The sequence below is a fragment of the Balaenoptera borealis genome (genome assembly GCF_965194805.1).
Source record: "Balaenoptera borealis genome assembly, chromosome: 4".
In the NCBI taxonomy this organism is placed as follows: domain Eukaryota; kingdom Metazoa; phylum Chordata; class Mammalia; order Artiodactyla; family Balaenopteridae; genus Balaenoptera; species Balaenoptera borealis.
The window spans coordinates 128,426,065-128,686,015 of NC_138861.1; the positions used below are offsets into that span (position 1 = coordinate 128,426,065).

Consider the following 259,951-nt stretch of genomic DNA (forward strand, 5'->3'; position numbering starts at 1 on the left):
GACCTGGAACTTGACCTCTCTCTCTAGCCTTAAAAATCAGGACCATCCGGCTGCTTTCTCACAACCCCCCACTGCTAAATAGAAAGGCCTTCAGACAACCCGAGGTTTGGTATAACTACCACTTTGTTCAAACTTAGAAAAGTAAAACCAGACCAGTGTTTTGTTTTCAGAACACACTTTCTTCTGGGGTACAAGAAAGTGAAAGCTACTTGACAGATTCCTTTAGTGATGAAATGCCTAGGTATTAGTAAAAACTTACATGAGGATGACGCTTCTGCTGAAATGCTCCATGAGTTTTGCAGGCATTTTATGTTGTTCCAGGGTAGTGAAGACTAATGTTCCCTTTCCCCATGTTACTTTTGTAAGATGTTAAGGTGTGATGCCCTGCCCACGTCCAGTTCAACACTGGTCAGGTATGAAAATCTGCAATGAAAATTTGGTTTTAAATTTGTTTCTTATATTCTCAATATGATGGAAATATTTGATGGAGTTTAGGAAGCTTTGCCTTGTTGAAGCAGTACAACTTGTAAGAGCAATTTAAAAAAAAAGTTTTCATATCACAGCCATGACACAATGTAGGAGAGAGTAGAGTCACTTGGAAATAGGAAGTGATGACTTCGTTAGCTTGTAGCTCCTGTAAAACCATGAAATTTGAATTAGTACATTTGTTCTCTCTCCTTACTCAGGGCACCAGGACAAACAACTTGTGCTTTCAGTTCTAAGACTGTTTTTAATTCCTAAATGTTTAAAGCTGGGAGGGATTTTAGAGAGATGGATATTCAACTCAATATTCAGTGAGGTCTGAGTTCAACCCAATCATTTTATAGTTTAATAAACTGAGGTTCAGGAAATTAAAATGACTTACTAGTCTTAGAGTCACTTGGAAGTCATGCCTTCTGATTCTAATTCCAAAGTTCTTTTCATCTCATATTTTTTTTCTTTTTGATATTACTCTAATTTGCTATTCTCTATTAACTGGTTCTGCCTTCTTCTCCTGTTACTGCTTTATATTCAAGCTTTCAAATAACTAAAATATTAATTAACCACACAATTCCACCAGTGATTGGAGTTACTAATCAGAAATCTCTTTTTCTGATGACATGGAACTCTGGTTTCAGTCCTGCTTCCCTTTTTGTGGCCCCCAATACCCATCCCTTAAGTGACTAACTTCTTACCTTATTCCTGTGGTTGGGTCCCTGAACTTCATAAGACCTGAGGGTCAGCCTGGATTCCCAGCCCTCCTGCATCTGACCTGAGCTCTTTCCACCTGAGGTCAGCTGCTGATATTCCATATGTAATTAACTTGGTCACCCTGGTAACCATATCCTAATTGAAAGTTGAGGTCACAGGGAACGCCCGTGTGCTGGGGTTCTGTGTTCTTAGGGTCTTTCTGTTCTAACTTTAAAAGGAAAAGAAAGAAGAGAGTCAACTCCACAAAGGCTATACAGAAAGAAGGAATTTCCTGACAATACTCAGGGTTCTGTCTGATAGGTGGCCTTTGGAAAGTCAGAATTATGATGCTCTAAGCATTTACGTAACTTAAGAGGTTTCTGATTACAAAGCTACAGTTTGAAGAAGCTTTATATTTAAAAAAAAAACTGAAATGGCCAAGATTTGGACTATGTTAAATACATGGAAGCACAGTAAATTAGGCCAAGTTAAGTGGGGCTCGGGGAGAGGGTACATGGTAGGCTCAGTAGCAGCCAATAACAGTAACAATAGAGTTCAGGTGTTCATCAAGGCCCAACACCAAGGTGTTTCTGGGATTACTTTTTTACAAATAACAGCTTTATTGAGATATAATCAACAATCACCCATTTAAAGTATACAATCCAATGGTTTTTAGCATGTTCACAGAGTTGTATAGCCATCACCACAATCAATTTTAGAACTTTTTCATCCCTCCTCAATAAACTCTATCCATTGGTATAGTCACTCCCCTTTCCCCCCTACCTTCCTCACTCCACAGCCCTAGGCAACCACTGATTTACTTCCTGTCTATAGATTTGCTTATTCTGTACATTTCATATAAATGGAATCATACCATACGTGGTCCTTTGTAATGATCCTTTTACAAGTTCATGTTGTAATATGTATCGGTATTTCTCTCCTTTTTATTGCCAAATAATATTCCATTGTGTGGATATAGCACATTTCATTTATCTACTCATCAGTTGATGGGCATTTAGGTTGCTTCCCCCTTCTGGCTATTATGAATAATGCTGCCATGAACACTTATGTACAAGTTTTTGTTTGAATTTATGTTTTCATTTCTCTCAGGAATTTAATTCCCAAATCAAATAAAAAATGTACTTAAAAAAAAAAAACCCAGACAGTCTGGCTCCAAAGGCTGTGCTCTTAGCAACTATGCAATATTGTCACTCTGTATGAAATTTTATTTTTAAAATAAAATATGCAATGTCAAACCACAAAAAAAAAACAAATTAAAATTGAAATCAGTTGAGAATATAACTCACCAAAGCTGATTCAAGAAGAAACAGAAAAGAAGTTAAACACAGAGCTACCATATGACCCAGTACTTTCACTCCTAGGTAGAATTACTTTTTGAGTATCTCAGTATATTGCTCTGAGTGTGCTACATCACTTAGGGCTTTGGCCACAGAGTGGGCAGTATGACGTCGCACTGCCAAACCAGTTGACTCAGGTTTGAATCCTGACACTATCACTCACTACTAGCTATGTGAGTTTTATTTATGTAACAAGTATTTATTAAGCACCTACTATAAGCTGGATACTATTCTAAGTGCTGTGGATACAAAGTCAGATGTGATACCACTCTGGCTGTTAAAAGTTCATGGAATAGTATAGGGATGGGCAAACTACGAAACCTGGCCCACCTGCCTGTTTTTGTAAAGCCTGTGAGCTGAGAATGATTTTTACATTTTTAAGTGGTTGAAAAAATCAAAAGAAGAATAATACTTTGTGACACATGCAAATTATATGAAATTCAAATTTCAGTGTCCATAAATAAAGTTTTATTGGAACACAGCCATACTTTTCATTAACATACTCTGTGGTTGCTTTTGCACTGCAATGGCAGAGTTGAGTAGTTGTGACAGAGACTACAAAGCCCACAAAATCTGAAATATATACTACCTGGCCCTTTACAGAAAAAGCTTGCCAACCCCTGGTCTGGGGGGACCTACAATTCTAGTTCAGTGGATTAGCATTCTGTGAGAAGATCCAGGTTGCCACAGGAAAATGTAAGGGACACTTAGCCCAGACTTGAAACGTGAGAGCTATCTCCCGGTAGAGGGAGTGTGTTCCCTGTCTAAACCTCAGCATCCTCATCTATAAAAGTGGGAGTAATAGTAATAGTAACCTCAAAGATTGTTCTGGGTATTAAATGAGATAATGCAGATAAAGCACTTAGTACAGTGTTTGGCACATAATAAGTGCTCAATGATGTTTTGGTGCCATGATCATAACCATCATTATTAATAGCATATTTGTGACAATTGAATGTAAGTAGATAAAGTCTAAGGATGAAACCCCAGGGAACCCCACAATGGGTGCAGTTTCTAAGCTTACTAACCTTGGCTCACTTGTACATGTCGGATACATTCTTCTCATTGTGATCATGAACGTTAAAGGATATAAAATAAATGAAGTGCTATGGAATAAGGTGAAATAGAGCAGGGTAAGGAGGATTGGGAATGCTGAGTTGGCAGTGGATAGTATTAAATGGTGTAATTAAGTGATTATAGTATTACATAGGGTAGATAGGGTAGGGTTCTAAGGGGGCCCTGGATGCGGTTCACTCAGATCTCCTTTCAAGATAACTTGCTTCAAGGAATGTAAGGGGCTGACAGCCTTCAGTTGTTATGCCTTTGGGCTTGCTAGGGCATTCATCCCAAAGCAAATGCCCTCTCAGCAGTTCCAAGCCAATGGCTGAGTATGGTGGAATACTAAAGTCACAGTATTTCTGTCCAACATGGGACCCCTCTGTAAGAAACCTTTCCTCTGGGGTTCCCATTGCCCTGGCCAAGACTTGCTCAGAGAGCTGCAGTGCAATTTGAGGCTCGTCCTACCCAATCCTCCCACCCCCTCCACTTCTCTCCGCAGGTGTCAGATCTGCATGCCACCTGCAGCCTTTCTCTCCTGCTCCTTATCCCTCTTTTATATTCTTCACATGTGTGTTCCCCAATAACTCTCTTGTACAGCTAATTCCACACTGGTGACTGCTTTTCGGGGGGCCTGAATTGATACAGCATCGCAAGGTGTGATCTGAACAAAACCTTGAAGGAGGTCATGGAGGCAGCCACGCAGGTTACCTGGGGGCCTGGCATTCCATGCAGAAGGGAGAGCGCTCCGGAGTCCCCGTGTTAAGAAGGGAGGTGCCTGGCATGCTCCAGGAGGAGGAGACCGGCAAGGGAGGAGCCAAGGGAGTGAGGGAAAACTGTAGGATAGAAGGGCAAGGAGGGGAAGGAGACGGTATACGATCCTTTAGGCCATTTTAAAAGAGTTTGATTTTTATTCTGATTTTTTAAAGGAGTTATTTCAAGTTTTGAACTGAGGAATGGTGGGATCTGATTTGCTTTTCAATTTTTCTTTTACTTATATGCGAGGCGGCATCTCTTCACAGAGAATCTGGTGTTCAGAAAACATTTATTTTACAAAGTCTCAGTGAGATTTTAGGCCTCAGAAATTTATCCTTCAATCATTTGGTTTCCCATAAGTTTTCTCGGTGCTGGCTAAGGTTTGAGGAGGAACAGCAAATGTAGCTTTAGGACCTACTATAAAAGTAGGAGGAAAACTGAGTCATGATGGCTACATGGCCATAATTCTGTATTCATAGCTCACCCCTTACTCATACCAACTTCCTGGTGACTTGAAAGGTTTTCCAGCTGATGAAGTAAATGAGATAAGACTCGGTGTTTTTCTTGCACTGACTTTCTTGATCTAAGCAAAAAAGTCAGGAGAACAGGCACTTAAGAGGTGAATGAAACCCAATTTTTATGTAACAAAGTGCTTATAAGGAAGGTACTCTCACCTTCATAATATTGAAAGCTTATTATGTGATATTCTATCACAATCTTGCTATTAAGATTGAATTGAGAAATAAAAAGCAACTGATAATTCACTAAAATAGGAAGAAGTAGAAATGGTACTCACAACTCAATTGAAGTCAGTGCTTGAATATATGATCATTAACAAGAAGAAATGATTTTCCTTTGATTCCTTCCTCGAATCCACTTACTTGATTACCTAGAAAAATAATGCAATTCTATATTGTTAATTATAAATTAAAATATCAGAAATTTAGATTTTGGAATATTATATTTGTGACAGAGATTGCTAATTTTTCTGGGATACTATCCATTCTTCTGAGTTTCAGCTGGTGTGTGATTGATTACTCAGCCAAAGACAGCAGCCCTAGCCTTCTTTACAACTGGTTTTCATTCTGTGATGCACTGACCAGAGTGGAAATTACGTGTGCAACTTCTTTGTCTCATCTTTAGAGTTTCCATCCCAATTCTCTCACCTTCCTGCAAGCTGAGATGTAGACATGGTAGCGATCAAGGCAAATTAGCCATCTAGATGAGGACAATTCTCTAGGGGTGATGACAAGAAATAAGATGAAAGGAACTCTGGTCCCTGGATAGCTCCATGAAACTCATGTCTACCTCTGAGCTGTTATATGACAGAAAAATAAACTCTAGTTTGAGCCAGTGATTTTGGGTGGAGGAGGGACCTCTTACAACAAATAATTATATATTTTAAGTTAGTATATTCAAAAAAAAATACGTAATACCTGTCAATTGTACATTGAATATATTAATTTAAAATATATAGGGGCTTCCCTGGTGGTGCAGTGGTTGAGAGTCTGCCTGCCAATGCAGGGGACACGGGTTCGAGCCCTGGTCTGGGAAGATCCCACATGCCGCGGAGCAACTGGGCCCGTGAGCCACAATTACTGAGCCTGCGCGTCTGGAGCCTGTGCTCCGCAACAAGAGAGGCCGCGATAGTAAGAGGCCCGCGCACCGCGATGAGGAGTGGCCCCCGCTTGCCACAACTAGAGAAAGCCCTCGCACAGAAATGAAGACCCAACACAGCCATAAATAAAATAAATAAATAAAAATTTAAAAAATATTAAAAAAAATATATATATATATAATTATACTAGTCAGAGTAAATCTATCATAAACAACAGATCAGCATATATACTAGAATAACAAGGGTACTATGGATAAGACTGAATTAACCAAATATGAGAAAATGTATAGACAGTTTGGTGATTCTATTGCTTTGATGGAGTCTAGCATTAAAACCACACCCTGATGGGTAAGGGTGGAGTTTTCTTTTGAAGGGAGCAGATGTTTCTATCATTAATCAAAATGGATAGTGTTTTATTGGCCAAGAACTAAGGTGATTTTCTGGACTGAGGAAGAAGAGGGTTCCCTCTCTCCTTCTCCTAGATCTAAAAGTTCAGTCTAGACTTAGAGACACAGAGAAGTCTGCCACTATGCCAGTTGGGGAGTAGGTCTGGAGAGCTCATCCTGGCCACAAATGTCCTGTGTTGGTGGCAACAGTAAGAGCAGAAGCCCATTTCCTTTGGAGCACCCTGCAGCCTCTACGAGCACTTCTGAGTCCCATTCATCTCCACAAACAGGCATTGAGAGCAATTGTTTAGAGGTGAGTAGGGCAGGGTTCCTTCTCACTTTGGCTCTGATGAATCGGAAACCTTAATATTGTTAAGAAGTCAGTTCTTCCCAAATTCATCTGTAGATTCTATGCAACCTGAATCAAAATCCCAGCAAGGGTTTTTTCTTTTTTTCTTGAGAAAATGACTAGCTATTCAAAAATTCATATGGAAATATGAAATACCTATATTAATCAAAACAACTTTGAGGGACTTCCCTGGTGGCACAGTGGTTAGGAATCCACCTGCCAGTACAGGGGACACAGGTTCAAACCCTGGTCCAGGAAGATCCCATATGCCACAGAGCAACTAAGCCCGTGGGCCCCAGCTACTGAGCCTGCGCTCTACAGCCCGCGAGCCACAACTACTGAACCCACGTGCCACAACTACTGAAGCCTGCATGCCTAGAGCCCATGCTCCGCAACAAGAGAAACCACTGCAATGAGAAGCCTGCACAAGAAGAGTAGCCCCTGCTCCCTGCAACTAGAGAAAGCCCTCCCACAGCAGTGAAGACCCAACACAGCCATAAATAAATAAATAAATAAATAAATAAATAAATAAAATTTATTAAAAACGAAAATCAAAACAACTTTGAAAAAGAACAGAGTTGGGGAACTTATATCATCTGACTTTAAGACTTATTATAAAGCTACAATAATCAAATCAGTATGGTATTGGCAACAAAATAGACAAAAACATTAAGGAAACAGATTAGAGATTCTGGATATATTTATATATAAATACATATATATATTTATATTCAATTGATTTTCAACAAAGATGAAAAAGGAGAACAGGCTTTTCTTGTCTTTCGAATAAATGGTACTGGAACAATTTGATATTCACATGTGAAAAAATGAATTTCAATCTGTACCTCCTATCTCACATCATATTTAAAAATTAATTCAAAATAGAACATAGATCTTAATGAAAAACCTAAAACTTTAAAATCAAGATCACAAATACTTTTCTCCTGTTTTCTTCTAGAGACTTTAAAGTTCCAAGAACAAAAACACATGTCTGTACACAAATGTTCATAACAGCATTATTTGTAAAGGCTCAAAGCTGAAATTAACCCAAATTTCTATGAACAGGTGAATAGGTATACAAATTGTGGTATATCCATACAGTAAAACACTCAACAATAAAGAGGAATGAACTACATGCAACAAACGAATGAATCTCAAAATAATTATGTTGAGTGAAAAAAGCCAAACAAAAAGGAGAACAGAAGATTCCATTTTCATAAATTTCCAAAAAATGCAAACTAATGTATAGTGACAGAAAGTAGATCAGTAGTTGCCTAGAAATGGGAAGGGGGCAGAGAGGTGGGGATTATAGAGGGGCAATGGATACTTTTGAGGTTGATGGATATGTTCATTATCTTGATTGTGATGATGGTTTTACAGGTGTGTGTGTATGGTGTGCATGTGTGTGTATCTCAAATTGTGTATTTAAATATGTACAGTTTACTGTATTTTAATTACATACTTTTAATTGAATTTATTGTTTTTTCTACAGGCTTGATATTTTTGTGATATTAAGATTTTCCAACCCAGACCATATTCAGTTGATTGCTTTGCCTTTGGGACCTTCAATAAGTTAGTATAGATTTTTTTGGTTTCTGTTTTTTGTTGTTTTTTTTTTAAATATTGGTCCTGTATTTTTCTTTTTAGCTTAATTCTTTATTGCTATCTGTTTTATGTGTGTTTGCTTTTTCTCATTTCTGTGTCTGTTTATTGACAGTAAGGGAAAAGCTACTGATTTTTAAATATATAGGTGATCAAATTATCAAATTCTCTTTTTTATTACTTTAAAACTGATTTTTTTTTTTTAGGTGTACAACTACATCATCAGCCCTATATATTTTTTATACCAGTGGTTTTACAAATTATTTCATTTAACATTTTTTATTGCACTCATTGAAACTTCCAAAATAATGTTGATTAATAAATGATGGTGGGCTTCCCTGGTGGTGCAGTGCTTAAGAATCTGCCTGCCAATGCAGGGGACATGGGTTCGAGCCCTGGTCTGGGAAGATCCCACATGTCGTGGAGCAACTAAGCCCATGCGCCAGAGCTACTGAGCCTGCGTTCTAAAGCCCGTGAGCCACAACTACTGAAGCTCGCGCACGTAGAGCCCGTGCTCCTCAACAAGAGAAGCCACCGCAATGAGAAGCCCGCGCACTGCAAAGAAGAGTAGCCCCTGCTCGCCGCAACTAGAGAAAGCCCACGTGCAGCAACTAAGATAGATAATTTGCATTATCTACCTCACTTGGAAGATTGAATAAGAACAGCCCAGCATACATGTTGGCACTTGCCTTTTGGTGATCTCATGTATGTATTTTTTGCCTTTGCTGCTTTTAGCCCTGTTCACCTGTAACAAATTCTACTTGTTGCTATAATGTGATCCTTTTTGTTCTTACTTTGTTACAAAGCAAGCTACTCATTTGTTGAGGAGGGGCAATTTCAATATTTCAGAAGCTGATTTTGTCCCTCTCTGCTCTTACACTTTAGGTGTGCCTCTACCAGATGTTAATGTGCTATATGAAGGTGCCTCTCTACTTAACCCAGATTTCATAGGATAATCAAATGTCAGAGTTGGAAGAAGCCTTAAAAATCATTCTAGTCTATCCAATATTTTCATTCTCCAGACGGGAAGGCTGAGGTTCAGATAGTCAAGCTCAGAGTCACATGGATTCTGAAAAGCTGGGAATAGAATCCAGAACTGTCAATCTGCACTCCAGTGCCTTTTCCATGATTCCAAACTCCCTTCACATTTCCTATATTTTCGTTAAAAAGCCTATTTTGGGCTTCCCTGGTGGCGCAGTGGTTGAGAATCTGCCTGCCAATGCAGGGGACACGGGTTCGAGCCCTGGTCTGGGAAGATCCCACATGCCGCGGAGCAACTAGGCCCGTGAGCCACAACTACTGAGCCTGCGCGTCTGGAGCCTGTGCTCCGCAACAAGAGAGGCCGCGATAGTGAGAGGCCTGCGCACCGCGATGAAGAGTGGCCCCCGCTCGCCGCAACTAGAGAAAGCCCTCGCACAGAAACGAAGACCCAACACAGCCAAAATAAATAAATAAATAAATAGCGTTCCCTTTAAAAAAAAAAAAAAAAAAAGCCTATTTTAAGAGTTAAGCAAATTTGAATTATAACTGCATTTCAAGAGAATACTTTGAAGCAAAATTTTATAAAAGAATTCTCTCTCTCTCTCTCTCTCCCTCTCTCTCTCTCTCTCTCTCTCTCTCTCTATACACATTAAAATGCATAACAAATAGAGAAGGGGAGGGGAGAAGGGAGGGGAGGGGAAGGGAAGTCATCCATTTATGGCTCACTTTAACCCAACACTGTACACAGTCCTTGAGTTCCTGGGAATTTGGCTCTTACCTTCTGTCTTTCTAGGTTCCACACCTTCTTACCCTGGATTGCATTGACAGTTTCCAAGCCGTCCAAGGGAAGATACAAATCTGTTTTAGTAGCACGATGCTTTAACTATAAAAGCCAATTCTTCTGCCTCCAAATTTCAGCTTTAAGATCTCATCTTTACAGAAAGCAGGTGCAAAGTGTCACTGAGTGGGAAGCAGAAAGTGGGAAACCAAAACCTTCTCCTTAGGTAGGATGACCTTCCACGTGCTCTCTTGGAGAGGAGGAACCGCCTCCTCTTTCCCATTTCTGAGGTTGAACTTCCTGTCCTGTTTAAATGTATCACTAATGTATCTACTGTTTCTACTACAGTTTTAAACCATTTATTGCTCCACTAACTTGACCATACAGTTTACAATGAAACAAAATCTTTTAAATGGAAATATAAATGAGGGAAAATCTGATTTGTTAGATCTCACCACTCTGTCATAAAACTTTGGCTTCACTAAATCTTGATAGTCTCATTATCTACATAAAGAACCCTAACTTCTATATTCTATATTCTCTCCACAAATGTTGGCTAATTTCTCAGATGGTTTTCACATAACCTTTTTTTTTTCTAATTCGTCACTGCCTTGCTTCCTTTACTTATTTCTTGCCTCTCTCTATTAGCCCTTTTAAAAGAACCAGCTCCCTGCTCCCATGTATCAGGTGCTTACATGGCACTGAAAAACATCACTGCGATTACAGGCTGATGAAAAAAATCTCTTATCACTGAATCACCTGAGTTAGCAAACAAGTGGCACTTCCCTGTCTTTATAATCGTTGTTTCTGCTCTTTGCATAAGTGTGATAGACTCTGAAGTCTAGGCTCCTATGTAAATGTGTGACCCGTCATTTCTATAACTGGGATAACGTCTTCCTCATGTAATTAGGCATAAAAGCTTTGAACATTTTGCATTTCCTCGGTATATCTCCATCCAAATTTGTTTTTTTAAAGATAAGACAACAGGCCCCAAAAGGAGTCACCCATGCTAAGCCCCACGTCACCATACCAAGACTTAATTACAGTTTGGGCTCTCCCAGAAATGGAATCTCACACCAGTCAGTCAGGAGTTGCCTGATCAGCAGTAGTGAGGTAATCTGCCTGATAGACCCGTGCCATCCCCTAAAGGAAAATAACCTTGCAATAACCAATTTGCTTTTTGCCTGATAAGACTTCCTTGTTCCCACTCCCTTCTACCTATAAAAGCCTTTCATTTTGTGCAGCTGCTCAGAGCTTCTTTCTATCTGCTGGATTGGATGCTCACTGATTTTGGGGACTTGAGCTCAGTAATGAAGCAAGTCTCTGGCAGGCTATCTGTACCTCTGATATCACTTGAATTCAGGGGATGGCAAATACAGCTATGATGTTGCTGCTTAAGAATTTTAATCCTTTTTAAAATAAGCTGTGAATAACCAGCTATGTTAATATTAAAGACCAGAAATGTGACTCAGTTTGAGGAAAAAACTTCTCAAAACAAAATACCTCTGTGATATAAAAGAATGTCAAGTCTATCAAAAATTAAATTTGCAAAATATTCAAGGAATTCCAGAAATATAAAATTATTTGTGAAAAAAAAGTTTTGAAAGGACATAATACACACATGGCTATTGGACATGTGTTTTGTAAACCTTGGCTCTTTTTTTTGCCAGTTTATATGTAGAAATATTAGAAGAAATATGGATTTGGGTACTTTCTGCTAGATATTTAAATTTTCTTTGCTTTTTATTTAAAACAAGATGAGCCCTTGCAAAATGCTTTATTCAGTATTTTGTGCTGTGAAGAGGGGAAATCAATTAAGAACAGCTTCAGAAACAGATTTCACAAGCTAATAATCACTTTAAATGTTATTATTAAAAGAGGAAAATAAATATGTTACTTAAGCCAATATGAAGAGAAAAATTCTTAGAGGAAATGTATCTCTAGAATAATGATGAAAGGTGAATTGGTATCCTTTGTTGATGGGGCAGAAAAGGACATTCCTGCATGAGAAAACACCTGAACAAGGTCATGGAAAAGTAAAACAACCTGGAGTCATTTTGAGAACTACAAGTTCTTTAATATGGCAGAATCAAGAAATAGGTTTGCTATGGGCTGAGGAGGGTACCTGCCAAGCATTAAGGATGGAGAAGTAATCAAGGGCCAGGTAATGGATGGCATTTTATGTTCCACTAAGGTGTTAGGGAATCCTTGGAGAGGGGTGGGCATCAAAGGGTTTCAAGACAGGTAAACATGATTAGATTTGTTGCTTTTGTACTATTGGCTTTAGCAGCAATAAGGAGGGTGGAATGGAAGGTTGTGAGACTAGTGGCAGAAAAGAACTAAGAAAATACCATAATAGTATAGAAAAGAAGAACAAGGAAGAGTGGTGATGGAAGGGGATGACATTGAAAGAAGATAGGGGAGGAAGGTGAGAGTGAAGATTAAAGTGACTCAGCTGTTTTTGACCTGAGTTATTTCTGAATATGGGGGGATGCCAAGAAAGGGGATATAGGAGGGGGAGTGGCTTCTGGGAAAACGTTTATTCCATTTTTGGTTTGTTGCTTTCCATATGTCCAGAGCATATAATTCTAGAGCTCAGGAAGGAATGTGAGATAAACATCTGGGATTCTGCAGCCAAGAAGTGAAGTTCCAATCTTGAAGATGGACATGATTGTTGAGGGAGACATATAGAGTGAGAAGACAGATCCAAGGACAAAACTGTTGGAAGCATCAAGATTTATGGAGTGGGAGAGAAAGAAAAGCCAGAAAGGGAGAGGGAGAGTTAACAAGAGAAGCAGGAGAGAATGGTGCCTTCCTTATATTTCAGCCAACTGAACTCATTACTCATTATTTCCTGAGAATAACAGATGCTTTCCTGTTTCTAAGCCTTTACGTATGACTTTTCATCCTTTCAAAAAGAGTTCCTCTTAAAGTCCTACTTTTCAGAATCTAAAGTGGAATACCAGGTCTTTTGTGAAAACTTTCCCTATCTTTTCTGCCATAATCTCTCTTTCCCCTGTTTTCCAAGTAGCACCAGTGTCATGAAATTAGACACAGTTGTATTATTTAAGGCAATCTTTATATATTAATTCCTTTCAAAATAGCAATAAGGCCATTACATGTCGGTGTAAATAATATTTTAATGAAAAAATATATTTTCTAAAACAGAACAATTTAGTGAGAAAAGTAGCATTGTTTTACATTTTTGCAAACCTCTTTAATGCCTGGCTTAGTAGAAGACAGCTGGATTATCATAACCACTTTTGTATTAAATCTGTTGTGATTAGCTGTTTGACTGAAGGACAGAAAGAAAATTCAGCCTTATAGCGATAGGTAGTTGGAAAAAGAAGGACATATTTAATAGCCTTTTCAGAAAACTGTGGATATTCTTTCTTTTGTGGATATACACCAAAACTTAACAAGGGGTTGTTTCTTAAAGGTTAGTTTGTAACGTGAACTCTGAAACCATATCAATAAAATTTTCAGACTGTTATATTAAAATCCATTTGTCTATCTTGCAATTTGGATGGCCATTTTCTACCCATGTGTGATTTTTGTAACATTGCTTACACATTTGTCATTTGGAAAGTATTGATCCAGTGAGTTATGCAAGTCCTTGAAATGTTGACGCTTTTCACTATCACATTTGTTCATATTACTATCATATTACGAATCGCATCAGAAAAGCCTTTAGATATTGGGAAACTGTCAAGCTCACAGTGGTGGATACAATTTTTCCAAATTTTCATTTTTACTCAAAAGCTCAAGTTTTATCATTGGAAACAAATACTGTGTTATTTTCTTCAATGCAAGAGTCTTACATCATTAATTTTCAAGAAAATGTCATACCATTCTACTCTGAATATGAATCCTTTGTATATATGCCTTATCCTTCCTAAGGGTAAAAGGAAAGAATTGGCTCAATTCCTATTTGTATTTTCCTTTCAGCTTATAGCTAAAGTTCTTGGGCTTAGTAGGTCCTCAACAAATATTTGTGGATTTGAATTGAATTTATTTCCACTGTGAATTTAAACTACTTTAGGGTTTTCATATGCCCCAGTATGCCTGAGACAATCCCCATTTATGCCTATTCCCTTGTACCATCCACTTTAGGATTTTTTTTCCTGATTTAAACAAGTAGTGTTAAGTGTTGTATTAAAATAAGCGAAGATCAATTTGATGGGCCTTTATTTTGTACTTGCAATTTCTGCTGTAGTCTCATCTAGAAGTATGAGGCTAATATGCAGGGAAAAGAATTCTCAGTTTAGGACATATAAAGAGAGTTGCCTGGTTAGAGAGAACATCTTTCTATTCCAGAACCTTTCTAAATATATATTATATATATATATATATATATATATATATATATATAATATAAAAATATACATATATAAAATAACAACTGCTTTTCAGGATAGTATGTGGAGTCTTAATTGATAAAATGATGTGCCCTTGGATTCAGGCGACTAGGAACAGTTAAATCCTTCTGGTCTTGGGGTTGGAGGAAGAAGTATTCAACACAGTTGCCCCTGCAATCTATTTGGTGTTCTAGCCAATTATGCCATGGCCCATGCTACAGATTTCAATATGTAACAAGCTGCCAGGCTGCTAATCAGCAGGGTCATTAGGAAATGTGGGTAATTACAGATTAGGTGTCCATGAAATATGTTCAGGAAATAGAGGCTGGTTACCATATTGTGTACCGAGAGTGGTCTGAGTGCTCTTGCTACAGCAGTTTTGTCAGTATCCTATGGTAAGAATCTTTAAAATTTTCTTATTTTGTTATTCATGCCTTTATAAAAATTGCAATAAACTCTTGACAGTAATAGGCTAAAAGCCAAGAGTGTTTCATGAAAAATTAAGTACTGGGTTTCTGTTTCTCAAAAAAGCTAATGTTGAAGGTGTAACTTGCAAAAATTTTAAATTCCCCATCCAACAATGGGGACATAATTGCTGAGCACGTGAAAACTGAAAGTATCCACTTCAAAAGTTAGTTATTTTAAGATGATTGTTCCTGGAGATCATGATTTAACATGTGCAGCTGCAGGTGTATTTACATGTCACTCTGTGCAGCAGGACTTTCCATTTGGATCAAATGATGTTACTTCTACATTTTGCTCATTTTAGATTCCCAGTTTTCTTATGATTGTACAAAAAGTGAAGTGATAGATGTTATTTTATTAGTTCTAACAGGATGATAACTTCACAGATAGTTAAATGATGAGAATCTTACAACAACATATCAGGTGCTACAAATAAAAGCCAGCCAATTAAAAATGGTTCAAGTTTTTTTCCCATACAAATCATGGAATCAAAGTAAAACTATTTAAAGTTCATTCTGTTTAGATAAAGCATCTCACACTATTGTTAAAAACATTATAAATGTAGTTTAAAAGTTCAACATTGATATAAAATTATTGGCTTTATTCAGTAATAAAATGAACACAAATTTTGATGGACAACTTTGTAAAAACATGGTAAAAACAATGTTCCACTAAATTAAGATATATACACTGAAGAAATGTGCTTATTGCATTGGTTGTGGTACATACAAAATTCATAATTGCATCCTAAAAGAGCTGTGATGATCTAACAATTGAAATAGAAGCTATAGTTGTTAAATTTTCTAAATATTTTGTATGTACATGCAGTTAGAGTTACTAAACTGTATACTTTTTTTTTTAACAAATTTGATGTTGAAATAAAAAAATAATTCAGATTCAGTGTGGAAGTAGATGCTTTCTCTCTTTGCTACATGTTATCAAATTTTAGAAATGCTTGAGCCCTTAAGGAAGTTCTTTGTAAATCAATCTAAGTGCAATACAATATATTCAACTTACTTGTAAGTACTGAAATAATGAAAGTTCAAATAGTGCAAGATTTGATTTTGAAATTAGATAATAGATCTTTGGGATATCTTGAATGTCCTTTGTGTTCCCACTTTTGTTGGAGAAAATTATTCTCTGTGCCAAAATAGAATAAAACTTAAAAGAATTTAAATTTGGCAAAACATTCAAAAGAATCATAGAGATAATTTGACAAATTTCATCTAATAAAAAATTTATTGAAAAAATATACTCTGAATGGAGGCAAAAAGAGAGTACCTGTGAAAATATTTTGGCTGAAATATTACTATATTTCAATATGATACAATTAAAATGGAAAATATTCTCAATTTAGCATTATTATTGATCTGACCAGGGACCTCAGTAACTGTAGAGAGTATTTTCATAATTAAAAACAGTATGGTTGAAATAGAAGAAATCAACTGAAGATATTAACAGTTTCATATATATTAACAATAAAATACCATTTTAAAGATTGCAGGTAATTTTATAACAAACATACAAAATAATAAGACCATAGGAAAATACCAGTGACATGATATTAGAGAAATATGACTAAGAAACTGATACATGAAGACCTAATGAGGATAATAATTCTGTACGTACCAGTTTTACTGTCTATATTGTTTATCTTCTTTAAGTGAAGATATAACACATACCATAAAATTCACCTATCTTGGGCTTCCCTGGTGGCGCAGTGGTTGAGAGTCTGCCTGCCAATGCGGGGGACACGGGTTCGATGTCCTGTGAAATGAATGATTTCTTTATTTATTGGATCACATAATGGGGTTGAACACATTGATGGCTCTCGATAAATATTTTTTGAAGTGAGTAGCCTTGTATCTTCTAGTTCCTTGGAGTTAGCAAATATCTGGTTCTGAGATGCCTATAGGTTTATCAGGGAGGATTGTAAAACCTACCAAAGGACAATCAAGTCCTCCTCATTAGCAAAGCTTCATACTAAGCCACTCTTTATATTGAGATGAATAGAAATCACTCCAGATCACTGAGAATTTCAAATGCATATATACTAAAAAACAGTTTCCTCTTGTTCTGTTCTTAGTGTGAAGAAGAGGATGAATAGAGTCTTCAATTACATAGAAATAATGGACATCCTTCTTTTATTTTTATTCTATGGGGGGTTTTAAATAAAGGATATGAATTTGCTTTGTTTTTAAAAACAATCTACAAAAATTCTTTATTCAACAAATTTATTCTTTATAGCTATAAACGAGAATATAGGTTTTTATTTTTATAATTAAAAAAACCTTGGCTTCAAAATAAATTAATAAATATATAATTAAGCAATTTATATTATTATATTAAACTTGGGGCAATCTTTGTAGAACGTGTTATTCCCCATCCTTTTCCAAACATTAAAGGGACAAAATACAGACAAGCATTTCTTCTTTGAGTTTCTACATTAAAGGCACTGGGTAATTTACCAAAGCAGTGCAAAAGAAACACCAAACGTGAGAAAATTTTTCATTTCAAGGAATTATTAGTAGTGCAAAAGTAACAGCCATACAGAGCAACCCAATTCCCCAGGAAACTTCATAAATAGTAACCTTATTAAGCTGAGGGCATGATAAATTGTGATAGGTGTGCATATTATATAATAAATAAATAAATGATAACTCCAAGGCCAGCCAAGACATGGTAAGTTAATAGCAGATTGTATGGCATTTGGCAGTAGAAAGCTTTTGATGGAGAAAGTTCTGGATTTTTCAGTAAAGAACTACACAGAGCATATGGTTCACTGAAACAGGATAGATTTTTTTTTTAATCAAATGTTTTAACTAATCTGTAAAATCGCTAAAATTTAAAATTTTAAAATTCTAAATTTCTTCACAGATCAACATAACATGAAAATTAGCTAAAAGAAAATCACTGAATTCCAGTGTAAAGTTTAAGCTTGTCTTTAATTTCCATTTGAGTAAAATGCTTTCATACTAACAGAGTCATACAGATTTTTCTAGAACCCCTTATTTGAATAACACTGATCATTATATCATAACCAAGATAACTTTAGAGTATTTTTATTTATTATAAGTAAAGTGAGTGGTTTTTGCGTGGGTTTTGGGCTACCTTGACATATAAAAGTAATTTGGGGAGAAACAGTGATTCAATAAAATTTCAAGGATCAAGAAGTGGTGGTGATTTCTTATTTAGCTTACATTTCTCTTGCTTTCCTTAGAATTTGTACCTCCACATAATTGAAAACCACAGGGCTTCCTGACCATTAAATCCTCAGGGTCAGGCTGGCTTTCCTTGCTTTCATTTCTTCCCTGCTGCACAGGCCCATGGGCTGTAGCCTTCTTCACCATCCTTTTTAACTGTGTTAGTCTCTTCTCTGGTGCTTGCTGGCCTTTTGATAATTCTAGCTACATAATGAGAAGGATATATATAGTCTCTCCAGCTCCCACTTCCTCGCTGTCCTGAAATCAAGCATAGTAGATTGCTTCCCATTTCAGAATTTTACTGTTATTCATTGTGGGATAGAATCTTGATAAAAATGATCAAAGAAAATTACAAAATTTAAAAAAACTTATAACATTTTTGGGAAAGACTTTATTTTTTAAGCAGTTTTAAGTTCGCTTCAAAATTGAGAGGAAGGTACAGAGATTTCCCATATAACGCCTTCCCTCACCCTTATAACATTTTAATGCCTTTTGTTCCCTCACAGTTTCCCCCTATGGCTAGAAGCCCTAGAAACTCTGAGGATTCCTATCTGCTCTTTATGTTGAGAGCAGATTTCATGTGTTCCTAACTTTCCTGTTTCTAGGCCCAAAGATCCCTTTCTTTGTAAAGGCCTGCCTTCCCTCCATAGGCCTGAAGATGCAAAATGAAAAGTGTAAGTCAGTGTTCGGGTACCTGTCTCAGCACCTTCCAGTCTTGACTCCTTTTCAATGGCCTCCTAACTCAAGATAGAGCACATTCCGCTATGATGTTAGCACACCTAGAAGCTTTCTTTGAATAATCATAATTCCTGGGGGTCATGGGATAATATAAAAATAAATAAGCCCAGGGGCTTCCCTGGTGGCACAGTGGTTGAGAATCTGCCTGCCAATGCAGGGGACACGGGTTCGAGCCCTGGTCTGGGAGGATCCCACATGCCGCAGAGCAGCTGGGCCCGTGAGCCACAACTACTGAGCCTGCGCGTCTGGAGCCTGAGCTCCGCAACAAGAGAGGCCGCGATAGGGAGAGGCCCGAGCACCGCGATGAAGAGTGGCCCCCGCTTGCCACAACTAGAGAGAGCCCTCGCACAGAAACGAAGACCCAACACAGCCATAAATAAATAAATAAATACTAAATAAATAAATAAATAAGCCTGAATGAGTGAAGCTTCCATTTTATTAACGCATAATGCCTACCGTATCATGAGGCAAAGGTTATGGATGTCCATAGTTTAGCCCAAAAGTACTCATTTCATCAAGGTTTATGTATAAGTCACTGAAACCCCCTCCCTCATTCAACCTTTCAAACTTCTTCCAGTTTTAGTTCCCCCCTCCAACCCACCATAACCACTGGCATCCCATAACAATGGGATGGAATGGAAGCCTTATTTGGAGGCATGATGGAAGGGTGAACTTGGCTGTGAGTTAAGCTTTGGAGGCCAGATCTTTCCTCGTAATTAATATCAGTACACTAAATGAAAACCAAAATCCCATATACCATTCATGTCAGTTAGGGGAAAAGTAAACTCAAAATGTTCTAAGATAAGAGAAAGTTACGTTACTCTCCTGTTGAATAAATAAGATGATAGCCATAATTATGGCTATTCTGCGTATTACTGGCTCTATTATTAAACAACTGAAAAGGCAAGTAAGAACACCAAAGCGTCATGGAGGTGGCAACTGCAAGAAGCAGCTCTCCCCCGATACCCTTCATTGGTTTGGGGGGAATAAAAGGAAGAAGTTGGAATTTATTAAAACATGGAAGTTTGAAAGGGGACCCGTGGGCCTGGGCCAGCCCTCTGAGGAGGGGCTGCTGCTCGGCTGGTGGCGGTATCATGAGCCTGGTTCTGCAAAGTGTCAGAATAGCCACAGAGTGGGATCAAGGTCAGCTATGGGAAGAAACTGCTATAGGAACTGGAAACAATCGGGTGGGAGCAAGTCCCTTCTCTCTGCTCTGGCCTTGAAGTCTCTGTCCAGCTCCCTCTATTGGCAGACGTTATGAGGAGCCGCTGGCAAAGCAGAAAAAGTCTGAGTCCCAGCTTGAGCATCATAGAGCCGATGTAGAAGGGTGGATTTGGAGTTGAGAGGCACAGTATGATAACTGCCATACTGCACACAGATCCTTGTGGGATATATGTAGTGGGTGGGATAGTGGAGGGACCAAAAAATTGATGATAGAAGGAGAATCAGGTTAGTAAGTATCAGAGGAGGACACAGGAGATTTTTAACAGTTAAGTATTATGGCTAAAGGAAGACCATTGGTTTTACAGTTGAGATTTGGCTAAGAAGGCATTTGCAGAGAGTCATTGAAACAGATGTTAGATTATAATAAAGTGGACACAGTCATGTTGACTACTCTTTCAATAATTTTGGCTGCAAAAGGAAGGAGAGGAAGAGGGAATAAACTAAAAAGATAGCAGGGTTAAGAAAACGTGATTTTGAGGGGGAGGGGGGAAGGAGAACTGATAAGGCATTTCCTTGATAAAGAGGAAATACTTTCTTAAAGATGGAAAAGAATGAGTGAAGTTATAGAAAAAAATATGTGGAAAGGAAGGAAGTAGACACAGCATTTGTGGGATGATTTTAACTAAATCATTAAGGTAATTGATGAGGTGCTTTTCTGAGGATGAATATGGCTGTGCTGGGATGGGGACCTGAGGGAATGAAGATGATTCAGAACACTTCATGTGTGGAATTTAATGGGGGCAGGAAAAGTCCATACCTGAGATTGAAAGAATCTAACAAAATGATTCCTAGAAAATGTCTGAACCAAATCAGGAATAAGAATTATATACACTCTGGGGTGTGCGTGTGTGTGTGTGTGCGTGTGTAAGATTCTAAGCCTCCAATTTCTATAGTCCAGGGTTTTACAGCTGAGGTACTATTGACATTTTGGGCCGGATAATTTTTCGCTGGGGACGGAGGGTTGTCCTGTGCATTGTGGGGTATTTAGCTGCATCCTGGCCTCTACTCACTAGATGCCAGTAGCACACCATCTCCTCACCCACATCATGACAATCAAAAGTGTTCCCCAACATTGTCAACTGCCCCTTAGAAGCAAAATTACCCTTGGCTGAGAATCACTGCAGGTTTAAATTTTCTTAGATTTATCTAAAACCATAAACTGAATTCAGTCATTTTCTTTCAAATGACTAAACGCAATGAAAGATGGTGCTGTATTTGCATTGTTCTGTATCATTTAAGTCAAACGGCATTGTTGGTTAAAGACTAATGCCAAAGAGTATAATTTTAAGAGTATAGACCCAATTCCTGGCTGTACCTATTAGTTCCATTTTTGTTCAGTCACAGACTTCCCCTTTCACTACCTATGTTGCAAAAAAATGTATAATTTTTCACAAGGAGACTAGGACAAAGTGAATAAATGCATCGGTACAAATCAGTCATTCCTACAGATTAAAAAAAGTATATTTATTAAAGATGGTCATTTACTTCATCTTTCTATTAATACAGTTCCTCATGTATCTTTTTACACTACACATGTTTACATTACATGTGTCCTCTTTGAAATTCATCTGAAGAATGTAATAATTTATATTTGATATATATGTTTGATAATGTATTATTTGATAATAAGAATGCCTTCTATTTAATTTTTCAAAAGCAGATAACCCTTGAAATAGTTACATTTTCCTCCTCCTTCTTTCACAAGCAAAAACGAGGTAGAGGTAATTAGTATAATCATATGTCACAAATGTTCTCATACACCAAAGGAAGGAAATTATTTACTAGTTCAAAGTTGTTGAGATTAGTTGTCCTTGGACTAAAATAATATTTGTGTATGCTGTCTACCAAATACAGTTGCCTGTATGCTTCCACTTCAAAATCTTATAATTCTTATTAATGATTTGTTCTGCTAATCTTTAATGATGAACATCATTAGTCAGACATTATCCTGAACTCATTTTGCATCTTGGATATTAATGTGTATGTATTTGTCTTTCCATTAATTCTGTGGCAAAAGCATGTTTACCATACTATAAATCTTATCAGTCTTTGAACAAAAGTTACTTAAAACCCTGAAACTGTGTTATTTTGTGATTTTGAGTTGCCACTGTACCTGAGTAGTATCTGTTATTTATTTGCTTGTCTCCTGAGGGTACTGGTAATCCTTAATGATTTACATCCCAGGGTTTCCTTAACCAAAACAATTTTGTAAGGAAACTAAAGCGTTTGTTTTTCAAATGAATGGTTATACTAACTAGAAATCATGGCTCTGCTTTACTGGGCTTAAAACAAAGTATCTCGCATCACTCTAACATCTGGATTTCATTTATTGCTAAGGCAGAATAAAATTGATTTGAAAAGAGTGAAGTGAAATCAGTTTTAATGATAATGATCATTATCTGATTTTTTTTTTTGACTGAAAATTTCCCTCCAAGTCAGGTTCTGTCATGTTTAACTTTGAGTGTGTACCTCATAGGAATAAAAGTTAGAGCAACCCAGTCTATTCCTCTTCTGCCTCTGACTTAAAAAACTACTTACCTAATGAAAAATGGAGTAAGAGACAATCTTCCTTGATATTTCTGTGCAATGGCTCTGTTGGATTTCATATATATATATATATATATATATATATATATACACACACACACACATACACTTGTATACACATGGAATGTGTATATACACAAGTATATATATATATATACACTTGCTTTAATTGCCTGCACTTGTTAAAACGTTTTATTCCTCCAAAAATATAATACACTTGGTCTAGATTTTACAGCTTTTCAAACTGATTATCTAAATTCGGGTGATTCTTTAATTTTTAAAATGCATTTACAAATGGGTTACATCAGAAACAATGTGTCTGAAGTATCTCACGTGTGCATTAAATTTTCCTATAGTGACAACATAACATTACATTTTAAAATTGTCAATCTGTGCAAATTTTCATGCCTGTTTATGTATGCCTTTCAAAAAACTTTTCTTACATTTTGTTGAAATTCTATAGCTATCTGGCAGAACAGATGTCTTGCTCAAACATTACCTCAATGTTTTGATTTTTAAAAAACCTACCTTTTAATTAAAGATGTAAAGAAAGATTTTTTTCAAAGACATTTAAAATTCTTTCAGAGAAGAAGTTTTTCACATATGATAGCTCTATTCCCAATAATCCTAAACGTTACTACTATCAGCACTAAAAAGGAAGAAAAAGATAGTAATGGGAAGAATAGAAATATGAAAAGAGATCTGGAAGTTATAGTTTAAATGATAGACAAACTTCTGGCAGTTGAAGCTCTTGGAGGCTGGCATAATTACCCAAGTTGGAAAGATGGAAAGTGGAAGGAAATGCTACCCCCAGAGATACTTAAGGCCAGATTTGCCAAAGTCCTGGAAAACAAAATGCAGGAAAATCCCCTGAATATGTTGTCAGGGCAATGGCCTAAGTACCTCCAGATAACTTTCCCTTTTCACCATTGATGGGGTAAGAAGGCTCTGAGTCTGGTTTGCTCTCTCACTGATTCCAGTGTGACCTCAGGCAATTTGCTTCACCTGGCTGCCTCTTTCCCCTCTCCTCAGAGAATTTAGAAAATGACACTTGGTGGGACTTAATGTTTATAACCACTTCAAGATTTCAAAGAGAAAGTTATCAAAGATGGACAAAGTATAGTTCCTTGTCACTCTGCATGACGGTAAATGAAAGTTGAAATCTGGAAATAAAGTCCAAACCAGGTTTAATATGTTAGTTTAAGTTTGCATTTACTGTGTTTCCATTTAATTCAATTTGATTCTATGCAATTTCATTCCATGTGTATTTATTAAGGAGCGACGATTACCTTCGGAAAACTTAAAATCCTGGGCCTGCAGAAATTGGTTCACTGGCCATCTTGGAAGGCAAAGGGGTTCCCCTACTTGAAGGACAGAAAAAGAATCTCCCAAATCCCTATGTGGTTCAGCAATTCTATTATATCCAGAGGTGAAGCTCAGTGGGAAAACTGGGAGACAGTACAGTCGATCCATCGGCAAATATTTTTGAGCTCTTAGTTGGTTGCAGATGCTGTTCTAGATGCTGGGGAATTCAGACTGAAATTCAGTCCCAGTCCTGGATGAAACTATGGATGAAACCATGCTCTCTCAGGGCCTTATTTCACAGTTCTGGTAAGGGATATGATGCTATTTCTACTACTGTACTTCATGGTAAGAGAGTGAATGGGAAAGCATCCTGAGTCAAAAATTGATAGACCACTGCTAATAACAATAATAACAAATACAAAGCGAGAGCCTCCTGTATTCCCGCACAGAGTTGAGCATCAATGTACATCACAGTTCTTCAAAACAGCCTTTTCTTTTCCAAATACGAGGAAGCTGAGGCTTAGAAAGCCATGGTAACCAGGGTGGCAGAAGTGGGACACAAACCCAGGCCTGTCTTGATTCCAAAGAGTTATAAGGAGTAATGAAATCTGGTCAGCTGAACATCTGCTCTCATACTCAGTGGTGGCCCTTTTATTCTCTCTTTGCTCAGTTGTTGCTGCCTGTTCTGCAAATAATTAGCAATTTTGTAGGAAATTCCTCACTTTTGTGGGAAGTCCATTGCACTGACCTACAATGAAAAGCTTTTTCCTTCCAAAAGCTCTCAGCTAAGGCATCTGCGTTGCCATCCAGAAAGGACCATCTTAGAGAGCAAAGGGAGGGGTTAAAGGAAAGATTTATTAAGCAGTTACTATGTGCCAGGCACTTGTTTAAAATTTGTTTGAAAAACAAGTGTTTAAAAAATCTCATTTTGGGACTTCCCTGGCGGTCCAGTGGTTAAGGCTCCACGCTTCCACTGCAGGGAGCATAGGTTCGATCCCTGGGAACTAAGGTCTTGCATGCCATGTGGTATGGAAAAAAAAAAAATCTCATTTATTTCTCAGAGAAACTTCAAAAGAGGAGAATATCAAGGTTCAGAAAAGATAAACCATGCATCCAAGGCTGTGTAGAAAATAGTGGCAGAGCTGCGGTTTGAATCCACGTCAAGCTCCTGCCTCTCCCCCGACCTGTGCTGCCTCTGAAACAAGTATACTTACAGTATCTTGCTTGGTCAAATATTTTTATGATTTAAATAAATCAGTGAGGGACTTCCCTGGTGGCGCAGTGGTTAAGAATCCACCTGCCAAAACAGGGGACACGGGTTCGAGCCCTGGTCCGGGAAGATCCCACATGCCGCGGAGCAACTAAGCCCATGCACCACAACTACTGAGCCTGTGCTCTAGAGCCCGCGAGCCGCAACTACTGAGCCCGTGCACCACAACTACTGAAGCCTGCGTGCCTAGAGCCCGTGCTCCGCAACAGGAGAAGACACCTCAATGAGAAGCCCATGCACCGCAACGAAGAGTAGCCCCCGCTCGCCACAACTAGAGAAAGCCCACGTGCAGCAACAAAGACCCAACACAACCAAAATAAACAAATAAATAAATAAACAAACAGTGAAAACCACCACTACTGCAACAGCACAGAATAGATCTTTGCTCAGATATCACCTCCTCAAGACAAAAAGCTTCCCCTGAAGTAGCCAACCTCCCTACCCTACCCCTACAGCTTTATTTTTCTTCGTTGCACTTACCACCTTCTGACGAAGCACAGGGTTATTTGTCTTTATTGTCTGTCCTTCTTACCGGAACATGAGTGTCTAGAGGGTATGCATCTCATCTGACTTGTTACTTTCCATATCCATCGTGCCTAGAACAGTGCCTGAAATAAATAATAAACATTTATTAAATAAATGCATTAAAGCAGGTTTTTAAAGGCAGGGTAGATAGCAAACCTGCAACAGGTTAACAGCACAATGTGGTTTAGTCTCGAAAAGATCACCTTGGTGCAACAAATGCAGTGATTTGAATTAAATTTTTTTTCATAGGTTAAAAGTGATTCCCAACTTAAGAAATCACTACTCGTTATCTAAAATTTGGCTTCAATATAAGGCTTCACTCAAGAACCCCATCAGCATTATTTATTTTATTTATTAGGCATTTTTAATAGTACTTTGTAGATATTTTGTCATTGTAAAAGGAAATGTATCTACTTTAAATATTATTACCTTCTAGAAGCCTAAGGGCAAAGCAGACATTTTAATTTATCTTGCGAAGCTATGAAGTTAGAGAGAGGGTGGAAAGATTGATGAAAAATGAAAAGATCAGAAGAGAGACAACTAAGTTACAAAAATAAAAAAGTGTTAGTTTTATCTATGAAAAAACCCCCCACAAATTACCTGATAACTACTACAAACATCTCAAAATTCAGATAAATAACAATATTTTTATTAACTGTTTGATACACCTGTTTTTCCCTACATTATTTAGTTGAATTCTCTTTGATTTCCTCAAAGACAAAGTTATATGACAATAACTTTGTAATATTTTTTTCCATTAACCTCTAGCATAGTTAATTAATACTAGTTTTTATTATTGATAATTGGCTTGCACACTACATGGTTTATTATCGATAATTGACTTGCACTGTAACATGGTTGCAGGTTTGTGCCCAGAAACATAGGAATTCTGATAAATTCTATTTTTCATGGTAGCCAAAAAAAGCATGGTGCATTTATAATTATATGTGCTGCATCATCTAGCATGTTCCTGAAAGGGGAAAGCTTCACATTTGACTAGGCATCAATAAGAAACTAATTCTTCGCTGGCAATTTTTATATTTAGCTACTGAAAAAGTTTCCACAGACTAATTTGTGGTGCTGTACATGTCAACCTATGTTTCTCCTTTACTACCAAATACAGTGTCAGCACCCTAAAATGGGTTGGTGTTATGGTAAGACCTCTGACCATGCCCTTCAGTGTTTCCACACCAGGCATATGGGCACAACACACGGGGGCAGCGTGCCTGGGAGCTGTTCATTCCTGTGCTGGCGCAGCTGGCAATAACCTGACATGAATGCGACTGAGAACCACATAAATATATTCCACCAAAACCAAGCTGAACAAATCCCCAACTCATCTTCCCTTTAGCTGGATTTCAATAATGCTCCACCACCACTTGGAGGGGAAGTCGGAGTGAAAAAAGACAACAATCTTAACCAAATTCAGTTCAAGTATTTTACTTTGGCAAATTTTACAAAGGCATGTGAACATGTGAACACATTGCTGGTGTTCCTTCCGGGGCCTTGGATGGGAGGGTCCTGAGCTTCTGCTTCATTAACTTCATGACAGATTCTCCTGTAATGGGTTCACATCTACTACACTTCCTAACCTCCATCTTTTTTTTTTGCACTGACAAGGCGTATTTTTGCTCTTCCTCCCACTCTTCCTGCCTTTCAAATAACTGTCTCCTTATCATTTGTGTCTCAGCTCAGAGAAGCTTTTTCTGATCTCCTATGTGTATCACTCCACTCACTCTGCCATGTTACCCTGTTCCTCTCTCTTTTTAGCTCTCATTTCTCTCTGAAGCTATTTTGTTTACTTATTTATTTTCTGGCTTCTCCAGTAAAATATGGGCTCCAAGAGAGCAGGAATTTTGCCTGGAATGCTTACAGCTACACCACCTGAACCTAGAATGAGCATCTGGCACTCATTCATTCAAATGACTTTTGAATGAATGAATGAACTATATGCTTAAAAGTGCATAAATTAGCTTAAGAATATAATTAGCTCAAGAATATAATTTTACCATTTTAATCAAGTTACTCCAACTCTAGTCCCCCATTTCACTGTGCTGGCTGAAAGCCAATGTCAGGTATGGTTAGGGCCCCTTCCTCCCTGGGGTTTGCAAAGGTGTTAGAATTCAACAGAGGAGCAGGTCATCAGTCATTGCCCTCACTGGTCACTGAACTGTCCATGGTCTTGGCCAGCAGTCAGGTCCTAACTGCAGCTTCTGTGACATGCATGTGGCTGAGGAAGGTTGACAGGGATTGGGAGCCCTGCTTTTGGTGTTTGGCCTCCCTCTAAAGACCCTGCAGTCATTTCCCCCAAGGCCTTGCCATTCTTTCCCTGACAGCAGCATGGTGGTCTACCGACCTCTAGTGCCTCCTAGTCAGAACTAACCCCCTCCCTTGCTTTTCTCAAAGGCACTGCTCTGGGACACCTTGCAAAATCATTTCATGGCGTTTCCACCTTACAAAACTGAGAATCACGGCTACCACCTTCTGTTTCTGCTCGGAAAAATCCTTGAGTTAAGGAAATTGTAAGGGTCTGACTACGTTCTTGGAATAGGAAGAAAGTGGGAAATCTGAAGAACAAACAAAATTATCAAAATCTCAAAAGTGATCCTGTCACCTCCATTTTATATATTCTTGTATATTGGAAAGGAAACTAACAGGCAGTTTGGCTGACTGTATGCTGTGGCTCTCTGTTATGGGCTAAATTTTATCCCCCCAAATTCATGCATTGGATTCCTACACACCAGTATCTCAGAATGTGACTGTATTTGGAGATAGGGGCTTTAAAGGTAATTCGGCCTAATGAGGTCATTGGGGTGGTCTTCATCCAATGCTTGGCATCCTTATAAGAAGGGGAGATTAGGATACAGACAGGTACAGAGAGAAGGCCATGTAAAGGCACTTGGAGAAGACAGCCATCTACAAGTCAAGGGGGCAGGCCTCAGAAGGCTCTGCTGACAACTTGATCTCAGACTTCTAGCCTCCAAAGTTGTGGGAAAATAAATTTCTGCTCTTGAAGCCATCCAGTGTGTGGTACTTTGTAATGGAGGCCTCGCAAACTGATATACTCCCTGATGCTGTAAGGTTGGGCAAGGCAGCCACTCTGGGGTTTGTGTAAAAGTAGGAGTTGTTAGTGCGCATTCTTGAGCTCTGCAAGCCTCCGTGATGGAACTTTAAATCACCAGCAGTAGCAACAGTGCTGGTTTCTCCCCAAACCCCATTCAGCCTCAAAGCAAGAGCGGGCACGTAGATGCGCAGGGAAAATGCTTTCAGCAGGGCCTGGGGGTGTCTTCTTTCACACGGCTCCTTATCGCCTTCACTGGAATGCCGCAGAGCCCAACACCACCTGCTCGCATGGCATTTCACTCATGTGCATTCCAGGAAACAACACAAATACTCGAGTGGCAGCAGGCCCTAGCGGGGTCAGCAGATGATGAATTAGTGATTCTCCAATAGTCAGAGTTGCATAACTGTTAAATATGAGTTCACAAATATTTATCCATCGTATCGATTATCTGTATATTTATTTTTTAACACAGAATAAAGTTCTGATATCTGTAACTAATTCCAACCAGCATGTTGCCTCTTGTTGTCTTTGTCTGGGATATTCATTTCTTCTCGTATACACAATCTTATGTTTAATTGTTGTCAGTCATTTTTTGCAGGGAGAAAAATAAGACAATAACAAAATGCATTGTTTCGAAGCTCCAAATTTTAACACTGATTTTGGAGGGTATAATTTAGTGACAGTTCCAAATTATGATTGTACTTATGGAAAAATGGTTTTGTTTGTTTAAAAATATAGAAGCTATCAGGTAAATCTCATCTTTGATAATTCATTGACATTACCTTATATTTTTCCTCAAAAATTATTTTTACTTTTTCTGATGTTTCAGATAATCCAGTACTATCTGAAATGCAAAAAAATGAAATATTTATTAGCAAAAACATAAAGTAGCAAAATGATATAGTCAGCAGACATCATGAGTCATAGCATTGTATTTCATTCCTTGACATTAGAGACAAATGCCCTCCAGTGTTTTGGAAAAATCAGATGCCTAAAACTATTTTTTCTAATATGTTGATTTAACTCCCTCTTCATTGTCCTAAAGTACACACACACATGTACACACAGGCACATACACACACACACACACACCACTTTTATAAAGTATGCTTTTTGAAAATGAAACTTTTAATATGTATTTATCCTACAAGGACTTTAATCCATGTGGTTTCATTTGGTGATTCATTCAAATTTAACTCACATAAATATATTAGCTAATGTTGCAAGAGGCCTGCTACATTTTTTTAAAGTCCTTTTAATAAGCACCAAGTTTTGGTGGCCCAAAAGGGAAGAAAACTTAAGCTTCGTTTAAATACTGAAATCACGGTGCATTTTTTCAGTTTTGGTCATTCCAAATTTCACATAATTTTACAATAATGTTGTGAGATAATAAAAAATATATATTAGTCTTTGCTTCCAGTTCCTGACACAGAGCTCCTAAAACCCTTGTGATTTCCTAAGTGATAAGAACACTAGGAGCAACTCTTGTTCTAATATTGGTCTTTGACCTCTGTTCCTCCACAGAGCTCCTAAAACCCTTGTAATTTCCTGGGTGATAGGAGTGCCTTTGTTCTAATGAGGTGACTCTGGGTGAGCTCCTGGATGGCTCCTGAATGAGGGCTGGTCACCAGAAAGACCAAGCCATGATTAGAAGCTTGGAATTTTCAGCCACGCCCCGCATTCTCCTGAGAAGGGAGAAGAGCTGAAAGTGGAGTTAATGATTGATCACGTGTATGTGATGAACCCTCCATAAAATTCCAAAAGGATGGGGCTCGGAGAGCTTCTGGGTTGGTGAACACATAGAGGTGCTGGGAGAGTGGTGCCCTTGGACAGGCCGTGAGGGCCCCATACCCCTTCCCACACACCTTCTCTTCCCTACTCATCCCTTCCCTCTGAATGTTCATCTGTATTCTTTATCACATCCTTTAATAAATTGGTAAATGTTAAGTAAGCACTTCCCTGAGTTCTGTGAGCTGCTCTGGCAAATTAATCCACCCAAGGAGGGTAGTCTTTGGAACCTCTGATCTATAGTCAGTTGGTCAAAAGCACAAGTGATACCCTAGGATTGCAGCGGGTGTCTGCAGGGTGTGTGAGTGGGGGTGGGAGGCAGTCTTGTGGGACTGAGCCCTTATCTCCTGGTAGATAGTGTCAGGATTTAGCTGAATTCTTGGACACCCTGCTGGCATCCTGAGATTTTCTTGGTGGTGCTGTGGGGTGGTCCCCCTCCCCACAGACCCACATTGGAATTGTGATCAGGAACCAAAAGAAATGTTTCTTCTTTTTGCTGTGATGCTTTATTTTTCTCCAAAATTTAATACATTACTATGTTATTCATACAGAAGAATAACATCTAGGTTTTTGAATAATTAGAAAGAGCTCATAGACATTAGCTCAAAATGGAAAGTAATGATATTTTTGAGTGAAAAACTGAATTAGAAAAATAAAAAAGAGGCATGAGCTAGGCATGGGTGGCCAATGTGAAATTATTGCAGAATAAGTAATTCCCAATGGAATGTTTTTGCATCATAATATGCCTTGACAGTTCATGTTAGGCTCAGAAATCTTAATGTGGTGTCAAAATTGGGAAAGATAGTATAAATATTATTAGCTGAATGAAAAATCAAATGAATGAATGAATGAATGAATGGTAGTGTAAAACAGAGCATCTGATACAGTGTTAACTCATTTAAATGGCACAGAAGTAGAGTTAGTCTAAGAAGATCATTTTCAAAACCACTTAAGTCACAGTTTTTTCCCTTAAGAAAATATTTATTTTCCTCTTGACGTGATTCTTAAATCCCAAATAAAATAAAGAGCAGGCTTATGTGCTTTTTGACCAGGGCTCTGGTTCCATTTCTCTACTAATGTCTAAGTTTCACCCCACTGGGTCTGGGATTTAATTGCATCCTCCTTGCAAGCTACTAAGTTACCCTGTTACTGTTTCATGGATTCTGAAAGCAGATGTGAGACTCTTGGGTAGAGACAAAGAGCTTTATTACTCAGGGTGCAGCAAGCAGCATGAACATCAGCATGTTTACACTGGTTAACCTTGCCTCAAACTCCACAGGGTTGACATGATATGACCCAGATGGATGCTACACACACAGTGGGTTTGCATAACAGCTAAGGAATGCTAAAGTTAATGAGTCCATTGCTTTTATTTTGTTTTTGGCTAACAAACTTGCTCCTTGTCCCAGGTTGAGAAATTACCATATTTCTCAAGATTACTTGCTGCAAACACAACCCTGAGAAATAGCTCAGGAAAAGAAGCATTAGGATCTTGAATTCTGACACCCCTAGAAAGACATATAGGAGCCTAGACACCCATGGAGGACTCTCCCACTACCACCTTGTGGTGGTTTCATCCTTACACTGGCTTCCCCCACTGCTATCAGTATCCATTGGGGGAGGATATTGCCCCTGACAGCTACCTGGAAAAGTCTTGAGCTTCCCTGTGGCTGGACCTTATACGAATTAATCACTGGGACCAGAGGAATGTCCTTGACTTAGGCCTAGGTTTGTACCCATTCCTGAACTAATCTCTGTGTTAAGGAGGAAAAATTACTCTGATTACTCAGATCATCCATGCTGCTGGGGTGGGAAGATCAATTTTACCTACTTAATAGCTACCAACAGGGCTTCCCTGGTGGCGCAGTGGTTAAGAATCTGCCTGCCAATGCAGGGGACACGGGTTCGAGCCCTGGTCCAGGAAGATCCCACATGCCGCGGAGCAACTAAGCCCGTGCGCCTAGAGCCCGTGCTCCGCAACAAGAGAAGCCACCGCGATGAGAAGCCCGTGCACCACAACCAAGAGTAGCCCCTGCTCGCCGCAACTAGAGAAAGCCGGTGCACAGCAATGAAGATCCAACGCAGCCAAAAATTAAAAAATAAAAAAAAGCTACCAATGGGGAAGAGGCAAAATGTGAGGAGGCAACAATTACCTGTCTCACATGGTCTCTAAGTGGTATAATTCAAAAATTTTGCTCTACTTCAGGTTTTTCCAAGTCAAATGAAGTGGAGAGAAAGAAAAGAAAACTCTTTGGCTCTCTTTTCTATGCCTTTATTCTGGGAAATCTTATCTATTTTTTCATTGTACTCATATTAATGGACCATCAGTTAAGGGTCAAAGACTGTATTAGACTTGGGGATACAATTCTCAAAAAGTCAGAAATGACCCCTAAACTCACAGGCAAATAATCTAGTGAGGGATTCATTTTAAGAGACCATTAGGATGAGAGGGAAAAATACAGAGTGATGGTAGCACATAGGGGGAGCGCTTACCTGGACATTGAGTGGGAAGGTTAGGAAAACCTTCCTGGAGAATATGATATCTAAATCCGAAGCCAGAAGCATGAGCAGGAATTATCAGGTGATCTGTGTGTGGGTGAGGACTAGATAGCTTGGAAGAATGCCTTTGCAGATGGAAAAACAAAGCAAGTTAGAGAAACTAAATGTAGTTCTGTTTGACTGAATCAGAAAATTCAAGGTGAGAGATGAGGTGGGAGAAGTGAGGAGTGGGAGGGAGAAAATGTTATCTATGTAAAGGAGTTTTGACTTTTCTGAGAAACCTTGAAGCCTTTCAACAGAGAGAAAACAAGGTAGATACTGCATTTCAGAAATTTCACACTGGCTATTAGAGTGAAAAGTGAATTGAGAAAAAAAAAAAAGTGAATTGAGGGTAGAAACGAGGCTGAGACAGAGAGATTAGTTAGGAGACTGTTGTAATCCAGCACAGAGATAGAAGTAATCATACCAGTGAAAACGGGATGAAGGGGCAAATTTGCAATCTATTTAGAAGTTGGATCCATAGGTCTTAATAAGTAATTGGAAGCATGAGAAGAGCATAAGGAAAAACATAAGGCCTGGAGATAGGATAGCAATAAGAACAGATTTTTTTTTTTTTTTTTTTTTTTGGTTTAAAATGGCACATTAACATTTCTGCCCCAAAGGGGGAGGCACTTTCCCTTTTTTAAAAAAATAAATTCATTTATTTTATTTTTATTTATTTTTGGCTGCGTTGGGTCCTTATTTTTGGCACGGGCTTTCTCTAGTTGCGGTGAGCGGGGGCTACTCTTCATTGCAGTGCACGGGCTTCTCAGTGCAGTGGCTTCTCTTGTTTTGGATCACGGGCTCCAGGCGCGTGGGCTCCAGTAGTTGTGGTGCACGGGCCCAGCCGCTCCGCGGCACGTGGGATCCCCCTGGACCAGGGTTCGAACCCGTGTCCCCTGCGTTGGCAGGCGGATTCCTAACCACTGCGCCACCAGGGAAGCCCTGAACAGATATTTTTAATTCAGACAAGCAAAGGTTCAGATCCTGACTCTGCACTTAGCATCCAAGCCTGAGTTAATTACCAGCAAAAGGGAGACATTGATAACTACCTAGCATGGCTGCTTTGAGGATAAATATACAAAGAAATATTATAAAATACTATATGGCAAGTTCCTAACACAGAATAAATCTTTAATGAAGTATAGCAATATATCAGTTCCTGTTTCTCTGTCTGAAAGAACTGGTTGGATGGAGAAGCTATTCATTGAGTGCAGCAGTCAGGAGCATGCTGGCTTCAAGTAACAATAAACTAGACCTACAGCAGTTTAAAAAAGTATGGGTTATTTTTCTTGCACAATAAGAGAACTGGAGGTGGATAGCTATTGGCATTAATTCAGTCGGAACTGGAGTCTTTGCTGTTATTCTTGGCTTTACCTCATGGTCACAATATGGCTGCCCCAGTTTTAGTCTCCTGTGTCACATTTACATTTAAGTCAGGGTTGAAGGGAACCATGCATAAGAGAAAGGTAATGGGTTAGTCAATTTTCCTGAGATGGGGAACATAGGAGGAGAGAAGACAGAAGTTTGGGAAGAAATAATGAACTTGATTTTGAATATATTGAGTTTTAGGTGTCTTGATATATTCACATAGAAAGAGGTATAATAGGCAGTTAGATATACTGGCCTGGAGTTAAGGAAAGATATCTGGGATTGAGGGGGAAAGTTAAATTCTGTGGGGTGAATGAGAGAACCCATAGAAAGGGTCTACAGTGAGAAAAGATGAGGACCAGGACGTAGCCCTGGCACAGAACACCAACATTTAATGGATGAGTAGAGGCCAAGAACTGCCAAAGGCAAGAGTGGTTAGAGAGGCAAGAGCAGAGCCAAGAGCATGCTATGTCCTGGAAACCTAAGAGAGAAAACAGTTAAGGAGGACGAGTTCAGTAATATTAAATGCTACACAAAAGCAAGAAGGTAATAAGTGACCTTGCTGAGAGCTTTTCCTTTTGTGGGGACAGAAGCTAGACTGGAGTGGGTGACGAGTGGAAGTGACAGGAGAAAGCAGAACGAACAAATGTAAAAAGTTCTTTTCTTTTTCTTTTGTTCTCAGAGTTCATACTTTAGGATGTCACTTGTAAAATTCTTTTTTTTCAAAGAAAGATTTTTGGTAAAGTCAATTCACCTTTCTGAAGAGAAGAAACCTTGGGATGAGAATCTGGTCATCATGACCTTCAAAGGGTCTCTTCTGGAGCCACCAGTCTCTGATTACATGGTCTTTCTTACTCCAGTGGTGAGGCACAAGTAAAATTATGTGACACATTTGGCTTCTGGGAGCAGGGCTGTGTAAATGTTCCTTGTATGATGCTTCCTAGTACTGAAACAGGCAGAGTCTGGAAGTCACTGGTCTGGTGCCACATGTAACACAAACTAACTTTCCCAGGCTCTTCTTTATTTAGTGTGTTTTTATGTGGATGAATGTCATGGAAAATAAAAGTATTATGGGAAAATAAAAATGTTCCATTTGTGCAATTTTTGGTAGGTCATATTCAGATTTAAAACATTAAACTATTTTGGGCCACATATAAAATCAACTTTTATATTGGACCACCCAGACTCAGCACACTAGATGAAAGACTAAAAATAAGAAACTTGTTGGTGACATCGTATTCAGTTGGCTGACTATTCAGGTTTAAGAAGTTTCCTTCCTGTTGAAGAAGGAAGAAAATGAAACACTTATTTAAATTTAAAATACTCCAAACCAGGCAATAGATGTAGTTATAAGAATGTAGCTTCCAGGGGGAAATAGTCTCTCCCTCTCTCTTTCTATCTGTCTCTCTTCTCCTCTTTCTTCTAAACTATATAAGCACCAGTTCAGAAAAGCACTTTTCAGAGTACAAGGTTTTTGTGTTTTAAAAATAAATGTTTTGCTTTCTTTTATTTCCTGCAGATTAGTTCTGCAGGCTACAGACAGCAAAAGCTAAGAAAAATAATAATTTAACCCAATTAAACTTCTTTTTGTCTGTGTCAGTCATCAATGTGGTGATTCTCAAAACATTTATTTGAGAGAATCTAATCCTCTAGTAGTTCACTTCTCAGAGCTCGTATTTTAGGATGTCACTTGCGGCCTGGAGATTAAAACCTTCATCTGTCCTCTACTATTTATAGAATTATTAAATGAAAGTTTTCCTATTATCCTTTCTTTTAAGGGTTGGGTTCTCTAGTTAGAGCTAGAGAACTTTCGTTCCCCTCCCCGCCCCGCATCTTGCCCCCAATGGGGGACATCTTCCTCTGTGTGAGGCTCTTGCCGTTCCTGAAGGTGGGCTGAGCAAAGGGAGCGTGACGCAAGAGTGGGCCGTGTGCTTGATGCGTCTAGCGCCTCTGCCGCCTTGTGAATGATCCCATTAGCAGCGCAAATTCGAAGCGGCGGCCGGGGCAGCAGCGGCTGCTGCGGCGGAGGCTCTGCGCGCCCCAGTCCTGCCTCCCTAGCGGGAGCCCGAAGCTCACTGCATAGCCTCAACCGCACCCAGGCTTCGTCCGTCTTTTCAAGCTCTTCATGTTACCCAGCTAAAAGAAGAAAATGGGCACCGGGGATTTCATCTGCATTTCCATGACCGGAGGGGCGCCCTGGGGGTTCAGATTGCAAGGTGGCAAGGAGCAGCAGCAGCCCTTACAAGTCGCTAAGGTAGGACCATCGAAGATGGGTTATCACGGTTCTGGGCTGGGAAGGAAGGAATGAAAGCAACCTGTGGATGGTTTTTCAAGTTCTGATTCAGAAGTCTATATATTAGTTTGATTTTGATGCTGACATTGAATCTTTCTAGGGTGTGGGTTTTTTGTTTTGTTTTTACCAAAGAAACTTTGGAGAGTAACATATAGCACATATGTAATTAATCAGCCGTTAATGGGGAAAAAAGCGTGCTATATTTTATCAGCTGAACAAAAGCCTAGGTAATTAGCTTCTTCTCCGGCATCCAGCAAGACACTTGGGAACGTTTCTTCTAGGCAATATTAGAATCTACAGTTGTTATTGTTTCATGTCACTTTACTTGGCTCTGGCACAGGAGAAGGGCTCAGCTCAGCATAACCAATTGGCTTGGCTATATTGGGGCCTCATAAAGTATTGGTAATGACATTTATTATACAGCATTTATGAGAAGCCCAATTTGGGGCAATAATTTAAAAAAAAATATGATGAAGATGCCATAAAATCTATTTGAAAGAATACTCTCTTAAGGATTTGGCTAATAAATGCAAAAATCCAAGTACTCTGTTCTATCATGTGCATTCGTCTGGTTAAGTGCTCAAAATAAAATTCAAAGACACTGGAAATATATTTTAAGTAACTTAGAGGTAACTTTGAAATGCATCTAATAATGATTTAAAATATTTAAGATGTTTTTGTTTCCATTAGATTGCTTTTTTTCTTAGCTCAATATGCTTACCAGTTTGCTTGAGGGGATCTGACATTGTCTAATTGTGATTCAGCTGAAACAAATTTTAAAATACATGAAAATAAGCAGACTTTCACCTGATTGTAATACTAAATTGAAGTACTATAGGAAAGAACATGTTTAATTTCCTGTTTTATACTTACATTAAAAATGTATCTAGATCCTTATGGACCACTGGCCTTTGTAGTTATTCTTCTTTCCCTTTGGCTTTTTTTTTTTCTTAATGTTCACTGTGAAAAAAGGAGTTTCTTTGAAATTTTCTGCACCCAGGCTTCCATAGGAAAATCCTTTCATAATGCGATGGTGGAATCCTGCCACCTAGTGAAAATTTCAAACATCAGGAATGAAGCATAAAACGGGAGAAAGGAGAAATTTGTAGAACTGAAAAGTTTCTCAGAGATTTCCATTTCAACCTGCTAATTTTAGATGAGGAAAGAACCCTGAGAGGTTAAGTAACTTGCCTCCGGTCTTTGGTCTTTGGCTTGGAACTGGCAGAGTGATTAAAGGGTACGGAAAGGTGGTTGGTTTCACTGTGTTTCTTTAGGAGTCAATGGCAGGCAACATCAGACAAAATATTAATGTCTAATTCAGCGTATGTAGAATTCATGAGACTGAAGTGGATTTGTCCCGGGTCTAGAATAGCCGTCGGCTGGCTCCCGTTACTGAGATTTGGGTCCTAATTCCAGCTCTGATCTAACTTGCAGCCGGGCCTGAGACAGATCACCCTTCCGGATTCATCTGATGTGTGTGTGTTTGCGTATGTGTGTTTGCGTGTGTGTGTAGAGAGAGAGAGAGAGACAAATATTTTGAGTGGGGTGGGAAAGGAGAGAAGTACGGTGGAAACTGGACTCTACCATTAGTGAGGTTCTATGTTGCTCGAGTTTTCTACAGCCCTATTAGTGTACAATTTTAGAATCATTTGCCTACCAGTTAAAATGTGGGGACAGGAGTGGCTAGAAGCTGTGATTTCTGGTGGCTCTTTCATAGCCAGACCTACAGAATAGAATGGGTTCTCCTGACTTCTTGATGTGCTTATTTCAAAGTGGAACCGCTGTGTGATTTTTTGAAGAACTGAAGCAAATTGCTAGTGAAGGGTGTTTTGGAGGCGTTCCTCTGCTGATAGCATCTCTATTACCAGGATTCAAAGAGGCTATTAGTCTGTATGAGGGTCAAGAAATTTAGTCCTGCTCTCCCTCTCTCTTTCCTAAAATACCCAGGAAATACATTTTTGGTTTTAAAAAGATCATTATATTAAAGCATCGGGATGTTCGCTTTAATTTTTTAGTTTGTTTTGCTATAAAGTTACTGATTTTAAAATATCATTATGAAAGCACCTGGATGTTTGCCTTAATTATTGTGTGTGTGTGTGTGTGTGTGTGTGTGTAAAAGAGAGAGAGAGAGAGACGATAATCTATAGTTTTTTCCCACATGTAAAAGTGACCAGAGAGTCTTCTAAAGAAGGTGTAATTTCTAAATTTCTATGGCAATGCCCACTTTTCTTGGTCTGGTTTTATATTTAATTAAAACTTATTATATTTAAGTTCTTATTACTAGCATTATTTGTTCCCAAAAACCCTTGGAACAAAGTGCTTGTCAATTTCTACATTATCAAGGCCATGGCCTCACTGGAATCACTGTTTTTCACTCAAAACATTGTCAACTGAATTCTATTAAAGGTCTCTCATTGAGATCAAGGTGAAGTGTATGTTGCTTGGCATAGATTTTCTTCTTTTCCAAGGACTGGTGAAAACTTATTAGAGCCAAGTTACCTCCAAGTAGGAGGATAAAGAGAAAAGAGACAGAAAGGTTGAGTAGGGGATGGTTGCTGGCAAACAAAATGCTCACAGTTTTGAAGAACATGCAAAAGAATAGTTTGGAAACTGAAGAGAATATTTTCAAAAAAAAAGAAATTTTCACACAGTGCTTAAATCATGCCCCTTAAAATGGGTATGCTACAAAGCAGCTCTTTAGATAACAACAAATTTTTGGCTTGTTGTAAATATCTAGTGTTTAGATTTTCAATAATTCTATATAGAATGAAAATCTAGCAAGCTGAAATAGCAAAAGAAAAACTAGTCTAATATTTTTAGAAAAAAGTAATTCTAATATTAAGAATGATCAGAAATTTAATAGCTTTATAATTCCCAGTAAATATCCTTCTAGTGACATGTTTAGTCATTTTTGAAAGATGTTCAAATGTTTTTACTATTTGGCTCGCTGGCTGAACTGTAGGTGAACCCCAACTTTTAAAGATCACTAACAAATATTAATAATAAAAATTTTCATTGACATTGAAGCCCAAGGCCATAAAATTCTGCTTTGTTTTCAAGATAAATTGAATTTCTAAAAGGCCCTAAATAATCAATAACATTGCCCTGGTTTTTAAATGTTTATATATCTTTTAGTTTATGTTCTAAATATATGTGGTGAGAAGCAAACATTTCTAACACAGAGTCATAAAACAGTACTCTTGCAAGGTATATTTCCAAGACATCATCCACAGAAACAAATTTATTCAGACATAATTACAACATAAAACCCCACTGTGTCTGTGCAGATGTTCTTATGAAAAGTATGTTAGCACTTTTATTTTACAAAACTCTCTTATTTGGAACATCTACTTACATGGCTATGTCCCTGGACATACTCTTGGAAAATCGCTTTGGAAAATCTCCACATAAAGAAATGGGGAGGGCTTCCCTGGTGGCGCAGTGGTTGAGAATCTGCCTGCCAATGCAGGGGACACGGGTTCGAGCCCTGGTCTGGGAAAATCCCACATGCCGCGGAGCGGCTAGGCTCGTGAGCCACAACTACTGAGCCTGCGCGTCTGGAGCCTGTGCTCCGCAACAAGAGAGGCCACGATAGTGAGAGGCCCACGCACCGCGATGAAGAGTGGCCCCCGCTTGCCGCAACTGGAGAAAGCCCTTGCACAGAAACGAAAACCCAACACAGCCAAAAATAAATAAAATAAATTTAAAAAAATTAAAAAAATAAAAAGAAATGGGGAGAAATTTTTGTTTTGCAATCAAATCTTATGAATGATTCAGAAATCACTCACATTTTGAGAATAATGAACAAAAAATGTTTAGACTGTTTATTCTTTACATGTTTTAATGGTTAGAAATGGGGGACTTCCCTGGTGGTGCAGTGATTAAGAATCGGTCTGCCAATGCAGGGCACACGGGGTCGAGCCCTGGTCCCGGAAGATCCCACATGCCGCGGAGTAACTAAGCCCGTCGCACCACAACTACTGAGCCTGCGCTCTAGAGCCCGTGAACCACAACTACTGAAGCCCGCGTGCCTAGAGCCCGTGCTCTGCAACAAGAGAAGCCAGCGCAATGAGAAGTCCATGCACTGCAACAAAGAGTAGCCCCCCTAGCCACAACTAGAGAAAGACCGCACACAGCAACGAAGACCCAATGCAGCCAAAAATAAATAAATAAATTTATTTAAAAAAAAGAAATGGAAGCTTTCTTCAAAAGTATAGACTATGGTACTTACTAAAATGAATTTTAATTCAGTTTCAAATAACTTTATTAAAATTTAGATGACAAATTACAATCATCCATTTTGTGAGGCAAGGTGGATTTAATGATTCTCATCTATTATTGTATATCCTCTCTTTAAACGTTTGAATAAATGTATTTAGGCAAAGCACATTCAAATACATAATTCATATCCCTTAGTGACATCAGTGAGGTATCTAAAATGTTTCAGATAGAATAATTCAAGAAACATAGCTATTTCTAAAGGGAAAAATAGGAAAGATTTTGATATTTAAATATGTATATTTCAGGATAAATGCTCCTTACTACAAATGGAAACCTAGGAACATCTTTATTAGTAAATATGACTGATCACTTAATGTTTATTGATTTTTCTGAGCACTTTTTAGAAATTCTAAAAATAGCTATGCTTATAGAAATCTGTGCACACTAGCTAAATCTATTAGGCAGATGTTACATAAAATTTTTATTTTAGAATTGCATGTTTTAAGACAGATCACTTGTTGAAGGACAATGAGATAAAATAATGACTATGACTATGCATGAAGCTTGCCATTATCTAGACATAGTCCATATGTAGCTCGCATTTATCAGGCCCTTGTCATATGCCAGGAGATGTTCCAGGTGCATCCCTGGTAGGATGTCTTCTTTGTCAATGCAGTTGCTGGCCTGCCTAGTGCCTATGTGAACAGTGGGATGGGGGTAGGGAGAGGAAGGTGGGGGCAATAAAACTGGAGAAAGATGCAGGAGGGAAAAGGAGAGAGAAAAAGAGAAACAGAGAGAGAATGAATAGGAACTTGTCCATTTAGTAAGGCAAGGATCCTTGCCTTTCCCATGGATGAATGAATATCACAGAAAGTCATTGGCGGGACTTGAGCCATCTTGCTTGGCCTACCCAGAAAGGCCAAGCTCTTAGCCAGGGGCTGGCAGGAACAAGCTGGCATTGGGGGCTTGGAAGGGATAGAGAAGTGCTGGACAGGAGCCCTATTTCCTGTGTTAGGGAACTATGCAGGGCAAAGCCCTCCAGGGCTCCTAGAAGAAACCACACAAGTGTCCCAGCATTTGGACACCAGCTGCAGAGAGGACAGTGATGGCCACTCAACATTAACCAGAGAAGCACAAAAACCAAGAGAGAAATGCCACCTCATTCAGTTATGAATAAATAGATCTACCTTCCCCCTCCTTCTCCAGTCTTCCTTCCTGCCTTCAACCTGGGAGGAGTGGGTGGGAGGCGGGTAAAGAGCAGACAACACTTTCCTCCTCTTGCCAAGCCCTGGAGCCACAAGCCAGCCACCGTGCTTAGGGAGAGAGCTTAGAGTTAGATGTTAGAGCAAAACTGTAATCGGACTAGACCATTTTAATAACCAAAAGCCACCAGAAATGCATGGGATCTGACCAAAGTATTATTAAGGGAGGGATTTGGTTTTATAATAGTAGTCAAAAGCAGTAACTGGAAGAAATAAAATAGTTTCACATTTATAACAGAATGATAGGCACTCCTCAGAAACATCAGTTCCATCATACAGGTTCATATTATCAATCACACGTACTTGATGTGTGTTAGATTGAAAACTTATCACCAACTCATATGACTTCCATTGATCATGTTGAAGCTATTGTTTCCAGGTAGAATGCATGAAAATCTGACTTTGAGCTTAATAGAAATGTAAACTACTTCTTTTTCCTTTTCTTCTTCTTTTGTTGAATGTGAATCAGTACTTTATAACCTGGGATGCATTTCGTTATTAGGCAGATGCATACCTTTGGTTAAGTCTAAAGAGGTGTTTCTTGAACACCTATTTCTTGAACACCTATTAGAGGCTAGAACTCTCAAGTTAGAAGTACTCCGAACTTTTATTGGGTATTAAACTTTTATTGGGTATTAAGGTGATTGTTGTTTTTTTTTAATAAATTCATACTGCAAATTCCAAAAGTCAGTGTGTAATATCATTGGGACATACACATTATACCTAAATGGATAATATTTGCATATTTTTCATGGTAATGGTTTTAAAAGACAGGTTAGCTTCCAAAATAATTTAGCTCCCTCTGTTAGTTAATGTATTCAGGAATATAAGCTAATTTATATATTTAGCTACAAATACTTCATTTGTTTATCCTACAATCGTCTAAGTGTGTTAACATATATTATCTCCTTTGATACTGGTGGGGTAGACAAAGTTTTATTATTCTCAGCTTATAGATGAAAAAAACTGATTCTGAAAAAAATTATTTGAAAAAAATATAAAACAGCCTTAAGTCAAATATAATTCTTTCCCTCTAGCAGGGGCATCATATCACTCTCTGCATCAGCCTGGATAAGAGAACAGGATATCATTTAGTAATGCTGAACATTGCAGTGACTTCGATACAGAATTTTATCAGATAGAATGTCACCAATCTAAGATTTGATCTTTAAAAGCATTTGTTATGATTTCTTCTTTTAATGGGCCTGAGGACCCATTAGGGGTTTTTATAATCTTCCTGTAAGGATTACAGGAAACGCATCTCTGAGCTAATGTGCAATGAGAGACAAGACTGGAAAGGGAACTGGTTTACTTGTAAATAAACCTGAAAAATATATGGACTCCAAAATGTTTATTGTGTCTGTTCTAACAGATTCATGATGAAACCAAATGCCATGAGGTTTCTGTAAAAGGAAATGGAGAATTCCTGCATCAGCTTCATTAAATAATCTGAAAGAGTAAACAACTTCATGAAGTTAAAAGCTCATCTGAGAAACAGATATAACATTTGCTCTTTGGGGAATATTTCATTGTTTGACAACCTCAGTGAGAACATATTTACAGTATTGAATTATCTTAGGCACTTAATTTTTCTGAATTATTTCATTCTTTTCTTATTATTAAAAAGTAGAAATGGCCACATTCTCAACAAACTGTATCTTCAAAGTCTTTGTGAAATCCATTGGCATGTGGCAGATCATCAGCGATAGTAGATATAGTTTTGTGTTATGATGGTCTGGATGTAGTTTTCCTTAACTTGTGTATAAATCTGGTGTGTTTCAGATAAAGTACTAAAAAATGTGGTGGATTTACCCTTTGAAACATTATAAATGAAAGATTGTGTCACTTGATTATGTAACAAATAATTTTCCTATCCATTGGTTTTTGGTTTTTTAAAATCTTACTCACCCAAGACTAGCTTTTCCACTTTTCTTTGGAAGCAGTGTGGGTACTGCACTGATAAAACAATGTAGTGGATGACTTTTCCTGAACAGAACTATTTGTTTGTGTTCTATCTGATCCTACTTAGGCAATACTCCTTCCTTTATCAAAACTTACCTGGCTTGAATTTCACCATTTTAGGACACAGATTATTTTTTCCAGAAGAAATCTATAATAATGTTCAGAGTATCATTTTCCTCCCAACATCTTATTGCCTTCTGGAGATAATTTTAAGAAACTCATATTAATGTTTACTGGGTACTGGACAATTCTTTGATCACCTTTTAAATATAATGAGAGAACCCTGTGAGGTTACCCCCATTTAAGATCCCCATTACAGAGGCAGAAAGTGGTTAAGTGACTTCCTTGGGTCACACAGGTAGGTAGGGGCAGACCTGGGGTTCACCCAGTTTGACTCTGGGGTTTGTCTTCTAAGCTCCTACACACATTTTGGGGTTTAGTGTAGTTTGAACAGCCAGTTAAGAAGGGAAGAAAGACCTCAACAGACCATGGTGGAAAGATTTTTGTGGTCCCATAAACTACACCTACTTCTTCTGTTCTGACTTTAAGTATATTTTCACTAATTTAAATTAGTGTCAGATCACTATTTGAAACTTTTGTTTCTGGAACAAATAATTTAGGAAATGAAATAGAAACAGACTAGAAGCTTTCATAATTCTGTCTTCTGAAGGATAGATTTAAAAAATTTTTTCTAATCAGATTTCCCATGTCTTCTTAACAAATATGACATGCTACTTTATTATTATTATTATTATTTGTTTTTGTCCTTGGCCACGCTCTGCAGCTTACAGGATCTTAGTTCCCTGACCAGGGATTGAACCCAGGCCACGGCAGTGAAAGTGCCGAGTCCTAACCACTGGACCACCAGGGAATTCCATGCTACTTTATTTTTTATTTATTTATTTTGAATTTTATTTATTTTTTTATACAGCAGGTTCTTATTAGTTGTCCATTTTATACATATTAGTGTATATATGCATGCTACTTTATTTTTGAAGCAAAAATTTTCTAGCAGTAGGACCATGTTTGAGAATTTTACCATTAGTTCAAGACATATTAAAGGGGTATGAAACCAACGCATTGAGGTGGAAACTGGGGGTACTGAATTTACCTTCTCAGTAGCTCACTCACTTCCTGCTCGGTGTGCCTACTCCCACTCCTTCAGCTCAGGCCTTCACTAGCTGTCTCTTAGATAAACTACCTTGGCCTTTTAACTGTCTCCCTGCTTTGGGTTTCACATTCCTCAGGTTCATGATACACAGAGCTGCCAGAGAGATTGTTCTAAATCACCTGTTATAGCACTGCTAAAAATACTTCAAAGTCTCCCCATCATATCATCAAAATAACCATAACATTAAAAAAAATCTCTGTACAATTAAGTGCTTTATGTATTATATCATTCACAGTAGGCCTAACTATCCTTTTTTTCACAGATGAGAAAACTGAGCCTTAGAGAAGTTAGGTGAATAACTAAGGTTGTAGAGCAGGTCCAGGCAGGCCTAGGACAGAGGCCAGTTGGGCACCAAAGTGCATGCTCTGAACGGCCCCCTGCACTCCCGATATCATTGCAACATGTTTTATAGATTCCAGTATATATTAAATGTGAGTTTTTCTAAAATTAACCATATTGATGACATCCTGCAGCACTTTTGCACTTTTGTATTCCATTTATTTTGCTTCTCTCTTCAACTTAACTTGCCTACAAATAATGTACTGAATAAATTTTATGTGAGGCACGTCATAACCTACCCTAGAATCTTTTCTTTGTTAATCCCTGTTAAGGTGGCTACTTCATCAGTGGTTTTATTTACATTTTTCCCATAAAACATTGATTTTATTTTTAATTAAAGAATTCGTTTACTTGGAGAACTTATTTCCAGTATTTTTCTGTATCGGCTCTCCAAAGGAGTAGCTCTTCATCTATTTCAGTGTTGAAATAGAATCTAGAAAATACTGTAGGCTGGGATATACCAGAAACATATGTTCTTTTATTTAACTTTACAGCAAAACTCCTCCAACGTGTAGTTTGGTCTAATATTATTTCTACCAATTTCCTGGGTTTTTTTTCTTTACATCTTCAACAATATTTGCTGATAAAAAAATATATCTTGGTTTGTTGCCATATTGTATTATTTTAACCATTTTAAAATGCATCCATGAGAAGCTTTCTAAACATTATCATTTGGCTTAATTCTGTAATGTTTTAAATCGAGTATTGCCTGACTTCAACCACTGTTAAAAAAAAACAAATCTGGAAGTTTTTCATGCTCTGGATGCTTGGTTATGAAATATCTTCTTAGTCCTGACTACTTCATACTAACACTAGCTGATATCATAGAGCACAATAAGGCAAAGTTCCTCTCTAACAACAGTGGATATAAATCCGTATTCCAAATAGTGTTCTTGGTAATTTTGAATATTTTACCTACCTGTCACATATGATTAAACAGTAATGGTGTTTAATCTCGCTACATGGCTGATGAAGAGTTTCTGAAGGAATATAGAGGAGGGTCAGCTCTTTTTCTCTTGTGCCTGAAATGTAGGTGTTATCTTTAATCAATAGCTGCCTTTCAGGAATATTTTAAAACTTGTGTCATTTTGTGAGGGTTAAAACTAGATAATAACATGGAAATTCATTTAATCAAGCACCGTAAAACATAATGTATTGCAAGAGAATGAACATATGAGGTAGCCTCTTTCCCCTCTGCCATGTTAGGAGCTCCTGTCCCCTGTTTGGTGGCGTCACCTCAAGTACCATATGAAACTCATAACTATCTGGACCAGACTGGACCAGGGTACTGGTGTCAATCCATATATGAAAGTAGATTAAACATTAGTTAGAGCTCCTTCTCATTTTTTAGTTGAAAATAAAAGTCCGTGGGAGTTCCAGTTGGCTTGGCAGATAGTGGGGGAAGCCTTCCAGGCATAGGGCACTACAAGTACAAGAGCCCTGGGACAGAAGCATGCTTGGCACTTTCAAGGAACTGTGAAGACGCCAGTGTAGCTGGCACACATTTCCATGAGAAATTGCTCTAAGAAGTCCAGTCTTTCACAGTGATAAATATGAAAAACTCTCTTCTCCTGGGAACCCTGACCATGCAGTTATTTTCCCATCATTAGATGATTAACATACTGGTCCTAGAGAATGGCTTTGAGCTGTTTTCTTCATATTTCCTCTTCATCCATTTCAGTTTTTCATAATGTAACAGCCTACTGGCTGGTCTTTAGAACACTTTATTTAAATGAATAATTACTAGCGCTTCTTATGTAGATGTTTGGTTAAAAATTCTATTAACCTTTCCTCTTCCTCTGACATTGATTCTCCCAGTGAGAGAAGAAGAATTTAAGGAGTGTCAAATAGAATTTGATACGTAGATCCTGTTTATTTTGACTTCAGTGTCAGACCTAGAGCAAAGAATTTTATTATATTTTCTAGTTTGTCTTAATTTCATTTCTCCTTCAAAAAAGAGATGATCTTATTTGGAAACGGATCCATTGAAAGGATACGAGCATTTTAATGCTGGCTACCACTTACCATGTAGGTTTAAACACATTTTTCTGAGCCTCAGTTTCCTTATCTGTAAAATAGCATACTATGTAATGGAATTGCTGTTTTTATAGATAAAAAATGTCACCAGTTTTACAGGTGAGGAATCTGAGATCCAAGGAATCAGTTAGTAATATGTCTTGTGATACTTTTAAAAGATTGTATATTAAGATAATACTTGACACAGAGTAATCATGCAGTAAAGGAGTCTGTCATTGTTATTATTATTTTAATTAGAGGAGGAAGTAACTGTCTTCTACACAAATTTATTTTCTTCAGAAATTAAGAAACGCGGTAATCCAATCTCTTGTACTCCAGATATCAAATGAAAGTTAAGAGCACAAAAGCTAAATAAACTATTTGTGATGATTCTTTTACCCAGGGCAATTTTTCATTGTTGATAAAATGCAACATTTCACAAAATGTTTGTAAGTATCAATTACAAATCAAGATTTCTTTGTTATGCAGTTTAATCAGCTTGAGGCAGGAAACCCTTAAGTTATACATTTTACAAGGCCAAATAAAATGATTGTCCCACTTAAAAATAGTACAGATTTTTTTTTTTGATTGGAGTATAGTTGATTTACAGTGTTGTGTTGATTTCTGCTGAGTACAGATTTTTAAAAGGAAAATACCTCAAGCCATGAAGAATTATTTGCCTATATTTATGTTGAGCTCTGTTTGGAGCAAGTCAACTCTGACTCTTTCAATCATATTAGTCTCTGTGCCTCAGTTCTCTCACTTATAAAATGGGGATAGTGTTAGCACCTAGCTCCAAGGATTGTTCTCAGGGTTAGAAATTGAGCATGCAAATTACCTAACACACAGGAAACATTCAAGGGTTTTTAAAAATTACTGCTATCACATTTGTGGTTATTCTAATTTTATTTAACCAACCTTTATAAAATTGAAGGGTTATCTGCTGTCTTCCTTGCAATGCCTTTTGAGATCCGGATCTCAGTATCATAGGAAGGGCTTCTGCAGTCCTCAGGATCTCTCCCTGTGAGATGGCATGTAATGGTTTCAGAATGTGGCCTTAAGCTCACTCAGTAAGCCATCGCCCTTTCATTGGAAACAGCATATGGAAATCATCACAAAGAGAAGGAATCATTTCAAGTGCTTTGAAAATATAAAAGAAAAATAAATTGTCCCTGGTAAGTAAATATAGGATGCTGATCTCTGAATAGTCAGGAAGACTCTGTGCCAGGGCCTTTGGGGAAGGCTAATGAGCATTTCAGTCCCTCTCCCCAACCCCCCACTCTTGTCTTCTAAATTAGAAGGAGTTGTTACTATATAAGGCTGCTTTTTCTAAGTAAATGATAGTAGTTAAACTCTGGGTATTTTTAGCTTTTCAAACAGTGGAAAGTTATTTTCATCAGTCAAGATCAAGCTAAAATGAAAAAGTCTGTGAAAGGCTTAGGCCTTGGGAGTCAGGTACTACCAAAGCAGTCACCTTTATTTTTATTTCTTTCATGAAAAACATAACATTTTCCATTGGATGGTGCTCAGCATGACGGATATTAGATTGAATTGTGTAAATATTACATTACATGTATGGGCTGCTGCAGGGAGTCAAAATGCAGTGACCCATTTTCAGGTCTCCAATCTTTTGGCCGCCTGCCTGCCAGATGGGGAAATGTTGATCAGAACAATTTCATCCTGAGGCAGAGCTGCGATCTGGGAGAGAAAGCTCATCGCTGTCTGCTTCTTCTGTGCCAAAATGACCATGTAGCTTCATGCTGAGTGAGTTACCAAGGGTTTCCTTCAGCTGCAGGCGCAGGACTGAGAGTAGACACAAATTCAATTAAGGATCCCATTATGATATTTATTCCATTCTGTTTTTTATTACCCTCAACTTCTCTTACCCTCTGTTTCTTTTCCTTATTTGAGAAGGAAAATTCCTTCTTCTGTGTCGTCACTGCCCCCATTCTCTTAATTCTCATTCTTTATCTATAAAGAATCTCTATTCTTTTTACGCCTCTCTTTTCCCCTATAGCTTCCTAAGCAAGACACCTAATCTGATGCTGCCTTATCTGCAGAAGAAAAAGGAATGATATCATCCACATGCGCGCGCGTGCGCGCGCACGCGCGCGTGTGTGTGTGTGTGTGTGAGAGAGAGAGAGAGAGAGAGAAAGTTCTGCATATGTCTCTCTTTCTTAATTGATTTTCATGGAAAGATAAAAACACGCTGGATTTTTCGATTCAGAGCTGAGATGAACAAGTATGGAGAATTACTTTCCAGGAGTGTGTTTCCACAGTCCAGGCCTTCTCTCATAGAAACTCCTTCTCAAGGTTTTTAAGGCCCTTTGCCTCCTATTACTGTCTCTGGTCTGAGCGGCTTGCTTCTTCCGGGGAAGCTGTTCTCATTTTCTCCTGAACTTGACATGTTAATTCTTCTCCCAGGTCTCTATGACTTTGCCCATGATCTTTTCTGCAATGGAATGTTTATATTTATTTCTCCCAGGCACATAGTAGGTATGCAATAAAGACTATTATTTTTTAATTGATTGATTAATAATGATTCTTTTTAATTTAGTAAGGGATAAAATTGCATTCAGTTGAAAGCAAGTACACATTGTTTGAGGAAGTTCATAAATTTTATCAGAAGCTTTAAGGATAAATGTTTTGAATGATAAGGATAAATGTGTGGTTCAGAATCTGTATCAAAGGCAAGTAGGAGCCAGAACATGATTCTGCCACAGGATTCAAGAAGAGGGTAAAGGGCAGGGAGAAGGGAACTGGGATGGCAGGGTAGCACAGCGTGAAACAAGGGCATTCTTCCTTTAGAAGTACTCACACTGTGGTCAAACCACGGCTCTTACTCAGGCCCCAGGCTCCTGGAGCTAGGGTAGCAAAGAATGACTTCAGACCACAGTATGCCTTCCTATTTTGTACTTAACAAACAAATATTATTGTTTTGATAGAGCTAAAGGCTATGATAAAGAAGCTTGTTTCTCATTGGTATTTCTAGTTTAAAAATTTGCATTTTCCACACTTATATTGTCACCTTACTCTTTGAAAGCAGGAGCCTAGCTCTTGGCATCTTCTAAAACAGTGCTCTTCAAGGTGAATGACATACACATATGTGTAACTAGGTACTTAAGTCAGCCATATACTTATTGAAAGGTTGTTGAATAAATGAGTGAATGAGTAAATGTATATCTTTTATTCTTTAGCGTGAGAATGGCAACTACTGAAAAGCCTGATGATGCTGAAGCTTTATCTGATGCTTTTTTAATGAGCAATTTGTTTAAAGGGTAATTAGAAGAGTGATATATATGCTTTATATGTGTGTGTTCCTATTTTTATTTGATATTATGTAGTAACCAGATGCCAATTCAAGAGGTTCAGTGAAAAGACCATTGATTGGACTGGAAATCAGGAGGCCTGAATTTTAGGCATTGGTCTAACTTGACTTTACTCTGTGACCTTAACTAAAATTGTCTGACTCAATTTCTCTATTTATAAAAGGAAAGATTTAGAATATGTAATTTTAAGGTTCCTTTTAGCTAGGGTCTATTTTAAATCAAGAAGATAAAAGATGAGGGACTTCCCTGGTGGCGCAGTGGTTAAGAATCCGCCTGCCAATGCAGGCGACACAGGTTCGATCCCTGGTCCAGGAAGATCCCACATGCTGCGGAGCAGCTAAGTCCATACGCCACAACTACTGAGACTGCGCTCTAGAGCCCGCGCTCTAGAGCCCGCGAGCCACAACTACTGAAGCCCGCACGCCTAGAGCCTGTGCTCCGCAACAAGAGAAGCCACCGCAATGAGAAGCCTGCGCACTGCAACGAAGAGTAGCCCCCGCTCTCTGCAACTAGAGAAAGCCTGTGCACAGCAACGAAGACCCAATGCAGCCAAAAATAAATAAATAAATTAATTTTTTAAAAAAAGGTAAAAGATGAAAGAAAACACCCATGAATGGTCGTATTTTCTCTGTTAACTTGAAAAATAAAGCAGTATTTTCTGGAAGGGCATTTCTTTATACAGCATTTTTATGGGACTTTAATTCTCATTTCTCCAAACCATAATTTGCAGAACATATATGTTATAAATAAATAAATAAATCAGTAAAACAAAAACTCTCAAAATAGTATCAATTTAATGTGCTTTTTTTGCTAGATTTTACTTTTTTAATGCTTAAAATTGTACTGCAGTGAATTACTACTGAATTCAGCATTTTCTGATTTTTTTTTTTTGGTAAATGCTTTATTCTTTCCTTATTATTTTTCTAAATAAAGAGGTAGTTCCCTAGCATACACAAATGTAATCAACATGTTTTTAAAATATCATTAAGAATTCATGGATTTAAATACAATTGATGTTTTTATAAATCTAACTTATTTACTCAAACTCTGGATCCGACATGATTTACAGCCTTTAAGTTTTGTTTTCCTTACCCTACTATAAACCACAGAGAGACAGTGGATAGAGATTATCTCATAGATTAAAACCACTCATTCTGACCTACCTGTTCACTTATACGACAAATTTTAATTTGACGGAGAAGAGGGAATGTGTTTGATATTCTTCATCTATTCTTTAAACGCCTCTCATTTGTGTAAAATGTGTCAAAGAGAAAAAGGAGATAGTCCTTGGTAAACTTGCACTGGATTAGTTTAGTTCCACATCTTGAAGTGTAGTATTTTGAATCAAATCATGGTCCTCCCTCACAAATGGATTAAAGTCTATGTTTAAAAAAATAGCTAGAACTGAAAATGGCTTTTATTTTTGGATTATAAAAAATGATACATTGTCATTGTAAAAAAATTCAAATATTACAGAAAAGGATAAAAGTAAAATAAAAATCATACCATCCAGAAATAACACGTTATTAACATTTTGGTGAATGACTCCTCAGTCCCCTCTCTGCACACACAGCAACTTACAGTCATACTTACATTCAACTCCATGTAAAAAGAATGGAACTAAATGTGCTTTCTTATTAAACACACAACATGAGCATCTTTCTGTGTCAATGACTCCTGACTTACATCATCTCTTTAGTGACTGCATAGAATTACATCGTATGGATTGACCATAATTTATATAATCCATTCCCTATTAAACATATACGTTATTTATAATTTTTCACCATTGCAAATAGTGTTCATATGAATACTTTTGCATATATAAAATATATTTGTACACTTATCTGATCATTCCTATAGAATTAATCCCTAAAAGTAGTCTGAGAGTATGCTATATATTTTTGGTGAAAATGAAGAGTATCTGAATTAATTTCAGGCCAACTGTTATATGCAAAGAGATATTTTCTTATCATGTACCTGTCACTCATTATTATGCTAGTCAGTATAATTCTCTTTGGCTGATAAAATAAGTAAATGTCAAGATCACATAATCTAGGTAACATACTTTCATTCTGAAACATTTAAAAATATTGATAGTGATTTGTAACTTTTAAAAATGTCTTGAAAGAAAAATTTTTGAGAGAAAAAAATTCTCCCATGTTCCAGTTCTATTAAATTTCCAGACTGTTTCAGGATAAAAATTTTGTATAAAGATGATCAGTGTCTTAAAAGTAAGGGACAAGAAGGTATTAATGCCTAGGGAATCAGGGTTTGCAGCTTTCCATGGAATTATCAAGATGGTATAGTCAGATAAATCAGATTTTTAAAAACTTATCTTAAAGAAATAATTAAACTCTGATATCTCTCTTTTGAAAGACATGTGAAAATAGGTTGTATACATGATAAAGCCACATACAAAAGTATTGTTATAAATATCATTGTAGTATTGTTTTCTTAGAGTCACAGGGTCAGTTTCAAGAGGAGCCTTCCTTTTAGGAAACACATCATTGAAATTTAGGTCTTAGAATTCTTTTCTTTTTTTTTTTGGTTTATAATTTATTAAAAGTATTGCAAAACCTGTATTTAGTTTTTATTATAGTTTATATAATTTTGTTTTAATATAATTAAAAGTCCCTAACTTGTCTGATACATAATATAAAAGATCATACCTACAGAATATGAAGCATGGAGGAATGACCACCTCTGGTTTACTGTTCAGTTCGCTGGTGCTGCAGAGGGGCTCTTAGACAGACCCAGCAGCCCGGCCTGGAGCAGGGCGCCAGGAGGAATGACTCCGTGCTGAGAAGTGAACGCATGGCTCATACGTACTCTCAGACATCCTATACGCATCAACAAAAAGTACTGGTGATTGTAAATTTGCCCTTAGAGAAGCAGAATATGAAAGATAAAGCTCCTTGTGTTGAAATATCCAAAGGATGGAAACTTACACACCTGGAGACCATCTATTCCGTGTACGTGACCCTTAGTTTAATTCTGTGGAGGCAATGGGGCTGGTCCTGAGTGAGCCCAAGCGAAAAACATGTCCATGGGGGGTCATGACATAGAGTAGGGGACATGTTTGGGTGTGTGGGAGAGGGAAGAGCCTGTGGGAAATGGAGATGCCTTTTCCCCAACCTTGCTGGGAGGTGGCGGAGGGGCCGGGGGACAACCTTTCACTCCAGTAGAGGGAGAGTATGTTGCAGCAGTAGGAACTGTTTTCTGCGAAGCTAAGGGTATTAGCTGTGACAGCGTCCTAGTGACAATGTGTGACACAGTGCTGTGGAAATGTGTGCTCTGGCCCTTCCTTCTCACACATAGGAGGGGATGGCAAGGACTGGAGACATTGCAGTTTAACCCCTTGAAGATTTTACAGGTCTCCAGCTTTGTACACAGGAACCTCAACACTCCTAGCAGAGAGGCAGCTTTGTCTTGGAGACTTCTGGAAAGAGTGGTTGATGGGGCAGACATGGGTGGATTATGGACCACACCCATCCTCGGGAAGGCTGCCGCATAAGTATGTGAGTGAACTTGTCCCTGAGTATGCAGCAGGGGCTAGCAAACTTCTAATTATTAGTGTCCCTGGGGGCATTGTGATTATACTTATATCTATGTGATTGCCAGAGAGCACAGCCTGGGTGCTTATCTCTGACTCTTTCTAGAAGTTGATATCCATATACCAAAAGCTATCTGTAAACTACAAATGAGATGACTCAGCAGTTGCACAATGGCATTTCCTGGTCACTTACAGTGTGCTCCTGGTCTCTCCCGTTTGTGGAAGACAGATGACCTGAACATGATTCCCCACCCCCCATTTTTTGGTTTTCCATTTCCAGAGCCTGTGTTCTGCAGTGACCCCCAAATCATTCATCTAGCTGAAATGCTGAACGTTCTCAGGTTCCTTCTGTGTTGCTGCTTTTCATCTTAGAGTCTGTCTTTGCAGCAACCCATGTTGCTGTTTTTCACTGTTGTTTTAGCTCTAAAGGTTGCTGCAGGTGCAGAGAGAAACCCTGACTCTGTAGCCCCTCCCAAACGCTTCCTTTGAACCAGTTCCTCCTTATGACAGGATGGCCTTATGGCAAAGGATGCAGTGGAGAATGCAGACGCCATCACTCAACTTGGCTTTTCCTTTTCTGTGCTGAGACTTTTTTCTTCCTTCTGTCCCTTAATTTGCTTTTGACCTTGCAGAACATGCCTCTGCTCATGTCTAAAAGAGGAGTGTTGCACTGGGGATTTCCGTTTTCACAACACTCAAAATCACTTCATCTTCATGAGCACAAATGCTTAGATATTCCTTGTTTAATTTTGTGAATGTGTTTATGGGAAGTAATGGTGTTTCTAAGGACTGCCAGTTTCTGCTAATTGATAGGATAGACAGGGCAAACTGCTGCACTGACCTCCAAAAAGAGAGAGAAGAATGCTTTTAGGGACTAGGGCTTTAGAAGATTTTGACTACCTCTAAGCATTTCATAGAAAAGCAGTATTGTTTAAAAGCTTAGCTTGTGGGTGGATGTGTGTGGGAGGAGGTAGGGGAACCCAGTCCAATAGGTCATTTTAAGCTAGGTTAGAGGAACACAGCACCAGAATACATCTTTTGTTCTTATCTTACCCGGCCATTTTTTTCCTAACAATCCTTCAAAGTTTAGTTCAGTCCAGTTGTTTTCATGAACCTCTCCCCAAACAAAATATGAGTACTTTAGTCTCTAAAACTGTCAATGCCACGTATTGTCAATGCCCAAGCATTTGGTGCTTAATCATATACTGCTAATTTATTTGATTTTTCATAAGTGTGTGTTTTTGACAAAGAAAATGCTAAGTTCCTTAAAGGCAGGGAGTATATTTTGCATTTCTTTTATCTGATGGTTTCTTGCACATAAGAGACCCTCAATAAATATCCAGGAGATCTATTCTGGATTTTCCTATGCATTGTCTGTCCTTTAGTCCCTTTACTACTGAGTAGCACCTTTACTGTAATATGGATGAAGGAAAGATAAAGTATTTTGATTTTAGAAAAATCTAAAGGATACAAGGATGGAATTTTGAGGCAAACTTATTTTCGAATTATATGGATTTCAGTTCATTATTTGCTATCCTTGGTTCTATTATCATGGATAATTGGGAACTGCCTGTGTTATACTTGCATGAAATTTCTTGGTTATTTATTATTATGAATCAGTTACATAGTCCTTCTCTGCTTCTCTCTTATAAACTTCAGATGTATGTCTGAGATTAATTCAGTCTTTGTTTTCCCACCTTCACCACTTGTTTTTCTGTTGAATCTAGTCACCTTTCAAGTAGCTGGAGTGGAAATATCAATATGTTCTCTGGTGTCTGATCCTTTGTTCTTTCTTTTATTGTTTTATTTTCTTTGTGCATTCATGAAAGTGTCTTGGCGTGTTCCTATGATAACATTAAAAACTCTACACTCTTTATCTATAGTTTCCATGAAATTTCTGTCAGAATCAAAGGAAAAATCTTTGCCTGAGAAGTCATAATGAGGTCTTGCCTTGTCACCATCATGGAAAGGGTTAAGAATTAACTAACATTTAGAAGCTCTTTAGGTCATTAATTCTAGGGGTTGAGATGAGACATGTACTAAAAATCATTGTGTTTACAGGTCCCATTTCCATCCAGAGACCTTTTTTCTCTCTTCATAATAGATCTATATACAACAAGAACACAGGCTTAATTTATAAAGAGAAATTTCCCTTGGGGCAGACATGAATTAACAGGTTAAATCAATTGACAGGCTTAAGTCTAGGTGCAATATAGGATTGATTGCAGAATGGCAACAACTGAAAAGTATGGAAACTATTAATGGGATCATAAAACCTTAGAGTTGAAAGAGACATCTCATTTGATACAACTGGCCCCTAGATGGAGGACTTCTTTTAACACCACCACAACATTACAATAGATAAGCAACCAGCCTTTTGAAAAAATAGTTTTTGTCTTGAGACTCAATAAAATCTAAAGAATTCATTGTTGGTCACCATTACTCAAAGAGAAAATTTCTTTATATTTAGGTGAAATCTTCCGACTTGTAACTTCTACTCATTGACCTAAACTCTGCCTTCAGTGAAATATAGAACAAGTTTACTTCGTCTTCCTATGACAGCTGTTCAAATAAAGACTTCTAGAAATGGCAATCATTCTTTCCCTGTAACTTATCCTTCTAATGGAACACATCTACCTTGCAGCCCTAGCTGTACCAGTAAATGCAAAGTTCTGCATTTAATTTAAAAAATCAGTTTTATAAGGTGATGGGTGATACCAGCTAGATAGTAGTTCAGAAAAATAAGACTTTAGGGTTTTAGTTGGCCAAGTTCACTATTAATAAACACTGAGATTCGGCAGTTATAAAATAATCTCAGACAGCATTAATAAGGAAAATGTCCAGCTAAACACACGGTTATTATTTATGTTTATAGCTTCGACTTCACTGTAAGAATTTTTTTCATGTAATTTTCCAAATTGAGTCCATAACCATTAGGGGAGTTATTTCAGGGTAAAATAAACTACACTTCCCAGATTTATGGATTCCATCTAATTTTTAGCATTGGCTTCTGATGCTCATTTTAATTCAGTAGGTGTATTCACCACTTGCTTTGTAAAAAGTACCATTCCAATGTGTTTTTTCCCAATACCACCAAGCATTTCTCTAATCTCAGCAGACACTGAGTGTCCTACAGATTTAACTCAATTCTGATGCTATCTACTTGAGATAGCATCAGATCCCACAGGTTAAGGGCTCAGTCCCATAAGACTGCCCTTTCTTCAGACACCAATTGCAAATTCAAATTGTTACCTGTGCTTCTGACTTACTGGTTATAAACTGGGGACTCCCAAGACCCTCTCCTTGGTTCTATTAACTTGCTAGAGTAGCTCACAGAACTCACAGCAACATTTAATTACACTCACCAGTTTATTATTAAAGATATTTTAAAGGATACAGATGAACAGCCAGATGAAGAGGTACATAGGGCAAGGTCAAGAAGAGTCCTGAGTGCAGAAAATTCTGTCCCTGTGGAACTAGGGTACACCACCTTTCCGGCAAGTGATGTGTCCACCAACCTGGAAGTTCATCAAATCTTGTTGTTCAAGAGTTTTTATAGAGCTTAATCTGCAGCACCCCCTTCCCTTCCCAGAGGTCAATGGGTGGGGCTGAGACTTCCAGCCCCTAATCACTTGGTCTTTCTGGTGACCAGCCCCATCCTGAGGCTATCTAGGGGTCCCACTCTCAATCACCTCATTAGATAAACTCAGGTGTGCTCAAAAAGCCTCTTTGTGAATAACAAAAGACACTCCTATCACTCAGGAAATTCCAAGGGTTTAGGAGTTTTGTGTCAGGTACTAGGGACAAAGACCAAATATATTTCTTATTATACCACAAATATGCTAGATTCTGGGGTAAATGAGACATTGTCTTTGCTCTTAAGAAAGTTAAACTTTCATGGACGAGGCAGATTTATAACTATTAAGAAGGTGACAAGGTTTTAAAGAGATGAATACATAATGGATTATGAAACAAAAATCATGAATAAATTAATTCTGCATAGTAGCATCAAGAAGCAATACAGAACAATCACCATTCAAACTGGACCCTGAACTGGACAAATTCATTCCAGGCCTAGGGAACACATTCAACACGGACACAAGAGCATGCAAGAGCATGGCATGATCAATGAACGGCAAGCAGCTGTAAAGCTAGTATCTTCTCAGAAATTGTTCAGTTCTGGTGCTATAATGATCTCTTTTATGAGTACTGGATAAATCTCAGTGAATTATGTATAAAACAGAATTCAGTCAGATACTATTCAAAATGACCCTCTGACGTTTGGGTGTTTTTTTAAAATTGTTTTGTTCTTTATGCATGCATAAAACTCACTGGCATGTTCCTATGATGACATTCGAAACTGTACACTTGTTTTCTACAGTTTGCATGAAGTCTTTGTGTCAGACTCAAAGGAAAACTCTTTGTGAGAAAGGCTATAATGAAGATCTTGCCACCTCACCATCATGGAAAGAGTTAAAAGATACCAAATTTTAGACTCTCTTGAGTTTATTAAGTGAGAAATTGAGAAAAACCAGGGATTAAAAGCCACTGTCTTCTTCCTTTCAAATGCATCATCTTATTTGTTAGAAACTCTTTCTCTCAAATTCTCATTAAACATTTTCCAACAGGGGACTGGCACTATCTGGTGCATGCTTAGAAAGATGACTGATAGTAATATGGAGATGGATTGAAGTGTGGAGCTTGGAGGATGGAGAACAATTAGGAGGTGGTTATAATACTCCCAATGACAAATAATGAGACTCTAGATTAGGCTAAGGGCACTGGGGCTGAAAAAGAAAGAAATACAAACAAATTAGAAAGATATAGATGTGGACGGCAAGAACAGGGGAAGAATGGACTGTAGTTTGGAGGTTTTATCTTGGAAGACAAAGGGATGGATATAGCATTTATTGAAAGATTTCACAGGAGGATGAGGAGCAATTATGGGGAAAAGAAAATTAATTTAATTCTAAATAAATTGAATTTGGACATCCAGAAGGAGCTATGTAATGAAGAGTTAAGAGCATGGGTCTGGGCTCAGGAGAGTTACCAGTACTAGAGATTATCTGGGGAAATAGCTGAAATACATGAAGCAAGAAGCAAAGAGACCAGAGGACAGAATCTTGGGGAAGACCAATTTATAAAGTATGGACAGAGAAAGAGGAGCCAATGAAAGAAGTTAAAAGAGGTCACAAGAGAGATAGAAAGAGCATAAGCATTTCTGATAAGTTAAGAAAGGAGAGTATTTTAAGGAACGGGTTATCAGTGACAAATATTTCATGGTTCAAGGGAAAGGATGATAAGACCATACATTGACACGCAGGAGGATTTGGGTGATCGTTTCTTAATAGGATGGTAGGGCTGAAAGCCACATAGTAGTGGCTGGGAAGTGAATGGGAATTAGAGGAGGGCAAGTGGAGATACAAGTATAGACAATTATATTTAAAGTTTGGCAGTGAAAGAAAGATAGCAAATAGGATGTGACTGGTGAGAAAACAGAAAGACTGAAGATGGCATCTAGTTGAGGGAAAAGATGGGAAAGTGTTTTTTAGGATATTGGAAGGAGAAAGAGAGAAAGACAAAGTATCAATAGTTACTTTTATAGCAAAATTAGAGTTGTTAGGGAAGGATTAAATCCATTGGACTTAGTGCTAAATATGTTGATATTTTATAAGTTTTACTTTGATATTTGGAAGTATTCTTTACATAATGAAAAATACTAGATGTAAAAATGTCCTTCAAGAGAACAGAAAAACAAACAAATAAGGGCATTATTTGTTCTAAAAAATAATGCCTTCCAAATTGTTTAAGCCAGAGACTGTGAATTTTTATTTACTTAAAATTTTTTTTTTTACTTTGGACAACAGGAGCACAGAATTGGAATAATTATAATCCTTAGTTCATAGCACATTTCTTAAGCTATTTTTAATAATATCATAAGCACATGTGACCTCAACTTCCTAACCAAAAAACTAAAAAAATAACCTACATCTAACATTATGGACCCCCTTCTCCCACCATATCCTCCTGCCTCTCCTGACTCGATGTAAGCATCATTGTGAATTCTGTATTCATTACTTGCCTTTCTTTTTATATAGTTTTATTGAATATGTATGTATTCTTAAGAAGTAGATATTTTCATTTTAGTTGTTTTTAACTTTATGAAAAGGGCATCCTGCTGTATTTAGTCTTTGGAGACTTTGTTTTTCTCACTTAAGATATTATCACTAGGATATATCCATATGGCTGCAACTTGTTCATTTGTTTTGTTGGATGTATAGTATTCCACCGTGTGAACATCTCACAGTTTACTTATCATTTTCTTGTCAAGGGGCATGTGGGCTGCTCCAGGTTTTTGCTGTTTTGAGCAATGCTACTGGAACATGTCTCCTGCTGCAAGAGGGCAAGTGTTTCTTTTAGCTATAAACCCAGGAGTGGAATTGCTGGGTCATAGATTTGTAAATGATCAGGTTTAGGAGAAAAAACTCTTTTTCAAATTGATGCATGATCTTACAATTCCACCAGCAACGCCTAAGGTACCCTGTGCCTCTACATCTTCTCCAACGCTTGATCTGACTTTTAAATTTTTGCCATTCTTCTGAGTATAAAATGTTATCTCTTTGTGGTCTTGATTTGTATTTCTCTGACCACCAGGTAATTTGAATATCTCTTCATTTGTTTATTGGCTGTATGTGTTTTTTCTTCTGTGAATTGCCTATTCATATCTTTAGAATAGTTTTCTTTTAGGTTATTTGTGTTCTTCATATTGATTAGTACAAGTACTTTACCTATTCTTCATATTAAACCTTGTCAGTTGATTAAAAGTAACTTGGTTAAAAACAAGTCCCTTCCCCCTCAGATTCATAGAATTCAACCATTGCAATTCTCTGACTGAATAATGGCATTAGGGTGTTGTGACAATATCCGGGAATCAAATTTTTAATTTTTGAATTCTTCAGCTATAGCTTTATTGTTTGGATAAGAGAAGTAGGAAAGAATTTAGTCAAAAACAAAACCTGGTTTTATACTATGCAGATATATGTACATACATGTATATGTGTATTTCTTATTATATATGACTTCCATTGAAATAAAAATATTTCAATCTGTAAAAATGGATTTGTGTTACTGGATAAACATCAATCCCTTGTGCTTTACTTTAAAAGAAGAATTTGATTATGCCAGGAGTCATTTTTCTAGTTCGGTCCAAGACACTGACAAAAAGACACTAGGCAGGCATATTTTGGTATAATGTAAGGAGAATAAAACAGTTGCAAAATATTTGGAAAAATAGCTAAATATCAAGCCTCCAAATACTAAAATTTTATATTCTTTCACTTTTCAAATTCAGAGAATGAGCAGAGTTAGAGAGAAGTAAAAACTGAAGTGATAGTTTTCCCATCAAATTGTAGAGTTAGGCAGAGAGGGGTTAATTGAACAGTGCCTGCTGCGTGGCCCTACTTTTTACAATTTTTCCCATTCAGCTTTCTATACAAATTCTTTGCAATACAAATTTCATGTTTTATAAGTTTCCTAGAAACTCCAAGTTCTCTTCTTTTTTTACTTTTAAAAACAAATTTCTTTAACAGAGTAGCCAAAATATAATTCCAAACTGCGACCAGATGTTGTAATGTTTGCAGAGAAAGAAATGTCCTTTTATTTTTACCATTTCACATGTGCCCAGGTGCACATGTTTATGTAATGTGTTTATGTATAATAGATTTTGACATAGGAGAAACATTAAATAAACCTACAGATGTATTTTCCGCATGGCTCATCCAATAGACCTGTATTTTATAGTATTCTCTTTTTTGGTTGTTGAGAATATGTTCCAATAGAAACGGACAGAGGTTTATCTCTAGAAACAGGTTTGATTTCCTTAAAAGGCAGTTGTTTCTTTTTTCCTTCACTTCTCTGGAGAATTGGCTACAAACTGGGAATAGTTATCCTATGACTCATTTACAGGGCTGCACTACAGCATATAGAGTTCAGATAAAATTATAATGAAACAGGCTCTAATTAGACTTTGTGAAACAAGAGAGTAATTTTTAAAAGGAAATTTTATGGATTGCATTTTCCTAAATCTACTTTGTAGATAAAATAAGCTCTTCGTGTTTTTTTTTTGGCCGCACCGCACGCTTGCGGGATCTTAGTTCCCGACCACAGATTGAACCTGGGCCCTCAGCAGTGAAAGCGTGGAGTCCTAACCACTGGGCCGCCAGGGAATTCCTCCTTATTTTTAAAAAAGACTTAATCCAAACATCGGGATAAGATTTTCATTTGCCTTTTTTAACTCAATATATCTAGTTTTTGTATTTGCCAAAAGACATGACGTGTATCGTTATGTTAGGTGATTATTGGGTAAATTAGAAATTATTGAATTCTTGTTCAAGTGTGTCAAAGGTAATGCAATGACTATTTTAGATTCCCAAGTCCGTCGAATTGCATATAAAAAATATAATTGAATTCACATTCAACTGTATAATTGAATGTGAATGTGTGGGGCAGGCTGAGGGTGGAAAGCCACAGACGAAACATATAGCTGGGGAGTTAGGCAGGAGCCACATCATGGGGGGACTTGTGGCCTCTAAGAAGTTAGAATTTTCAAAAGGCCATGGGAATCCACTAAAAACATTTTACACGTTTAAGGAATAATATGATCAAACCCTGGAGTTAGGATTGGTTGGGTGAGGGACCTAAAGGCTGGGAGAGGACAGAGGATGAGGAGTAGAAAAGAGGAGAGGAAGACCATTGATCAAAATAATTAGATTCTGTAGGGTTAGGTGGTTGAAGGGATGCAAGAGGTGGTGTAGGAGAAAGAAGAATCTGAGCTGACCTGGGTAACTGAGCAAAGTTTAGTGTCATTCTTGGAGAGAGCGACTATAGGAGAAGGAACGGGTGTACAAGAAAGAAAACAAGTTTACTTTTGTGCGTTTGAAGTGGGAGGTCCCTGGAGGCCATCCACAGTGTCTTGTTGGCAATTGTTCATAAGGCTCCAGAGCTCAGGAGAAAGGCAAGGATTTGGAAGGCATCTGTGTGCAGCTGGTGGTTGAAGTCATTGGAGTGGGTGAGATCACCCATATCATGAAGAACAACTTTTATTTAAGTGATCCAGCTTCACACATATTAGAGTAGATATAACAGTTCTTGGAACCTACAGTGGGCACACTACCAGGTACTTGTTCTGTCATGGACCATGCATGGGCTCTTAGAATAAAATAACCCACCATGGAACAGAGGAAAGGCAATCATTTCCTATGCTTTCTCTCTCTACACTGTAAGGTAATTTAACCATCAAGAAAACTCTTTGTAGTTTTGGTGTGATCTAATAAGAAATATATATTTCATACTCCAACTTTATTAAAACTGCATATTGGAACAATTTTGCTGAGGATGAAATAAATCTTAAATCAAGTTAATATTTTCAAAATACACATATGAAACCATTTCTTTTTTTTTTTTTTTTTGGCTGTGTTGGGTCTTTGCTTCTGCGCGAGGGCTGTCTCCAGCTGCGGCGAGTGGGGGCCACTCCTCATCGCGGTGCGCGGGCCTTTCACCGTCACGGCGTCTCTTGTTGCGGAGCACAGGCTCCAGACGCGCAGGTTCAGTAGCTGTGGCTCACGGGCCCAGTTGCTCCACGGCATGTGGGATCCCCCCAGACCAGGGCTCGAACCCGTGTCCCCTGCATTGGCAGGCAGACCCCCAACCACTGCACCACCAGGGAAGCCCCCCATTTCTTTTTTTGGACACCAATCCAATCATGGAATAACCAGGCAGTAGGTGGGCACACCGGCCAAATCAAGAATAATCTCCTCTGGCCAAGGAAGATTGTTAATAAAATCCACCTAAGTTCTTTACCTAGCCTTTAAATGTGGGTATGCTGTAGGGTTTCATGGTCAGCCCACTGCCTCTTGCTCTGCACACTATCCCTTGGAGATTATTTCGTTCTCAGAGGTTCTACTGCCCCTATTATGATAATGCTGTTCATGTCTCTGTTTCTAGCCCAGATCTTACCTTCAGATCTATCCTCTACATAATTGCCAGCTGTTGTGATGTTGGCGAAACATATATTGGCCCATGCTACTTTCCTAATTAAAATCCTTCAGTGTTTCCTCATTGCTTTCAGACTAAAGCAAATGTTCTTTAATTTTGGAAAAATGGATCCTTTATTGATGATGCTCTCTTTAGCCTTATCTTTTTTAAAACTATTTGAGCTTTAAACTTCAGTAACACCAATTGCTTATAGTTACTCTTCACATATATGCATATATGCATGTATACATACATTTATATTTATATATATATATATATATATTTTTTTTTTGTCATCTGTCTTAACTCTTGCTTCTCCCTCAATATGTAATTCTCTTCCTCCTTCACCTGGCAAACTTCTGTCACCTCCTCAGAAGGTGAGGTGTCTTGGCCCTGAATGAATTACCTCTATATTTTTATAATACTCTGCATATCATTGTCACTTAACACATTGTTTCATAATTACCTGTTTATATGGCTGTTTCCTTCACTACCCTGGGAGCACCCTGAGGGTAGGGACTGTATCCTATTCTTCTTTGCATCCTTAGTGTCTAGCATATGCTCATAGAATGGTTAAATAAATGAGGAAGGAGTGAAGGTCAAAGGAAAACTCACATGGAAAACATGTTTTTGTACTTCAGTTTAATTTTTTAGCCACTTAGTAATTCCAGTTAACCACATGCAAAATTTGTTACTGTTAAATTCTTTTTGTTACCAGTCCTAGTCAGATACTATCTGAAGTGGACATACCTCCGCATGATGTACAGGGCTGTTTCCTTCCCTCAAGAACTCCTTCAGTTTTAGAGAAAAAAATAGATTGGTTTTCTGCTCCAAGATCCGCAGGTGGATGATCCGTTCTGCAAGGAAAAATATGCTATATTGGTGGTGCTCCTCACTTTATCCTTCTAAAGAATTCCCTGAGGAAACTCCAACTGTCTACTTTCTAGCCTGACAGGATGGTCAAATAGGTTTTGCTCTTAACTCTTTTCTACCTGCATATTCATAGGACCTATATATTTTCTACCTACATATTCATTTGGGACCTACATGTTCATACAAAGAGATACATACCATATTTGTTTATAAAACCAAAGAGGGTTAACAGCCTTTTCCAGTACATTAACTTCTCGCATTTTCTGATTTCTGTTAGTTGTGAATATAAGGCCACTTTTGTAATAGGATAGAGAGACATAGTGTTGTCTTACATTTTAAACTCCAAGGAAAAGTGTCCTGTGAGAATCACTTTATACTTAGGGATTTCAGACAGCTAACAGGCTCAGGCTGTCAAGAAGAAATAAGATCTTTTTACTGGAAGTATCATCTATATAGTATAATTTCGCCATATTTGGACTAGCTGGCCCTATCTATGCATATAGTTTTAATTATACATATGTGCTAAAATACAAAGTAAACCTTGTAAATAAAACAATACATGTCATGGATATATAATAAAGGAACTGCAGTATCCAGGTTCCTTGCATATATCTGGGGGGAAAAGTCTCAGCCATACACACAGCATGGTGGCAACTTGGGAAAACTGGCATTTTAGCTAAATTTCACACGTAGTATATAATCTAAGAGCCCAAATATTGAACTTTAAGGTTGCTTCCTAGCTCTAAATACAAACAAGAAGGTTAATTGACCTGTGTCATCCCTCCTAGAATACAGATGCTGGCTGTTGAGTGTAGCTGAGGACATGCCTGCAGACTGCAGACCCACTGGAGAGGATACTGGCTCTTAACATCAGTGCAACCTGTGTGTTCTGTAATGCAGCTCCTTTCCTTAGCTTCCTGAGCCTCTCCTGATGAAAAGTTCCTTGCATGAGGAAAGGACAGATAGCTCAATAGGCTACACTACACACACACACACACACACACACACAAAACAAACCACAAAACAAAAACCACTGGAGTTCACGTGGCAACAAGTTTTTCAAGAAAGTTTTAAGGGGATTGTTATTCTAAGTTTCAATTAATGCTGATCTCAGCTGGAATAATTTGCACTTCTACGTAATTTGTGTTTCAGTACACATGTAGTTGACAGGAGCTGACTAAATACATCAGATTTTATACATCTGTCAGTAAATCACAGCTTTTAAATGTGAAAGGCAGTACCTGGCGGCTTTGTGTGGGTGTGTAGCATTCCCCAGTGGATATATATCAAAAACAATCTCTTCTGTCACGGGTATACCCTTACTCCAGGACTGTACAGGTCTGCAGGAAATCTTTGCCCGTTTTTAATTTTCAGAGCATGGGGATCTAGAATTAGCAGAAGAGAGCCTTGTGGCATGATTGCAAATGATAGAAATTCTTAAGTTGGCATTGCATTTTAGGTGTTATCTTTTGGGATGGAACAAAGCCATGAGCATTCTGAGTTAATTCATTAGTAGTAATACCATGCATCTTAAGAGGGTAGAAATATTTCCCCAAACATGCACCTAATGCACTGGCAACATAGAAGCCAAAGGGGATTCAGAGCAAAAAAGGCCAGGATTTTGCTCAATGTTGGATGGGTTGTGCCTGCTGGCATTTCCTCTCCTGCCCCTGTGCATTCACGCCCACCTTCTTAGCCACTTGACAGGGTCATCTGCGCTGGTCCCAAGATGTATGACACACCATTTCTGTGTGAAGGGCTGAAGAATCTCCAAAAAGATATAGAGAAATTTTCTTTCAGATTATGTCTTCTCTGGCCAGGTGAATAAAGCTCAGTTCTTAGAAAGTGACAGTCTGTCCTGCTGGCATCTCCACTGTTTTAAAGGGCGGTTTTCCTTTAGGCCACTCTCCAGGCAATCAAGCAGCTTCTCTCCAGTCTTGTTTCTGTCAGTCTCTCAGTTGCAAAAGCCCCAATATTGTGCATTGAAGTTGAGTAGCCAACATATTACTGGGATTTTGAAAACTATTCTGCAAATTGCTGTCCTAGGCACATAAAACCTAATAACACAGTCTTTGTAGCTGTAGTAATCCAATAACCGAATTTTTCTTAGAGTAAGAGTGATTCTCCTTTTCCTTCCATGGCATATGCTCCCAGCTGCACTGGTAATTTCATCACATGGTGAGATGTACCACTTTGCTAGAATTTCTGTTTACAGTCTAATTAATTTTGTGGAGGGCACCAAAGTTTCAAGAATGTGGTCATTTCAGTGCCATGGTAACTAAACAAATGTGTGGTTAGGGAAGCATCAGGATGGAAAATATTGTTGACATAGCAAGAGAACCCAAGGAAATACAGTTTCATTACCTGGACTTACTAGCATGCGACGCATCAGATATGATTTGCCACCTAGACTCACCAGCCAGTAATATGTCAACCTCAAATCACATGGTTATTGGCCTTAAAAGCCCAGCCTACTTGGAAATAATGCATTGATTTTTTTCCATCCCCAAAGCTCACTCCATTTATTGCATTTTTTTGCTAGTCATAGTTCATTGTCATCACCTAAATTTCAGGAGCTCCACCTTTAATACAGACCCCTGGTGTCAGGGCTTATGATCTATGTCATTCTTTCTTATCCTTTAAGGCTGTTCTGTGAGGACAAAAGCCTAAATATCTTGAGCTCCATAACTTTCCCAGAGCAACATTTATTACCTTCAGGCTCATTAAAGTCTAACCCTAATAGAGTTCCTGAATGTAGCTGTATTTAATTACTATTAACATCACTGGGTCAGTTTAATTCTGTCTCCAGTATATTCAGAGGAAAAGGAGGTGGGAACTGTCTTAAGGGTAAGTAAGAGTTCTCCATGAACTTAGGGGTACGATATGTGGTTATAACTCTCTGCCTGCTGAGTTTGGGTTACAATTATAGATATGGAGTTGGTACCCTGAAATCTCAGTGTGACAGTTTCCCAACTTTGATGCCTCAGAACCCCAAGGCATTTTATTTATTTATTTAATTTATTTTTTAAGACATTCTAAAAAGGTCTAAAAACTTCTGAGATTTTGTTTATTGAGGTATAGTTGATATATAATATCATATAAGTTTCAGGGGTTCAAAATAGTTTCACAATTTTTAAAGGTTATATTCCATTTGTAGTTATTATAAAATATTGGCTATATTTCCTGTGTTGTGCTATATATCCTTGTAGCTTATTTATTTTATACATAGTAGCTTGTATCTCTTAATCCCTTACCCCTGTCTTGCTAGGTACCAGGAAAACAAAGATCAGTCGGACACAGACCCTGCCTCCAGAATGTGCAGTGTCATAGGGGAGAGGGTAGGAGCTTTTCTCGAGGAGAAATGCAGTTGGAGCGGATGGAACAATATTTGAACGGGCAAGGAGGCGTGGCATGGAGTATGTCTGAGGAACTACAAGCACCTCCGTGAACGGAGAACAGAGCTGGGGATTATAGGAGGTAACTGGAAGGTGGGCAGGGCCAGATTAGGAAGACCTTGTAAGCCCCGATACAGATCTTAGGTTTTGTCCTGTCAGTGTGTGATAGGGAGCAAGAGTGAAAATTCTTCACATAATTCTTGAGCCCTCCAGGAGAGGAAAAAACCTTCTGCTTTTTTATACATATCTGGAGCTGCTAGGAAGCTGTTGCAACTGTGGAATATGGTGAGGACGTGAATTGTGGCAGCTGCAGTGGGTTGAGGAGAATAGGATGTGGTTAAGAAATGTTTGTGTCATGCAGTGGAAAGGTCTGGATGACCCACTGGAGATAGGGGGAAAGAATAATAAGGGTGACTAAAGGACTCCTTCTTCTGCCTTGATTAAATGGCGCTGACACCTACTCAAAAGGGAACACAGCACCCCCTGGAGATGTGCAGTGCAAACCTGTACAAAATCACACAGTGCACAGTAACCCTGAGAGCCAGGTCGCAGTTTGGTCTCCGAACTTTCTAGCAGTCAAAGCATAGAGAAAAATACAGTCAGTTACAAGAGTCACATTATTCAAAGGTGTAATGCAACAAAGACTGTAAGATGCTGTAAGTTATAAAATGTAATAAAGGAGATTATTACTATTATAGTCAAATGTGCCTTTCACTAGAGGAGCCAGGGTGCTGTCTTCCAGCTCTCCTAAGTCTGCCAAAGCCCAGCAGTGCGGGGGCGGTCCGCTTCCCCAGGGCTTCTGTCCATAATGAGTGAGCATGCGCTCCCCTCCCCACCGCAGCAAGTGGCCGCAGAAGCAGCAGGGACTCACCGTCTGTTAGCCCCTGCCTAGACCATCCCTGTCCGTAGATTGACACCTCTTTCTTAGACGCATACTTAGGGAGACACCATCTATTTCATTCTCTTCCTGGAGTCTTCTTCTTCTTTCCCCTTCGGCAAAACCCAACACCTCCTCTTACTCCTGTCTCACTAGTTTGTCCAACATGCACAGCCTAGCCTGGAGCCTAGTAGGTGCGGAGCAGAGGAGATGAGATTCCTGCCACAGATATTTTCTGTGTTCAAAAAAAATCAAAATTTGACATTCACGTATTTACTCTTATTTTTCTAACTCATAGTGGCTCTTGGATTCTCTTTAATTTTAGAGACAAGACATAAAATGTTGCAATCAGAAGAGACCCTAAAATTACCCTGGCCAATCCTGTCCTCTTACAGATGCGGAAATTGAGGCACAGAAAAGTAAAATGAATTGTTCAAAGCTATGCAACTGGGTAGTGTCTGAGCAGAAGCTAGATTCAAGTGCCCTGACTCTCAGATAAGTATTTCTCCATTACCATGCTGCTTCCCAGAGCTTTCTTGAAATTGCACGAGAGAGACAGAGGTAGAGGGAGCGAGAGAGATAGAAGGAGAGAGAGGGAAAGAGAAAGAGTGTCGTTTATGTTTGAAAACATTAGCCCTCTGTGCTGGAAAAGTAGAATTGTCAAAAAAAATAACTTTTACATTTTATACATTCTAGTAGTATAGCTGCAAGATAGTACTATATTATGTCTCTATGAATGTACAGGCTTGTATCTGCTTTATGATACATACTGGTGGCCATGCTGGCCCAGGGTTGCTTTCAATGATGTTATTCTAGAACTTGTGTTTTCCTAAAAACGACCGAGGAGTTACAATCATGACAGAACTTTGGAAAATGATGGATGTTTAATGTTCCATAGATGACAGAGAGTTTGCAAAGGCTGTTGCTGCTATTGGCTATCTAGTAGTTGCCTTAGTTTTACATATATACTCTATGGATATCATTTAAATGTTTGGAAAATTTAGCTGTGCCATCCATCTTGAAAAAAAGCATCCTACTTATTTGTGTTGTGCTGGTATTCTATAGAAATTGGTCAGGAAATTATACTGATCTAGAATTATTCAACTACTTCTCCCCCATTTTTAACTTTATAATGCTCTGTGTTAAGTACGTACATGGGTTGATTACAGAAGAGAAGAAAGTATTCTCTTATTAAAATAGCGTTTGTGTTTGGACCTCATCCTGGGAGGAGGAGGGTGTGTGCTGGGTGCTCAGGCTCTGTGGAGGCCAGGCTGCCAGGCTCCTATGACAGGAGGTTTGCTAGGCAACCGGAACGAGCTTTCAAACCAGCCTGGATATTCCTGCCTGGCCTGCCGCCATCCTCCAAGAAGGCACGTAGGCGCAGTAAATTAGAATTGAACCATAATTGTGGATGTGTTACCCTTTAAGAAGTGTTGATATTTTATGGCAAGAGGTTTGTTCAGAACTAATCAGTCCATGTAGGGGTTTATTTGCTAATTGGTCAGGATCAAAACTTATAAAAATCATTTGGAAAACAGTTATCTGTGATTATACTGCAGGAAAAAACCCTTATGATGAAGTCAGAAGGGTTGATCTTTGAGAAAGCTTGTCAACCTGCATATAAATTTGTGTGGGAAGAAATACAATTAAAATATGTCCTTCTACAGTAAACTAAAAAAAGCTTCTCCCAACAAGAAAAAACCAGATGGCATAGGCCTTATTAGGTCATAACTGATACTCTGAGACTTGAAAATCCAGACTAGGTCCAACGGCAACCAAATGTGTGCAGTGACATTTCTTTAGAAAGATTAGACATTACTCAGAAAGTTTCAGGTCATCCCCACATAGATAAAAAAGGATGTTTTTTTCTTTAATCTTTCTTTTATTTGTTCTTTTATTTTATAAATGTCTGGTGAAGAGGATTAGCCTAATCACCCTGGGGTACTGTGAGGCAGTTTGCTTATGTTGTATTTTTGTATTTATATACTTATACATAAATACCTACATAGTAAAATGTAAAGCAACTTTGAAAACCCTGGGTAATGAACTATTTCTTGTTCATGAACTAAACATTCCACAACAATGTGCTCTTGTCCTACACTGTACTTGCCTGATTATATAGCACTTCTAATGTTGTAATAAAAAAACTTGTTTAATTAACAGTTTTCCATAGACGATTGTAAGCTCTGAGGAAGGAATCATGTCTATCTTATTCACTGCTTCTTTGCCAGCACTTAAGAAAGATCCGGATCCCTGGCCATATAGAGAAAAAAAGTGAAAGGCAGAGATAAAGAGAAAGGAAAGAAGGAAGGGAGGAAGAATAGAAAGAATGAAAGAGGGGGAAAGAGGGAAGGATGGATGGGAAGAGAAAGGAGAGAGGAAGGGAAAGAAGAGAGCAGAAAAATAAAGCTGGACATATATACAATGGAATATTACTCAGCCATAAAAAGAAACGAAATTGAGTTATTTGTAGTGAGATGGATGGACCTAGAGTCTGTCATACAGAGTGAAGTAAGTCAGAAAGAGAAAAACAAATACCGTATGCTAACACATATATATGGAATCTAAAAAAAAGGAAAATCGTTCTGAAGAACCTAGGGGCAGGACAGGAATAAAGACTCAGACGTAGAGAAAGGACTTGAGGACATGGGGAGGGGGAAGGGGAAGATGGGACGAAGTGAGAGAGTGGCATGGACATATATACACCACCAAATGTAAAATAGATAGCTAGTGGGAAACAGCCACATAGCACAGGGAGATCAGCTCGGTGCTTTGTGACCCCCTAGAGGGGTGGGATAGGGAGGGTGGGAGGGAGACACAAGAGGGAGGGCATATAGGGGTATATGTATATGTATAGCTGACTCACTTTGCTATACAGCAGAAACTAATGCATCATTGTACAGCAATTATACTCCAAAAAAGACGTTTAAAAAATAAATTAATAAAGCCAGTTGATTAAGTTCTGGGGATATAATGTACAGCATGGTGACTATAGCTAACAGTACTGTATCACATATTTGAAAGTTGCCACAAAAGTGGATCTTAAAAGTTCTCATCACAAGAGAAATAAATTTGTAACTTTGTGAGGTGATGAATATTAACTCAACTTATTGTGGTGATCATTTCACAATATATACATATGTCAAGTCATAGTGTTGTACACCTAAAACCAGTACAATGTTATATGTCAATTATATCTCCAAAAAACTGGAAGAAAAAAAAAGAGTAGATGCATACAGAAAAACAAAGCCAGTTGAATGCTATTTTTTATTTGCCATAAAAATATAAACTGGCCAATTCTTTGGACCTTTTTGAAATTTAGATTAATGCTTTTACATTTTCATGAGTAACTGAGTCATTTACATCTTTAAATTTATATCAACATAAAGAGTTCAGAATGTCCTTTTAGAAAATCAAATGCCTCTCAAAGCTCTAAAATCAAGGGATTTCTTATCTGGTTTTGGCTAATAATGCAGAAAAAAAAAGAAATATATTTAGTTATATTTTCCCAGTAGTGAAGAGCTGGATTTTAATTTTTAATAGAAAAATTTATACCTCATTTCTTCCTCTTGAATCCTGCCCCTCACTTTAGCCGAATGACTTCTTCAAATCCTTATTTTTGTGTGTGTATGTGTACAGAGCCCTTCAATTATTTCCAAAGAGACTACAAAATTGAAATAATTTTTCATTAAGTTAACTATGATGGAAAGTTCCAAAAAGTACTTGTGCACTTTTATTTATTTATTTTTAAAATTTATTTATTTATTTATTTATTTTATTTTTGGCTGCGTTGGGTCTTCGTTGCTGCACGTGGGCTTTCTCTAGTTGCGCCCAGTGCGGGCTACTCTCCATTGCGGTGTGCGGGCTTCTCATTGCAGTGGCTTCTCTTTGTTGTGGAGCATGGGCTCTAGGCGCATGGGCTTCAGTAGTTGTGGCTCGCGGGCTCTAGAGCGCAGGCTCAGTAGCTGTGGCGCATGGGCTTAGTTGCTCCGCAACATGTGGGATCTTCCTGGACCAGAGCTCAAACTGTGTCCCCTACATTGGCAGGCGGATTCTTAATCGCTGCACCACCAGGGAAGTCCCTGTGCACTTTTAAAATATAAATGTATAGTGATTATCATAACTAATAAATTGATCTGGCTTAAGTCAGATTCCATTGATTAGAACCCTCAATCAATGATTTATCATGGATGTGTATATTTTGTTTCTGATTTATTTATTTTCTTCATTCTGCTTATAGACAAAAAAGTCAACGGACTAAGAGGGTAAGTGGATGGTATTAATTTAGTAAACAAAAATTACCTCTTCAATGTTATATTGTTGGAATAGGTATTTATGATGATAATCCTTTAGATTAACGTTCATAATAATGACTCTGTAGGATTGCAACTAAGAATTTAGAGAGAGGGACTTCCCTGGCAATCCAGTGGTTAAGACTCTGTTCCCACTGCAGGGGGTGTGGGTTTCCTTGGTCGGGGAACTAAGATCCTGCGTAACGTGCGGTGTGGCCAGAAAAAAAAAAAAGAATTTAGAGAGAACCTGTTATGTATATAACATTGTATTAGGCACTCAGAAACAATAAAGATGGGAGATGTATGTGATAACAATAATTAAACATTTATTAAGCATTTATCATGAACTAAGTGCCATACTAAAGCATTATCTGCATTACCTCATTTAATTCACACAGAAGTCCTATGAGGAAGATAATATGATTTTTCCCCCCATTTTACACTTCTAGAAACTAACAGAGAAAGCAAGTAAAACATCACATAAGTAATTTAACATAAATTTGATCCTGAGCTTTTCATCAGTTGTACTAGTCATCATATTTTAGTACTTTCTTATCTTCCCCGTTGTTTCCTTCCTACCCCTACTCTTAAACTGTGTTGTGCATACTTCCATTAAAGCATTTATGTATTGTGTGGGAATAATTTGCAGAGTTTTAAAAAAATTTTCCCTTTCTTATTGGAACACAAGCTCCTTGAAGTCACGGTACAGAACTTTTTCATATTTGTAGCACGGTGCCTGTCATCTAGTAGGAATTCAAAAAATATTTGCCGAATAAATGAGTGGTCGTATCTGGGTCTATCATCTTTGTTAGATTATGACTGCCTTGAAGATAGGGAAATATCTGACTTGTGAATTCCTTACCCATGGTGATGACTCAAATTAATATTTTCTGAGTTGGATTAAGAGTTAAAATGAGTGTTATATTCAATAAACATTTTATTATTATAAAGAATATTAAATTATAGCTATTAAGTCACGTTACCTAAGATATGAGAATACCATCACATCTTATGCAGATGTTCAAAAGGATGGATATCATACCTGATAGGGCCTTCCAATTTTAAAAGAACATTGTTGGATTATTACAGTAAATCTGAGAAATTAGGGATTCTTAAGTAAGGAAATTGACTATCGGAAAGTTTGTGACTTGTCCGTTTTCACAGAGCTTTCAGTAGCACAGCTGGGAGGAGAACATAGGTCTTCTGACTACTAGTTTGGGTCCTTGCTATGATATTAAACTATTACACAGCTGACGTTTCAATGTATGAAAACTTTTAACTCCTCAAGTATTAGGTCATTAGGTTATTTTTGTTTTTAATATTTATTGAACACTTACAAAATGGTAGGCTCCTTTGTGAAAAATTTTATACATCTGTGCCATACTCCCAAGAAGCTTGACTCTCCCTAGAAAGAAGAAAAAAAGCAATCCTATATTGAAATGAATTGATATCACTTATTTTCTCTATAATCTAAACCATATGAAGAATCCAGCTCTGCTGCATAGATCAGAAATAGCTGGGAGTAAGTGAGGCATACGAAATTATGTGAGCAAATCAGTGGGATCCCAGATGCTTAGAAACTACTAGCTCCACACCCAGTCCATTATTACCCACCTGTATACAATGGATCTCTTTCCATTCCTTTGGCTCACTGAATCAAGAGCTCTTTGGTTGGGATTGCCAACAAATGCCTCAGGCTTTTATGGAATGCCTACTGTAGGGCCAACCCTATAAATAATTTAAAAATCAGCAAATATTTGTTTATTTCCTGGGTGAAAACTCCTTACTACATCAGCCATTAATTTGAATTCTGCAAATAACAGGTTGTTTTTTTTTTTTCTGAATTAAACACTTCTGACTGCTCAGAATTTCAACATGTTTTTAAACTACTCTGTTCCTATTACCCATTTTGGAAGGTGTGAATCTAGCACAGTGAAGCATAAGCAGTGTGCCAGCTGCTATAAACCTTTTGATTTCGTGGCTATCCACAGCCTTGTAATCTCTTTCCTCAGCAGGTATCTTCTTCTGAGCAAAACGGTATAGTTTCCAAACAGACTTCTAAGAATATGCTTTCAACTATTTATAAGAGTTTTCACTTCAAAGATCCCATGATGCTCGAAATAGATGAGAGTGTTTTCGCTGACCTACCTGTATTCTGAGAACGAGGCAGCACTGACCCCACAAGGAATACGGCAGCACTTAGTGTGGGATTCAAAGGAAGATTCTAGTTCAGGAAGAGAAGTGCTCTGAAAAGCTTCCTGTCCCTGCCTTCAGAAATATAACAGAGTTTAATTTAGAAGCAGCCCATGCAGCTCAATATCAAAAAAACAAACAACCCAATCCAAAAATGGGCAGAAGACCTAAATAGACATTTCTCCAAAGAAGACACATGATTGCCAACAGACACATGAAAGAATGCTCAACATCATTAATCATTAGAGAAATGCAAATCAAAACTACAATGAGATATCATCTCACACTGGTCAGAATGGCCATCATCAAAAAATCTAGAAACAACAAATGCTGGAGAGGGTGTGGAGAAAAGGGAACCCTCTTGCACTGTTGGTGGGAATGTAAATTGATACAGCCACTATGTAGAACAGTATGGAGGTTCCTTAAAAAAGTAAACATAGAACTACCATACGACCCAGCAATCCCACTACTGGGCATATACCCTGAGAAAACCATAATTCAAAAAGAGTCATGTACCACAATGTTCATTGCAGCTCTATTTACAATACCCAGGACATGGAAGCAACCTAAGTGTCCATCAACAGATGAATGGATAAAGAAGATGTGGCACATATATACAATGGAATATTACTCAGCCATAAAAGGAAACGAAATTGAGTTATTTGTAGTGAGGTGGATGGACCTAGAGTCTGTCATACAGAGTGAAGTAAGTCAGAAAGAGAAAAACAAATACCGTATGCTAACACATATATATGGAATCTAAGAAAAAAAAAAAAAAGGTCATGAAGAACCTAGGGGCAAGACGGGAATAAAGACACAGAACTACTAGAGAATGGACTTGAGGATATGGGGAGGGGGAAGGGTAAGCTGGGATAAAGTGAGAGTGGCATGGACATATATACACTACCAAACGTAAAACAGATAGCTAGTGGGAAGCAGCCGCATAGCACAGGGAGATCAGCTCGGTGCTTTGTGACCACCTAGAGGGGTGGGATAGGGAGGGTGGGAGGGAGGGAGATGCAAGAGGGAAGAGATATGGGAACATATGTATATGTATAACTGATTCACTTTGTTATAAAGCAGAAACTAACACACCATTGTAAAGCAATTATACTCCAATAAAGATGTTTTAAAAAAAAAGAAATATAATAGAGTTTTGAGCTTGTATCTGACTGGTTATTGTTAATAAAATAAGAAATTTTATCCTATGAAAGCAAGCATCTTGAAGCAATTGATCTTCTGCCAGTTATAAAATGTAAACTTTAGCCAACAAATAGCTAGATTTCATGCACCATCGATATTCAATTACTTTATCCTGGCTCAATAGAATCCTTCCTGGGAACTGAGCACAGACCCTATTTAGGATTAGTGCTTGCCATAAAATGGTGTTTTTTGTGTCAACATTAAGTTGCAATGTGAGAACACCTGTGTAAGAATTTGCTTTCTGCAATTTAAAACCTGAAATGTTAAATAACCATTGTTAATGAGAGTAATACACAGGCAGGCCCTTGGTAGTTCATTGGCATTATCATTGGAACAAGTACCCATCTTTCTGGAGTGTTCCTTACAAATTTTCCAAAGATCGTGTTGTGTGATCTCTGCATCATTTCTCACATCTCTGTTTGGCTGTAGGAGTCTTGTCCATGAGTGATGTATAATATGCTCCACCCTGAAAATCTGCAATTTTATTTTTAAACCAGCACTTGCTAAAATTCATTTTTCTAAGAGGAACACTGAGTAAAAGAACATAAAAATAATTTTCAAGGGAAAGAGACGAGTGAAAAACACTTGTTTATCTCAACACTGAAAAGGAAAATAAATTTTGGATTTTTTTGGAATTCTTTGAATTCAAACTAAAAGGAAAGCTTGCCTTCCTTTACCAATATGCTGGCAAAACAATATTTTTTATAGGTTTCCAGAGTTGGAATCTATCAAATTCAATAAAAGAGGAACAAGGTAGAACCTTTAAGCAGTGTTATTTAGGGTAGTGCATCATGGACTTTTTATTGTGATGCCTCACATAGGAAATGAAAATATTTCTATTGCATTATGGGTGAACAGACAAGTTTGCTCCTGGCCAGAGGCTTCTGATATGGGGTCTTGGTCTACCTGGGCCCTGTACGGCTGCCCTGAGGATTGAAGGAAAAAATCAGTAACTCAACACATTAATGGGCCACAAACCAGCAGCTGGGAAGCAAGGTTGATTGATGCTAATATTTGGCTTTGGTGCATGTCTGTGGTTTCAATTTTCATTTCTCAATTTACATATAGGCACAGAAGTAAATGATGATAAAATCTGAAGCCCACTGAGGATGACTTGTTGATGTGGATCAAAAACCAAATTCTATAGAATCAAAATATGAAAGGTTGGAAAACAGCATGCAAAACAGTTTAAGGTTCTTACAGTTCTAAGTGTTGAGAAGTTATCAAAACTTTAAGCAAATCAAGAAATTAGTTAAGCATTTAATATCATCAATTCACAAGGCCATTAACCCCACAGGATGTCTAAATTGATTGTAACTGCTTTTTTTCATTGACAGTAGCCCTGCAAGGAGGAAGAAGGATTAAGTTTAGGCAAATAGGTTAAAAAGTTTTCTGGGGCTTCCCTGGTGGCGCAGTGCTTAAGAATCCGCCTGCCAACGCAGGGGACATGGGTTCGAGCCTTGGTCTGGGAAGATCCCACATGCCGCGGAGCAACTAAGCCCATGTGCCACAACTACTGAGCCCGTGCGCCTAGAGCCCGTGGTCCACAACAAGAGAAGCCACCGCAATGAGAAACCCGTGCACTGCAACAAAGAGTAGCCCCCGCTCGCCGCAACTAGAGAAAGCCGGTGCACAGCAACAAAGACCCAACACAACCAAAAATAAAAAATAAATTAAAAAAAAAAAGTTTTCTGTAAAACTGCTTTAGATCTGTTTTAAATCCTTAGTACATTTTTAGTTGCAGTGTTAACATGGTCTGTTCTGAAAGAGATACTGATTTTGAAGCCAGATTTTGACAAAAATTGAGTTTATGTGATTCAGACATTAGTATTAAGAGATCTCGGGACTTCCCTAGTGGCACAGTGGATAAAACTCCGTGCTCCCAATGCAGGGGGCACAGGTTTGATCCCTGGTCAGGGAACTAGATCCCACATGCATGCCGCACCTAAGAGTTCGCATGCCATAACTAAGGAGCCTGCCTGCCACAACTAAGACCTGGTACAACCAAAAAAAAAAACCAAAACAAAACACAGAGATCTCTTGGTTGTTCAGTGGATCCCTGGATGCAAAATACAGCTGGTTTCTTTTTCACTTTCTGAGAATGGATAACTTTACACATATTTGGATAAGAATCAGAGTTAGGAATCATTTGTTTGCATGTGTAGAAAACACACTCAAACTGCTTAAACCAAAAAGAAACTTCATTGGCTCATATAATTGAAAAGTCCACTGGGAGAAGCAGCTTTAGGCATGGCTTGAACTGCTGGTGTCCACAACTACCAGGTTCAGGTCCTTCTCTCTTCAGTTCTTTGCTTGGTTTCTTTGTTAACTTCATTCTAGGCAAGACTTCCCCTTGTGGTCCTAGGATGACTACCAGTTATTGCAGAGGCTACATGCTTCCTATCCATAGCTGATAGGAATAAAGCATATTTGTCCCAGAATTCCCAAGAAATCAGACTGGATTAAGTCACATGCTCACCCCTGACCCAATCACTGTGGCCAGAGAAGTGGAATGCACTAATTACTTAGTGTAGCTTCAAATTCCTCCCTCGAAATCCCCAATGTGATGCCAATGAACTACCCAAATCACCAAATAGGAATTTGTGACTGTTAGAATGGTGAAAATGGAGGCTGAAGACATAATCAGTTACATGAAGAATCTTAGAAATAGAAGGAGACTTTAGAATCTTTAACCAAACTTTCTGATCTAGCCAAACAACCAATTTAGCCAAACAAACTGACCAAACTTCACAAAACATTAATGCAAAAAATAGTCATTTAGTCTCTGCAGGTACCACTTGTGACAGTGAGCCACCATAGCCTGTGTGACTTTTGAACAGTTCTACTGGGAAAGGCCTTCTTTACATTGAGCATAAATTTGCTTCCCTTTCCTTTGTGCTTTATCCATTGAACCTTGTTTTACCGCTGTGGCCACAAAGAGTAAATTAAATTCTTTCATATTACAGGCTCTCTAATATATATTAAAATAGTTGAAATAGTCATCCTTAGTCTCTCTTTTCCAGGCTCAACATCCCGCATTCTCTCATCTGTTATTGACGTTGAAGGAGTTAAAACACCCTCACTCTTTTGGCTTCTCTTCTTTGTATGAATTCTGGCTAGTCAATTCCATACTCAGACACACAGTTCCATACACTGACATAGAGACTCCCCCTGTGGCCATTGGGAAGTGGTTTATTGCATATGTATAAAGATACTGAGGAAAAGAAGAATAAATCTTGTAGAGAGTCACTTTAATAGCAGTCTGTAGAATCAGTCTCAGAACTGATTACCTAAACTGAAATATCCACAGCCAGAATGTGAGCAAAAAATATGTTTTGGAACATGATTTCTCTAATCTCTAACCATTAATATTGGGCTTAATTACTTATTTATTTTGTTGTTGTAGGCTTGACCTTTAATTATTTTAATGTTATGAATTATTAGTATTTTAACAAATAAGTGCCTAATAATAGATAGTATTTATTAATATATATTGATTTTGTGATTTACTTTATATATATATATATATTTTATATTTATATATAATAGTATATGTATAATATATACTGTTTTGTTTTTAAAGATAATTCTTTTTATTTTTCCATAAAAATGAATGAGAAAATATTACATCAACATACTTGGTCAGATTCTATTTGTCATTTGAACTGTGAGTTCTGTCCTAACCGTAAATGTTCTCCAGCAGGGTAACAACTTCCCAGTATCTACAACTTGACGCATTTGTAAGGGAAATTGGACAGACGATCCCCCAGCTGTTCCTTAGGGGTAGGCAGCTTTCTCCCACCTCTTTGTCCATCTCTCACACCCAGAAACACTGAGGAAATTTAGTTACACTTACAACCTAATCCCACTAACCAATACTGTTAAGTCCGTGGTCTCCCTCTCTTCTCCCTTTCAGGAAATATTTGCCCTGGTGTTAACTCTGAAAAGGGCTGGTCCCCATCAGACACAGGAGAAGTAGAAAGGAGTTGAGCATTGAGTTAAGAAAAGCCTCTGATGAGGTTTCTGGAACTCCTCCCTCTTCAACCAATCCACCGCCAGGTCTTGTAAATCTACTTCTACCTGTACCCCAAGCACATTCTCTTTCTTCCAACTTCACTGCCACCACTAGTTCAGGCATCATCAGCTACTTGGGACTCCTGCAATGTTCTCCAGACTTCTCTCTTCCCACCCTCCGGTCCATTTTCCAAGCAGCAGACAGAGGACTCTCAACTGCAAATAGGATCATTCTTCTTTCTACTCAAAACTCTTCAATCTTCACTGCACTCAGGATGAATACAAAATTCCTCACATGGTCTGCAAGGCCTGCCTACATGTCCAAGCCCATCTCCCTCCGTTCTCTCAGTTACTACATTTCAGACATACCCTTTTTCCTTTAGTTTTGTTAGTGGAATCAGCTCCTTTTCACCTTGGGGCCTTTCCCTATGTTCCCTGTGCTGCTTGGCGCTCTCCCCATCTCTTTGCCTGGCCAACTCCTACTAACCGTTACCTCTCAGCCCAAGGATCATTTACTCTCCATTCTTCCCAGATAGCCCACTTTTGGACCCCATTTTATATTCTGTAAAAGCATTCTCTACTTTTCTTTCAGAGCACCTATATGTGTCTAGTGGTCCACCCTTACCCTTGGTTTCGCTTTCCTCAGTTTCAATTACCAGTGGCCAACCTCGGTCTGAAAATATTAAATGGAAAATTCCATAAATAAGCAATTCATAAGTTTTAAACTGCACGCCATTCTGAGTAGCATGATGAAATCTCACGCCATCCCAATCCATCCTCCTGCCCCCCTATCCCCATCCCCAGCCACTGACATCCTCTGCTCCTGACATCTGACCATCGACATCGTCATGGCTCCATGACCCAGGATCACCTGAAGCAGATGATCCTCCTTCTGAGGTACTGTTGGAAGGTAAATAGTAGCCTAACACTATGACACAATGCCTACGTCATTCACCTCATCACGTAGGCATTTTATCATCTCATGTCATCACAAGAAGACAGGTGAATACAGCACAGTAAGATATTTAGAGAGAGACCACATTCATATAACTTTTATTAGAGTATAATTGTTCTGCTTTATTGTTAGCTATTATTATTAATCTCTTACTGTGCCTAATTTATATATTAAGCCTTATCATAGGTATGTATGTATAGGAAAAAACATAGTATATATAGGGCTCAGTACTATCTGTGGTTTCAGGTGTCTACTGGGAGTCTTGGTATGTACCCGCCTTGGATAACGGGGTGGGGGGGCTCTCTGTACCATTTGAGTGTTCGAAGTCCACCTTGACCAGTAGACCACAGACTGCAGGAGGAGTGGGTTGGCTCACTACTGGATCTCCAGAGTGTGGTCAGACTGACAGGGTTTGAATCCTTGTACCCTCACTTGGCAGCTGTGGGGCTTTGAATACTCAGCCTCAGTTTCTCCAATAGAAAAAATAATATTTTATTACAGGATAACCTTTTTTGTAGGGTTATTGCAAGGATCAAATCAGAAAACGTAAAGTGTTAAATGGAGTGCCTGGCACATAACAGGTGTTCAATTTATATTGGTTATTAGTATATTATCATTGCTTTTAGGATATGTTTACTTATCGAAGGTAAAACCATATCTGTTTCTTGAATAATTCTAAATAGTCTCTAGAAAAGTTATTGTTATCCAAGTTAGAACAGCACTTTAAAAACGTGTTTTTCACTGATAGCCTCACTGCGTTTCTCCCTAAAAGTTTTTTTTAATTGTCAAATATTTCAATGTACCCATGCTAATATATAGTTTAATCTCTGCTTCAGAGGCTGTCTTAGAATATGTTGCATTTATTGATTTGTTATATATGTATGTATATATATATATATATATATATATATATATATATATATATATACACACACACAGTTATTTTCAGATGCTTTGAAAAATAATCCACCATTACTTTTTATCATTTCCCCTGATATGTCTGAGTTAAACGTATTTTAAACATAGGACAAACTGGTTGGGCCTCTTGACAAAGACATTTTGTTTTTATAAACTTCAACTTTGAAGAATAAGGATATCTTTTCCTTTTTCCTCTCTGTCTGGAAGGAAAGGAAAAAGGGATTTTTTTCCTTTTTGATGGGATTTCCACGGGGGAGCTTTTTATACCTTTAGCAGGGTCTATACACTCTGTGTATACTGCTCTGTGTAAAAGGATTATGACAGTGTACAGATTTTTCACTGTCAAACACCTTTGGTTAAATGTTTATTTGAAATGAGGCACAGCATTTAAAATAGCCCTGAAGAAGCTGCATACTCTCCTTGACAACAACAACAAAGTTTGTGTATTAACAGTTGGCTTAACAGTGTCTGGCATAGAGAAATAAAGACGAAAATATATTTCGGCCCTGTAATATTTATAGCATTGCCAGTTTAACCATTGTGCCCTATTTAGGAATATTTTTTGAGTGAGCTTTATGTTAATGCCTAAGAACACAGTCATAAGTTGGTGGCAGGGAAGCTCGTGCAGCAGAATACATGTCTGTGCTGTGCCACGGAGGACGGAGAGGGAACTCACACTGTAAAAATCCCCCTTAGTTCTTATACCCACTGACATAGAGGACATTGATAACAATGGGGTTGCCGCTTGGAAATGCGGTGTCATGCTTTACATGCTTTTGTAAGAAACATGGTCTTTATGAGTTTATAAATGAGAAAGGCAAAGATTCCATTTTGTCATTCTGAGTAATGCATTTCCACATATGGCAGCAACTTGTTTATATGGCTTTCCCGCTGTTAGAGAGTGAGCTACTCCAGATAACGCACATATTCCAGATATCTGGAAGCTCAGCTAAGATGCATCATCACTTTACACTTTGAATCCTTCTAACTTTCATATAATCTTTGCTCTAAAAACTAAGAACTAAAAATAATTGCCATTGTACAATAAATCTAGTAAAAGTTTACATATCCTCTCTTGATTTACTTAATAGCGTCATGCCTGTCGTAACAGCCTCGTGGGAGACTCCATGTTCTCACATGAGCATCAGTTTCCAATTGTATCGTGTTAAAATTTGTGAACACGTTGGCATTTATACCAAAGAATGCTAGACTGCCACGTACAAAGCCTTTTTAGTTTCTTCTCTTTCACTTTTTAGCTTTCAGTGCCCTGTCAGTGTGTGTGAGTGTGTGTATCTCTAGTTCCATCGCCACTCCCTTAATTTTTTGTTTCTAATGGCCTGTGGATTAGAAAACATTATTAGAATTATTTCCAAAATAATAGTAAATTGGCTTTAAGTGATTATCCAAAAAACTGTCCTATGACTCAAGCATGAGAACTTACATTTTTTCATTTATTCAACAAATATAAGTTGAATGCCTCCTCTGTGCTTGTTATTGGACTGAGGGCAGCTTCTGCAGCTTCATTCAGGACACTATCAGTCTTTTCCTATATTGCTTCAAAACCTACTATCTGGTCTCTGCCCCCACAAAGCAGCTAGAAGGATCAAACAGAGTAAATCCTGTTACTTACCTGATTTAAATACTTAAGGTTTCTGGTTGCCTTCCAGATGAACACCCTGAGTGAATCTGCATGTCTACTCTCTTACTGCAACTTGGTCACACCTGGCCATTTATATATTCTTTTCTCCCTGCATGAAATGTATTCCCCATGTATTCATCTTACTAATTCTGTCCTTCCTCAGGGAAGCTTTTCTGGTCCCCTTGACTAGAATAAGGTAACCTTTGTATGTGCCAATCTCAATGACTATAGCTGTGGGATTTAAATCTTTAGAGGTGACTGAGTGACAACATAGAGAGGTTAATGCCTTTGAAGGAAGATCTGTATTACTTACACTTTCAGAGAGGAGGGGACGTATTGTGCCATGCAGGGCCACATGGGGAAGCACCAGTGTCAATCGGGATATAGAAAGGAATGAGGGGAAAGCATAGGGCACAGTCTTTATTGTGTTTTCCATTGGAAGGCAAAGCAGGGCAGGAAAACAGTTTAGGGTTGGCTGGTTTGAATAATTCCAGCAGGCTTTGGGGCATAAGGGCGGTCCTAGTTGTCTGGCACCTGGACCTGCATTGATTTAGGGCAGGGGAAATATTGGCTTGGGTGGGTGAGAGTTAGATAACGAAGATGGTTGGGGGTATAGATTCAGGATTGGTTTATTTGCATATGAAAGGAGTGCCCTCAGGCATGTTGTTTATCATTTTAGGAATTAACTAGCTCTGGGAGGGGCAATGTCTCTCCAGCCAGAAATCCTCCCCCCTCCACTAAGATGTCAAAATATCATAAAGGGGCTTCCCTGGTGGCGCAGTGGTTGAGAATCTGCCTGCCAATGTAGGGGACACGGGTTCGAGCCCTGGTCTGGGAAGATCCCACATGCCGCGGAGCAACTAGGCCCATGAGCCACAACTACTGAGCCTGTGCTCTGCAACAAGAGAGGCCGCGATAGTGAGAGGCCCGTGCACCGCGATGAAGAGTGGCCCCCGCTTGCCACAACTAGAGAAAGCTCTCGCACAGAAATGAAGACCCAACACAGCCAAAAATAAATTAATAAATTAATTTTAAAAAATCATAAAATATAGACAATAAAAAACATGATTAATACACTACCCTGTCACCTACTGTGGTATGGTACATATCTCACTGTGTTGCTTACATCTCCCAAACTTGCTAAATTGTAGGCTTCTTGAGAGCAGAGATCTTGTCTGTCTTGTTCACTACTGTAGCCCCATTGCCCAGGGTAGTGTCTCTTGCTTGGCAGATGCTCAATAAATGTTAGTGGAATGAAAAAAAAAATGAATGGACACCTTTCAATCTGGCATATGTGGTTAGTGTTTCACCTGGAAAGCATAGCATTTTTTTCCAGGTACAGATTTTGTTATACCAATCAACTAAGTAAAAAATATTTTTATTTGGTTTAAATGTGAGGGTTTTACTTCTGTCATAACGCTTATTTCACTTGTCACTGTTCATTCATTGTCCATACTCCTGGAGCTCCAAAAGGTTGGGTTCCTTGTTCCCCACATGTAGGAAACCCCAGCATTTAGCAGTGTCTCCATTAAAATCACTCAACTGTGCTTCAGCAATTAAAAGTGAGTATTTTACTTCCTACATTGTTGTTTTCACATAGAAAATCCATTAAATGCTCTGAAACAGAAAATAAATAAATAAATGTGAGGTTTGTTTTTTTTTCCTTTCCAACTAAGTAAAGTTTAATTTGGCTCCACATAATGTGTATGATTTACAACTCTATAAAGAGACCAACACACCTCTATGTTCCTTGCGTTAGCCAGTGGTTCTTTACCAGGGGCAATTTTGCCCTGTGGGGAGACACTCAGCAATGTCGGAAGACATTTTTGGTTCTCACAGCTGGCATGTAGCTGATAGAGTCCAGGGATGTTGCTATATATCCTATAAAACACAGAACAGTCCCCTGCAACAGACAGTTATCCAATCTAAAATGTCAATAGTGCTGACATTGAAAAACCTTCTGTTAGAGGGTGATGTGTTTGACCGGTTTACCTAAAAACACCTCACACATCCAACCATGTTCCCCGACTTCTCCACGAAGCAATACAAGCTAAGTAGCTGATATCTTAGGGGTAAAGACAGCAGGCCTGAGGGGAAAAGTAATTTTTAGAGGAGGACACATGGCAAGCTGCAAGAGAGGGGTTCAGTATTTGAGCAGACACCATGAAAGGAAGTCTAAGTGGATTGATACACATAGCATGGTGACACTGAGGTCTGGGCTTAAAATGAACACTGAAATTATAGGCTTTTTAACTGACAGTTAAAAGGTATGACTTTAAGTTAACATAAGTCATGTGGGGGGAAAGGAACAATCATATAGAGCTTATAATTCCAAAATTGCTCTCTTTAAAACTGGAGTTGTCTTCTTAAGCTTAACATGCTGCCATTGATCAAAGCAATGCTGTCACACCTTTTCGGAATGGTCTTCAGGGCTTGTGTCATGCTCTTTTGAATAACATCAGAAGTTGCAAACGTTGCCCTTTTAGGCAGGAATTTGCTTTTGGGGGAAAAAAATCAAGTTATTTGGACCTATATATGGTGAATAAGGAAAATCATCCTTGCTCCTAATACCATGTTCATAAAAGTTGAGGACAGGCTATAAACTATATGAATCTGACTTTAAAGGCAATTCTAAAAAGGAGTTTTAGAAATGTCTTGAGCTACGTCATTGTCATTAGAGTATAACTTCTCAAGATGACCATTTTCAGGAGAAATGCTCATATTGAGGTATGAGTGTTAGCAAAACATTACTTGATATTCATATTGATTTCAGTGCCACAAATATATGTGGAAATAATGCCAGGTTTGCACACAACCAAATTTCTGTCAGCATGAGAATGTTTAGGACAGGTCTTACAGTGCTTTTTATATGTAAAAGTTTAATTTTTTTCTTTTCCCCAGTTTTATTGAGATATAATTGACATATATAATTGTATTCATTTAAGGTATACAAGATAATGATTTGATATATGTGTATATTGCAAATGATCACCACAGTAAGTTTAGTTAACGTCCATCACCTCACATAGTTACAATTCTTTTTCCTTGTGATGAGAACTTTTAAGATCTACTCTTTTAGCACTTTTAAATATACAACATGGGGACTTCCCTGGTGGCACAGTGGTTAAGAATCCGTCTGCCAATGCAGGGGACATGGGTTCGAGCCCTGGTCCGGGAAGATCCCACATGCCGTGGAGCAACTAAGCCCGTGAGCCACAGCTACTGAGCCTGCGTGCCACAACTACTGAGGCCTGCGTGCCTAGAGCCCATGCTCCGCAACAAGAGAAGCCACCGCAATGAGAAGCCCGCGCACCGCAACGAAGAGTAGCCCCTGCTCGCTGCAACTAGAGAAAGTCCACGTGCAGCAACGAAGACCCAACGCAGCCAAAAATAAAATAAAGTACTAATAAATAATAAATAAATAAATAATTTTTAAAAATAAATAACTATACAATATGGTGTTGTTAACTATAGTCACCATACTGTACATTACATCCCCAGAACTTATTAATCTTATAACTGAAAGTTTGTACTTCAGTACACATCATCCATTTTCCACACCCAACCCCCCACCTCTAACAACCACCAATCTGTTCTCTGTTAAAGTTTAATTTTTAAGTTGTGATACCACACATACTTCAAAATCTGGGAATTTCTACTTTAGGCAAGGAGGTATTTAAGCTTTTTCCTCAGATGTTAACTTTACTTTGGCCACATAGACCTAATTTGGGATGGCTTTTCAACATCAAATCAAGTGCATGTCTAGTGTACTTGAGATAGGTTAGTGTTATAGAAGAAGAATTGATAAAACTACAAGTCTACTCCTAATAGAGTAGCAATGCATCACAGTTTGCCAGGGAGAGACCTGATTTTAAGATGGAAAGTCCTGCTTCCTGGGAAACCCCTTAGTCCTAGGCAAATCGAGATGGTTACCAAACTCCCAGTCGCTTAGCTAACTCCTCTGTTCTTTTTGGACTATCTACAGTGAAAACAAAACAGTGCCTTCCCATAATAAATAAAGGAAAAGGACATACCCCTATTGGGAGTAGCATAGCAACTCAAGTCAAACAGCAACATATGTTAGCTGAAAGTAGGCTGAGCTAATGGCTAACTTTTATGCTGATTCAAACTGAAGTCAGAAGTTCTATTTCATGGCAACGCTGCAGGCCATGTTTTACCAACCAATAACAACAACAACAACAACTGCAATAACAAAAAATAAAATAAAATTTTATGTTTCAACCATCATGCTTATCATATTTGTTTTGGTTTTTAGGAGAGCTATTTTGACAACTAATGTCCTTGGGCAAGGAAATAATAGGTTACTTAGTTCTTCAATGGCTTTGTACAGTGGATCTAGCAGTTATATACAGTGCTTGAAAAATGAATTATGGTGGAGTTTAGCTGAAAGTTCACATTAAAAATATACATCACTGAGGGGGCACTTAGGGTTATGCAGATAGGAAAGCAGATGGTGTGGCAGTGAAGCACTGGGGTCAGGAAGAACTGTGTTGGCATCCTGCCTTAACTGGTGTACGACTTTGAACTAGTTGTTGGCCTCTCTAAACCTCAGTTCCTTCATGAAACAAACAGGCACAATTATGGTACTTATCTCCTGGAACTGCTGTGTATTAAATGATAATGAATGTACAATACTTAATACTGTGCCCAGCATGTAGTAAGCATGAAATAAATGTAAACCATTATCATTTGCACCTGCCAAAAGTTTCTGTAATAGTATATTCTGACTGTATTTAAGAGTCATGTTATTTCTTTAATTTCTTATTTCCTATCCATTACTCTTTGTAGAAGGATCTTGTTTAAGAAATATACAAAGAACACAAAGAATTCTGATAAAAGATGTTTTGCTATGTATCATTCTAGGTTCCAAAGATCAATATAGTGTTACTCTAAGAGAATATTGATAGGAAAAAAATCACCCATGACACAAAACCCTTGGCTGTCCCAAATCAGGATGAGTTAAAGAAAGAAAAAAAGAAATTCTAAAAACTCAAACCAAACAATTAGAAGAAAAAAACAGAGTCAATAAGTATTAGAACCAGATTTGAACTACTAGTGTATCGTGCAAGCAACTTTATGTATATCTTAGGCAAGAGCCATTGAAACATCTTACTTGGGACAAGAAAGCAAGGTGTGTATTAAGATAAAGATGTTAGAAACCAAGTAATAACAACCCAAGATAGTTGCTATACAGGTTTTAAAAAGCAAGATAATGTGCCCCAAATTGTCCTGTATAATTATCTCCAAAGTTCCATAATATGATGACTTCAAAACTAGTGTGTTACATATATGTAATTGAAATAGTCAACAATTTGTCCCTCAAAAGTTTCTCTTATGGCTGTTCTGAAAGCAGTTATTGACTGAATAGTTTAACACTGTTTAAAACCATTATCTGGAAAATACCTGGAAAAAGCAAGATGTGACTTTGAAGGTTTAGAAAGAAAGGTAAGACATAAGGCAAAACCAGCACTTTCTTGCCAAATGAGGGCTCAAGATGTGCTGTTTGGTGAGCTCCAGTGCTATTTGGAATACAGCTGACAGATGATTAGGAGAGGTCACTGACTATCTCATTTTTTCTGTGACCCAGTTTTAGAAATCTGCCACCCAGAAAGAAGAGAACAGCTCTCAAAGGATTCCATACTCTGGCAATCAGACCCCGGGTTAGCCTCTGCTTTCCTACGTGAGCCTCCACGTCATTTGCTCACTCTCTGTTGCATTCTAACCGTAAATTTAAGGCAGTAACTGGTTATTCCTTTTATGTTCTTTAAGTTTTATTTGAATTGGTACAGTGCATGTTCTGTCTTCATTAATATTGTTGGAGATTGTAAAATCCTAAAAGGTTACACTAAGGTATGTTAGTCTCCTTATAATTTCCTCTAACATTTCAAATTCATCATAAAATAATTGAGCATGTTCTCTTTTCTAAATGTCTTATGTAAAGTGCTGAGAGAGTGCCATGGGTATTTTAAGAATGAAATCAATAAAAGGTTTTCTATTTTTCTGTAAAAATCAGTATGGTTAAAAGAACTACATTTAGGCTAGGACTTCTGGGTCAAGCACTTAGAGTTGACCAATTTTTTTACTGAATTGATTAGTTGTCTTACTCTTGTGAAGTTACAGCTAAAATTTTTAACCAAACACTCTTCTTAATCTCTCTGTTCTATCAAGATGAGTTTTTTTTTTGCTGGTGTTTCAGGTTTTATAACAGATCACATTTTTACTTGGCTTCACATCAGTTTAATTCATCTTTAGGCAGACTGACTGAATTCTATGAACTTCAGAGTCTCTGGTGATAAACTTCTCTGTCATCTCTGTATTATCTCTTTTACAGCCAGATGGGGAAAATGGTTTACATCAGGCACAATGTATATTTGAACAATAAGGTCACAAGCAGAGATATATTATCTTTTATGGGCAGTGAGACATGTAACGTGTTACAGCCTTCCCCTTTAAGCTACATAGCAAATGGGACACAGCACTTTGTTTTTATGCCTGGATTCCCATACGATATTATTTTCTAAGCATGTTCATGTTAACAACCTGAGCCTTATTTAAAGCAGCATTTCCTCTTAAAGTGTAGAGGAGGAGGATGACCTTCATTCCAGTCCTCTTAAGTTTGATTAAAGCCACCCGAAATAAGTTTATTGCCTCAAACTCTGCTCTTATCCTCTGTGCCTTCAGCTCTCTTCCTCTCTCTGTATGGGAGGAATCAGCATTCTATTAAAAGGCCTGGCCCAGAAGAAGTAATCATCACACTTCTGCTTTTGGATCTATTCCCTTGTTAAAAGGCAATTTTGAACTATGTGGAAAAGTAAAACAATTTAAGGGAATGGAACAGTTTAATTCTAGCATGTGGAATATGTTTTAAGTTCTGGTAGGAAGTGCTTCCACAGCATATATTTTATTTTAAAGAAGGACAGGGTAGCTTAGGAATTGGCATGATTTAAATAATAATGAGAGACTAGATATAATTATCACCATAACCTAACTTGCTTTTTATTTAATGTCACCCTAGTTTTGGGGATCTGATTATGTTTGGCATTTCCAGCAAAGCATAAAGAATTTTAAATGTCTATAATAGTCCAAAAGAATACTTCTTTGGCTAATTAACTCTGGAAGCAAAAGAAAAAAAAATAAACAACAAAAATAAACAACAAAAAAACCCTTCTTCTTTTCCCTCGGTAGAATTGTTTAAAGAGAGGTTCAAAGTGTTTGGTTTAGAGCTCTGTTTCACTTAATATTTCCAACAGTGGTTTATGAAAGATGGAATTTTTAAAGTTCATTGATGGCACTAATATGGTCCAGATTGTTAAGATCTTGATTCATAGGAATAAAATTAAGAACAAATTAATCAAATACAGGATAAAAATCAGCAGTAGGAATAAAAAGTAAATTTTCTTAAGGAAGAACAGAAGCAGCTGGGACATACGATGCTCGGGAACCATGTTTTACCATGGCTGAGTGGTTCTCAAACTCGAGAGTGGATCACGGTAATAACCTGGGGGCCTGTTAAACCAAACATCACTGTCTCCCACCCCACACATTTCTGATTCAGTAGGTCTGGGGTAAGGTCCAATAATTTGAATTTCTAGTAAGTTCTAAGGTCCAGGAACCACAGTTTGAGAACTACGATTCTACCAAAACAGGCCCTCCTGGGGTCACAGTGCAAACTGAGCGCTCTCCTGCCCTGGGTAACGTCCCTCTGCTGCCCCAAAATGAAAAGGGGGGATTTTCTCCTTTAAATACCACATTCCTGGAATCATGATCATTGCTCACTTTCTCCACCACATTTGTCCCCTAATTGTACATGGGACATTCATATAAATGTACAAGTTTTTATTACAGTGTGAAAGAATTGATGTATTATATGTCAATTTACAATGAAGGTAAATTACAAACACACCATGTCATGTTACTTGGTTAACTTGTCACAGGCTTAAAGCATTGAATAAGCACTTAGACTTGCTCCTCTCTGGTTAGCAGTAAAGGATCTTTCTAGATCTAACCCACTGGAGAGTTTTAAAATAACAAAGCCTGGGTCCCATCCCAGATGAATTACATAAAAATCTCAGAATGGGGACCTGGTAATTAAATCCCTTTCAGGTAGTTCTAGTGAGTAGCCAGGGTTAAGAACCATTGGTAACTCTAACTGTGTATTCTCACTGGTTACCAGTGAGGTGAGATCACCCCCATGGGGGTAAAAATTAGTTCTCTAGGGGCAAAAAAAATACCTTAGCTGTTATACTGGTTTGTGGGCCTCCAGAGGGCCACAGCACGTACACATGCGTGTAGTATATCTGTAGTGTTAGCATTTCATGGGTTGGGGACAATTAGGAAAAAAGACTCCCTTAGAAAATGATCATGAAAAAAGGTTGAGAAATACTACCCTAACCCTGGTAGACTGCTGTTAGTTTTCAATACTTAAACTTCCCTCTAAAATGGAACACAAATCTTTTTGGGTGCTCTTACAGATATTGGTAGGGAAAAATAGCATTTAAAAATTCTACTACATGTTGATCACCTAGCTAGGTGCTTTTACATATAGTATCGAGTAATGCTATCCTGTATTTTTCCTCTAGAATGTACATAAAAATTATAATTAGTTCTGTTTCATTCTGGCTTCATAATATTTATATTGAAAATAACTCCTGTCTTCATGAAGCTTACAGAAAAATTCCATTTGAATCTGTAAGGCAACCAGGTGGCTTCAAATTGCTTTCACTCTCAACCACTATCAAATGCAGGTAATGAAGTTCAGAAAACAACATTCCATTAAAAGAAATCACAATAGAAAACAACCTCCATATCCTTGTCTCAACAGTATACTAAAGAATCATAGAAAATTATTATTTCATTAATTTATAGTAATACAGCTTTACAGTATAACTTAAGACTTGAATATATAGTATATTTGTAGTATAACTTTGCTACAAAAAGGCAAGTATATTAAAATATATATATGGTTGCATGTATTCTTTTGCTATTTGCAAGGGTACGGATTTGTTTTAAATGTACTCAGGATTTTGTTTATATTCAGGTATGGTGAGGCCAACAGATCAGGAGATAATTGCCATTGAAAAGATATAGTTGACCCTTGAACAAAGTGGGAGTTAGGGGCTCCAACCCTCATTGCATTTGGAAATCACGCATAACTTATAGTCAGCCCTCTGTATCCACGGTTCCTCATCCTTGGATTCAATCAACCATGGATCCTGGAGTATTGTTGTATTTACTGTTGGAAAGAATTCTCATATATGTGAACCCACACAGTGTTGTTGAAGGGTCAACTGTAGTTTGTCACTCACAGTTCCCAAGGGGAGGGGACATGCCATACCATGAAGGGCCACATGGGGAACAACCGGGGTTGGTCAGGAGGCGGGGCGAGAGGGAGACCTTGGGCAAAGTCTTTAAGGTGGTTTACAGGGAGGGAATGAGCAAGGCCAGGTGAGCAGGTTTAGGACTGGATAGTCTGAATGATTTTGGAGGGCTCTGGATTATCAAGGTGGCCCCTCGCTGTCTGGTACCTGGCCCTGAGCTGATTAAGGCAGAGGTGAGCAGGTTTAGGATTGGATAGTCTGGATGATCTTGGAGGGCTCTGGATTATCACGGTGGCCCCTCGCTGTCTGGTACCTGGTCCTGAGCTGATTAGGGCAGAGGAGTGCTGCCTCCTGGAGCGCTGAACAGAGGAGGCAGGTGGGGGTGTGCGCTCAGAATCGGTCGCTCTGCATCAACGTTGTGCTCAAAGGCAAAGCACGCTGTTCACTATCTCTAGGAATTAGCTAACCTGGGAGGGGCAGTCCCTCTCTAGTCAGTGAGGTCCCCGATGTCAGAGCATCAAGAATATAGAAGATAAGAAGATATAGTTAATGTAGTTAAATATAGTTAATACAGGGTTGTGTCCCAGAAAGTCAGAACCATAAACTGAATCAGCTGTGGAAAAGGAGAAAGATATTCAAATTGCAAATAATGTAACCAGGCACTCTGAAGGTCCATTTCTACACAAGTGCGTAGAAAGTTTTACCCAAGTATAAAGTTATTCAAGGCTTCATGCTATTGTATAGATAAATCTAGAAAAATCACTAGTCCTAAACAGTGAGATATGTTGGGAGGGAGCTGGGGGAGGGAGGATTTGACTGACATTATGGCCTAATTAATTCTGTCCCCTGTCTTCTTTCTCTATGTACTTGGTTTGTGCAGAGACAGAATGTAACGACAGAAGTTCAGAGCAGACACTTTCTGTTACCAGACAGGACCAGTACATAAAGAGATAGCAAGTTTGTTGGGACGCAAGTGTGAAAATATATAGCTTCCAAATAGGACCAGGAGTTTTATTACTGCTGTTATGTTATTTTTACTGTTCAACAAAAAGGAGGCAACATTGTATCCTGAAAAGAAACTAAAGTGTACAGTAAAGTAGGCCAGGGCTGGAATTCTAACTCAGCTGTTTACTGTGTAATCTTGGGCTATATGTTACTTCTCCAAACATAAGTTTTTTCATCATAAAATGCAAATTATATCTAGTCTTGAGATTGGAAACAATTAAGAAGCAAAACATAGGAAACAGATGAAGATTTAAATATAAAAACTTTTAAAAACTAAATTAAGCTGAATTTGAGGATGTGGCCAAGGTGGATAGACATAATGAGCTTCTTACTATTTCATCCCCCCATTAAATTTCCCCACCCAGGCTCAGGCAAAGAGCCCGCTCATTTTTTTTTTTTGGCTGTGCCTTGCGGCTTCTGGGATCTTGGTTGCCTGACCAGGGATTGAACCTGGGCCCTGGCAGTGAAAGTGCAGAGTAGTCCTAACCACTGGACTGCCAGGGAATTCCCAGCCACTCTTCTAAACTTATCACATGATCTAGCTGAGAACAGATCCTGGGTAAGGTGTCTCCTAAGCTGGGAAGAGCAAGAGGAGGTCTGACTTGAGCTAGGCTTGCTCAGTCCCTGCTCCCAGTCTCAACCATCAGGCAAGGCCCTCTTCCTCCTCCTCCAAGAGTGAGTGAGGAGTGGTAAAGACGAGACAATAGGTCCCCACCTCCCCACCCTGGAAAAATTAGAAGTGGGGGCGGAAATCTCCCTATACCACTTTGAAGATGATTATGAAGATAGACTACAGATAAGATATGCAAGATGCCTAACCAGAGCAATAGGCATTTTCAATAGAAAGAGATAAATTCACCAAGACTTCATTTACCACATATAGATTATTCCTTCTTCTGGTATTGAATTTAGTGAAATAGCTCTCTTTTTTTCTCTTATGTAATATTCAACACTAAACTTTTTATTTATGAGAAAAGGGGATATTCTGTCTGAATCCGAGTTACTTGTAATTAAGTATTCTGAATTAACTCATTGATTTTATATATAATTCTCAAATTCCATTCCAGTAAGAGTGTAGATTGGTAAACAAAAAAAAGCCAGAAATAATGTAATAGCAATCTGTAAACACAAGTATTAAATCTTACTATTCAATTGTTTTTGTTGGTATTTTAGTTGATCACACTGAATGGCAGGTATTTAATTCATCTTTCCAGATAGAACAATTAGGCACCTTCTCATTATTACACATACAAGTCAACAAAGGAGAATTTGGTAGCTTTCAACAATGATACTAACATATACTATTTATAAAGTGTTTTATAAAGCTTCAGGCACTGTGCCAGGTGCTTTATAAAGCTTTATTTCTAGTCCTACAACAACCCCGGAAGGAATTATTATTATGCCAATTTTATAGAAGAGAAAACTGAAGTTCAGAGAGGTTGAGTAATTTTCAAAGTTGTAGATACAGATTGAAACTAGTAAAGTCAGGATTCTAATGCAGAACCCTGCAAAGCCTACATTTTTCCTTTATATAAGTCCTTCTGCCTCCCCCCCTGGGAAGAACCTAATGTGAAAAGAAAGAAAACAAGGTTGTAGTTCCATTAGCATAATTAATAAGTGACCTTGGCACTTCATTTAATGGAAGTTTTGTAATAAGGGGTAGGAAGACAACCCTTTTTTAACCCTCACATATGAGTTTAAACACATGATTCATTTTGAGCTAAAATGTTTAGCTGATTCATCCAAACTATGTTGAGAGTTCAGAGAAAATGAAAAAAGTTCTCCTGCATTGATTATAATTTGAAGCTTTTAATGGGCACACCATTGTTTCTAAAGTTCAGCAATACCCTGTACTTCTCCTTTCATAGGATTCATCACATTGGGACAGGATAGGTGCTCATTATTCATTGATTATTTGAATGCACTAATTAATGACTAAAGGCATAGGGGTCTCAGAAATGGTGTTAGAGGGTATTAACTTCAGGCAAGAACAGGAGAGATTCTGTAGCACCCAACCTTTCCCCAACTATAGCCATTCCTTTTGAAAATCAAAAATTGCTCATAATTGTGCACACCATGAAGCTTTGAACACTTTGTGCCATGTGCAATATCTATTGTTGTATTTTCATAATTTTCGTGTGTAACTGCAAAACCACCCTGCTTATTATAGATTCCTAGGAATTAATATAGACTGCCAAAGATCACCAAAGTGAAGACCATAAGCCAGCATGAAATTGAGTACTGATGAGCTCCATGGAGAATCAGAGGTACTGATCTCTCTTGGTCCTCTCCAGTGAATTTTTCTCCAACAAAACTGGACTCCTCTGGGCTTGGTGAGGAATGCATTAGAATGCAAAAAGGTGGAGCAGATCCTGTGTCCCCTTCACCCCTCCCAGAAGGCCAGGACTCCTGCTCAGGTCCTTGTCCATCTCCGCCCCCCTGACACATGGCCCACATCTGTCTACATGGTGTCTATAGCTCTCTCCTCAGATTCCGCCCGTAACTTCTCCTTAGCATCGCCAATTACGTATGCTCTTCTTCTCATATAGGTTTTATGTGTTATGTTATAAAATCACATTTTTATTTCAGTTTTTCAAAAGATTTCAGTACATAAATTTTCATGTAATGATATTTTACCATCTGTACACATCTTTAAAACAAAAGAAGGTGTTTTAAAAAAAGGCAATTTGCCTACAGATGTGCCTTAAATGTCTTCATCATTTACCAGTGCTTTTTTTTTTTCCCATTTCTCTCTCTCTCTCTCTTTTTTTTTTAACTTCAGGAAGATTATTCATGGGGAAAGTCCTAGATCCTATTTCCAAACCGAACACAAATTGTAGTACAAAGCATCCTTTTATATAGACTCATCATTGCCATCTAGGGAATATTTATGTCTCAAATGTGAAAGGATGTTCAACTAAAAATGGGCATTTCTATTCTGGTCAAAGTCTTAACTGAAATTAAGCCTGCTGCCCATCTCTCTGTCTTAGAAGAACACTCATGTTAAGTCAGGAAAAGAATGAGAAGCTGAAGGAACTCTAGGCATAATTCAGGCACAAAACTGAGCTAGAGAGAAACATATATATATTCTTGAAATAGATGGTATTTCCACACTCCCCAAATTAACTGGTTAGTTGATTAACTATCTTTTCAGATATATAGATATAGATATTGATATAGATATAATGTGTGTATGTAGATATATAAATAGATAGATAGATACACATATCTAGCTAGCTAGCTAGCTAGCTATACGTGGGGGAATATATAAGGAAGAATAATAGCTAACACTTACAAAGTACTTATTATGTGCCGGGCACTGTCTAAGCATCTTACACATATTAACTCATTGAATCCCCATGATAAGTCTATAAGGGAAGTATAATATTATCCACAGTTTTACAGATGAGAAAACTGAGGTGTAATAAAATACATTGCCCAAGATCACATAGATAGTAAGTGATGACTTGAACCCAGACAGTCTTGCTCTAGACTTCATACTCTTTACCACCATGCCAAACTGCTTCTGTTCTCAGAGAAGGTACAACATAATGGGAAATTTAAATGTTCACATGTGAGAAGCTAAATGATAACTCAGTTCCACAATATGAAATGTCCCACAGTAGTGTATCTTAGGCGGCACATGGGCTCTGAGACCATGAGAGCTGCAGATTTAGAGAATATGTTTCCCCTGCCTATTTTACTCTGGACTGAAGTAACCAGGAGAAGCTTTTTAGGTAGAGACGAATTGAAGAATTGGGCCTTTTTAACTGGAAGAATTGGATGAGAAAAGGAGAGAACAGAAGGCATTCTAGGTGAGAGGAAGGGCTCTCTGAAGAGCCAATATTCAGAGATCAAAATGAACAAAGCATTATTATAGGGGAGGAGTAGGAAGACCAGTCTACCCAAAGCAACAGGTTCAAGTAGAGAAAAATAGATGTGTTTCCAAAGGTTGCTTAAATCCAGATGTTACAAGGATGTGACTCTCAGGCAAAGAATTTGGACTTCATGTCATAGATAAAGCAGAGCTGTCTTAAGAGGTCAAGAGCAAGAGTGGGAAAGTAAAAAAAGTATTTGGGGAATACTAATTTGGTAACCATGTGCAAGAATAGAAGGGATAAGAAAAAGGAAACAGGGCCTTACTCAGAAGTTTGTGCATTTTTCAAGATGAGGGCCTGGAATTCAATAGATATATTTTAAATAAATAAAAAAGAAGGCATACATTCTAGAACTCTTACTAAGGAAATAGGAGGAATTGTATGAACTGTTCTGGAAACCTAAGGGAAATCATCACAGATTATTTCAAAGGTTTTTAACCTGGGAAACACAGAGTAAGACGGAATCCAAATGAAAAGTAGATACAAACTGGAAATGAGGAGGGAGATTAGGGGTTTGAAGACAGATTCAGAAGCCATCTCCATAAAGGGGGACTGATTTTGAAGAAAGACTAGGGGACTGATCAGACCGGAGGTAATGTCCATGTATGAGGACTAGGAAGTGGAAGAAAAGTTATTGAAGGAAACTGAGAAGATGCAGTTATTAAAGTAGAGGCTGTGTTGAATCAGGATGGTATAAGCTTTATGGAAACCGAGGAAGGAAGTGGTTTCAAGAAGGAAATTGTGGTCAACAATTCTAAGAGTTGCAGAGAGAAGGAGACACGAGAACACAGAAAAAGTTACTGAACCAGCACACTCACATTACACAATGTAGATATAAGTAGTCACAACTTCATTCTTTTAACTTGTAATTACTGTAATTTTGTCAACATCAACGTTACTCCTGGCGGCGCGTTTCCCGCCGCCGGGGTCAGGGGTCGGGGTTCGGGTCGCGGGGCGGAGGGAAGAGCGGGAGGGCGGGAGGCGCCGGCGCCAGACGCGGAGGCAGGAGCTGCGACCGGCCGCCAAAGAGGCCGCGGAGCCCGCGACCACCGAGCCAGCCGAGCCGCCGCCGCCGCCGCCGCGCCCTTGGCGGCCGCCGAGGACACCCACGAGGAGCACGACACCTCCACCGAGAATGCCGACGAGTCCAACCATGACCCCCAGTTTGAGCCCATACTTTCTCTTCCTGAGCAAGAAATTAAAACGCTGGAAGAAGATGAAGAGGAGCTTTTTCAAATGCGGACCAAGCTGTTCCGGTTCGCTTCGGAGAACGACCTCCCGGAGTGGAAGGAGCTGGGCACCGGGGACGTCAAGCTGCTGAAGCACGAGGAGAAGGGGACCGTCCGCCTCCTCATGCGCAGGGACGAGACCCTCCAGACCTGCGCCGACCACTGCATCACGCCGGTGATGGAGCTGAAGCCGAACGCGGGCAGTGACCGCGCCTGGGTCTGGACTACCCACGCCGACTTCGCCGGCCAGCGCCCCAAGCAGGAGCTGCCGGCCATCCGCTTCCTTAACGCCGAGAACGCACAGAGATTCGAAGTTTGAAGAATGCGGGAAAGAGGTTGAAGAGAGAGAAAAGATAGGATCTGGCAAAAATGATAATGCCGAGAGAGTAGCTGAGAAGCTAGAAGAAGCTCGGTGGAGGAGGGCAAGGAGCCCGAGGACGAGACCAAAGAGGCGGCTGCGGAGGAGCAATGAGTCGGCTCCCGTTGTGTCCTTTCTCCCTGTCTTTTCCCTTTTTCTTTTTTAAAATTTTGCCCTGCCCTCTTCTTTTTGGTTTGTTTTTATTCTGTTTTGTTTCTACAAGGGACTTTATATAAAGTACTGGCTTCCAATATTCAGGTTGTTTTTTTCTAAGTTTTTGCCCTAATGAAAACGACTTCAGAAAATCCGTCACCCAGTCGTGAGAATGTACTGTGCTAACTTTCTTTTCCGTAGTGGAAACACTTATCTGTAGTCATCAAAATAGCAAATAACACATTTGTTGAACTTGGAAAAAAAAAATTATTCCTTATTGGGTAAATCAGTCCTTACTTAGACACCCAGTCAATCAGTAATGCTTAGTGAGCACTCATAATAAAACAACAGGGAGGAAGCTTGGTGGGAGAGGTGGAAGCAAGTGTAACTCACAGTAAAATAAAATGGTTTCTGAACCACAGAGCTTGGGTGATCTTACTCCTTTTCTTTAGGTTCATGGAGAATAGATGCAGGAAGATAACATGGTGATAAAAAGCTTATGAACTCACTCACAATAGGTCCAAAGAGTGTCCTGGCAAAGGTCTTTGAAACTGGGATCTTTATTTGGAAAAACCATTCCCCACAAACACAGGAGGCTCCTACCAAGGGAAGTTCCCTGTGATCTTCCACGTCAGGGACCTAGTGGATGCTGCTGATTTGAAAGGCTCTTGAGAATTAGTGAAGAGAATAAGTAGGCTGGGGTCCATCAATACACCCACCCATGCAACTGGGGGCCATGTTTCACATCTCTCTGGTCTTCATTCTGTGTGACCTAGTGTGTAAGAGAATGTGCCTGGGAATCAGATCTGGATTCAAACCCCAGCTCCTCCGTTTATCAGAATTGTAGTTTGGAAAGCCATTTAATCCCTCTGTACTTTATTTTTGTCATCTGTGAAGATGGAAGTAATAACCCTATATCAAAGATTATTGTTAAATGCTCTGTTCATGTGACACTAAATACATGGTAGCTACTCTAATTACTATCTGAGGACGTCTGATGGAAAGAATGGTGATTATCCTAGTTGATTACGAGGACTGAGTAGTGTCAGAAAAATCTCAATCCTGATTCCTTTTACTACATAATAAAATGACTTGCAACTTTAAACTTTTTCAAAGCACTTTCGTATCTGCTAATACATGTTATCCTTACAACAAACCTGCGAATGTGTGTGTGTTCGTTATTGCTCCTATTTTGCAGATGGAGAAAGAGGGTCTCAGATGGGGACAAGGACTTATTTCAGTCTCAAAAGGGGAAGGTCACAGAGTCTGCACTGGAACCCAGGGCTGCTCACTCCTGTCAGAGCCTGATGGGAAAAGCCAAGAATCTGCTGCCACTTTTCTTGCCAAAATACCCCTCCACTTATGTAGTGAACACAATGCAGAGATGAGTTAATTCTCTAGTCACATCAAAGAGCTGCTTGTTGAACTTTCGACTTTTGGCAAGTCGTGCATCATTTCTTAGCTTCAGCAATTCCTTGACACTTTTCCTGCTTTAACTTTTATTTTTCAAGGCACTTTTCAATTTACTCTTAGTGTTCTCGAATAGTAGGCATTGTTTTCATCCTTTTTGCATCTCAAAAAAAAATGTGGTTTGTTTATGTTTCCATTAGTTGACATTACCATCCAAATGCTTATTCAGATCAGAATATTGGTTTGGATATATGTGGTGTGTGTATGGTAGTGGGGGTGGTGGGAGGTGATCTCAAAGATGTTCAGACATGTCATATTACTTTAAATCCTCCGATTTTAAGGATAAAGTGCACTTGTCTTCAACTTCGTACACCAAGTTAATTGGTCCATTACTTAGTAGATTTTGTACTTGATTGGGAGGTGTAAGGCCCTAGACAAGCAGAACTCAGCCTTATATAGTTTTGTTTACCCCTTAGGACCCTGTGGCAGGTAGGAGTGAGGGTGGGAGATGGAGGAGAGGGTCAAAAGTACAAGACTGCAAGTACTGAATCCATCTCCAGTGGAGGGGATGAGGATCCTGAATAGCTCTGCCCTACAACTTGTCCACAGTTGTGTGAGCCCAGGGAAACTATAGAGAATTCTTCAAGCCTCCTCTTGCAGTCTTCAACCATCTCAGGAAGCAGACTGCTTCAGTCATCGTTTTCCTTCTAGAAGGAAGATGACTAGAAGAAAAGTTGAAACTTTCCCTCAAATTGCTCCCCCTAGAGTTTTTGAGAGGTAAGACCTAGAGTACCCTGCCAGCCAGTAAGAGAGCCACACCTGGGGGTGCGGGGGAAGTTCTAGTGTTCCTGCATTCTGATGCCATACATGCATTTTACTCTGATTTAAAATGTATTTCTCCAGGTTACCAATTTTTACATTGTAAGACAGATGACATTTTGATCCTACATGATATATTTCTATTCAAAGAGTTTTAGGATATATTTGTTCATTAGTATGTAAAGCTGAGAAGTATTGACTGTAAAGTTACTGGTAACACTGAATCTATTATTTTTATGAAAAGACAATGAATATATTTTCCCCCGGAGTGAAGATATATTTTCCGTTACCATATCAGGGCATCAGAGGAAAGCAGTTTCCTTGAATCATTACTCTCCGTCCCTTTCACTTCACTGACCAATGATAGAGGTTTGAATCCTAAATTTAACTTTGGAAGTTTGTTACAAGTTTCAAAGAATTTGCTAAATAGGTTTCAAATGTTAGTCCTTTGTGCCTTGGGAATACAGAATTAAAAGAAGAGTGATGGTTACTTTTATAGTAAAAACTTGGCACAAAATAAAACTTTTTTTTCTCTCTTTCTCTTTTTTCCATGTGCTCACCTAAAGCAATAAACGTGTGGATGATTACCCCTGAGTTTTTCCAACAAGCTCAAGGAAGTTTAATGGCCCAAACAATGTGCTTTTTAAGAAGATCACTGTAAACATTCATTTCAATTCAAGGAGTATCTTTCAAAGTTATTCTGGGACAAATATGGTGCAAAGAAACATGACAGACAGAAAGGAAACAGGAACACCAGGCTCTCGCTCTAGTCGTCTGTGGCCCCTGCACTCTCTGGCTGTTCTTTCCTAGCTCTTCATCCTCTACTAACTTCTATGTGTTGGAGTCTCCAAGGCTCTGTCATTGGAGTGCCAGCCTTGGAGCAAGCCTTTTGTCTTCTCTATCTGTACTCTCTCCCTAGGTGTAGTGGGTTGAGTGGTGGCCCCAAAGAGATATGTCACCATCCTAATTCCCAGAACTTGTGAGTGTTACCTGATTTTGGAAAAGGGATCTTTGCAGATGTAATTAAATTAAGGAATTTGAGATGAAGAGATCATCCTGGATTATTCAGGTGGGCCCTAAATCCAATGACAAATGTCCTCATAAGAGAAACACAGGGGAGATTTGGCAGACAGAAGAGGAGGCATTGTGACCAAAGAGGTAGAGCTTGGAGAGGTGTGGCCACAAGGCCGCAGTCAAGGATTGCTGACCGCCAACGGCAGTTAGAAAAAGTGAGGAATGGATTCTCCCCTAGAGTCTCCAGAGGGAGTACAGCCCCTACAGACACCTTGATTTTGGACTTCTGGCCTCCAGACTGTGAAAGAATATATTTTTGTTGTATTAAGCCACCAGTGTGTACTCAGTTTGTTATAGCATCCACAGGAAGTTAATACACTAGGGAATCCCATCTAGTTCTCATCTTCAAATTCCATCTATAAATTTAAATCTCCAATCCTGACTGTCCTCTAGGTGCCACACTCATGTTTCTAACTGCCTGCTTCACATCTGCACTTGGATAGCTAATAGACATCTCAAACTTAGTATGGCCAACAGAATTCTTGATTTCTATCTCCTGCACCCACTACTCTGTTTCCTAGTCTTCCCTATCAATAAATGGCACTACCATCTCAGGCTTAGGGCTTAGGTCCAACTACTTCATGGCTCCAGCAAAGAACCTAAGCATCATGCTTGATTCTTTTCTTCCTTTCAACCCCCTCTACCTAATTCCTAGATGAATCCTCTTGGCTACCATTTCAGTCCATTGTGTCTGACCTAAGCTTATGTTGTAGCTTTCTGATTTCTTCCCTGCCTCTACTCTTGTCTCTTTCCACAAAAGCCAGCGTAAACTTCCTACAGTGCAACTCATTTCTTATCACTCTCTGCCTAAGATGTTCTAATAGCTTCCCACTGCACTTAGGATAATATCCAAATTTCTTATCTTGGCCTACAGCAGTGGTTCTCAACTGGAGACTATTTCACCCTCACAATGCCAAAAAGACATTTGGCAATTTCTGGAGACATGTTTTGGTTGCTACTACTAGGGAGAGCCTACTGGAGTCTAGTGGGTACAGCCCAGGAATGCTGCTAAGCACTTTGCACTACACAAAACAGGGTCCAACAAGAAAGAATTATCTGGTCTCAAATGTCAATAGTGCCAAGGTTGAAAAACCATGCCCTACAGAGTCCACATGAGTTGATACCTGCCTTTTATTGCCTCATTTCCTTCTACTTTTCCTCAAATATGCTAAGCTTGTCCACATCTCAGAGCCTTTGAATATACTCTCCCTTTGGATTGCAACATACTCTTCCTAGTATGTTGCATCCCATCTTTGCATTTCTGTATCTTCGTTATCCAGGTGTAAATTCTAATACTACCTCCTCAGAGAGGCACCACCCATCTAAAGCAGCCTCCACCCCATCCTACCCCTGCTCTGTCGCATTAGCCTGTTTTTACCCTCTATATTGCTTTTATTGGTACTTTATTTTATATTTTTATGAATTTATCATTGGCTTCTTCCCTCTGAAATTGCAAAGTTCTCTAGGGTCTTTCATGTTCACTGCTGTTTGCCTGCATCTAGAGCAGCACCTGGCACAGAGTAAGTGCTTAATGAATATTCATCAAATCACTGACATACAAATGTAAAGCAATAGAGGATAATTAAGTAACCCATAAAATGTTTGGTCCCAAAAGTGATGCAGTGAATCACCAGGAAGGCAGGCTTATTTCTAATCCCTTGTCAATTTCTAGTATATGGCTCCTTGGATGTTACCTTCATTTAAGTCTTAACAACTCCACTGACAGAATGAGAAGCTAGGGCCTTGTTTATAGAAAAGATGTAATTTTACTTTTGAATCTATTGTTTTGAAGACAGAGCAGGCTTTCATGGAGTGGATGACTGGCAAACAGTTGTTAATGTGGTTGTAGATTTGAAGAATCCACGTAGAAGCAATGGCTGAATCCCTGAGAGCAGAGGAGCCCACTGAGGGATTGTTTCCAGAGAGAAAAGCCAAAAATTTGCCCTGAGAGAACCTACTGTGAGGAATAGAGGAGAAAGAAGAGTCAGCAAAGGAAATGGAGAAAACCTGATTAGAAGAGTAATAGGAAAACAAAAGAAAAAGTTTCTGAAGCCCCAATCACAGAGTGATAGAAGACAGTCAATTTATAAAGGAAGCATTGATAATGCATTTTTGGAACTTTTATGCCTTTGGGTTGGGGGTACATGTTCCTTCCATTAATCAGTGAACAGCTAAAAATTTTCTGGCAATGCAAAAATAAACTTAGCTATAAAGTACCTACAAACAGAGAAGGTAATGAAAATATTCAGTTCTTACTTAAAAAAAAAAAAACTTAACCCTGCTATGAATTTTCCATAATTGTAAAGGGTTTCAGGATAATCCTCAGGACCCTAATTTTTCTATTATCTATTTTACTTATTATGGAAAAACTTTTATCATTTCTAATAGAGCCTAAGTGTTGGAAATAGAAGTCATTTTTTCCCCTTTCATCCTGTGTTGAGTGGTTGAGAAATCAGCTAGGGAGATTGGCAAAATTAAGAACTGGCAGAAATTTCCATCTGCCCCAAACTGATCCAGTCATGTTTCCATGTTTGGAAATGGTTTCTTGGGCTTATCCACATTTTGTTGGCAGGTCATATCTTTGGAGAATGACAGGCACTTTTCTCCCTACTACCCTACTAGCCATGATCCTGGGCTTGAGGAATGCAAACTGTCTGTAATGTCCAAAAGCTGAGGGCAAATTAAACTGAGGGCCAAGTGAAATTACGGGTGCAGCCATTGGGTGAGAACTTACTCCATTGCAGACACACATTATTGAGCTTGCCTCGTGGTGGTGTATTTTGTCCCATCATATGAAAAGAGAAATGAAAGAGAGGACATATTTGAAAGTAGGGTAGAGAATGAGAGTTAAACATGTCTGAGGATGAATTAAATTATTACATTTGAGATGCTAAGAAGAAATAGAGAGGGGGTGGGATTGCAGATCACAGAAAGCCAAGTCTGACAGGACAAGCACAGTTAATGTAGGTGGGTCAGAGGATGGCAGTTCAGACAGAGGGACTCAATGACAATGGCTGTGAAGTTCTCCACCATCCATTCAGGCTGTTGGAGTGAAAAGGGAAACAGAAAATGTGGTTTATTTACATCATCTCTCCCTCTAGCTCCCACACCTCAATACTCAAGCAATACCTTTTGGCCAGAATTGAGGTATGAGCTCTCTAGGGAGGAAGAAAAGGCAGTCTCCCTCCCCCTGGCAGTTTCTGGGTGGAGTCAACAGCTAGGAGAGGCTTGAATTCATTTCTCTTCCCCAGAGGCTGGGCCTCTGGAGCACAGCTCCCTCCTTACGTGGCAGATCCCAAGGGAGGAACTTCTCTACAGTCTCATGTGGAGAAGGGAAGCCAGGGTATGACTGGAAGGTCTGCTCATGAAGCTGTGGGATTTGGGATTGGACCCCAGGGCTGCTGCTAGGTCATATGGAACGTTTATGCAAAACTAAAAAAAAAAAAAAATAATGCCACTTTTTCTGGGATGATGCAATCCAAATCTGGGGTGCAAGACTTGGAAAATGAAAGATCCCCTAAACTGTTCCTCTTGGGCAGGGTGCAAACTGAACAAATGGTGACCCAGTCTGTCCCAGGTTGTATAGATTCTAAAAATTCAAAAGGTTGAATAAATTGATGAGATTCTTATAGGACCCGAATCCACTGATGTACTACTTGAAGAGTAGGTCCTTCCTCACAAGGCTCTAAATGATTAGCTAATAACATGGGAGTGTTTAAGGAACTGTACCTCACAATGGGTACATCTTTTCCCTTCTTCTTATCCAGTTACTTTAAAATAATAGTAACAATGGTTAGCTTTTACTGAGCACACTTGACAGGTTCCAGACACTGCACTAAGTCATTTACAGAGATTAAGTCAATGAATTCTTAGAATAACCCTGTAACCTAGGTGGGTATTATTATTCCCATTTAATGTTTCAGAAAACTGAGGCTAGGTGGTTGAACTAGTAAGTGGTTTTTAACCATTTTAACTCCCACTCTATGCTGCTATTTCCTTTTCTTTCCCTCCCTCCCTTCTTTTTCTCCTTTCTCTCTGTCTCTCTCTGTCTCTCATGGTTCCTTTAAGAGGAACCATGTTAATAAGGTATTCATTGAACTTCCTGATAACTCTACAATTGACCTTTTAGCTCTGACATTCCCAGACACTGGGCTTTCCAAACAAATAGCTTCCCTTTGTTGTTTGGGGTTTGCCTCAGAGCCAGAATTTTGAAAATCCTGGCTTCAGGTTTCCACACCTAATCCTTGCCAGGTGGTAATACATTTCAGCACACAAACAAGAAAACAAAGCTCTACTTGGTCCTTGGCCTGAGGCTCTGTGGCTTTTCTGGCCAACCCAACCAAAAGCACAATGGGAAACCCCCCATCCATGGTCATTTCTAGATAACCATTTGCCATCTGGGGAAAATGAATATAGAATAGTACCTGATAGTTTCTAAACAAAGAGGTTCCATGTTTTCCCCCCATGTTTCTGGCACAGCTCTGGATAATTCCCTTAGATATTAGCCATCTCCTCAAGAAATCATAAGATATACAGCATCTTAAGTAAAATTTATAACACCAGAGCCTCTATGGTGATATTCCCTTTGACTTCGCTTTGAAAAACCTTATATTTTACAAAAAATGTAGAGTCTACTTAAAATATGGACCTATCCATGCACCTTTAACCTTTGTTAGAGAATGTGATGTAATGAAGATACACAGCTAATCCATAAAATGTCTAATTTTCGTGAAAAATGTGTAACATCCAATATATTAACATCCAAATAAGATAACCTAATGTTCTTGGTTATTGGTTTCCAAAGACTGTAGAACATTTCCTTCTTTGGCCTTGGAGAAATTTGCTCTGGGATTTCAGCCTGGCCCTTGACTTGCTGAAACACTACAGACTTAGAACAAAGCAAGCTGGCTAAGAACAAAGCAACTAGTGAAAATGAAAGTAAGAGGTCTAGAGCCCGAGGCTTCGCATGTGTCCTTTTTTTTTTTTTTTTTTTAACATCTTTATTGGAGTATAATTGCTTTACAATGGTGTGTTAGTTTCTGCTTTATAACAAAGTGAATCAGCTATACATATACATATATCCCCATATCTCTTCCCTCTTGCATCTCCCTCCCTCCCACCCTCCCTATCCCACCCCTTTAGGTGGTCACAAAGCACCCAGCTGATCTCCCTGTGCTATGAGTTTGCTTCCCACTAGCTATCTATTTTACATTTGGTAGTGTATATATGTCCATGCCACTCTCTCACTTTGTCCCAGCTTACCCTTCCTCCTCCCGGTGTCCTCAAGTCCATTCGCTAGTAGGTCTGCGTCTTTATTCCCGTCTTGCCCCTAGGTTCTTCATGACCATTTTTTTTTTTTTTTTTTTAGATTCCATATATATGTGTTAGCATACGGTATTTGTTTTTCTCTTTCTGACTTACTTCACTCTGTATGACAGACTCTAGGTCCATCCACCTCACTACAAATAACTCAATTTCGTTTCTTTATATGGCTGAGTAATATTCCATTGTATATACGTGCCACATCTTCTTTATCCATTCATCTGTCGATGGACACTTAGGTTGCTTCTATGTCCTGGCTAAGAATGAAATTAGAACACTCCCTAACACCACACACAAAAATAAACTCAAAATGTATTAAAGACCTAAATGTAAGGCCAGACACTATCAAATTCTTAGAGGAAAACATAGGCAGAACACTCTATGACATAAATCACAGCAAGATCCTTTTTGATCCACCTCCTAGAGAAATGGAAATAAAAACAAAAATAAACAAATGGGACCTAATGAAACTTAAAAGCTTTTGCACAACAAAGGACACCATAAATAAGACAAAAAGACAACCCTCAGAATGGGAGAAAATATTTGCAAATGAGGCAACTGACAAAGGATTAATCTCCAAAATTTACAAGCAGCTCATGCAGCTCAATATCAAAAAACAAACAACCCAATCCAAAAATGGGCAGAAGACCTAAATAGACATTTCTTCAAAGAAGATATACAGATTGCCAACAAACACATGAAAGAATGCTCAACATCATTAATCATTAGAGAAATGCAAATCAAAACTATAATGAGATATCATCTCACACCGGTCAGAATGGCCATCATCAAAAAATCTACAAACAATAAATGCTGGAGAGGGTGTGGAGAAAAGGGAACCCTCTTGCCCTGTTGGTGGGAATGTAAATTGATACAGCCACTATGGAGAACAGTATGGAGGTTCCTTAAAAAACTAAACATAGAACTACCATACGACCCAGCAATCCCACTACTGGGCATATACCCTGAGAAAACCATAATTCAAAAAGAGTCATGTACCACAACGTTCACTGCAGCATGTGTTCTTTAAAGAAGGAAGAAATTGCCGCGGGGGTTAGAAGAAAGTCACTGGCAGCCCTTGAACTTACTAATGCTAGTCAGACCTCCTGTTCCAGATAGAACAACAAAGTCCAGAAATGCAATGTCTCAGTGTGACTGTTAGAGCAGTGTCCTGGCTTCACTGAGATGTCTTCTCTCCCAGAGGTCATTTTACCATGGGTCATTTAACCATTTCCCCTGATGCTGACATTCCTAAATCAGTAGGGAAAATGAACGACAGATTTTCCAGATTGAAGCCCAGGCTTTGGAAGGTCACAACTAAGAAAGCATCGATAGCCAATTCTGGTCTCATTTAGTAACATCTCTAACCATGATCCAGTGCTAGAGCATGCCAAGAAGGAAAGGGGACCAGATTTATGTGAGTTTGCTGAGGTTGAAAGAGCAATGTCTTCTACTTAGTCCTGGGGTTGAGGTTAGGGAGTGACAGGGTACTACTTTCGAAGATCATGAAATATATATATTGATTTGCCATAGGTAGAGAAAAATTTAAAGCTTCAAATATGTGATATTACTGGGTTTATTTTCTCCCCACCTCTTGAAAAGAAACTTTTGCAGAGACAAGATCAAGTGATTTTGAACACTACTGCGTTTCCAAGTTAGGATTCCTAGACCTTTGTGGCAAAATAAAAAACTGTATGGACTTCCCTGGTGGCACAGTGGTTAAGAATCTGCCTGCCAATGCAGGGGACACGGGTTCAATCCCTGGTCCGGGAAGATCCTACCTGCTGTGGAGCAGCTAAGCCCGTGCGCCTCAACTACTGAAGCCCGCGTGCCTAGAGCCCATGCTCCGGAACAAGAGAAGCCACCACAATGAGAAGCATGCGCACTGCAACAAAGAGTAGCCCCCGCTCACCGCAACTGGAGAAAGCCCACACGCAGCAACGAAGACCCAACGCATGGGACTTCCCTGGTGGTCCAATGGTTAAGACTCTGCGCTTCCAATGCAGGGGGTGCAGGTTCGATCCCTGGTCAGGGAACTAAGATCCCACATGCCGCGCAGCGGAGCCAAAAAAAAGACCCAACGCAGCCAAAAAAAACAAAAAAACAAAAAAAAAACCTGTAGAATGAGAGGAATGAGGAGACTGATGTTCTGATTATAGCTTAGCTTCTATCCAGTTGAGAGAATCCAGTAAACTTTCCAGGTCAGTTAAAAAGAGAGGCTTCGCTAATTAGCTGACCTCAAGGGCCCTTGCACCTCTTAAATTCATTGCTAATATAAACACAGCACTCTGTCTCTGATGGGTTACCACATTTAGTATCTCCTACACTACACAGGTAAATTTTAGACCAAGGTCCCAATGTAGTATTGTCTTCATTTTTCTGTTATATTAAGTTGAACTGTCCCTGAATTGCTATATAGATATCTCACTGTACTTTGTAAACGTTCTGTATGGCTCCAAAAATGCATCTGAGACCAAAAAAAAATGTATTGACTTTCAAACCACTTACATGTGTAGTGTTTAAAATGGAAAATGCAGTTGTATGGAAATACATTTCTCTCCAGATTGCAATAAAAGGTTTATGTGATCAATTAACAGTGCATTCACTGCCCTCTGCTGCCCTAAGCAGAACACTGGATTTGGAAAGCCTAGTATTACATCTGACTGGGGAAGGCCAGCTTTTCTTTTACAGTCATTATTATTAATGCTTGCTGGCATATTCCAAGTGTAACACTGTCTGACTTAGAAAATCCCAACAATGAAGTAGCCCATGGCCTGAAACCAAATAAGCACTACGTTCTTGTGAGTCAGATTTTTCTAAAGTCTTCTGGGGTTTTATTAAGTTCTGGGTGTTCTTTCTACAAGATCACTAATATGTGGAAGTAGCTGTTTATTTAGAAGTTGATTACAGAGTGGTTTTTGTTTTTGTTTTTAAATCAGTTATCTTTTAAAACATGAAAAATTAGTAGAAATAGCAACAAAACTGATCTTAGATGAAAACCTTCCTTCTTAAAAAGTAGAGTGAAGCTTAATAGAATTGCTTTGTGGGAATGTTCTATTGTTTCCATTTAATATTGGGTGCTTACCATAAGAAAAAGATTGAGTGCTTTTATAGTTTCAATTATATCTTTGTCTACTTTTAATTAACAATATTAGGTGCCATTTCTGTTCATTCTTTAGGTCTTCTATTTAATAATGATAGCAAAGGATAATAACTGACATTTGTGAGGCTTCCTGGAGATGTACCTGTAAATTGTATTCATTACTCACCTAGCAGAAGCTTCTACCTGAAATCTATTTTACTCCTGAGTTATAAATTATCAACTGCTTTCATTCACTTAACAATTATATGTCAAATGCCTACCATGTACCAGGCACAGACTCTTGGATGAGTAAACTGAATTTCCAACCTAAGGTGCTCAACAATTTAGTGAGAGCAAAATGTAGATAAACAGATGTATTACTGAGAAATTTCCACAGATTGTGCTTCTGTTTGTGCCAATCTAGAGTTCTAGTAGTTTGATGATTTCATTTGATTATTTATTGATTATTTCAGGATCCAGAGCACTAGTGACTAATTCTGTCCTGTAGTATTCCTTAATACTCACTAAGAAAAACAGGAATAGGTTTTGCATCTTTTTTTTTTTTTCTCCACTGTATACTTTTTAATAACTTGATACCTCCCTTGGACAAGATGCATGCATGCATCTACCCTAACTCACCAATCACAAATGTGTTTGTAAATAATAAAAAGATAAATATACTTCCAAATGCAGATAACCTTATTTTACCATTATAAGTTGAGAGGAGTTGTAATAGAAAACCGACCGTGCTATATCCAATTACTGCCAAAACAGAGAGCTACGGATCCAACATTCCAGAACCAAGGTGAGTGACTTTGGTAAATGATTCTGACATTTAACTGGCTAGGAGTCAATAAACCTATTTAGCAAGTTAGTTTATTTGGTTACCAAGAGTGTGTTTTGAAAACACAAGGAATACTCGAGGGGCTTTGCTTGAATCCTCAAATGACATATAAGGAACACTCGGGAAGTTATTGCTCAATGTTAAATGCTTTGATAAAGCTTTCCATTTTGTTATGGTTAAGGTAGGCATTTAGTTATATTTGCTTCAAAGAGTTTCCAGGATTAAGTCGATGAGATCATACTGTAAGATGTGCAATGGGGAGCCTTTGTTGCCTTTCCATATATATGAGCTCTGAATGAAAACCCTAAACTTCTTGAGAATCTTAGCCAAGTCCAGCCTGTCTCCACCGGCCACCTCCATGTTCCAATGTGGAAGCAGAGTGGCCTTCTATTTGGGCAACTTCTTTCAGTCTCCTCCATCCTACAGCCAACATGGTTCTTCAGCTAGCTGCATCACAGGAACATGGCAGGAAGTGTAACATCTAACTACTGTCCATTGGCACTTACCAAAAATTTGGTTGATGCAAACCAGTCTAAACTAAGGAATATTTTAAGAACAAGTTCTGTAAAATTTAATTGTTTTTTTATACAAATAAACACTGTGAAATTTTAGGGGGCAGTAATGAATCATCCCCTTCTCTCCCTTTTAATTTCATAACCAATTAAGAAACAGACCAGAGTTAGACAGATGGAGCCAAAAAAAGAAAAAAAAAAAAAAATCAGCTTTATTATTGGTAAAGTTGGCCTGGAGAACATGGTTTGATCTATGACCACATCGGGCTGTCTACAGGTTCCCTTCATCTTGAAGCATTTGCAAGTGCAAAGAAAACTGTTCTACCTAGAAGAGTTATAGGTGCTCTATACCTCCTTGCCAATAAATGAATGAATGAAGCAGTCAATCAAAAAAGTTACTTCTGCTTTCCTCAGAGGAGCATCAACATAAATTCCACAGTACATGGAATCTTTTCATTTGTTTTGACCCTCGATGACCCTTTGCCTCTTCGGACTTGCCGGCTATTAGCACGACACTCTCAGAGGTGGCAGAAAGCTGGAGTGGCTTTCAGACTGAGCACTTCTGGTGCCAGTAAGAGGTCCCTTCAGCACCTTTTCCTCTTCCTCCTCTCCCTTCATCTTAAAATACAACATGTTATTTTCTGGTGGGAAGGTAGATATATTTGATTTCTGAGATTGGTTCAGTGCCTTAGACCAGCTGTTTTGGCTCAAGTATGACTAATTTAAACACCAGTTCCTGTTTAGTAACTTACTCTAATCAATCAACAGGTAATTATTATGTGCCTTTTAAGCAGAAAACAAAGAAAAGTGCAAAACAAACCCATGACTCTTAAGAACATGGAGCCAGATCCAGTTGATGGTTATGTTATGCCAGTGTTTTCAAGACAGCAGAGGACCAAAATGCCTATCTCAAGAGTTCTAGCCTTAGAGTAGCCCCTCACACAGTCCACCTTCCTTTTAGGTTTTAACTTTAAATTATCAGTTTTACTCACAATAAAGGTGGATGGGACAATATGACTTGGACCTGAGACTAAAATAGCACTTCTTTTTAGGGAACTAACATTTATTAAGTTAGGCTAAAATAGCATTTCCTGTAGGGAATTAAGATTTATTAAATTAAAGTTAATTGGCCTCTGGTGATGGGCCTCCTGACTTACCCGTTCACAGACAAGAAAGCTGGCAAGAAGAACAGAAGCCTAGCTGACCCTACCTGGGGAAAGTTTGCTTACTTCCTGGATCTTGAAGCACAGGTGAACCCACTGCCCATGAGCACAGCCCGTCCAAACCAGTAAGAGAAAGGATTGGCTCTCACTAACTTTTCAATTCAATGACCATAGTCCTTGGAAAAATCATGGCTCGGTGGCTTTCAGGCTCTTCACCAATCAGATTAGCTTCTCTTCCCAGGAGAAAAGTGACAGGAGATCATCCAGAAGTGTTATATTGTCCCATCTGTGAGGGGAATGGAATTTCCCTCTTTCGGAAAAGAATGAAAAGGGGAATAAAATTCTCCCCGACACCAAAGTTTTCTACAGGGGTAGACCTCGCAGGGCAGTCCCAGAGACCGTCAGAGTGCTCTGCAGATTGTCCTGAACACAACTGCAGGCTTACCAGTAGAACTCGATTTAATCTCTGCAGAAATTCTGATGTAAGAACTATCTTAACTTCTAATTGAGACCCTCATCAGAACACAAAAGAAGACAGAATAATATTTACCATACATGAAGAAAGAGATTTGAGCCTACAAGCAGAATCTGATCTCCTCATTTTTCCCATTTGGGAAAGTAAAACATTTTATATATATTTTTTCTTCCCTCCCCTCCTCCCAAAATGCAGGAGCTAATTTGTCTGAAGTAACCCATAAGGAAGCCTAGCAAATCTGTCTCTTGTGTTTGATTGCAATTTCTTTCCATCACTGTAGCATTCTTCTCCTAGGATTTCTGTCAGGTTTAAAGAGGTATCATAGTTGAAAATGTTTTGCCCATTGCCTAACATTTTAAGTCACATATCTCTGGGTTTGAATCCTGGCTCTCTCATATACTAGCTCTGTGACCTTGGAGAATCCACTACCATCTCTCTGAGGCTGAGTTTATTTTTCATCACAGGGCAAGTGCTTATTAATTTTAGTGCCTTTCCTTCGAACGTTAGAAATGAATTAGATATCGCAGAATTAGAAATATATATTTTGTAGGCTGGCTATCCCTGCCAGCCTCCTGCTTTGTCTTCCCATCCACACCACTTTTCTGCAGGCAGCAAACGTAGTGGAAAATATTTGAACTTCTGAATGAAATCGTCATGGGTTTGAATTTCTGTTCTGCCGTTCATTAGCTGTGTGACTATGGGTAAATCATCCAAAAGGTCTCATTTTTTTACTGTGCTAAAAAATGTTATCACAATGAGAAGAGAGACCTATATTCAGACTCATATCTGAAAGAAGAGAATTATAGTACATCAACTATCAGACTTTTTTCTGCGTTTTAGAAAGTTTATATATTAGAGAAGTTTCATGTCTTTAATGATTCATTCACTTGTCAGGCATACCTGTGCACTGTTCATGCAAACGCACACACTACACTCACACAGAGGTCAGCTTCCTTCCAGGGTGGTGCCGATCTCTTTGGGAAAGCCACAGCTTGGTGCCAATGATAACTGGCAATTTCTGTTACTGTGATGAGTGAGGATGGGTTAATCCCTATGCCTGTCAGGTTTGGCCAACCACCAAAAAATTTCCCTTCATCAAATGTAAGTATGTGTCCTGCCAAGTACTTTCCACTTACTTTTTAAGCTTCATGTTTTTCATTGGAAACTTAATGCATGTGTGCCGAGTTATTTGCTGAACTCAGAATATTACTGGGCAAATGCCAGTTTGTATCCAAAAAATTCCCTCCTCACAAAAGAACCCACTGTAAATATCCACATTTTTCCTTCCTTCCTTTCTTTTATTTTTTTAAACAAAATTTTAAATTTTAATTAGGATCAGAACTAAAAGAAGCCTAGTTTGGTCCTGAAGTTACATAAAAGTTATATTGATTACACCCATCACTAGTCTCTGAACATACAAGCTAAAAGAACCACACCAAAATAAGCAATCTGCCATCACTCAGACAAAACATAAATCCTGTATTGACCTATTTTCAGATTCCTCTTTCCTCACAGAAAGGGAAATCAGGTATTAAGGCTCCCATTTTATAGCTGAGGACATTGACTTAGCTATAAAATCAACAACTTGCTTATCTTGGTCACCTGATCTACATTGTGGAAAGGAAATTTGAGAATGAGAGTTAAACACAGCTGAGAGTTAAACTCAGATAATTATTACATTTGACCTGGAAAAGAGGCATTTTGCAACACCTTCAGTGGGAGAATACATTTTAGCACCCAAAGGGAATCGTAGCAGCAGCCTGTATGCAGCTTTCCTCGGTGGGATGAGATGGGAGATGCTCACAAAGGCGCTATATCATCAGGTTTCTCATGCACTAGAGATGCCATATTTAGGCACAGAGGTGGATTTTTTAGAGCCACGTTGTATAACAGATTCTCTCATTAGGAATATTCAGTCCATCCATAACTCCCTTGCCCATCCTTGGCCACTGGCCCAGCAAACGCCCAGCCCCAGAAGATTGTGTAAAACAGCGGACCTCTTGCCAGATTAGGCTTGAATTCCCTTACAGTTCCCTCATCCATATTTATGACTTCTACTCCCACATCTATCCCAAACTGATATGTTTAGCCCTGATCCTCTCATTTGCCTTCTAGTCTCACTTCAACAATTCACCTGATTTCAACACATTCCTCTGCTTGAATACTTGCTAACAATGTACTCAAATATAATCAGTGTTATTACTGAAACATCCTGGAAAGAGAGCTGGGGTTTTAGGCTCCTTTCCCCAATATATTGATTCCCCTTCCTAGATTTATTTGCTTCTACCAATGATGCCACCATAATTACGAATTTGCAGTCATTGATTTCTGCCTCTCTATAAATCCAGTCTTTCACTGAGTCTATAGTTTTTGCTTCACGTTGTGTCTCTTATCTCCTTCCTATGGGTTATAATAGATAAAACTCCAATCCAGGCTCTCATCCCTTCATGTTTGCACAACTTTAATGGTTTCTCAGTTTCTCTATCTTCACTCTTTTCTTCTCCAGTCCATCCTGCACCAGTGATAATTTCTCATCACTACGGGGTTATATCCAAGTGTCTCATCCTGGATTTAAAATTGTTTTTAATGTGGTTCCACCTCACTAATCCACCTTTACTTTCAACGACCTGTCACACATACCCTCCCACCTTTGTTAGGTCAAGCTCTGCACCTCTCAAGAACACACTATGCTTTTTCCCACCACTGTTCTGCCATACTTACATTATGAGTCACACATAGCCCAGCTACAGGGCTAAAGGAGCAGGACAAAGACCTGCACAAGGAATGATAAATAATTTGGGAGGTAGATTCCCAAATCTATCTAGTACTAGTACTAGAAGGAAGACAAGTGTAACAAGTAGAATAGAGTTTGGGAAATATATGGGAACATAAAATTGGGGGTAGTCTGGGCAAGCAGTTCCTTTCAGAAAGAGCCAAACTTCAAGAGTGGAAATGGACTAGTATATGGATGACAGACAGAGACGAAGGATCCAAGACAACCATTCTGAGAAACCAAGGTATACAGACAGCACCTGGTGGTAGCAGAGAGTCCAAGCATTCAGGTGAAATGGGATTTCCATCCTGGGAAGAGGAGGTATGACAGGGGCAAGAAAAGTCTCCCATTGTAGAAGAGTTGGTTTTCATGCAATTTATCGAGGGCAGGATAAGTCACAAAGAGTAAGACAAGCAGGAATATAGTTACAGGATGGTTCTCTAGAACAAGGCAGAAACTTGTCAAATCGGGGTCACACAATCAAAGCTGATCAGCATCAGTAACCTAGTCCTGTGCCCCCAAAAACCCAGGGCTAAGATTATGTGTTCCAGAGCCCGAGAGGGAATCTACCATAGTAAAAAACTTTGAATTTGAATTTCATTCTCCTGCCATCGTGCTCAAGTTCCTTAACTTTTGTGACCCTTGATTTCTTTATATATAAAAGTGGGGAAAATGATAAATATTTTACAGATTTGGTATGATGATTAAATAAAGTGCCTTCTATGGCGTCTATTGTTTAATAATGGGCTCGCTGCCCTCTGTCAGAGCTTCTGAAATCACCCCTGCCCAAGAAAAGGACTGACTCTACTGGTTGAGGTGGTGCTAAGCCTGTGGGTGGGGTGTAGCCATTCCACAGATGGCAGAGAAGATTCCAGAGGCAAGAAATCAGCCAAGGCCGGATGCTGGGATGCCTTCCTTCCCCCCTCCTCTTCCCCCCTCCCCCCATCTCTACCAGTCCTGAACATGACTCATTATCAACACAACCCCACATCTTCTGAGAAGCCAATACTGTTCCAGGGATTTCTCTGTTCTTTTAGCCCCTTTGAACAGGCATCTTACTATATAGTACTTAACCGTGTATAGTACTACAGTCCCAGTTTTGACTTCTTTCAAGTAATCCCTAAGGTCCATAGCATTGCCATTTGCAATCTTGCAAAGGCATAACTTCCATTCAGGAGTTCTGCAAAGCTGGTTTGAGGTAGTGGGTCACTAGCCAAGTGAGTGAATCCAGAAAATCAGCCCTCATTGCAGTCCAACATACTTTAGATGATATCAAGTTGTTGCTGCATGAATATTTTATGGGGAAGTTATATGCTATTGTGGAATTTGAGGATTGGAAATTTTCTAAATTCTCTGGATGAATTCCTTGATAACATCAATGGCCCACAATATAATTTATTGTTTTTCAGTTTCCTCTTGTTCTTTAGCCAGATTTGCTCAACTAAATTTCAAGCCTCTCTATGAATGAGCCGAATTTGTTCTTTCTCTTGGTTCTCCCAAAATTTAGCCCAAGGTTGCCTTCATAATGAGCATTCAACCTGCAGTTGTTGAATTGATTCAATGACTACATCTTGTTACCATTTTAATTTTTGTAATTCTAGAGAGTCATTTTCTTCAATTGTCTAGTTACATCTGACATAAACTATGACATTTTCCCTAGCATGAGAAAAAGGGAAGTAAAATACAAAAGAATTGGGTCTAATACTCATTTTTTTTTTTAAACAAGAAAAGCACTACAAACCATTTGCAGGGAAATTTTGGCTACACATCATCCTTGTCACCAGTTGGCTTATGAATAATCAGGGTAATTTACATTACCTTCGTCTGTTTACAGACTGTATATCTGTCTTCCAATGGATTTTCCACTTGTTCTAATGACTTGCTGAAATGGAAAAATACTCAACCTCCTTCACGAAGTAATGATTATCAGTACCCAACCACATCTCCCTGCTTCCAGATTATTTTTTTCGCTTTCATTTTTAAAGAATGTTCTTTTACTATGGAAAATGACACCAGGACTTTCTGGCTAATTATGGGTACAAATATAACACACGAATTACTCTTGATATCACACAGACACACACACACACACACACACACACATTTAGCCCATCCGTTGAAAAGTGGCTATAATGTTTTTATGTGTAGGACTCTAACCTTTTCTATTTTGTCCAACTTATTGTTTTACCCTGTGCAGTGGCCTTGGATTGAATTCCAGTTTTTCACTAATACTCACCCCCCCACACACACATTCACACACCATTTCCAGTGCCATCACTCTAGCTCAAACCTTCATCATTTTACACCTGGACTAACTTGATAGTCTTCCAGAGGCAATTTTGGATTGGTCACTTTTCCTTTTAAATCATTCTGTACATTGCTTCTGTGCTTGCAGCTGTATAACCCTACTTCTCCCCTCAGCGCAAATACAAAGGCCTCTACGATATAATTCCAACCTCCTGCCCAGACTTGTCTTCTATTCCTCCTCATCCCTCCCCCCTCCCATCCCCTGCAATACACACCCTCTGCCTGCCTAGCTGTCTCTTGAATGTTGGCTGTGCTTTCTCACTGGCATAGCTTTGTTCATGCCATTCCCACCTGCCACGTTCTCTCTTCCCACCTCTACCTAAATTTTATGTACACTTCAAGGCCTGGACCAAAAGTTTACTCCATAAACCCTTTCCTGAACAAATTACCTAAAGTCCCACCCTTAACCCTATATCATAAGCACATATTACTACGCTATGTGTCTAGTAGTCACTATTTACTGCCTTATTTTGTAGTTGTTTACACTCAGTAAATATTTGTTCACCAGATGAATATTCTCTACCTATATTATAATTTCAGCACAATAATGGGGTACACCGATAGAGAAATCTATTGGGGGACATACAAATCGGAGCTCAGAAATTCATGTAACTATGAACTGCAGTTTGAGCAATTTCATAAAGTATAATCTCTCAATAAATATGATTACGATGGTGATATGAAAACACCACGTGGAAAAGAAATTTTTTCTGCATTCACTCAGCATACTTGAACCAGAACAGTGGCTATTTCATAATTCTGAGTCCCTTGGTCCGATACTTAATCTGTATCCCATATTATCACTCATCCACACTTGTACGATCTCAACTTAAACACTACAGAGGGAAAAAAACTCTTGGTGGTTGAGAAATAAAGTTGTACACATTTTATATTATATCCTGTGTTTAAATGAACTTAAAGGGAAAGCTTCCTGGATGAAAACAAATAATATTAATCTTATTAATGATGACTCCTACGAGTAATGATATATATGTACAGTGTACTAAAATCTTTTTCTCTGTTTTCTGGAAAATTTTCAACTCTTTTTAGTGTATTTTTCCTTTTGGGGCCCATTCAGGACTTATACCTTCCTGAGAAAAAAGCTGTTATATCTTATATATAATATATATATTAATATATCTTCTTCCTTAAAAAGTTGTTATTCTGCCTATGCTCCCTCGTATTTTTTCCAGACCATTCCTTAACCATGATTTTCCATTTTCTGGCTGGTTTTCCTGATAGAGTATAACCACACTTATGCACATACCCACACTCCTAAAACTGTCTGGTGTTTGCTCAGTGAGTTCTACCTAGTTCCTTCCCTGGCCTATGTCCCCCAGGAGCTGTGGGGCTGCAGTGATTCACACTCCTTCCTTCTTCACCCCTCTTCCAGCACACACACAAGCCATCATCCCAGAATCAGATGGGACTCATTTTATAGGAAAGTGTTTGGACTTAGAGCCATATGTGATTTCATTTAAGATTAAAAAGAAGAAAAAGAACTCCACCAGTAAGTGTCACCATCACCATTCAGAGTACCTGTCCCAATCACAGTATAATGTAGCTGGAAAGGAAAGGTGTATAGACCATCTGATCCAGTGGTTTTCAAATTTAGATTTATAAAATGGATCAAAGTGGGCTTGCTATGCTTAAAAAGGGAAGGAAGAAAGGACTCTGTGTCCTGGCAGTAGCCTGTGAAGCACAGCCTCCCCACAGAGCAGTCTATAAACAACTAATCTGAGCTAAATGTCACAGTTTGCAGATGAGGAAACTGAGCCCAGAAATTTCAGTTAAGTGACTCTCTCATGGTCATATAACCAGTGTATGGCAGAGCTGATTCTAGATCCCAAGTTACTAAGCACAGTGTTCTTTCCTGGGCTTTCCCACAGCACCAGAAAACTGCTAAATCAAGGGCTCATTTCTACTCATTGGACTAGCCCAATTCATCTCTGTGCCCAGCCCAAAAGCAGTGTACGAGAACTAGTGTTTTCCTAGCTGAAAATCTTTCATTATTGAAGGATTTTCACGATTAACCGAAAGCACCCAAAATATCAGAAACAATGTGGCAAAACACAAGGGACAGCACTGTCTGCATTTTTAGTTGGCCCACCTGTTCCAGGATGGGTTCTCTAGCTAAGTAGCCAACAGCTCCATAACCGACCTGCCTCATAAGCCCAGCCCAGATGAGCCCAGCACACTCTGAGTCTGCTCATCCCCCTGAGGGTGGTCTCCTCTTTTCCCCATCAGCAAGCTGGGAAGCTAAGCACAGGCATTAGAGGACCTTGGTGGTGGCCAATTAGAGCAGAGTCCCCACAGAGCTACCATTATAGGCCCTCCACATTGGTACCATCCTCCACAAGCCACCTTTGTGATGAATGTAATCACCATAATTGCTGGCCTCCTTTTTGAGTCTTGGCCACATGGGGAAGAGTCGAATATTTTCCCTGAATGCATTCTTTCCAAACAACTGTATGTCCTTAGTTGTGGAACATGATGTCATGAGTTCTGATGAGGGGGTTGCCCTAGAGAAGCTGAAGATTGGCCCCAAAGGCCTAAGGGAGCCAGTTCAACTCATATGCCGCAGCTGCATCCCTGTGGCCACACACGTGCAGCCAGTTACTCTATAATTAACAAAAACAAGCTTGTGACTATTGCTACTGCACTTTTTACTCTATACCTTTTGAGGGAATGTTGGGAAATAAAATCTTCCTTTTCCCTCATGCTCCTCAGACTTGGCACATAATAATTTTTGTTGTTATTGTTGTTGTTCTCCTGGTCAGGAGTTAACTCTTCAGTCAGACAGGTCTGATTGGAAACCTGGTTTCCATCCAGAAAAAAATAGTTGGTTATTCCCAACCTAGACCATGCGAGGGCAGCATAGCCTTAAGAGTGTGTGTTTTGACCAGCTAATATGCAGCCTTGAGGAGGGAATAGGCAGTGTGGGTTTCACATACACACTACTGCTACTGGAATTCAGGAAATAAACCGTAAACAAGGAGAAAACACTCCCTGGGAGTCATCTCAAATTTAAGGATGAACGAATAGATGCCTAACTTTAAATGTACTTACATAATTTTCTTAAATAACATAATTGCTGGAGGCAGGCACAATATAAACCATATGAGGTGAGATTTAAAACTGGAGTGCTATCAAAAAAAAAAAAAAAAAAAAGGACCAGGACAGTATAAAAACAAAAATAGCTCAAGTAAAATATACTAACCTGGGAACAAAACCAGATATGTTTGCAGGTCCTTATGCTCCTCTTGGGGGACACATAGTACTTCACAACTAACATGTCCCTATTATAACCTCTTTTAACCTAAGCAGAAATGCTGCCTCTCTGACTTTCTTCCATATTTTGGGAGTAAATTCAGGATGGGCAAGTGAAGATAAAGGGAGGAGCTTGGGAGGAAAGGAAGGAGAAGGAAGAAGGCATTGCACTCTGTCCTTGGAGAATCACCGGTAATGAATTCTAGGGAAAAGTCTACATTGACCCAAATCACAGGGAGGTGCACTGACTCCACTCATCTCCCACCCCTCCCCAGTAAACTGTACATACCTTTTGGTAGTTTTCACAGGATGTTAATAAGCAAATTGCAATTGATCAGCCTAGTGTGATAGTGATGTTTTAGTTCTCTCTCCAAATAACACTGCATAAGTTACCTAAATAACGGAGACCAATAGCTGTCTCCCAGAAACTCATCTGGAAGGAATTCTACGTTCCTGCCTCTGCTTTTCTTTATGGGCTACAGAAAGAACATGATAGTTCTTGAACACATTTCTCGGATTATTCAAAGAGACCAAACTTACTTTCAGCACAGCTCTTTAGAGATTGTGATGGTGGGGAAGCAAACCTCCAAAAACAAACTCAGTCTCTCTCAAGCATGGAGGTAAGCTCAGCTACTTTGCTGAGAGGGCCAAGGTGACATGGCGTGCATGAACTCCTTGGTTTTCCTCCCTTCATTTCAGTTTTTCCCCTTCGATCTCTTACAGGATCTTGTTCCATCAAATATCTTCCTAACTCCACCCTTTTCTCTTCAACCTTTTCTGCTACACTTGCGAAGAAAGTCCTTTATCTGCCTTATTCCCTTTTCCAGGTCCTTTCCTCTCTCCCTCCATTCACAGTAGATTTCTTGAGAGAAAGGTCTCCCCAGGGCCTCCGTACCTTTGTGTTCCTTCACTCGCTCCCTTATATGATTCTGCCCTCACCACTCTTCAGCAGTTACCCTTTAAAGCTCATTGGTAATCTGCTCATCACCAGGTGGTCCATTGGTTTCTTTTCAGCGTTTCTCCTTACTGCATCACATCCCTATTACCACAGCATGGTATTGACCAGAAATCCTCCCACCCCTCCCCCTTTGAAATTCTTTCTCCCCCTAGATTCAATAACACATGTCCTCACTCTCTGACCATTTCTCCTCAGTCTCTGTTGACCCCACTTCTTCTACTGCCCCCTTAAATGTGGGGATTTTTCAGTACTCAGTAGCCCCTTAATCTTCCTCTGTCGAGCTTATCCAGTCCCACAGCTTTAACTACCACCTCTTTGCCCTTGACTTCCCAGTATGTATTTCTCTTCCAAGCTATGTATCAATAAGTTCACCTTCTAATGGGATATTTGTCATTTCTCAAACAAAAATTTCCAAAATAGACCTCATCTTTCCCACACAGCCTCCTCATCTCCCTGTCACAAAATAACTTCCCCTCCTTACCATTCCTCAAGTCTCAAGACAAAATTTCAATCATCTTCGACTCCTACTGTGCCATTTGTAAATTGATTGGACATTGGGGGTAAAGGATGATGAAATATCTTTTTAGAGTCTCCTTTAATATTTACAGTGACTGTACTCTACTTCAAGCCTTCATTTCATCACCAATAACATTGGACTTTTGCAATGCGAAACTGGTGTCTCTGTCATTAACCTTTCTCTTCTCCATTACTATCCAACCAGTATTGGGCCATAAGCTATTTTCCCAAACAGTCCTCTCCATACAAAAGAAATAGGTAGCATTAGTTGCTTCCAGAATAAATGGCTGAGGGACAAGGGTGGAAGGAAGGGAAATTTTACATTTATGTACCATCTTGTTTCTTTAACATTCTGTGCCCCATGGATATATTAGCTATTAAGAATACTGTTTAATGGATGAACAACAAGATCCTACTGTATAGCACAGGGAGCTATATTCAATATCCTATGATAAACCATAATGGAAAAGAATATAAAAAAGAATGTATATATTTGTATAACTGAATCACTTTACTGTACAGCAGAAATTAACACATTATAAATCAACTATACTTCAATAAAAAAAGAATACTGTCTAAGTTAAACACTGTGTTACCCATAAAATTAAAAAAAAAAAAGAAACATCCTTTTCAGTTCGTCTTCTCAAAATCCTGCATACATTGCCTTTAGGACAAAAATCAAACTTTGGCCTATTGTTCAAAGCTCTCTGAGGTATGGTCACAGCCCACCCTTCTAGCCTTCTCTTCTACTCTGCTTCTGTCTCTGCTCTAACACACTCCACAGGCCAGGCACATGCCATCAATCTGGATCAATCGTCTCTGCCTTTGTTTAAACAGCTCCTTCTGCTTGAGGTGCTTTTCTTCATACCAGATGCAGTCCTACCTTCCTTCCAGCTACACCTCAGATGGCGCCGCTCCCGAAGTGCTTTCTTAAATCCCAGCATTTAGAAGGACTCCTCATCTGCAGGTTTCCTAGCCTAAGCACTTGATGAGTCTATCGAAGTCAGCCTGGTTTTGAAATTATCTGTGCACGTGACTATTCTTAATGCTGTTCAATGCTTTTCATATGATGGGTTCTCAGAAAATGTTTTCTGAATGTCATTGGCCCTTGATACACCAAGAAATCCAAAATTAGAATTGTTTGGATATGAGATCCAATGGCATCTTCATGTCATTTACTGGTGCTTGGCATTGTCATTAAGAAGTACAAAGCTTGATGGATCCCCTCTAGGTCAGTGCTTCTCCAATTGTGGTCCTAGACCACCTGCTACAGGAATACCTGGAGTGCTTGCTAAAATGCAGATTTCTGGGCTCCAATTGAGATTGGTCCAGAATCTCTGGGGGTAGGGCTTGGCAATCTGTAATTAAAGCAAGCACCCCGGGACTTCCCTGGTGGCCCAGTGGGTAAGACTCCGCACTTCCAATGCATCGGGCCTGGGTTCGATCCCTGGTTGGGAAACTAGATCCCGCATGCATGCCACAACTAAGAGGTCCCCATGCCGCAACTAAAGATCCCACACACAGCAACTAAAGATCCCGTGTGCCATAACTAAGACCCGGCGCAACCAAAATAAATAAATATTTAAAAAAAAAAAAAAAAAAGCAAGCATCCCAAGGTGATCTTCACATACACTCAAGTTTGAGAGCCTCTGCTCTAATGGGATAGAGCAGGGTTTGGGGGAGGGTCTTTAGAGGACAGAGTCCCTGTGATTTCTTCCCTGAGATCTTCAAGCTGATCCCGCTTGTCTGCTCAACATTCCTCCGCTTCTGCCGGTCCTTCAGCCCTGCTGCCCAGTCTGCTCCGTGTGCTTGGCTGTGCCTCATGCTCCTGGAACAGGACTCGCCCTCTGTCTCCCCTTTCAGGAGACTGACAGCAGAGCTGTCAAGCTGATTCCCTGTAGTAGCTGCCACTGGCACCTCTTGACGGGAGAGGGGTGCCTCAGATTTCGACAATAATCTCATCTTTTTCCAGCTTTGAGAGGTGATAGTAGGCATATGTGGCCATTTCCACTGTCTTCAGTCTACAAGTGGGCTAGAGTTAGAACTAGGCTGAACCACTGTGGGTGGCAGGGAGCGTAGTCCTTTACTGAGAGGGATTTTGGCCAGTAACTCTACCTCCACATCGTCCCACACTCTATTTCAGGCTGACTGTTGTACATGCTCTTCCTTTTTCCATCTCATCTAGCCATTAAATAAATGCCCTGGCTGGATCAGAGGGACCAGGAAACAGAATGTTATTTAGTGCTATCGACATTGCCCCCTAAAGCTTCCAACAGCTTCCCCTGTCAACATCTCCGAAAGGGCCAAAAACTCCCAGTGGGTTGCTGTTGCCCATTCATGTGTATTGCACATGTGATCTATGTCTCTCTGAATAAAACCACCACGGTTTTGCTGAATTATGCCAAGACAAAGTCTTCTTTAGATATCTCATTATCCTTATCATTGTTTTAGGTGAAATTACAAATAAATAATCTCTAATGAGTTAATTACAGATATCCAGATGGACACGTGTAAAAGTTAATTGACTGGATCAAGTTCACAGAGCAAGTTAATAAAGGTAGAATAGATGAAGAACTAAGATCTAATAATTTTCTTCTAGGACTATAATAAAATTTATTTTCTCTCAGAACACAGAGCAACCCACCCAAATAACATCAAGGAAAAATCTAAAATACGCTTTTCATTCTTTAGACTTTCACTTTGATTCAAAGAAAATGTTGCTTTAGTTATTTCTAGTTTTACTTTCTTCAGTTATTAAAATATCTAATATGTACCAGAATTGCTGCTTTTAGACTCCTTTCTTCACTTAATACTGATACATCTAAGAGTAGACAAAGAATTAGGTGGCTATTTAAATATACTAGCAGTGCTATTGCTATGTTCCATTTTTATTTTTAAAATAGTCATTTTTATAGTCACTTATTCCATCTCTAATGGAATACCTAGCATTCACCGCTAGGTATTTACCCATCTCTAGGTGTTTTACATGCTTTTCTATATTCACAAAAACATATAAGGGATATATTATCATCATGACTCCACAGAAAAGGAAAATGACACAGAACAGTTATGTAACATGTGAAGTTACTATCTCAGTGCCTGATGTGTAACAATTTCTCAATAAATATTAGCTAAAATTATCATGATTTTTCCCAGGTTCATACAAGCTACTAAACGGGGTAATCTGAGTTCAAACTCAAGTAAAACAGAGCACTTTTGCTACTATGCACACACTGCCTCAATTTTCAGACTCAATTTCATGAGCAAAAAGCTATTTTCATACTGTTTATTTGAACAGCTAGAGCAAATACTGTATACATTTTATTTGTCTGTCAATATCTCTAACATTAATTTATGTACTTGTGCACCTGTGTGTCTTTATTCTGTTTTGGTTTTGTTTTTAGCTTTTCATATTGTATACTGTCATGTTTTTAAGGGCACCTTTAGACCAAGAAGGATGCTTATTTTCCCTGGAGATGGGAGGAAGGTGTTAATAGAGAGGCATCTAAACGTGAAATGAAACAGCCCTGTTCTAGGGCAGAGCAGGGAACTTCCCTAAAAGCCGAGGCTCTTAGCACAGCCTTACACAGCAGGTTGGGTGACACCTCTTTCTAAAATTAGGAATTGCTTGGACTCTGCAAGGTGGGACATTTGGATTCTGTTTTATTTCTAACTGACGTTTTGGAGAGTGCATTCAGTATTTCTTTTCGGAAAGCTCCAAGGATTGTTTCTCTATTTATGAGTTATTCTGAAGAAAATGTGTAAGAATATGGACTTCTGCTTGTAAATAATAAATGACCATAGCTTTCATTTTGGGAGAGGGAAGGAATTCAATTTATAGTAAAATGAAGAGTTCCAGATCCAGACCTCCCAGCCCCTTTTCCTGTAAGCACAGATGTTAGAGCTACAGGAGTCTCCCATTTGGCTCTGCCCAAGCACCCTTCAGACTTCCCTGCAAAGGTCAATGACTGAGGAGCTTCAAAAGGCAATGTGCACTTCTTTCTTACTCTCCTTTCTCTTCTCTTTTTAATTCTTCCTCCTGAAGTCTAGTAACTTTGGTCTTAAAGGTCTCCAGACTTTGACAGAAGGCGCAACTTTGATTAAAATTTCTCTCAACTGGTTAAAAGTGATTAAAGGTCACTCACCTGGTGTGGATGATGAGCAGCAGGTCTTGCAGTTCCCTTCCTTGACTGAAAAAAAAAAAATGAATAAGGTGGTCACACCAAAACGAGTCACTGAATTAGGCCATAACCAAGCTTTGGAAATGCATTCTAATTCCTGGAACCAGTGATCTTACTTGCATAATTTTATGTTTACACACGAGGTAGCTGATTTGGAAAGACATCTTAGCTTGGTCTAGGCTGAGTCTCAAGCTGTGTTAGCCTGGTGCTGTTGCCAGAAGACTCTGATTACATTTGAAAGCATCAGGCCCTGGGTCATGATTATGCCTGTGAGACCCTGTGCCCAACCTGGGGAGGAGATTGTCAGCTTCTTGGGGAGTGAATAGCATGTGCAGAGCTTTCTGGAGTGCAATGGGGAATAGCTAAGGCTTTGGCAAGCTTAAGACCGACAGCCAGGGCCTCAAACTGTGACTCAAATTGGCCTATTACTCTAAACTGGTTTGTACCATTCATTCCCTAATTGTTTTATGTATGACCATATCTCCCTAGTAAGCCTGAAAGCATCTGAAGACAGAGCGCATGCTATTTTTGATTTCCCAAAAGAATCTGCCAGAGTCATGGGCTCGCCTTATTGACTGACCGACAGCCCCTGGTAGCAGTGACTTCAGCTGCAAATAAAGAAAAATAGGTTATGTTCCAAGTAATAAAGGAGTGTGTCATGTAGTCATGCCTCTGTGGTGTTACACTGATCACTAAGATAGAAATACCCCATGAGGCAGAAGTAAGTCAAATGCACTCAGTATTCAGGAATCTTGTGGCAGAGACAGAAGAAACAAGTGGTTGGATTAAGGGTCAGAGTCTTGGTGGAGGAGGCCCAACTTGTGTTTAGGCAGGGACCTGGGCACAAGCTCTCCAGAGAGTGTGTGGTCAATACAGGCAGTCTCTGAGAGCAAGCCTAGAGGGCTGGAGGCCACAAAGTCCTCTTTCCATCAGTAGATAGACCCACAGTCATTCGTTCATATATTCTTTAATTCTGATCTTAAATATGGTATGGCAGGTGCCATGCTCAATGCTGTGAATATACAGATGTATATGCATGGTCTCTGCTTCCAGAGGTGGGACAAACCTGTAAACAGATAAATTATGATATCAAGCCTATAACTGTATGGCAGCATGATCTAATGAAAAGGGGTTTTGCAAAAGAGAGAAGCAGACCTACTTTTGGATACAGGCTTTGCCACCTATTATGGATTGTGTGACTTGGATTTTTTTGAGCCTGTTTCTTCATCTGTAAATCTGGAAAACAATACTATCTCCTAGAATTCTTGAAAGAATGAAAGGAGAAGCACGTATAATAACAGCTGCCACAGTACCTATGATAGACCCTCAGAAAATGTTTGATCCCTTGCTCTGTGATAGTAGAATGTACAATATTGTGGAGGCTTAGAGGCAAGAACAAATAGCTGCCTGAGAAAGGGCGGGGAGACTCTACCTAGGAATTAACATTCTTCTTGATCTTGAAGAATAAGTAAGTCCCTTGTTCAGTCACTTATTTACCACATATTTGCAGAGCATGATTATGTGCCAAGTACGGTGCCAGACACTGGGGGCACAATGAAGAACAAAACAGATGTGATCCTGGACCTCATAGAGTTTATTTGCCAGAGGGAGAGACAGGCCAAAACCAAACAAATGGACACACTAAGTATGAGCAGGGTAGCTGAGATAGGGAATTGTGACTCTCAAATGTATTCAGAGTCTTCTGGCAAGAGTACCAGGCTAACACAGCCTGAGACTCAGCCCGGACCAGGCTAAGACGTCTTTCCAAATCAGCTACCTTGTGTATAAGCATAAAATTAGGCAGGTAAGATCACTGGTTCCACAGCTTCAAATTCTGTTCCCAAAGCCCAGTTCTGGACTAATTCAGGGACTCCTTTTGGTGTGACCACCTTACTCATTTTTTTTTTTTTTTAAATTAAGGAAGGGAACTGCAAGACCTGCTCCTCATCATCTACAGCAGGTGAGTGATGTTCTAGAGAAGTTTTAATCAAAGTTGAGCCTTTTGTCAAAGTTTGGAGACCCTTAAGACTGAAGTGACTGGACTTTGGGAGAGAGAATAAAAAAGAGAAGACAGAGGAGTGAGAATGAAGAGCGAGAAAGAGAGAGATACATGTTGCCACTGGGGCTCCTCAGTCATTGCCCTTTGCAGAGAAGTCTGAAGGGTGCTTGGGCACAGCCAAATGGGAGGCTCCTGGAGCTCTAATATCTGTGCTTGCAGGGAAAGGGGCTGGCAGGATGTCGGTCCTGATATTAGCCAACAACAAAGGATGAGAAGGAGCAAGCCATACAAAGAGTGAAGGGAAGAACGTTCTAGGCAGAAATGGCATGTACATTTGTGCTGAAGCAGGGACGGGCTTGGCTGAGCAAGGAAAGAATAGAATAAAAAAGGGAGAAGACAGCATTTAATGAAGTTCAACAAAAAAGAATTCAGGGGAGTTCACTCCAGAGTGGGCAGCGTGTGTGAAGGTGTAGAGTCTCACAAGAGTCTGGTGTGTTCTAAGAATTGGGAGAACTTCACTGTGACCACACTCTAGACTGGAGGAAGGAGTGGGGTGAGGGAGAAGCATGGCAGGAGATGGTGCCAGGGGATGGGGGTCAGACTGAGGGGGTCTTGCTTGTGTGGTAAGTGAAGACGTTTAGATTGGACTTGCTATTAGCTCTTAGGTTTGGAACTCCGGCCTGGCTCAGCAGCCCCTGCCCAAACTCCCAAGCCTGCCTCTAAGCCCTCCCACTTACAGTGCTTTCTTAACCGCCCTCCAGTTTTTGGATCTTGACTCCTCTGCATGGTTTCAGCTTCTCTTGCTACTCAGATCTGAGGCATCTTCTATTGTTATCTAGAGGCTCTACTCTGGCTCTGACCATAGAGAAAGCATCCTCCACTCTGAACCCCGGGCAGGTGGTCAGGCAAAGCTAGGCTTACTTTCTTAAGATAACTACTAAAACCAAGCAGAGTAGATTTGAGAATTAATGGGAAGCCAGTGTTAGTCCTTGAATAGTAAAGTGACATGAGAGAAATATTTATTAATCCATTTGACACTGGTTTGCAGAATTAATTAAAGAAGGAAGAGACTGAAGGCAGGAAGCCAAATGTGTAGTGTGTGGGGATGGGGCGGGGTAGGGGTATGGGTGTGGGTGTGTGTGTTCTTTTTAAAAGGAAAAAGTCCTTTACAGGGTAGAAATGAAATAGTAAACACAACAGAGTGTGTAGGGTTGGCCATTGTAGAGAAACATAATTTTAGTGGATGAAATTTATTTGGAAACTTTTTGCTTTATACAGATTTACCTCATTTTATGAGGCCTGTTTGATTTCATTTGGTTTAAAATTCAGAGGAAAAACGTAGTCCATTTGATCAGATTGTCAAGTGCAGCTTGTTAACATGTCTGCGTGAATTTCTGACATCTTCGAACAACTCACCACTCAGCTCTTGGACCCATCCACTTGCTGAATACTTGTATGTAAGCCAGCAAGCTCCCTCCCCCACTCCATTTACTCTTCAAGCACAGTTCTCTCAGCAGACACATCTCTTGGCTGACAGACTCCCATGACAAAGGCTTCCTCCTATACATAACCATCAGCTTCCTCAGGTGTTTCTAGGTGTCTGTTGAGAACCTATTTAACTGCTTCTAGGGGGTCTTTTCTTCTTCCCCACATTTTTCCTCCATATATATATATATATATATATATATATGTATATATATATATATGGTTTTTGCATTTGAAATATTATTCTGAATTTTCTAAATTGTAAAGGATTCTCAAATGAATGTTCACTTGTATTCGATGGGCTGAAAATATATTCTATTAGCAAGTTTGATTCCTGGACTAATAGTGATGGAGGCATGGAGTGAGTTCATGCTTTACCTAGTCTTACCCAGCAAGTTGGGAGAGACATGGGCTAAAGCCTGACTGGCTGATCTCCAGTCCCACATATTGCCCCTGAGCTAATTAATGTTCCCTTTTATTGCTGTTGAACATTTAGTTCTTCTAGGAGGCCTCTGGGTCAGTCACTGTCACCATATTAGGCAACCTTCTGACAAACTTTTTTATACCTACAAAGAATCTAAGTATGGCCTCCTCAGACCACTGGGCCCTGCTGGTGATGTTTGAACTGCTCAGGGGATGAAGCAGATGGCCAAAAATATACCAATTTTAGCAGAAAATGCTTACATCAGCGACAGCTGGAGCACCACGAAATCTATAAACGCACTTGTTACTCATCTGCTGTGCCTGTTGGGCAAGCCAGGTATGTGGCCCACTTGAACATCTTGTAGTGGAGAGGTTTCCTAGGCGGGCCTCTGGACGGAACCTGAGATGAGAAGAATCACATGAGCTCGGCCTTCAGAGCATTAAACTGTGTTATTGGCTTAGCCCTGATTTGAAAGAGGAGACCCATCACCTAAATGGAACGTAGAGAGTTGAGAGATTGGAGAGTTGATCCAATCCATGGGATTGGATGGACCAATATGAGCACTGTTGATTCAAAATGTGAACTGGGGGATCATGAGAGTTGAGTGCTAATTGGCTGCTAAAGTTTTCTTTAAAACTCTTCAAGAGGTTCTGTGCCCAGCAGTTCATCAGCTAGAAAAAAAAATCAGTGTTCTGTAAGAGGCAAAGCTAATTACAGTGCTAACTTAGATCACATGACCGTAAGCTTGGCAGGAAATGGCATGTAATTAACATGAATGTGTTGGAAATCTAAAGTTAAAAATGCCAGAGATTATCGAGCAAGATGTCCTTTGTTTATGGTTTTGGCTATTTATTTAGTCTTTTGTTTTCTTATCCAAATGCCTGCCCATACAAGAATGAGATTATCTGGATGGGAGATGTGATAAACCTAAACCCTATGATTAAATTGTCTGGGATTTTAACCAAACAACCATAGATCCCTATATGATAAATAATTTATATTGATTATTTTTATCACTAACTAATAAAAGTGCACACAAACAAAGGTGTTCTCATGATGTATTCAGTCTGTTCTTCTAGGTTTCTTGAGGGTTAAGAGCAAGATTTTTACTTCCAATGCAATTCTTCATAGGATCTAATTGCCATGAACACTCAGCAGTGCTGTCTCATGATGTAAATGCCCACGATTGTCTTAGCTATTGTTGTGGGATGATCCCAGCCTTTAGCTCTCATCTGTGCAGTTCTTTAAATATATGTCTTTGTAATGAATCAAAGTCATTTTTTTTTTTTTCAACAGACAGAACTCAGATCAGGTCCCATGTTAGGTATCTGAAGGGAAATGTATATCCCAACTTGGAGCTCTACATTAAGCTCCAAGCCCAATGTATGTAATAATAACAGCAGCTACTATTTACTATTTGTTGTATACCCATTGCTGTGATGAACATTTTATATATATTATGTCAGTAATTTCTCTCAGCTTGGGATACACATATCATTCCCATTTTACAGATGAGAAAACCAATGATTAATACACTTGCTCAAAGTCACACAATTAGTGAAGGAGGAGTTATTTGGACCCAGACTTGTCTGATTCTATAGACCCTGCTTTGAGAGTGGCTGTGCAATGTGTTATTGTAACCTTTGCCCCTGGAGCCACACTGCCTGGGTTTAAATCTTTGCTCGTCACTTGATATCTGATAACAATGAGGCCTGGGCCAAGTGACTCTCTGTACCCCAGTTTTCTCATTTGGGGCACAGTGGTAGTACCCATCTTGTAGCGCTGTTCTGAAGATTAAATGTGTTTTTTTTTTAATTTATTTTTGGCTGTGTTGGGTCTTCGTTGCTGCGCGCGGGCTTTCTCTAGTTAGTTGCGTAGAGAGGGGGCTACTCTTCGTTGCGGTGCACGGGCTTCTCATTGCAGTGGCTTCTGTTGTTGCGGAGCACGGGCTCTAGGCGCACAGGCTTCAGTAGTTGTGGCGCATGGGCTTAGTTGCTCCACGGCATGTGGGATCTTCCCGGCCAGGGCTCGAACCTGTGTCTCCTGCACTGGCAGGCGGATTCTTAACCACTCTGGCACCAGGGAAGTCCCTAAATGTGTTTGTGTACAAAAAGCTCTTAGAAGAGTGTTTAAAACATAGAAGCATTATGTAGTGTAGTCTGTAGGCATTATTATACCCACTAGGCACAATGTCCTGCACACACCTCAAATTCATAAGTCCCAAACAAATTCATCATCTTATTTTCCTTAACTTGCTTCCTTGACTTGGCTGATGGCATTGTCATCCAGCAAGATTTTACAAACTAGAAAACTTTATATTCAACTAGTGTTTCATTGTTGACATAAATCAGTCCCTAATTTCCGTCAAATTCATCTTATAAGTATATTATAAATGTATCCTGTCCTTCCTGTCACTGCCTCATCATGTATTGTCTGAACCTGTGCTGTCCAATATGGTAGCCACCAGCCACGTGTGGTTATTGAACACTTGAATTGTGGCTAGTTTGAATTGAGATGCACTATAAATATAAAATACACACCAGAGTGCAAAGACTTAGGATGAAAAGAGGATGTGAACTATATCATTAATAATTTTTTATATTGATTACATATTGAAAGGATATTTTTTATATATTGGAATAAATATATATTAAAATTTATTTCACTGTTTCTTTTTAACATGGGCACTAGAAAATTTAAAGTTACACATGTGGCCTACATTTGTGTTTCATATTATATTTCTATTGGCCAGCGCTGGTCTGGACTTTTCCAAATGCCTTCTTACTTTATCTATCCATTATCTATCTATCTATCTATCTACCTACCTACCTATTATTAAAAGGCAATCTGAGGCATATTGAAAATTTTAAGAGTTTGTTTGAGCATTTGTAGATTCCAGCTGGGCAGTGCCAAACCAGAAGTGGTTAGAAGCACTCTCTCCAACAGGAGCCAGGGGAAAGACAAATAGAGAAGGTGCAGAAGCAAAGTAAGGTAATTATTGATTGGCTATAACTTAAAGCCTAACTGGCTATTTGTGATTGCTTGTCTTTAGCATTTTGATTTTGTAACCTTGAGGCTTAGGTTTTGGTTTGCTTAGGTTGGTGACCACGGCATTAGGGCCACCTCAGTCTAATGGCCTCCTTGTTTAATTAATTTAACACTATCTATCTATTCCTCTATTTATCCATCTAATCTTGTTATTTTCTGTCTTACCTCTCTTTGTTCCCTTGTCCACATGGGTACAAAAGACATATTTTTAAACACAAATCTGATCCAGTCTTTTTTGTAATAAAAAGCCTTTGCTAGCTTCTGTCATCTGCAATGGAAAGTCCATACTCCATCTGGGGAATACACGAACATTTCATCCTCTCTCTGCCTATCCAGCCTCAGATCTCGGATCTCGAGTGACTCTCTCCCTTGAACTTCACACTCTTACAGTACTGAGCTGTGTTCTGATTCCCAAGTCATTTCACACTTTTTTTGCCTTTGCATATGTTTTCCCCTTTGTTTTGAATACTTTTTCCCTTTCTGATCTTTTGGGTGAAATTTTGTTTATTTTCCACAATCCAATTCGGACATCACCTCCTCTAGGGAGGCTTCCCAGCATCGTTCATCTCTTCCTCTTTTGCAATACTTCAGTTCTTTATACACACTTTCATTATTGTTTTGCCACATATATAACTTGTTTTTCTGTTACCCCTACTCATGAGTATATAGAGGACATGACTGTATCTTATTCATTTCTATACTGATACTAAAAAACAGCAATTGAATAAACAAAACAAAACAATACCTGCTCTCAAGGAGATACACTCTCTTACAGTAAAGTAAATATAATACCAGGCATAAGATATGCCCTAAGAGAGAGGGATCAATGTCTATCAGTGGGTCAGAGAAGAAATCAATGAACTCTAACTGAAATTTGAAAGAAGATATAATGAGGTAGGGAAAGTTTGACTGACAGACTGACAAAAGGTCTCCGGAAGGTGGTCTGATCTTTGTAAATCTCACATAGTCCAGGGCCTGACCCTCAATTACCCAAAATCTAAAACCGTCTTGTCATTGTTCAAGCGGTAACCCAGTCTGGGGATACTGATTCATGCTCTTAAACACCAAGAAGATGGAGGGTAAGCTAGAATTCTGATTTCTTCCTTTAGAAAGAGGTAAAAACACATTGACAAGGAGCCTGAATACTTGCATCTTCTGGTTAGTGCTGTATCTTCCCTTAAAAACCACATTATTATGTCAGGCTGGCTTTGTGTGTGGAATCAGAACAGAGAGTGTGAGTTGAAAGATGCAACTGTGCGTGCCTGCTGCACTCACCTCCACAATTGGATGTACCTAGTATTGTGCAGCTCAAGCCCTTCATCTGGATACCTTCTCCTCTGGGCAGTACTTCGTTGGGCACCGTTTGCCTCCTACCCTTGTCTAATTTCTATTTCTGAACAGCCCATTCAGAAAGACACGCTCTTTCTTTCCATATGCTTATTCCTTCCATTAGGCTGCTCTGGTCTGTTTTCAGTCCATTTATCTAAAGTAACTTTGAAAATTCCTATTCTCATCTGTTGCTGATGATCTTAGAGTTCTCTCTCAGAGGCAGCCCCCTTTCCCTTATTCCCAGGATCTTAGATGTCCCAGATTCCTGCCACTATGCATTTCGCTTTGGGGGAGGAGGGAAAGAATTTAGGAAGAAGAGGAAAGCTTCCTGGAAGAGATAGTATTAGGATTGTGAGAGAGGGTGGGGTGGGGTGGAGGTGTTGGCATGAAGCTATAAAAGCACACAATTCTGCTTATTAGATTTTGGAGTCATCTAGGATTTGGTCAACTGCCCATGCTTGCTAAACACATTTTTTAGTATATCAGCTAATTGGGGGAAATTACAAGGCCCTGAACTTGGCCTTAAATATATATAGATTTTTAATACCCACACCTCACTAGCTTGGTCATACTCTAAACTTTGCTGCCTTTGTGCTGTTCAAAAGTATGCATTTAGCAGGGTGCTCACAGATGAAGCATTCACTATTTGTACTGTTATGACTGCTAGAGAAAGCAACTTGGGAATTAGAGTCAGGATCCTTAAGGTTTGCATTAGTCCCAGCTGTGTCACTGGCTGTGTAACCTTGACCAGCGATCTTAACCACTTTGGTCTCAATTATCCTCTGTGTAAAAAGCAGAGGATGTGGGCTGTGTTAAATTTCTTCAATCTCTCACTACTCTGGGAGTCTGTGAAGTATTATTCCAATAAATGGGTAAAATCCTGAGATTTTAACTTTTTGTTCCCTCCCTTCCTCCCTCTCTCCTTCCTTCACTTCTTTCCTTCTAACTTGTAGCAAAGTGTGAGGAAGACAGATTCTGGTTGAATGATAAGTTCAGTGAAATGCTGGCTACTTCCTGACAATGTGATCCTGGGCAAGCCACTTACTCTCTCAGAGACTTAGTTTCTTCTGCAAAATAGACTTAATAGTCCTTGCCTCTCGGGGTTGTTGTGAGGGTTAGAAATAGTGTATGTATGGCAAATGGTTTAGCTATGGTTATTGTTATTACTAACTTACATGTCCGTATAGTAAGGAGATTAAACAAGTTTCCTATTTTGGGGAAGATACAATTTAGAAGTGGAGATAATGTGTTTTCTAACAATTAAAATAAAAGTTAAATAGTGCCAGAAGAGAAATTCAAAGTCATTTTTAATGAGTTCATAGACTGCAGATACTCCTGCCTGGAAGGTAAAGTGGGATGATCAGGGGGAGGGCTCCATGAAGGAAGAGCAGCCATGTGGTCTGGGTTCCGAAGGAAAAATCAGATTTGAAAACAAGATGGACATTCTGGGAAACACAAGGTAGATTCTAAACACAGAGAAGAATTTTCTTCTCATCTACTACTACCTTCAAGCTTTTGCACTGTTGCCTGGTATTTTTAAAAGGTTTTGAAGTAGAGATATTAAATTCCACCATGTTCTGGCCTAAGAAGTTATTTTTCCTTCGAAGGATCTGGCAACGGAAAAGTTAAAGAGCTTTGGAGAATGGCCTATTAACAGAAAGGAGCTCCAGAATCTGGGTCCACCTGAAGGAGAAGCCAGGCTCCTTTAATAAGCAAGTGGGAGAGCACAGCCGCAAAGTGATGAGAGCCATCCCATTATCACTCCATCAATCTTTCCTTCCAGGTAGCAAGGTTTAGTGACTTAATGAAGTGATAAGGAGCAAGAAACTGACACATACAGAGTCTAGAAGTAGGGGATGTCAGAGGTCATTCTCATTTTAATCTTTCATTCCTTTTAATGTCAAAGACCTTGCTCAAAGGTGAGAACCCCAGAGTTAGGATTAATACCGAGTTATCTCCACTCTCCTTTTGGCATGTCTGAGAAAAGGAAGACTTCTTGATGACTGTCATATAAAATAGGAGACTGCAGAAGACACACACACACACACACACACACACACACACACACACACACGTAATGAAACCCCCAGGGATGGCCACCCTGGATTAATAAAATAGCACGAGCTCATAGCTGCTCACATTACACAAGGTTCCCTTCTCGGCCTTGCAGTGTGGTGCTGAAATGCTGTTTAAAAATTTTTGCTGCTGCCTTCATACCATGGCCATATTTTGGAGCCTATGACCTCATCACTGTCTGAATTGCCAGGGCTAGATGCCAGGAGAAAGGGGAAGGGAGGAGGAAAGGAAGAAGAGGAAGCAAAAGTTCAGCAAGTTGAACTTATTAAAACATTTAATTCCGCCTTTAGAATTCAATTATATCATTTGCACAGAGGGCCTGTGTCTTCTTGTTCTTTTTCCTTTCTCCCCTCCCTCCCTCCCTTCCTCCTCTCTCAATGCTGCTGAGACATAAATCTAGAAAATCTCTAAGCACCAAAACTCTGAAGTCATTCACTGGGGCACAAGTCTGTTAGGTCTAAGGTTTGAAATGAGTGGAATGAAGTGGAATTTTCTTGAGCTCTCCATTGTAGAATATTTTTCCACACTGGTTTTCTTTCTACCCTCACACTTTCCTCTCAAGAGGTCAAAGGTCACTCCCATTTCATAACCACCATTTTTTCTCCTTGACTTTGTGCCCTATAGGGGGTGTCATTAACGTGTATCTAATGTGATGCATGCCCCTTGAAATTGTGCACCATCCTGCCCCTTCCATGTACAGCTAAAGGAAGAATGGATCAATTGACAGGAAAAAAAAAAGGAAAAGAAAAAGAAAAACCACTTCACCTCAAAATCTTAGAACACAGTCTTTTATAGATAAAACACAAGCACATTTATATATACTCATGTTTTGATACGGGTTGGTAGATTAAGGACAGATACCAAAATAAAAACAGCTCTTTAGTATTTTCCTTAGCTAGATACTCATTTTTCACTGAAGAATTAGGCAAGTGGCTAATCTTTCATGTCCATAAATCCCATGGATTATTTAATATTCTACAGTGGAATTTTGAGTAAATCAAGACAACTTTTATTTACACAAAGTTTAGATTCACAGGTTACTTGAATCCAGTATACCTTAGAACCAGAATATTAAAAATACAAAAATTTGGAAAAAAGCCATGATGCCTTTTTAAATTTAGTTTTTAATCTTTATCAAAGTTACATGCACCTAGTTTGAAGAGTCAAATATCTCTAAAGGATGTGATGAAAAACCATCAAGTCTAGATTTCCCAAAGGCAACATTTTTACCTTTGGTTATTTTCCTTCTTTTTTATAAAATACACACTTATTGGGCTATTTCTTTATTTTTTTAGTTGTAAACATTATCCTTTTGCTCACCACTATGGAAAATGAAAATCATAGCTCTGTTATCCCTACCTACTCCCTGCCTCAAGCTCACATAATTCCCTTTGCCCTTACTCCATCCTCCCGATATAACTGTATCATATTTTGATTGAATCAATATCCAGTGCTTATGTTATGAAGTTAAGCCGTATAGTATGCTATGAGTACTTTTTCCTTTCTTTCACAACTTTTTTCTCCTTAGAATTAACAGCCATCATTTCTTTTCAGTTTTCTAAGTATTTATCATTAATTCATCCCCAAACTCTCTGCATCTAAGTAATCCTCCTGATATTTTAAAACGTATTAGGAACTCTATTAATATTGTCTGTTTTGGAGACATCCTTCCTGCAGTCTTCTGACCTGTTCTAATTTGGAATGGTAGCTCTCTTTGCCCTGTATACACCTAAATCCTGGAATCTCCCTTAATCATACTGGAGATTCCCTTTCCTTTCTCTTGAGTCAATTCCCTATTTCCTAGACCCCCTGTCTCCCTTTTTCTTCTTTTTCTTCCTCATTTTCATGGCACTCTTCTTCCAATTGCTTCCTAAGAAAGGGTGATGAGAGCTAAGTTTTTTGAGATCTAGTATATTTGATATTATCTTTATTCTATCCTCAAACTTGATTGGTAATTTATCTAGGTATAACATCTAGGCTGGAAATATTTTTCTCAGAATTGTGAAGGTATTAGTCTGTATTTTAGTTTCCAGTGTTGTTGTGAAGTCCAAAGCCATTCTGATTTTTTTGATCCCTTGTATGTAACTTTTTCTCTTGGAAACATAAGATTTTCTTGTGAAATTTCAATGACGTGCCTTGGTTTGGGCATATTTTCATCTGTTGCATGGGTCCTTTTAATCTAGAAAACTTGTACTTCAATAATGGGAAGTTTTCTTGAATTATTATTATTATTATTATTATTTGATGATTTCTTTCATTCTTGTTTTCTCATTCTGAAATTTCTATTATTTATACATTGGACTATTAGTATCCATTGTGTAACTTAGCTTATTTCTTCTATTTTCATCTCTTTGTCTTGCTATTTAAACCTGCTAGGTTCTAGGACACTCTAGAAAATTTCTTCCAACATTATCTTACAAATTCTCTACTAAACTATTCATTTCTGCTGAGATATTTTTAATTGCCAGGAGTCTTTCTCATTCTTTTCTGTACCATCCCGTTTCTGTTTCATGAATTTCATATCACTCTGGAGATACTAGTGATAAGTTTTTTGACGTCTTCCTCTCCCAGCATAATTTCCATGTTTGCTTTTTGCTTGTTTTGGTCTCTTTTATAATAGAGGCTTTCCCTTAGATTAGAAGACCAATTTCTTGCTACCTGCTTACTGGAGGTGAACAGGTGGGGCCATTTCTTGGTGAAGCTCTAATATCTAATTAACTGGCTAATCAGAATCTCCTAATCTCCTTCTAGAAGGGTATAAAGTCCAGCTGCCAGAGTTCTGGGAGCCTGGACGGGAGCGTGGCTGGGGGCGGGGTTTGTCTTAAGATCTAGAAGTTAGGGACTTCCCTGGTGACGCAGTGGTAAAGAATCTGCGCGCCAATGCAGGGAACAAAGGTCGAGCCCTGGTCCAGGAAGATCCCACACGCCGTGGAGCAACTAAGCCCGTGCACCACAACTACTGAGCCTGTGCTCTAGAGCCCACAAGCCACAACTACTGAGCCCGTGTGCCGCAACTACTGAAGTCCGCGCGCCTAGAGCCCGTGCTCCACAATAAGAGAAGCCACTGCGATGAGAAGCCTGCGCACCGCAATGAAGAGTAGCTCCCACTTGCCGCAACTAGAGAAAGCCCGTGCACAGCGATGAAGACCCAGTGCAGCCAAAAAAAAAAAAAAAAAAAAGATCTAGAAGTTAATCTTTCACGTAAGCCTCTATTTTCCCTATGGTACACACACCCTCAGCTGTGCCTGCTGTCCTGCAGGGTGAATAAAGGACATTTGCTGGGCTTGGGGGATAGGAAAATGGTATTGGGAGGGTCTCATGTCTTTTTTTTTAAACTAGCCTTGCTGTTTTCATCCCTACCCTCATCCTTACTTCAAGAGGGAACTGTTTCCACAAATTCCTGAGTCTTTAGGGAATTCTACAGAGCAAATTATGTTGCTTCTTGGCTTTCTCCATTTCTGACTTAGGAGTCAGTGTTCCCAGGTCTGCCAGTTTGTAGATCTATTAAAAATTACTTTTCTTTACAACCAAGACAAGTTTTAAAATGGAAAATAAATATCTACCTTTGGAAAACAATATGTGCAGATAACATTGCTGAGAATAACCAAATAATTGTTTTGAAATAACATTAACACCAAGCTAATCTAGGAACACATATCCAGTTGGAGCATTCAGCAACTATAACTATTATGTTCTACAAAGAGAATAAATTGTTTGATAGCAAAAGAAAAAAAAAAAAACTGCATTGGCCCACTGTGTATCTATGGAGGGAAGCTGGGTTGACTGAGCTTTTAGCCAGAGGCTCTGGGGCACCAGAAAGGCAAAGATGTCGTCTTCCTTAGCAAGAAGAAGATCTGAGCTGAGGGGAAGGGGAAGCAGCAACCCACTCAGGCCACACTCACCCTGACACTATCAGCGGTAAACAATACAAAACTTAAAGTTAAGGGCTTCCCTCGTGGCGCAGTGTTTGGGAGTCCGCCTGTCAATGCAGGGGACACAGGTTCGAGCCCTGGTCTGGGAAGATCCCACATGCTGTGGAGCAACTAAGCCAGAGCACCACAACTACTGAGTCTGCGCTCTTGAGCCCGTGCGCCACAACTACTGAGCCAGCGCTCTACAACCCGCGAGCCACAACTACTGAGCCCACGTGCCACACCTACTGAAGCCTGTGCGCCTACAGCCCGAGCTCCGCAACAAGAGAAGCCACCGCAATGAGAAGCCCGCGCACGGCAATGAACAGTAGCCCCCGCTCTCTGCAACTAGAGAAAGCCCACGCGCAGCAACAAAGACCCAACTTAGCCATAAATAAATTAAAAAACAACAACAACAACTTCTTAAAGTTAAGACTGAACATGAAGGTGTGAAAGTTGATGTCCTAACCATTGCCTTTTTTTATACTTTACAATATATGAAGACAAAAGATTCTGATGAAGAAGTTGTTTAAGATGGAATCAGAGTGTTCATCGAAAAGGTAGCACAATGAATACTCTTAGGAGCAGAAGTGGACTACATAGGTCTTTTACTAGAATATAAATTAGCCAGTAAATTTGTGTGCAATGACCCAAATATCACAGAAATTTCTGGCTGTGAAGAAAGTTTTAATATCTGAAATTCCAGGACTACTTCTTTGGCTGTAAGCTCTAGGAATGCTCATGGAAGCCTTAGGATATACTAAGAGAAATCATATGACTGCCCAGTTCTTAGGCAGTCTTACAAGGAAAATAAAGGAATGTGTTTTGGGAAAAAACATGACCACCTCACAATCTGACATACTTAGTCTATCAAAAAATGTCAATATCAAAGGAGAAACTAATAACTTAAAGACCTACTGAGCATCACTAATATCTGTATATAAAACAATAAATTGAATTTTAGGTAATCCCCCCAAAACAAGATTGTTGTTTATTTTTTAATTTTCTTTATAATACTTGTAATATTTTATTTTGTAACAGATACATCTGTTCCATTATGTTAATAGCTTTTCCATTTAGCTATGAGAGCTAGGGTAATCTGCTGTAGCCAGCGTATTACAACACACAGACACTGTTTCCCTAATTACCATTTGTCTTTTAATCTACATTTATTATCTACCAAGCTTTCCTTTACTGTATGCTTATAACAATTTTTGTGGCCACCTACATTAGTTCATATTTCTTCTGGTCCCCTTAATATCTTGCCTTGTTGCTTCACTATTTTAATGTTTTTTAATTGCATTTGTGGGCTTCTAAGGCTAATAGACATCACATTAGGAAGTGCATTTGGCTTTTTGTACCAGGTAGAAAGATGTCATGTCTACTGTCAAGCGGCTCATAGACATTTCTCTTCACACACACACACACACACACACACACACGAAAAAAGAGATAAGGAGGACCCAGAAAATTCCTAAAACAAACCCAAAACCCAAAGGTATATGAGAAGGGACACGCCTATTTTATTGGGTTGGCCAAAAGGTTCGTTCAGTTCTTTCCATAAGATGGCTCTACTAGTGTTTACTTGTCTTAACTCATTCGAAACAATTTTGTTAGACTGTATTGTGACAGCTGTCATTATCAGTGTGCATTAAAAAAAAAACTTACCAAAATTGGTGAATTTTTGTGTAGCCATTTTAATATTGAAGATGGAAGAAAAAAAGCAACATTTTCGGCATATTATGCTTTATTATTTCAAGAAAGGTAAAAATGCAACTGAAACGCAAAAAAAGATTTGTGCAGTGTATGGAGAAGGTGCTGTGACTGATCGAATGTGTCAAAAGTAGTTTGCGGAAGTTTCATGCTGGAGATTTCTTGCTGGACGATGCTCCACGGTCAGGTAGACCAGTTGAAGTTGACAGCAATCAAATCGAGATATTAATTGAGAACAGTCAATGTTATACCACGCGAGAGATAGCCGACATACTCAAAATATCCAAATCAAGCACTGAAAATCATTTGCACCAGCTTGGTTATGTTCATCGCTTTGATGTTTGGGTTCCACATAAGTTAAGCGAAAAAAACCTTCTTGACCATATTTCCGCATGTGATTCTCTACTTAAACGTAACAAAAACGTTCCATTTTAAAAACAAATTGTGATGGGCGATGAAAAGTGGGTGCTGTACAATAATGTGGAATGGAAGAGATTGTGGGGCAAGTGAAATGAACCACCACCAACCACACCAAATGCCGGTCTTCATCCAAAGAAGGTGATGTTGTGTATATTGTGGGATTGCAAGAGAGTCCTTTATTATGAACTCCTTCTGGAAAACCAAATGATGAATTCCAACAAGTACTGCTCCCAATTAGACCAACTGAAAGCAGCACTCGACGAAAAGCATCTGGAATTAGTCAACAGAAAACGCATAATCTTCCATCAGGATACCGCAAGACCACATGTTTCTTTGATGATCAGGCAAGAACTGTTACGGCTTGGCAGGGATGTTCTGATTCATCCGCCGTATTAACCAGACACTGCACCTTCGGATTTCTGTTTATTTCAGTCTTTACAAAATTCTCTTAATGGAAAAAATTTCAATTTCCTGGAAGACTGTAAAAGGCACCTGGAACAGTTCTTTGTTCAAAAAGATAAATTTTGGGAAGATGAAATTATGAAGTTGCCTGAAAAATGGCAGAAGGTAGTGGAACAAAATAGTGAATATATTGTTCAATAAAGCTCTTTGCGAAAATGAAAAATGTGTCTTTTATTTTTACTTAAAAACAGAAGGAACTTTTTGGCCAATCCAATACTAGTAACTTTTTTTTTTCCACACACACACAGTATTTTATTTTTACAAGAGGTAAATAAACTGACACCAAGCATTGTAAATGGATGACCACAACAAAAGCAACAATGATTGCATTTACCAAACACGAAACACGCTCATACTACGTCATAATATTGACATTCAGTCCAGTAATCCTCCACTGTAACAGCTCCTTTACTTTGCAGTGAAAATTGATTTGTATATCTTTTGCCTCTGAGTCCTTGTGGGATTTTTTTTTTTAAATTCAAACAGAAAGTCACAAAAATTATAATCATCCTCTTCAGTTCACTCAGTCTCATGTAATTAATATTTTTTTCATCTTGATCTTTTGTTAGTACTTTTATGAATTCATCAGTTTTCCATTAGAGTTCTGAAAATGCTTATTCATTCAGTTCAGCAGTATAGTCAGTGACCAGAAACCTGTACTTGTCAGAGTCTTTTCCATAAATGCCTTGAAGATGAAACCCTTTTATAGGAACATATTTGCAAAAGCATCAGAGTACACCCAGAACTGTCTGTAAATGACAAAAGACTTAAAAATGACCACGGTTAAAGATTTGATGAAAGTTCATAATAATGCAATTGACAAGGAAATTTAGTTATTTCTGAGATATACATTTTAAAGTAATAACTAGAATTATGACTTATAACATTATACCAGAACATATAAGAATTTTAGAAATTTCATGTAATGTCTGAAACATTTATATTAACATATTTCCATACAAATAACCCAATGAAAGTTTAGTACTAGATTTTTTGTTTGTTTGTTTGTTTGTTTGTTTTATACTGCAGGTTCTTATTAGTTATCCATTTTATACACATCAGTGTATACATGTCAATCCCAATCACCCAATTCATCCCACCACCACCCCCCCACCCGCCACTTTCCCCACTTGGTGTCCATACATTTGTTCTCTACATCTGTGTCTCAACTTCTGCCCTGCAAACCGGCTCATCTGTACCATTTTTCTAGGTTCACATATATGCATTAATATACGATATTTGTTTTTCTCTTTCTGACTTACTTCACTCTGTATGACAGTCTCTAGATTCATCCACGTCTCTACAAATGACCCAATTTCGTTCCTTTTTATGGCGGAGTAATATTCCATTGTATATATGTGCCACATCTTCTTTATCCATTCGTCTGTCGATGGGCATTTAGGTTGCTTCCATGACCTGGCTATTGTAAATAGTGCTGCAATGAACACTGGGGTGCATGTGTCTTTTAGAATTATGGTTTTCTCTGGGTATATGCCCAGTAGTGGGATTGCTGGGTCATATGGTAACCCTATTTTTAGTTTTTTTGAGGAACCTACATACTGTTCTCCATAGCGGCTGTATCAATTTACATTCCCACCAACAGTGCAAGAGGGTTCCCTTTTCTCCACACCCTCTCCAGCATTTGTTGTTGGTAGATCTTCTGATGATGCCCATTCTAACTGGTGTGAGGTGATACCTCATTGTAGTTTTGATTTGCATTTCTCTGGTAATTAGTGATGTTGAGCAGCTTTTCATGTGCTTCTTGGTCATCTGTATGTCTTCTTTGGAGAAATGTCTATTTAGGTCTTCTGCCCATTTTTGGATTGGGTTGTTTGTTTTTTTGGTATTGAGCTGCATAAGCTGTTTATATATTTTGGAGATTAATCCTTTGTCCGTTGATTCATTTGCAAATATTTTCTCCCATTCTGAGGGTTGTCTTTTCGTCTTGTTTGTAGTTTCCTTTGCTTTGCAAAAGCTTTTGTTTCATTAGGTCCCATTTGTTTATTTTTGTTTTTATTTCCATTACTCTAGGAGGTGGATCAGAAAAGATCTTGCTGTGATTTATGTCAAAGAGTGTTCTTCCTATGTTTTCCTCTAAGAGTTTTATAGTGTCCAGTCTTACATTTAGGTCTTGAATCCATTTTGAGTTTATTTTTGTATGTGGTGTTAGGGAGTGTTCTAATTTCATTCTTTTAGATGTAGCTTTCCAGTTTTCCCAGCACCACTTATTGAAGAGACTGTCTTTTCTCCATTGTATATCCTTGCCTCCTTTGTCATAGATTACTTGACCATAGGTGCGTGGGTTTATCTCTGAGCTTTCTATCCTGTTCCATTGATCTATATTTCTGTTTTTGTGCCAGTACCATATTGTCTTGATTCCTGTAGCTTTGTAGTATAGTCTGAAGTAAGGGAGTCTGATACCTCCAGCTCCGTTGTTTGCCCTCAAGACTGCTTTGGCTATTCGGGGTCTTTTGTGTCTCCATACAAATTTTAAGATTTTTTGTTCTAGTTCCATAAAAAATGCCATTGGTAATTTGATAGGGATTGCATTGACTCTGTAGATTGCTTTGGGTAGTATAGTCATTTTCACAATATTGATTCTTCCAATCCAAAAACATTGTATATATCTCCATCTGTTGGTATCATCTTTAATTTCTTTCATCAGTGTCTTATAGTGTTCTGCATACAGGTCTTTTGTCTCTCTAGGTAGGTTTATTCCTAGGTATTTTATTCTTTTTTTTGCAGTGGTAAATGGGAGTGTTTCCTTAATTTCCCTTTCAGATTTTTCATCATTAGTGTATAGGAATGCAAGAGATTTCTGTGCATTCATTTTGTATCCTGCAACTTTACCAAATTCATTGATTCGCTCTAGCAGTTTTCTGGTGGCATCTTTAGGATTCTCTATGTATAGTATCATGTCATCTGCAAACAGTGACAGTTTTACTTCTTCTTTTCCAATTTGGATTCCTTTTATTTCTTTTTCTCCTCTGATTGCCATGGCTAGGACTTCCAAAACTATGTTGAATAATAGTGGTGAGAGTGGACATTCTTGTCTTGTTCCTGATCTTAGAGGAAGTGCTTTCAGTTTTTCATCATTGAGAATGATGTTTGCTGTGGGTTTGTCGTATATGGCCTTTATTATGTTGAGGTAGGTTCCCTCTATGCCCACTTTCTGGAGCGTTTTTATCATAAATGGGTGTTGAATTTTGTCAAAAGCTTTTTCTGCATCTATTGAGATGATCATATGGTTTTTATTCTTCATTTTGTTAATATAGTATATCACATTGATTGATTTGTGTATATTGAAGAATCCTTGCATCCCTGGGATAAATCCCACTTGATCATAGTGTATGATCCTTTTAATGTGTTGTTAGATTCTGTTTGCTAGTATTTTGTTGAGGATTTTTGCATCTATATTCATCAGTGATATTGGTCTGTAATTTTCTTTTTTTGTAGTATCTTTGTCTGGTTTTGGTATCAGGGTGATGGTGGCCTCATAGAATGAGTTTGGGAGTGTTCCTTCCTCTGCAATTTTTTGGAAGAGTTTGAGAAGGATGGGTGTTAGCACTTCTCTAAATATTTGATTAAAATTCACCTGTGAAGCCATCTGGTCCTGGACTTTTGTTCGTTGGAAGAAGTTGATCACAGTTTCAATTTCATTACTTGTGATTGGTCTGTTCATATTTTCTATTTCCTCTTGGTTCAGTCTTGGAAGATTATACCTTTCTAAGAATTTGTCCATTTCTTCCAGGTTGTCCATTTTATTGGCATAGAGTTGCCTGTAGTAGTCTCTTAGGATGCTTTGTCTTTCTGTGGTGTCCATTGTAACTTCTCCTTTTTCATTTCTAATTTTATTGATTTGAGTCCTCTCCTTTTTCTTGGTGAGTCTTGCTAATGGTTTATCAATTTTGTTTACCTTCTCAAAGAACCAGCTTTTAGTTTTATTGATCTTTGCTATTGTTTTCTTTGTTTCTATTTCATTTATTTCTGCTCTGATCTTTATGATTTCTTTCCGCTCTGATCTTTATGATTTCTTTCCTTCTGCTAACTTTGGGTTTTGTTTGTTTTTCTTTCTCTAGTTCCTTTAGGTGTAAGGTTAGATTGTTTGAGATTTTTCTTGTTTCTTGAGGTAGGTTTGCTTTGCTATAAACTTCCCTCTTAGAACTGCTTTTGCTGCATCCCACAGATTTTTGGATCATCGTGTTTCCGTTGTCATTTGTCTCTAGGTAGTTTTTGATTTCCTCTTTGATTTCTTCAGTGATCTCTTGGTTATTTAGTAACGTATTGTTTAGCCTCCATGTGTTTGTGTTTTTTACAGCATATGTATGGGTCTTGTTTTTGTATCCATTCAGCAAGCCTGTGCCTTTTGGTTGGAGCATTTAATCCATTCATGTTTAAGGTAATTATCAATATGTATGTTCCTATTACCATTTTCTTAATTGTTTTGGGTTTGTTTTTGTAAGTCCTTTTCTTCTCTTGTGTTTCCCACTGAGAGAAGTTCCTTTAGCATTTGTTGTAGAACTGGTTTGGTGGTGCTGAATTCTCTTAGCTTTTGCTTGTCTGTAAAGCTTTTGATTTCTCCATCGAATCTGAATGAGATCCTTGCTGGGTAGAGTAATCTTGGTTGTAGGTTCTTCCCTTTCATCACTTTAAATATGTCATGCCACTCCCTTCTGGCTTGTAGAATTTCTGCTGAGAAATCAGCTGTTAACCTTATGGGAGTTCCCTTGTATGTTATTTGTTGTTTTTCCCTTGCTGCTTTCAATACTTTTTCTTTGTCTTTAATTTTTGCCAATTTGATTACTATGTGTCTCGGTGTGTTTCTCCTTGGGTTTATCCTGTATGGGACTCTCTGTGCTTCCTGGACTTGGGTGGCTATTTCCTTTCCCATGTTAGGGAAGTTTTTGACTATAATCTCTTCAAATATTTTCTCGGGTCCTTTCCCTCTCTCTTCTCCTTCTGGGACCCCTATAATGCGAATGTTGTCACATTTAATGTTGTCCCAGAGGTCTCTTAGGCTATCTTCATTTCTTTTCACTCTTTTTTCTTTATTCTGTTCTGCAGCAGTGAATTCCACCATTCTGTATTCCAGGTCACTTATCCGTTCTTCTGCCTCTGTTATTCTGCTATTGATTCCTTCTAGTGTATTTTTCATTTCACTTACTGTATTGTTCATCTCTGTTTGTTTGTTCTTTAATTCTTCTAGGTCTTTGTTAAACATTTCTTGCATCTTCTTGATCTTTGCCTCCATTCTTTTTCTGAGGTCCTGGATCATCTTCACTATCATTATTCTGAATTCTTTTTCTGGAAGGTTGCCTGTCTCCACTTCATTTAGTTGTTTTTCTGGGGTTTTATCCTGTTCCTTCATCTGGTACATAGCCCTCTGCCTTTTCATCTTGTCTGTCTTTCTGTGAATGTGGTTTTTGTTCCACAGGCTACAGGAATGTAGTTCTTCGTGCTTCTGCTGTCTGCCCTCTGGTGGATCTAGTAACATTTTTTTAAATGGAGGGCATGGGGCGAAAAGGGTCATAGTAGAATGTTAAAAAACTGAAAGTAATAGCGTTTTATCTGAGAGGTTGGCTTTTAAATTATCGAACAACAGAGACTGAATAAAGAACTTAGATTTATATATAAGCCCTATATGACATAAGCCAGAACCTAGATTTCGTAATATGTTCATCATTTTCTTAGCAAATAATTACACTCTTTGGAATCAAACCCACAGTTCAGTTTGGACTCTATAAAGCACAGCACAGTATTGTACTCATCACCAGTGTCAGGCTCCCTGTGGCCTGGGTCTTCTTCACACTTCTATCTTAGCTCTTAATGCAGGAGTGTCAATTCATATTTCCTCCAATCATATTTTCCTATTTTAATATGGATTTCAATTTTTTAAACACTGATTTTGGGGAGCAGACAGAACATCTGGCTTATACACTTATATGCTAATAACATCATCTTATACTTTTGCTGTGTATATTTTGTTTCAAGGACTATAGACATGTCAAATATAAGTGTGTTAATAAAGGAATCTGTGAGAATGGATCTTAAATGTAGGCTCAAGCATAAGAAACCTCTTTTCACACCATTGTAAATGACAGGTAGATTGAGTCCATCAACTATAATTGTAGTCCATGGAGAATTTGTAAGAGACATCATTATGAGAGAGAGAGAGAAAGAGGTGGGGGGGTAGAGATTGAAAGGGAGAAGGATGAGGGGGAGGGGAGGAGAGGATAGAGGAAAGGGAGAGAGGGGAGAGGAAGGATGGACAAATACATGAAAGAAATGGGTGACTAAAGTTTGCAGCAGATAATGCAACAGCTTTCCACTTCTGAGAGCTTTGCTCAGGAACTCTGCCATAAACATCTTCATATGTTTCAGAGTACAGTACCTTGCATATACTACAGGCTTAATACATAATTTGTTGTTGGATTAAATCAATCCTCGTGGGTTTAGTGCCCCTCTCACTCTGGATCCTGATGATTCTCTGTGGTTATCAAGGCATGTCATATAACCAGCCTTTTAAGATTTAGGTTCAATTGCCAAGTTCTTCCTGGTCTCCGGAGCTAGCCTGGGGAAGGCAAGCCCAGAGCAGTACCCACTCCTGGAGACAGTACTTAGTGAATGGTTGAATGCCTTCAAAACTGAGGCTTTTTATTTCTCTCTAAAGCAAACTCTGAATGAAAGCGAGTCTTAACAAATACAAATGTGATTAAACAGTAACAGAGATGTTGTGTTACTATGAAAAATGGTGCCAAACCATTTCATTTGAAAAAAGTAGTGATTTGATATTTTCATTCAAATCCAAATTGTTTCATGGGAAGAGGAGGAGACAATATTGCTTAAATTTTCTTTTACAAACAATTTGTAAAAGTAGTAAAGTCCTTGTCTGAAGAAATTAATATGGTTTTTTTTCCTTTAAAAGTATAATTTATAGAGGATGTTGTGTAGTGTGCTCAAGTTATACCAAGTGCTTTTATACTGAACTTTAACTCATTAAAATACTTAAATATATTTATCTGCCATTTGACTATTCCATTTCCTTCAAATATTAGAAGATGTCATATTATGCTCAACTAATTTAATTAATGTGGAGATAATTTTTCCTATAAAACAAGGCTTGGGAATTCCATTTCTTTGCTTCACGTTTATGTAATAATAGAGAGGAAATGGAAATTTCATCATATTTAGTTTCAAATGAAAATCAAGAACAAATGGGAATTCCTTGTCTTCAGCATGTTAAATTTCATGACCAGCTAGAGAATAAAAGTTATATTGATAGTTGAAGTAAATCAAAATTTGAATGTGTTGTTATATTTGCATTATACATTTAGCGCAAGTACTGTCAAATGGTACTTGGAGTTTTTATATGGCCGCAGGCTACATAGAATAGTTTTGAAGAGCTAGTTAGTTGCCTGCATGATCTGCTTAGGGATAAAATCTGGATTATAATTTTCCCCATAAGTGGCCTTTAGCAGCATTCTAGCTTATATTATGTTCACCACTTCTAATCCAGAAAGTCTTGACTTTGGATCATGTTTGTTTTCAGAACCATAAAAATTATATAGTTAAAATAAAAGGACGTGCAAAAAAAAACCCACTTAAAATAATGATCATAAACTCATCTTCTAGTCTCCTTGTAAAGTATGGTTATTTGAAGCTCAAAAGAGTTAATAACATAATCACTTGGAAGAAAGTCATTCAATGAAGATCTGCCTTTTCGTCTCACACACACACACACACACACACACACACACACACACACACACACACACAGAAAAATGGTTGGCCCCTAATGTATTTCCCTAAAGTATTCTATAGAAAATAATACCAGGTTGTGTCAAAGAACAGGCCTCAGGGTTCCCTGGGAAGTTTGTTAAAAATGCAGATACATAGGTCTCAGCCCCCAAGATTTGGTTTTTGTGGAAGATAAGGGAATAAAAACTGGATTTCTGCATTTTGAAAGTCCTCTCCATAGAGTCTGATGTTCCCAAAGGTTATAAACCACTGTCCTAGAAGGCCATCACTGGTTGACAAGCCTTTAGAACAGCACAGTCTTGAACCCTAATGTGTATATGAATCACCAGGGTATCTTAAAATGCAGACTTTGGTTCATCTGGGTTGGGGGCTGGGATTCTGTGGTTCTAACACGTCCCCAGGTGGTTCCAATGCTGCTTGTCTGTAAACCTCACTTTGAATAGCAAAGATGGGATTTTTCTAGCCATTTTGTAGGTGAGCTAACAGGCATTTGTTTTGAAGTGCTCTACAAGAAACTGCAGTATTAATAGGAGGCAGCATTGCATTGTGAAAAGATAGTTCATCCAACAAGCACTGACTGAGAATTTGCTGCATGCTAGGTTCTTAGGCCTTTGTGTTTCTGACTCCCCTTGACCTTTCCTCGTGAGGCTAACATTTATGTGTCCCTTAGAAAATCTTCCCTCCTCCAGTAATCCTTGGCTGTGACGCTGCTGTGTGCTCCCCCTGCATATTGCGTTCACTTTAATCATAGCAGTTGTCATATTGGGTTACACTTATCTACTTTCTTATCTGTCTTAGAATATAAAGCTCTTGAGGGCAATACTCATGATTGTACTTCAGACCTCAGAACTCTGTCCATGAAAGACAATCAGTGAATATGTAGGATTATTACTTAACTAATTAATTAAATAAGGTAACATAAGCAAAGCCTCAAGCTCCAACTCTATTCCCTTTGTAAATTCAACACTGACCTCCAGCTAGGTAAAAAGTGAGAGTAGCTGAGGGCTCTTGCCTGTCTCTGGAAGGCTCTCCTTGGCTGGCTCTGACCCCGAATTTTTTGGCAAGGTGATGACATTCATGTAGGCTCTCCTTAATCAGAAATAAATAGGAAAAGAATTGGTCAATTCCAGCAAGGAGCATGACTGGTTTTAAAATGCATCAACAGAACACTTACATGGACACAGAGGGCACTTAGCATGACCCTGATCTCCCTTCCTGAAGTACGGGATTTGGCAATCCACTTCCATAGCCTACCCAGCTCACATGGAGCTTCCAAGGCAGACGGAGCACATAGGAACTGCAGTAGCACCTGTGGTAGTGCCTCCGCTCCAGCGCCTCACACTGCTTCTGCTCATGAGCTTATCTCCATAAAGTGCAGCCAAACCCACATAAAGTTTTATGTTTTACTGGTTGCCTGTGACCTTACCTCTCATTGGGCCAGGGGACTGATGGTGAAACGGAGTGATTCGCAGGAGCAGCTGCAGAGTTGCTTATTGAGTCGTGGTGTGGCCATCCCCTTTGCTGGGGAAAACTCAGTTACCTCTCATGTCCAGTATTCAATAGGACCAATTCTCTTCCACAAATACAGTGAGAATTTCCCATTAATCACATGATACTTTTGTAGTAATCTTAAACCTAAAAGAGACTACAAAGAAAGAATACATAGAAAATAGTAGGCTTGGGAGTAACTATTGGCCCATTGCTGAGGGAAGTTGAAACAGTCTTTACTCATATTGACATTTATTTAGCACATATTTATTACATGCCTATATATGCAGTACATACATTGGGTTATAAAAGATACAAAGATCTTTGTATTGCAGTCACAGCTGTCAATGAATTTCAACTAGCCAGTAGTTTGGAAGCTGAATGGAAGTTATTTTTGACAGGAATAAAGACACAGACTTAGAGAATGGACTTGAGGACACGGGGAGTGGGAAGGGTAAGCTGTGACGAAGTGAGAGAGTGGCATGGACATATATACACTACCAAATGTAAAATGGATAGCTAGTGGGAAGCAGCCACATAGCACAGGGAGATCAGCTCGGTGCTTTGTGACCACCTAGAGGGGTGGGATAGGGAGGGTGGGAGGGAGATGCAAGAGGGAGGAGATATGGGGATATATGTATATGTATAGCTGATTCACTTGGTTATAAAGCAGAAACTAACACACCATTGTAAAGCAATTATACTCCAATAAAGATGTTAAAAAAAAAAAAAGCACCCTTGACACTCCAGTCCAGTTAAGATTTTATTCTCCCCTTTGTTCTCCTCTCTTCTGAGAATGTACTTGGAATCTGGGCTGAAACTGCTTGCTTCTCCATTTCCCCAGATCACCAGAGTGATGTTTTATCTGAATTCATGGTTGTGGCATGCTCTCTTAGCACATGATTTTAAAAGGTATCACTTCCTGGCTTCTGTCAGCCTTTCTTCCCTAGGCTGGACCTTACTCTTGTTTGTCTCTGAATTGCCTTTGATGAAATTTCCTCTTCTTAAACTCAGATACCCAAGAGGGCAAAGATGCGTATCACGCATCCCTGTCCCTTTAGATGAGTAGTTCTCAAAGTGTAGTCTGCAGACCTCTAGGGGTCTCTTAGATGCTTTCAGGGGATCTGTGAGATCAAAATGATTTTCATAATGGTACTAAGACATTGTTTGTCTTTTATCACTCTGTTGACATTTGCACTGATGGTGTAAAAGCAAAGGTGGATGACACCTTAGCATTTGAGGCAGTGACACCTACCTGTACTAGAAGTCGTTGTATTCATCACTGTCACCATTTGACTTAAGAAACAAGATGCTGGTTTCATGTAAGAATGTCCTTGGTAAAGCAGTAAAAGTTTGCACTTTATTAAATCTTGAGCACACATCTTTTTAATATTCTGCGTGACAAAATGAGGATACATGTAAAGCACTTTGAATGTTTGTCTTGAGGAAGCACTTGCATAATTTTTTGAATTGCAAGCTCAACTAGTCATTTTTTTCATGGAACATCATTTTTACTTAAAGAATGACTGACAGACAAACTCTGGTTATTTAGACTTGGGTATTCAGCAGACATCTTCTTGAAAATGAGCAAAGTGAGCCTGTCACTTCAAGGAAAACAACTGACAGTATTTGAGCTTTCAAGGGAAAATTAGAAAGTTGCACCTGCCACCGTGAATTTGACAGCTTCCCAATACTTAAAGACTTCTCTGTTGAGATCACTGATGATATTAAGGAGTGTGATTTTGTATACTGTATGATTAAATGTGTCAACGTTTGGAAGATCTGCATAACTCAGTGAACCAATATTTTCTGAACAACTAGTGCGTGATGTAACAGAATCATGATGGGCTAAAGATCTATCCAAAGTGCAAAACAGACTAGAGAATTTTAATATAATGAAGTATGAAAAGTTCATTGCTATGGTTTCAGATTCCACATTGCAGTTTGAGAAATTGCCACTTACTGAGTTTGATGTAGTATCAAGGAATATCCAAAATTATCTGAAAAGGCTATTAAAATACTCTTCCCTTTTCTAACTGTTTATCTGTGTGAAGCTAGATCTTCTTCATACACTTCAATCAACACAATGTAACACAACAGGATGAATGCAGAAGCATGTATGAGAACTCAGCTGTCTTCTATTAAGCTCAGACATTAAAGTGATTTACAGAAATGGAAAACCATGTCACTATTCTCATCAAATTATCTTAGTGTTAGAAAACATGATTATTTTTCATAAAACATTTGTGTTAACATACTGTTCTTATTTTTAAATTAATTAATAAACAAAAGATTTAAATATCTTTTTATCTCTAACATGGTGAATACCAATAGATAGAACCCACAAGAACAAAATATTTTTTAAGTACTCAATTATTTTTGAGAGTGTAAATGGGTCCTAAGACCAAAACATTTGAGAATTGCTGCTTTAGGTCACACACTTTTATATACTAATGATTGACTAAATGAAGTTCCAGTTAACTAAAACTTTGGAGGAGGTTATTTAAATTGGCCCTTCCCTGAAAGGGCATAGTCCTTGATTAACATTCCCGGCCCCTGCACGAGCATATCTAGAACTAGGGAAAAACAGATACATTTTTCTGGGTACATGAAACATATTCAGTGTCTGAAATGAAACAATTTCAGTAAAAACACCAACACAAGCAAAGTATTAAGGACCTCAGATTATGAATTTTAATCCAGTTCCTTCACTTTATTAATATGGCAATGCCTCAGGCCTAGTTCTACCTTTAAATAAAAAAACTTCTATTTTAGCTGTTTGGAATGGTACTCTTTCTGAAAGATGTCACATGTGTTTTTGCATCTAATTAGTCTAGTAAGGTGATTTAAATATTTTAAATGACTTGTGATCATTATTATTAATGCCCATTATTTTACTCAAATACAGCAGGCACTAAGTCCCATTGAGCACGTGAAAGTTTTTTACACTTTCATTAAATGTATTGAGTCTTATTTTTTTTTTTAAGATTTTCATGTGTTTTTAAATGTTGCCTTTCGCTTCCTTGCTTTGGTGTTGTGTTAACTGTAACATCTTTATACAGTGTGCATGTTTGTCTCCCCATTTCTAATTTTCTGTAAACTAAACAAAAAAGCTTATCAGAATTGTTTAAAATTGAGCAAATAGACTGAAAAATGATCCCAGAACTTACAGTGATGTATAGAAGTTTTAGTGAACTTTATTTTGTATTGTATTTTGACCACTCAAAAGATTGTTGAGCTTACTTAGTTTTTTAGATAACTAAATTCCTAATAGATGAGGTACTGCAGCATAATAATCATTTAGTTAATTGTTGGGCATGCAGTTAATAAATATGAACAGAGACTTGAGAAACCCAAATAGCGAGTTCTAGTTCTGCTGTCTTTTCTGAGTCATCCTGATTATACTGACTACTTGTTTATCTAATCTTTTAGGTTTTACATGTGCTTTTTCAATGAGGTCTTTAAAAGTTTTAAAAAAATATTCTGTATAAATATTTATAAAAAGAATCTGCCTATAGTTCAAAGCCTCTGTGCAATCTTTCACAATTTAATCCAACAAAAGAGCAGACAGGGACACGTCCTACCTAAGGCTCTGGTCCATCAGTGTTTTTCTGAAAGAGCTGGGATGTTTACATTCTTAGGGAGGAAAGAAGAGCAGAGAATACCATTCCATATTTGTACTTGTTGGTTTTTTAGCATCATGGTGGCTGCTTTATAACAGCTCACAGCAGTTATATTGCGGCATCGTTTCTGCCTGTGGAATCACATTGGTATGCAGATTCTTAAGTATGCAGCCCCATGGATTAGGGCCCTCATTCCTGTTAAAGAGCGTTATTTACTTCGGGAATCTTTCCAAAGTTGCTACCAGGAATGCTTTTTACTTTTATGGTGACTTGGTCCCTAAGAATAAAGACAATCATCCAAAAGGAAAACTTTTTGCCCAGTATCTGGACCTATATCACTGACCAGAGCAGAAAAGTTCATAATCTTCAAAACTCAATATGAGAAACAGGTTATTGAGTTTGAATTGAGGAATTGAGTATAGAATAACTGAAAAATCCTAGTGTCTACTTGTATTTGCATCCATGACCCAACTTGAATATACAGTTTAAGAATTATTTTCACATTTTTAGACAATTTGTATAATTGAATTTCTTATTCAATTCTTCATATACTTATCAATGCTTTAATGGAGAAAAGCCTCGCTTCATTTTAGGAATTATCTACTCTCCTTTTAGAACATCTGTCTGGACAACAGTGCATATTAATAATCATTTTACTTTATTCCCTCTAAGTTGTTCACAAAGCTTTTATTTCTCTTATATTAAGTTCCTAGTACGTACTCTACAGTGGTTTTTCTGAACTTCATTGTCCTCAAGTTTTAATCCCCTTCTGCCTTTCCTCCTGTATTCTTAGCAGATGGTGACCTCATACAATTTATCTGGTGTTAGTTCCTGCATTGTCTCTCCTGTCTGTCTTGAAATATCAGCATCTGTGTCCATCTTTTTTCTTTTCTGTATCTGAGAAATAGTTGCTGTTTTACCTCTTGTCCTTTTTTACCTTCTATGTTTGCCCTTGATTCTATCTTTCTGTATCAGCTCAGGGTTCATTTGCAGGAAATAGAAAACTCTCTAGTTAGTTTAGGGAGAAAAGGAATATAAGAAGTACTTACAGAATTGTTGAAAGATCTGGAAAGGCAGGCTTTAGGCAGGGCCTCCAGAAATGACTTCAAAACAACACTGTAGAACTGGCTACCCAAGGGATTGGCAACATTTGCCACAATCAGGAAGCTAAAGGAGTCAGGAAGCTATTGGGCTGGCTCAGTGCTAGGTCTAGGATTACACACTTTAGCTGTGATCTGGGATTAAGAAGCTGCCAGTAGAACTGCTGTAGCCAGAGGAAAATCATCTCCCAGATCTGCACCAGCAAGATGGATGCCTCACAGTCTAAAGCCTCTCTCCATTTAATTCAATTTCAAGTGCAAGTTTCTTGCAGGTACACCTGCTTGTTGAAATTAAATCACACCCAGAACCCTAGCAGAAGGAGAGTCTGGGAAATGTTATTTTATCTTCTCAGCCTCTGTTGCACACAAGGCACATTCAAGAGGGCTTGGGACAAAAGTCGAGCAATCCATTCAACTCTTTGCCACAGTCTTCTCTGACTTTTTATTTACTCAGTTACTAGTTATATTTCTTGTTTGTTTTTCCCATAGTCTAGATATGTCCTCAAGTCTTTATTTTCCATTTCACTGTTTGAATTTCTGCACTGAATTCCAAGATGGTTTTTGCTTCCTACAATTAAGATTTTTCTTGGGTTATTATTATTTTTATTCCATTGTGTTCTGGTCCTTTTCTTTTGCCTTGTCATTCTGAAACTGTTATATTGCTATTTGCTATTGATTTCCAAAAATATTGTACCACTGTGAACGTGAATTCCCAACAACTTGTAAACTCAGTTTTGTTATTAGGAAACCCCCCTTCAAGGGCTGAGGTTGGAGTTCAGAATTTGGAAAGCAAGCCCATTAAAAGTAGGATTATTTACTTATTTCTAAAACTTTAACCATCATCATTGCTCTTGCTGTACCTTCCAATGACCATTCTGACCATTTCACTGGACAGCTGATAAACACAGACTTATCTAAGTCTTTGGTTTAAGAGCCAGTTGGGGTGAGGGAATGCTTATTAAATTTTGTCTTAGAAGTATGAGGGAAGTTTTGCCAAAGGCCTGAAGTGGAAAATTGAGGAAGGGCTGGGGCTTCAGAAAGAGCTACTAGATCATAGACTATTCTCCAGCTTCCATCATAATGTTTTTACTTGTCTGAGATCATGTCTTTCATCCTGTCTTAGTTATCTCCAGGTCCCAAGACTTTATTTTATGGATTAAGAATAGCCCTGCATAGGATAGGTTAATTTATGCTATCTTCTCTTTCTCTTTCATGTGTTTTAATACATATAGTAGTGGAATTTAAAGAGGAGACTGTCTTGGTTCTACCACTTACTCTGACATCTTCCAAGAGGACATGTCAGTGAATTGTATGTGAAAATGCAGCCCATGAGACAAGATTTAGTTTTGCTAACAGGAATCTGACACACTTGATATGTCATATATACAACAAAGTAGTTTAAGTACAAGGTTCTGTGAGAACTCAAACCTGGTACTTGCTTTCTAGTCAGTTCTGGAAGACGTGGAAATGATGCAATAATAAGTTAATAGAAATGGAGCTTTTTTCATTTTACCAGGGAATTATTTATCATAAAAGTAAATGAGCATAGCTGACATTCTTCTCAGATTTAGTTTATGAAATGAAATAATGTTGTTAAATGTCCTAAAGAAGCCTTAACTTTACATTTTCACTTGGTTGCAGTAAAATAAATCTTTCCTGACATGGATCAAGGGGCTGTAAACAATAAAACACAGTATTTGGTAAATATCTACGTTACCAGTATCTCTCTTAGTTTTGTGCTCTGATTAAATTGAGAGACACTGAAAGGGAATACAGGATTTATGGATAGAAACTCACTCATCTGACTAATGTATTAGGTGTGGAATGAGGTCTCTAAGGGAATGTTTTCAGAGAAAAGGAGTTATACTGCATGCTCACATAGGTACGTTGTTTCATATCACAGTTTGCAAAACACAGTTTTATTCAATTTTGAATTTGTAACATATTGGGTCATAAATTGACAATTAAAAATTAAAGATTGAAAAATCTTTAAAGAATATTATATATATATAACTCTTAAAATAATAAAAGAGGAAGAAGAAGAAGGAAAACAAAATAAACAAAACCTGTCCTTCCCAACATTGGTTTATGGACTGACCAGGCAAGTTTTTGTCACTTCTTCCTAGTCTCTCCCATTTCCTCCCTGACTTTACTCACTGTAGGTCAATTGTTATTGCACTCCTCTCTCTCTTCACTGTAGGGCTCATGGTAGAGAATTTAGACTATCGACTAAGTAGGCAATATGTGTAATGGTTAAAAACACAAGCCCTGGGGTCAAAATCCCTGTGTTCAAGTTCTGGTCCTAGCTGTGTGATTTTAGGCAAAGTACCTAACTTTTCTGAGTCTCTGTTTTCCGATCCATAAAAATGAGAGTAATGACAGCACATCTGAACACATACAAGTAGAAGTACATTTATACTTCTCATTAATGTTTTATAGAGATAAATGGTTTAAGGATGTAAAGGGCTTAGTATAGTAAGTGCTCAATAAAAACAAGCCACTAGTATTTAAATATTTGTATTATTATCTCTGCTGGGAAACAATAAATAGGCTTGTATTCTCTTCCATATTTCAGTTATGAAATGTGTACTTACACATTTCACATAGGAAAAGATAGATGAAACATTGTTTATCTTAGATTATGATGAGATAATGCCAAGTATATGGATAAAAACTGAAAATAAATCCAGATATTTTCAAACATCTTATAGACAAAGTACTAACATTTTACAGTTTTTCTTTTTACTTGGCATGTTCTTTTTGTTTGTGTGTGTGTGTGTGTGTGTGTGTAGAAAGTCAATGCATTCTTATTCATTAGTCCCTTCTTGAGCACTTCTACGAGCTGTATGTGCATCATGGAACTTAACACATATTATTTCTAATCCTTATTAACCATCTAGAGAGATCAAATTTATTAGTTCTATTTTACACTTTAGAAAACTAGAGCTTAAGGATGTAATGTAACTCATCTAAGTTCAGAGAATTAGCAAGCATTGGAGCCACACAATTGAATCCTATGTCTTCTTTCATCAGAGTTGGTGTTCTTTCCCACTAGGACACACATTTTATGAATGTAGGACTAATGGCTTGAGGAGAAGACTGGTTGATAATTTCACTGATAGAGATTCAGCATTATAAATAGTAATGATTTTTATATGCAAACTTACTCTTTTTACTGACAATGTATTTCATTTTAACAAGTAAGAATGTTTTCAGGGAATAGAATTTTTACTCAGATACATAATAATGCACAATTATACAAATTATAAAAATACATAATTATACACAATATAAGGTAAAGATCTTTTGTACCCTAATAAATGTTTATTCTTCATAATACACCTATGAACAGAACCACATTGGTGAAGTTGGTGATTGCAAGGGATATGTTTGGGCATAACTGGCTCTGGCATACAACCATTGTTTAGTTTAGTCCTATTAAAAATGGAGAAAGAGTAGTACTTTAGAAAAGTCTTTGCAGCAAGGAAAGTATCACCATATTTAACATGGTTCTTGAGGGAAAAAATATTTCCTGCTGTTCAGACAAAAGTAAAAGGTCAGCTAAACACAATCACAGCAGTTGATTCCAAATGTTGACCTCAGAATGTATGCTCTGAAGGAATGCTAATGGCTCCTACCATAGTGCTTTTGCTTATTTGGATACCACTAAAAGCCTCACTTGACAAGCATAATGATGAATTGCACCTTCCCCATCAAGCAACACGTGTCTGGATGATAGACAGCTCTGTTAAGTTGTGGATTTGTTTATTTTCCAAGGACCAATTTTTCATCTTGCTCTGCAAACCCATGAAGCTGCTCAAAACTCACACAACTTATTGCTGATAAACGGAACCCCAGCTTCAAGATTGGGCCTGGTGGGGGCTGGGGTACAGGGTATAATGACGCATCTGTTTTATCAACATAAAACTCCCTTGGTTCTCAAAAGGATGAATTTTCTGTTTGCACTCTAGTACATCTGACTCCACTGGATGAATGGTTTTATGCTTCAGAAATATGCTTTATTATCCACCTAATCTTATTTTATTTAAAAAAATTAAATAAATTTAAATGAAATGTGAATAACTCTATTCCTAACTTAAATGTTCATTGTTGAGCATTGTTTCATTCTTATTAACAACTCTCTCATGATTCTTTATTTTAATAATTTCATGCAAGACAACAAAACAAATATATTTGGCAGTCAGTAAACAAATATTTTTCAAAACTGGGTGAAATTCTCTTTCTCATTGCTTTTGTTGCTTCCTTATAGCCTTGGAAATATTGAGTTCCTTTAATTTTTGCAATAAATTAGTGTGTTCTTTCAAAACAAAAGGAATGAGATTGGTTTTTCAGAAAAAGGGGAAGGCCTTCTTATAATTTATAACAATAAAAGGATAGACCCTCCCAGAACAAAACTAACTGAATCACTTCAAATTTCAATAGCATCATTGCTTTGGCACTTAAAGATATGCTTCTGCTTCCAAGAGTATCATTTAAAATATAAATGCACTTGGAGATATAAATTTTAAACCTGTTTCAGTCAGCATATTAATTATCATTTAAGACCTTAGCAAGAATTTGTAGGCATCTGTTAGAGATAAATTGAAATACATTTTATGCCAAATCAGAAATGAGCCTGGCTATGAAAACATTCTTCAAGAAGCACTGCTTACCTGGTTTTGGCCTCTTTGGACTCAGAATCTTAATTTTAATAGTCAAACAGGGATCCCCTTGGTAGAAAATATATATAAGATTATCTTAAAGTATTCTTAAATTTGAGATTGTATGATCATGATACATAGTTCATTGAGAACTATTAAATTCACGTTATAAAATGAAATCTAAACACATTAGTATCATTTAGGGTCCCAGCAGGAAATAGGTGGCCTGTTCAACGGAGTAATTAAAGATAATGTAATGCAGGGACTAAAGGCAGGCTCAAGTGAACCAACAAATGATAATGAAGCACCCAGAGATCAAGAGCAGGAAGCTATTATTACCCTTAGGCCTGAAGATGCAAAGAGATGGTGTGTGTTATTGGAATATAACAAGAGTTAAGGCACGGTAGAGGGACAGACGGACAAGAGCTCTAACTGTCTAGATCAAGCAGCAAAGCCATTGCCAAATCGTGGCCCAGCAGGTCTTGCAGGGAGAACACCTCCCTGACTTCTCATTTCCCTTGCTCTTTGATCTCTTACTGGGGCTTCTGGTTGACCAAATCCAACCAGGAGTTGGCAGGCAAGGGAACTGGGTCACTGCAGTCTCTACAGGCCAATCCTCCCACTGCCATAAAGAGGCGCCAGGGAGGGTAGAGAATGGGCCTGGAAGGGCAGATGGAGAATAACCAGCACAGCATTTTACCATAATCATAATTATACAGAATGTAAACCTCCAGGAATAACTGAATGTGATTCTTCACTAAGGACTGGTGGGAGCTCTCTGTTGCTATTCTACTCCTCTGAATTTCTCTTCTTCCAGGATCTGAAGGTTCTCTTCTAGGTTTTTAGTCATTTCTTGTCCCACTGAATCTGTGCTGGAATATGATGCAATACTTATAGCAGGGCTGTTTCTATTTTTTTGCAAAATAATCCCTTTTTTTCTTTCTTTTTTGCTGAAGTTTGCTTATTATCAAGTCTTGAATAGTTGATTTCCATGAAGGATTTCTCCCTTTGACGTAATTCTTAATATCCTGCTGCCTAATTTCCCCATTTTACTGGGATGGCTTTCGTCAGTTCATTGAGCTGTACAGCTCCCTCCTTAAATTGATTGTCCTGCCCTACATGTCCTTCTTACATTTGGTGTTCCATCCACCCTGGCAATGAGAAGGGCTTTTAAATTTTATTTTAATGGGAGAAGCCACTTTCTGATTGGATCAAGCTTCACAGTGTGACATAATTATTTTTAACGTATAATCAGTTTAAACATCTGTCTTCCTCCATTCTTCACCATTCTTTATTTCTGTTTTTCTAGTTCCTTCACCCTAGATTTGATTTCCTTTTTTTCTGTTTACTTAGAATGCTATGAATTAAATGTTGACATTATGGTGTATAATAAATTGTGCGTAACGGGTGAAAAGTGTTTAAGATGGTCTTATAGGTTAACAGGTAAATTAAAAATCAGGGCTGCTTTTACAGTTTGCAGATCTATTTACCTCTCCCAAGTAAAAATTTCTCAGAGATAATGGCGTGTTTTTTTATGTTATATAATTCTAACTATTGCCTCCTTTTTCACTCCACTCAGATCCGAAGCCAGAGCAAAGCCTCCGGGTCTGGGCTCTGTGAGGGGGATGAAGTGGTTTCTATCAATGGCAACCCTTGTGCAGACCTCACCTACCCAGAAGTCATCAAGCTCATGGAGAGCATAACAGACTCTCTCCAAATGCTCGTCAAAAGGTAAAAAGATTTGTTGGAATGTATATTTTCTCCCGAAGCTACATGGGAAAGCTTATAGCTCCTACTACCATATAAATTGTTATCTATGGGGAAATGAGGGTGCTCTGTAGGTCAGTATAGTTAAACAGAAAAATCAAAGTGTTTGAAAAATGGCAATTCTAATCAACTGAATTTTCTGGTTAATTGAGAATTAACTTGAAAATTTTGTTTCAAGAACTCTGTTGAAAATCTTAGTTAGGTATTTTAGACTACTTCCTTAGGAAGCTCAGTATATTGAACATAATACTTCTAGGTCAAGATTTTTTGGTAGGTCAGGATCACTAAATTATAATTCCTAGATTCACAGATTAATTTAAATGTTTAAATGTCACAATATTATACTGTATAATATTTATTTGAATAGAAAGAGGATGCCTAGGAGAAAGAAAAGAACCAAGAAACGCTTAAAAGCAGCCCAATTTCTGTTTGCCAGAAAAACCAATATTTGGATATGGGCAAAAGCTGATGGTTAGTTTTTGGACTATCAATGCAAATCACTTGTCAATTTGATCTCTCCTAATACCACCCTCCTCACCTAACTGCTTAAAAATGCAGAAGTAAACTTTAAACATAAAAACAAAAGAAAACAATGAAGGTAATCACAAAAAACTATAGCATCAACATTTTTACCATGTGCAAATTGCAGTACAGTCCACATTAACTTTGTAAATGAGGCCCTGACCATGGCATTATAATGAATCCACAAAGGAACACTCTGGCTTCCTAGAGAGCAGCCTTCAGAAAGACAAGAGAAGGACTCTTCCCACAGAATTTCAAAACCTTCTAGGTTTTGCCTTAACTCTGCAGAAAGACTACGTACAGCATTATCCCTCTGATAATCATTCAATATGATTCCATTTCTATACAAACGTGAACTCACTTTGGCCAAAATTTTGTGAAAATAAAAGAAATCTAGCATTTGTCTCAGAATCTCCCATCTAAATATTTACCCTTCAAGCCCAGTGTTTAAGCCCCTGGGATCCTACTTATTTATAAAGCTGCCATTTGCTTTTAAAAGGGATCTAACAGGAATGTTGCCAAGTGTAGTCACAGGGTTGGCCATTATTATGCATAAATCTCTGAGGTATTTGAAGTGTTCAATCACATCCAAACTGGGAGAAAAACCTTTTCTAACTTCTTATTCCCTTTTAGTGTCTTTGCTGATTTAAAGAGGCCAGTCTCTTCAGAACACACTTGTAGTCTGAGACATCCCCTACTAGTTCTTTTTTTTTTTTTTAATGTGACGATCCATTTATTTATTTATTTATTTATTTATTTATTTATTTATTTATTTATTTATGGCTGTGTTGGGTCTTTGTTTCTGTGCGAGGGCTTTTTCTAGTTACGGCAAGTGGGGGCCACTCTTCATCCTGGTGCACGGGCCTCTCACTATTGCGGCCTCTCTTGTTGCAGAGCACAGGCTCCAGACGCGCAGGCTCAGTATTTGTGGCTCAAGGGCCCAGTTGCTCCGTGGCATGTGGGATCTTCCCAGACCAGGGCTCGAACCTGTGTCCCCTGCATTGGCAGGCAGACTCTCAACCACTGCGCCACCAGGGAAGCCCCCTACTAGTTCTTGTTTCGATTAGGATTGACTACCATTGGGAAAGTCCTTGATGGTTTAAAGTTGAGTCTTAGGCACCTATTTACTTTCAGAAATAAATAGACTAGTTCTCTGCTACTTTTAAGAACTGGAACCATGATTATTATTATTTTCTCTTAAGTATTTTTACTTTTACAAAATAAATAAATAATTGACGAGATTCAAAATGGAATCTCAAATTAAAATCAGCCCAAAGGTCATCATCATCATCATCATCATCATCATCACCAACACCACCACCACTACCAATCTGGATAACCAAACTTTGTTTCCTGGAATTAAATATTTCTCTCACTCATGTAACTGTTGTCTATCCCTAGAGGACAAGCGGTTTACTTTTCCTGGACTATTGCCCAGAGATAGCTGGGTCAGACTACCTTAAAAAAATCCTCCTTTAACATTGTCTCTATTACGGTAAATTTCATTTAAATGATTATATATATATATACCCATATAATTATGACACATAAATTGTGGAATTGAGTACCTATGTGCACTGAATGGAAATGAGCATTTTAAGGTATAAAGCTCTAACCTCTAGTTCTTTTATGATTTTTATTCATGTATATCTATCCATTTTACCTTGGCTACCAATAAATGTTAACATTTATCTGACCCATTTGCCTGTATTACAGTGTGTAAGGCTGGAACGAATTCAAACTATTCTCTTCTCAGCTTCATAACTGATTGCTAACATAATTCAAAGTGATTTAATCTACTTCCATCTCAAGGCTTTCCTAAATTAAAACTCTCTGGCCTTTTGATACCCTCAAATTCAGTTGCATACAGTGTATTCATCATCTCCTATATAAGAAAGATCTAATTTGCTTTCAACATGTTTTAAAAATACTATTTTATAATGGTTTTTTTGGTATTACCAGGAAGCTTTACAGATTACTTGCATAGAGAAAGCTGCATTTCATTTGACTGTTAGTTTGTGTTTTGTTTATTTTTGTTTTGCTAAATGCAGTCAAAAGCAAAGTTAGGAGTAATTATTTTGAATATTAGTCTCAAATTTTACTACAACATAAATTCTAAGGTAAATTCCCTTGAGTAGAATAGAAGTAGGGGCTCACTCCCTTCAATTGATGACGCTGCATTAGTTAGGGTACATTTTGTGGGAAGAAGAAAGGGGCCAAGATAGGCGCTGCTGCTTCTTTAAAAAACTTACAAATGTAAGAAATGAAGGCATCTCCTACAGCTGTTCTGTGAATGATGCTTCTCTTCTAAAAGCAGTTAGAGTTTAAATTAGAGTTTTAGCAAGAAGTTGTTTAACCCTTAACTGACACTGCTTCTTGCAAACCCAAATTTGCAAAACCATCTGGGAATGGTAAAGGTCAAAATCAAAGGACTGTGGTGAACAGCTGTGGGCTCCTTAGCTGAGAGATTAAGGAACAGTTTGACTTCAGAGATCCTATAAGGAAAGCTCCAAGAGAACAAGTTCAAGCAGAGAAGGGGAGACGTCTCAGATTATAAATACTCCATGACTCAATGATTCATTGCAGCATGGAAAGGATTTCTCTTTACACAAGAGTACTGGGCTGGGGTCCACTTATTACAAAACACATGCTCATTGGAGCTTAAAAAAACAGCTTCTATTTCATTCCTTTCAAGAAAGCACAGCCTCTAAAAGGATTACTTGAGTTATCTGTATATTAATATTGCTCTGAAGCTGCTGAATATGTTTATGAGACTTTATAATGTCCAGACCTAAACTTAGTCAATAAGACATTAAAATGCTTTGTCATATTATAACAAGCATGGTTATTTGAAAACACCCCAATAATTATAGATGAAGGGCATCTATGTAGCTATAACTTGTGCTTTGAAAAAAATAAAAGCTGAATTTAGGATGGATTTCTGTTTCATAACATTTGGTGAGCATTTTTGCTTTGCTTTAAAAGGCAAGTTTATTTGGAAGATCTTTAAATAATAATATAAACATGTTGCCAATTTCTGTTTTCAAATATGTTGCAGTTGACATTTAAGAGGAAATATTTTTACTGTATCCTGTATTAGACATCATAAAAGTGTCAGGAAGTTCTTTGGCAGGTGTAACACACTCTGATTTAACCTTCTGGACTGATTTTTCTGTGTGCAGACCATCCAGTGGAATAAGTGAGACTTTGAACTCTGAGACTGAAAACAAAAACCATGAGCATCTCATCCATGAAGGGTACGTGGAAAGTACCACCCTACAGATTCGACCAGCCACGAAGAGCCAGTACAGAGAGTTCTACATCGCCCAGGTCAAGAGTGGAGCTCCCCTAGCTGAGGACCAAGCAAGTGGTGCTGGTTTTTCTGGGAGCATAAAAGAAGAAACAGGCCTGGCTCCTCACACGTCTGACTCTAAAAGTAGATGCTTAGCAGAGGAGGTTATCTTAAGGGAGAAGGCAGAAGCGGGGCAGCCAGGCACTGTGGTTGAGCTACAACTGACCCTTTCACAAGAGAGACACAAGCGCACTAGTGCCCCTGTAGTGGCTCTCCTGGGAGCTGAAAAATCTAAGTCTCCTGACCCAGATCCTAATCTACAGCATGACGGGATCGTCCACATAAATTCTGTCCCCACTAATGAGAAAGGGGAGCCTCCTCTGAGGTCCAGCAAGATAATCCAGATCTCCAGTGGCCAAGAGTTGAGAGTGATACAGGGAAGTGAAGCAGGAGACACCGGGCTGCCCCGAGTGGAAGTGATCTTCGACTGCTCTGATAGGCAGAAGACGGAAGAGAGCAGGCTTCAGGCAGGAAAGGGGTGTGTGGATTCTCCAGTGGAAGGAGGGCAGTTAGAAGCACCTCCTTCTCTGGTATCCTTTGCAGTCTCATCAGAAGGCACAGAGCAGGGAGAAGATCCACGCTCAGAAAGGGATCACAGCAGACCTCACAAGCACAGAGCACGCCACGCACGTAAGTCCTGCCCAGGGGGCCACTGCTGGGCTGTTGGAAGGGGCTTGGGAGCTTAGGGTATTTTGCTTCTGCTTTGCCTGCATGGATTTCTTTTTTTTTTTTTGGTAAGATTTTCTTATGTCTCTCATTGGCTTTTTTCTTTTTTTTAATTTATTAATGCACAAAATAACAAACATGAAATTGTGGAAAATACCAATTTCTGACCTGGAAGTAATAAGTTTGAACTTTGTAGTAGATTTAAATGTTTTTAATGCATTTTCTTTTATTCCCAAAGACACAGGAACTGTTCAAGAAAATAATACTGTTAATGTGCCTTTTTGATTTGTCTCAGAATATTGTGATATTTCCTGTTAAAATAGCATCTGAGAGTATCTGAAGTCATGTGCACGCTGAGTTTAACTGTCAAAAACTGTTGAGTTTGTTCCTGAGAGGTGTCTTTAAAATACAGCCTCCACCACTGATATTAAAAGCAGATCCTCGTTTTGAAACAAATCATTGTGCAGCATGATGATGCTTGCAGAAGTGAGTTTGACGGACAAGGACATGTGGAATGCTGAGCAGTTACGTGATCCTCTCCGTTCTGTTAAGTCTTCACTAGACTGCAAAGCGTTTCATCTACCTTCTAGACACAAAAGTCAATCCCCAGGGCCATGTGGAGGCATTTAAATGTCCCCCAACACAAAATATATTTTAAAGTCAAGGCTTTTTACAGTGTTTTGTTTTACCCAGGGGAGCGCTTACAGAGTGGAGAATGAAGATAAGAATGGCAGTTAGGTTTTATGATTTTTGTTATTTTCTTTCATGTGCTCTTTAAAAACAAATTTGGAATTTCATTTGAGGAGGTAAAAACTGACTGTCAAAGGCACTTGAATGTACGAATGATACACAACAGTAATGATCTTGGGTATTCAAAGTATATTAAGTCTCCTAACTATTGTTATTCCTTTTAAAGCATATTTTTAGCATAACCATTTGTAGTTGAATTGGCAAGTGATGTTAATCATTCCTTATACTTTAAGCATCTGTATGCATCTTCACATTTATAGCATATTAAACAAGTGCATTAAGGCAGCACTCACACATATTTTACATGTTGGCAGCGAAGTTAGCAACAACTGTGCAACTGTGACTGTCAATTTAATAGTAAGTTGTATAACACTAGTCAAAAAAGGAATTACATTTAGGAATGACCACACTTTTTACTATATTCTCTAAATAAAATTTGATTACCAGTGAATATCTGTAATTTTGTTATAAAACTATTCTGATTCTATTTTATTTTTGAAAAAGTAACCATTAAGTCTGATTTTTTCCAGTGACAAATAGAGCTGATTTCCAATCAAAAAAATATTCAAAAAGATTTTCTGAAATTTCCATTTAACTATTTTGAGGAATTCAAAAATTATTTGTGAACCATGCTCATTTATCATGGAACACATGATTATAATTAGCTGGTACTATAAATTAATTTGCCACCAATTTATTTTTTATAACAATAATAATAAAATTAAAAATTGAAATATAACTTTTTGTTATTTTAAAACTGTCAAGTTCTCATTTTACATGACTTAATTTCTGCATCAGTTTTTACCCACAGTTATAAGGGTCACTAGTAATATAATTTAAAAATTTCCCCAAGATTTACACTTATTCTTGCTGCAACTAAAGTAGTATTATATTTCCAAGATGGTAATACATTTACAAACAAATTTATCTAGACAATTTTGTAGCTAAAATTTCTTAAATGTATTCACAATAATCTTGTATTCTGAATTATTATTAATTATTGATTCGGTACCTTCAATTATTATTCATTCAGTTTTTTGACTTTATATTAATTTAGTAGCTGTGAATGCAAAGACTTTGGGAGAATGGCAAAGTAAAAAAAAAAAGAAACAGAAAACTTAAATATTTAAACTTATTACATTAAAACATTTACGTAAACAATATTTTCTTGTTTCCCCCTCCCACTTTTTAAAAATGCTTGGAAATGTTTTATATCAACATTTTATTTTTTAAATATGGAAATGCAAGGTATGTCCTAACTTGTTTTCAGAAAATATTATGTCCTTAAACTCTTTCCTTTGTAATTTTAATGACATCCGATTAACTGACATTTATTTTCCAGTGTTTATTGTTAAAGTGTAAGGAGCCATACAGAAACAAATTATGAAACATATATTCTAACCAACATATATAAAAATGTATTTACAGGAAAAAATGAAATGGCATATTATATATATACAAATTATATCTGTATTATATCATCATATATATCTTTAAAGAAGTATACATTTTAAAAGAAATAAGAAAGAGAAATGAGTTGGATTGCTTCAAAATTCAGTACCCAACTGTAAACATGTTTTTTCCGTATTCATTTTCCCCCAGGAGAGTTGATTTCTGGGTTGCCATGGAGTCTTCCTTGAACTCGCCAACTCAATATAGTTTTTGTATTTTCCCTAGGGCTCAGGAGGAGTGAAAGCCTATCAGAAAAGCAGGTGAAAGAAGCAAAATCTAAATGCAAAAGCATTGCCCTCCTTCTGACAGATGCCCCCAACCCCAACTCCAAGGGGGTGTTGATGTTTAAGAAGCGTCGTCGGAGGGCCAGGAAATACACCCTAGTCAGTTACGGGACTGGTGAACTTGATCGAGAGGCAGAGGAGGAGGAGGAAGAAGGCGACAAAGAGGATACATGTGAAGTAGCATTTCTGCGTGCGAGCGAATCCGAGGTGGAGGAAGAGTTGTTGTCTGACACTGACGACAACACACAAGTTGTGAACTTTGACTGGGATTCTGGACTAGTGGACATTGAAAAGAAACTGAACAGAGGGGACAAGATGGAGATGTTGCCAGACACCACAGGCAAGGGGGCCCTCATGTTTGCTAAGAGGAGGGAGAGAATGGATCAGATCACAGCCCAAAAAGAGGAGGAGAGGGTGAGTGGAATGCCAAGCAGAGAACCAGATGCTGCCCAGATGGATGGCCTGAGAACCATGACATCTTACCAAAGGAAGGAAGAAGAATCGGTGAGAGTGCAGAGCTCTGTGAGCAAAAGCTACATCGAGGTGAGCCATGGCCTCGGCCATGTGCCCCAACAGAATGGCTTCACTGGGGTGTCCGAGACAGCAGAGGCTCAGAGGATGATCCCGATGAATAGAACGGCCAAACCCTTCCCGGGGTCCGTGAACCAGCCAGCAACCCCCTTCTCTCCAACGCGAAACATGACCAGTCCCATCGCTGACTTTCCTGCGCCTCCACCTTATTCTGCAGTCACACCCCCACCTGAAACCTTCTCCAGAGCAGTGTCAAGTCCGACAGCTGGCCCACCACAGCCCCCTCCGTGGCCCCAGCCTGGCCCATGGTCCCAGCCAGCCTTTTACGATTCATCTGAACGAATAGCTTCCCGGGATGAAAGGATCGCGGTGCCAGCAAAAAGAACAGGAATATTGCAGGAGGCCAAAAGGAGAAGCACGACAAAACCCATGTTCACTTTTAAAGAGCCCAAAGTAAGCCCAAATCCTGAACTCTTGTCACTTCTTCAAAATTCGGAAGGCAAAAAGGGCACTGGAGCAGGAGGAGATTCCGGACCAGAAGAAGACTACCTCAGTTTAGGAGCAGAGGCTTGTAATTTCATGCAAAGCCCCACTGCAAAACAAAAGACCCCACCTCCTGTCGCTCCAAAGCCTTCTGTCAAGTCCTCATCCTCCCAACCAGTAACTCCAGTTTCTCCAGTCTGGTCGCCAGGAGTGGCTCCAGCCCAACCTCCTGCCTTCCCCACATCCAACCCATCACATGGCACCGTTGTTTCCTCCATCAAAATAGCGCAGCCTTCTTACCCTCCTGCCCGGCCTGCTAGTGCTCTGAACCTGGCTGGTCCCTTCAAAGGACCACAAGCATCAGTAGCCAGTCTGAACTACACTCCCAAACCAGCGGCTCCCACACCAACGGTAAACGCTGCTCATACTGGTGCAATGGGACCATCCAATGAGCTTCCAGGAATGAGTGGGAAAGGAGCCCAGCTCTTTGCTAAAAGGCAGTCGAGGATGAAAAAGTACGTGGTAGATTCAGACACCGTGCAGGCCCATGCTGCCCGTGCTCAGTCTCCCACTCCATCTCTCCCGGCCGGCTGGAAGTACTCCTCCAATGTCCGAGCACCTCCTCCTGTGGCCTACAATCCTATCCACTCCCCCTCCTACCCACTGGCTGCCGTCAAGTCCCAGCCATCAGCCCCACAGGCCTCCAAAACAAGCAAGAAAAAGGGCAAGAAACCCCTTAATGCTTTGGATGTCATGAAGCACCAGCCTTATCAGCTAAATGCATCCTTGTTTACTTTCCAACCTCCAGATGCAAAGGATGGCCTCCCTGCAAAGTCATCAGTCAAGGTCAGTTCACTGCCAGCCATGAAGCAAGCTATTCCTCCTCAGCCAGTGAATGCTGGCTCGCCCGCTAATGTGCAGGCCTCGTCTGTGTACTCAGTGCCAGCCTATAGCTCTCAGCCTTCCTTCTTTGCCGAGGCCACTTCACCAGTAAGCGCCTCCCCAGTGCCCGTGGCCATTCCCACCTCTCCAAAGCAAGAATCAGCCTCGACATCTTACTTTGTGGCACCAAGGCCGAAGTTCTCAGCAAAGAAAAGTGGTGTCACAGTTCAGGTGTGGAAACCATCTGTTGTGGAAGAGTAATCTTGTAGCTGAAGCTGAGTGTCCACTTTGCTTGAAACGAATTGTTTGCAGTGTTACTTGAGTCCCTGAGAATGCCTAGCAAGTCCTCAACTTAATTTCAGATGTCACCTCCCAATCTGGGTCCAAGGAGAATATTTTTAATGAGTCAAAAATCTAACTCAGATTGACTTAAAACATATTTATCTTCTTTGCACACTTAAAAAGTCTGGGAGCACCCCTAAATAGACATGGGCCATTATATTAAGTAAGCAGATACTTAGGGTTTATGCTTTAGCCACAAAAAAAAAAAACCAGTGATCAGTGTTATCAACATTGGGACACAGTCTTTATGTAACATAACAGCTGTGTTCCTACAGTGAAAAGGTTCAAATGTAGTGAAAACATAACATGTATTGACTGACATTTCCTTTTTAAGTAGTGCTTTATCTCTATTACTAGTATTAAAGGATAAGAAATTTATCGAGGACAGGGATCAGCTCTGGTCTGTCAACCTCAGCCACCTGTTTGATGTTGCAGAGAAGGTACCTTGGGGACGGTTGGAATGTACATAGTTTAGTAAGGTAGGTAAGAAAGAGGGGATTAATAATTATAGAGTACTTATTATGTACTAGGCTCCTTGCCAGATGTTTTACATATATTAGCTCATTTCTTTAAAGTAAACTGGATGGGCAAGAAGGATAATTATCCTTAGAGATTGATTCCCATCCTCTCTCCCCAGTTACCTAAGAAATTGAGTACATCTCCAATTGCCCATGAAGGCATAAGTTTGTTTTCCTCGGCTGAGGCAAGTGGTAGAGTACAGTAAAACGGAGTAACACATAAAAAGGTGAGCAGGCTGCAGATAAAGGTACATATGACTATTGTTTTCCTTTGGGAAATCACATGATTGGGGCATGAAGGGTTACTGACTCCAGGGGCTGACTGTGAAGCACGAGTAATCCCATGTGTGTGGAGGCCGTAGGGTGAGAACTCACAATTATTAGCATCATTTCTGAGTGACGTCACAGATTTTTTTTTTCTTGTGTTTGTTTTGCTTTCTGACAACTGCTCCTCCCACTGTTCCTTGCAATTCTATTCTTGCACCTTCACTTTATTATTTATATTTGATGGACCAGGAGGATTCAGACAAGGTTACCTTTAAATTTGGATTGGTCATACACCATGCCATCATCCAGCTGGCTCTGAAGTTAATAATGTTACTGACAGTAAACCTGAAGACCTTTCTCATATCTATTTTAAGTCCAAGTCTGACCAACCATGGAAAATATTCAACATGAATTAATGTAGAGAACCACAAAGCATTTTTGACAGCTCCAAGGAAAGCCATCTACTTGATACAAGAGATATGTCTAGAGACCTCTCATAAAAGCTTGCCTGGTGTGAGGGTACATGGTATCATTTTAATCCTCTGAAAATACCTGTATTCCTGTTCTTTTTCTGCTGTCACTGTCAATCTGCTCTATTTTCACTACCCTATTAAAACTATTACTTTCTTCTTTAATCTGTTCAATGTATTAAAAAAAAATACTTCCCTGTATGAGCTGTTCTGACCTAAGTCATTTCTCTGATATTTCTCTTATATTGCTTCCCAAACATCTGAATTTCTTTTCTGTGAACATTTCCATTTCTCTGTAAATTGTAAAACTGCAAGCCGTAGGTATTTGTATGACATAACACAGAGGAGAATTAAGTCAGCTACAGAACAATGGGGCTTATTCTTCTGCTTTTTCTCTGGAAAATCTTCCATTGCTTTTGGTGGCAATTTATGTAGAGGTTAGAACCACAGGATGTAGCTTGGTCTCTTATTTGCCTTTTTGGGAAATCAATTAGGAAGATTCATACAGGATAAAGGAAAAAGCAGTCTATCCATTATATAAGGCTATTGTTTGTATTACTTGTTCTTTGCAAAGGAAGTCTGTTGAATGCTGTGCATTTTGCATTCTTTTCTAATAGAACAACCAAAAAAGGCATCTTAAGGTGAAGCAGGAAAGGAGATCATTTTTGTAACCTTGCATTCTTAACATAGCATTTAAAGAACGGCATGAATTAGAGGAAAGAAAATGGAACACAAAGTAGTCAATTTGAGATCACTGGTTCAAAAGTAGCCTAGAATGGTAATGACCCACAAGTATTTACAGTTGTCCAGTGGTTTGTGGTATGTAGGAATGAGGAGTGTTTGGGGTCCATTTCCTGTTGGACAGGTGGCCATCCTATCAGAGCCACTGTTTGGAGTTGATGACTAAAGACACAACTAACATGACTGAGACCGTCATGGGGTTCCCAAAAAGCTTCTAAGAAGCATGTCAGGCATGCAATCAAAGCATCCACAGCTTCGACTGGGAGCTGGTAGCATAGATCTCATCTGGAACCATACAGTCCCAAATTATGGAAAAGGCATGGGAATCCTCCAAAATTGTATCCACAGCAGAGTCTAACCTCACCCTGAGAGATGGGGGCTGGGAGGGAGAAGGACTGAGCCAGCTCCCTGGAGAAGGAGGGATTTCTTTGCCTCTTCTCCCCAGCCGGGGAGCCCCATGGGAACTGGCAAGCAGAATAAGCTGGGTGTACCACCTTTCAGGTTGGAGTTCTGGAAATGATGTCAGTGCAGCAGGTGGGAGACTTAGGACTCATGACCTCAGTTTCCCTCCCACTGGGAACCCTTTGAATTCAGGGTGTTGGCTTTGTTGTGGTGGCAGATATTCGGATTGGTTGCTTGGCTAGTTTGAGGGTACGAGGAGGCAGTTTTTGTTTAGTTTAGGACCTTGTCTTTATCTTTGTCCTTTGTTAGCTTAATTTCTAGGTAGAGCACCCCACCCATGAAGTCAAGTTGTCATCGTCAACACAATAGCAACGATCATTTACTGAGTGTTTGTGTTATGATAGGTGCCTTATATACATTATCCTAAGGAATCCACTGCATGGTTAACAGGCACTGGAATATAAAATAAAATGTAATCACAGTCACTCACTTACTGCAGGACCTTATGCAAATTTCTTTCCACCAGTGTCCCCTTAGTGATGTCTCAAACCTCTCTTCCTGGAATGTTGTGCCACAGTGAATGTGAACAACACTAGCTATACTAGGAAGAAAGGTGCTATGTAAATGTAAGTACACATATTCCTCTCAGTCTTATAGGAGGGCAGATTGAATCACAGAACTGGTAAGATTGAGAATCTGAGCACTGCCACTTTGATCTTAGAACAGTTACAGTCTTATTTCTAATATTTCAATAATAAACACATTCTGCTTTGAGAGAGGAAAATCACACTGTTTCTGCATTTTGACTATTCATTGATAGTATAAAGCATACATTTTTAGGAATATGTTTTATAAGACACACTGGGGCTGTCATTCTGGAACATGTAAAATTTTGTACTTCAAAATATATCTAGCACGATTGTTAATGATAACATGTACCTCATTTAATCTTCACAAGAAGCAACTCATTTTAACTACAGGAAAACTGATCTGAGTTACAGTAGTTCTTGAGAGTAAGCCAGGATTCTTTAACTCTTCTAGATAGTGCTGACCCCTTTCAAAAAGTGGGTTTCATAGGACTGAGTATTATCACACAGTTGAATTCTAGCCTGGCCACAAGAGTCGCATCTGAGATGTCAAGAACAAATGATCTGCATTTAAAGGGAGTGGACTAAGTTATGTGGGACCATTGTTTTGTTTACAGTTACTAGCTTAAAAAACTTTGAAGGCTCTTTGCTGCTGACAGGCATATCAAACACTCTGAATGCAGCACTTTCACAGACGTTTCTTGAGACCACAAGAAGACACATGGCTGTTAGTGTCTGAGTTTGGATTTAATCTTTCAAACAAAAGTCCCTTGCTGTGTAACATTTCATCCAGTTACAAATTCGAGAACCTGCAAGCACCCAAATTCAAAGAGTGAACTCCTGAAATCCATTGCTATTTTATGAGTCATCACTGGCAGGAAGGGTATTTGAAGTCATGGTCATCAAAAAGAAGTGATTGTTTTCTGAAAAGCTAAATGCTTAAAATGCTTCCAGAGGGAAGCAGTGGGCTGTGTTCTCATTCCCTCCTAAAATCACAGTTGTTGAGTTTGTTTTAAAAATTGTTAAAAGTTCATGAGAAAAATATGTAAATTCTAAGAGCCAACATTATATTCCCAGAAGCACTGACTCTTGCTGGTCTCATGTCCCCTTATCACTGGACTCTGGGGGACACAAAGACTCGTGTAACACTTCAGTGCCGCTGAGTTTGTCAACAAGTATTCTGGGAAAAAGCAGAAATGAATTCTTCTCTAGACTTCCCACCAGGATTGGCCAAAGGCCATAAAGCAAGCTAGTAAATTCCCACAGGACCCAAACACCAGGCAAAATTGCTAAAAGAGGCCAGTCTGAGTTTAAAAAAAGGAAAAAAATTACAGGCCATCCTGTGGAGCATCAGACCAATAAAAACCAGAAGCCCCCAAATCAGACTATTATTTCCTTGATGTTATCAGGTACAGCCAGTTTCTTAAATTAAAAAAAAATTTAATGTTTCTATGGTATGTATATTTGTACATGAAATTACCATTTGGCACTTGGAAATCACAGACCTTACTACTCAGAAGCAATTGAGTGAAGAGAAATTTAATTAAAAAATATCAAATCCTGTCAGATTCCTGATTTTATCAGAGCTATGCCAGCTAATAAAGTATCTCTCAAGTACAAAAAAAAAGTTAGGCTTCTACAGGGTCCTATAGTTTAAATAATTGTTTGTTATTGATACAAAGAATTTCTTAAATTTTCATTTTTTGGTTCTAAATGTAAAGTTCCTCACGTGTACCTCTGTTTATACCTCATTCTTGACACGTTTATCTAAATTATGTGTGTGTATGACTGGTAAGATATACATTCAGGGTCCTAATAAAAATAATCACAAGGACCTACTTTCCAGCCTACCCTTCTTCCTCTACCTGATAATAATAATAATATTTAAAATAATAACATTCCAATATACCATGGAGGAATCCTGCTTTCACAGCCCCTACTTCTTGAGCTCCTTGATAATTATTAATGGTTGTTCATGGAAAACAAACAAACAAACATAGATTTGCAATTAGCTCTAAGTTGAAAAGAAATGCACGTTTTAGGTATAAACTGAGAAAAATTTTCTTCTTGCAAGTAAATATCAAAAAGCAAAAGTTGTTTTTTATGTTCTTCAAGAGACATTTTAGAAGTCAGGGAGACTCTTTGGTATCTTTATTTAGTGGAATGATCTGTTTTCAAGACCACCCAAAGGCCCTGAGTCAAGATTACGGTCCCAGTTAGGATAACATGGGTGGGGATGGAAGCTGTGGCAGCCATTTAACCAAGCTCATGAGGTCTAAGGAAAAGACAGAAGGTAGGGTGGGGGGGTTGATGTATTAAGTTTCTACTGAAAGCCAGGAACGATGTTAATACTTTACATAAATTATAACAATAACTAACATTAACTGAGCACAAACTCTGCGCCCTGAATTGTGCCAAGCATCTTCATAGATTCTCTCTTTTTTTTTTTTTAAATGGATATATAATTGACATATAACATCATATTAGTTTCAGGTGTACAATAATGATTTGATACTAGTATATATTGCAAATTGATCATCACAATAGGTCTAATTAACATCCATCATCACACATAGTTACAAATTTCTTTTTCTTGTGATAAGAACTTTTAAGATCTACTCTCTTAGCAACTTTCAAATATACATTACAGTATTGTTAACTATAGTCACCATGCTGTACATTACATCCCCAGAACTTATTTATCTGATAACCTCAAGTTTGTACCTTTAACCACCTTCACCCATTTTGCCCACCCACACCTCCACCCCTCTGGCAACCACCATAGAGTATCTTTTTTAATCAGTAGTCCTTATGAGATAGGTACCATCATAATCCTCAGTGTATAGATTATAGATGGGATTCTGAGGCACAAAGAGGCTGAATATCTTGCCCAAGATCACATAGCGTTAAGTAGTGGACCCTGGATTCGGTCTGGACCTACACTCTTAACCAATTACACTGTGATCTCATTTACTCCTCAGAATTACCCTGAACGTGAAGGTATTATTATTATTTCCATTTCATAGACGAGGTATCTGAAGCCCAGAGAGGCTAACCAACTTGTCCGGCAATCACTAAGCTTATAAAGTAGTGGGCTATGGTTGGACCTACATACTTATCTGACATCAAAGCCCAGGCTCTCCCTTCAGTACCACAAGATTTCCACAGTCTCATTAGACCCCAGAATCCCACTCCCTGAGACCTGTTAATTATGTGTTCAGCAAACCATCCACCAAGAGCCTACTCTACATATGCTTAATGGATAGCTTTGACCACTTGAGAGACATTAGAAAGGACCCTACTATCATAAGATTGCTCATAAAATCAGATGCTATGATAACATGCTGGAAGCAAAAACCAGTCTCTGAAAAAGAAGCATCTGTTTTGTAAGTAGAAATGATGGATTTGACAGTGATTTTGTATGAGTTCCCAAAATTCTTTCACTTATATCAGGGTGAAAAGGTGATATTCATGGGCTGGGGGTGGTGAGGAATGTCATTAAAAAAAAATAAAGCAAAATCAAAGGCTCTACATAAAAGGAAGTGCTCCCCTTGGCTTCATGCCTTTCCCACCAGAAGTAATTCAGGGAACTTTCTTATCATAGTGAATCAGCACCCAGCTTGGTTTGCTACTAAACCAATAATAACTTGAGATATTTCAACAGGAATAAGTCTACACAGAATAATGCTGAGAGAGTCACAGTTTTCAGTGTTTCAAAATATATCTAAAAAAGTAGTCGTCACTGGAATCTTAGAGTTCCATGAAGTGTCTCCTAGCTGAGCTAGCATTCATCCTGGATATGGATGAGGCAGCAAACCCTTCCTGCTGCAAAGTCCTCAATGAAGGTTTCTCAACAGGTATTTCTGTTGAAAAGTTCCCAGAGAGGACATTTTTATACCTTATGTTTTTTCCAGTAGTTTTTTGTTTTGTTCTGTTTGCTTTAAACTATGTCTCATTGTCATTTTGGAAACATCTCCTAAAGAACTCCTGTAATGGATTCTAAATGTGGGTATGAACATTCTCGTCACTAACTTCAAGGAGAGAAGATGTGAACTTCTGAGTTAATTGTAAAAAACCCTCATTATATTTGCAGAGCTTTACTGCCTTAATTTAAAATCATAGATCCACTAATACAGTGATAATTATGAGGACTTACTATATGCTAGGTGCCATTCTAAAGACTTAACAAATTTTAACTTTTTTAGTCATCACAGAATTACTAGTGTATGAAGAAGGTACTATTATCATTCTACTTTACAGATGAGAAAATACAGTAAAGAAAAGTTAAGAAACTTGTCTAAAGTGATGGGGCTAAGACTCAAGACTCAACAGTCAGACTCCAGAGCCATTCTCTAATCACAAGGCTACATTACCTCACTTGATCACAAGAAGACAAAGGTCACATATGAAAGGAATTGCCCATCAGAGGTGATAAGCTATACCTGTCTCAAGAATAACTCAAAAGTTACTTTATACCTTCCAAATCAAAGAAAGAAATGTTGAAAAAACTTCTTAGAGTTTGGTAGCCCCAAATGATAGACACTTGTGAACAGGTACAAGGGGAGGGAGAAAGGTGTCATTTTTATTTCTACCAGCCTATTTGCTTATAACTCAAATGGTAGGAGGAAGTCTAACATTTTGCTAGTTCCATTGAGTGAACACCCATGATGTGTCAGACTAAATTCCTCAAACACCCACTTCAAGCCATCATATATTACTACAGCTGTGCTAATTTACACCAGGTAAATTAAGGAAAAAAAGAATAGTGATGAGAAATTCCTCAAATTTTAGTAACAATAATGCAGAAAAATGTCCTTGCAAATATTTAAATTAAAAAATAAGTTAATTAAAGCAATGATTTGATTTAGGGGAAGCATAAGGTAACCATTTTTTAAATGAAATTCACCTATGATTACGTGAGATAATGCACATAAACACCAAGTATACAGAGACAACATTTTGTAGTGGGTAAGCATGTGGACTTGGGCCAAATGCCTGCAGCTGAATCCCAGGCCACCTCTTGCTTGTTCGGAGACATTAGGCAAACGATTCACCCTCTCTGTGTCTCAGTACCCTCTGCTATGTAATGGAGAAGATAATAGGTGTACCTCACGATTTGTGAAGATTAAACAAACCAATATGTGCGATGGGTATAAAACAGTGCCTGGCGCATAGAAAGCATTCAACATATGTTAGCTCTTAATATTCTTATAAAGGGCACTCAATAAACAATAGCTACTATTTCATAAACTACCAAGGAGGGAAACACACACAATGATGAAAAAAGTTCTTTTGTTTTCTCTGTTAATATGAATCCCAGTTTAAGGGATCTAAGAGAACTAAAATAGAAAAAGCAGCAGCAGTATCTGTATAAATCTCATATTGACATGAAGAATAATATACCCCCAGGAGTCTTTTACTGAGACATCTTTGTTTCTTCTCTACTGTTTTCTTTTTAGTGAAGCTTTATTTGTCTATATTCCTCTGTATTCAGCCTATTGGTCAATTTTTTTCTCTTTTGTCTTCATCTATTGTACTAGCATTGTTGTAGTGGTATACAAAGATGAGACCAGGATTCAAAAAGACTGGTACAATATTTTTTAAAAAAGAAACTTAATATCAGCTTTGAAACTCACTATAAAGGGACTATGTTAAATTCAAAGTACCAATATTAAAGAAAATAAGTGTGGTGTATTTAGCAATATAGAGAGAATTCTTATGGGGAAATGCTTGTAAATGAAATATATTCTCAAAATAGAATAGCTGGTATCCTGAGCAAGGTTCTAGTAGGATAGTTGAAGCTTAACTAGGCCTATCACATAGAAAGTGGAACAGTTGGCAACCCAATCCCCGAAGCTACCCCAATTCAGGCCTGCAACAGTTGGGGCTCTGAGAGAACCTGGCTGGCCTCTGACGATGCAGCAGGCAGTTGTTCTTATCCCTCCTCCTCAACACTGTCCCAGGATGAAGGGTCAGCAACCTGGTCTTTTTAGAGTAATTGATCCCCTTGCCTGAGAAGCGTGATCAGTTTCCAGAACCAGAAAGAGTGAAACCTCGGTCTGAACAGAGCAAACTCCCAGCTCACAGGGCAAGTGATGAAAAACAATTCTCAGAAGCTGAGTGACTGATGTAGGGAGGAACTTAAAATTCCAGCTGCCTTTCAAACACAGGGAATTTCTGTGGGTTTTCTGGTACTTGTAGAATTCTTCTGAGTCAGAAGCAGAAGTTAGGACGATCTTGAAGAGAGAAAAATCACAAGATGAGATTCGGAAAACTTCATCTGAATCTAAAATTGCTTTAGTTTCAAATACAGTTAAATTGACTTAGTTAAGTTTTCCTTTTGTGGCGTTTAATTACACTTTTTCTTAAAAAGTAAAAAACAACTAGGTTTCTTTCTTACATGGCATTAGTTCTTTTTTCTGCTAGCATATCTCAGATTGATAAAGAAGTATTCACAAAACCATCCTCTAGAGCTAAAAATCACTAAGGAATTGGCTGGACTGATATAAATAAAATGATAATTTAAAGTATCATACCAACCCTTCCACAGTTGGAAGTTTCTTTCTTGTTTTAATCACACTCAGAGTTTATTGATGGTCTGGGCCACTGGACTACTTGTTACTGCTTATCAGATGGTGCCACTTATAATCCTTCATATAAACTCAATATGGGCTAAATAGATTTTGAATTCTACGTTATGAAATGTCCAGCAAAATGTCACAATTCATTTCAGGTGGTATTACTGAAATTAAGAGCAAAGCAAAATATATCTCTTAGAACTTTTAATTTTAGTTTTTCACTTCAGTTCACCAACTATTTCCTTTATATACAATGTTTTAGTGTGAGCAAACTATTGTCTTCACAGTATTCTTTTTTTTTAGCTTCACAGTATTCTAATATGCAGTTTTCCAACTTTTGTTCCCAGGGAAAAATTAAGATTCCCCTCGTCCCAGGGAAATTATGATTTAGTAGCCCCTGGATGGGGCCCAGGAATTTGTTTTTGTAACATATACCCCAGGTGATTCTGATGCTAATGGGTTGTGAACTGCACTTTGAAAACCAGTTTTCTAACACACAAAACACTGAAGTCAACTTTATTCTTTAAAACCCATCAATAGGTTTCTAGTTCATTCAGTCTGGGACAGTCAGACTTGTAAACAGCACCTGCTTGCAAATGCTCTTGATGCCTTGTCTGAAGGGAACAGGCCCTGAAGTGCTGATCTTGACAGCTTTATTCTAAAAGCCCAGGAGGTGGCAGCAAACTCTCTTCCCGCTCAGAGAGTGCTTCACAGGCAACCATTCTAAAGCGTGTTGCAAATAATTTGCTTTGAACAGTCTTTTAAATTTGTTTTTTAAATAGAAGACTAAAGAGGGCCTTGAGATGTGATTTTATCTGACCCCCTGCTTCTAATCAAGTCGGAGAATAAATATTTCTAGGAATAGAATGATACAATTTTATCATCTAGAGAAGTGACTGTACAAAGTTCCCTGGCTGATTTTTCTTATCTCTGGGCAAAGGGATTGTATGACTTCCCTTGGCCGTAGGGCAGCAGAGTCTCTTATCTCCAATCAAAAATGTTCTTACTAATAACAAACTGAAATCTCTCTGGCAGTAATCAAAACATTCTTATTTTGGGATCTAGACTAAAGGAGAATTTTGAAGCACTTTGAATGCTAATTAGCTTTTTAAAATGGAAACAAGTATGATTGTAAAATCTGCGAAACTAAAAAGAAGTTCGTGCACTTTATGGATCACAGGGAAAGATCCCAATATTTTTGTTTAACCTTAACATTAAGACAATCAGATTGTGTGCTGGACTGACAAAAAGGCAAAGTCAGTCAAGAGGCTGCTTAAACATTAGAAGAGTGAACAGAACAAAGGGACAGGTAGGCCCACTGAGTAGCAGCTTTGATCCCAACAGGAGTATTGTTTTCAGGCCTTTGACGCACTAAAGTTTATTTCTAAAACCAAAAGGATGGTGATGTGTCTGGAAGTTCTGTAATATGAGATATATGTTTGTACATTTACCAGTGGGAGGAGAAAAGACTAAAAGGAGGTAGGAGAGCTGGATATTTGAGGAACTTTGGTATGGATGAGAGAGTAAAGGTCTCCATTGTGAAAAAGAAAAACAGGACTAGTGAATGGAAGTTACAAGACAGTAAATTTCAGTTTAACTTAAGAAAACTTCAAAAACTTGTGGGGAAGGAATGGAGAAGGAACTAACGTGTGTATTAGACATATAAAATGCGTTAAGGGTCTTAATCCATGTATTTAATTTTCACAACGACCTTATTTGGTGGAAATTATCCTCATTTTTTTTTTTTTTTTTAATTGATAAGGAAACTGAAGCTCAGGGAGCTTAAGAAAATTGCCCAAAGTCACCCAGCCAGTAAGGTGGCAGACTCACCAGCTGAATCCAAGTTTATCTGTTTTCATAGCCTGTGCTTTTTCCATTGCAATGCCTATCAGGGGTGTTATAAAAGGAACTCCTGTACCTCATGGAAGTTTGATTGCAGGATCTCTAAAATGCCTTGCATCTCTAAGATTTTATAATTCTCTATATAAATAGCTCCTTAAAAACATTTGGGTTTTAAGTGTTGTGAGTATTTTGACGCAGTTCAATGCTTTTTAAAAACCAAGGTCAGTTTAACACCCGACAAGACAAAATTTGTTTGTTCCTTACCACTTTAATTCCAGAGTATTTGAAGAAAAAATCTTAAAGACATCATTTTTCTAATGAGACAAAAAGCAGAGCTTAGGAGGTTAGAGAATAATTTTTCTTTCCTTGAAGCCCTGACTAGAAGATTTGCTTTGGTTCCAGTGTCTGTAAAGTGTGACTATAATTCCTCCTGTCTATTCTTGACACACGCACAGATACTTCCTGAGAATGGAGAGCATTCTGAAACTCAGAGACACCTCTAGTCCTAGGGCAGCCATTAGGCACGCTGGAGTAAAGTAAGAAAAGGGCTTGCAATTCTGTAAAGCAGAACTTCTGCTATTCTTTGCTTATCATTTCACCTGAATCACTAGATCTCCATCCTTTGCTCTTAAAATGCACGTTCCATTTTATGAAATTACGTCAAACGTATTATGCATTCATACAAAAAGCAATTTTTGACAAAGAACCATTTAGTATCTACCTTCTTTGCTTTCACTATTCAACCTCTGTTTTGTTGTCTTTTTTTTTTTTTTTCCCCCAAACTTCTGTAATATTCTACCTACCACTGTCAACCATGGGCAAAGTGAAAATCCTGTTTTGTGAATGGTGCATAGATGTTTAATTATCAGTGTATCATGGGGATGCATTGCATTGTCAGACTTCATTTTGTCTCATCTAGACTTCATTTTTTTGCACAAAATGGACTGGTCTAGACAACTAGTTGTAACATCAAAGTTGGATTTCATCTGGGACTATCCGACCCACAGTGAGAAATTGTAAGAGCTGCTCCCCCTACCCACACCTCCTTCAGGCTCTTTAAATTTTTATTTATTTATTTATTTATGGCTGTGTTGGGTCTTCGTTTCTGTGCGAGGGCTTTCTCTAGTTGTGGCAAGCGGGGACCACTCTTCATCGCGGTGCGCAGGCCTCTCACTACCGCGGCCTCTCTTGTTGCGGAGCACAGGCTCCAGACGCGCAGGCTCAGTAATTGTGGCTCACGGGCCCAGCTGCTCCGTGGAATGTGGGATCTTCCGAGACCAGGGCTTGAACCAATGTCCCCTGCATTGGCAGGCAGATTCTCTGCCACTGTGCCACCAGGGAAGCCCTCCTTCAGGCTCTTTAAATGAAGGAATTGGGAGATAAGTTTCCTCCCAGCTAAAACACACAAAAGCTCTAGCCTAGGTCACTAGCATGTGTGATTCCAGGTGGTCAATCATCGCTGATCTATTAATTATATTTTAAAAGGGACTTATCCTCATTAGATTTACCAATATTGAAAGAAGCAAGATTAAGGACAAGAATGGAATGGGGAAACAACCATCGACTGGAAAATCTGAATACCACTATCAGAAAGTGTCTAATAATATTTACAAAACAGATCAAAACAGATTTGAGAGGAACTTTTTGACTGGTATAAGTAAGGAATCTTTTTACAAATAGATAAGCTCTGGACATTTTTTCCCCATTCCTTCCCCAGCATTTTTCTTTTCTTTAATGGATAGTTGCTTAAGAACTTCAAACATACATCTTACTGAAGGATCTCTTCTCTTCTCTCAATCTCGAATGTATATTTATGATGGCCTAGACATGTTAGTACCTCCAGAAGAATTTACCTTTTATATTAGGCTAAGACTACACAACCAAAGTGGCTTAGAGGGTTGATGAAGTGTTAGCTAGTTCATAAGGCTTTTGTTAATTCGTCTATGCATTTGTATGAATCAATACTGAAAGTGAAACAATTATTTAGCAATTGGTAGCAATAGCTACCTAACATCATATCAAAATGAAGGTGAACTTGGGAATGAGGAGTGGTCAGGGAAATAATAAGGAATGAGACCTTTTGAATAAATGAGTGGCCCACATAGAAAAATTTGCTGTAGTATTAATATGCAATGTTATGTCTAGATAATTACATATTGCCATTTTATAAGTGCATTAAGAAAGCTATGCCAATAGGAAAAGCTGTAATAACTAATGTCAAGGGCAAAATTAAATATTTGCTCTCTAATTTTGAAAGTTTGATAAGTAGACAAGCATCCTAATACCTTATGAGACATCCCCTTGAACCATTAATGGAATTACATTTATACCTGGGATTAGTATCTTCAAGTAAAGTAAATGCTTCCTAATTTTGAAGAAATGTACCTGGGACACTTCTGATAAAAGATGTTTCCGTATTTCCCATTTGCATTTGAAAAGCACACCATCAGGACTATCACTGTACACTCTGCTTTAATCTATTTTCCCCCTTAATGGTCTTTTTTTTTTTTTTTTAGTTATTTTTGGCTGTTTTGGGTCTTCGTTGCTATGCATGGGCTTTCTCTAGTTGCGGCGAGCGGGGGCCACTCTTTGTTGCCGTACGCGGGATTCTCATTGCGGTGGCTTCTCCTGTTGTGGAGCACGGGCTCTAGGGCACGTGGGCTTCAGTAGTTGTGGTGCGCAGACTCAGTAGTTGTGGCTCGTGGGCTCTAGAGTGAAGGATCAGTAGTTGTGGCGCACGGGCTCAGTTGCTCCATGGAATGTGGGATCTTCCTGGACTAGGGCTTGAACCCTTGTCCCCTGAATTGGCAGGCGGATTCTTAACCACTGCGTCATCAGGGAAGCCCCCCTTAGTGGTCTTTTATCTCTTCATTTGAAAAACCATCACTCATTTGAAACTCCCACTTACTTTATGGCGTTCTTGTGTCTCTAAAATGAATTGACATATATGAAATTATTGTGTAAATTCCCTCAAACAAGAAAGTTATCATTAAATAAAATGTACCACTTATTCCAGAGAGATATGGTAAGGCAATTAAGCAAAATTTTTATCTACTCTGCACTTAAGGAAACAAGTTGGTGATTTCCCAGATGAAGAGTTATATTTTTTTATTCCTAATTTTAAACATCACTCTGGAGCCATGTTTTTGACAAAGGAAGCATAAATATGATTTGGCACTAAATCTTAAACTTCCGTACCATTTTTTTTTTTTTTTTTTTTTTAGATTCCTATATATGCGTTAGCATACGGTATTTGTGTTTCTCTCTGGCAGGAATAAAGATGTAGACATAGAGAATGGACTTAAAGACACGAGGTGGGAGAGGGAAGCTGGGGTGAGTTGAGAGTAGCATCAACATATATACACTACCACATGTAAAATAGATAGCTAGTGGGAAGCAGCAGCACAGCACAGGGAGATCAGCTCGGTGCTCTGCAATGACCTAGAGGGGTGCGATAGGGAGGATGGGAGGGAGGCTCAAGAGGGAGGGGATATGGGGACATATGTATGCATATGGCTGATTCACTTTATTGTACAACAGAAACTAACACAGTATAAATAAATAAATATTGAAAAAAAAATTTTAAACTTTCCAAGAACAGTAGGTTAAACATTTTCCTCAATGCCCAGGATATGAATCAAAGGATCTATTTAATAAGTTTAAAAACGTAATGGATAGAAGAACAGTTACAAAGATCAAGTTAAGTCGTTTTCTTCATGCTGTATCCTCTGCATCCTTATGAAATAATGTCACGTGTTGTGTAGTTGTTGATGTGTCTGTCACTACCATTAACCAGCTTGGATTTTCCGTTTTTTTTTAATGTTATAAGGAATTGTAACAGTAGGATTGCCTAAAAAGCTGCCAGTAGGAAATTTGGAGAATGTTATCATGCAGAGGGCCCGAGCAAGGTTGTTCTATAGCACCCACACATATCTTAAGAATTGGTCTTAATATCTTAACTGACAAAATTTTCCTCTGAGAAAGCCATTCTAGTTGGGAAATGAGTTTGCTTAAGGGATATTAGCTCCACTTCAAATAGCAGGCACATAAGCTATAAAAAATATCTCTTATCCCTACTTTCCTTCTGGGGATAAATGCACAGTCATGGTAACTTTTCTTTTTGTGAATGAGGGAGGGAGGAGATGGTTGCCTGGATTTGTTTCAGGAAAGAAGGTGTTTAGAATATTATGGACAGTTAAAGCTATATTCACATAGTTAAACCATTTTAAATGGGTTTTATAATTTATCATAAATATAATTCTAATTAGGGATATAGTATAAGTATTAATTTTATACTAATACACATGACTCTCTTTTATGAAGTGCTTTCTATATGCCAGGCACTGATAATTTTTCTCTACAAAAACCTCCCACAAGGTCAAAAATTCATTTATTTCATACAGGATCAGCATCCTTTATTTATTGTGAAATTCTCTATAGAAATTGATGAGAGCTGAACTTTTGCTATCTATTATTCATTCTTTTCAATAGTGGGAAATCTATATAACTTTTACTGTTTAAATCTTCTGAGGAGAGAAAACTTCTTTTCAGAAAATATTTTGAAATGTGTTTAAAAGATTTTATTTTTATGTTCAAACCAAATTAGACTTTTATAAAAATACACTTAAGTAAGGCTTTTCCCCAAGAATTATAAAAAATTAAAATGGCAATTCCAGCTACTTAAATATAATACAGACTATATTAATAGGAGTATTTTCATAGATTATAATTTTGAGAGTGACATACTTCTTTCCTGAGGATAGAGGAAAATGAGAGGGTAAAAATTGCTGCTGCAGTAATTTTTTTCCACTAACATATATAATGCCTTAAAACACATTATTTAGATAAAATTTTATTATCTATGGCCTTAATTCTTCAATTTCCCTTTACAAAAATGAGCTGTGTGACTTCAGGTAAATCACCTAATTTCTATGCCTCAGTTTCCTTATTTGCAGAAATTGGGGATTATAGGATTGTTGGGGGGATTAAATGAGTTAATAGACAAAAAGTGCTTAGCACTGTGACTAGTACATAGTAAAAATTCTGTACACTTTAGTTATTGTTATCATTGCTTCTAAGATGAAAGGGACCACAGAAGTGTAAGTGTAGATTCCTGCCTAACATCAGTCTTCGTGACCTTAAATTAATGTGGTTATTTTTATTCTTCTATAACAGAAGGTTAAAAAAGATCAAGAAGTCTATACTTTGGCCCACCCAGAGCTAGCAGAGAGATGAGGTCAGTGGCGATGTTTCTGGCCAGCCCTGCTGCCGGCGTTCTGGTGGGAGGGAGTCAGTGGCTGGCACAGCAATATCTGAGGCGTGTGGTGCTAATGCCACTTCAAAGGCAGCTCCCTCCTATTTTTATCCTAGGGCAGGAGCCTGCCTATGCAGTTGCCTCTTGAACAAAAGGTTCTGCCAGGTCTCTGACACCTTTTAAGGCCTCACAGACTCTTCTCACAATAACAAGAATAATCTGTTGTGCTACGTGGCATTTGATTTATAAACACAATCTCTACTCTACCCATAATCTTGAAACAGTAGCCAGCATTCTTGCCGTTTTACAACCAAGGAAAGTAAGGCTGGGAGAGGTTGGATCATATGGGTAAAAAGAGGCAAAGGCAGGACTCCCCGGTCAGTGTGATGTCCAAATTCACATTCTTTCCAATATAACATGCTGGCTTCTACTGTCAGTTACAACTCTTAGCCTCTCTCACAAAGGGATTGCCTTCAAATCTAAAATAAAAATTTTTTAAAGTTTATTGTTTTAGAACCAAAAATTTAATCTGATAGTTAATCTAAGATGAATTAAGATAAATGGTTAATGGCAAAGCCAAGATGAGAAGCTCTAGCTACAAGACATTATCTCTTATTTTGATGTCTAAGTATGTTTATTGCATTCATGGAACTATTTAAGCAATGTATGGTTACTTGGCTACTTTTCTATTCAATAGTACAATTTATTAGTCCTGGTTATCTGCACTACTCTTGGTAAGCAGAATAATATTGCTGATTTCGGTTTAAAAAAATGGACACTTCCATTTTTTAGATAAGAGACAGCTACAACAGAATTTCCAAAAACTCCACTTCTTCCACCAGGAAGATTTAAGGTTCACTTGAGAAGGCAGGGAATATGTGATAGAGACTGTCTTATTAAGAGACTAGAACAAAAATGACCTTAAAATTCTACTTATTCCCCTGACTACTTAACTGTATCTAAATTATATCAAGGGAGCATTTGTCCTATACTTAAAGATCTCTAGGTAATGGAATTCTATATCCTTATGGAGAACTTCCTTCCAACGTTGACCTGCTTCCATTGTCAGAAAAATTGTAATTGAAAACTCTTTAGAGCTGGAAGTGCCCCTAAGAGATCAGATAGTAGAAACTGCCATTTCCTACACCTGCTTGCAATCTCATGATAAGTGATAAATTAGCTTTCGGCTTTCTCTTCTCCAACTCTAACCCATCCCAATTTCCATTATCTTTTTCTTCTTTGGTCTTTACTTTTAAATCTTACAAGTAGATTTTGGGCTGTCTTTAGGATTCATGAATAATTTTCTAAGACTTTTCTTATTTGGGGAATCAAAGCAGTTTAAAACCCTTACACTTCCACTGACCTAAATGCAAATCATTTATTTGAAGCACGTTAAAATCTTTTACCTGTTTAGAAAATTTGATTTTTCATAAACATTGATTAATCCTATCTGTTTTGCCAAACATGTCTTGGTGTGCATACTGGTGTGCATGTATTGGGGGTGGTGGGATGGGTCTATTTGAGTGAGTCCCTCATCACATGTAAATGACATGTGAGAAGGGCTACATCTTGGGACAGGACCAAAAAGTTTGGTGAAGATAACTGAATTTCCTGATTATGGCAGCTGATATAGAAATTATTATTCATTCATTTCACAAATACTTCCTAAACATCTACTTGGCAGGCACCATTCTAGGTCAAGGGATGTCTTAATGAATAAAACAATAACCCCTACTTTATTTATTTTTTTAAATTTAATTTTATTTATTTTTTTATTAGTTCAATTAGTCATCAATTTTATACACATCAGTGTACACAAGTCAATCCCAATCTCCCAATTCATCACACCACCATCCCCGCCACCGCTTTCCCCCCTTGGTGTCCATACGTTTGTTCTCTACATCTGTGTCTCAATTTCTGCCCTGCAAACCAGTTCATCTGTACCATTTTTCTAGGTTCCACATATATGCGTTAATATACGATATTTGTTTTTCTCTTTCTGACTTACTTCACTCTGTATGACAGTCTCTAGATTCATCCACATCTCTACAAATGACCCAATTTCGTTCCTTTTTATGGCTGAGTAATATTCCATTGTATATATGTACCATATCTTCTTTATCCTGTCTGTCGATGGGCATTTAGTTTGCTTCCATGACCTGGCTATTGTAAATAGTGCTGCAATGAACATTGGGGTGCATGTGTCTTTTAGAATTATGGTTTCCTCTGGGTATATGCCCAGTAGTGGGATTGCTGGGTCATATGGTAATTCTATTTTTAGTTTTTTGAGGAACCTCCATACTGTTCTCCATAGTGGCTGTATCAATTTACATTCCCACCAAGAGTGCAAGAGGGTTCCCTTTTCTCCACACCCTCTCTCTCCAGCATTTGTTGTTTGTAGATTTTCTGCTGATGCCCATTCTAACTGGTGTGAGGTGATACCTCATTGTAATTTTGATTTGCATTTCTCTAATAATTAGTGATGTTGAGCAGCTTTTCATGTGCTTCTTGGTCATCTGTATGTCTTCTTTGGAGAAATGTCTATTTAGGTCTTCTGCCCATTTTTGGATTGGAATAACCCCTACTTTAGATGGGAGCTAAATTCTAGTAGGGAGAAGCAGATAAACAAAATAATTAAATAAACATTTATTATGTTAGATAGGCATAAGCCTTAGGGGAGAAATAAAGCAGGGAAGGGGGATAGGGAATCTTGGGGGTTGGGGGAAGAGAGAGAGAGATTGAGAATAGCCAAATAGTGATCACAAGATATCTGAGTAAGGCCTGAAGGAAATGAAGTAGGATCACCCTAATATCTGGAGTACTGTGCTCCAGGCAGAGGATCAGCGAGTATAAAGGTGCTCAGGCATGAGGGTACCTGATCTGTTCAAAGGATAGCAAAGAGGCCAGTGTAGCTGGAGCAAAGTGGGAGGGAGAGAACAGCAGGAGGTGAAATCAGAGGTGTAAGGAGGGGTGAAACCAGCAGATTTTGTAGGGCCTTGTGGGTCAATGAAAGAACTTTGTTTCCTGTTGTGAAATGAGAAGCGATGACAGAGTTTTAAACAGAGGACTAAGTGACATAATCTGACTTAGGTTTTAACAGTATTCTCAATATGGCTGCCGTATTGAGGCTAGACTAAAGGAGCAAGGGTGAACTGGGGAAACTAATTAGGAGACTATGGCAATAATCCAGGCAAAAGAGTATGGTGGGTTAGCCCAGGATGGTACCAATGGCGATGGTAAGAAATAGTCAGATGCTGGATGTATTTTAAAGCTGACAGTTCAGGTGTGGAGTGTAAGAGATGGGGAGGAGTCAACAATCACTCCAAATATTTTAACCTGAGCAAATGGAAAACTGGCAGATGCCTGGTGCTTTCTTCTATTCATGTGCCCTTTCATGGACCTCTGCTTTGTAGAAGTTCTAATCAGTGATTTATAAGTCAAAAGAAATGCCATTTATTCCCGTTGGCTTTTATTGGAATCTGCTTATGATAAAGTATATGTTTGTGATGAATATTTACTGATCATGTGTATTTAGAGAGAAAGGAGTCGAAGGAGTTGAAATAACATTTGTCAGCTGGAGATTCTCTACTGTGTATGTGTAAGCAGGATTTCAGCCAAGAGAATTTTTTAGCTTATAAGGTTTATGGTATGAAACAGTTTGAACTTCAAAACGTATATCACATTAAACTTCTTTGGCTTCTAGGGCTATTTGCATTGTTTTATAATTCACTTCTTTGTCCTGGGTAAACCTCAGATGACCTTTCCTTTTTTTAAATGTCAAGTGTTTCCTGGCAGCTAAACTGGTTACTGGACAGTTTAACAAGGAAGCTCACTAAGCTGCTTCATTAACAAGCTATGTGGATAAGTCAACATCTAATTGACATAAAAGATAGTTCATGTTAAGCAGAGAAAGGCTCCCCCACTCCTCTGAGCTTTTCAGCTGACCTGAATGCAGGGTGCCCGGTGTCTCACCTTCACAGAGAGGGAGTGCATCTCATGTGATATATTCCCTACTCACTGGCGCCTACTTGTGCTTGTGACAAATGGCAAGATACCAGTATCAATTAATCCAAACTTAAGATTTCAATGACCCTTTCCAAAATTTCTAACATCTCATTCCATTTAGTTTGCTTGGATTCAAATCTTTTTTTGAAAAGATATTTTTTCAAAACAATTGCATTGCAAGTACAGTGTCATATATATTTGATTAAGAACCCTGATATGAGACTGCCTGAGTTCAACTCCCCCCACTCCAGCACTTTTTAGCTTTCTACCCTTGCGGAAGTTACTTACCCTCTTTAAGTGTCACTGTCCTCATCTGGAAAATAGGGATCTTAAAAGTGCCTACTTCATGGGGTTGTTATGAGGAATATATGAAATATTCCATGCAAAGCAATTAGCACCTGCCACTGGGCACACAGTAAGTGATCTACTAGTGTTGGCTATTGCTGAAGGCAGAAGCAGAAAAATGCTTCCTTCGTGTTTATCCTTTTGATGGGAATACATAACACTAGGTGATTCGTGACTTCAGTGTGAATATTTGCAGCCTTTACTGCATGCATTTTATTGGACTAGCTAAAGACTGACATGTACTCTCATGGATTCAACACTTAAGTGGCACACTGGTCTAAATACACAGAGACTGTTGTTCGACGTGCAATATTAACTATGCCACCTGCCAGATGACATGGCCCCTCAGTCAGTCTGAATGATATCTTCATGGGTTTGCTTTTGGTGATTGTGTTTCCGTAAGTACATCTACTTAAGGAGATCAAGACATTATATCTGCATTAGTTTTATCTAACAAACTGGGGGGAAAAGGATGCAGAAAACTTGAGGTAATGAACACCATAGATGTTATTTCCCCTTAGTTGGAAAAGTGAAGAAGAGCATCAGGTGGTGAAGGTGTTCCGAGAGAGCGGAAGCAGCTGGGAATATGTGAAGGAATGGCTGGAGAGGAGTATCAGTAGATGTATTTTATGTTATCAGGATCAATGGGGTAAAGTTATGGGAGGCAAAGTTTGGTTCAATATAAGGAAGACGTTCTCAACGATTAGAGCTTAAGGACTGCCTGAGATGCCCTGGAAACGAGTGAGGCCTCTTCTCTAGGGCAAGGCCTGGGCGCGGTATAAGGTTTCAACTTTTAAGACTATTTGAAGTTATTAGATAAATTTCTTGAAATTAATTAGTAGAAAAAAACACATTTCATTCTATTTTTAACCTATATTTCATTTTAAAAAGAAAAATAAGAGAAAGAACTATATGCTCTACTGAAAAATGATAATGTTATATAACAGAATATTAAAGTGGAAGTTTCCCCCAAGGCCCTCAAATATAAGAGATGCTGCACACTGAAGTGAGATTCCAGATTAAAACACAGACTTTACAAAGAAAATAGTAGACATGAGTGTCCCTGGTGTGTTCACAGAATAGCAAACCACAATTCTTGAACTCCTTAGGTCCAGGTTATTAAATGGGGTCAGAGTCTGGTAAGGAGAGAGCATTTTGTGAGGAGGAATTCTGGAATGCTGCAGGTCAAGGTGTGTGTTTGGAGTAGGTGGAGTTGGGAGGCCCTACTCTCTCACCTCCAGCCTTGTGAGAAAAGAGTTTCAAAGTTCCCCTTCTTAGGGAACTTGATCCAAGATGTCAGCATGCGGATGGATGGGAGGTCAGAGTGGGTGGGCTGCAGTCAGTCTGACTCCCTCCCAGGATATCTACAGGGTGAGAGATGGTCTGAAAAATTGTTTTGGCAAAGAACCAGGAAATCTGCTGCTGCACTCCCAAAGGCAAATGATGTGAGCATTCCCCATGGACCAGAGCAGGCCAGGAGTAAGGAAGAACTGGATGGGGTTGTACTGGGGCCTCTCCAAGGGTGCAAACAGACCCTAGTAGCTACAATGGTAGGTAGACAGCTTTCTAGGGGGTGCAGATTGAGTTACAAGTTAACCCCTAGAATTGAGATGAATTGGCATGAACCGAGGACTACAGACGAGATATCTGATAGGAATAAGAACCTTCAAATAGCCCTTGAAAGTTTTCTTCTCTGGGCCTCCCTGGCTCTGAGAGTGAAAAGCCAGAATATGATGTTACCAAATCAAGTAAAAATTTCTTTCTGCTCTTTTTTTCTCTATCCTTTTACTCTAACCCCAGGGGGGCTGGAAGTCAGGGTTAGCAAGCTAGGAGAGGAAGAGGAAGAAAGCATGAAGAAGCCAACCACAGTGCCTTCCCTGAAGGAAGGTGATCCTCCTGAAATGGGCCCCAGTTGGGGAAGGAGAGGAGATTTAACTCTAAGAGGAGATTGGAGTTTGTTATTCCAGTGGCTGGAATATTCTATGTTGAATTAAAGTGGTTTGGGTAACTTAAGGTAATGATAGGACTAGTCCTAAAAGGAAGCAGAATGTCACAGGACCTGCTAAGTTTTCATCAAGTAGCAGTGAAAAAATTTCTTTCATTAAAAAAACTTAAAGGGTAGTAGGAGACAAAAAGAAATAAGCCTTTTGATGACACATCATACATAATAATACACAAAAAATAACCAATTTAACAAACTGGTTACAGTTAAGTGCTCTCATATCAAAACTAAATTCTTTTGATAATAATACAACCCAAGATAGAAACTCCAACCCAGAATCTAACCCATGTGTGGCTAGGATTCTACCATCAGATATCCAAACTCCAAAACAGAAGAAACACTTCTGTTATTTTCAGGTCCCTTTGGTCATTTCTGGCTCAGGATAGATCACATGGCTTCATTTAGCCAGCCAAGCAGAGAACAGCATGAGCCTTGGGACAGAGATTGACAGAAGGAAATAGCACCGAAGAACAAGATGTGAAAATTGCTTTGGGGAAATATGTTAGAATTAGGGGTTTGAGTGCAGGCAGTGACTAGAGGCCTGCAATATTTTTGGCATGAACAGAAACAAAAACGTACCTAAAGAACTATTTATTTATACCACAGTTGCATCTCTAACCTAAGACAATTTGTAATTTTATTCTATTGTTAGCATTTAAAGGAGCATGAAGTCACATTTGGCAGCCTGAGGAGTATATAGAAGAGCAATTGTCATTTTGTTCATTGAGGTCATTGCACTCTTCCTTTACGACCTGCACTGCTGCTATGTTTGGCATATGTCTATTCTACATGAGACTTTTCTTAAAAGCTTCAATGCTATTTTAAATTTCTCTTCAGAAAACTATGACTTACTCTTTCAACATTATACTTCAAAGTTTTACCCTTTCTCCCCACATTCAACTGATTAATGTTTTTTGCCTTAGCTGAAAAACAATCCCTGATGTCTTTGTTTTTAGAGTATCATGCAACAGTGTTTTGAACTTTTACATTTCTGTTAAGATTCCATTCTTCTGAAGATTTCCCAACTAAGTGGGTAGAACAAAGACCAGAAAATAAAGTTATCTCTTTCATCCAGTGTTTTTCATGCCCTATCACTCAGGTGTATGCCTTCACATTGTACTTAATACTTCCAAATATATTGATAATTATTTATTTTTCCAGTTATTAGCCAGTGATGTTAGTTACCTGTATGTATATTCAGGAGCCTCTCCTATATTTCTGTGGAGACCTGAGTCTTTTTGTTGCCATCCTTTAAGTCTCTATTGTTTTAAAGACCAGACTAAAGCAGGTGCTATATCTGATGGAAAACAGATATCATTGGAATGTGAAAAGCGTCCCAGGGACTCTATAGACCAATGTTCTCTTTCTTCCAGAGATAAGGACAAAAGGGAGACATAGACACATACTGTGGGAGAGAAGAGCTAATTCCTCTTTATCATGCTGAATGTTAATACTTCTCACAGTGTACAAAACTGGCTATTGGTCCTGTCAAGATAGGTAAAGAGTCTCTTCTCTAAATTGATCTCTGATTGACTAACTCACAATTGTAGAGCTAAAAACTGTACTGGATTGTATGCTTCCGGAGGAGAGGGACTTTATCTGAAGCATCTTTGTATCTTTAGCTCATGGGAAAGTGCCTGGAAACATTAGGTATTCAACAAAATTTTTGTTAAATGAATAAATGAATGAAAACAATGCACTAACAATGTGGAATAGAAACCAAGTCCTTAAATAGTGACTTACTGGATTTCGATTAAGAGAAGGAGATTAATGAAAACAAGTTTTTGCTAAAAGTCAACCATTATTACTAAAGTTTTTTTTTTTTCTTTTGGCTGCATCCCTTGAGGGATCTTAGTTCCCCCACCAGGGATCGAACCCAGGCCCCACGCAGTTAAAGTGCTGAGTTCTAACCAATGGACTGCCAGGAAATTTCCCCATTATTACTAAAGTTTTAATGACTGAAAAGAGAGAATCAAGATTCATTATATTGACTCCCTTATTCTTTATATGCAAACCAAGATTGAACCACCTACCTTCTTTGTGTGCCTAATGGAATAACAACAACAGAAATACCTAAACATTTTATTCTGAGACATTTTGTCCAAATCCAGGTGTTGCTATTCATTTTAAATTTAAGAACTTGATAAAGAAAGAAAAGCTGTTGAAACCATTTATAGAATCTGAACACATTTTTAAGCATGGCAATGCTTTTTGTTCAAGAAACACAATGTTATGATACTTCCAAGTTGACTCATTTCTCTTAAGTGTGCCTTTGATACTTTTTGCCAGGAGTTTGTCTAAGGGTCTCATGCAAATGGGAATGTGTGAGAATATAATGTATATAACCAGACTTCAAGGTCCCTGGAAATACAGAATGGGTAAAAAGAGAGAATAAAAGAGCTTTCAGTGAGTTATATTTCTGCATATTAGACAAACTGAACATTTTGCATACACAAGGGAATATTTCAGGGACACACACCCTCAAGGAAATAAGGAATGTAATACACATAAAGGAACCAAAGCACAAATGAAACACGTGGCTGAAATGTTTCCTTCAAGATATGGGCAATACACCACACTCAGGAAATAAAGATCGATGTGATTTTCACGAATGTATAAAAAGAATTTGGCTGGAAAAAGGCGATTTACTCCATCAGACCAGTAATATTGAATACATCTAAGTAGTTTTTCTTTGTTTTTGCTATATTCAGTGGATCAATATAACATATTAAAAGTCACTTGGGAAAAGTATAAAGCCCAGTAGCTCATGGTCTGTTTCCAGAGTTATCAGTATGTTAAGTTTATTTGGTATCAGGAAAACAGGATTAGAATGAGGGTGGGCTGTGGATGTAGATATGAATATGAAGAGTGCAGACAGAAGTAAGGGTGGCTCCCAGTGATGATGGGGCACCTGCCATGGTGGTTATGCCTAAGAAAGATGGTAGCAATTGGAGCTATGGGTTCAGAAAAGGAGAGCAAGGAGGAGGTCCTAAATGAGGGCCAAGTCCCAGACCAGTGCTAATAATACACCAGGTAGAGGCAGCCTATCTTGGCTTTAGGACTAAGCATTGTGGGGATTTGATTTTTATAGTGCTTGGTAATGGTGTGGAGAATACATTGGAATAACAGTCAATCAGCATAAACCAACATGAATGAGATATATTAACATTTTCATTATTTCTAGCAGAGTGGACGCTCTCTTTCTCTTCCTGGAAGACCAGTCCCACCCACCATCTCTACAACATCTCTTTGGGTATACCAGCCTGTTTATAGCTACTCTAGCAAACCAACTGATGGGCTAGAGGAAGCAAACAAGAGACTAACTCCTTGGGAAGCAGCGGCCAAGTCTTCTTTTGGTTTAGTGGATGATGCCTTCAGACCCAGAAACATTCAGGAATCCATTGTGGCAAATGTGGTCTCAGCAGCTCGGAGGAAGGTGCTTCCAGGGCCGTCTGAGGATTGGAATGAAAGACTGTCCTATGTCCCTCAAACCCAGAAGGCCAATATGGGCTCATTTGGAAGGCAAGAGTATAATGTTGCATTCCTACCCAATAGTAGTATGCCCACCAACTCCCAACATGGTTCACAGGTGCCATATGCATATTATAGGCAGCCTTCCAGAAATGATTCTGAAATAATGTCCATGGAGACCAGGTCTGATTACTGTGTTTCAGTAACCAGTTGCAACTATAACCCACACCCAAGGGGATGGAGACGCCAAACATGAAAGTTAGAAGAACTGATCATGTGCCACTTATAATTTTTTTTTTAATGTTTCTTTGCAGTGGTTTTGACTTTTCCAACAGATTTAGATTCACTTTTGATCTTGGCTTGTTCTCATAGGTCATTTATCTGAGTTTGTATGTGTGTGTGTGTGTGTGTGTGTGTGTATGTATATGCACATGTGAGTGTGAATCACTTCCTTCTCTGCAGATGCATAGAGAATTTCTCTGAAGAAAAATTCATTTTCTGTGCTGATGGCACTTACATGTAATTCATAATCTTAATTCCATTTATTTCATTAATATGGAGTAGTCTAGGCAACTAAACTCTCTAAATTAAAATGAAATTAAGTATTTTCTTGTATGTGCCTTAGTCTAGCATGGAATTAATGAAATATGGTATGCTAATTGTCATTAGCAGTAACAGCAAGAATATAACATTGGAGAATTTTTCAGTGGGGATATGCCAATGAGTAATAATTACATAAAAAGGATTTCCTTGGTGTTAAGCATTTCTCTGAAATATATTTTAAAATCTGATAAAATTCATATTTGTTTTTTGGAATTGAAATATAGATGTTCTCAGAAAGAAATAAATATTTGAGAGTAAGACAATTACACATTTCAGATGGATTTTTGAGGTACATGGCGTAATATGTGGGTAATAGAAAGATTTAGGTACAGGATTTATTTTTAATCTACTTAAAGCCAGTAGCCTGAGACAGGAATAGATTCTGGGTTCAGGTGTTCTCATTTGTCAAATGAGAATATCAGATTATTTAATCTCTTATATCCTTAACAGCTCTGATATTCTGAGTTTCTCTCATTTGTAGAATGATTCTTGATGCATTATTCATTTTTATTGCTCATCATATAAATATCAGATTAAGTTTAGGAGTGGATGAGGTCACTGGTGTCACTACATGTATCATTAAAGGTCCAAGAGGAATTGTTGGGCAGCAGGTTTTGTGCTATGTGTTACGTGGAGTGAGGGTTGATGTGAAGAAAAAAGCTATTAGTGGATTTAAGGAAGTGGTAGAGGATGTGTCTGTTATTATGCAAATGTAGGTCATGACCATTTATTTAGTTATGGAAAGCATGCCACAGAAGCCTATGCAACAAGTGGTGCTTCTTTAGAAAGACATCATTAGGATGTTCAAAGGAAGTTAAACAGTTGCTTGGACAATTCCATGACCCATGCCTTGTTAGCATGACCATGAGACAATCAGTCAAACACCTGCTCCTCACTGCCATGCCCACAAAGTATTAAATACAAGGAAATTCAAAGTATTTTACATCATAAACAAGTATTGAGAACATTTTAAAATGAAAACATCTTGAGTGTTCAAAAGTTTCTTAGGTTTCTAAATACGATTATTTTGTTTTGTTTTACTTTTTTTGACTCTTGAATTTATCACTATGATGGTCTCTTTCACAGAATAAAATTTTAAAAAATTGCCAGGATACAAGTAATCCCTTATGTTGGAAACAAAGAAATAAAAAGTTGAAGAAATCACAGTAAATTCTATTGGTAATGGAATCACCCAGATACTAATTTGTTCAGTTATTAAGAAAAGAAGAGTACTTTCTAAAGTTATATTGTTAAATTATCTTAAATTGATACAACATTAATTCTCTCAAATTATAAGATATAATTATTGATTCCTAAAGAGTTCCTATGGAATCTTAAAAAAATAATGTCTGGTATACTGATTAATCTGTCAGGAATTCTCAGGAATCTCCACATAAAAATTCTTATAGTGGTCCAGTTATTCTAGATGTCAATGTTTTAAGATATGCAGAATTTAGCAGAAAAGATTTTGTGTGACAGGATCATATCCTATTTTGTTGCTTTCTTTTATGATGCTAGAAGTTATTTCCTTTACTCCTTAGATTTTAGATACTTCAATTCCAGAAGTTGATATACATTATATTATTCACTAAAACTTTCACTAGACTCAAAATAGAGAGAAGCAGACATTTTAAACTTAAATATTATTGTAAAACAGCCATCTCCCTCTTTGCATGCACTAGATCAAAATAATCATTGTATTAAGCTATTTGAATTTATTCTAGACATCAAGAAAAAGACAGTACATGGCAGGAAAGTTATGCATTTGTCATTCACAAGGAAATGAATGTCTCATATTTTTTATTAGAAGTCAATGTTTCAAGAAGTCATACTTTGCAGATATAATTCTGAAAAGCAGAAGTGCCATTGTCAAATCATCACAAAATGTATGGGTATTTATCTCCAGTTTACTCAAAAAGGAGTAAAGTTAGATTGCTTACACTCAAGCTAGCGTTTGAGCTAAGGTTGCCATGCTGATATCTGATTCCTTTTGAGAATACCTAGATAACTACTGTTCTCACAAAAATAAAATCAGTTTGTCTTATATTCCAAATAATAGCCTTTTTAGAGAAGAGCTGTTGCTTTGTAAATATATACCACATGTGTTGTAAGACATTTTTCTACTAGTAGCAGTTCCAAAGGTAGAAAGAGTTCTGTTCTACCATGGATTAAAAAGCATTCTCTAAAAGTACACTAATTTGGCACTTCCTTTCCATCTTGAGTTTAAATATATCATTGCATGTGTGTGAAGTGTCTGTTATTAAGATGATTTAAATACTGTCCTGTATCTTAAGTTTTATAACTGCACAATTCTAGTCCATTTATCTATGAATATGTCTCATGTTTTGGCCCCATCACCCACATTGGAAAGGGCTACACAGTTAGGGCTCAAGCATATACATATATACATTAATCAATTGAAACTTTGGATAAAAAATATATCAAATAGGCTCAGTTATTATAATTAGAGAGGAACTGTAGAAATGTTTGTTTTTAAGAGAAAGTAGATTTTCACATTTGATTTCTTTTTAAAGTAGAAGTATCTACACTGTCCACACCTTTTCTACTAAAATAGACTATGTTCTCCTGCTTATTAGCTTAACATTTCCACCTTTGTTTATCCCAATAGACTGTATTTGAAAGATGCATACTGAAAATCAAAATTGTATTAGTAATAAAAATTAACTTGAAAATCAACTTAAACAGCCTTTTCATTTTTCCTTATAAAAAATTGTTTTGAAATAGTCTTCACTCCAAAGATTTAACCTTACCTACTACATATTTTTAAATTTTAGTTTCTACTGTATCAGCTTCCAGACACATCAAAAGAATTTCATGCTGGTTGGCAACATTTTAGCTGTAACATTTAAAAACTTAAAAAAAAAAATTTACCTCAAAATATGATCAATTTCACATGTAGGTTAAGAGGTTTTGGATCCATATTTTAATATTAGAATATTATTCTTTATTAATTTAACATTATTCTCTATTAATTCTTTCTTTCATAATATTGAAAATCCGTCCCAAGCACAAGCATAGCCAGTGGTAATATGACTTGATAATGTGTTGGCTGGATTTCTAAAACCACCCTGCACTCAAGAGAATCTACCATGTTTGTCATTCTAGGGCTTCTGATCCCTCACCTCGATTAAACTGAAGGTTTCATTATAATAAAGCATATTTAAGTAAAGCTTTTAAAAAATGACTTTGGATCTTCCTACATACTACTAAAACCATCAGCTGGAATGTGAGCTCCCTGGTCAGTGATATTATGTAGCACAGCTTTTTGATACTTCTTTTTTAAAAAAAAGTATGAAAAAAATGGGTTTTTGGCATTCTGATAAAACATATTTTTTAAAGGGCCAGCACTTGAAACATTCTTTAAAAATGAGGACCATTTTAAAGATTTAAATAACTTAAGAGACAGTAGCACTATACTGTCTGTCAACTTAAAGAAAAACATACAACATAGAGTTGTGAGTTTAAGTTTTATTCAGGGTCTTACTGAGGACTACAGCCAGGAAGACAGTCTCTCAGTAGCTCTGAGAAACTGCTCTGAAGAGGCAGGGTAGGAGCCAGTATACCTATGAATTTTTTTGCTAGGAAATACTGGTAGTCAAGCAAACATCTTAGTAAAAGATTATTGCTAATCACATAGAACAGATATCTCAAATTAATGATTTTTGTGCTTTTCTGCAAGAAACTGGGCTCACTGAAATTCTTCCTGAGATGTGCATCTTAACTACCTAGGGGCCTGTTTATCCAAAGCACAGAATGCCTCATCCTGTATTCCCCTCAGGGTGCACTGTTCTGTTGGTGGGCCAACTGCAGTAGATTCCGACTTAACCCTTTGTATAACTAGATGATGAGTGACACTCTCTTCTTTTTCTGTTCACAAGTCTGAAGATGCTAATGCCATAGAAAAAGCCCCTTTTCTCTTAGGAATTCCTAGCACTCAGTAAACTATAAATCTCAAAACATGCCAAGAGATAAGTTATGTTATCTCCACGTGGAGCCAGCGGGCAGCCTGAGGCAAGGAGAGTCCAATTCCCTGGCTAGTCACCAGGAAGACAGCAACAGAGATGCTTCAGGACTAGCCAGTGTTTCCCTAGTCCACATAATACCAGAAGTATTTAGTGCAAAGTACTTTTCCTCAGTGGTTTTGGAAAATAACAGGATCTGTGACTTCTCAAATTTAATGGAGCAGTATTTTTCACAAAGGGACATTTCATTATTCACAGCATTATAAAATGTGACAGTTTATATTTCTAGAAAGAGTCTGGCAATCCCCCCTATAAAAATCAAGTAACTTTATGAAATCCACTTAAAGAGGAAATGCCACCAGTGTATCTTGCTCTGATATTATTTTCCTCTCTAAAGTTGTAGCGAAGAGTAGCTATATTGTACCTTCTTTGTCCTTGACTTTTCTGTCACTCTTCTTAAACTGTCCTCCATTCCCACCTCCAGCCAAGAGGAAAAAGCTTCACCACCTCTTCAGGATTTCGAGATTTATGCTTATTACTTGAGGGTCTGAAAAGGCTTTGTAGAGCAGGACTGCCTCACCATGATGATTTGAATAAATGTGAGGTTTGCCCTAAATTACCAAATAAATTATAATGGGGTATATGTAGGCAAAGGCACAATTTTATGTAAGCCCAAACTGACCTTGAAGAACTCTGTCTACATTACTACGAACATTCAGAGGATCCTGCTTAGCCTTTCATCAGCATCACCTCTTCTAGAAAAAATTATCCATTTAGACAACTGAGCTGTAGATGTATTCTGCAGGTATAGTGCATATGCTGGAAAGTAAAGTGCCATCCTTAAACTAGGGAAGATACACTGTTTGTACTGCCCCTACTCCCACTTGGATGGAGCAACCATTTTTTAAGCAGCATAGAAATCCATGACAGGAGTCCACAGCAGCTTTTTAGGACCCCAGGGCCAATCCCTGACCCAGTCAGGACTAGCCTCATTTCAAGAGGTTGGTAGTTTTTCCTGTTATTCTACATGTCATTCATACCATAGCCTTCTGCCAGACCAGTAAGTAAATAGGACAGAGAAGAATAATATTTTTTAAATAAATAAGTAAATAAATAAATAAATGGGGAGGGGTTTTACCTATTTTCTCATAACTTGGTTTTATTTGGAACTTTATGCCAGTTAAATTTTGTCCTTAAATTCAAATGATATCTTCTCTGGTTTCTATCTACAGTAACTACAGCTCTGATTATCAGCAATACAAAATGCCTTTAATTTATTGCAGTTGATAAGAACCCTGATTTTGTGATAAAACAGCCAAAGTTCAATGCTCAGCTAAGCCAAGCCCTAGGTCCAGCATGAACTTGATAAAGAAAATAACCAAAAAGAGGGCAGAGGTTTCATGTCCTGCAGTGTTCTGCAGTAGTGGTGTTTGAAAATCTTATAGTGTTTCCAAGAGAGATTCAACTTCCACAAGATGTTTTAATAAGCAAAGTATCTAGATTTTTCATTTTGCATAAAAAGGAAGACACTGAGAAAGAAATAAGAATTAACTGTTCAAGGACTAAAGTGCTATCAGGTAGAAAAAAATCAGAGGTATGAACAAATTCTACAGATATTTTATTTGAGGAAGTTGCAAAATAATTTGTAACACGTTTTTATTTCACCATTACCCTGCTATAAAATTATTCTTAAAACAAAGCACATTAAAAGAGGGCCATTCCAAGATGAAAAAAAAAGAAAGGGGGGTGAATTTTAGCCATAAGTATAAAACAAATGATTTTACTACCATGAAGACACTGATATTTATGGCACAAATATTTCCATAAAACGTGCATTGCATTCACTTTAAGAGATCTCCCTTCAGGCATTAAATTACCCAACTTTGAATTTTTCCCAAGTTATTATTATTTGAAGTTACCAATAGCAAGATTTGATTTTAATCTAAGAAAACTGTGACTTTGGTGAAGAGAGCAGAATTATAAGGTCAGCAAGTAATGCTCATCCTGATTTTTAATTTCTGTGATAAAAGGAAACATTAAATTTTATCAGCCTGAGCAGGTTTAAAAACACTGCATGATATTTCTGTTCTGCCCTAGACTTTTTTTCTTGGTACAGTGAATGTACCCAGAATTGGGTTTAAAGGAACAGCAAATTCAAATCCTTTCCCTAAGTGGAAAGCTAATATAAATGGGCTCACCATAGTCTATGGCTATAGACTCTGCAGATTTTAAGAAGAAAACCTGAGGAAGGAGAATGGAATGTCATAATTGGTGGACATTTAGTAATTCCTCTAGAATGTATCACTTTTAACCAGGGCACATAAAGCCCTTTCGTTGGCAGCTCCAGGAACTACTGTCATGGGGAGATGTATGCATTCACTTCTCAGTCAGCAACCTTTATCATTTACCTACTCAGGGCTAAATACAATGCTTCAAGCCAGGGATGTATTAGTGAATAAAATGTGGCCTCTGTCCCCAGGGAGCTGATAGTACTAAGAGAGGGTACAATGTAAGGAGACAAGAATACTGATAGGATTGTACACAGAGATTAATAGAAGAGCAAAAAGCAAAACAAAAAAAATCCAGCCTTAAGGGTGGGAGGATTGCTGTGTGCGGGGTGAAAGGGTCCTCAGAGAAGCCTTTTAGAAGAATTCAGGGCAGAGTTGAGTCTTAGAGATTGAGTGACTGTACTCACCTCTATTGGTAGAGGTGAGTACAGCAAAGAAAGAGCCCATTCCAGACAGAGGGCACAGCTAATAAACTCCAGGCAGTTCTGTGTTATTGCTGGATAATAAAGGGAGAGTTAGAAAGCAGTGAATTTTATCCTACAGGGAAGGATAAACTTTTTCTTTTTGTAAAAGGCCAGATACTAAGTACTTTAGGCTAAGAGAAGCATATGGCTTTGACTCAACTCTACAAAAGTGGCTACAGCTAATATGAAAATGAATGAGTGTGGCGTAATAAAACATTATTTATGGAGACAGTCATTGGAATTTCACAATATTTTCACAAGTCATCAAATATTAAAAAAATTTTTTTTCCAGCCACTTAAGTCAGCAAAGGGTTGCTTCCAGCCCGCTCACCGCAACGAAAAGATCCCACATGCAGCAACGAGGATCCCACGTGCTGCAACTACAACCCGAGGCAACCATAAATAGATAAATAAATAAATAAATAAATAAGGCATTAGGCCAAATTTGGGCTGCTGGCCATAGTTTGCCTATTCCTGCTGTCAGGCAACAAAGGAGAGCCATTAAAGGATGTTAAACAGGAACTGGCCTGACCTAGTCCTCTTGCTAGGAAGTTCATTTTGGCAGCAGTGGGGAAGATACATTTGAGAGAGGAGGGTCCAAGGAAAGAAGGACATGGACAGCTGTCGAGTCTTTCCTGTTAAAAGGAAGCACGGTTTGCCTCCTTGAACACTTTGTAATAAATCAGTCAACACTAGAGTACCCCCTAAATGTCCCTTCCCTCCCCCATTACTGCCCACTCCTTTCTCTGCCCCGGTGCCTCCTCCTCCCATCTCACCCTCCTCATCTCACCACCCCCGTCCCAAACACACACCATGGCTGCCAGCTGGCCTCCTCTTTAAAACTCTTTCAACAGAACAGAGAACAGGGAGTTGTGCTGAAAGAGTGACCCCCAGTAGCCCCACTTCTCTAATTTCTGGGAAGACGGTAATGGCTGAGTGAGCACTAGGGTGCCCCAGCCTTCCTCCAGGCCATCCATATATGTTACAGATGTGGTTACAATCTTTGGAACATTTATTTTCCAGTTGACAGGAATAAATCTTTTTTTTTTTTTCTTTTGCATTTGGCAGATGAAGTAATGTGCCGTCTTCTTTTCCTGCAGCATAATCTAAGATTTTATCCTTTGCTAAATAGTCTTGATTTCAAAGCATTTAAAATTAAATATGCCACAAAAACGCTTTGATGCTGAAATTATTTTAATAGATTAAGAACTAAAATAGGAATATCTTTGGTAGGTTTCCAAAACTCATGGACTATTAAAATGAGAAGGGGACCTAGACACCATATAATGAAACACAGGAGGGATTTAAAAGCCAAAATGAGCACCAGGTTCTCTTTCCTTTCAATGTTGTGTTCCTTCTTCAAAGGATTGATTGCAGAGCTTTTCTAACCCAATATCTGCTAAATTTAAGATGACAGTATTATCCTACCTTTGGTAAAATGCCGTTTTCAAACATGAATGTTGCTGTAATACCAATTCCATTTTAAGCTCTTAAGGCGCTTGATGTGTATAGACCTGAACCAATGTTATGTTGTTCCAGACACGGCCCATGTTAACATCCCTCCTCCCTTCCTGTTCTACAGACAAGAGATGATGTCATTGGCAATTGAGGGGATAGTTTTATGGTGCACTCTATCATTATCTCCATTCTAAAATCCTCCCAAAGTGGAGAAACACAAAATGAAAGAGAAGGAGTGGAAGTAGTAGAAGATGTATAATATTTGTGCTTCTAAAAGAGTAAAGCAGAAAAAACCAGGGTTGACTACAATAATAAATCATTCTAACTAAAGCAGCTCTGAAGTCTGGAAATTGCCAGTCTATTATATCCACATAAATAAACAGTTCAAGTTCAAGAATGATGTGAAAATCTTTCAACAGGATGATATGTGAAAAATTATAACAAAGTCACAAGAGTTTAATTATTATGGATTTTCAAAAACAGAAAAAAATTGGAAAAGTGTCACAAAATCTAGGCAATTCTGCCACATATTCTTCTGATCTGCTCTGATTTCATCACATATGTCACTCCAAATGAACCTTCTTAAACATGGCAAGGTGCAGATTTGCACTGGAGACTTAGCTGTTGCTTATCTATTTTCACAGAATTAACAACAATCTTATTCAATAATCAAGAAAACAATTAATAGAGATTTATTTGACATAATTTACTTGAATGATTATTCTCTTTCACTGCATTCATCCAATCACTCATCAAGAATAAAGTAAAAAAAAAAAAAGAATACAGTAAGTATCTTTTAGGTGATAAGCACTCTGTTAAGTAGAAAGAGTGATGATGATAGTCACTATAGATACTGGAAATGTACCAAATCCTGTATTAAACGTTTTAACTCTATTGTCTCTTTTAATCTTCCTAACTTTTTACATTTGATATTGTTAATATTCCCATTTACAGATGAAGAAACTGAGGCATAGAATGCATAAATAACTGACAGGGTCATACTAACAGAAAGTGGTAGATCAAGGATTTGAACTTGGCCATTTCTGTTTCACAGCCCATTCTATTTGCACTTATCTATATATACATGATAAAAAGATGTAGATGGCATGGCCTCTCCATGTTTAGGAAACTAGATAGATAAATTTACCACAAAAGAAAAATTCTAAGGCATGTATGGGATCATGATGCTGAAAAGGATCATAGCGATTATCTAGTCAAAACTCTCATTTTGCAGAAAGAAAATTGAGACCTAGCTAGGACAAAATGCCCAGTGGAGTACAGAACCACTTTTCTCTACTCCTAGTGCTACTACGCAAGTCTGGGTCCTCATCATCTGTTACCTGAACTATTAAAATAGCATCATATTGTGTCTCTCCATCCCCAGTTCCATTATTTTCTATTATGATTATATTTATATATAATTCTATTATAATTATAATTAACTCAGACCTGTTAATGTTGAATTACTTAAACTCTTCATGATGGTTTTCTCTTCCTTTTTCCTGAAGGCCCAGCTCTGCCTTATCTAGCACCAATCTATCCTTCTTCCTGCTCCAGCTCCCACCACTGCTCCAGCTGGTCAATAATCCATTTCCACAATCCTGCTGTTTGGGTTCCTTCCCTTATGTGTTTGAGTATACTCTTCTCTCTGTCTAAAATGCTTTCTCCTTTCCTAGCCTGTGAACTTGTTCATCCTTCAAGAAGCAGCTAAAAATATCACTCATTAAACCATTTCGTTCTCCAAACTCCCTCCTCTGCATTTCTATAATATTTCATTTATACTCAGTATTAGAGACAATGACTTGCTTATCTTTTATCCTTGCTTATCTTTTATTCTAACACCTAATAAATCACATGGATGACTCAGAGTAGGTCTTCAATACATGCTTGAATGAATGAATGAATACACTGAGAGTACTATGGTTTCTTGATTTCCAAGTCAATTTTTGCCACAATAGCTTTCATTCAGTCTTTTAGTTCTTCCAGTAAATATTATATTTCTTTGTGCCACGTACTCTGCTAGGCACAGGGGTCACAGTGGTGAAAAGGTAGATAACGTCCCTGCCCTCATGGAGCTATTTCTACCAAGAAATGCAGATAACAGAAAATAACAAGCAAATAATAAATACCAGGGAAGTAACAGATAGCGGATAAGAGAGAGAATAACTGAGGAAGGCCATCTTAGAAAGAGGGGTCAGAGAAGCCTTCTCCAAGCACTTAGTATTCTAATGAAGATCTCAAGGATAAGATGTCTAGCCTGGTAAAGAGTTGGGGCAGAGCATTTGAGGCAGAGAGGACTGCAAGGCAGTAGGGAAGAAAATGATGACTATGATCAAGGAAAGAAAGAGGCTTATGTGGCTCTAGCCACATTGGTGAAAATGGCTGGAGAGGTAAAATGGTAAGGGCAGCCACAGCTCATGAATGCTTTGCATGCTTTGTAGGCTATAATGAGGAATTTGGATTTCCTCCTAAAAACCATGGGAGCTATGGACGGGTTCCTAGCCAGTGGAACTGGCATTTAAATGCACATTTAACCTGTGCATTTGAAAATGAGGGAAATGAATTGAAGCTGGGCAAGGGTAACCATAGGAAGACCAACTGGGAAGTTCTTGCAGAAGTCCAGGCAAACAATGGTTAAAGCGGAGTCACTGGAGATGGAAGAAACACATAACAGATTTTAGTTGTATTTGGGAGATAGACTCACCAGGTCTTGGAAATGTATTAGACGTGGGCAGAAAAAGAAAGGGAGGCATTGCAGTTTATTTTTAGATTTTATGGTTTGAATCATTGGTTGGATGGCATAATTTTACTGAGATGAGGAAGACTAAAGTGAGAAATAAATTTAGGAGGGAAAATAAAAAGTTCTATGTTTGGACATACTGAACTGATATTAAGAGTGGACATTTTAAACTTTACCATGGAAAACTGCTCTTAAGTAAACAAACCACCAGATAACAATAAGAATGGCTAATAATCATTGGGTGCTTACCATGTCAGACTTTGTTTACATATTAAGTTATATAATTCCCCAGACAATCACTCTATAAATAAGTTACTATTGTGACCTCCATTTTACAGATATGGCAAGTAAGGTATAGAATGGTCAAGTTACCTCCCCAAGGCCTCACATTTGTAAGTGGCAGATTCAGGATGCAAATCCAGGCATTCTGATTCCAGAGACTGGCCTTTTAAACTCTGTATAAAGAAAAAGTAATGAACTGGTGCCAGGAAAGTAATTAAATCTTACTTATTTCTAAATAAAACCAACAGGAGCACAGCTCTCCACACATTACATGATAGGATTTATTATACACTGATTTTTTTAATAAATGACAAATCTGTTGCTGAAATAAATAACTTTTCTTATCATGAATGCTGAAATAAATAACTTTTCTTATCATGAATGCCATTATAGAAATCACATTATGTACTAGGCACCAAGTAGAGATTATTGCTCAGCAAGGACTTCTCCCAGAGGAATTAACTGGATCCCCATTTAGCTCTCTTATCCAGTGGCAATCAGCTGCAGACACCCATTTCCATCCACAGTTACCACTTCAGAAACTATTTATTGACCATCTATAATGAGCCAGGCATTGGAGTAAGCATGGGAACTACAATTCCCTGCCTTCATGGAGCTCCCGACTAGAGACGGAGACAAAAAAAATGAAACCACCAATTGAAATAAACTGTGATATGTGCTGAATGTAGTACACACGGCTGGAGGACTCAACCCTATATGGGGGACAGTAGGTAGGATTTAATCAGGACACAGCTTAATACTTCTTAGCCAGGGAAGAGAAGGAGCTGATAGAGTACTTTGGAACTGCTACAGGAGCATCAGTGCCGTTTGACACAGGTAGCAGGTAGCAGGTTTCCAAAACTTCCAACGGAGCAAATGTGGAAATGTCTTTACCTGTTCTTAACGTGAGTGCTCCAACCCTGCCCCTGCCCTCCTCTTTCTGAAGGCTCTCCCTGAGTAACCCAATTACAACCACCTCATCGTGAGATCCAGGCTTGACTCAATGATCCCTTCAGCTTCAGCCCTGAATCACACTAGACTTTACTGCTTGAGTGATTCTCAAACAGCATCGATTCAGAAGAGACTTCACTTCCTTTTCCCCCATAGCCTGCTCCTTTTCCTACATGCCCTGGTTCCACCACCATCCACCCAACTGCCTAAGCCAGGACTGGAATCATTGCCCTAGTTTTCTCCTCACCCCAACCCTTACTCAACACATCAGTCACTAAACACTGTGAGCTCCCTCCTTAGCATCTCTGGTTACTCGCCTGCCCTACCACCACCATTGTCACAGCATTCTATCAGCCCCTCCCGGCCTTTTACTACAGTGGGGTCTTAAGTATCTTGTTGCCGCATCCCCAGTCTGTTCTTCATACAAGTGCCAGAATAATATTGCAAAAATGCACATTGTGTTCTTCCCTGGCATCAAAGCCATCAACAGCTCCCCATGGTTCACAGACTGAAGTCCCAACTCCTGTGAAGCCCTCTGGTATTTCATCTTTTCCTGCCTTTCAGCCTTACCTTTTGCTAATAACCCCTCTTCTTCTAGTGCTTCACACTCCTCCTACACCAAACTACTTACAGTTCCATGAACTCCTTATGTGGTTTCAGACAGCAAGCTTCGGCTCATACTTCTCTCTCTGCTTTAAATGCCTTTCAACACTATCCCCACACCTCTACCCATCTTTCGAGTCTCAACTCACAGATCAACTTGTCTCTGAAGTTTTTTGTGATTACTCTGTCTCTGCCCCAAATAGAACTGACCTTTTCCTCCCTTATGTCCCCACCACTTCTAGGGCCAAATGTTTCCAGAGCACTTCGTTATAGTGATCCCATCAGTCTAGCACGATGCCTGCCTATCAGATAGCTTCATCCACAACAAAATTCATGGACCAGTACTTATTATCCACCAGTAGTAGGTGCTGTGGCCAAATGTTGGAGAAGTGGAAAAGGCATATAAAACAATCTTTGCCCTCATAACTTATTTATAGTCACAAAATAAAAGTCTTCAGTCTAAAAGTCAAAAGTCCTCCCAGGATTTAGCCTGAAGCTAATATAGTTTAAGCTGGTTTCGTTTAGTTTAAGGGACTTGATTTATAGAGGCCCCTTCTAAAGTTCTGTGTTAATTTTATATTTTTAACTTTAGGTCTTTATTTTCTTACAGGGGGCCCCAAATTTGGACATATTTGAGGCTCCACAAAACCTGCACCCACCTCTGGTTCCAAGACTTAGATGACTATCTGTAGTCACAAATTTTTGTAAATAAAGCTTAAAGAAAAGTCAACAGAGATTTGGGAGGGTTTGCGGGCTTGGCACAGGCCTCCTCCTGTGCCGGCAGACTGAGCGCTGAGTGGGAGTGGCTCAGCGCCACCCCCCAGTCCTCCCCTGGAGTAGAGCAGGAGGGTGGGGCGTCCGACCCAGAGTCTCCTATTGTCTCCCTCCTTTCCTACCACCCACACGCCCTAAAAGAGGAGTGAACTAGAAAACAGTGAAGGAAAAGAAAGGTGACAAATACTTCAGGAACAGCAGAATACCGAGGTTCTGAGCTACGAACAGAAAATGCATCACACTGGCTCACTCAGTGTCATCAGGTTCACACTGATCCTGTGACCTGACTGAAATTTCAGATTAAAACATGTTTGCTGTGGTGAAGAAGTGAGGGGAAGAGGGAGGTTAGAAGCAAGAGAATAAGGGAAGAAGGACATATGACAAAGACAAAGAACATGACTAATGAGTCCAGTTCTTCCTTGTGTCATTTGTGGCCTCAAGGAATAATGAGCAAAAGGAATAATGGGCTGGGAATCCGTCATCCACATTCCTTCTCCCTACTTCACCCCTCCTTCAGCATTTCCTTCAGAATCAAGCCAGGCCCTTGACACGATAGCTCCATGTGACAAAAGGGAGAAAGAGTGTTGGCGAACCTAAGTTTGTGTGCCTGTCGCACAGGGAGGCCAAACAAACCGAAACATCCAAGTTTGGAGCAGAGAAAGGTTTATTGCGAGGGCCAAGCAAGGAGAACGAGCAGCTCATACTCAGAAGACCCAAACTTCTTGATGGCTTTCAGGGACGAGTTTTTAAAGGCAACATTTGGGGTGAAGGTTGCAGGGTGCATGACTTTCTTCTGATTGGTTGGTGGTGAGGTAACAGGGTGGTGTTTCAGGAATCTCAATCATCAACCTGGTTCTGACCAGTCTGGGGTCTACAAGCTTGGGCTCAACATGAAGTCACCATCCTCCACCTGGGTGGGGGTCTTAGTTCCTGCAGAACAACTTAAAGATATGTGTTGGATTGTTATGGATATCCCTTGAGGAGGAACTAGGGATTAAAGGAAAATGACATACCAACTTTATAAATGAGCAACTAGACCCAGAGTGGTAAGGGACTCTTCCAAGTTTACACCATCAGTAAGGGCCAGGATTGTGTTTTATCACTGAACTATTGTTTCTTGTCTGCTTTTCCTTTGTTTCTGCATTCTTTCACTTCCCTGATTAGTTACTGCTTGAATCCTTGGAAATCAGGGAAGGCCTAGGAGACTAAAGCCTTTTTCTGCAAACAAGAAATGGAAGGCATGGAGGGGCTTTTGTACCCGGGAGGGCCCTGCAGGGCCCTGCTCAGTTTCAAGAGTAATGCATAGACTGACAGTTGGGGGGTTGGGGAGGTGGGAAAGGCGTCTGAGTCCACTTCCTGGTTCTCGCTTGGGTAGGACTTAGATCTTTCTAGGTCCCAAGCACAGAAAAGACTATGGGTCCACCACTGCTCCCATTACGTAATTCAAATAGCACTTTAATATTTTTAATGACACATAACTTACCTGTACACTGAAATTAGGACAACTGTTTTTCTAGATTTTGTGAGTTTTACATTTTGAACGAGCTAGTTAGAGCTGATCTCTCTCTCTCTCCCCTCCCTGATACATGCTTGGTTTGCCTATTCTAACACCATCCTGGCCCTTACTGAGGGTGTGATTTTGGCAGCGTTCCTTATCACTCTGGGTCTGGTCACTCATTTATAAAGTTGGTGTGTCATATTCCTTTAATCCCTATGAGTTTATCAGAGATCATTCTCTTTCATCTTTTAAAGCAAAATAACAATTTAAAGTACTTCTGCTCTGGGGCTTCCCTGGTAGTGCAGTGGTTAAAAGTCCACCTGCCGGGTTTCCCTGGTGGCACAGTGGTTAAGAATCTGCCTGCCAATGCAGGGGACACAGGTTCGAGCCCTGGTCGGGGAAGATCCCACATGCCGCGGAGCAACTAAGCCCGTGTGCCACAACTACTTAGCCTGCGCTCTAGAGCCCACGAGCCACAACTACTGAGCCCATGTGCCACAACTATTGAAACCCGCGCGCCTAGAGCCCGTGCTCTGCAACAAGAGAGGCCACCGCAATGAGAAGCCCACACACCGCAATTAAGAGTAGCCCCTGCTAGCCACAACCAGAGAAAAGCCCATGAGCAGCAACAAAGACCCAACACAGCCAAAACTAAAAAAATAAATAAAATAAAGTACTTCTGCTCTGGTTTGTACATCCTACTGACTTGTACAGCATAGAGAATTCCAGTCTGGATGAGAGAAGACATCCTGTGTATGTAGTGATATGTTTCATTTTACTCATTCTATAAATATTTACTGAATACCTATCATTTAACAGCTGCTGAGTGTACAGTGATGAGCGGAGCAGACATACTCCTTGCCTTGTCCAGTATACTTCCATGGAGCTTGCAGTCTATTGAATACAGTTGTGGAGCCTGGGAACAGCCCAGATATCTGATTCCCAGAACCTATCCTCTAGGATCTAGTATGGTGGTGAGGAACCTGATTCTGCAGTCAGGTGGCCTAGGTTCAAATCCAGCGCTGTCACTTCCTTGCTTTGTGACCTTGAGCAAGTTTCTTAGCCTCTCTGTCCTGCTGTTTCCTCCAGGCTAACAATAGCAAGTCCACATGCCCAGGGTATATTTCCTGACACACATGACTGTTTTACTGCCAGATCTTGTGCTGTGGCTCAGGGTTGCTCAGGACTGTGGGTTCAAAAAAGACGGCTGTGTACTTCCTCCACAGAGGATGCCCAGCTTTAGGCCAAAGAGGGAAGGATGAGTCTCTTTGCAGTTTGTGTCTTACTCTGGCGTCTGGGTTAAGCAGCACTATCCAAACATCATACTGAGTTTTTAGAGAAAACAACCTTCCTGTTTTTACTCAAAGCCCATTCAATCTTCCCCACCCTCTCCCCTATGGTTGAAAAAGTATCCTTGGCAGCTTAAATTAGGAGATCATGTGTAACTGTAACTCAGATTTCATCTGTCTCCTGGTCCTTCTCTTTGAGCTCCTCAACATCCTCCCCCAACCACACACAAAATAATGAATCCACTGCACAGAAAAATATTGCTGAGAAATGTGGACTTGACAAAGGATTTTATGGAAACAAAGGAAGAGAAAGTTCAGAGCACACACTCCAGAGCTGACCATTTGAAAATTCCTTGTAGACATTTTTCCATTTCTCTTTTCCAGATTCCCCCTTCCTGCCAGGTTACCAGCAAAGGTGCCATTCTTTCTCCTCCTGGTGTCACCCATCCCCATAAAATTGCAAAGATGCAAAAATCAACCCTCAAGTTCATCCAAGTCAGAAAATACACTCAAAAGATGTACTCTGCTTACTTCTCTGGCTTCCCAACTTCACTGATTTCATGGCCTGAGTATTCCAGCTCATGAATACAATCAAGATTTTTTTCAACCAACACTTTAAGCTGTTTTTAGCAACAGTCTTGGTCTGGGCACCCAAAACGTCAGGTTGCCCTTCACAGTTTGTGCAGTCTGATGTTGAGTCAAGTTGCCTGATCACCTTGCTTGGTGATCAGCCTAATACAAAGTCATAGTGTTTAAATCATTATGCTGAGATTTATGTTTCAATGAGTCAGTTGCATTATCTTTCTGCACCATTTTTGCCTTAAGCAATAAAACACTGCTGTAGAAGAATGAGAGATAAAAAAGATACAGTTAACAAAGAATCCTAATAGTGGACCCCTTAAAGGAGTCCAAGCCAGAACTTAGACTGTTTTCATTGCCTTGCCCTGTTTAGGATTTTGCTTGGTTGGCCTTCACATTAGGAAAGTTGATTGTTTACAAATGTTTGAACATTTTTCTCACACACCCATGTTTGGGTGTGCCTTTGGAATAACAAAAGATGAGTAAAAGAATTTAATTTGATCCTCATTTTGAGCTAAATATTGAAAGTGAGCAATAAAAATTGGAAGTAGGAATATGTACCTGGATTCCAGCTTGTGAGTTTGTTTCCACAACACACATGACAGAGGCCCTTAAAATAGAGTGTGAGACTATTCCAGTGTAAGACTGCAAGGGAAGAGAGATCACGTAATTCAAACTTCTCCCATCACTGATGAGGAAATCAAATCCCAGAGAAGTTATGTGACCTGTTTAGCATCACACAATAGAAGGAATTCCAGGTCAAGGTCTCCTGATTCCCAGGAACTTACTTCTTTCAACTATATTATGCTGTCATGTAATATGAAGGTTCCCTTTTTACGAAAAAGCCATATACATGTTTAATAAACTTGGTAAATTTTGTAAATTTAGTTTATTTTGAGTACCAAATGCCAGAGATTTATGAAAAACAAGCAAAAACAATCTACTGGAGTTCAAAAATAAAACAAAAACCAACAGTTAAGAAAAAAACCTTTCCATTACATGATGTAGGTTAATCTTTTTGTTTCCCAGTATCTTAGTTGTCTTTACCAGTACAGTAATTAGAAAACTAGGAAACATCAAAGTTAGTTAGGGATGTCATTATTATTAAAGAAAAAACTTTTATTACTTACAAACTTTATATTTTGAAATAGACTTAGGAATTTATTTAGATAATTAGAAATAAAAATTTTTCATCCGGCTTCTCGGCCATTATCACTACTTATGAGACTCAAATAAATTATAACTAAGGAGCTATAGAGCTGTATGTAGGTGAGGTGGAATGTGAACTGAACATCTGTCAGGAGTGAACCTCAGAATTTAAATAAATGAGGTCAGAGCTAGAGATAGAGAGAGGGGGCAAGTGTCTTCATCATTACTCATGATAAGGCAGCAGCAAATCACCTTGACTGAGGAACCATGAAGGTCTGTTTGGTATTAGAAGCAAATTACAGAAGTGATCATGTCAGGACTGCTCTGATGGATCTGATTTGATGCATCCACTCTTATCACGTGAATAATTATATATTCAGAGTCACATATTTTTACCACAGATATCATACAGTTGTGAATTTCCCTCTAAGGGAGCAATAATAACTCACACTTTAGATTGTTTTTGGATACATTACAGCTTTAACCTCCTATTTCAAAAACATAATCCAAGATTCTAATAGATAATCCCAGCTCTCTGTTGTCAGCACATTCCAGATTCCACAGGTTCACAGAATTTTTAGTCACCTAGGAGTAATCAGATCCAGCAGAGATTTGTGTTTGTTTTCTTTTGTTTTAAGTATAGGCATTGAAAGTTCGCTTATCTAGTACTGGTTTTGCTCCCCATCTGCCAGAGATCAGAGTTAGTATGGAAAGTATCTCCGGCATGGGTAAGTTGTGAAATCGGAACAACTGCATGTGTCAGGAGAGTTTACTTTTTGGATAGACACTCATGAGCAAAAACTGAAGAAGGGGTAAGCACAATACATATTAAAATAAAAAGTGCTCAGTCAACCAAATATAAAAGATTACTCTATAAAAATCAAACTCCATAAAATGAGTAAAAAAAAAAAAAAAAAGGTTAAAAAAATGCCAACATTATTAGCAAAAATTGCCAAGAGTATCAAGAAATATGTTAGGTAACTAGTTGTGAAGGATGACTATTAAAAGAAATATCATTTCTTCCTGACAGAGATTTTGCTCCAAAATGAACACAATGATACAAATGCTAGCAAAGAAAAAAAATATTATTGCCAGAGAAAAAAAATTCCTCTAACTTAAGTTTCATATTTCCAAAATTTATTTAGCTATTTTTAGGGTTTCTCCTCCAACTGGAAATTTGATGCATGTGGGGGAAAAAAAAAAGGTTAATGGAAGAAACAAATCAGAGGACAGAGTTTATGGAAAATAGAAGAAGGATAATGAGAACAGAGAAGACTGAATCAAGATGGTGCAGGGATGATCCATTTATTCATTCTTTCTTTTTTTCTTTCTTCAACAAATAATTATCGAGTGCCATGCATTCTTTTAGGCACTGGGGATACAGCAGGGAACAAAATAAAGTACTTTCCTTTGTGTGGCTTGAGGTCTAGTGCCGGGTGGGCCAACTTTTTCTATAAAGTGTCAATAGATATTTTAGGCTTTGTGATCCATACAGTCTCTTTCATGACTACTTAACTCTGTTGTAAATGCCAAAGCCATCAGAGAAAGACAGACAAATGGCCATGGTTGAGTTCCAATAAAAATTTTAAGGCCTAAATTTTAAAATTAAATTTTTAAATTTTTAAATTAAATTTTAAAATTAAAACAGATGGCAGGCAGATTTGTCCTTCAAGCCGTAGTTTGCCAACCTCTGTTCTAAGTGGAAGGAGACAAGAAAATGTATAATATCTTTTCAGGTAATGATAATTGCCTTGAAGAAAAGTAAAACAGGCGGAGGGGATAGAAAGCAATGATGTGGGAAAACTGTTATTTTACATTGTTAGAGAAGGTCTTTGTAATGACAATGAAGCAGTGAACCTGAATGAAGTGAGGCTGTTAGAGAGGATCCAGTGCACAAGTGGAGGGTTTGATTCTAAATAACAGCATGGATAATTAATCTGTTATAATAGGAAAGGAGGCAAAATATAACATTACAGAAGCAGGTAAGTTGGCATATATGGTTGGAAGAATGTGGATGTTTTCCTGGCTCACTGATGGAAAGTGATGATTACGGCTACAATGAACACACTTACCCTCTTCTCTTAGTCTTATTGCTATTCTTTATTCTCTGAAGACAATAAATTCAGTAAGTATTGTGGGCAGGTAATTAATCTATAGAAGGAAATTTAATAGCATTTTTTAACGGAGGCAAGAGATGTAGTTGAGGAGGAAGTACATTCCGGGAATGACTAGTGGATGGTGCAACAGCTTTGAAGAGTATCGTATGACCTGGACCTAGGAATCAAAATCACATTGCTTGACTGAGAGCATGTATTCTGATGTGCAATGACTGTTATTACTTAAGGAAAGTAGGAAGTGAGCAGAAGAATTTAGAAAATGTTATTAAAAGTTTAAATATTTAATCAGCAATATTATCTATCCCTGGGGGCCATGCAGGGAGAAGTAAAAGGCAATACTTAAAGAAAGGTGAAGTTTTCTATTAATTTTATGTAATCAAAACTCATGAGAAAAATTATGATAGAGACAACTGCAATATAGGAAAGAATATGGTATATAGTTTAGAATTGGGAACAGATATAAAGAAAAATTAACTTGATATTTAAGAATTATCAATACGTAACATTAATTTCTAAGCACTAAAGCACTACATATAAAATCTTACTTCATGAGAAATAAATTCTAGAAATCACTCATGTCCAGACAACAGTGATACCTGTGAGTTACAGCTAACAGTGCCTCCCCTGAAATATTACATCATACCATGTGGATAGCTAGTGGGTGTAAACTATATTTCAAAATAAGAGGGCAGATGGTCACGCTGTCTCATTCCTTATGCCTGCTTACAGTTTGACCTTAGACTGCCTGAACTTCAAAACCTTTGTTCTCCAGGAACAATCAAGTCTTAAGGCAATGTTTGTCCAAAGAAATTAGCAACTGACAAGGAATCTTCACTTTAAGATCTAACTTCTCAAAATAAAACCATGAGGTTTGTATGCTGACCATAGAAACAAATCCTAATTCAAGCTGATGTCCCCTCAGAGAGCAGCAGTGATGGTCACACTGAAGAACAAGCCCCCTTGTCCTGCACTAAAAGCCCATGGGCTTGAAGGGGAAGCAATGGAGAAAAGGCAGATTGAGTTGCCAACGTATAACACTTATAACCAGGAAGTTCCTTGCTCCCTTTTCAGCTAAGTAAATGACTCACTGTTGTAATCTTGAGTAAGTCACTTAAATTCCAAGTAGTCAACTTCCTTCCATCTAGTAACAATGACTTAATACTAAGAAATCCTGAAAATCCGAGACAATGTCTTTTTTATGATTACCAGCAGCTAAGAGTAATGGATGACTAAGGAAAAAAAGAAGGAAAGAAAGATCTACAAAGCAAAAGTAATTCATTCTTTATTATAGTATCTCTACCACTAAGTTACTAACATTTTCTCTAGAAATGTTCTTTTTGAGGTATTTTAGTGTGGGTGCTGGAATAGTTCAAGAGCTAGGATTCAATTTTTTCTACTCAAACAGGTTTTCAGACTATGGCTCTTTGTCTAGATGAGAATAAGTGTGCCAGTGTCTTTTTCTGAATTCGTATACTGTGTGTTCATGAATCTGTGTCCTAATCTGCTAGTTTAATTAAAGAACTCTCACCAAACTTAACAAAAGTTGCAGCTTTAGTTCAGGAAGCATGACCTCACTTATTAGGATTCAGATTAGTGACTAGAAAGAGTGAGGGCTTCAGGCAGGTCACTTTTCCACAATATAAAAAGTAGATTTAAAAATTTGTTTTATTATTATTTTTAATAAACAAATAAAAAAGGAAAGAGTATAACATAGGGGTTAAGTATGTAGATTTTAGAACTTATAGACCTGGCTTCAAATCCTGGTTTTGTTTACTAGCTATAGGTGGAGGGTAAGCTACTTAATCACTCTGTCTCAGATTTATTTGCAAAATGGGGGCAGTGAAGCCTCATCCATTCATATTGCTGTGATAGTTAAACAAGAAAAATACGTGTACAAAAAATTACACATAGGGCTTCCCTGGTGGTGCAGTGGTTGAGAATCCACCTGCCAATGCGGGGGACATGGGTTCGAGCCCTGGTCTCGGAAGATCCCACATGCCGCGGAGCAACTGGGCCCTTAAGCCACAACTACTGAGCCTGCGCGTCTGGAGTCTATGCTCCGCAACAAGAGAGGCCGCGATAGTGAGAGGCCCGCGCACCACGATGAAGAGTGGCCGCCGCTCGCTGCAACTAGAGAAAGCCCCCCCACAGAAACGAAGACCCAACACAGCCATAAATGAATAAATAAATAAATAAATAAATAAATTAAAAAAATTACACATAAAGTATATATATATAGCATGAGTTTAGAATAATTTTATTTATTTACTTTTCAGCTACTCAATGCTTTTAACAAATTTTTCTTTAGAAAGAAGCAATTTCTCATATTCCTCACAATTACCCACCAAGTTTTGAGTAGGTATCACATCAGTGTTTTGCTTTTCCTTGGGGACAAATATGAATTTTATATCAAATCCTAGAGCTTACCTCAAAGTATTATTTCATATCCTCAAAATATTAAAATTTTCAGTTATTCTGAAGAGATTAGTATTTGTACATCAGACATCAAAATGTAGATCATTGTTCTGGCAAATAATATCTTGTAATCTAAGAGTTTAGCAAAGCAGAAATGTCTAGGAAAAATAGGAATAAAAAAAATAGAGGGACTAATCCTTACCTTCTTTAGCCTCAGAGTATAAATAATCCAGTCTTGTAATTACATAGCACTTTATGCTTTGTACAGTAAAAATAAAACAAAAGGCACTTGTGACAAACACTGTTCTCTGAGAGCCAATGACATGCCTCCTTGCCTGTCACATTTCCTAAGCCAGGACTTGAGAAATCAGGTGACTTGGCAAAGAAAAATAAATAACATGTATATTCATGGAAAGCCCATAAACCAGGACTGATGAGAAACTTGAAAACTCAAGCAAGAGTCTACTGCCCTATTATTGTTTTGCCTCTTGTTTCTATTGCCTTTTATTGCCTCTATTCATGGCAATAGAAACTGTGAGCATGGTAAGGAAAAAAAGAGATAGCTAAAGCTGACTTGGCACTCAGTCCTGCAGGTCAATGAGAACACAAGCAGAATTTGATTTGACCTTTTTAAAATCTTCACTGTAACTTTGGTCTCTCTCTTAACTGAATTATGGATCTAAGGTTGGTTTTGTCTTTAATGTTCTTCACTGAATATTTTTATTAAATGAGTATTTGTTGTTGTAATTGTTGTTACTGCTGCTTTGATAATTAGTTCAATAAAAATGGCCACATCCAAATGGTCAAGGACAGACCATTGGGAGGAAGTGGCCAAGATAGTAGAATAGGAATACCCTGAGCTTACCTCCTCCCATGGGTACATCAAAATTACAAATATTTACAGAGCAACTGTTAATGAGAAGAAGTTTTAGAAGACTAGGAGAAAAGATTTTCTACAACTAAAGATATAGAGAAGGAACCACAATGAGATGGGTAGGAGGGGTCAAGATGTGGTATAGTCAAAGCCCATAAGCACAGGTGTGTGACCCACAAATGGGAGGATAATTACAATTGCTGAGATTCTCCCCGAGAAGTGAGGGGTCTGAGCCACACATCAAGCTTGCATGTGGCAGAAACAGTAATCTGAAAGGAGACTGGGTCGGACCCAGTTGCTGATATTGGAGAGCCTCCCAGAGAGGCAGGAGGCAACAGGAGCATACCCTGGGGACATAGATGCTGGCAGCAGCCATTTTTGGGAGCTTGTTCCACCACATGGACACTGGTGCTGGCAAGCTCCATTTTGAAATCCTCCCTCTAGTGTAAGCACCAGGACCCAGCACTGCCCACTAGCCTATCTGTACCAGTACTGGGATGCCTAAGGCCAAGCAACTAGCCAGGCAGAAACACAGCCCCACCCACTGGCAGGCCTGCTCCCTTATGACCCTCTGAGCCTGCAGCCACCCCAGATCCAAGCCCTGTCCACCAGAGAGCCCATGACCTGGCCCTGAACACCAGTGCACTGGCACTAGCCCCAGGACCAGCCCCACCCACCAGTGAGTAGGCACTAACTCCAGAACGCCCTGGACCCTGGCCTCTCCCATCAGTGGGTCAAACACCAACTACAGGACCCCCCACAGGGTCCTGTAGCCAGAGACCCCAATACCTGGCTCTACGCATGAGTGAGCCAGCACTAGCCCTGTGTTCCCCTGGGCCTCAGCTGTCCACCAATAAGAGGCTGACACCAGATCTAGAATCCCAGGGCCATGCAGCCAGAGATCCCAGGACTCGAGTCTGCCCAACAGTGGGCCGCTACTAGCCCCAGGGCCCAGCCCACCTGCCAGCAGGCAGGCCCCAGCCCTGGGACACCCTGGACTCCAGCAGTGACCCCCAGCAAGCCAACAGCAGCTCTGGGACACCTTGGGCCCCTCATCCAGCTGCCCCTGGAATCCTGCCCCACTCATCAGCAGGCCAACACAAGCTTTGAGACACCCTGTACACTGCAGCCAGTGTCTCAGGAAACAGACCAACACACCAGCAGGTCGACACTAGATCTGGGGCCCCCGGCCCTGCAACTAACCACTCCAGAACCAAGCTCTGTCCACCACTGACCCAGCACCAGCCCTGAAATCCTCTAGGGCCCCACAGCCAGTAGCCGTGAGACCACGCCCTGCCCACCAGTGGACAGCAACCTCTGTACAAGACAGGATGTGGCAACCAACTGAACCAGGCACTAACCACACCTACTAGACCACCCACAGTAGCCAGGCCACCACAACAGAAGTACCCATACAGTCCAAATAGGAGGCAACCCTAGAACATATAGCTCTGGTGACCAGAGGGGAGTGGGCTGCTGGGATGCACAGAACATCTACAGAAGACCACTTCCCTAAGGTTAGGAAACGTAACCAACCTACCAAATACATAGAAATTTAAAAAATCAAATTAGGCAAAATATGTTCCTTTTTTTGGAACATATTTCTCTGTTCCCTCTTAACAAAGAGTTAGAAATATAAAGAAGGACCAAACTGAGCTTAAAAATACAACAACCGAAATGAAAAATACACTAGAAGGAATCAATAGTAGATTAGATGATACGAAGGAATGGATCAGCAAGCCAGAAGACAAAGTAGTGGAAATCACTGAATCTGAATGGCAAAAAGAATAAAAAGAAATGAGGACAATTTAAGAGACCTCTGGGACAACATCAAATGTACTAACATTTGCATTACTGGGGTCCCAGAAGGAGAAGAGAGAAAGGAAGGGGCAGAGAACATATCTGAAGACATAATAGCTGAAAACTTCCCTAACCTGGGAAAGGAAACAGACATTCAGCTCCAGGAAGCACAAAGATTCCCAACCCAAAGAGGACCACCCCATACATACTGTAATTAGAATGGCCAAAATTAACAATAAAGAGAGAAAATTAAAAGCAACAAGGAAAAGCAACAAATTACATACAAGGGGGCTCCCATAAGGCTACCAGCTGACTTTTCAGCATAAACTCTGCAGGTGGAAGGGAGTGGCACTATATATTTAAAGTGATGAAAGGGAAAAACCTACAACCAAGAACCCTCTACCTGGCAAGGTTTTCATTCAGATTTGTTGGAGATACCAAAGTTTTATAGACAAGCAAAAGCTAAAAGAGCTCAGCACCACCAAACCAGCTTTATGAGAAATGTTAAAGGGATTTCTCTAAGTGAAAAAGAAAAAGCCATAACTAGAAACATGAAAATTATGAAAGGAACAATCTCACTGGTAAAGGTAAATATACAGTAAAGGTAGTAAATCAACCACACAAAACCTAGTAGGAAAGTTGAAAGACAAAAGTAGTAAAATCATCCACATCCACATTAAATAGTTAAAGGATACATGAAACAAAAAGATGTAAAATATGATGTAAAAAAACTGTAATCATGGTAGGGAGGGGAGTAAAAATTCAGGGTTGTTAAAACGCATTTAAACTTAAGAGGTCAGTAACTTAAAATAATTATACATACACACATACATCTATATATGTATGTATGTATATAGCTATATATAAACCTCACAGTAACCACAAACCAAAAATCTATACAAGGTACAGAGAAAAAAGAAAGGAATCCAAACATAACACTAAAGATAATCATCAAATCACAAGGGAAGAGAAAAAAAGAAGGAACAACAAAGAAAGACAAAACAATTAACAAAATGCCAGTAAGTACATACCTAGCAATAATTACTTTAAATCTAAGTGGATGAAAGCTCCAATCAAAAGACATAGAGTGGCTGAACAGATACAAAAACAAGACCCATACATATGCTGCCTACAAGAGACTCACTTCAGATCTAAAGATACATGCAGACTGAAAGTGAGGGGATGGAAAAAGATATTCCATGCACATGGAAATGAAAGGAAAGCTGGAGTAGCAATACTTATATGAGACAAAAGAGACTTTAAAACAAAAACTGTAAAAAGAGACAAAGAAGGACACTACATAATGATCAAGGGATCAATCCAAGAAGAAAATATAATAATTATATGCCAATAAAACCTAGAAGAAATGCACAAATTTCTAGAAATGTACAATCTTCCAAGACTGAACCAGGAAGAAATAGAAAATATGAACAGACCAATTACCAGCAATAAAATTGGATCAGAAATAAAACAACTCCCCCAAAACAAAAGTCCAGGACCACATATGGCTTCACAAGTGAATTCTACCACACATTTAGAAAAGAGTTAACACCTATCCTTCTCGAACTGTTTTAAAAAATCAAAGGGAAAGGAAAACTTCAAAACTCATTCTGCAAGACCAGCATCACACTGATACCAAAACCAAAGATATCACAAAAAAAGAAAATTATAGACCAATATCACTAATGAACATAAATGCAAAAATCCTCAACAATATATTAGCAAACTAAATTCAACAATACATTAAAAGGATCAAATGATCAAGTGGGATTTATCCCAGGGATGCAAGAATGGTTCAAATCAATCAATATACCACATTAACACATTGAAGAAAAACCATATGATCATCTCAACAGATGTAGAAAAAGCTTTTGACAAAGTTCAACATCCTTTTATGATAAAAAAAAAAAAAAAACTCTCAGCAAAGTTGGTATAGAGGGAACATACCTCAACGTAATAAAGGCCATATATGACAAGCCCATGGCGGCCAACATCATATTCAACAGTGAAAAGTTGAAGGCATTCCCTCTAAGATAAGGAACAAGACAAGGATGCCCACTCTCACCGATTTTATCCAACACAGTATTGGAAATTCTAGCCACAGCAATCAGATAAGAAAATCTAAATTGTAATCTAAATTGAAATCTAAAGTGGAAAGGAAGAAATAAAACTATCACTGTTTGCATATGACATGATACTAAACATAAAAAAATCCTCAAGATGCCACCAAAACTAGAGCTCATCAATGAATTCAGTAAACTTGCAGGATACAAAACTAATATGCAGAATTCTGTTGCATTTCCATACACTAACAATGAACTATCAGAGAAATTAAGAAAACAATCCCATTTACAATAACATTAAAAAGAATAAAATAGGCCTTTCTCACCTTCTGAGATGGCCCACACTCTGGGGAGTGTGTTTCTCCCAAGGCCTTTCTAACCTTCTGAGATGGCCCATACTCTGTCCTGTGGAGTGTGTTTCTCTCTGAATAAATCCACTTCTTACCTATCACTTTGTCTCTCACTGAATTCTTTGTGCGATGAGACGTCAAGAACCTGAGATTTGGGGCTTCCCTGGTGGTGCAGTGGTTAAGAATCCACCTGCCAATGCAGGGGACACAGGTTCGATCCCTCATCCGGGAAGATTTCCACATGCTGCGGAGCAACAAAGCCCGTGCACCACAACTACTGAGCCTGTGCTGTAGAACCCATGAGCGACAACTACTGAGCCAGTGAGCCACAACTACTGAAGCCTGCTCACCTAGAGCCCATGCTCCGCAACAAGAGAAGCCACCGCAATGAGAAGCCCGTGCACGACAACAAAGAGTAGTCCCCACTCACCGCAACTAGAGAAAGCCCGCGCGCAGCAACAAAGACCCAACACAGCCAAAAATAAAATAAATATAATAAGTAAATTTAAAAAAAAAGAATAAAATACCTAAGACTAAATCTAACTAAGTAGGCAAAAGACCTGTAATTGGAAAACTATTAGACGCTGATTAAAGAAATTGAAGACAATGCAAACAGATGGAAAGATATACTGTGCTCATGGATTGGAAGAAATAATACTGTTAAAATGGCCCTACTACTCAAGGCAATCTACAGATTCAGTGCAATCCTTATCAAAATACCAAAGGCGTTTTTCACAGAACTAGAACAAATAATTCTAAAATTTGTATGGAAACACAGAAGATCCTGAATAGCCAAAACAATCTTGAGAAAGAACAAAGCTGCAGTCATCATGCTCCCTGATTTCAAACTATACTACCAAGCTAGAGTAATCAAAACAGTAGGGTACTGGCACAAGAACAGACATATAGATCAATGGAACAGAACAGAGAGCCCACTTATATAGGCCATTAACCTTTGACAAAGGAGGCAAGAATATACAATGGAAAAAAGACACAGTCTCTTCAACAAGTGGTGCTGGGAAAACTCGACAGCTACATGCAAAAGAATCAAACTGGACTACTTTCTTGTATCATGCACAAGTACAAATTAAAAATGGATTGAAGACGTAAATGTAAGACGTGAAACCATAAAACTTCTAGAAGAAAACATAGGCAATACTCTCTTTGACATCGGTCTTAGAAATATGTTTTTGTATATGTCTCCTCAGGCAAGGCAAACAAAAGCAAAAATATAAACAAATGGGACTACCTCAAACTAAAAAGCTTTTGCACAGCAAAGGAAACCATCAACAAAACAAAAAGGTCACTTACTGAATGGAGAACATATCTGCAAAAGATATTTCTGACAAGCAGTTAATATACAAAATATACAAAGATCTCATACAACACAACATCAGAAAAACAAACAACCGATTAAAAACTAGGCAGAAGATCTGAATAGACATTTTTCCAAAGAATACAGATGCCCAACAAGCACATGAAAAGATGCTCAACATCACTAATCAGCAAAATGCAAATCAAGGCCACAATGAGATATCACCTCAGACCTGTCAGAAGAATAGCTATCATCAAAAAGACAACAAATAACAAATATTGGTGAGGATGTGGAGAAAAAGGAAGTCTTATACACTATTGGTGGGAATGTAAATTGGTACAGCCACTATGGAAAACAGTTTGGAGATTCCTCAAAAAATAAAAATAGAACTACCATATGATCCAGCAATTCCATTCCTGGGTATTTATCCAAAGAAAATGAAAACACTAGTTAGAACAGATATTTGCACTCCTATGTTCATTGCAGCATTATTTACAATAGTCAAGATATGGATGCAATCAAGTGCCCATCAATAAATGAATGGATAAAGAAGATGTTGTATGTATATATACAATGGAACATTATTCAGCCATAAAGAAGAATGAAATCTTGCCATTTGCAACAACATGAATGGACCTAGAGGGTATTGTGTTAAGTGAAATAAGTCATAGAGAGAAAGACAAATACTGTATGATTTCATTTATATATGGAATCGTAAAAACAAAACAATTGAACAAACGCAACAAAACAGAAACAGAGTTACAGATACAGAGAACAAACAGGTGGTTACCAAGAATGAGGGGGTCGGGGGAGGAAAGAAATAGGTGAGGGAGATTAAGAGGTACAAACTTCCAGTTGGAAAATAAATGAGTCACAGGTATGAAATGCAGAGTGTGGGGAATATAGTCAATAATTATGTAATATCTCTGTATGGTGACATATTGTAACGAGAATTATCGTGGTGATCATTTTGAAATGTACAGAAATACCAAATCACTATGTTGTATAACAGGGACTAACATAATGTTGTAGGTCAATTATACTTCAAAAAATGAACAACCAAACACATAAACCCATAGAAAAAGAGATCAGATTTGTGGTTACCAGAGGCAGGAGATGTACAGAGGGGGAATTTGATGAAGGCAGTAAAAAGTACAAACACTTTGTAAGATAAATAAGTACCATGGATGTAATGTACAACATGGTAAATATAATTTACAATGCTGTATGCTATATATGAAAGTTGTTAAGAGAGTAAATCCTTAGGGGGGAAAATGGTCAAGCACAACTAAGTGTAGATGTTTTCTTATCATGAATGATATATCCTATAAGTATGTTAACTTATACTATAAAGTGCATTACGTAGCCCTTTTAAATGAATTCTTCACCTGCTAGTTGAATAGAGTTAAAAAGGACTTATCAATCACAGAGAGTTATTATTAAGAATACTGTATAATCAGAATTTGGGGGCTTGAGATAAGTCATTTAATTCAATGTCTTATTTCTATGCAAAAAATTGCAATTTACTAAAGTCTACATCACATATGAAATACATGATTTTACGTATATGAATACACAAATACTTTTTCATTATAAATCTACTTTTAAGTAATGTTATTTGGGAATTAAGGTTCTCAGTCAAGGATTCTATGATAACAAAATAATCAATATTTTCCTTAAAAAAATGAAATGGATTAAAGATTTTTAAAAGCTGTTGGAATATGTAATGGTAGCTATAATGTGAATTCAGAAGCACAAACAACCACTTTCTGTCATTCAGGAAGAATAGGCCATCTTATTCTAATGAATAAGATGACAAAGGATATAGTTAAGCCAAATGAGCTGGCTGTAGTTCCAAAATTAATTCTTCTGGGAGACCATTAAAATCCAAAAAAAATAAAATAAAATAAAATCCATATTTGAAAAATATCCTTCATGTTTCCACTTCTTTGGCTTTAATTCCTCAAAGGGGGAAAATTGGATCTGAGACCTAACAGCAAAGATTTCCAGCTAGTTTTAAATGTGCAAGATCTGAACAACTTAACTTCAGCCCAGAACTTAGCTTATCCTGAGTCCACCTGGATGTTTGGCTTTTCTTACCAGAAAAACCAGTCTGGAATGATCAGGTGGCATAAATCATGAGAGACAAGACAGAAAGCTAGAAACTTGCACCTGGCACAACTTGTCTACTACTGTCAGTATAAATGACATGTTGATTCCAGAAGGACCTGAGGACCCCAGAGTAGAGGCATGATGTATATTGTGGTTTGGTGGAAATAGCAGGAAAGCTGGAATAAGAGTATCCATTTAAATTTTGGTTCTGCCTATTCACAGTTGTGTTAGTCAGGACTTTTGTCTGAAGTTGAAGAAACCCAGTTAGAAGTAGCTTAGGCAAAGGAAAAGGCGGCGTTTATTGGCTCAGGAAACCAAATGGGCAGAAGGATAAAAACATAATTGTCATCAGGGGCAACTGGATCAGAGACATGAATGCTGTCAGCTCCCTCTCTTTCATCTCCGTTTCTGTCTGTATGTCAGCTTCCTTCTCGTGGACAAGCGCTCTCAATGTGCCTACCACGACAACTTTCAGTGGCTTCCTGTGGCTCTCATCTGAATTGCATCCCAATCAGAGCAGAGGATGTTCTCCCCACATCACCTCTCTCACCTTTCTCCATCCCTCTCCTCATCCAAGTTAAAAAGGAAAGACTCTAATCTGTAAGAGAGATTCCAGGCTCTCTTCGTGCATTCATGAGTTGGGTCAGGAAGATTATTATTATTAGTCCAGCTTAGGTCAAGTGGCCACTCCAAGGTTGGTTAGGGTAGCCCAGAAGATTGAGGTTATATAAGATGAGGCAGCTGGCAATCAGACCACATGTTGGAGGGGAGGATGGTTTTCTACAAGTAAGAGGGTAGCACGGACATGATCCCCATGAGAAAGGCAATCCTGGTGACTTGACTCTACCACAGTAGCCCCTGGGTCTTAGGCCAAGTTCTTTAACCTCCTTACCTTCCTAAACTATAAAATGGGTAAAATTATTAATTCACACAATTATTGTGGAGTTATTAAATTAATATATGATAAAGTATCTTGAAAAACATAAAATGCTTTAAAAAATAAATGCATTTTTAGTTTTTTCATCAGACTAGTAGATTTCTGGAATCTGGTATAAGCCATCAAAGGACTTTTTCCCTTGGCCCCATTTTGTGCATCAGATTCCTTGGGAAGTATTTTAATAATTAGCAGGTTACTTGTTGCAAGTTGTCGCAAGATCAAATGTGAAAAGACACGTTAGCAAGAATTAGGTCCAACAACTTAAAACATCAAGCCTAAAGGAGCAAAAATGTATTTTATCTCAGCCAAAAAACACAGCTGTTTCTGCTTTATAACATAATATCTAAATTATGGATTAATACAAAGAAATGTGTTTTCTGGAGAATGTAGCTGAATATTTATCTTGAATAGAAAAATAAATTTTACTTTCTACTCCTTACTCAAAGCATTCTGAATCTTTTTTTTTTGATACTGATTAATGTCAAGAGATAATACAAATTTCATGCTGCTAAAAAGGAAACTGAGGTAGGAATATTTAGCAGCTCAGTGATGTTACTCAAGTGATGACATCAATACAAAAGCTTTGCTGTCCATCCCCACATTAAGGACTTTCACCATTTCTTCAATTGTCCTTAATTTGGTGTAATTTGACCTTGAAATTGATACATATGGTCCTTGGTAAAGTATGTAAAACAGGCAGCTGGCTCACAATTAACATGTGTAAGGTCTCCCTAGACTTACAGCTTTTGTTGGATATTCCTGTCCTACACAACTTTTCTCTGGCAGGAGGGTAAAGGGATTTAGGGCAAAGGGTGAATTTCTCAGTGTCAACCTTGCCTACCACAACCCACCTGGACCCATCCTTACAAAAACAAAATGATCCTGCCTCACCCTTGGCATGCTTTACACAAACTCAAAGCTCACGTCCTCTGGGAAGCCTCCCCTGAACCCTCAAGGCTGTCAAATGACTCCTCTTTGGGTCTCAGAGTACAGTGTGCTTGTATCTTGTATCAGTTATATCTCTTTCAGTACCAAAATGCCAGAAAACACAAATCAAAGCAGTTTAAGCAAGAAAAGACCATTTTCTTCAGCAAAGTATGCATCTCCAGTACTAGAACAGTGTGTAGCATTTACGCATTCAACAAATATTTATTGAGCCTCCACAGTGTGCCAGCCTTTATTCCAATAACTGTGGGAGCTAGTGCTTGAAACATATGGGAATAAGACTTTCATTCCCATCTGCAGGTGAGATTAAGAATTAATCTCTTCATATAAGCTTGGGCTTTTCCATGCCCATCAAGTTCCAATCGTTTCCCTTAACCACCACTGTTTTTGTCCAGCCATTATAAATGGGCTTCTCTCTTTTACTACTTCGCCGAGTCCTTGCTATGGCTAGGACTCTGTCCTGTACCCTGGTCCACTTGGTAAGAAATGAGCCCTTCCTTATTCCTCCATAGTCTCTTTCTCCTGAAGGCTATGCTTAGCACTAACTCGATGAGCTACCTGAACTGTGATGCCCCGACGCATTTAACGTCGGGCACAGCCACTGTCCATTCTCTACGGTGGCTATTTCAACTTCCATTATTTATAAACCTCCTAGGACACCACTGCCACCTCCCTCTAAATAGGTGACCTCAACTTTATATCTGTACATCTTCGAAATTATCTGCACCTACATCCATTGTCTCCTTCTTTCCTCCTTCCATTATGAAAAAGCCTCCATTTTCTGGAAAAAAACAAATCCCCTCAACCTAGGTTCTGATTCCCATTGTCACCCTCTTGTCTCTTTGACTTTGAAGCACAACTTTCATTTGAATGTATAAATTCTTACAAATCTGACATTTTTTTCATATAGTACCTAGAAAATCCTCTATAGTAGCTGAAAGATAACAAAGCAACGTTCCCAGTCAGGTTTTTTTTAAACCAGTGTTTCACAACTCAGCACTGTTGACATTTTCGATGAGGTAACAGTGGGAGATGGGAGGGTTTTGTGGATTAGAGGATGGTTAGCAGCCTCTCTGGCTTATACTCACTAGATGCCAGTAGCACCCCCAGTTGTGATAATCAAACATTTCTCCAGACATTGCCAAATGCCCCGAGGGGCAAAATTACCCCAGTTTGAGAGCTACTATTGCAAATAATCAGAAAACAAAATGAAGGACTTGAGAGCAAGATCAGGAACTTTATGTTTCTGGATTCAGGATCAATCTGAGTTGTGTTACAGAGTTTGACACCATTAATTATAAAACTTTAAGGGTTAAAATATATTATATAGTGAAATTGCGGTAAAGAATCAAATGAGTAAAAATTCAGCTAGGGGTCCAAGATAAAGTTATGAGTGCTAATAACTTGCAGGTCAAGAAAAATATCTTCATTTTGAAAGATGATATAATGATTAAGAATTTGATCTTCTCTATTCTTGCTATAGGAAGATGTTTTTTGTTTGTTTGTGTATTTTTTTTAAAAGGAAGACTGCAAAAATCTATGCAATGACCCAAGTTTTCACAATTGCTTTTCAAGAATGTCTGTAAATATCCCCCCAAAGAAGTATTTCTGAATTCCATAGTTCTGATAAAAATAATTACTTCCTCTTCTTTTGTAGAAAATAAAGGCATAGATTAAGAAGGTAAAAACTCTTTTAAATAGTACAAATGAAAGAGTATATATTTATTATAATTTTTTAAAATAAATTAATTTATTTAATTTATTTTTGGCTGCTTTGGGTCTTCGTTGCTGCGCACAGGCTTTCTCTAGTCGCAGCGAGCAGGGGCTACTCTTCATGGCAGTGCAGGGGCCTCTCATTGTGGTGGCTTCTCTTGTTGTGGAGCACGGGCTCTAGGAGTGTGGGCTTCAGTAGTTGTGGCACACGGGCTCAGTAATTGTGGCTCGCAGGCTCTAGAGCGCAGTCTCAGTAGTTGTGGCACATGGACTTAGTTGCTCCGCGGCATGTGGGATCTTCCCGGACCAGGGCTCGAACCCGTGTCCCCTGCATTGGCAGGCAGATTCTTAACCACTGCGTCACCAGGGAAGCCCAATGTTTATTATAATTTAAAATGTTTTATTACTGAGTTGTCCTGTTTAATTTACTTACATATACTAGTACTTGCTGTGCACACTATCAATGCGTTAAATACCTTAGTTGTCACTTCTATTAAAAGTTAGGGGCTTCCCTGGTGGCGCAGTGGTTGAGAATCTGCCTGCCAACGCAGGGGACACGGGTTCGAGCCCTGATCTGGGAAGATCCCACATGCCGCGGAGCAACTAGGCCCGTGAGCCACAACTACTGAGCCTACGCATCTGGAGCCTGTGCTCCACAACAAGAGAGGCCGCGATAGTGAGAGGCCCATGCACCAGGATGAAGAGTGGCCCCCACTTGCCGCAACTAGAGGAAGCTCTCGCACAAAAACAAAGACCTAACACAGCCATAAATAAATAAATAAAATTTTAAAAATAATAATAAATAAATAAATAAAAATGGATACCATTTTTAAAAAAAAGTTAGGCAAAGGTCAATAAACATACATATAAATCATCTATTTCTTGAGAAAATTCAGTTTACTGCTCATCATTTTAATTCATTCTCTTTTTGACAGAAACAGAATATGTTGTGGTTAAGAGTAAAGGCTAGAGGTAAACTGTGGGGGTTTGAATGCCAGTCTCCCTCACGTGCTAATGTGTGACCTTGGTAAAGTCAGTTACCTTCTCTGTGCCGACACCACAGGATTGGATTGGACAGCACAGTACCTAGTGTGTCCATAGCTATCATCATCACCATCCATAAGCAGCCCTGTTTCCTAGCCACTGCATAGAGGCTAACCAACGAGTGCCAGTCAAGAACAAGTCTTCTGGCCTTCCCTGGTGGCACAGTAGTTAAGAATCCACCTGCCAATGCAGGGGACATGGGTTCAGGCCCTGGTCCGGGAAGATCCCACATACCATGGAGCAACTAAGCCTGTGCGCCACAACTATTGGGCCTGCTCTCTAGAGCCCGCGAGCCACAACTACTAAGCCCGTGTGCCACAACTACTGAAGCTCGCATGCCTAGAGCCCATGCTCTGCAACAAGAGAAGCCACTGCAATGAGACGCCCGCTCACCGCAACGAAGAGTAGCCCTCGCTCACCGCAACCAGAGGAAAGCCCACGTGCAGCAATGAAGACCCAACACAGCCCAAAATAAATAAATAAATAAAATAAAAATAAATAAGTTAAAAAAAAAAAAAAGAACAAGTTTTCCGGACTAGGCCAGGCCTTGCACCAAAAGTGATAATCAACCAATCATGTCTTTTCTTCTTAATGTGCATCTGGGGCTCATTAGTGTCTGCTTCTGGTGTGATTCTAAAAATCTCTGAGGACCTTGTTGCTAGTTGACAACTACACTGATCATCAAGAAGAAAGGAATTATCTAGGAATTAGCACATTCTTCAAATAACACAATCTAATTTTTTTTCTTAAAAAAGTAACATAAGAAAATGTGCATTGTAAAAAAACATATAGGTAGAGAAAATAAATGGAAATATTGATCCCACTAATTCATTTCATATTTATTTAATATCTACTATGCATAAGGAGTAATTTTGCTGGGCTTTAGAGAACAATACAAAGATGAATATAATACAATGCCTATTATCAAGCAGTAGAGACAAATATAAAACACATTAAAAAAAACCCACATATATTAGACAGCAAATTCGATATCAGAAGTATGAATTAAGTGCTCTGAGAACAGAGAGGAGAAAGGGAAAACTTAAAATATAGGAAAATGAAGAATTTTCTTGGTTTTGGGGAATCAGACTATCTATAGACAGGGGCAAGGAGGGGTGGATTTCCCACTATCCTTGGCTATGCTCCCACACTATCCCCAGCTGTAACAGCCACAATTTCAGTAGGGGAGATATGGTAACTATCAAAAATAGCCCATAAGAACAAGAAATCACAAAAGAGAGCATGCTGAGAAGCATATGTGAAAAAGAGGATCATCCCATTCATGATACAAAGTGAAGGAATTTATGGAGTGATTGTATACATGAGAACCATAGCACCAACTTAGAAAGCCACTGTCACCTCATATTTCCATGTGCTGCAATTGCCCGCCACTTGTCTATATGAATGAATGTGGCCCCAAACTCAGGGCCCAAGGTTTTATTTCTTGTAAGACCATATTGATTCTCAGGAATCAGAATAACTGGATTATTATATGACTAGGAATAACTTTGGCGTAATTAGAGCAAAAAATAAATAGACCAACTTTACATGACTTCATTAAAGAGCCTTTCCTTCATTTTCTGGTCTGCTTCCCCATAGAATTCAACTCAAGGATGAAAAGCAGCAAATGTTTCCACATGGCTGCCAGCCAGAAGGTATATTTTTAAGGCCTTTGTGAGCATAGTGATTAGACTCTTTCTGAAGAAAGAGTAAACCAGCAAGAAAGAAGTTGTCCTGGGTTTTTAGCTACCGCCTCCCCTTCCATTCCCTTAACTTATTCGCTTTTCTATATATCTTATTTATAAATCTTCTCCTATAGTTATTTCTCAGATTTATAACAAACTCAGGACATATCTATTGTTCTTGCATTCGGAGTAAGCTCTAGAAAAGCACTATGCCTGCACAGGATTGTAGGTCACTGAACCTAAGCAGCAATTTGGAGAGGATGGTTCTATAAGGTTCTAAACACTGTTATTTTATTAATGTACTGTGTGTAGCAGAGCAAATTGATTAACCTCCAAAGGGCATTGTGAATTTTAAAAACAAACAAACAAACAAACAAAAAGCAGAAAGGATAAAACTGTACTAGTCTATGATGTTATCACAATTAATTATTTCAAAACTAATCTCAGTGAATAATAACAGCGAGAGATCAGATTTTAGAATGGCCTTAAATAAAATCAAACAAAATTTTCAATCCTCAGAAACACTTTAAATTTATTCAAGGAAAAAAATTTTTAAGAGCAACAGGCAGGTAAAGAGGACAGCCTAATTTCCAATACATTTGTTTTGAAGAACTACAGTTTCTTTTTTTCTTTTGGTTTCACTAATTTTTTTTTTAACATCTTTATTGGAGTATAATTGCTTTACAATGGTGTGTTAGTTTCTGCTTTATAACAAAGTGAATCAGCTATACATACACATATATCCCCATATCTCCTCCCTCTTGTGTCTCCCTCCCACCCTCCCTATCCCACCCCTCTTAGGTGGTCACAAAGCACTGAGCTGATCTCCCTGTGCTATGCAGCTGCTTCCCACTAGCTATCTATCTTACATTTGGTAGTGTATGTATGTCCATGACATTCTCTCACTTTGTCCCAGCTTACCCTTCCCCCTCCCCGTGTCCTCAAGTCCATTCTCTACGTCTGCATCTTTATTCCTGTCCTGCCCCTAGGTTCTTCAGAACCTTTTTTTTTTCTTTTCTTTAGATTCCATATATATGTGTTAGCACACGGTATTTGTTTTTCTCTTTCTGACTTACTTCACTCTGTATGACAGACTCTAGGTCAATCCACCTCACTACAAATAACTTAATTTCATTTCTTTTTATGGCTGAGTAATATTCTATTGTATATATGTGCCACATCTTCTTTATCCATTCATCTGTCGATGGACACTTAGTATGGAGGTTCCTTAAAAAACTAAAAATAGAACTACCATACGACCCAGCAATCCTACTACCGGGCATATACCCTGAGAAAACCATAATTCAAAAAGAGTCATGTACCACAATGTTCATTGATGCTCTATTTACAATAGCCAGGACATGAAAGCAACCTAAGTGTCCATCGACAGATGAAAAGAACTGCAGTTTCTAAAACTGGACTGGTAAGACTGGATCTTATAGTAAGGAAGGAAGGAAGAAGGAAGGAAGGAAGGAAGGCAGGAAATAATCTAACAACTCTTCACTTGAAATACAGTTTTGGTATTAAATACAGTACTAATAGTAAATGTTTACCTTAGTTTGAACTTTTCTATGATTCAGTAAAAAATCTATTTCAAAGAATGTCCCATTTTGCCCCATGCCTCCTATACCCTACAAAGGCACTGTGGGATAACTGTTTATGAAAGTAAAAAGATGGCTTAGTGGAAAAAACATTGGCCAGATCTAAATTCTGGTCCCAACTTCACTACTGGCCATGCAACCTTGAGTAAGTAATTTTGTTGAACCTCACTTTCTCATTTGAAAATGGGGACGAAAATTACTTATAAGGTTGTTGTATCAAATGAGATAATACATGTAAAGCACTTTTTAAAAAAACTGAAGTGTAGTTGATTTACAATATTGTGTTAGTTTCAGGTGTACAGTACAGTGATTCAGTATTTTTGCAGATTATATTCCATTACAGGTTATTATAAGATAATGAGTATAATTTCCTGTGCTATACAGCAGGGGTCCCCGACCCCTGGGTCGTGGACTGGTACCGGTCCACGGCCTGTTACGAACCCTGCCACACAGCAGGAAGTGAGCGGCCAGCAAGCCAGTGAAGCTTCATCTACCGCTCCCGTCGCTCCCCATGGCATGCATTACCGCCTGAACCATCAGTCCACCTGAACCATGTCCCCCCCACCGTCCGTGGAAAAACTGTCTTCCACGAAACCAGTCCCTGGTGCCAAAAAGGTTGGGGACTGCTGATATACAGTATATCCTTGTTGCTTATCTATTTTATATATAGTAGTTTGTATCTATTAACTCCATACACTTAATTTGTCCCTCCTCCCCATCTCTCTCCCCTTTGGTAACCACAAGTGTGTTTTCTATATCTGTGAGTCTGTTTCTGTTTTGCATATACATTCATCTGTATTATTTTTTAGATTCCACCTATAAGTGATATCAAACAGTATTTGTCTTTCTCTGTCTGACTTGTTTTACTAAGCATAATATTCTCTAGATCCATCCATGTTGCTGCAAATGGCAGTATTGCATTCATTTTTTATGGCTAATATTCCATTGTGTATATATATATATGCCACATCTTCTTAATTCAGTTGTCTGTTGATAGTCAGTTGGGTTGCCTCCATGTTTTAGCTATTGTAAATAGTGTTGCTATGGACATTGGGGGGTGCACGTATCTTTCTGAATTAGTGTTTTCAGTTTTTCTGCATATATACCCAGGAGTGGAATTGCTGGGTCATATGGTAGTTCTATTTTTAGCTTTTTAAGGAATCTACAAAGTGTTTTCCATGGTGGTTGAACCAATTTACACTCCCACCAGCAGTGTACAAGTGTTCCCTTTTCTCCACATCGTCTCCAACATTTGTTACTTGTAGACTTTTTGGTGATATTCATTCTGACAGGAGTGAGGTGATACCTCACTGTGGTTCTGATTTGCATTTCTCTAATAATTAGTGATGTTGAGCATCTTTTCATGTACCTGTTAGCCATCTGTATGTCCTCTTTGGAAAAATGTCTATCCAGGTTTTCTGCCCATTTTTGATTGGGTTGTTCTTTTTTTTTTTTTGATATTGAGTTGTATGATCTGTTTATATATTTTGGATATTAACCCCTTGTTGGTCGTATTATTTAGAAATATTTTCTCCCATACCATAGGTTGTCTTTTTGTTTTGTCAGTAGTTTCCTTTGCTGTGCAAAAGATTTTAAGTTTAATTAGGTCCCATTTGTCTATTGTTGCTTTTATTTCTTTTGCCTTAGGAGACTATTCCAAGAAAATATTGCTATGATTTATGTCAGAGTGTTCCACCTATGTTCTTTCTAGGAGTTTTATGATTTCAGGTCTTACACTTAGGTCTCTAAACCATTTTGAGTTTATTTTTGTATATGGTGTGAGGGAATGTTCTAATCTCATTGTTTTATATGTGGCTGTCCAGTGTCCAAACAGCACCACTGGTTGAAAAGGCTGTCTTTTCTCCATTGTATTTTCTTGCCTCCTTTGTTATAGACTAACTGACCATAGGTGTATAAGTTTATTTCCAGGCTCCCTATTCTGTTCCACTGATCTATGTGTCTGTTTTTGTGCCAGTACCATGGTTTTTTGATTACTGTAGCTTTGTAGTATAGTGTGAAGTCTGGGAGAATTATACCTCTTGCTTTGTTCTTTGTTTCTCAGTATTGCTTTAGCAATTCAGGGGTCTTTTTTGATTCCATATAAATTTTAAGATTATTTGTTCTAGTTCTGTGAAAAATGTCATGGGTATTTTGATAGGGATTGCATTAAATATATAGATTGCTTTGGGTAGTATGGCCATTTTAATAATATTAATTCTTCCAATCCAAGAGCACAGGATAAATTTCCATTTCTTTGAATCACCAAAATTTCCTTCATCAATGTTTTATAATTTTCAGAGTATAGGACTTTCACTTCCTTGGTTAAGCTTATTCCTAGTTTTTTTTTTTTTTTAAAGGTGATTTTAAATGAGATTTTTTTTTTTTACTTTCTCTTTCTGACATTTCATTGTTAGTGTATAGAAACACAACAGATTTCTGTATATTAATCTTGTATCCTGCAACCTTGCTGGATACTTTTATTAGTTCTAATAGTTTTTGGGTGGAGACTTTAGGGTTCTCTATACAGAGTATCATGTCATCCACAAATAGTGATAGTTTTACCTCTTCCCTTCCAACTTGGATAGGTTTTATTTCTTTTTCTTGTCTGATTGCTGTGGCTAGTACTTCCAATACTATGTAAAACAGAAGCAGTGAGAGTGGGCATCCTTGTCTTGTTCCTGAATTTAGTGGGAAGGTTTTCAGTTTTTCACCACTGAGTACTATGTTGGCTGTGGGTTTGTTGTAAATGGCCTTTATTATGCCGCACTTTAAAAAAATGTAATGAATTTGTGCATCCTTTACTGAAGATACGTAATGAGGCACCTATTATATATAAATATGTATATAATTGAATATATATATTCAAACTATTTAAAAATATTTCTGTAAGCCTTATCATAATTTTTTTAACCAGTTAAAGTAACTAATATATGCTAGAGCATTAGTGTTAAACTCATAAACTTCTGAGTCAAACTGCCGCTTAGTAAGGCAAGCTACTTAATCTGTTTCTCGATTTCTTAACCTATAAAATGGTATATAATAATACTACCTACCTCATGGGGCTGTTTTGCATATTAAATTCATTTTTTTTATTAGAGTATAATTGCTTTACAGTGTTGTGTTATTTCTGCTGTACAGTGAAGTGAATCAGCTATATGTATACCTATATGCCCTCCCTCTTGGACCTCCCTCCCACCCCACCCCCTATCCCACCCATCTAGGTCGTCACAGATCACTGAGCTGAGCTCCCTGTGCTATACAGCAAGTTCCCACTAGCTATCTATTTTACACATGGTAGTGTATTTATGTCAAACTTAATCTCCCAATTTGTCCCACCCTCCCCTTCCCCCACTATGTCCACGTGTTCATTCTCTACGTCTATGTCTCTATTCCTGCCCTGCAAATAGGTTCACCTGTACCATTTTTCTAGATTCCACATATAAGCGTTAATATATGATATTTGTTTTTCTTTTTCTGGCTTAACTTCACTCTGTATGACAGACTTTAGGTCCATCTGCAACTCTACAAATGACCCAGTTTTGTTCCTTTTTATGTCTGAGTAATATTACATTGTATATATGTACCACACTTTCTTTATCCATTCATCTGTCATTGGACATTTAGGTTGTTTCCATGTCCTGGCTATTGTAAATAGTGCTGCAATGAACATTGAGGTACATGTGTCCTTTTGAGTTATGGTTTTCTCTGGGTATATGCCCAGTAGTGGGATTGCTGGGTCATATGGTAGTTCTATTCTTAGTTTTTTAAGGAACCTCCATGCTGTTCTCCATAGTGGCTGTATCAATTTACATTCCCACCAACAGTACCAAAGGGTTCCCTTTTCTCCACACCCTCTCCAGCATTTATTGTTTGTAGATTTTTTGATGACGGCCATTCTGACTGGTGTGAGGTGATACCTCATTGTAGTTTTGATTTGCATTTCTCTAATAATTAGTGATGTTGAGCATCTTTTCATGTGCCTCTTGGCCATCTGTACGTCTTCTTTGGTTAAATGTCTATTTAGCTCTTCCACCCATTTTTTAATTGGGTTATTTGTTTTTTTGATATTGAGCTCCATGAGCTGTTTGTATATTTTAAGTACCTAGAACAATTACTGTTACACAATAGACACCCGAAAGTATTCTTCTAAGAAGAATAAGAATATGAAAAGATATGTGAATCAGCTGGCACCTTTATCACTAGAAGAAGTAGGTATTTACATAATCAGACCATTTACCATTTGGTGATTCATTTACCAATTCAGAAAAAAAAAAAAAAAAAAACCTTAGAAATGCACCCATCTGTCTCTCTTAAAATCCATTCATCTCTTGCATCTAAGAAGAAAAGATCACTAAAACCTTGAAAGCCTAACTGTTCATTTCTTTGTAGTTGTTCTTAAGAAACAAAAAGATATAACCAATATGACTCATAGCAAATGAGGGGACATAGTCAAACGTCATATTCCAGGCTTCGACTTCCCTTTGGTGGCTAATGTCTGGGTCTGTAATGCTTTATTATAAGAAAAAGGAAGCAATGAGAAACGTGTCTTCAAACTACCTGTCTTGGAGAACCAGAATAATCTACCATGCCTGGAAAAGAGCAAGAGAGCCTCATGGTCATGATGCCCATTTCAGACAACTGTGAACTAAATTTCAAAAACTTGGCTGGAATATCAGCTATTTTTTCTATTGAAAACTCTAGTTGTTTTGCATCATTTTGATTCATGGACCAAAAACACAGCTAGAAAGGTGACTTTCTCTATAGTAACTAAGCAACAAAGAATTTTTTTCTTCATAAAAGAGTTTCACACAACTACGTTCTTCATCATTTAAGAGCAAAATTCTTTCATTTTTCATAAATAATCCAAATAATAACTAACACTAATTATGCTCCAGGTATTACTTCTAGTGCCCTTCATAAACTATTTCATTTAATTCTCACAACAACTCTATGGGTTAAGACTAATATTAATTCTATTTTACAGATGAGGAACCTGAGTCTCATAGAGGTTAAATAATTTGCTCATGCGGATACACTCAGCAAGTGCTAAAGCTGGGATTTTAACTCAAGTAGTGTAGAGCATCATGAGAGTTCACATTTTAATCACTCTGCTATATAGTCATTAAATAATTTATAATGCTCAAGGTCAAGCTCAGTATTTCACTCCTCTTCAACCTTTTCCTCATTCTTTTTCCTATATTTGAATACCTCACAACCAACCCCTCCAACTACATCTAAGCAGTCACCAAATCTTACTGGTTTTTTAATCTTTATCTTTTTCAGGAGGTCTATGCTCATATATACATCTGCCTAATAAAATTTTCCATTTGAATATCCCACATGTACTTTAAACTCACCATAACTCACCAGTCTCTTAATCATGTATTTCTTATTACAGTGAATAATACCATTATTCCCTCATTTGAGGAAAAAAAAGTAATTTGATGGACATCAGAAATTAGATAATTTCTGCTCCTTTGACTATCTACCCACCAAACACATATGGGTTGCATACACACGCACATGCATGCAAATACACACAGATACCACCCTACCCATCTGACCAAATCACTAATCCTTGCTAATTATCACCTAAACTATCACAAGTGTCTCTTTACTGATTTTCCTGCCTGCTTCTTATTTCACTCCACATCACCTCAATCTAACTTCTGTACTGCTGCGGAATGGCCTTCATGGTGTAAACATCTTCTGTCTTCTTTCTGCTTGCATTTTCATAATGGACTATAAGATAAATTCTAAACACTTTCACAAAGAACACAAGACTTCAGAATCTGACATCTGCCTATCCACTCAGATAAATTTTCCAATTAATTTGAGTTTCCTTTGTCTAGAGTATCTCTTCTCTGGGATTCCCACAAGTCCTACAAGCTTCACTTGAAATGCTGCTTCCTTCATGAAGATTCCCTGTCTCTTGAAGGCATGTTTAGATACTACTGCTCGCCTTTTCAGTATTTTTTTTTTAACATATCACTATTATAACTACCATATTGTTATGTTGGTTGTTCACATGTCTGTCTTTTCACTATGGTTTTGGGAGGCAAAACAATATATACACTTTAAAATTAGAAAAAATTTTAAATGTGATATACTGACACTATAGACACTTTAGAAAATTCAATAATGTCTAAAGAAAAGTAAAATTATTTATATTTCTTCCACAAAGAGGATACCATTATTTTAAAAATATTTATTTTTTTCATATGCATACACATACAAACATAAGTTATATATTTTTTATATGTCTTAGAACATTCACGGTTTGGTTTCGTTTTTTCCTAACAGCTAGCACAGGGCTCACAGCTAGCACATACAAAATAGTCTATTTGTTGAGTAAATGAATGATTCTAAATGTATGCCTTTTTCCTCTATTTCCCCAACTACTGTCTTATAGTCATTCTTCTGAGCTACTCTAATTATATCATCAATCGGTCTCATTGTCTCCAGTTTCTTCTCCCTTGAATTCATCCTCCACATTGCTGCCATGGTTATAATATAAAATAAAAATCTTGCCACATTATTGTCACATTTATGAATCCTTTGATGACTTCTATTTCCCATGAAATAAAATGTAATTCCTTATCAATCCAGACTTTTCACAATTTAGTCCTAATCTACTTTCTTGATTCTTCTTCTGTTATTTGTACTTCCTGTATCGGCATCAATCTAGTCTAGTTACACTAGACCATTCACAGTTCTGAAAGATCCGCCACGGAGCCTCACTCTTGTGCCTCGACTCATGCCACTTCTGTCTAAAATATCCTTCCCTAGTCTTCCTCATCAGGCAAATATTTGATTCATCCTTCAAAGATAATTAAAAAAAAAAAAAAAAAACTCTTCTGTGAAGTCTTCCTCAACCCTACCTCCATTTTTTTTTAGCCAAATAACTTGCTCTCTCAGCTGTTTCCAGAGAAGTATTCCCCAGAGCTAAAAGTACAGTTTTGTAAAACTGCATTCCCTCACCTCCCCTTATGCACTCATGGAGGTTCAGATTTGGTAGGTCTGGAGTGGAGACAGGAATACATTGTTTTAAAAACACACTACATCCCAAACCAAACAATGAGACTTCAGGACCAGACTGAACTCTGGGTTGCTAAGTGCTAAACATTCTTTTTAAAGCATGACTCAGCATCGCGCTAGAAACAGAAGTAGAGCGTGTTGGGATCCATGCTTCAGGTATAAACAAAACCAATCATTGTTTTTGATAGGTTTTATGGGTATGAGTCCTTAGGAAGTGAAATCAGACTCTTATTTCAAAGTGTTCAAAATACCAGAGAAACAGAAGGATCGAAAACAAAGTGAAACAAAGGCATACAACTATTAAATATTAAAAAAAAAAAGAGGAAAGGACATGAGGCCACATGAGCTGCTTCTATTATATTGTACTCATGCAAAAGTGAGGAGATGAAGCAGCACAATGAAACTAGTTATAAGAAAATATGATATGTGCCCAAGAAGCCATCAAGGGCCTTGGCTCATTCAAATCCTAGAATGGCATTACTGGCTCTAAATAGGTCACTTAGCACAAAATGCTTGAGATTGTCCTCATTCACAAAGACATGCAACTCCTTTTAAAGATTTCAGTTCAAGGCAAATCTGTGTAAAACCTACCCCCGTTTTCTCTTGGATACAATATACTCATTCACTAAACAAGTGCCCAGAGAGGAAAAGTGCATTAATAGTTAATTTTTTAAATCAAGAGTTTTAGAGACAGAAGGACTGTTAGAGGATCATCTAGACCACGCTTCTTAACCTTTTTCACAACATAGTGCACATGGAAAATTATGACTGTCTGGCACTGGGATAAAAAGATGAGACTGCTAGGGACTAACAGTGATTGGCAAAGAGTTCATGCTGCTCCAGGCAACACTTGGGGATCATAGAGATCAAGATGTCATACAACCTCTGTAACCCATACTGCTTGAGAAGATATACTAGATAAACCAGTACATCATAGAGATGAGGAAAAAACCAAGCCCTAAAGGGTGGCTTAACACCAGAGGGGTTAACAAAATCACTTAGTGGGAAAGTGAGTATTGGGTTTTCACAGGCCTCATATGAACAATGATTCTAATCTGTGTGCTATTCAGAATTCATCAATTCTGAGCACTGATGGCGTCATTTCGAGTGGTACACCAATTCACTGAGGCACCCAGCATTAGCAATAGAAAAGACAACGATCTCTCCCACAAATATCTGTACCATTTTCCAACTGTATTTAAATGCTACTTGAAAAAATAAAAGAGAAATTCATTCATAATTCTCTAAATTCATTGAAAAATTGCTAGATGAAATACTAGAAACAATTTTTAAATGAATGGAAGAGGCTTCCAGGAAAGCAGGAGTATGAATATAGGGAAAGAAGTGAGACCTGAAGCAGTTGGGTGCCCTGGGAGAACCTTTATACCCAGGCTGCCCAGAACTGTACATCTTCCCAGAGCAGAGAGCTCCATCTAGCATAAAAGCCATGCTCAGGAAAAGCCATTCACAAGGAAAAGAGCTCACTAGAAACAAGTGAATAAATAACCCTTCACAGAGGTAAGCAGGAAAGAAAACTGTCTAGAAGAGAAGGGGAGAAAAGCTCTCCTGAGAATTTATAGCCACTGGACGGTTCAGACATGGATTTAGGATCAAAATTTATACTGTTTACGTGGTAAGGAATATCATACACTAAAATTCTTCATTTCTGTACTCATTTAAACTGGACTCAGGTCTGTAATGTCCTCATACCCACGGCAGAAAGAAACACAAATCCTCCCTTGAGGAATGAATTTTAAAAGTTCAAAAGATTGTGTTTTATTTTGAATACAAGTTCACAATAAAAGAAAAATCACAAAACACATGAGAAACTAGGCCACCATAATCAAGTGTCACATAGATTATAAACAACAGGAACTTGGATATTGGAAATGTACAAATACAAGGAATATATTAGAAAATAAATATATTTATATGTTTAAAGAAGTTTTAAAATGGGGGGGAGGGAAGTAAAAATATGACTAATCAGCAAGAGATTAGGCAGAATTGGAGGAAGAGATCTCCTAGAAATAAAAAGTATGATAATTAAAAGTAAGTATTCAGTGTAAGAGTTAAATAGCAGATAGTTACAATGGAGGAGAAAATTAATAAAATGGAAGATTTTTACTTAAAAGTAGAAATTACACAGAATAAAGCAATCAAGATAAAAAGATAAAAATTTTTTAAAAAAGAATTGAAGACACAAGGAGAACAGAGAAAGTCCAAAATATATCTAGTCAGAATTTTAGAACAATCAGGAAAATTTAACCAAAAGAAAGTAATGTAGCCATAATAAGTATCAAAGTATTCTTTAAAGAAAAAATACCACCAATAAAGAAGGGAACTGTATAAAAGTAACAGGATATAATCAAAAAGATACCACATTTGTAAATGTATACTGTTTAATATCATAGCCTCAAAATAAATAACATAAAATAACTACAAAGAGAAATTGACAAGTTCATCAACATTGTGGGAAATTTCTACCTCATATCTCTTGGTCATTAATACTTAAAGTAGATAAGACAACCAATAAGGTTGTAACCAGTAGATAAATAAGTCCTGTAGATTTAAAGCACAGTATACTGAATACAGACAACAATATTGTATTATAATCACCAAACCTGCTAAGAGAGTAGATCTTAATTATTCCCACCACAAAAAAAGAAGTGATAATATGTGATATGATAAAGACTACAATGGCAATCAAATTACGATATATAAATGTATCAAATCAACAGGTTTCAACCTTCAATCTATACAATGCTATATATCAAATGTATTTCAATAAAAAATAAAATAAAATGGAGGAAATTTTTTTAAAAAAAGAAAGACCAGTAAGAATGTAGATAATTTCAACAGTACAATTAACAAGTTTGATTTCATTGATGTATATAGAAGCCTGCCTTCAGTAATTGGAAAATATACATTATTTTCAGGCACACACAGAACATTTACAAAAATTGACTGTGTCTCACATTTTCTAAAGAATTGGTATCATACAGGACACATTTTCTGATAATAATATAATTACATTAGAAATTATGGCAGGGATTCTGATTTTCCTATTTGCCCTGGACATGAGAGTTAGATGCCATTTCCAACCCCTGGTAAATTTAGGAGGCTTAGCTCTGTCTTATGGAATGTGAGCAAAAGTGTTGCATGTACTGTCAGGCCTGAATACAGAATATCCTGTGCAATCTTCCATGCTCTTGCTTCCTCTTCTTCAAAAACGTAAGGAGCAGCATGTTGAGAATTTTGGCAGCCTAAAAGGGAAGAAGCTTATTCTCTGTGTCATATACAGAAACATTCAGGTTGGACTTCAAATGAACAAGAAATAAACTTGTAGTGTGTTAATCCCTTTGAGATTTGGAATTGTTTGCTGCCTCTGATAGTTTATTATTCGAACACAGAAATTAAAAATAAAATAAGAGCTAAAAATAATCCTCTCTGTTTGCAAATTTTTAAAAACAACTCTGGTAACTCAAGAGTTAAAGAGAGAGTATAATAAATTTTTTTAGATACTGGAATTAAATAACAAATAGACCCCCACAAAAAGTTGAGGAGCAAAATAATATAGAAAATAAGGAAATAGAGACAAACATATAATAGAGGAGCAACAAAATGAAATGTTGGTCTTTGAAAAGACTAATAAAATTAACAAATCTCTAGAAAGGTTGATCCAGGGCAAAAGAGGTAAGGTAAAAATTAACAGTATTAGGAATGAAAAAGGGGAACACTGCAGATATAGCAGAGATTTTTAAGATAAGAGAATATTTTAAAAACTAAAAGATAAGAGACATTGACTGCTTTTGTTCTGGACTAACTTGTCTGGGATGTTTGCATAACGAACAGTGTTGGAAGGTATAGTGTCTCCCTCTGGAGCAAACAGCCTTCACACTTACTGCCCAGTAGAAAGATTCAGGTTCCCTAAGCTTAGGGTTCCTTTTCTATAATGCACCCAATGCATATGCAGGCATCCATCTGAGCCCATCCACATTGCCCCATGGGACTTGGAGACAAGGAGAATAGATGTGAATATGAAGCTCATGCTGCTTGCTGTGCCTTAAGTAAAGTCTTTTATCTCTCACTCAGGAGTTCATGTCTTCTGCCAGCATTCATGAAACTGTGGTAAGCAAACTTGTTGGCTTGTAAGTATGGTAAAATCTCAGGACTCACACAGCTCTTGACATTGACAAAATGATTTTAATATGTATGTGGAAGATCCAAGACAAGTTAAGATCTTCTTAAAGAAGAAAAACAAAGAGGGTACTGCTTGCCCTGCCAGATATAGATTCATTATAAAGTTATAAAATTTAAGAGTGTGATATTGGGATGGAAACAGACTAACAGACCTGTGGAACATGACAGATGTCATAGAAACAGACAACCATATATAGAAACTTAATACTGATCCAATGATAATCCACTTGTGGGATGTAGAAATCCCACACTCAGATCCCTTAACAAAGAAGGTAGAAAAGGGTCTTTCTAGTCCTTGCTTGGCTCAGTTCATCAGTCAGTTAATGAGTCCCTGTATAAAAGAATGAAAAATTTAAAAAGAAAAACATCTAACACTAATAAAATTGTATATTTTTTTTATGGTATAAAAATGGCTGGGACTTCCCTGGTGGTGCAGTGATTAAGACTCCACACTCCCAATGCAGGGGGCCCGGGTTCAATCCCTGGTCAGGGAACTAGATCCCACACACATGCCGCAACTAAGAATTCACATGCCACAACTAAGGAGCCCGCATTGCCACAACTAAAGAGCCCACCTGCCACAACTAAGACCCAGCACAATCAAAATAAAAAAAAAAAACCTTAACATTTCAGCCAAAAAAAGGAAAAAGAGGGAAGAAAGTATTCTAGAGAGCAAACAATGAAAGTACAAACGCAGTACCTTCTAGATAAAAGGGAGTTTTGTGTATATGTACAGACTCATAGATTTCTTTTGTAAAAGTACCAGATGCAATAGTTCCTTCACAAACATTCTCTTCTGTGCTGATGGTATGGTTTGATAAAAAACCAGGGACAGCCTCTGATCTTTGCTACTTATAGTCAGAATGAATTGCTGTATATTAGGCAAAACTGAAATTATCATTTTGAAACAAGGTATTTTCCAAGTCAAATAGCAAACATTAGATGAATTTATTCAGCCTCCTAGAGGTACATTTACAACCAAGTCATTTGGATGCTCTTAGAAATAAAAAGTGGTCATAAAACTGGGATATTCTAGAGGAAAGAAAGGACTTCCTTTACTTGACCCATAAATAATCTAAAAATTCTCTTTATCTACGTGGTTTCCTCCAATTTTTATGGAAGCTGTTCCAAAATCCTTCTCTTTGTTCCCCTCCAGGCACCCTATTGCCAAAACCTAAGCTCACGATTATTACTTGATCATACTCCTTCCTTCTTATTATCACTACCCAATTCCTTCCTTTCTAATCTGGCCTGTCATAAGAAAAGCATTCTTGAGCCACTCCTCCCCCCGCCCCCTTTTTTTTTTAACATCTTTATTGGAGTATAATTGCTTTACAATGGTGTGTTAGTTTCTGCTTTATAACAAAGTGAATCAGTTATACATATACATATGTCCCCATATCTCTTCCCTCTTGCATCTCCCTCCCTCCCACCCTCCCTATCCCACCCCTCTAGGTGGTCACAAAGCACCGAGCTGATCTCCCTGTGCTATGCGGTTGCTTCCCACTAGCTATGTATTTTATGTTTGGTAGTGTATATATGTCCATGCCACTCTCTCACTTTGTCCCTCCCCTTTTTAATGTAAATGAAGGAGGCCCACCCAGCTTTTTTCAAATTTGAGCTCTCTGAGGCCTAATGCTCAAAATATTCTTTAGGAATTGGCATCCAAAGGGAAAGTTGTGAATACTTATGTTAAAATTTGTTCTTTTTATGCAAGTCACATTGTACACAACTTTCTCCTTAATTGGACTACAAATTCCTCAAAACCAGGAACCATATTTTAATCATTTTTATAAATGTCTGCCATAGGTATGACCTAAAGAAGCACTCAGTATGACTCTTGAGCCCCACAGCATGTACTTTCTACTGTACCATCTGTGGGTGTTTCAGCATTTCATTTAGGAGCCTAGAGGGGATTTTGAGGGAAGAGGGTCCAGGAGACTATAATATGAAACAACATTCACATAGCAAGCAGACCGTTTTTGCTTAGATTGTATGTTTATGTCATTCATACATTTATTAAAGTATATTTATTAAGTGCCAACAATGTGTCAGATACTATTCTCGATGCTAGGGATACAGCAGAGAACAAAACAGACAATAATTCATGCCTTCATGGGGTTTGTGTAAATATGAAGACAGTGATTAGTATTATGGAGAAAAATAAATCTGGGAGGATAGGGAATTCTAGAGGAAGGAGGTGGTGTATTTTTTAACAGGGTAGACAAGGGATGCTTCACTGAGAAGGTGGCATGGAGTAAAGGCCCAGTGTGGTTTGGGAGAGAGCCACACAGATATCTGTATAACAGAGAAGAGCCCATTTTGATTCCATGCTGGATCTGTTTCTTTGAATTTAGCCTTTGCTTTTTGTTGCTTTTGTTATTATAATCATACATAATGGCCTGCCTCAGGGAACCCTACCAACCTGTGAATGGCTGTAAGAAAGAAGAAATTGACATCCCCTCCCCGAGGCTGGCCATTTCAGGAAATGTTTTGCAAGACTGATGGCACTTTTTACTTTACTTCCTCCCTGCCTCTCCCTCTCTATTCTGCCTTTTTACTTTACTTCCCTCTCTGATTCTATAAAAGAAACTGGGGACTTCCCTGGTGGCACAGTGGTTAAGAATCCCCCTGCCAACGCAGGGAACATGGGTTAGATCCCTGGTCCGGGAAGACCCCACATGCCGCGGAGCAGCTGGGCCCGTGCACTACAACTACTGAGCCCACGTGCCACAACTACTGAAGCCTGTGCGCCTAGATCCCATGCTCTGCAACAACAGAAGCCACCGCAATGAGAAGCCCACGCACCGCAACGAAGAGTAGCCCCCGCTCGCTGCAACTAGAGAAAGCCCGCGTACAACAGCAAGACCCAAAGCAGCCAAAAAATAAAAACTTAAAAACAATTTTTAAAAAATAAGATAAAATATTGGGCTTCCCTGGTGGCGCAGTGGTTGAGAATCTGCCTGCCGGTGCAGGGGACACGGGTTCGAGCCCTGGTCTGGGAGGATCCCACATGCCGCGGAGCAACTGGGCCCGTGAGCCACAACTGCTGAGCCTGCGCGTCCGGAGCCTGTGCTCCGCAACGGGAGAGGCCGCGATGGTGAGAGGCCCGCGCACCGTGATGAAGAGGCGCCCTCGCTTGCCGCAAATGGAGAAGGCCCTTGTGCAGAAACGAGGACCCAACGCAGCTAAAAATAAATAAATAATAAAAATAATAAAAATAAAGGAATTCCTTTAAAAAAAAAAAAGATAAAAAATAAAAGAAACTGGCATCCAGACCCCTATAAGATGGTTTTTTGGGGACCCTAGTCCACCATTGTCTTGGTCTGCCAGCTTTCCAAGTAAAGTCGTGTTCCTTGCCTCAATACCTCGTCTCCCGATTTATTGGCCTGTCATGCAGCAAGCAGAGTGAGCTTGGACTCGGTAACATCTGGAGCAGTGTTCCTCTCAGAGGGAACAGCTTGGGATGTTTGAGAAAAGCAAAGAAGACTGGGGGTCTAGAGCAGCAAAAGTAGGAGAGAGCATAGGAGGTGTGGTCAGTGAGTTATCAGATAATATGATTGTGGAAGATATATTTAGGCCATGTTTGGGACTGGATTTTACTCTAAGATAGGAACCATTGGAGCATTTTGAGCAGAGGAGTAAAATTTTATTTTACTTTTTAAAAAAGTTCTAGCTACTTTTCAAGAACAGACCTAAGTGAGATACATGTGGAAATATTACTGAACCAGGTCCGTCTCCCTGATGGGCAGTAAGCCAAATGCCGAGATGTGGAGGTTTGCAACAGAGAAAGAGTATATTCATAAGGCAGCCAAGCGAGGAGACAGAGACAGGAGGACAAGTTTCAGATCTGCCTCCTTGAAGGCAAGGGTAGTGGAATATTTATGGGAGGAGCAGGGTGGTCTTAGGCAAGGTCTTAGAGGTAGGGGAAAAGGTGAGGTAATCAGTGTTTTGTGCAGATGTATTCAGGTTACATTCTTCTGCATAGAAATGGAGGTGCTTAGTATGATCTAAGTTTTCTAGCCCTCTGACATCAAAACGCCATTCATCAGACACCTGAGCAGGCCCAGTTTTAAGGTTGGTGGTCTAATCAGTCTTAGCCAGCTCTCACCAGACAAGAGCTAACTCCAAGTTTCTGAATACAACTGGGCTACATGAAGCTGGGAAGATATGCAATTAAAGAGGAGAAAGAAAGAAAGAAAGAGAGAGGGAGAGAGAGAGAGAGAGAGAAAAAAAGAAAGAAAGAAAGAAAGAAAGAAAGAAAGAAAGAAAGAAAGAAAGAAAGAAAGAAAGAAAAGAAAGAAAGAAAGAAAGAAAGAAAGAAAGAAAGACAAAGAAAGAAAGAAAACAATGACTAAAACGAGCTCAATCAGTGAAGGCAGTTTACAAACAGAGGGGTTTTAACAAGCTGTTCCCCTATCTGTTGCTCTGCAAGACAAGCTCAAGAATTCCTGTTAGTCATCAGCTTCTGTTAACTCTATGGGGCACAGTGTCAGGAATAGAAGATTGGCTTTGAGGTTATTGCAATAATCTAGGCAAAAGAAACAGATCAGAGTGGTAACAGTGGAGGTGGTGAGAAGGGGTCAGTTTCTGGATTTATTTTGAAGCCTTCAAAATCCAGGATATACCCAGGATTTGCTGACCAGATTTGATAAGGAGTATGAGAGAAAAAGGAAAGAACAAGAGATGAGTGAGTACAGGCAGAAAAGAGAAGAGGTTCAAAGACTAGCCCCTAAGCATTTCAGCATTAAGAGTTTGGGTTGCTGAAAAGGAACCAGCAAAGAGGATCTCATCCAGTCTCAAGGCTTTAAGTATCATATAAGCACTGACAATTCTCAAATTTATATTTCTACCCCAGACTTCTTCCCTGAAATTCTAGCTCATATACCCCAATCTTCACATCTTCACTTGGATGTCTAATAGACATCTCAAAATTAACATTTCCAAATTTGAGCTTTTGACATTCTCCCCAAAATCCAATCCTCTCAGTCTCAGAGGGTGGAAACTCTATTCTTCCCATTGCTCAGGTCCCCAAACTTTGAGTCATTTCTCCGTCTTGTATCTTATAACCAATTCAGTGGGTGGAAACTCTATTCTTCCCATTGCTCAGCTCCCCAAACTTGGAGTCATTTCTCCGTCTCGTATCTTATAACCAATTCTTCTGCAAATTCTATTGGTTCTACTTTCAAAATATATCCAGAATCTGACCACTCCTCACCACCTACACTGCTCCCCACCCTGGACCAAGCCACCACCATCTCTTGCCTAGATTATCGCAACAGCCTTTCTAAGTGGTCTGTCCTTGCTCCACTGTGCTCTGTTCTCCACAGAGCAACCAGAGTTGTCCTATTAGAACTGCAGTCATATCATGTCATTTCTCTGGATAAGACCCTCTAACAGCTTCCCATCCTAGAGTACAACTAAAGTCCTTATGATGGCTGATGAGGCCTACATTATCTCTGACCAATCTCCTAACTTCTCTCTCCCTTACTTTGTCCTAGTCACACTAGCCTCTTCACTGTTCTCCAATATAGCAGACATGTTACCACCTCAGGGCCTTTGTACTTGCTTCTTCTTGCTGGGATGTTCTTCTCCTAATATATACTTCTGGCTTCCTCCTGCATCTCCTTCAGACCTTTAGTTGAATGTCATCTTTTCAATGAGGTCTTCCTCAGTCATTCTATCTAAAATCACAATCCCTACTCCCAGCAATGCTGTCTGCTTTCCCTGCTTTATTGTTTTTCTAGTACTTATCATTATCTAACATACAGTATTTTTACTTGTTTATCTTGCCCTATGCCTATTTCTCCTACTAGAATGTAAGCTCCATGAAGGGGAGAATTAAAAAATTTTTATTTACTACCCAGTGCCTAGAATAGTAACTAATATGATAGGTGCTCAATAAATATTTGTTGAGTGAATAAACTAGGAGGGAAGAGAGGAGTAAAACCAAGATTATATGGTTTTCTGGAATCAGGAATGAAATCTCTTCAAGAAAAAAGGTAATATTGATGCATTTTTGACTTAAGATGTGTTTATTTGAGATGTGTTGAAGTCATGCACGCCATTTTGGCATCAAGAGCTTTGGTACAAAATAAGGGAGCTAAAGGTCCCCTAACCAACATCACTTCTTGCATATCACGGAATCAGGAGGTAAGAATGGAGAATGGTTGGTTAAGCTAATGGTGGTGAAGGCCTTGTTAGAACAAAGCCTTGTTAGAACAAAGAGATTGAATATAATAATAGATGTATTGTACATATAAACATAATACAACATAAGCCCAGAAGAGGAAGTAGCCCAAGAGCAAGCACAAACTCTACTTGGGAAGGTCAGAGAAGGTTTCAAGGAGGTAGAAATATTTGTAGAAAGGGACTGTAGAAAAATCAGTGGAGACTCACCAAGTAAGAGAACTC

At 38.5% G+C, this 259,951-nt stretch overlaps 1 protein-coding gene, 1 long non-coding RNA gene and 1 pseudogene across 5 annotated transcripts; all 3 read left to right on the plus strand.

The window, feature by feature from the left end:
- The first annotated feature begins 35,955 nt into the window (after positions 1–35,955).
- Positions 35,956–210,435, plus strand: SYNPO2 (synaptopodin 2). Of its 3 annotated transcripts, XM_082389614.1 has the most exons (5): positions 36,445–36,704; positions 166,734–166,885; positions 170,626–171,425; positions 173,889–176,074; positions 202,381–210,435. In XM_082389614.1, the coding sequence occupies exons 1-5, from the start codon at positions 36,600–36,602 to the stop codon at positions 202,921–202,923; spliced, it is 3,786 nt and encodes a 1,261-aa protein (XP_082245740.1). In that variant the 5' UTR covers positions 36,445–36,599; the 3' UTR covers positions 202,924–210,435. The 3 variants fall into 3 exon arrangements, with proteins under 3 accessions (XP_082245741.1, XP_082245740.1, XP_082245739.1); XM_082389613.1 differs by lacking the exon at positions 202,381–210,435 and having other exon boundaries at positions 36,453–36,704; positions 173,889–177,641; XM_082389615.1 differs by lacking the exons at positions 170,626–171,425; positions 173,889–176,074 and having other exon boundaries at positions 35,956–36,704; positions 202,381–202,620.
- Positions 100,024–120,142, plus strand: LOC309627603 (ran-specific GTPase-activating protein pseudogene; annotated as a pseudogene). The gene has a single exon. The product of its transcript is annotated as a ran-specific GTPase-activating protein pseudogene (transcript).
- Positions 185,414–189,692, plus strand: LOC309627629. Its single transcript, XR_014243871.1, has 2 exons — positions 185,414–188,641; positions 188,945–189,692. It is a non-coding gene; the product is annotated as an uncharacterized lncRNA (long non-coding RNA).
- Positions 210,436–259,951: the final 49,516 nt, after the last annotated feature.

Bases quoted from the DNA above. Each gene is read 5' to 3' on its own strand.
- SYNPO2 (XM_082389614.1), top strand. From the start codon at position 36,600: ATGGGCACCGGGGATTTCATCTGCATTTCCATGACCGGAGGGGCGCCC. The intron at 36,705-166,733 runs GTAGGACCATCG...CACTCCACTCAG, and splicing joins AGCCCTTACAAGTCGCTAAG to ATCCGAAGCCAGAGCAAAGC. The intron at 166,886-170,625 runs GTAAAAAGATTT...TTCTGTGTGCAG, and splicing joins CTCCAAATGCTCGTCAAAAG to ACCATCCAGTGGAATAAGTG.